General features: G+C 37.5%; 1 protein-coding gene across 1 annotated transcript; it reads left to right on the top strand.

Moving 5' to 3' along the window:
* Positions 1 to 193,813: 193,813 nt before the first annotated feature.
* On the top strand, positions 193,814 to 198,100 carry LOC128982066 (uncharacterized protein K02A2.6-like). The gene is made up of 2 exons (XM_054401109.1): positions 193,814 to 194,363; positions 195,798 to 198,100. Exons 1-2 carry the CDS (start codon positions 193,814 to 193,816, stop codon positions 198,098 to 198,100), a joined length of 2,853 nt encoding a protein of 950 aa, XP_054257084.1.
* Positions 198,101 to 288,358: the final 90,258 nt, after the last annotated feature.

Here is a 288,358-nt window from a genome sequence, read left to right as displayed (position 1 = left end):
CTAAATAACAAGACATCCCTCTAAATAACAAGACATCCCTCTAAATAACAAGACATCCCTCTAATAAACTAGACATTCCGCTAAATATTAAGACATCCCTCTAAATAACAAGACATCCCTCCAAATACCAAGACATCCCTCTAAATATTAAGACATCCCTCCAAATAACAAGAAAACCCTTTAAAAAACAAGACATCCCTCTAAATAACAAGACATCCCTCTAAATAACAAGACATCCCTCTAAATATTAAGACATCCCTCCAAATAACAAGACATCCCTCTAAATATTAAGACATCCCTCTAAATAACAAGACATCCCTCTAAATATTAAGACATCCCTTTAAATAACAAGACATCCCTCTAAATAACAAGACATCCCTCTAAATAACAAGACATCCCACTAAATAACAAGACGTCCCTCTAAATAACAAGACATCCCTTTTAAATAACAAGACATTCCTCTAAATAACAAGACATCCCTCTAAATAACAAGACATCCCTCTAAATATTAAGACATCCCTTCAAATAACAAGACATCCCTCTAAATATTAAGACATCCCTCTAAATAACAAGACATCCCTCTAAATATTAAGACATCCCTTTAAATAACAAGACATCTCTCTAAATAACAAGACATCCCTCTAAATAACAAGACATCCCTCCAAATAACAAGACATCCCTCTAAATATTAAGACATCCCTCTAAATAACAAGACATCCCTCTAAATATTAAGACATCCCTTTAAATAACAAGACATCTCTCTAAATAACAAGACATCCCTCTAAATAACAAGACATCCCACTAAATAACAAGACATCCCTCTAAATAACAAGACATCCCTTTTAAATAACAAGACATTCCTCTAAATAACAAGACATCCCTCTAAATAACAAGACATCCCTCCAAATAACAAGAAATCCCTCAAAATAGCAAGACATTTCTCTAAATATTAAGACATCCCTTCAAATAACAAGACATCCCTCAAAATAACAAGACATCCCTCTAAATAACAAGACATCCCTCTAAATAAAAAGACATCCCTCTAAATAACTAGACATCCCTCCAAATACCAAGACATCCCTCTAAATAACAAGACATCCCTCTAAATAAAAAGACATCCCTCTAAATAACTAGACATCCCTCCAAATACCAAGACATCCCTCTAAATAACAAGACATCCCTCTAAATAACAAGACATACCTCCAAATAACAAGACATCCCTCTAAATTATAAGACATCCCTCTTAATAACAAGCATCCCTCCAAATAACAAGACATCCCTCTAAATAACAAGACATCCCTCCAAATATGAAGACATCCCTCCAAATATGAAGACATCCCTCTAAATAACAAGACATCCCTCTAAATAACAAGACATCTCTCTAAATATTAAGACATCCCTTCAAATAACAAGACATCCCTCTAAATAACAAGACATCCCTCTAAATAACAAGACATCCCTCTAAATAACAAGACATCCCTCTAAATAACAAGACATCCCTCTAAAAAACAAGACATCCCTCTAAATATTAAGACATCAATCTAAATAACAAGACATCCCTCCAAATAACAAGACAACCCTCTAAAAAACAAAAAAACCATCTAAATAACAAGACATCCCTCTAAATAACAAGACATCCCACTAAAAAACAAGACATCCCTCTAAATATTAAGACATTCCTCTAAATAACAAGACATCCCTCCAAATATTAAGACATCCCTCTAAATAACAAGACATCCCTCTAAATAACAAGACATCCCTCTAATAAACTAGACATTCCGCTAAATATTAAGACATCCCTCTAAATAACAAGACATCCCTCCAAATACCAAGACATCCCTCTAAATATTAAGACATCCCTCCAAATAACAAGAAAACCCTTTAAAAAACAAGACATCCCTCTAAATAACAAGACATCCCTCTAAATAACAAGACATCCCTCTAAATATTAAGACATCCCTCTAATAAACAAGACATTCCGCTAAATATTAAGACATCCCTCTAAATAACAAGACATTCCTCCAAATATTAAGACATCCCTCTAAATAACAAGACATCCCTCTTAATAACAAGCATCCCTCCAAATAACAAGACATCCCTCTAAATAACAAGACATCCCTCCAAATATGAAGACATCCCTCCAAATATGAAGACATCCCTCTAAATAACAAGACATCCCTCTAAATAACAAGACATCTCTCTAAATATTAAGACATCCCTTCAAATAACAAGACATCCCTCTAAATAACAAGACATCCCTCTAAATAACAAGACATCCCTCTAAATAACAAGACATCCCTCTAAATAACAAGACATCCCTCTAAATAACAAGACATCCCTCTAAATATTAAGACATCCCTCTAAATAACAAGACATCCCTCTAAATATTAAGACATCCCTTTAAATAACAAGACATCTCTCTAAATAACAAGACATCCCTCTAAATAACAAGACATCCCACTAAATAACAAGACATCCCTCTAAATAACAATACATCCCTCTAAATAACAAGACATCCCGCTAAAAAAACAAGACATCCCTCTAAATATTAAGACATCCCTCTAAATAACAAGACATCCCTCCAAATATTAAGACATCCCTCTAAATAACAAGACATCCCTCTAAATAACAAGACATCCCTCTAATAAACTAGACATTCCGCTAAATATTAAGACATCCCTCTAAATAACAAGACATCCCTCCAAATACCAAGACATCCCTCTAAATATTAAGACATCCCTCCAAATAACAAGAAAACCCTTTAAAAAACAAGACATCCCTCTAAATAACAAGACATCCCTCTAAATAACAAGACATCCCTCTAAATATTAAGACATCCCTCCAAATAACAAGACATCCCTCTAAATATTAAGACATCCCTCTAAATAACAAGACATCCCTCTAAATATTAAGACATCCCTTTAAATAACAAGACATCCCTCTAAATAACAAGACATCCCTCTAAATAACAAGACATCCCTCTAAATAACAAGACATCCCACTAAATAACAAGACGTCCCTCTAAATAACAAGACATCCCTTTTAAATAACAAGACATTCCTCTAAATAACAAGACATCCCTCTAAATAACAAGACATCCCTCTAAATAACAAGACATCCCTCTAAATATTAAGACATCCCTTTAAATAACAAGACATCTCTCTAAATAACAAGACATCCCTCTAAATAACAATACATCCCTCTAAATAACAAGACATCCCTCTAAATAACAAGACATACCTCCAAATAACAAGACATCCCTCTAAATTATAAGACATCCCTCTTAATAACAAGCATCCCTCCAAATAACAAGACATCCCTCTAAATAACAAGACATCCCTCCAAATATGAAGACATCCCTCCAAATATGAAGACATCCCTCTAAATAACAAGACATCCCTCTAAATAACAAGACATCTCTCTAAATATTAAGACATCCCTTCAAATAACAAGACATCCCTCTAAATAACAAGACATCCCTCCAAATATGAAGACATCCCTCCAAATATGAAGACATCCCTCTAAATAACAAGACATCCCTCCAAATAACAAGACAACCCTCTAAAAAACAAAAAAACCATCTAAATAACAAGACATCCCTCTAAATAACAAGACATCCCACTAAAAAACAAGACATCCCTCTTAATATTAAGACATTCCTCTAAATAACAAGACATCCCTCCAAATATTAAGACATCCCTCTAAATAACAAGACATCCCTCTAAATAACAAGACATCCCTCTAATAAACTAGACATTCCGCTAAATATTAAGACATCCCTCTAAATAACAAGACATCCCTCCAAATACCAAGACATCCCTCTAAATATTAAGACATCCCTCCAAATAACAAGAAAACCCTTTAAAAAACAAGACATCCCTCTAAATAACAAGACATCCCTCTAAATAACAAGACATCCCTCTAAATATTAAGACATCCCTCTAATAAACAAGACATTCCGCTAAATATTAAGACATCCCTCTAAATAACAAGACATCCCTCCAAATATTAAGACATCCCTCTAAATAACAAGACATCCCTCTTAATAACAAGCATCCCTCCAAATAACAAGACATCCCTCTAAATAACAAGACATCCCTCCAAATATGAAGACATCCCTCCAAATATGAAGACATCCCTCTAAATAACAAGACATCCCTCTAAATAACAAGACATCTCTCTAAATATTAAGACATCCCTTCAAATAACAAGACATCCCTCTAAATAACAAGACATCCCTCTAAATAACAAGACATCCCTCTAAATAACAAGACATCCCTCTAAATAACAAGACATCCCTCTAAATAACAAGACATCCCTCTAAATATTAAGACATCCCTCTAAATAACAAGACATCCCTCTAAATATTAAGACATCCCTTTAAATAACAAGACATCTCTCTAAATAACAAGACATCCCTCTAAATAACAAGACATCCCACTAAATAACAAGACATCCCTCTAAATAACAAGACATCCCTTTTAAATAACAAGACATCCCTCTAAATAAAAAGACATCTCTCCAAATAACAAGACATCCCTCTAAATAACAAGACATCCCACAAAAAAAACAAGACATCCCTCTAAATATTAAGACATCCCTCTAAATAACAAGACATCCCTCTAAATAACAAGACATCCCTCTAAATAACAAGACATCCCTCTAATAAACTAGACATTCCGCTAAATATTAAGACATCCCTCTAAATAACAAGACATCCCTCCAAATACCAAGACATCCCTCTAAATATTAAGACATCCCTCCAAATAACAAGAAAACCCTTTAAAAAACAAGACATCCCTCTAAATAACAAGACATCCCTCTAAATAACAAGACATCCCTCTAAATATTAAGACATCCCTCCAAATAACAAGACATCCCTCTAAATATTAAGACATCCCTCTAAATAACAAGACATCCCTCTAAATATTAAGACATCCCTTTAAATAACAAGACATCCCTCTAAATAACAAGACATCCCTCTAAATAACAAGACATCCCACTAAATAACAAGACGTCCCTCTAAATAACAAGACATCCCTTTTAAATAACAAGACATTCCTCTAAATAACAAGACATCCCTCTAAATAACAAGACATCCCTCTAAATATTAAGACATCCCTTCAAATAACAAGACATCCCTCTAAATATTAAGACATCCCTCTAAATAACAAGACATCCCTCTAAATATTAAGACATCCCTTTAAATAACAAGACATCTCTCTAAATAACAAGACATCCCTCTAAATAACAATACATCCCTCTAAATAACAAGACATCCCTCTAAATAACAAGACATACCTCCAAATAACAAGACATCCCTCTAAATTATAAGACATCCCTCTTAATAACAAGCATCCCTCCAAATAACAAGACATCCCTCTAAATAACAAGACATCCCTCCAAATATGAAGACATCCCTCCAAATATGAAGACATCCCTCTAAATAACAAGACATCCCTCTAAATAACAAGACATCTCTCTAAATATTAAGACATCCCTTCAAATAACAAGACATCCCTCTAAATAACAAGACATCCCTCTAAATAACAAGACATCCCTCTAAATAACAAGACATCCCTCTAAATAACAAGACATCCCTCTAAATAACAAGACATCCCTCTAAATATTAAGACATCCCTCTAAATAACAAGACATCCCTCTAAATATTAAGACATCCCTTTAAATAACAAGACATCTCTCTAAATAACAAGACATCCCTCTAAATAACAAGACATCCCACTAAATAACAAGACATCCCTCTAAATAACAAGACATCCCTTTTAAATAACAAGACATTCCTCTAAATAACAAGACATCCCTCTAAATAACAAGACATCCCTCCAAATAACAAGAAATCCCTCAAAATAGCAAGACATCCCTCTAAATATTAAGACATCCCTTCAAATAACAAGACATCCCTCTAAATAACAAGACATCCCTCTAAATAACAAGACATCCCTCTAAATAAAAAGACATCCCTCTAAATAACTAGACATCCCTCCAAATACCAAGACATCCCTCTAAATAACAAGACATCCCTCTAAATAAAAAGACATCCCTCTAAATAACTAGACATCCCTCCAAATACCAAGACATCCCTCTAAATAACAAGACATCCCTCTAAATAACAAGACATACCTCCAAATAACAAGACATCCCTCTAAATTATAAGACATCCCTCTTAATAACAAGCATCCCTCCAAATAACAAGACATCCCTCTAAATAACAAGACATCCCTCCAAATATGAAGACATCCCTCCAAATATGAAGACATCCCTCTAAATAACAAGACATCCCTCTAAATAACAAGACATCTCTCTAAATATTAAGACATCCCTTCAAATAACAAGACATCCCTCTAAATAACAAGACATCCCTCTAAATAACAAGACATCCCTCTAAATAACAAGACATCCCTCTAAATAACAAGACATCCCTCTAAAAAACAAGACATCCCTCTAAATATTAAGACATCAATCTAAATAACAAGACATCCCTCCAAATAACAAGACAACCCTCTAAAAAACAAAAAAACCATCTAAATAACAAGACATCCCTCTAAATAACAAGACATCCCACTAAAAAACAAGACATCCCTCTAAATATTAAGACATTCCTCTAAATAACAAGACATCCCTCCAAATATTAAGACATCCCTCTAAATAACAAGACATCCCTCTAAATAACAAGACATCCCTCTAATAAACTAGACATTCCGCTAAATATTAAGACATCCCTCTAAATAACAAGACATCCCTCCAAATACCAAGACATCCCTCTAAATATTAAGACATCCCTCCAAATAACAAGAAAACCCTTTAAAAAACAAGACATCCCTCTAAATAACAAGACATCCCTCTAAATAACAAGACATCCCTCTAAATATTAAGACATCCCTCTAATAAACAAGACATTCCGCTAAATATTAAGACATCCCTCTAAATAACAAGACATCCCATCTAAATTACAAGACAACCCTCGAAAAAACAAGACATCCCTCCAAATAACAAGACAACCCTCTAAAAAACAAGACATCCCTCTAAATAAAAAGACATCTCTCCAAATAACAAGACATCCCTCTAAATAAAAAGACATCTCTCCAAATAACAAGACATCCCTCTAAATAACAAGACATCCCACTAAAAAAACAAGACATCCCTCTAAATATTAAGACATCCCTCTAAATAACAAGACATCCCTCCAAATATTAAGACATCCCTCTAAATAACAAGACATCCCTCTAAATAACAAGACATCCCTCTAATAAACTAGACATTCCGCTAAATATTAAGACATCCCTCTAAATAACAAGACATCCCTCCAAATACCAAGACATCCCTCTAAATATTAAGACATCCCTCCAAATAACAAGAAAACCCTTTAAAAAACAAGACATCCCTCTAAATAACAAGACATCCCTCTAAATAACAAGACATCCCTCTAAATATTAAGACATCCCTCCAAATAACAAGACATCCCTCTAAATATTAAGACATCCCTCTAAATAACAAGACATCCCTCTAAATATTAAGACATCCCTTTAAATAACAAGACATCCCTCTAAATAATAAGACATCCCTCTAAATAACAAGACATCCCTCTAAATAACAAGACATCCCACTAAATAACAAGACGTCCCTCTAAATAACAAGACATCCCTTTTAAATAACAAGACATTCCTCTAAATAACAAGACATCCCTCTAAATAACAAGACATCCCTCCAAATAAAAAGACATCCCTCTAAATAGCAAAACATCCCTCTAAATAACAAGACATCCCTCCAAATAACAAGATATCCCTGTAAATAACAAGACATTCCTCCAAATAACAAGACTTCCCTCCAAATTAGAAGACATCCTTCTAAATAACAAGACATCCCTCTAAATAACAAGACATCCCTCTAAATACCAAGACATCCCTCCAAATAACAAGACAACCCTTTAAAAAACAAGACATCCCTCTAAATAACAAGACATCCCTCTAAATAACAAGACATCCCTCTAAATATTAAGACATCCCTTCAAATAACAAGACATCCCTCTAAATATTAAGACATCCCTCTAATTAACAAGACATCCCTCTAAATATTAAGACATCCCTTTAAATAACAAGACATCTCTCTAAATAACAAGACATCCCTCTAAATAACAAGACATCCCTCCAAATAACAAGACATCCCTCTAAATATTAAGACATCCCTCTAAATAACAAGACATCCCTCTAAATATTAAGACATCCCTTTAAATAACAAGACATCCCTCTTAATAACAAGCATCCCTCCAAATAACAAGACATCCCTCTAAATAACAAGACATCCCTCCAAATATGAAGACATCCCTCCAAATATGAAGACATCCCTCTAAATAACAAGACATCCCTCTAAATAACAAGACATCTCTCTAAATATTAAGACATCCCTTCAAATAACAAGACATCCCTCTAAATAACAAGACATCCCTCTAAATAACAAGACATCCCTCTAAATAACAAGACATCCCTCTAAATAACAAGACATCCCTCTAAAAAACAAGACATCCCTCTAAATATTAAGACATCAATCTAAATAACAAAACATCCCTCCAAATAACAAGACAACCCTCTAAAAAACAAAAAAACCATCTAAATAAAAAGACATCCCTCTAAATAACAAGACATCCCACTAAAAAACAAGACATCCCTCTAAATATTAAGACATCCCTCTAAATAACAAGACATCCCTCCAAATATTAAGACATCCCTCTAAATAACAAGACATCCCTCTAAATAACAAGACATCCCTCTAATAAACTAGACATTCCGCTAAATATTAAGACATCCCTCTAAATAACAAGACATCCCTCCAAATACCAAGACATCCCTCTAAATATTAAGACATCCCTCCAAATAACAAGACATCCCTCTAAATATTAAGACATCCCTCTAAATAACAAGACATCCCTCTAAATATTAAGACATCCCTCCAAATAACAAGACATCCCTCTAAATATTAAGACATCCCTCTAAATAACAAGACATCCCTCTAAATATTAAGACATCCCTTTAAATAACAAGACATCTCTCTAAATAACAAGACATCTCTCTAAATAACAAGACATCCCACTAAATAACAAGACGTCCCTCTAAATAACAAGACATCCCTTTTAAATAACAAGACATTCCTCTAAATAACAAGACATCCCTCTAAATAACAAGACATCCCTCCAAATAAAAAGACATCCCTCTAAATAGCAAGACATCCCTCTAAATAACAAGACATCCCTCCAAATAACAAGATATCCCTCTAAATAACAAGACATTCCTCCAAATAACAAGACTTCCCTCCAAATAAGAAGACATCCCTCTAAATAACAAGACATCCCTCTAAATAACAAGACATCCCTCTAAATACCAAGACATCCCTCTAAATATTAAGACATCCCTCCAAATAACAAGACAACCCTTTAAAAAACAAGACATCCCTCTAAATAACAAGACATCCCTCTAAATAACAAGACATCCCTCTAAATATTAAGACATCCCTTCAAATAACAAGACATCCCTCTAAATATTAAGACATCCCTCTAAATAACAAGACATCCCTCTAAATATTAAGACATCCCTTTAAATAACAAGACATCTCTCTAAATAACAAGACATCCCTCTAAATAACAAGACATCCCTCTAAATATTAAGACATCCCTCCAAATAACAAGACATCCCTCTAAATATTAAGACATCCCTCTAAATAACAAGACATCCCTCTAAATATTAAGACATCCCTTTAAATAACAAGACATCTCTCTAAATAACAAGACATCCCTCTAAATAACAAGACATCCCACTAAATAACAAGACATCCCTCTAAATAACAAGACATCCCTTTTAAATAACAAGACATTCCTCTAAATAACAAGACATCCCTCTAAATAACAAGACATCCCTCCAAATAACAAGAAATCCCTCAAAATAACAAGACATCCCTCTAAATATTAAGTCATCCCTTCAAATAACAATACATCCCTCTAAATAACAAGACATCCCTCTAAATAACAAGACATCCCTCTAAATAACAAGACATCCCTCTAAATAACTAGACATCCCTCCAAATACCAAGACATCCCTCTAAATAACAAGACATCCCTCTAAATAAAAAGACATCCCTCTAAATAACTAGACATCCCTCCAAATACCAAGACATCCCTCTAAATAACAAGACATCCCTCTAAATAACAAGACATACCTCCAAATAACAAGACATCCCTCTAAATTATAAGACATCCCTCTTAATAACAAGCATCCCTCCAAATAACAAGACATCCCTCTAAATAACAAGACATCCCTCCAAATATGAAGACATCCCTCCAAATATGAAGACATCCCTCTAAATAACAAGACATCCCTCTAAATAACAAGACATCCCTCTAAATAACAAGACATCTCTCTAAATATTAAGACATCCCTTCAAATAACAAGACATCCCTCTAAATAACAAGACATCCCTCTAAATAACAAGACATCCCTCTAAATAACAAGACATCCCTCTAAATAACAAGACATCTCTCTAAATAACAAGACATCCCTTTTAAATAACAAGACAATCCTCTAAATAACAAGACATCCCTCTAAATAACAAGACATCCCTCCAAATAAAAAGACATCCCTCTAAATATTAAGACATCAATCTAAATAACAAGACATCCCTCCAAATAACAAGACAACCCTCTAAAAAACAAAAAAACCCTCTAAATAACAAGACATCTCTCTAAAAAACAAGACATCCCTCTAAATATCAAGACATCCCTCTAAATAACAAGACATCCATCTATATAACAAGACATTCCTCTAAATATTAAGACATCCCTCTAAATAACAAGACATACCTGTAAATAACAAGACATCCCTCTAAATAACAAGACATCCCATCTAAATTACAAGACAACCCTCTAAAAAACAAGACATCCCTTAAGACATTCCGCTAAATTTTAAGACATCCCTCTAAATAACAAGACATCCCTCTAAATACCAAGACATCCCTCTAAATATTAAGACATCCCTCCAAATAACAAGACAACCCTTTAAAAAACAAGACATCCCTCTAAATAACAAGACATCCCGCTAAATAACAAGACATCCCTCTAAATAACAAGACATCCCTCTAAATATTAAGACATCCCTTCAAATAACAAGACATCCCTCTAAATATTAAGACATCCCTCTAAATAACAAGACATCCCTCTAAATATTAAGACATCCCTTTAAATAACAAGACATCTCTCTAAATAACAAGACATCCCTCTAAATAACAAGACATCCCACTAAATAACAAGACATCCCTCTAAATAACAAGACATCCCTTTTAAATAACAAGACATTCCTCTAAATAACAAGACATCCCTCTAAATAACAAGACATACCTCCAAATAAAAAGACATCCCTCTAAATAGCGAGACATCCCTCTAATAAACAAGACATTCCGCTAAATATTAAGACATCCCTCTAAATATTAAGACATCCCTTTAAATAACAAGACATCTCTCTAAATAACAAGACATCCCTCTAAATAACAAGACATCCCACTAAATAACAAGACATCCCTCTAAATAACAAGACATCCCTTTTAAATAACAAGACATTCCTCTAAATAACAAGACATCCCTCTAAATAACAAGACATCCCTCCAAATAAAAAGACATCCCTCTAAATAGCAAGACATCCCTCTAATAAACAAGACATTCCGCTAAATATTAAGACATCCCTCTAAATAACAAGACATCCCATCTAAATCACAAGACAACCCTCTAAAAAACAAGACATCCCTCCAAATAACAAGACAACCCTCTAAAAAACAAGACATCCCTCTAAATAAAAAGACATCTCTCCAAATAACAAGACATCCCTCTAAATAACAAGACATCCCATCTAAATTACAAGACAACCCTCTAAAAAACAAGGATTCCTCTAAATAACAAGACATCCCTCTAAATAACAAGACATCCCTCTAAATATTAAGACATCCCTCCAAATAACAAGACATCCCTCTAAATATTAAGACATCCCTCTAAATAACGAGACATCCCTCTAAATATTAAGACATCCCTTTAAATAACAAGACATCTCTCTAAATAACAAGACATCCCTCTAAATAACAAGACATCCCACTAAATAACAAGACGTCCCTCTAAATAACAAGACATCCCTTTTAAATAACAAGACATTCCTCTAAATAACAAGACATCCCTCTAAATAACAAGACATCCCTCCAAATAAAAAGACATCCCTCTAAATAGCAAGACATCCCTCTAAATAACAAGACATCCCTCCAAATAACAAGATATCCCTCTAAATAACAAGACATTCCTCCAAATAACAAGACTTCCCTCCAAATAAGAAGACATCCCTCTAAATAACAAGACATCCCTGTAAATAACAAGACATCCCTCTAAATACCAAGACATCCGTCTAAATATTAAGACATCCCTCCAAATAACAAGACAACCCTTTAAAAAAAAAGACATCCCTCTAAATAACAAGACATCCCTCTAAATAACAAGACATCCCTCTAAATATTAAGACATCCCTTCAAATAACAAGACATCCCTCTAAATATTAAGACATCCCTCTAAATAACAAGACATCCCTCTAAATATTAAGACATCCCTTTAAATAACAAGACATCTCTCTAAATAACAAGACATCCCTCTAAATAATAAGACATCCCTCTAAATATTAAGACATCCCTCCAAATAACAAGACATCCCTCTAAATATTAAGACATCCCTCTAAATAACAAAACATCCCTCTAAATATTAAGACATCCCTTTAAATAACAAGACATCTCTCTAAATAACAAGACATCCCTCTAAATAACAAGACATCTCACTAAAAAACAAGACATCCCTCTAAATAACAAGACATCCCTTTTAAATAACAAGACATTCCTCTAAATAACAAGACATCCCTCCAAATAACAAGAAATCCCTCAAAAAAGCAAGACATCCCTCTAAATATTAAGACATCCCTTCAAATAACAAGACATCCCTCTAAATAACAAGACATCCCTCTAAATAACAAGACATCCCTCTAAATAAAAAGACATCCCTCTAAATAACTAGACATCCCTCAAAATACCAAGACATCCCTCTAAATAACAAGACATCCCTCTAAATAACAAGACATACCTCCAAATAACGAAACATCCCTCTAAATTATAAGACATCCCTCTTAATAACAAGCATCCCTCCAAATAACAAGACATCCCTCTAAATAACAAGACATCCCTCCAAATATGAAGACATCCCTCTAAATAACAAGACATCCCTCTAAATAACAAGACATCCCTCTAAATAACAAGACATCTCTCTAAATATTAAGACATCCCTTCAAATAACAAGACATCCCTCTAAATAACAAGACATCCCTCTAAATAACAAGACATCCCTCTAAATAACAAGACATCCCTCTAAATAACAAGACATCCCTCTAAAAAAAAAGACATCCCTCTAAATATTAAGACATCAATCTAAATAACAAGACATCCCTCCAAATAACAAGACAACCCTCTAAAAAACAAAAAAACCCTTTAAATAACAAGACATCTCTCTAAAAAACAAGACATCCCTCTAAATATCAAGACATCCCTCTAAATAACAAGACATCCATCTATATAACAAGACATTCCTCTAAATATTAAGACATCCCTCTAAATAACAATACATCCCTCCAAATAAAAAGACATCCCTCTAAATAGCAAGACATCCCTCTAATAAACAAGACATTCCGCTAAATATTAAGACATCCCTCTAAATAACAAGACATCCCATCTAAATTACAAGAAAACCCTCTAAAAAACAAGACAACCCTCTAAAAAACAAGACATCCCTCTAAATAACAAGACATCCCTCTAAATAACAAGACATCCCTCTAAAAAACAAGACATCCCTCTAAATATTAAGACATCAATCTAAATAACAAGACATACCTGTAAATAACAAGACATCCCTCTAAATAACAAGACATCCCATCTAAATTACAAGACAACCCTCTAAAAAACAAGACATCCCTCCAAATAACAAGACAACCCTCTAAAAAACAAGACATCCCTCTAAATAACAAGACATCCCTCTAAATAACAAGACATCACTCTAAATATTAAGACATCCCTCCAAATAACAAGACAACCCTTTAAAAAACAAGACATCCCTCTAAATAACAAGACATCCCTCTAAATATCAAGACATCCCTCTAAATATTAAGACATCCCTTCAAATAACAAGACATCCCTCTAAATATTAAGACATCCCTCTAAATAACAAGACATCCCTCTAAATATTAAGACATCCCTTTAAATAACAAGACATCTCTCTAAATAACAAGACATCCCTCTAAATAACAAGACATCCCACTAAATAACAAGACATCCCTCTAAATAACAAGACATCCCTTTTAAATAACAAGACATTCCTCTAAATAACAAGACATCCCTCTAAATATTAAGACATCCCTCTAAATAACAATACATCCCTCCAAATAAAAAGACATCCCTCTAAATAGCAAGACATCCCTCTAATAAACAAGACATTCCGCTAAATATTAAGACATCCCTCTAAATAACAAGACATCCCATCTAAATTACAAGAAAACCCTCTAAAAAACAAGACAACCCTCTAAAAAACAAGACATCCCTCTAAATAAAAAGACATCTTAGACACAAGTGTGTACAAGGTTGTACAAGTGTGTACAAGGTTGTACAAGTGTGTACAAGGGTGTACAAGTGTGTACAAGCTTGTAGAAGTGTGTACAAGCTTGTACAAGTGTGTACAAGGGTGTACAGGTTTGTACAAGGTTGTACAAGTGTTTACAAGGGAGTACAAGTATGTACAAGAATGTACAAGTTTGTACAAGTGTGTACAAGTGTGTACAAGGTTGTACAAGTGTGTACAAGGTTGTACAAGTGTGTACAAGGTTGTACAAGTGTGTACAATGTTGAACAAGTGTGTACAAAGGTGTACAAGTGTGTACAAGGTTGTACAAGTGTGTACAAGGTTGTACAAGGTTGTACAATTGTGTACAAGGTTGTACAAGTGTTTACAAGGGTGTACAAGTATGTACAAGAATGTACAAGTTTGTACAAGTGTGTACAAGTTTGTAAAAGGTTGTACAAGTGTGTACAAGGGTGTACAAGTGTGTACAAGGGTGCACAAGTGTGTACAAGGGTGTACAATCGTGTACAAGCTTGTACAAGTGTGTACAAGGGTGTACAGGTTTGTACAAGGTTGTACAAGTGTGTACAAGGTTGTACAAGTGTGTACAAGGGTGTACAAGTTTGTACAAGTGTGTACAAGTTTGTACAATTGTGTACAAGTTTGTACAAGGTTGTACAAATGTATACAAGGGTGTACAAAAGTGTACAAGGGTGCACAAGTTTGTACAAGGGTGTACAAGTGTGTACAAGCTTGTACAAGTGTGTACAAGCTTGTACAAGTGTGTACAAGGGTGTACAGGCTTGTACAAGGTTGTACAAGTGTTTACAAAGGTGTACAAGTATGCACAAGAATGTACAAGTTTGTACAAGTGTGTACAAGTTTGTAAAAGGTTGTACAAGTGTATACAAGGGTGTACAAGTGTGTACAAGGGTGCACAAGTGTGTACAAGGGTGTACAATCGTGTACAAGCTTGTACAAGTGTGTTCAAGGGTGTACAGGTTTGTACAAGGTTGTACAAGTGTGTACAAGGGTGTACAAATGTGTACAAGGATGTAAAAGTTTGTACAAGTGTGTACAAGTTTGTACAAGGTTGTACAAGTAAGTACAAGTTTGTACAAGGGTGCACAAGTGTGTACAAGGTTGTACAAGTGTGTACAAGCTTGTACAAGTGTGTACAAGGTTGTACAAGTGTGTACAAGGTTGTACAAGTGTGTACAAGGTTGTACAAGTGTGTACAAGGTTGTACAAGTGTGTACAAGGTTGTACAAGTGTGTACAAGGTTGTACAAGTGTGTACATGGTTGTACAAGTGTGTACAAGGTTGTACAAGTGTGTACAAGGTTGTACAAGTGTGTACAAGGGTGCACAAGTGTGTACAAGGGTGTACAATCGTGTACAAGCTTGTACAAGTTTTTACAAGGTTGTACAAGTGTGTACAAGGTTGTACAAGTGTGTACAAGGTTGTACAAGTGTGTACAAGGTTGTACAAGTGTGTACAAGGTTGTACAAGTGTGTACAAGGTTGTACAAGTGTGTACAAGGTTGTATAAGTGTGTACAAGGGTGTACAAGTGTGTACAAGGTTGTACAAGTGTGTACAAGGTTGTACAAGTGTGTACATGGTTGTACAAGGTTGTACAATTGTGTACAAGGTTGTACAATTGTGTACAAGGTTGTACAAGTTTGTACAAGGGTGTACAAGTGTGTACAAGCTTGTACAAGTGTGTACAAGCTTGTACAACGGTTTACAGGTTTGTACAAGGTTGTACAAGTGTGTACAAGGGTGTACAAGTATGTACAAGAATGTACAAGTTTGTACAAGTGTGTACAAGGGTGTACAAGTATGTACAAGAATGTACAAGTTTGTACAAGTGTGTACAAGGATGTACAAATGTGTACAAGGATGTAAAAGTTTGTACAAGTGTGTACAAGTTTGTACAAGTGTGTACAAGTTTGTACAAGGTTGTACAAGGTTGTACAAGTGTGTACAAGGTTGTACAAGTTTGTACAAGGTTGTACAAGTGTGTACAAGGTTGTACAAGTGTGTACAAGGTTGTACAAGTGTGTACAAGGTTTTACAAGTGTGTACAAGGGTGCACAAGTGTGTACAAGGGTGTACAATCGTGTACAAGCTTGTACAATCGTGTACATGCTTGTTTCAAGTTTGTACAAGGGTTTACAGGTTTGTACAAGGTTGTACAAGTGTGTACAAGGGTGTACAAGTATGTACAAGAATGTACAAGTTTGTACAAGTGTGTACAAGGGTGTACAAATGTGTACAAGGATGTAAAAGTTTGTACAAGTGTGTACAAGTTTGTACAAGGTTGTACAAGGTTGTACAAGTGTGTACAAGGTTGTACAAGTGTGTACAAGGTTGTACAAGTGTGTAAAAGTTTGTACAAGTGTGTACAAGTTTGTACAAGGTTGTACAAATGTGTACAAGGGTGTACAAAAGTGTACAAGGGTGCACAAGTTTGTACAAGGGTGTACAATTGTGTACAAGGGTGTACAGGTTTGTACAAGGTTGTACAAGTGTTTACAAGGTTGTACAAGTGTGTACAAGGTTGCACAAGTGTGTACAAGAGTGTACAATCGTGTACAAGCTTGTACAAGTGTGTACAAGGGTGTACAGGTTTGTACAAGGTTGTACAAGTGTGTACAAGATTTACAATTGTGTACAAGGTTGTACAAGTGTGTACAAGGTTGTACAAGTGTGTACAAGTTTGTACAAGTGTGTACAAGCTTGTACAAGTGTGTACAAGGTTGTACAAGTGTGTACATGGTTGTTCAAGTGTGTACATGTTTGTACAAGTGTGTTTAAGTTTGTACAAGGTTGTACAAATGTGTACAAGGGTGTACAAAAGTGTACAAGGGTGCACAAGTTTGTACAAGGGTGTACAAGTGTGTACAAGCTTGTACAAGTGTGTACAAGGGTGTACAGGTTTGTACAAGGTTGTACAAATGTGTACAAGGATGTACAAGTATGTACAAGAATGTACAATTTTGTACAAGTGTGTACAAGTTTGTAAAAGGTTGTACAAGTGTGTACAAGGGTGAACAAGTGTGTACAAGGTTGTACAAGTGTGTACAAGCTTGTACAAGTGTGTACAAGGGTGTACAAGTGTGTACAAGGTTGTACAAGTTTTTACAAGGTTGTACAAGTGTGTACAAGGTTGTACAAGTGTGTACAAGGTTGTACAAGTGTGTACAAGGTTGTACAAGTGTGTACAAGGTTGTATAAGTGTGTACAAGGTTGAAAAAGTGTGTACAAGGTTGTACAAGTGTGTACAAGGTTGTACAAGTGTGTACAAGGTTGTACAAGTGTGTACAAAGGTGTACAAGTGTGTACAAGGTTGTACAAGTGTGTACAAGGTTGTACAAATGTGTACAAGGTTGTACAAGTGTGTACAAGGTTGTACAAGGTTGTACAATTGTGTACAAGGTTGTACATGTGTGTACAAGGTTGTACAAGTGTGTACAAGGTTGTACAAGTGTGTACAAGGGTGTACAAGTTTGTACAAGGGTGTACAAGTTTGTACAAGTGTGTACAAGTTTGTACAATTGTGTACAAGTTTGTACAAGGTTGTACAAATGTATACAAGGGTGTACAAAAGTGTACAAGGGTGCACAAGTTTGTACAAGGGTGTACAAGTGTGTACAAGCTTGTACAAGTGTGTACAAGCTTGTACAAGTGTGTACAAGGGTATACAGGTTTGTACAAGGTTGTACAAGTGTTTACAAGGGTGTACAAGTATGTACAAGAATGTACAAGTTTGTACAAGTGTGTACAAGTTTGTAAAAGGTTGTACAAGTGTGTACAAGTTTGTAAAAGGTTGTACAAGTGTGTACAAAACAAGTGTGTACAAGGGTGCACAAGTGTGTACAAGGTTGTACAAGTGTGTACAAGGTTGTACAAGTGTGTACAAGGTTGTACAAGTGTGTACATGGTTGTACAAGGTTGTACAATTGTGTACAAGGTTGTACAATTGTGTACAAGGTTGTACAAGTTTGTACAAGGGTGTACAAGTGTGTACAAGCTTGTACAAGTGTGTACAAGCTTGTACAACGGTTTACAGGTTTGTACAAGGTTGAACAAGTGTGTACAAGGGTGTACAAGTATGTACAAGAATGTACAAGTTTGTACAAGTGTGTACAAGGGTGTACAAGTATGTACAAGAATGTACAAGTTTGTACAAGTGTGTACAAGGATGTACAAATGTGTACAAGGATGTAAAAGTTTGTACAAGTGTGTACAAGTTTGTACAAGTGTGTACAAGTTTGTACAAGGTTGTACAAGGTTGTACAAGTGTGTACAAGGTTGTACAAGTGTGTACAAGGTTGTACAAGTGTGTACAAGGTTGTACAAGTGTGTACAAGGTTGTACAAGTGTGTACAAGGTTGTACAAGTGTGTACAAGGGTGCACAAGTGTGTACAAGGGTGTACAATCGTGTACAAGCTTGTACAATCGTGTACATGCTTGTTTCAAGTTTGTACAAGGGTTTACAGGTTTGTACAAGGTTGTACAAGTGTGTACAAGGGTGTACAAGTATGTACAAGAATTTACAAGTTTGTACAAGTGTGTACAAGGGTGTACAAATGTGTACAAGGATGTAAAAGTTTGTACAAGTGTGTACAAGTTTGTACAAGGTTGTACAAGGTTGTACAAGTGTGTACAAGGTTGTACAAGTGTGTACAAGGTTGTACAAGTGTGTAAAAGTTTGTACAAGTGTGTACAAGTTTGTACAAGGTTGTACAAATGTGTACAAGGGTGTACAAAAGTGTACAAGGGTGCACAAGTTTGTACAAGGGTGTACAATTGTGTACAAGGGTGTACAGGTTTGTACAAGGTTGTACAAGTGTTTACAAGGTTGTACAAGTGTGTACAAGGTTGCACAAGTGTGTACAAGAGTGTACAATCGTGTACAAGCTTGTACAAGTGTGTACAAGGTTGTACAGGTTTGTACAAGGTTGTACAAGTGTGTACAAGATTTACAATTGTGTACAAGGTTGTACAAGTGTGTACAAGGTTGTACAAGTGTGTACAAGTTTGTACAAGTGTGTACAAGCTTGTACAAGTGTGTACAAGGTTGTACAAGTGTGTACATGGTTGTTCAAGTGTGTACATGTTTGTACAAGTGTGTTTAAGTTTGTACAAGGTTGTACAAATGTGTACAAGGGTGTACAAAAGTGTACAAGGGTGCACAAGTTTGTACAAGGGTGTACAAGTGTGTACAAGCTTGTACAAGTGTGTACAAGGGTGTACAGGTTTGTACAAGGTTGTACAAATGTGTACAAGGATGTACAAGTATGTACAAGAATGTACAATTTTGTACAAGTGTGTACAAGTTTGTAAAAGGTTGTACAAGTGTGTACAAGGGTGAACAAGTGTGTACAAGGTTGTACAAGTGTGTACAAGCTTGTACAAGTGTGTACAAGGGTGTACAAGTGTGTACAAGGTTGTACAAGTTTTTACAAGGTTGTACAAGTGTGTACAAGGTTGTACAAGTGTGTACAAGGTTGTACAAGTGTGTACAAGGTTGTACAAGTGTGTACAAGGTTGTATAAGTGTGTACAAGGTTGAAAAAGTGTGTACAAGGTTGTACAAGTGTGTACAAGGTTGTACAAGTGTGTACAAGGTTGTACAAGTGTGTACAAAGGTGTACAAGTGTGTACAAGGTTGTACAAGTGTGTACAAGGTTGTACAAATGTGTACAAGGTTGTACAAGTGTGTACAAGGTTGTACAAGGTTGTACAATTGTGTACAAGGTTGTACATGTGTGTACAAGGTTGTACAAGTGTGTACAAGGTTGTACAAGTGTGTACAAGGGTGTACAAGTTTGTACAAGGGTGTACAAGTTTGTACAAGTGTGTACAAGTTTGTACAATTGTGTACAAGTTTGTACAAGGTTGTACAAATGTATACAAGGGTGTACAAAAGTGTACAAGGGTGCACAAGTTTGTACAAGGGTGTACAAGTGTGTACAAGCTTGTACAAGTGTGTACAAGCTTGTACAAGTGTGTACAAGGGTGTACAGGTTTGTACAAGGTTGTACAAGTGTTTACAAGGGTGTACAAGTATGTACAAGAATGTACAAGTTTGTACAAGTGTGTACAAGTTTGTAAAAGGTTGTACAAGTGTGTACAAGTTTGTAAAAGGTTGTACAAGTGTGTACAAAACAAGTGTGTACAAGGGTGCACAAGTGTGTACAAGCTTGTACAAGTGTGTACAAGGGTGTACAGGTTTGTACAAGGTTGTACAAGTGTGTACAAGGATGTACAAGTATGTACAAGAATGTACAATTTTTTACAAGTGTGTACAAGTTTGTAAAAGGTTGTACAAGTGTGTACAAGGCTGTACAAGTGTGTACAAGGTTGTACAAGTGTGTACAAGCTTGTACAAGTGTGTACAAGGGTGTACAAGTGTGTACAAGCTTGTACAAGTGTGTACAAGGGTGTACAAGTGTGTACAAGGTTGTACAAGTTTTTACAAGGTTGTACAAGTGTGTACAAGGTTGTACAAGTGTGTACAAGGTTGTACAAGTGTGTACAAGGTTGTACAAGTGTGTACAAGGTTGTATAAGTGTGTACAAGGTTGAAAAAGTGTGTACAAGGTTGTACAAGTGTGTACAAGGTTGTACAAGTGTGGACAAGGTTGTACAAGTGTGTACAAAGGTGTACAATTGTGTACAAGGTTGTACAAGTGTGTACAAGGTTGTACAAGTGTGTACAAGGTTGTACAAGTGTGTACAAGTTTGTACAAGGTTGTACAATTGTGTACAAGGTTGTACAAGTGTGTACAAGGTTGTACAAGTGTGTACAAGGTTGTACAAGTGTGTACAAGGTTGTACAAGTGAGTACAAGGGTGTACAAGTTTGTACAAGTGTGTACAAGTTTGTACAAGTGTGTACAAGTTTGTACAAGGTTGTACAAATGTATACAAGGGTGTACAAAAGTGTACAAGGGTGCACAAGTTTGTACAAGGGTGTACAAGTGTGTACAAGCTTGTACAAGTGTGTACAAGCTTGTACAAGTGTGTACAAGGGTGTACAGGTTTGTACAAGGTTGTACAAGTGTTTACAAGGGTGTACAAGTATGTACAAGAATGTACAAGTTTGTACAAGTGTGTACAAGTGTGTACAAGGTTGTACAAGTGTGTACAAGGTTGTACAAGTGTGTACAAGGTTGTACAAGTGTGTACAAGGTTGTACAAGTGTGTACAAAGGTGTACAAGTGTGTACAAGGGTGTACAAGGTTGTACAAGTGTGTACAAGGTTGAACAAGTGTGTAAAAGGTTGTACAAGGTTGTACAATTGTGTACAAGGTTGTACAAGTGTGTACAAGGTTGTACAAGTGTGTACAAGGGTGTACAAGTTTGTACAAGTGTGTACAAGTTTGTACAAGTGTGTACAAGTTTGTACAAGGTTGTACAAATGTATACAAGGGTGTACAAAAGTGTACAAGGGTGCACAAGTTTGTACAAGGGTGTACAAGTGTGTACAAGCTTGTACAAGTGTGTACAAGGGTGTACAGGTTTGTACAAGGTTGTACAAGTGTTTACAAGGGTGTACAATTATGTACAAGAATGTAAAAGTTTGTACAAATGTGTACAAGTTTGTAAAAGGTTGTACAAGTGTGTACAAGGGTGTACAAGTGTGTACAAGGGTGCACAAGTGTGTACAAGGGTGTACAATCGTGTACAATCTTGTACAAGTGTGTACAAGGGTGTACAGGTTTGTACAAGGTTGTACAAGTGTGTACAAGGTTGTACAAGTGTGTACAAGGGTGTACAAGTTTGTACAAGTGTGTACAAGTTTGTACAATTGTGTACAAGTTTGTACAAGGTTGTACAAATGTATACAAGGGTGTACAAAAGTAAACAAGGGTGCACAAGTTTGTACAAGGGTGTACAAGTGTGTACAAGCTTGTACAAGTGTGTACAAGCTTGTACAAGTGTGTACAAGGGTGTACAGGTTTGTACAAGTTTGTACAAGTGTTTACAAGGGTGTACAAGTATGTACAAGAATGTACAAGTTTGTACAAGTGTGTACAAGTTTGTAAAAGGTTGTACAAGTGTGTACAAGGGTGTACAAGTGTGTACAAGGGTGCACAAGTGTGTACAAGGGTGTACAATCGTGTACAAGCTTGTACAAGTGTGTTCAAGGGTGTACAGGTTTGTACAAGGTTGTACAAGTGTGTACAAGGGTGTACAAATGTGTACAAGGATGTAAAAGTTTGTACAAGTGTGTACAAGTTTGTACAAGGTTGTACAAGTAAGTACAAGTTTGTACAAGGGTGCACAAGTGTGTACAAGGTTGTACAAGTGTGTACAAGCTTGTACAAGTGTGTACAAGGTTGTACAAGTGTGTACAAGGTTGTACAAGTGTGTACAAGGTTGTACAAGTGTGTACAAGGTTGTACAAGTGTGTACAAGGTTGTACAAGTGTGTACAAGGTTGTACAAGTGTGTACATGGTTGTACAAGTGTGTACAAGGTTGTACAAGTGTGTACAAGGTTGTACAAGTGTGTACAAGGGTGCACAAGTGTGTACAAGGGTGTACAATCGTGTACAAGCTTGTACAAGTTTTTACAAGGTTGTACAAGTGTGTACAAGGTTGTACAAGTGTGTACAAGGTTGTACAAGTGTGTACAAGGTTGTACAAGTGTGTACAAGGTTGTACAAGTGTGTACAAGGTTGTACAAGTGTGTACAAGGTTGTATAAGTGTGTACAAGGGTGTACAAGTGTGTACAAGGTTGTACAAGTGTGTACAAGGTTGTACAAGTGTGTACATGGTTGTACAAGGTTGTACAATTGTGTACAAGGTTGTACAATTGTGTACAAGGTTGTACAAGTGTGTACAAGGGTGTACAAGTTTGTACAAGTGTGTACAAGTTTGTACAAGTGTGTACAAGTTTGTACAAGTGTGTACAAGTTTGTACAAGGTTGTACAAATGTATACAAGGGTGTACAAAAGTGTACAAGGGTGCACAAGTTTGTACAAGGGTGTACAAGTGTGTACAAGCTTGTACAAGTGTGTACAAGCTTGTACAAGTGTGTACAAGGGTGTACAGGTTTGTACAAGGTTGTACAAGTGTGTACAAGGTTGTATAAGTGTGTACAAAGGTGTACAAGTGTGTACAAGGTTGTACAAGTGTGTACAAGCTTGTACAAGTGTGTACAAGCTTGAACAAGTGTGTACAAGGGTGTACAGGTTTGTACAAGTTTGTACAAGTGTGTACAAGTTTGTAAAAGGTTGTACAAGTGTGTACAAGGTTGTACAAGTGTGTACAAGGTTGTACCATAGTGTACAAGGTTGTACAGGTGTGTACAAAGGTGTACAAGTGTGTACAAGGTTGTACAAGTGTGTACAAAGTTGTACAAGTGTGTACATGGTTGTACAAGGTTTTACAATTGTGTACAAGGTTGTACAAGTGTGTACAAGGTTGTACAAGTGTGTACAAGGGTGTACAAGTTTGTACAAGTGTGTACAAGTTTGTACAAGTGTGTACAAGTTTGTACAAGGTTGTACAAATGTACACAAGGGTGTACAAAAGTGTACAAGGGTGCACAAGTTTGTACAAGGTTGTACAAGTGTGTACAAGTTTGTACAAGGTTGTACAAGTGTGTACAAGTTTGTACAAGGTTGTACAAGTGTGTACAAGTTTGTACAAGGTTGTACAAACGTGTACAATTGTGTACAAGGTTGTACAAGTGTGTACAAGGTTGTACAAGTGTGTACAAGGTTGTACAAGTGTGTACAAGCTTGTACAAGTGTGTACAAGCTTGTACAAGTGTGTACAAGGGTGTACAGGTTTGTACAAGTTTGTACAAGTGTGTACAAGTTTGTAAAAGGTTGTACAAGTGTGTACAAGATTTTACAAGTGTGTACAAGGTTGTACCATAGTGTACAAGGTTGTACAGGTGTGTACAAAGGTGTACAAGTGTGTACAAGGTTGTACAAGTGTGTACAAAGTTGTACAAGTGTGTACATGGTTGTACAAGGTTTTACAATTGTGTACAAGGTTGTACAAGTGTGTACAAGGTTGTACAAGTGTGTACAAGGGTGCACAAGTGTGTACAAGGGTGTACAATCGTGTACAAGCTTGTACAATCGTGTACAAGCTTGTACAAGTGTGTTCAAGGGTGTACAGGTTTGTACAAGGTTGTACAAATGTGTACAAGGGTGTACAAATGTGTACAAGGATGTAAAAGTTTGTACAAGTGTGTACAAGTTTGTACAAGGTTGTACAAGTAAGTACAAGTTTGTACAAGGGTGCACAAGTGTGTACAAGGTTGTACAAGTGTGTACAAGCTTGTACAAGTGTGTACAAGGTTGTACAAGTGTGTACAAGGTTGTACAAGTGTGTACAAGGTTGTACAAGTGTGTACAAGGTTGTACAAGTGTGTACAAGGTTGTACAAGTGTGTACAAGGTTGTACAAGTGTGTACAAGGTTGTACAAGTGTGTACAAGGTTGTACAAGTGTGTACAAGGGTGTACAAGTGTGTACATGGTTGTACAAGTGTGTACAAGGTTGTACAAGTGTGTACAAGGTTGTACAAGTGTGTACAAGGGTGCACAAGTGTGTACAAGGGTGTACAATCGTGTACAAGCTTGTACAAGTTTTTACAAGGTTGTACAAGTGTGTACAAGGTTGTACAAGTGTGTACAAGGTTGTACAAGTGTGTACAAGGTTGTACAAGTGTGTACAAGGTTGTACAAGTGTGTACAAGGTTGTATAAGTGTGTACAAGGGTGTACAAGTGTGTACAAGGTTGTACAAGTGTGTACAAGGTTGTACAAGTGTGTACATGGTTGTACAAGGTTGTACAATTGTGTACAAGGTTGTACAAGTGTGTACAAGGGTGTACAAGTTTGTACAAGTGTGTACAAGTTTGTACAAGTGTGTACAAGTTTGTACAAGTGTGTACAAGTTTGTACAAGGTTGTACAAATGTATACAAGGGTGTACAAAAGTGTACAAGGGTGCACAAGTTTGTACAAGGGTGTACAAGTGTGTACAAGCTTGTACAAGTGTGTACAAGCTTGTACAATTGTGTACAAGGGTGTACAGGTTTGTACAAGGTTGTACAAGTGTGTACAAGGTTGTATAAGTGTGTACAAAGGTGTACAAGTGTGTACAAGCTTGTACAAGTGTGTACAAGGGTGTACAGGTTTGTACAAGTTTGTACAAGTGTGTACAAGTTTGTAAAAGGTTGTACAAGTGTGTACAAGGTTGTACAAGTGTGTACAAGGTTGTACCATAGTGTACAAGGTTGTACAGGTGTGTACAAAGGTGTACAAGTGTGTACGAGGTTGTACAAGTGTGTACAAAGTTGTACAAGTGTGTACATGGTTGTACAAGGTTTTACAATTGTGTACAAGGTTGTACAAGTGTGTACAAGGTTGTACAAGTGTGTACAAGGGTGTACAAGTTTGTACAAGTGTGTACAAGTTTGTACAAGTGTGTACAAGTTTGTACAAGGTTGTACAAATGTACACAAGGGTGTACAAAAGTGTACAAGGGTGCACAAGTTTGTACAAGGTTGTACAAGTGTGTACAAGTTTGTACAAGGTTGTACAAGTGTGTACAAGTTTGTACAAGGTTGTACAAGTGTGTACAAGTTTGTACAAGGTTGTACAAGTGTGTACAAGTTTGTACAAGGTTGTACAAACGTGTACAATTGTGTACAAGGTTGTACAAGTGTGTACAAGGTTGTACAAGTGTGTACAAGGTTGTACAAGTGTGTACAAGGTTGTACAAGTGTGTACAAGGTTTTACAAGTGTGTACAAGGTTGTACAAGTGTGTACAAGGTTGTACAAGTGTGTACAAGGTTGTACAAGTGTGTACAAGGGTGCACAAGTGTGTACAAGGGTGTACAAGTGTGTACAAGTTTGTACAAGGTTGTACAAGTGTGTACAAGTTTGTACAAGCTTGTACAATCGTGTACAAGCTTGTACAAGTGTGTACAAGGGTTTACAGGTTTGTACAAGGTTGTACAAGTGTGTACAAGGGTGTACAAATGTGTACAAGGATGTAAAAGTTTGTACAAGTGTGTACAAGTTTGTACAAGGTTGTACAAGTGTGTACAATGTTTTACAATTGTGTACAAGGTTGTACAAGTGTGTACAAGGTTGTACAGGTTTGTACAAGGTTGTACAAGTGTTTACAAGGGAGTACAAGTATGTACAAGAATGTACAAGTTTGTACAAGTGTGTACAAGGGTGTACAAATGTGTACAAGGATGTAAAAGTTTGTACAAGTGTGTACAAGTTTGTACAAGGTTGTACAAGTGTGTACAAGGTTGTACAAATGTGTACAAGGGTGCACAAGTGTGTACAAGGTTGTACAAGTGTGTACAAGGTTGAACAAGTGTGTACAAAGGTGTACAAGTGTGTACAAGGTTGTACAAGTGTGTACAAGGTTGTACAAGTGTGTACAAGGTTGTACAAGTGTGTACAAGGTTGTACAAGGTTGTACAATTGTGTACAAGGTTGTACAAGTGTGTACAAGGTTGTACAAGTGTGTACAAGGGTGTACAAGTTTGTACAAGTGTGTACAAGTTTGTACAAGTGTGCACAAGTTTGTACAAGGTTGTACAAATGTATACAAGGGTGTACAAAAGTGAACAAGGGTGCACAAGTTTGTACAAGGGTGTACAAGTGTGTACAAGCTTGTACAAGTGTGTACAAGAATGTACAGGTTTGTACAAGGTTGTACAAGTGTTTACAAGGGTGTACAAGTATGTACAAGAATGTACAAGTTTGTACAAGTGTGTACAAGTTTGTAAAAGGTTGTACAAGTGTGTACAAGGGTGTACAAGTGTGTACAAGGGTGCACAAGTTTGAACAAGGGTGTACAAGTGTGTACAAGCTTGTACAAGTGTGTACAAGCTTGTACAAGTGTTTACAAGGGTGTACAAGTATGCACAAGAATGTACAAGTTTGTACAAGTGTGTACAAGTTTGTAAAAGGTTGTACAAGTGTGTACAAGGGTGTACAAGTGTGTACAAGGGTGCACAAGTGTGTACAAGGGTGTACAATCTTGTACAAGCTTGTACAATCGTGTACAAGGGTGTACAGGTTTGTACAAGGTTGTACAAGTGTGTACAAGGGTGTACAAATGTGTACAAGGATGTAAAAGTTTGTACAAGGGTGTACAAGTGTGTACAAGGGTGCACAAGTGTGTACAAGCTTGTACAAGTGTGTACAAGGGTGTACAGGTTTGTACAAGGTTGTACAAGTGTGTACAAGGATGTACAAGTATGTACAAGAATGTACAATTTTGTACAAGTGTGTACAAGTTTGTAAAAGGTTGTACAAGTGTGTACAAGGGTGTACAAGTGTGTACAAGGGTGTACAAGTGTGTACAAGTTTGTACAAGTGTGTACAAGGGTGTACAAGTGTGTACAAGGTTGTACAAGTTTTTACAAGGTTGTACAAGTGTGTACAAGGTTGTACAAGTGTGTACAAGGTTGTACAAGTGTGTACAAGGTTGTACAAGTGTGTACAAGGTTGTATAAGTGTGTACAAGGTTGAAAAAGTGTGTACAAGGTTGTACAAGTGTGTACAAGGTTGTACAAGTGTGGACAAGGTTGTACAAGTGTGTACAAAGGTGTACAATTGTGTACAAGGTTGTACAAGTGTGTACAAGGTTGTACAAGTGTGTACAAGGTTGTACAAGTGTGTACAAGGTTGTACAAGGTTGTACAATTGTGTACAAGGTTGTACAAGTGTGTACAAGGTTGTACAAGTGTGTACAAGGTTGTACAAGTGTGTACAAGGTTGTACAAGTGAGTACAAGGGTGTACAAGTTTGTACAAGTGTGTACAAGTTTGTACAAGTGTGTACAAGTTTGTACAAGGTTGTACAAATGTATACAAGGGTGTACAAAAGTGTACAAGGGTGCACAAGTTTGTACAAGGGTGTACAAGTGTGTACAAGCTTGTACAAGTGTGTACAAGCTTGTACAAGTGTGTACAAGGGTATACAGGTTTGTACAAGGTTGTACAAGTGTTTACAAGGGTGTACAAGTATGTACAAGAATGTACAAGTTTGTACAAGTGTGTACAAGTGTGTACAAGGTTGTACAAGTGTGTACAAGGTTGTACAAGTGTGTACAAGGTTGTACAAGTGTGTACAAGGTTGTACAAGTGTGTACAAAGGTGTACAAGTGTGTACAAGGTTGTACAAGTGTGTACAAGGTTGAACAAGTGTGTACAAGGTTGTACAAGGTTGTACAATTGTGTACAAGGTTGTACAAGTGTGTACAAGGTTGTACAAGTGTGTACAAGGGTGTACAAGTTTGTACAAGTGTGTACAAGTTTGTACAAGTGTGTACAAGTTTGTACAAGGGTGTACAAGTGTGTACAAGCTTGTACAAGTGTGTACAAGGGTGTACAGGTTTGTACAAGGTTGTACAAGTGTTTACAAGGGTGTACAAGTATGTACAAGAATGTAAAAGTTTGTACAAGTGTGTACAAGTTTGTAAAAGGTTGTACAAGTGTGTACAAGTGTGTACAAGGGTGTACAGGTTTGTACAAGGTTGTACAAGTGTTTACAAGGGTGTACAAAAGAATGTACAAGTTTGTACAAGTGTGTACAAGTTTGTAAAAGGTTGTACAAGTGTGTACAAGGTTGTACAAGTGTGTACAAGGTTGTACCATAGTGTACAAGGTTGTACAAGTGTGTACAAAGGTGTACAAGTGTGTACAAGGTTGTACAAGTGTGTACAAAGTTGTACAAGTGTGTACATGGTTGTACAAGGTTTTACAATTGTGTACAAAGTTGTACAAGTGTGTACAAGGTTGTACAAGTGTGTACAAGGGTGTACAAGTTTGTACAAGTGTGTACAAGTTTGTACAAGTGTGTACAAGTTTGTACAAGGTTGTACAAATGTACACAAGGGTGTACAAAAGTGTACAAGGGTGCACAAGTTTGTACAAGGTTGTACAAGTGTGTACAAGTTTGTACAAGGTTGTACAAGTTTGTACAAGGTTGTACAAGTGTGTACAAGTTTGTACAAGGTTGTACAAACGTGTACAATTGTGTACAAGGTTGTACAAGTGTGTACAAGGTTGTACAATTGTGTACAAGGTTGTACAAGTGTGTACAAGGTTGTACAAGTGTGTACAAGGTTGTACAAGTGTGTACAAGGTTGTACAAGTGTGTACAAGGGTGTACAAGTGTGTACAAGGGTGTACAAATGTGTACAAGGATGTAAAAGTTTGTACAAGTGTGTACAAGTTTGTACAAGGTTGTACAAGTGTGTACAATGTTTTACAATTGTGTACAAGGTTGTACAAGTGTGTACAAGGTTGTACAGGTTTGTACAAGGTTGTACAAGTGTTTACAAGGGAGTACAAGTATGTACAAGAATGTACAAGTTTGTACAAGTGTGTACAAGTGTGTACAAGGTTGTACAAGTGTGTACAAGGTTGTACAAGTGTGTACAAGGTTGTACAAGTGTGTACAAGGTTGAACAAGTGTGTACAAAGGTGTACAAGTGTGTACAAGGTTGTACAAGTGTGTACAAGGTTGTACAAGTGTGTACAAGGTTGTACAAGTGTGTACAAGGTTGTACAAGGTTGTACAATTGTGTACAAGGTTGTACAAGTGTGTACAAGGTTGTACAAGTGTGTACAAGGGTGTACAAGTTTGTACAAGTGTGTACAAGTTTGTACAAGTGTGCACAAGTTTGTACAAGGTTGTACAAATGTATACAAGGGTGTACAAAAGTGTACAAGGGTGCACAAGTTTGTACAAGGGTGTACAAGTGTGTACAAGCTTGTACAAGTGTGTACAAGGGTGTACAGTTTTGTACAAGGTTGTACAAGTGTTTACAAGGGTGTACAAGTATGTACAAGAATGTACAAGTTTGTACAAGTGTGTACAAGTTTGTAAAAGGTTGTACAAGTGTGTACAAGGGTGTACAAGTGTGTACAAGGGTGCACAAGTTTGAACAAGGGTGTACAAGTGTGTACAAGCTTGTACAAGTGTGTACAAGCTTGTACAAGTGTTTACAAGGGTGTACAAGTATGCACAAGAATGTACAAGTTTGTACAAGTGTGTACAAGTTTGTAAAAGGTTGTACAAGTGTGTACAAGGGTGTACAAGTGTGTACAAGAATGTACAATTTTGTACAAGTGTGTACAAGTTTGTAAAAGCTTGTACAATCGTGTACAAGGGTGTACAGGTTTGTACAAGGTTGTACAAGTGTGTACAAGGATGTACAAATGTGTACAAGGATGTAAAAGTTTGTACAAGGGTGTACAAGTGTGTACAAGGGTGCACAAGTGTGTACAAGCTTGTACAAGTGTGTACAAGGGTGTACAGGTTTGTACAAGGTTGTACAAGTGTGTACAAGGATGTACAAGTATGTACAAGAATGTACAATTTTGTACAAGTGTGTACAAGTTTGTAAAAGGTTGTACAAGTGTGTACAAGGTTGTACAAGTGTGTACAAGGTTGTACAAGTGTGTACAAGCTTGTACAAGTGTGTACAAGGGTGTACAAGTGTGTACAAGCTTGTACAAGTGTGTACAAGGGTGTACAAGTGTGTACAAGGTTGTACAAGTTTTTACAAGGTTGTACAAGTGTGTACAAGGTTGTACAAGTGTGGACAAGGTTGTACAAGTGTATACAAAGGTGTACAATTGTGTACAAGGTTGTACAAGTGTGTACAAGGTTGTACAAGTGTGTACAATGTTGTACAAGTGTGTACAAGGTTGTACAAGGTTGTACAATTGTGTACAAGGTTGTACAAGTGTGTACAAGGTTGTACAAGTGTGTACAAGGTTGTACAAGTGTGTACAAGGTTGTACAAGTGAGTACAAGGGTGTACAAGTTTGTACAAGTGTGTACAAGTTTGTACAAGTGTGTACAAGTTTGTACAAGGTTGTACAAATGTATACAAGGGTGTACAAAAGTGTACAAGGGTGCACAAGTTTGTACAAGGGTGTACAAGTGTGTACAAGCTTGTACAAGTGTGTACAAGGGTGTAAAGGTTTGTACAAGGTTGTACAAGTGTTTACAAGGGTGTACAAGTATGTACAAGAATGTACAAGTTTGTACAAGTGTGTACAAGTGTGTACAAGGTTGTACAAGTGTGTACAAGGTTGTACAAGTGTGTACAAGGTTGTACAAGTGTGTACAAGGTTGTACAAGTGTGTACAAAGGTGTACAAGTGTGTACAAGGTTGTACAAGTGTGTACAAGGTTGAACAAGTGTGTACAAGGTTGTACAAGGTTGTACAATTGTGTACAAGGTTGTACAAGTGTGTACAAGGTTGTACAAGGGTGTACAAGTGTGTACAAGCTTGTACAAGTGTGTACAAGCTTGTACAAGTGTGTACAAGGGTATACAGGTTTGTACAAGGTTGTACAAGTGTTTACAAGGGTGTACAAGTATGTACAAGAATGTACAAGTTTGTACAAGTGTGTACAAGTGTGTACAAGGTTGTACAAGTGTGTACAAGGTTGTACAAGTGTGTACAAGGTTGTACAAGTGTGTACAAGGTTGTACAAGTGTGTACAAAGGTGTACAAGTGTGTACAAGGTTGTACAAGTGTGTACAAGGTTGAACAAGTGTGTACAAGGTTGTACAAGTGTGTACAAGGTTGAACAAGTGTGTACAAGGTTGTACAAGGTTGTACAATTGTGTACAAGGTTGTACAAGTGTGTACAAGGTTGTACAAGTGTGTACAAGGGTGTACAAGTTTGTACAAGTGTGTACAAGTTTGTACAAGTGTGTACAAGTTTGTACAAGGTTGTACAAATGTATACAAGGGTGTACAAAAGTGTACAAGGGTGCACAAGTTTGTACAAGGGTGTACAAGTGTGTACAAGCTTGTACAAGTGTGTACAAGGGTGTACAGGTTTGTACAAGGTTGTACAAGTGTTTACAAGGGTGTACAAGTATGTACAAGAATGTAAAAGTTTGTACAAGTGTGTACAAGTTTGTAAAAGGTTGTACAAGTGTGTACAAGTGTGTACAAGGGTGTACAGGTTTGTACAAGGTTGTACAAGTGTTTACAAGGGTGTACAAAAGAATGTACAAGTTTGTACAAGTGTGTACAAGTTTGTAAAAGGTTGTACAAGTGTGTACAAGGTTGTACAAGTGTGTACAAGGTTGTACCATAGTGTACAAGGTTGTACAAGTGTGTACAAAGGTGTACAAGTGTGTACAAGGTTGTACAAGTGTGTACAAAGTTGTACAAGTGTGTACATGGTTGTACAAGGTTTTACAATTGTGTACAAAGTTGTACAAGTGTGTACAAGGTTGTACAAGTGTGTACAAGGGTGTACAAGTTTGTACAAGTGTGTACAAGTTTGTACAAGTGTGTACAAGTTTGTACAAGGTTGTACAAATGTACACAAGGGTGTACAAAAGTGTACAAGGGTGCACAAGTTTGTACAAGGTTGTACAAGTGTGTACAAGTTTGTACAAGGTTGTACAAGTTTGTACAAGGTTGTACAAGTGTGTACAAGTTTGTACAAGGTTGTACAAACGTGTACAATTGTGTACAAGGTTGTACAAGTGTGTACAAGGTTGTACAATTGTGTACAAGGTTGTACAAGTGTGTACAAGGTTGTACAAGTGTGCACAAGGTTGTACAAGTGTGTACAAGGTTGTACAAGTGTGTACAAGGGTGTACAAGTGTGTACAAGGGTGTACAAATGTGTACAAGGATGTAAAAGTTTGTACAAGTGTGTACAAGTTTGTACAAGGTTGTACAAGTGTGTACAATGTTTTACAATTGTGTACAAGGTTGTACAAGTGTGTACAAGGTTGTACAGGTTTGTACAAGGTTGTACAAGTGTTTACAAGGGAGTACAAGTATGTACAAGAATGTACAAGTTTGTACAAGTGTGTACAAGTGTGTACAAGGTTGTACAAGTGTGTACAAGGTTGTACAAGTGTGTACAAGGTTATACAAGTGTGTACAAGGTTGAACAAGTGTGTACAAAGGTGTACAAGTGTGTACAAGGTTGTACAAGTGTGTACAAGGTTGTACAAGTGTGTACAAGGTTGTACAAGTGTGTACAAGGTTGTACAAGGTTGTACAATTGTGTACAAGGTTGTACAAGTGTGTACAAGGTTGTACAAGTGTGTACAAGGGTGTACAAGTTTGTACAAGTGTGTACAAGTTTGTACAAGTGTGCACAAGTTTGTACAAGGTTGTACAAATGTATACAAGGGTGTACAAAAGTGTACAAGGGTGCACAAGTTTGTACAAGGGTGTACAAGTGTGTACAAGCTTGTACAAGTGTGTACAAGGGTGTACAGTTTTGTACAAGGTTGTACAAGTGTTTACAAGGGTGTACAAGTATGTACAAGAATGTACAAGTTTGTACAAGTGTGTACAAGTTTGTAAAAGGTTGTACAAGTGTGTACAAGGGTGTACAAGTGTGTACAAGGGTGCACAAGTTTGAACAAGGGTGTACAAGTGTGTACAAGCTTGTACAAGTGTGTACAAGCTTGTACAAGTGTTTACAAGGGTGTACAAGTATGCACAAGAATGTACAAGTTTGTACAAGTGTGTACAAGTTTGTAAAAGGTTGTACAAGTGTGTACAAGGGTGTACAAGTGTGTACAAGAATGTACAATTTTGTACAAGTGTGTACAAGTTTGTAAAAGGTTGTACAAGTGTGTACAAGGGTGTACAAGTGTGTACAAGGGTGCACAAGTGTGTACAAGGGTGTACAATCTTGTACAAGCTTGTACAATCGTGTACAAGGGTGTACAGGTTTGTACAAGGTTGTACAAGTGTGTACAAGGATGTACAAATGTGTACAAGGATGTAAAAGTTTGTACAAGGGTGTACAAGTGTGTACAAGGGTGCACAAGTGGGTACAAGCTTGTACAAGTGTGTACAAGGGTGTACAGGTTTGTACAAGGTTGTACAAGTGTGTACAAGGATGTACAAGTATGTACAAGAATGTACAATTTTGTACAAGTGTGTACAAGTTTGTAAAAGGTTGTACAAGTGTGTACAAGGGTGTACAAGTGTGTACAAGTTTGTACAAGTGTGTACAAGCTTGTACAAGTGTGTACAAGGGTGTACAAGTGTGTACAAGCTTGTACAAGTGTGTACAAGGGTGTACAAGTGTGTACAAGGTTGTACAAGTTTTTACAAGGTTGTACAAGTGTGTACAAGGTTGTACAAGTGTGGACAAGGTTGTACAAGTGTATACAAAGGTGTACAATTGTGTACAAGGTTGTACAAGTGTGTACAAGGTTGTACAAGTGTGTACAATGTTGTACAAGTGTGTACAAGGTTGTACAAGGTTGTACAATTGTGTACAAGGTTGTACAAGTGTGTACAAGGTTGTACAAGTGTGTACAAGGTTGTACAAGTGTGTACAAGGTTGTACAAGTGAGTACAAGGGTGTACAAGTTTGTACAAGTGTGTAAAAGTTTGTACAAGTGTGTACAAGTTTGTACAAGGTTGTACAAATGTATACAAGGGTGTACAAAAGTGTACAAGGGTGCACAAGTTTGTACAAGGGTGTACAAGTGTGTACAAGCTTGTACAAGTGTGTACAAGGGTGTAAAGGTTTGTACAAGGTTGTACAAGTGTTTACAAGGGTGTACAAGTATGTACAAGAATGTACAAGTTTGTACAAGTGTGTACAAGTGTGTACAAGGTTGTACAAGTGTGTACAAGGTTGTACAAGTGTGTACAAGGTTGTACAAGTGTGTACAAGGTTGTACAAGTGTGTACAAAGGTGTACAAGTGTGTACAAGGTTGTACAAGTGTGTACAAGGTTGAACAAGTGTGTACAAGGTTGTACAAGGTTGTACAATTGTGTACAAGGTTGTACAAGTGTGTACAAGGTTGTACAAGTGTGTACAAGGGTGTACAAGTTTGTACAAGTGTGTACAAATTTGTACAAGTGTGTACAAGTTTGTACAAGGTTGTACAAATGTATACAAGGGTGTACAAAAGTGTACAAGGTTGTACAAGTGTGTACAAGGTTGTACAAGTGTGTACAAGGTTGAACAAGTGTGTACAAAGGTGTACAAGTGTGTACAAGGTTGTACAAGTGTGTACAAGGTTGTACAAGTGTGTACAAGGTTGTACAAGTGTGTACAAGGTTGTACAAGGTTGTACAATTGTGTACAAGGTTGTGCAAGTGTGTACAAGGTTGTACAAGTGTGTACAAGGGTGTACAAGTTTGTACAAGTGTGTACAAGTTTGTACAAGTGTGCACAAGTTTGTACAAGGTTGTACAAATGTATACAAGGGTGTACAAAAGTGTACAAGGGTGCACAAGTTTGTACAAGGGTGTACAAGTGTGTACAAGCTTGTACAAGTGTGTACAAGGGTGTACAGTTTTGTACAAGGTTGTACAAGTGTTTACAAGGGTGTACAAGTATGTACAAGAATGTACAAGTTTGTACAAGTGTGTACAAGTTTGTAAAAGGTTGTACAAGTGTGTACAAGGGTGTACAAGTGTGTACAAGGGTGCACAAGTTTGAACAAGGGTGTACAAGTGTGTACAAAGGTGTACAGGTTTGTACAAGGTTGTACAAGTGTTTACAAGTGTGTACAAGGGTGTACAGTTTTGTACAAGGTTGTACAAGTGTTTACAAGGGTGTACAGGTTTGTACAAGGTTGTACAAGTGTTTACAAGGGTGTACAATAGAATGTACAAGTTTGTACAAGTGTGTACAAGTTTGTAAAAGGTTGTAAAAGTGTGTACAAGGTTGTACAAGTGTGTACAAGGTTGTACCATAGTGTACAAGGTTGTACAAGTGTGTACAAAGGTGTACAAGTGTGTACAAGGTTGTACAAGTGTGTACAAAGTTGTACAAGTGTGTACATGGTTGTACAAGGTTTTACAATTGTGTACAAGGTTGTACAAGTGTGTACAAGGTTGTACAAGTGTGTACAAGGGTGTACAAGTTTGTACAAGTGTGTACAAGTTTGTACAAGTGTGTACAAGTTTGTACAAGGTTGTACAAATGTACACAAGGGTGTACAAAAGTGTACAAGGGTGCAAAAGTTTGTACAAGGTTGTACAAGTGTGTACAAGTTTGTACAAGGTTGTACAAGTGTGTGCAAGTTTGTACAAGGTTGTACAAACGTGTACAATTGTGTACAAGGTTGTACAAGTGTGTACAAGGTTGTACAAGTGTGTACAAGGTTGTACAAGTGTGTACAAGGTTGTACAAGTGTGTACAAGGTTGTACAAGTGTGTACAAGGTTGTACAAGTGTGTACAAGGGTGCACAAGTGTGTACAAGGGTGTACAATCGTGTACAAGCTTGTACAATCGTGTACAAGCTTGTACAAGTGTGTACAAGGGTTTACAGGTTTGTACAAGGTTGTACAAGTGTGTACAAGGGTGTACAAATGTGTACAAGGATGTAAAAGTTTGTACAAGTGTGTACAAGTTTGTACAAGGTTTTACAAGTGTGTACAATGTTTTACAATTGTGTACAAGGTTGTACAAGTGTGTACAAGGTTGTACAGGTTTGTACAAGGTTGTACAAGTGTTTACAAGGGAGTACAAGTATGTACAAGAATGTACAAGTTTGTACAAGTGTGTACAAGTGTGTACAAGGTTGTACAAGTGTGTACAAGGTTGTACAAGTGTGTACAAGTTTGTACAAGTGTGTACAAGGTTGAACAAGTGTGTACAAAGGTGTACAAGTGTGTACAAGGTTGTACAAGTGTGTACAAAGGTGTACAAGTGTGTACAAGGTTGTACAAGTGTGTACAAGGTTGTACAAGTGTGTACAAGGTTGTACAAGTGTGTACAAGGTTGTACAAGTGTGTACAAGGTTGTACAAGGTTGTACAATTGTGTACAAGGTTGTACATGTGTGTACAAGGTTGTACAAGTGTGTACAAGGTTGTACAAGTGTGTACAAGGGTGTACAAGTTTGTACAAGGGTGTACAAGTTTGTACAAGTGTGTACAAGTTTGTACAATTGTGTACAAGTTTGTACAAGGTTGTACAAATGTATACAAGGGTGTACAAAAGTGTACAAGGGTGCACAAGTTTGTACAAGGGTGTACAAGTGTGTACAAGCTTGTACAAGTGTGTACAAGCTTGTACAAGTGTGTACAAGGGTGTACAGGTTTGTACAAGGTTGTACAAGTGTTTACAAGGGTGTACAAGTATGTACAAGAATGTACAAGTTTGTACAAGTGTGTACAAGTTTGTAAAAGGTTGTACAAGTGTGTACAAGTTTGTAAAAGGTTGTACAAGTGTGTACAAAACAAGTGTGTACAAGGGTGCACAAGTGTGTACAAGCTTGTACAAGTGTGTACAAGGGTGTACAGGGTTGTACAAGGTTGTACAAGTGTGTACAAGGATGTACAAGTATGTACAAGAATGTACAATTTTTTACAAGTGTGTACAAGTTTGTAAAAGGTTGTACAAGTGTGTACAAGGCTGTACAAGTGTGTACAAGGTTGTACAAGTGTGTACAAGCTTGTACAAGTGTGTACAAGGGTGTACAAGTGTGTACAACCCCCCCCCCTTCACCCTTGTACTCACTTGTACAACCTTGTACACACTTGTACAACCTTGTACACACTTGTACAACCTTGTACACACTTGTACACCCTTGTACACACTTGTACAAGCTTGTACAAGTGTGTACAAGGGTGTACAAGTGTGTACAAGGTTGTACAAGTTTTTACAAGGTTGTACAAGTGTGTACAAGGTTGTACAAGTGTGTACAAGGTTTTATAAGTGTGTACAAGGTTGAAAAAGTGTGTACAAGGTTGTACAAGTGTGTACAAGGTTGTACAAGTGTGGACAAGGTTGTACAAGTGTGTACAAAGGTGTACAATTGTGTACAAGGTTGTACAAGTGTGTACAAGGTTGTACAAGTGTGTACAAGGTTGTACAAGTGTGTACAAGTTTGTACAAGGTTGTACAATTGTGTACAAGGTTGTACAAGTGTGTACAAGGTTGTACAAGTGTGTACAAGGTTGTACAAGTGTGTACAAGGTTGTACAAGTGAGTACAAGGGTGAACAAGTTTGTACAAGTGTGTACAAGTTTGTACAAGTGTGTACAAGTTTGTACAAGGTTGTACAAATGTATACAAGGGTGTACAAAAGTGTACAAGGGTGCACAAGTTTGTACAAGGGTGTACAAGTGTGTACAAGCTTGTACAAGTGTGTACAAGTTTGTACAAGTGTGTACAAGGGTGTACAGGTTTGTACAAGGTTGTACAAATGTTTACAAGGGTGTACAAGTATGTACAAGAATGTACAAGTTTGTACAAGTGTGTACAAGTGTGTACAAGGTTGTACAAGTGTGTACAAGGTTGTACAAGTGTGTACAAGGTTGTACAAGTGTGTACAAGGTTGTACAAGTGTGTACAAAGGTGTACAAGTGTGTACAAGGTTGTACAAGTGTGTACAAGGTTGAACAAGTGTGTACAAGGTTGTACAAGGTTGTACAATTGTGTACAAGGTTGTACAAGTGTGTACAAGGTTGTACAAGTGTGTACAAGGGTGTACAAGTTTGTACAAGTGTGTACAAGTTTGTACAAGTGTGTACAAGTTTGTACAAGGTTGTACAAATGTATACAAGGGTGTACAAAAGTGTACAAGGGTGCACAAGTTTGTACAAGGGTGTACAAGTGTGTACAAGCTTGTACAAGTGTGTACAAGGGTGTACAGGTTTGTACAAGGTTGTACAAGTGTTTACAAGGGTGTACAAGTATGTACAAGAATGTAAAAGTTTGTACAAATGTGTACAAGTTTGTAAAAGGTTGTACAAGTGTGTACAAGGGTGTACAAGTGTGTACAAGGGTGCACAAGTGTGTACAAGGGTGTACAATCGTGTACAATCTTGTACAAGTGTGTACAAGGGTGTACAGGTTTGTACAAGGTTGTACAAGTGTGTACAAGGTTGTACAAGTGTGTACAAGGGTGTACAAGTTTGTACAAGTGTGTACAAGTTTGTACAATTGTGTACAAGTTTGTACAAGGTTGTACAAATGTATACAAGGGTGTACAAAAGTAAACAAGGGTGCACAAGTTTGTACAAGGGTGTACAAGTGTGTACAAGCTTGTACAAGTGTGTACAAGGGTGTACAGGTTTGTACAAGTTTGTACAAGTGTTTACAAGGGTGTACAAGTATGTACAAGAATGTACAAGTTTGTACAAGTGTGTACAAGTTTGTAAAAGGTTGTACAAGTGTGTACAAGGGTGTACAAGTGTGTACAAGGGTGCACAAGTGTGTACAAGGGTGTACAATCGTGTACAAGCTTGTACAAGTGTGTTCAAGGGTGTACAGGTTTGTACAAGGTTGTACAAGTGTGTACAAGGGTGTACAAATGTGTACAAGGATGTAAAAGTTTGTACAAGTGTGTACAAGTTTGTACAAGGTTGTACAAGTAAGTACAAGTTTGTACAAGGGTGCACAAGTGTGTACAAGGTTGTACAAGTGTGTACAAGCTTGTACAAGTGTGTACAAGGTTGTACAAGTGTGTACAAGGTTGTACAAGTGTGTACAAGGTTGTACAAGTTTGTAAAAGGTTGTACAAGTGTGTACAAGGGTGTACAAGTGTGTACAAGGGTGCACAAGTGTGTACAAGGGTGTACAATCTTGTACAAGCTTGTACAATCGTGTACAAGGGTGTACAGGTTTGTACAAGGTTGTACAAGTGTGTACAAGGATGTACAAATGTGTACAAGGATGTAAAAGTTTGTACAAGGGTGTACAAGTGTGTACAAGGGTGCACAAGTGTGTACAAGCTTGTACAAGTGTGTACAAGGGTGTACAGGTTTGTACAAGGTTGTACAAGTGTGTACAAGGATGTACAAGTATGTACAAGAATGTACAATTTTGTACAAGTGTGTACAAGTTTGTAAAAGGTTGTACAAGTGTGTACAAGGGTGTACAAGTGTGTACAAGGTTGTACAAGTGTGTACAAGCTTGTACAAGTGTGTACAAGGGTGTACAAGTGTGTACAAGCTTGTACAAGTGTGTACAAGGGTGTACAAGTGTGTACAAGGTTGTACAAGTTTTTACAAGGTTGTACAAGTGTGTACAAGGTTGTACAAGTGTGGACAAGGTTGTACAAGTGTATACAAAGGTGTACAATTGTGTACAAGGTTGTACAAGTGTGTACAAGGTTGTACAAGTGTGTACAATGTTGTACAAGTGTGTACAAGGTTGTACAAGGTTGTACAATTGTGTACAAGGTTGTACAAGTGTGTACAAGGTTGTACAAGTGTGTACAAGGTTGTACAAGTGTGTACAAGGTTGTACAAGTGAGTACAAGGGTGTACAAGTTTGTACAAGTGTGTAAAAGTTTGTACAAGTGTGTACAAGTTTGTACAAGGTTGTACAAATGTATACAAGGGTGTACAAAAGTGTACAAGGGTGCACAAGTTTGTACAAGGGTGTACAAGTGTGTACAAGCTTGTACAAGTGTGTACAAGGGTGTAAAGGTTTGTACAAGGTTGTACAAGTGTTTACAAGGGTGTACAAGTATGTACAAGAATGTACAAGTTTGTACAAGTGTGTACAAGTGTGTACAAGGTTGTACAAGTGTGTACAAGGTTGTACAAGTGTGTACAAGGTTGTACAAGTGTGTACAAGGTTGTACAAGTGTGTACAAAGGTGTACAAGTGTGTACAAGGTTGTACAAGTGTGTACAAGGTTGAACAAGTGTGTACAAGGTTGTACAAGGTTGTACAATTGTGTACAAGGTTGTACAAGTGTGTACAAGGATGTACAAGTGTGTACAAGGGTGTACAAGTTTGTACAAGTGTGTACAAGTTTGTACAAGTGTGTACAAGTTTGTACAAGGTTGTACAAATGTATACAAGGGTGTACAAAAGTGTACAAGGTTGTACAAGTGTGTACAAGGTTGTACAAGTGTGTACAAGGTTGAACAAGTGTGTACAAAGGTGTACAAGTGTGTACAAGGTTGTACAAGTGTGTACAAGGTTGTACAAGTGTGTACAAGGTTGTACAAGTGTGTACAAGGTTGTACAAGGTTGTACAATTGTGTACAAGGTTGTACAAGTGTGTACAAGGTTGTACAAGTGTGTACAAGGGTGTACAAGTTTGTACAAGTGTGTACAAGTTTGTACAAGTGTGCACAAGTTTGTACAAGGTTGTACAAATGTATACAAGGGTGTACAAAAGTGTACAAGGGTGCACAAGTTTGTACAAGGGTGTACAAGTGTGTACAAGCTTGTACAAGTGTGTACAAGGGTGTACAGTTTTGTACAAGGTTGTACAAGTGTTTACAAGGGTGTACAAGTATGTACAAGAATGTACAAGTTTGTACAAGTGTGTACAAGTTTGTAAAAGGTTGTACAAGTGTGTACAAGGGTGTACAAGTGTGTACAAGGGTGCACAAGTTTGAACAAGGGTGTACAAGTGTGTACAAAGGTGTACAGGTTTGTACAAGGTTGTACAAGTGTTTACAAGTGTGTACAAGGGTGTACAGTTTTGTACAAGGTTGTACAAGTGTTTACAAGGGTGTACAGGTTTGTACAAGGTTGTACAAGTGTTTACAAGGGTGTACAATAGAATGTACAAGTTTGTACAAGTGTGTACAAGTTTGTAAAAGGTTGTAAAAGTGTGTACAAGGTTGTACAAGTGTGTACAAGGTTGTACCATAGTGTACAAGGTTGTACAAGTGTGTACAAAGGTGTACAAGTGTGTACAAGGTTGTACAAGTGTGTACAAAGTTGTACAAGTGTGTACATGGTTGTACAAGGTTTTACAATTGTGTACAAGGTTGTACAAGTGTGTACAAGGTTGTACAAGTGTGTACAAGGGTGTACAAGTTTGTACAAGTGTGTACAAGTTTGTACAAGTGTGTACAAGTTTGTACAAGGTTGTACAAATGTACACAAGGGTGTACAAAAGTGTACAAGGGTGCACAAGTTTGTACAAGGTTGTACAAGTGTGTACAAGTTTGTACAAGGTTGTACAAGTGTGTACAAGTTTGTACAAGGTTGTACAAACGTGTACAATTGTGTACAAGGTTGTACAAGTGTGTACAAGGTTGTACAAGTGTGTACAAGGTTGTACAAGTGTGTACAAGGTTGTACAAGTGTGTACAAGGTTGTACAAGTGTGTACAAGGTTGTACAAGTGTGTACAAGGTTGTACAAGTGTGTACAAGGGTGCACAAGTGTGTACAAGGGTGTACAATCGTGTACAAGCTTGTACAATCGTGTACAAGCTTGTACAAGTGTGTACAAGGGTTTACAGGTTTGTACAAGGTTGTACAAGTGTGTACAAGGGTGTACAAATGTGTACAAGGATGTAAAAGTTTGTACAAGTGTGTACAAGTTTGTACAAGGTTTTACAAGTTTGTACAATGTTTTACAATTGTGTACAAGGTTGTACAAGTGTGTACAAGGTTGTACAGGTTTGTACAAGGTTGTACAAGTGTTTACAAGGGAGTACAAGTATGTACAAGAATGTACAAGTTTGTACAAGTGTGTACAAGTGTGTACAAGGTTGTACAAGTGTGTACAAGGTTGTACAAGTGTGTACAAGTTTGTACAAGTGTGTACAAGGTTGAACAAGTGTGTACAAAGGTGTACAAGTGTGTACAAGGTTGTACAAGTGTGTACAAAGGTGTACAAGTGTGTACAAGGTTGTACAAGTGTGTACAAGGTTGTACAAGTGTGTACAAGGTTGTACAAGTGTGTACAAGGTTGTACAAGTGTGTACAAGGTTGTACAAGGTTGTACAATTGTGTACAAGGTTGTACATGTGTGTACAAGGTTGTACAAGTGTGTACAAGGTTGTACAAGTGTGTACAAGGGTGTACAAGTTTGTACAAGGGTGTACAAGTTTGTACAAGTGTGTACAAGTTTGTACAATTGTGTACAAGTTTGTACAAGGTTGTACAAATGTATACAAGGGTGTACAAAAGTGTACAAGGGTGCACAAGTTTGTACAAGGGTGTACAAGTGTGTACAAGCTTGTACAAGAGTGTACAAGGGTGTACAGGTTTGTACAAGGTTGTACAAGTGTTTACAAGGGTGTACAAGTATGTACAAGAATGTACAAGTTTGTACAAGTGTGTACAAGTTTGTAAAAGGTTGTACAAGTGTGTACAAGTTTGTAAAAGGTTGTACAAGTGTGTACAAAACAAGTGTGTACAAGGGTGCACAAGTGTGTACAAGCTTGTACAAGTGTGTACAAGGGTGTACAGGTTTGTACAAGGTTGTACAAGTGTGTACAAGGATGTACAAGTGTGTACAAGTTTGTAAAAGGTTGTACAAGTGTGTACAAGGCTGTACAAGTGTGTACAAGGTTGTACAAGTGTGTACAAGCTTGTACAAGTGTGTACAAGGGTGTACAAGTGTGTACAACCCCCCCCCCCTTCACCCTTGTACTCACTTGTACAACCTTGTACACACTTGTACAACCTTGTACACACTTGTACAACCTTGTACACACTTGTACACCCTTGTACACACTTGTACAAGCTTGTACAAGTGTGTACAAGGGTGTACAAGTGTGTACAAGTTTGTACAAGTTTTTACAAGGTTGTACAAGTGTGTACAAGGTTGTACAAGTGTGTACAAGGTTGTACAAGTGTGTACAAGGTTGTACAAGTGTGTACAAGGTTGTATAAGTGTGTACAAGGTTGAAAAAGTGTGTACAAGGTTGTACAAGTGTGTACAAGGTTGTACAAGTGTGGACAAGGTTGTACAAGTGTGTACAAAGGTGTACAATTGTGTACAAGGTTGTACAAGTGTGTACAAGGTTGTACAAGTGTGTACAAGGTTGTACAAGTGTGTACAAGTTTGTACAAGGTTGTACAATTGTGTACAAGGTTGTACAAGTGTGTACAAGGTTGTACAAGTGTGTACAAGGTTGTACAAGTGTGTACAAGGTTGTACAAGTGAGTACAAGGGTGAACAAGTTTGTACAAGTGTGTACAAGTTTGTACAAGTGTGTACAAGTTTGTACAAGGTTGTACAAATGTATACAAGGGTGTACAAAAGTGTACAAGGGTGCACAAGTTTGTACAAGGGTGTACAAGTGTGTACAAGCTTGTACAAGTGTGTACAAGCTTGTACAAGTGTGTACAAGGGTGTACAGGTTTGTACAAGGTTGTACAAGTGTTTACAAGGGTGTACAAGTATGTACAAGAATGTACAAGTTTGTACAAGTGTGTACAAGTGTGTACAAGGTTGTACAAGTGTGTACAAGGTTGTACAAGTGTGTACAAGGTTGTACAAGTGTGTACAAGGTTGTACAAGTGTGTACAAAGGTGTACAAGTGTGTACAAGGTTGTACAAGTGTGTACAAGGTTGAACAAGTGTGTACAAGGTTGTACAAGGTTGTACAATTGTGTACAAGGTTGTACAAGTGTGTACAAGGTTGTACAAGTGTGTACAAGGGTGTACAAGTTTGTACAAGTGTGTACAAGTTTGTACAAGTGTGTACAAGTTTGTACAAGGTTGTACAAATGTATACAAGGGTGTACAAAAGTGTACAAGGGTGCACAAGTTTGTACAAGGGTGTACAAGTGTGTACAAGCTTGTACAAGTGTGTACAAGGGTGTACAGGTTTGTACAAGGTTGTACAAGTGTTTACAAGGGTGTACAAGTATGTACAAGAATGTAAAAGTTTGTACAAATGTGTACAAGTTTGTAAAAGGTTGTACAAGTGTGTACAAGGGTGTACAAGTGTGTACAAGGGTGCACAAGTGTGTACAAGGGTGTACAATCGTGTACAATCTTGTACAAGTGTGTACAAGGGTGTACAGGTTTGTACAAGGTTGTACAAGTGTGTACAAGGTTGTACAAGTGTGTACAAGGGTGTACAAGTTTGTACAAGTGTGTACAAGTTTGTACAATTGTGTACAAGTTTGTACAAGGTTGTACAAATGTATACAAGGGTGTACAAAAGTAAACAAGGGTGCACAAGTTTGTACAAGGGTGTACAAGTGTGTACAAGCTTGTACAAGTGTGTACAAGGGTGTACAGGTTTGTACAAGTTTGTACAAGTGTTTACAAGGGTGTACAAGTATGTACAAGAATGTACAAGTTTGTACAAGTGTGTACAAGTTTGTAAAAGGTTGTACAAGTGTGTACAAGGGTGTACAAGTGTGTACAAGGGTGCACAAGTGTGTACAAGGGTGTACAATCGTGTACAAGCTTGTACAAGTGTGTTCAAGGGTGTACAGGTTTGTACAAGGTTGTACAAGTGTGTACAAGGGTGTACAAATGTGTACAAGGATGTAAAAGTTTGTACAAGTGTGTACAAGTTTGTACAAGGTTGTACAAGTAAGTACAAGTTTGTACAAGGGTGCACAAGTGTGTACAAGGTTGTACAAGTGTGTACAAGCTTGTACAAGTGTGTACAAGGTTGTACAAGTGTGTACAAGGTTGTACAAGTGTGTACAAGGTTGTACAAGTGTGTACAAGGTTGTACAAGTGTGTACAAGGTTGTACAAGTGTGTACAAGGTTGTACAAGTGTGTACAAGGTTGTACAAGTGTGTACATGGTTGTACAAGTGTGTACAAGGTTGTACAAGTGTGTACAAGGTTGTACAAGTGTGTACAAGGGTGCACAAGTGTGTACAAGGGTGTACAATCGTGTACAAGCTTGTACAAGTTTTTACAAGGTTGTACAAGTGTGTACAAGGTTGTACAAGTGTGTACAAGGTTGTACAAGTGTGTACAAGGTTGTACAAGTGTGTACAAGGTTGTACAAGTGTGTACAAGGTTGTATTAGTGTGTACAAGGGTGTACAAGTGTGTACAAGGTTGTACAAGTGTGTACAAGGTTGTACAAGTGTGTACATGGTTGTACAAGGTTGTACAATTGTGTACAAGGTTGTACAATTGTGTACAAGGTTGTACAAGTGTGTACAAGGGTGTACAAGTTTGTACAAGTGTGTACAAGTTTGTACAAGTGTGTACAAGTTTGTACAAGTGTGTACAAGTTTGTACAAGTGTGTACAAGTTTGTACAAGGTTGTACAAATGTATACAAGGGTGTACAAAAGTGTACAAGGGTGCACAAGTTTGTACAAGGGTGTACAAGTGTGTACAAGCTTGTACAAGTGTGTACAAGCTTGTACAAGTGTGTACAAGGGTGTACAGGTTTGTACAAGGTTGTACAAGTGTGTACAAGGTTGTATAAGTGTGTACAAAGGTGTACAAGTGTGTACAAGGTTGTACAAGTGTGTACAAGCTTGTACAAGTGTGTACAAGCTTGTACAAGTGTGTACAAGGGTGTACAGGTTTGTACAAGTTTGTACAAGTGTGTACAAGTTTGTAAAAGGTTGTACAAGTGTGTACAAGGTTGTACAAGTGTGTACAAGGTTGTACCATAGTGTACAAGGTTGTACAGGTGTGTACAAAGGTGTACAAGTGTGTACAAGGTTGTACAAGTGTGTACAAAGTTGTACAAGTGTGTACATGGTTGTACAAGGTTTTACAATTGTGTACAAGGTTGTACAAGTGTGTACAAGGTTGTACAAGTGTGTACAAGGGTGTACAAGTTTGTACAAGTGTGTACAAGTTTGTACAAGTGTGTACAAGTTTGTACAAGGTTGTACAAATGTACACAAGGGTGTACAAAAGTGTACAAGGGTGCACAAGTTTGTACAAGGTTGTACAAGTGTGTACAAGTTTGTACAAGGTTGTACAAGTGTGTACAAGTTTGTACAAGGTTGTACAAGTGTGTACAAGTTTGTACAAGGTTGTACAAACGTGTACAATTGTGTACAAGGTTGTACAAGTGTGTACAAGGTTGTACAAGTGTGTACAAGGTTGTACAAGTGTGTACAAGCTTGTACAAGTGTGTAAAAGCTTGTACAAGTGTGTACAAGGGTGTACAGGTTTGTACAAGTTTGTACAAGTGTGTACAAGTTTGTAAAAGGTTGTACAAGTGTGTACAAGGTTTTACAAGTGTGTACAAGGTTGTACCATAGTGTACAAGGTTGTACAGGTGTGTACAAAGGTGTACAAGTGTGTACAAGGTTGTACAAGTGTGTACAAAGTTGTACAAGTGTGTACATGGTTGTACAAGGTTTTACAATTGTGTACAAGGTTGTACAAGTGTGTACAAGGTTGTACAAGTGTGTACAAGGGTGCACAAGTGTGTACAAGGGTGTACAATCGTGTACAAGCTTGTACAATCGTGTACAAGCTTGTACAAGTGTGTTCAAGGGTGTACAGGTTTGTACAAGGTTGTACAAGTGTGTACAAGGGTGTACAAATGTGTACAAGGATGTAAAAGTTTGTACAAGTGTGTACAAGTTTGTACAAGGTTGTACAAGTAAGTACAAGTTTGTACAAGGGTGCACAAGTGTGTACAAGGTTGTACAAGTGTGTACAAGCTTGTACAAGTGTGTACAAGGTTGTACAAGTGTGTACAAGGTTGTACAAGTGTGTACAAGGTTGTACAAGTGTGTACAAGGTTGTACAAGTGTGTACAAGGTTGTACAAGTGTGTACAAGGTTGTACAAGTGTGTACAAGGTTGTACAAGTGTGTACAAGGTTGTACAAGTGTGTACATGGTTGTACAAGTGTGTACAAGGTTGTACAAGTGTGTACAAGGTTGTACAAGTGTGTACAAGGGTGCACAAGTGTGTACAAGGGTGTACAATCGTGTACAAGCTTGTACAAGTTTTTACAAGGTTGTACAAGTGTGTACAAGGTTGTACAAGTGTGTACAAGGTTGTACAAGCTTGTACAAGTGTGTACAAGGGTGTACAGGTTTGTACAAGTTTGTACAAGTGTGTACAAGTTTGTAAAAGGTTGTACAAGTGTGTACAAGGTTTTACAAGTGTGTACAAGGTTGTACCATAGTGTACAAGGTTGTACAGGTGTGTACAAAGGTGTACAAGTGTGTACAAGGTTGTACAAGTGTGTACAAAGTTGTACAAGTGTGTACATGGTTGTACAAGGTTTTACAATTGTGTACAAGGTTGTACAAGTGTGTACAAGGTTGTACAAGTGTGTACAAGGGTGCACAAGTGTGTACAAGGGTGTACAATCGTGTACAAGCTTGTACAATCGTGTACAAGCTTGTACAAGTGTGTTCAAGGGTGTACAGGTTTGTACAAGGTTGTACAAGTGTGTACAAGGGTGTACAAATGTGTACAAGGATGTAAAAGTTTGTACAAGTGTGTACAAGTTTGTACAAGGTTGTACAAGTAAGTACAAGTTTGTACAAGGGTGCACAAGTGTGTACAAGGTTGTACAAGTGTGTACAAGCTTGTACAAGTGTGTACAAGGTTGTACAAGTGTGTACAAGGTTGTACAAGTGTGTACAAGGTTGTACAAGTGTGTACAAGGTTGTACAAGTGTGTACAAGGTTGTACAAGTGTGTACAAGGTTGTACAAGTGTGTACAAGGTTGTACAAGTGTGTACATGGTTGTACAAGTGTGTACAAGGTTGTACAAGTGTGTACAAGGTTGTACAAGTGTGTACAAGGGTGCACAAGTGTGTACAAGGGTGTACAATCGTGTTCAAGCTTGTACAAGTTTTTACAAGGTTGTACAAGTGTGTACAAGGTTGTACAAGTGTGTACAAGGTTGTACAAGTGTGTACAAGGTTGTACAAGTGTGTACAAGGTTGTACAAGTGTGTACAAGGTTGTATAAGTGTGTACAAGGGTGTACAAGTGTGTACAAGGTTGTACAAGTGTGTACAAGGTTGTACAAGTGTGTACAAGGTTGTACAAGTGTGTACATGGTTGTACAAGGTTGTACAATTGTGTACAAGGATGTACAATTGTGTACAAGGTTGTACAAGTGTGTACAAGGGTGTACAAGTTTGTACAAGTGTGTACAAGTTTGTACAAGTGTGTACAAGTTTGTACAAGTGTGTACAAGTTTGTACAAGTGTGTACAAGTTTGTACAAGGTTGTACAAATGTATACAAGGGTGTACAAAAGTGTACAAGGGTGCACAAGTGTGTACAAGCTTGTACAATCGTGTACAAGCTTGTACAAGTGTGTACAAGGGTTTACAGGTTTGTACAAGGTTGTACAAGTGTGTACAAGGGTGTACAAATGTGTACAAGGATGTAAAAGTTTGTACAAGTGTGTACAAGTGTGTACAAGGTTGTACAAGTGTGTACAAGGTTGTACAAGTGTGTACAAGGTTGTACAAGTGTGTACAAGGTTGTACAAGTGTGTACAAGGTTGTACAAGTGTGTACATGGTTGTACAAGTGTGTACAAGGTTGTACAAGTGTGTACAAGGTTGTACAAGTGTGTACAAGGGTGCACAAGTGTGTACAAGGGTGTACAATCGTGTACAAGCTTGTACAAGTTTTTACAAGGTTGTACAAGTGTGTACAAGGTTGTACAAGTGTGTACAAGGTTGTACAAGCTTGTACAAGTGTGTACAAGGGTGTACAGGTTTGTACAAGTTTGTACAAGTGTGTACAAGTTTGTAAAAGGTTGTACAAGTGTGTACAAGGTTTTACAAGTGTGTACAAGGTTGTACCATAGTGTACAAGGTTGTACAGGTGTGTACAAAGGTGTACAAGTGTGTACAAGGTTGTACAAGTGTGTACAAAGTTGTACAAGTGTGTACATGGTTGTACAAGGTTTTACAATTGTGTACAAGGTTGTACAAGTGTGTACAAGGTTGTACAAGTGTGTACAAGGGTGCACAAGTGTGTACAAGGGTGTACAATCGTGTACAAGCTTGTACAATCGTGTACAAGCTTGTACAAGTGTGTTCAAGGGTGTACAGGTTTGTACAAGGTTGTACAAGTGTGTACAAGGGTGTACAAATGTGTACAAGGATGTAAAAGTTTGTACAAGTGTGTACAAGTTTGTACAAGGTTGTACAAGTAAGTACAAGTTTGTACAAGGGTGCACAAGTGTGTACAAGGTTGTACAAGTGTGTACAAGCTTGTACAAGTGTGTACAAGGTTGTACAAGTGTGTACAAGGTTGTACAAGTGTGTACAAGGTTGTACAAGTGTGTACAAGGTTGTACAAGTGTGTACAAGGTTGTACAAGTGTGTACAAGGTTGTACAAGTGTGTACAAGGTTGTACAAGTGTGTACATGGTTGTACAAGTGTGTACAAGGTTGTACAAGTGTGTACAAGGTTGTACAAGTGTGTACAAGGGTGCACAAGTGTGTACAAGGGTGTACAATCGTGTACAAGCTTGTACAAGTTTTTACAAGGTTGTACAAGTGTGTACAAGGTTGTACAAGTGTGTACAAGGTTGTACAAGTGTGTACAAGGTTGTACAAGTGTGTACAAGGTTGTACAAGTGTGTACAAGGTTGTATAAGTGTGTACAAGGGTGTACAAGTGTGTACAAGGTTGTACAAGTGTGTACAAGGTTGTACAAGTGTGTACAAGGTTGTACAAGTGTGTACATGGTTGTACAAGGTTGTACAATTGTGTACAAGGATGTACAATTGTGTACAAGGTTGTACAAGTGTGTACAAGGGTGTACAAGTTTGTACAAGTGTGTACAAGTTTGTACAAGTGTGTACAAGTTTGTACAAGTGTGTACAAGTTTGTACAAGTGTGTACAAGTTTGTACAAGGTTGTACAAATGTATACAAGGGTGTACAAAAGTGTACAAGGGTGCACAAGTGTGTACAAGCTTGTACAAGTGTGTACAAGCTTGTACAATTGTGTACAAGGGTGTACAGGTTTGTACAAGGTTTTACAAGTGTGTACAAGGTTGTATAAGTGTGTACAAAGGTGTACAAGTGTGTACAAGCTTGTACAAGTGTGTACAAGCTTGTACAAGTGTGTACAAGCTTGTACAAGTGTGTACAAGGGTGTACAGGTTTGTACAAGTTTGTACAAGTGTGTACAAGTTTGTAAAAGGTTGTACAAGTGTGTACAAGGTTGTACAAGTGTGTACAAGGTTGTACCATAGTGTACAAGGTTGTACAGGTGTGTACAAAGGTGTACAAGTGTGTACAAGGTTGTACAAGTGTGTACAAAGTTGTACAAGTGTGTACATGGTTGTACAAGGTTTTACAATTGTGTACAAGGTTGTACAAGTGTGTACAAGGTTGTACAAGTGTGTACAAGGGTGTACAAGTTTGTACAAGTGTGTACAAGTTTGTACAAGTGTGTACAAGTTTGTACAAGGTTGTACAAATGTACACAAGGGTGTACAAAAGTGTACAAGGGTGCACAAGTTTGTACAAGGTTGTACAAGTGTGTACAAGTTTGTACAAGGTTGTACAAGTGTGTACAAGTTTGTACAAGGTTGTACAAGTGTGTACAAGTTTGTACAAGGTTGTACAAGTGTGTACAAGTTTGTACAAGGTTGTACAAACGTGTACAATTGTGTACAAGGTTGTACAAGTGTGTACAAGGTTGTACAAGTGTGTACAAGGTTGTACAAGTGTGTACAAGGTTGTACAAGTGTGTACAAGGTTTTACAAGTGTGTACAAGGTTGTACAAGTGTGTACAAGGTTGTACAAGTGTGTACAAGGTTGTACAAGTGTGTACAAGGGTGCACAAGTGTGTACAAGGGTGTACAAGTGTGTACAAGTTTGTACAAGGTTGTACAAGTGTGTACAAGTTTGTACAAGCTTGTACAATCGTGTACAAGCTTGTACAAGTGTGTACAAGGGTTTACAGGTTTGTACAAGGTTGTACAAGTGTGTACAAGGGTGTACAAATGTGTACAAGGATGTAAAAGTTTGTACAAGTGTGTACAAGTTTGTACAAGGTTGTACAAGTGTGTACAATGTTTTACAATTGTGTACAAGGTTGTACAAGTGTGTACAAGGTTGTACAGGTTTGTACAAGGTTGTACAAGTGTTTACAAGGGAGTACAAGTATGTACAAGAATGTACAAGTTTGTACAAGTGTGTACAAGTGTGTACAAGGTTGTACAAGTGTGTACAAGGTTGTACAAGTGTGTACAAGGTTGTACAAGTGTGTACAAGGTTGAACAAGTGTGTACAAAGGTGTACAAGTGTGTACAAGGTTGTACAAGTGTGTACAAGGTTGTACAAGTGTGTACAAGGTTGTACAAGGTTGTACAATTGTGTACAAGGTTGTACAAGTGTGTACAAGGTTGTACAAGTGTGTACAAGGGTGTACAAGTTTGTACAAGTGTGTACAAGTTTGTACAAGTGTGCACAAGTTTGTACAAGGTTGTACAAATGTATACAAGGGTGTACAAAAGTGTACAAGGGTGCACAAGTTTGTACAAGGGTGTACAAGTGTGTACAAGCTTGTACAAGTGTGTACAAGGGTGTACAGGTTTGTACAAGGTTGTACAAGTGTATACAAGGGTGTACAAAAGTGTACAAGGGTGCACAAGTTTGTACAAGGGTGTACAAGTGTGTACAAGCTTGTACAAGTGTGTACAAGGTTTTACAAGTGTGTACAAGGTTGTACCATAGTGTACAAGGTTGTACAGGTGTGTACAAAGGTGTACAAGTGTGTACAAGGTTGTACAAGTGTGTACAAAGTTGTACAAGTGTGTACATGGTTGTACAAGGTTTTACAATTGTGTACAAGGTTGTACAAGTGTGTACAAGGTTGTACAAGTGTGTACAAGGGTGCACAAGTGTGTACAAGGGTGTACAATCGTGTACAAGCTTGTACAATCGTGTACAAGCTTGTACAAGTGTGTTCAAGGGTGTACAGGTTTGTACAAGGTTGTACAAGTGTGTACAAGGGTGTACAAATGTGTACAAGGATGTAAAAGTTTGTACAAGTGTGTACAAGTTTGTACAAGGTTGTACAAGTAAGTACAAGTTTGTACAAGGGTGCACAAGTGTGTACAAGGTTGTACAAGTGTGTACAAGCTTGTACAAGTGTGTACAAGGTTGTACAAGTGTGTACAAGGTTGTACAAGTGTGTACAAGGTTGTACAAGTGTGTACAAGGTTGTACAAGTGTGTACAAGGTTGTACAAGTGTGTACAAGGTTGTACAAGTGTGTACAAGGTTGTACAAGTGTGTACAAGGTTGTACAAGTGTGTACATGGTTGTACAAGTGTGTACAAGGTTGTACAAGTGTGTACAAGGTTGTACAAGTGTGTACAAGGGTGCACAAGTGTGTACAAGGGTGTACAATCGTGTACAAGCTTGTACAAGTTTTTACAAGGTTGTACAAGTGTGTACAAGGTTGTACAAGTGTGTACAAGGTTGTACAAGCTTGTACAAGTGTGTACAAGGGTGTACAGGTTTGTACAAGTTTGTACAAGTGTGTACAAGTTTGTAAAAGGTTGTACAAGTGTGTACAAGGTTTTACAAGTGTGTACAAGGTTGTACCATAGTGTACAAGGTTGTACAGGTGTGTACAAAGGTGTACAAGTGTGTACAAGGTTGTACAAGTGTGTACAAAGTTGTACAAGTGTGTACATGGTTGTACAAGGTTTTACAATTGTGTACAAGGTTGTACAAGTGTGTACAAGGTTGTACAAGTGTGTACAAGGGTGCACAAGTGTGTACAAGGGTGTACAATCGTGTACAAGCTTGTACAATCGTGTACAAGCTTGTACAAGTGTGTTCAAGGGTGTACAGGTTTGTACAAGGTTGTACAAGTGTGTACAAGGGTGTACAAATGTGTACAAGGATGTAAAAGTTTGTACAAGTGTGTACAAGTTTGTACAAGGTTGTACAAGTAAGTACAAGTTTGTACAAGGGTGCACAAGTGTGTACAAGGTTGTACAAGTGTGTACAAGCTTGTACAAGTGTGTACAAGGTTGTACAAGTGTGTACAAGGTTGTACAAGTGTGTACAAGGTTGTACAAGTGTGTACAAGGTTGTACAAGTGTGTACAAGGTTGTACAAGTGTGTACAAGGTTGTACAAGTGTGTACAAGGTTGTACAAGTGTGTACATGGTTGTACAAGTGTGTACAAGGTTGTACAAGTGTGTACAAGGTTGTACAAGTGTGTACAAGGGTGCACAAGTGTGTACAAGGGTGTACAATCGTGTACAAGCTTGTACAAGTTTTTACAAGGTTGTACAAGTGTGTACAAGGTTGTACAAGTGTGTACAAGGTTGTACAAGTGTGTACAAGGTTGTACAAGTGTGTACAAGGTTGTACAAGTGTGTACAAGGTTGTATAAGTGTGTACAAGGGTGTACAAGTGTGTACAAGGTTGTACAAGTGTGTACAAGGTTGTACAAGTGTGTACAAGGTTGTACAAGTGTGTACATGGTTGTACAAGGTTGTACAATTGTGTACAAGGATGTACAATTGTGTACAAGGTTGTACAAGTGTGTACAAGGGTGTACAAGTTTGTACAAGTGTGTACAAGTTTGTACAAGTGTGTACAAGTTTGTACAAGTGTGTACAAGTTTGTACAAGTGTGTACAAGTTTGTACAAGGTTGTACAAATGTATACAAGGGTGTACAAAAGTGTACAAGGGTGCACAAGTGTGTACAAGCTTGTACAAGTGTGTACAAGCTTGTACAATTGTGTACAAGGGTGTACAGGTTTGTACAAGGTTGTACAAGTGTGTACAAGGTTGTATAAGTGTGTACAAAGGTGTACAAGTGTGTACAAGCTTGTACAAGTGTGTACAAGCTTGTACAAGTGTGTACAAGCTTGTACAAGTGTGTACAAGGGTGTACAGGTTTGCACAAGTTTGTACAAGTGTGTACAAGTTTGTAAAAGGTTGTACAAGTGTGTACAAGGTTGTACAAGTGTGTACAAGGTTGTACCATAGTGTACAAGGTTGTACAGGTGTGTACAAAGGTGTACAAGTGTGTACAAGGTTGTACAAGTGTGTACAAAGTTGTACAAGTGTGTACATGGTTGTACAAGGTTTTACAATTGTGTACAAGGTTGTACAAGTGTGTACAAGGTTGTACAAGTGTGTACAAGGGTGTACAAGTTTGTACAAGTGTGTACAAGTTTGTACAAGTGTGTACAAGTTTGTACAAGGTTGTACAAATGTACACAAGGGTGTACAAAAGTGAACAAGGGTGCACAAGTTTGTACAAGGTTGTACAAGTGTGTACAAGTTTGTACAAGGTTGTACAAGTGTGTACAAGTTTGTACAAGGTTGTACAAGTGTGTACAAGTTTGTACAAGGTTGTACAAGTGTGTACAAGTTTGTACAAGGTTGTACAAACGTGTACAATTGTGTACAAGGTTGTACAAGTGTGTACAAGGTTGTACAAGTGTGTACAAGGTTGTACAAGTGTGTACAAGGTTGTACAAGTGTGTACAAGGTTTTACAAGTGTGTACAAGGTTGTACAAGTGTGTACAAGGTTGTACAAGTGTGTACAAGGTTGTACAAGTGTGTACAAGGGTGCACAAGTGTGTACAAGGGTGTACAAGTGTGTACAAGTTTGTACAAGGTTGTACAAGTGTGTACAAGTTTGTACAAGCTTGTACAATCGTGTACAAGCTTGTACAAGTGTGTACAAGGGTTTACAGGTTTGTACAAGGTTGTACAAGTGTGTACAAGGGTGTACAAATGTGTACAAGGATGTAAAAGTTTGTACAAGTGTGTACAAGTTTGTACAAGGTTGTACAAGTGTGTACAATGTTTTACAATTGTTTACAAGGTTGTACAAGTGTGTACAAGGTTGTACAGGTTTGTACAAGGTTGTACAAGTGTTTACAAGGGAGTACAAGTATGTACAAGAATGTACAAGTTTGTACAAGTGTGTACAAGTGTGTACAAGGTTGTACAAGTGTGTACAAGGTTGTACAAGTGTGTACAAGGTTGTACAAGTGTGTACAAGTTTGAACAAGTGTGTACAAAGGTGTACAAGTGTGTACAAGGTTGTACAAGTGTGTACAAGGTTGTACAAGTGTGTACAAGGTTGTACAAGTGTGTACAAGGTTGTACAAGGTTGTACAATTGTGTACAAGGTTGTACAAGTGTGTACAAGGTTGTACAAGTGTGTACAAGGGTGTACAAGTTTGTACAAGTGTGTACAAGTTTGTACAAGTGTGCACAAGTTTGTACAAGGTTGTACAAATGTATACAAGTGTGTACAAAAGTGTACAAGGGTGCACAAGTTTGTACAAGGGTGTACAAGTGTGTACAAGCTTGTACAAGTGTGTACAAGGGTGTACAGGTTTGTACAAGGTTGTACAAGTGTTTACAAGGGTGTACAAGTATGTACAAGAATGTACAAGTTTGTACAAGTGTGTACAAGTTTGTAAAAGGTTGTACAAGTGTGTACAAGGGTGTACAAGTGTGTACAAGGGTGCACAAGTTTGAACAAGGGTGTACAAGTGTGTACAAGCTTGTACAAGTGTGTACAAGCTTGTACAAGTGTTTACAAGGGTGTACAAGTATGCACAAGAATGTACAAGTTTGTACAAGTGTGTACAAGTTTGTAAAAGGTTGTACAAGTGTGTACAAGGGTGTACAAGTGTGTACAAGGGTGCACAAGTGTGTACAAGGGTGTACAATCTTGTACAAGCTTGTACAATCGTGTACAAGGGTGTACAGGTTTGTACAAGGTTGTACAAGTGTGTACAAGGGTGTACAAATGTGTACAAGGATGTAAAAGTTTGTACAAGGGTGTACAAGTGTGTACAAGGGTGCACAAGTGTGTACAAGCTTGTACAAGTGTGTACAAGGGTGTACAGGTTTGTACAAGGTTGTACAAGTGTGTACAAGGATGTACAAGTATGTACAAGAATGTACAATTTTGTACAAGTGTGTACAAGTTTGTAAAAGGTTGTACAAGTGTGTACAAGGGTGTACAAGTGTGTACAAGGGTGTACAAGTGTGTACAAGCTTGTACAAGTGTGTACAAGGGTGTACAAGTGTGTACAAGGTTGTACAAGTTTTTACAAGGTTGTACAAGTGTGTACAAGGTTGTACAAGTGTGTACAAGGTTGTACAAGTGTGTACAAGGTTGTACAAGTGTGTACAAGGTTGTATAAGTGTGTACAAGGTTGAAAAAGTGTGTACAAGGTTGTACAAGTGTGTACAAGGTTGTACAAGTGTGGACAAGGTTGTACAAGTGTGTACAAAGGTGTACAATTGTGTACAAGGTTGTACAAGTGTGTACAAGGTTGTACAAGTGTGTACAAGGTTGTACAAGTGTGTACAAGGTTGTACAAGGTTGTACAATTGTGTACAAGGTTGTACAAGTGTGTACAAGGTTGTACAAGTGTGTACAAGGTTGTACAAGTGTGTACAAGGTTGTACAAGTGAGTACAAGGGTGTACAAGTTTGTACAAGTGTGTACAAGTTTGTACAAGTGTGTACAAGTTTGTACAAGGTTGTACAAATGTATACAAGGGTGTACAAAAGTGTACAAGGGTGCACAAGTTTGTACAAGGGTGTACAAGTGTGTACAAGCTTGTACAAGTGTGTACAAGCTTGTACAAGTGTGTACAAGGGTATACAGGTTTGTACAAGGTTGTACAAGTGTTTACAAGGGTGTACAAGTATGTACAAGAATGTACAAGTTTGTACAAGTGTGTACAAGTGTGTACAAGGTTGTACAAGTGTGTACAAGGTTGTACAAGTGTGTACAAGGTTGTACAAGTGTGTACAAGGTTGTACAAGTGTGTACAAAGGTGTACAAGTGTGTACAAGGTTGTACAAGTGTGTACAAGGTTGAACAAGTGTGTACAAGGTTGTACAAGGTTGTACAATTGTGTACAAGGTTGTACAAGTGTGTACAAGGTTGTACAAGTGTGTACAAGGGTGTACAAGTTTGTACAAGTGTGTACAAGTTTGTACAAGTGTGTACAAGTTTGTACAAGGTTGTACAAATGTATACAAGGGTGTACAAAAGTGTACAAGGGTGCACAAGTTTGTACAAGGGTGTACAAGTGTGTACAAGCTTGTACAAGTGTGTACAAGGGTGTACAGGTTTGTACAAGGTTGTACAAGTGTTTACAAGGGTGTACAAGTATTTACAAGAATGTAAAAGTTTGTACAAGTGTGTACAAGTTTGTAAAAGGTTGTACAAGTGTGTACAAGTGTGTACAAGGGTGTACAGGTTTGTACAAGGTTGTACAAGTGTTTACAAGGGTGTACAAAAGAATGTACAAGTTTGTACAAGTGTGTACAAGTTTGTAAAAGGTTGTACAAGTGTGTACAAGGTTGTACAAGTGTGTACAAGGTTGTACCATAGTGTACAAGGTTGTACAAGTGTGTACAAAGGTGTACAAGTGTGTACAAGGTTGTACAAGTGTGTACAAAGTTGTACAAGTGTGTACATGGTTGTACAAGGTTTTACAATTGTGTACAAAGTTGTACAAGTGTGTACAAGGTTGTACAAGTGTGTACAAGGGTGTACAAGTTTGTACAAGTGTGTACAAGTTTGTACAAGTGTGTACAAGTTTGTACAAGGTTGTACAAATGTACACAAGGGTGTACAAAAGTGTACAAGGGTGCACAAGTTTGTACAAGGTTGTACAAGTGTGTACAAGTTTGTACAAGGTTGTACAAGTGTGTACAAGTTTGTACAAGGTTGTACAAACGTGTACAATTGTGTACAAGGTTGTACAAGTGTGTACAAGGTTGTACAAGTGTGTACAAGGTTGTACAAGTGTGTACAAGGTTGTACAAGTGTGTACAAGGTTGTACAAGTGTGTACAAGGGTGCACAAGTGTGTACAAGGGTGTACAATCGTGTACAAGCTTGTACAATCGTGTACAAGCTTGTACAAGTGTGTACAAGGGTTTACAGGTTTGTAAAAGGTTGTACAAGTGTGTACAAGGGTGTACAAATGTGTACAAGGATGTAAAAGTTTGTACAAGTGTGTACAAGTTTGTACAAGGTTGTACAAGTGTGTACAATGTTTTACAATTGTGTACAAGGTTGTACAAGTGTGTACAAGGTTGTACAGGTTTGTACAAGGTTGTACAAGTGTTTACAAGGGAGTACAAGTATGTACAAGAATGTACAAGTTTGTACAAGTGTGTACAAGTGTGTACAAGGTTGTACAAGTGTGTACAAGGTTGTACAAGTGTGTACAAGGTTGTACAAGTGTGTACAAGGTTGAACAAGTGTGTACAAAGGTGTACAAGTGTGTACAAGGTTGTACAAGTGTGTACAAGGTTGTACAAGTGTGTACAAGGTTGTACAAGTGTGTACAAGGTTGTACAAGGTTGTACAATTGTGTACAAGGTTGTACAAGTGTGTACAAGGTTGTACAAGTGTGTACAAGGGTGTACAAGTTTGTACAAGTGTGTACAAGTTTGTACAAGTGTGCACAAGTTTGTACAAGGTTGTACAAATGTATACAAGGGTGTACAAAAGTGTACAAGGGTGCACAAGTTTGTACAAGGGTGTACAAGTGTGTACAAGCTTGTACAAGTGTGTACAAGGGTGTACAGGTTTGTACAAGGTTGTACAAGTGTTTACAAGGGTGTACAAGTATGTACAAGAATGTACAAGTTTGTACAAGTGTGTACAAGTTTGTAAAAGGTTGTACAAGTGTGTACAAGGGTGTACAAGTGTGTACAAGGGTGCACAAGTTTGAACAAGGGTGTACAAGTGTGTACAAGCTTGTACAAGTGTGTACAAGCTTGTACAAGTGTTTACAAGGGTGTACAAGTATGCACAAGAATGTACAAGTTTGTACAAGTGTGTACAAGTTTGTAAAAGGTTGTACAAGTGTGTACAAGGGTGTACAAGTGTGTACAAGAATGTACAATTTTGTACAAGTGTGTACAAGTTTGTAAAAGGTTGTACAAGTGTGTACAAGGGTGTACAAGTGTGTACAAGGGTGCACAAGTGTGTACAAGGGTGTACAATCTTGTACAAGCTTGTACAATCGTGTACAAGGGTGTACAGGTTTGTACAAGGTTGTACAAGTGTGTACAAGGATGTACAAATGTGTACAAGGATGTAAAAGTTTGTACAAGGGTGTACAAGTGTGTACAAGGGTGCACAAGTGTGTACAAGCTTGTACAAGTGTGTACAAGGGTGTACAGGTTTGTACAAGGTTGTACAAGTGTGTACAAGGATGTACAAGTGTGTACAAGGATGTACAAGTATGTACAAGAATGTACAATTTTGTACAAGTGTGTACAAGTTTGTAAAAGGTTGTACAAGTGTGTACAAGGGTGTACAAGGTTGTACAAGTGTGTACAAGCTTGTACAAGTGTGTACAAGGGTGTACAAGTGTGTACAAGCTTGTACAAGTGTGTACAAGTGTGTACAAGGTTGTACAAGTGTGTACAAGCTTGTACAAGTGTGTACAAGGATGTACAAGTATGTACAAGAATGTACAATTTTGTACAAGTGTGTACAAGTTTGTAAAAGGTTGTACAAGTGTGTACAAGGGTGTACAAGGTTGTACAAGTGTGTACAAGCTTGTACAAGTGTGTACAAGGGTGTACAAGTGTGTACAAGCTTGTACAAGTGTGTACAAGTGTGTACAAGGTTGTACAAGTGTGTACAAGCTTGTACAAGTTTGTACAAGGGTGTACAAGTGTGTACAAGGGTGCACAAGTGTGTACAAGCTTGTACAAGTGTGTACAAGTGTGTACAAGGTTGTACAAGTGTGTACAAGCTTGTACAAGTGTGTACAAGGGTGTACAAGTGTGTACAAGCTTGTACAAGTGTGTACAAGGGTGTACAAGTGTGTACAAGGTTGTACAAGTTTTTACAAGGTTGTACAAGTGTGTACAAGGTTGTACAAGTGTGGACAAGGTTGTACAAGTGTATACAAAGGTGTACAATTGTGTACAAGGTTGTACAAGTGTGTACAAGGTTGTACAAGTGTGTACAATGTTGTACAAGTGTGTACAAGGTTGTACAAGGTTGTACAATTGTGTACAAGGTTGTACAAGTGTGTACAAGGTTGTACAAGTGTGTACAAGGTTGTACAAGTGTGTACAAGGTTGTACAAGTGAGTACAAGGGTGTACAAGTTTGTACAAGTGTGTACAAGTTTGTACAAGTGTGTACAAGTTTGTACAAGGTTGTACAAATGTATACAAGGGTGTACAAAAGTGTACAAGGGTGCACAAGTTTGTACAAGGGTGTACAAGTGTGTACAAGCTTGTACAAGTGTGTACAAGGGTGTAAAGGTTTGTACAAGGTTGTACAAGTGTTTACAAGGGTGTACAAGTATGTACAAGAATGTACAAGTTTGTACAAGTGTGTACAAGTGTGTACAAGGTTGTACAAGTGTGTACAAGGTTGTACAAGTGTGTACAAGGTTGTACAAGTGTGTACAAGGTTGTACAAGTGTGTACAAAGGTGTACAAGTGTGTACAAGGTTGTACAAGTGTGTACAAGGTTGAACAAGTGTGTACAAGGTTGTACAAGGTTGTACAATTGTGTACAAGGTTGTACAAGTGTGTACAAGGTTGTACAAGTGTGTACAAGGGTGTACAAGTTTGTACAAGTGTGTACAAGTTTGTACAAGTGTGTACAAGTTTGTACAGGGTTGTACAAATGTATACAAGGGTGTACAAAAGTGTACAAGGGTGCACAAGTTTGTACAAGGGTGTACAAGTGTGTACAAGCTTGTACAAGTGTGTACAAGGGTGTACAGGTTTGTAAAAGGTTGTACAAGTGTTTACAAGGGTGTACAAGTATGTACAAGAATGTAAAAGTTTGTACAAGTGTGTACAAGTTTGTAAAAGGTTGTACAAGTGTGTACAAGTGTGTACAAGGGTGTACAGGTTTGTACAAGGTTGTACAAGTGTTTACAAGGGTGTACAATAGAATGTACAAGTTTGTACAAGTGTGTACAAGTTTGTAAAAGGTTGTACAAGTGTGTACAAGGTTGTACAAGTGTGTACAAGGTTGTACCATAGTGTACAAGGTTGTACAAGTGTGTACAAAGGTGTACAAGTGTGTACAAGGTTGTACAAGTGTGTACAAAGTTGTACAAGTGTGTACATGGTTGTACAAGGTTTTACAATTGTGTACAAGGTTGTACAAGTGTGTACAAGGTTGTACAAGTGTGTACAAGGGTGTACAAGTTTGTACAAGTGTGTACAAGTTTGTACAAGTGTGTACAAGTTTGTACAAGGTTGTACAAATGTACACAAGGGTGTACAAAAGTGTACAAGGGTGCACAAGTTTGTACAAGGTTGTACAAGTGTGTACAAGTTTGTACAAGGTTGTACAAGTGTGTACAAGTTTGTACAAGGTTTGTACAAACGTGTACAATTGTGTACAAGGTTGTACAAGTGTGTACAAGGTTGTACAAGTGTGTACAAGGTTGTACAAGTGTGTACAAGGTTGTACAAGTGTGTACAAGGTTGTACAAGTGTGTACAAGGTTGTACAAGTGTGTACAAGGGTGCACAAGTGTGTACAAGGGTGTACAATCGTGTACAAGCTTGTACAATCGTGTACAAGCTTGTACAAGTGTGTACAAGGGTTTACAGGTTTGTACAAGGTTGTACAAGTGTGTACAAGGGTGTACAAATGTGTACAAGGATGTAAAAGTTTGTACAAGTGTGTACAAGTTTGTACAAGGTTTTACAAGTGTGTACAATGTTTTACAATTGTGTACAAGGTTGTACAAGTGTGTACAAGGTTGTACAGGTTTGTACAAGGTTGTACAAGTGTTTACAAGGGAGTACAAGTATGTACAAGAATGTACAAGTTTGTACAAGTGTGTACAAGTGTGTACAAGGTTGTACAAGTGTGTACAAGGTTGTACAAGTGTGTACAAGGTTGTACAAGTGTGTACAAGTTTGTACAAGTGTGTACAAGGTTGAACAAGTGTGTACAAAGGTGTACAAGTGTGTACAAGGTTGTACAAGTGTGTACAAGGTTGTACAAGTGTGTACAAGGTTGTACAAGTGTGTACAAGGTTGTACAAGTGTGTACAAGGTTGTACAAGTTTGTACAATTGTGTACAAGGTTGTACAAGTGTGTACAAGGTTGTACAAGTGTGTACAAGGGTGTACAAGTTTGTACAAGTGTGTACAAGTTTGTACAAGTGTGCACAAGTTTGTACAAGGTTGTACAAATGTATACAAGGGTGTACAAAAGTGTACAAGGGTGCACAAGTTTGTACAAGGGTGTACAAGTGTGTACAAGCTTGTACAAGTGTGTACAAGGGTGTACAGGTTTGTACAAGGTTGTACAAGTGTTTACAAGGGTGTACAAGTATGTACAAGAATGTAAAAGTTTGTACAAGTGTGTACAAGTTTGTAAAAGGTTGTACAAGTGTGTACAAGGGTGTACAAGTGTGTACAAGGGTGCACAAGTTTGAACAAGGGTGTACAAGTGTGTACAAGCTTATACAAGTGTGTACAAGCTTGTACAAGTGTTTACAAGGGTGTACAAGTATGCACAAGAATGTACAAGTTTGTACAAGTGTGTACAAGTTTGTAAAAGGTTGTACAAGTGTGTACAAGGGTGTACAAGTGTGTACAAGGGTGCACAAGTGTGTACAAGGGTGTACAATCTTGTACAAGCTTGTACAATCGTGTACAAGGGTGTACAGGTTTGTACAAGGTTGTACAAGTGTGTACAAGGGTGTACAAATGTGTACAAGGATGTAAAAGTTTGTACAAGTGTGTACAAGTTTGTACAAGGTTGTACAAGTAAGTACAAGTTTGTACAAGAATGTACAAGGTTTTACAATTGTGTAAAAGGTTGTACAAGTGTGTACAAGGTTGTACAAGTGTGTACAAGCTTGTACAAGTGTGTACAAGGTTGTACAAGTGTGTACAAGGTTGTACAAGTGTGTACAAGGTTGTACAAGTGTGTACAAGGGTGTACAGGTTTGTACAAGGTTGTACAAGTGTGTACAAGGTTGTACGAGTGTGTACAAGGGTGTACAAGTTTGTACAAGTGTGTACAAGTTTGTACAATTGTGTACAAGTTTGTACAAGGTTGTACAAATGTATACAAGGGTGTACAAAAGTGTACAAGGGTGCACAAGTTTGAACAAGGGTGTACAAGTGTGTACAAGCTTGTACAAGTGTGTACAAGCTTGTACAAGTGTTTACAAGGGTGTACAAGTATGCACAAGAATGTACAAGTTTGTACAAGTGTGTACAAGTTTGTAAAAGGTTGTACAAGTGTGTACAAGGGTGTACAAGTGTGTACAAGGGTGCACAAGTGTGTACAAGGGTGTACAATCTTGTACAAGCTTGTACAATCGTGTACAAGGGTGTACAGGTTTGTACAAGGTTGTACAAGTGTGTACAAGGGTGTACAAATGTGTACAAGGATGTAAAAGTTTGTACAAGTGTGTACAAGTTTGTACAAGGTTGTACAAGTAAGTACAAGTTTGTACAAGAATGTACAAGTGTGTACAAGGTTTTACAATTGTGTAAAAGGTTGTACAAGTGTGTACAAGGTTGTACAAGTGTGTACAAGGTTGTACAAGTGTGTACAAGCTTGTACAAGTGTGTACAAGGTTGTACAAGTGTGTACAAGGTTGTACAAGTGTGTACAAGGTTTTACAAGTGTGTACAAGGTTGTACAAGTGTGTACAAGGTTGTACAAGTGTGTACAAGGTTGTACAAGTGTGTACAAGGTTGTACAAGTGTGTACAAGGTTGTACAAGTGTGTACAAGGGTGCACAAGTGTGTACATGGTTGTACAAGGTTGAACAATTGTGTACAAGGTTGTACAAGTGTGTACAAAGTTGTACAAGTGTGTACAAGGGTGTACAAGTTTGTACAAGTGTGTACAAGTTTTACACCTTTTACACAATTGTAAAACCTTGTACACACTTGTACATTCTTGTACAAACTTGTACTTACTTGTACAACCTTGTACAAACTTGTACACACTTGTACAAACTTTTACATCCTTGTACACATTTGTACACCCTTGTACACACTTGTACAACCTTGTACAAACCTGTACACCCTTGTACACGATTGTACAAGCTTGTACAAGATTGTACACCCTTGTACACACTTGTGCACCCTTGTACACACTTATACACCCTTGTACACACTTGTATAACCTTTTACAAACTTGTACACACTTGTACAAACTTGTACATTCTTGTGCATACTTGTACACCCTTGTAAACACTTGTACAAGCTTGTACACACTTGTACAAGCTTGTACACACTTGTACACCCTTGTTCAAACTTGTGCACCCTTGTACACTTTTGTACACCCTTGTATACATTTGTACAACCTTGTACAAACTTGTACACAACTGTACAAACTTGTACACACTTGTACAAACTTGTACACCCTTGTACACACTCGTACAACCTTGTACACACTTGTACAACCTTGTACAAACCTGTACACCCTTGTACACACTTGTACAACCTTTTACACAATTGTAAAACCTTGTACACACTTGTACATTCTTGTACAAACTTGTACTTACTTGTACAACCTTGTACAAACTTGTACAAACTTTTACATCCTTGTACACATTTGTACACCCTTGTACACACTTGTACAACCTTGTACAAACCTGTACACCCTTGTACACGATTGTACAAGCTTGTACAAGATTGTACACCCTTGTACACACTTGTGCACCCTTGTACACACTTGTACACCCTTGTACACACTTGTACAACCTTTTACAAACTTGTACACACTTGTACAAACTTGTACATTCTTGTGCATACTTGTAAACCCTTGTAAACACTTGTACAAGCTTGTACACACTTGTACAAGCTTGTACACACTTGTACACCCTTGTTCAAACTAGTGCACCCTTGTACACACTTGTACACCCTTGTACACACTTGTACAACCTTTTACAAACTTGTTCACACTTGTACAAACTTGTACATTCTTGTACATACTTGTACACCCTTGTAAACACTTGTACAACCTTGTACAAACCTGTACAGCCTTGTACACACTTGTACAAGCTTGTACACACTTGTACACCCTTGTACAAACTTGTGCACCCTTGTACACTTTTGTACACCCTTGTATACATTTGTACAACCTTGTACAAACTTGTGCACACTTGTACAAACTTGTACACACTTGTACAAACTTGTACACCCTTGTACACACTTGTACACACTTGTTCAACCTTGTACACACTTGTACAACCTTGTACACACTTGTACAACCTTGTACACACTTGTACAACCTTGTACACACTTGTACACACTTGTAAAAACTTGTACATTCTTGTACATACTTGTACTCCCTTGTAAACACTTGTACAACCTTGTACAAACCTGTACAACCTTGTACACACTTGTACAACCTTGTACACAATTGTAAAACATTGTACACACTTGTACAAGCTTGTACACACTTGTACAAGCTTGTACACACTTGTACACCCTTGTACAAACTTGTGCACCCTTGTACACTTTTGTACACCCTTGTATACATTTGTACAACCTTGTACAAACTTGTACACAATTGTACAAACTTGTACACACTTGTACAAACTTGTACACCCTTGTACACACTTGTACAACCTTGTACACACTTGTACAACCTTGTACAAACCTGTACACCCTTGTACACACTTGTACAAGCTTGTACACGATTGTACACCCTTGTACACACTTGTGCACCCTTGTACACACTTGTACACCCTTGTACACACTTGTACAACCTTTTACAAACTTGTACACACTTGTACAAACTTGTACATTCTTGTACATACTTGTACACCCTTGTAAACACTTGTACAACCTTGTACACAATTGTACAACCTTGTACAACCTTGTACACACTTGTACAACCTTGTACACACTTGTACAACCTTGTACACACTTGTACAACCTTGTACACACTTGTACAACCTTGTACACACTTGTACACCTTTGTACACACTTGTTCAACCTTGTACACACTTGTACAACCTTGTACACACTTGTACAACCTTGTACACACTTGTACAACCTTGTACACACTTGTACACACTTGTACAAACTTGTACATTCTTGTACATACTTGTACTCCCTTGTAAACACTTGTACAACCTTGTACAAACCTGTACACCCTTGTACACACTTGTACAAGCTTGTACACACTTCTACAAGCTTGTACACACTTGTACACCCTTGTACAAACTTGTGCACCCTTGTACACTTTTGTACACCCTTGTATACATTTGTACAACCTTGTACAAACTTGTACACACTTGTACAAACTTGTACACACTTGTACAAACTTGTACACCCTTGTACACACTTGTACAACCTTGTACACACTTGTACAACCTTGTACACACTTGTGTCTAAGATGTCTTTTTATTTAGAGGGATGTCTTGTTTTTTAGAGGGTTGTCTTGTTTTTTAGAGGGTTTTCTTGTAATTTAGATGGGATGTCTTGTTATTTAGAGGAATGTCTTAATATTTAGCGGAATGTCTTGTTTATTAGAGGGATGTCTTGCTATTTAGAGGGATGTCTTTTTATTTGGAGGGATGTCTTGTTATTTAGAGGGATGTCTTAATATTTAGAGGGATGTCTTGTTATTTAGAGGAATGTCTTGTTATTTAAAAGGGATGTCTTGTTATTTAGAGGGATGTCTTGTTATTTAGTGGGATGTCTTGTTATTTAGAGGGATGTCTTGTTATTTAGAGGGATGTCTTGTTTTTTAGAGGGTTGTTTTGTTATTTGGAGGGATGTCTTGTTTTTTAGAGGGTTGTCTTGTAATTTAGATGGGATGTCTTGTTATTTAGAGGGATGTCTTGTTATTTACAGGTATGTCTTGTTATTTAGAGGGATGTCTTAATATTTAGAGGAATGTCTTGTTATATAGATGGATGTGTTGTTATTTAGAGGGATGTCTTGATATTTAGAGGGATGTCTTGTTTTTCAGAGAGATGTCTTGTTATTTAAAGGGTTTTTTTGTTTTTTAGAGGGTTGTCTTGTTATTTGGAGGGATGTCTTGTTATTTAGATTGATGTCTTAATATTTAGAGGGATGTCTTGTTTTTTAGAGGGATGTCTTGTTATTTAGAGGGATGTCTTGTTATTTAGAGGGATGTCTTGTTATTTAGAGGGATGTCTTGTTATTTAGAGGGATGTCTTGTTATTTGAAGGGATGTCTTAATATTTAGAGAGATGTCTTGTTATTTAGAGGGATGTCTTGTTTTTTAGAGGGTTGTTTTGTTATTTGGAGGGATGTCTTGTTTTTTAGAGGGTTGTCTTGTAATTTAGATGGGATGTCTTGTTATTTAGAGGGATGTCTTGTTATTTACAGGTATGTCTTGTTATTTAGAGGGATGTCTTAATATTTAGAGGAATGTCTTGTTATATAGATGGATGTGTTGTTATTTAGAGGGATGTCTTGATATTTAGAGGGATGTCTTGTTTTTCAGAGAGATGTCTTGTTATTTAAAGGGTTTTTTTGTTTTTTAGAGGGTTGTCTTGTTATTTGGAGGGATGTCTTGTTATTTAGATTGATGTCTTAATATTTAGAGGGATGTCTTGTTTTTTAGAGGGATGTCTTGTTATTTAGAGGGATGTCTTGTTATTTAGAGGGATGTCTTGTTATTTAGAGGGATGTCTTGTTATTTAGAGGGATGTCTTGTTATTTGAAGGGATGTCTTAATATTTAGAGAGATGTCTTGTTATTTAGAGGGATGTCTTGTTATTTAGAGGGATGTCTTGTTATTTAGAGGGATGTCTTCATATTTGGAGGGATGTCTTGTTATTTAGAGGGATGTCTTGTTATTTGGAGGGATGCTTGTTATTAAGAGGGATGTCTTATAATTTAGAGGGATGTTTCGTTATTTGGAGGTATGTCTTGTTATTTAGAGGGATGTCTTGTTATTTAGAGGGATGTCTTGGTATTTGGAGGGATGTCTAGTTATTTAGAGGGATGTCTTTTTATTTAGAGGGATGTCTTGTTATTTAGAGGGATGTCTTGTTATTTAGAGGAATGTCTTGTTATTTAAAAGGGATGTCTTGTTATTTAGAGGGATGTCTTGTTTTTTAGTGAGATGTCTTGTTATTTAGAGGGATGTCTTGTTATTTAGAGAGATGTCTTGTTATTTAAAGGGATGTCTTAATATTTAGAGGGATGTCTTGTTATTTAGAGGGATGTCTTAATATTTAGAGGGATGTCTTGTTATTTGGAGGGATGTCTTAATATTTAGAGGGATGTCTTGTTATTTAGAGGGATGTCTTGTTATTTAGAGAGATGTCTTGTTATTTAAAGGGATGTCTTAATATTTAGAGGGATGTCTTGTTATTTAGAGGGATGTCTTAATATTTAGAGGGATGTCTTGTTATTTGAAGGGATGTCTTAATATTTAGAGGGATGTCTTGTTATTTAGAGGGATGTCTTGTTATTTAGAGGGATGTCTTGTTTTTTAAAGGGTTGTCTTGTTATTTGGAGGGATGTCTTAATATTTAGAGGGATGTCTTGGTATTTAGAGGGATGTCTTGTTATTTAGAGGGATGTCTTGTTATTTAGAGGGATGTCTTCTTATTTGGAGGGAAGTCTTGTTATTTGGAGGAATGTCTTGTTATTTAGAGGGATATCTTGTTATTTGGAGGGATGTCTTGTTATTTAGAGGGATGTCTTGCTATTTAGAGGGATGTCTTTTTATTTGGAGGGATGTCTTGTTATTTAGAGGGATGTCTTGTTATTTAAAGGAATGTCTTGTTATTTAAAAGGGATGTCTTGTTATTTAGAGGGACGTCTTGTTATTTAGTGGGATGTCTTGTTATTTAGAGGGATGTCTTGTTATTTAGAGAGATGTCTTGTTATTTAAAGGGATGTCTTAATATTTAGAGGGATGTCTTGTTATTTAGAGGGATGTCTTAATATTTAGAGGGATGTCTTGTTATTTGGAGGGATGTCTTAATATTTAGAGGGATGTCTTGTTATTTAGAGGGATGTCTTGTTATTTAGAGGGATGTCTTGTTTTTTAGAGGGTTGTCTTGTAATTTAGATGGGATGTCTTGTTATTTAGAGGGATGTCTTGTTATTTGGAGAGATGTCTTTTTATTTAGAGGGATGTCTTGTTTTTTAGAGGGTTGTCTTGTTATTTGGAGGGATGTCTTGTTTTTTAGAGGGTTGTCTTGTAATTTAGATGGGATGTCTTGTTATTTAGAGGGATGTCTTAATATTTAGCGGAATGTCTAGTTTATTAGAGGGATGTCTTGCTATTTAGAGGGATGTCTTTTTATTTGGAGGGATGTCTTGTTAGTTAGAGGGATGTCTTGTTATTTAGAGGAATGTCTTGTTATTTAAAAGGGATGTCTTGTTATTTAGAGGGATGTCTTGTTATTTAGTGGGATGTCTTGTTATTTAGAGGGATGTCTTGTTATTTAGAGAGATGTCTTGTTATTTAAAGGGATGTCTTAATATTTAGAGGGATCTCTTAATATTTAGCGGAATGTCTTGTTTATTAGAGGTATGTCTTGCTATTTAGAGGGATGTCTTTTTATTTGGAGGGATGTCTTGTTATTTAGAGGGATGTCTTGTTATTTAGAGGAATGTCTTGTTATTTAAAAGGGATGTCTTGTTATTTAGAGGGATGTCTTGTTATTTAGTGGGATGTCTTGTTATTTAGAGGGATGTCTTGTTATTTAGAGAGATGTCTTGTTATTTAAAGGGATGTCTTAATATTTAGAGGGATGTCTTGTTATTTAGAGGGATGTCTTAATATTTAGAGGTATGTCTTGTTATTTGAAGGGATGTCTTGTTATTTGAAGGGATGTCTTAATATTTAGAGGGATGTCTTGTTATTTAGAGGGATGTCTTGTTATTTGGAGGGATGTCTTAATATTTAGAGGGATGTCTTGGTATTTAGAGGGATGTCTTGTTATTTAGAGGGATGTCTTAATATTTAGCGGAATGTCTTAAGGGATGTCTTGTTTTTTAGAGGGTTGTCTTGTAATTTAGATGGGATGTCTTGTTATTTAGAGGAATGTCTTGTTATTTAAAAGGGATGTCTTGTTATTTAGAGGGATGTCTTGTTATTTAGTGGGATGTCTTGTTATTTAGAGGGATGTCTTGTTATTTAGAGAGATGTCTTGTTATTTAAAGGGATGTTTCGTTATTTGGAGGTATGTCTTGTTATTTAGAGGGATGTCTTAATATTTAGAGGGATGTCTTGTTATTTGAAGGGATGTCTTAATATTTAGAGGGATGTCTTGTTATTTAGAGGGATGTCTTGTTATTTAGAGGGATGTCTTGTTATTTAGAGGGATGTCTTGTTTTTTAAAGGGTTGTCTTGTTATTTGGAGGGATGTCTTAATATTTAGTGGGATGTCTTGGTATTTAGAGGGATGTCTTGTTATTTAGAGGGATGTCTTAATATTTAGCGGAATGTCTTAAGGGATGTCTTGTTTTTTAGAGGGTTGTCTTGTAATTTAGATGGGATGTCTTGTTATTTAGAGGGATGTCTTGTTATTTACAGGTATGTCTTGTTATTTAGAGGGATGTCTTAATATTTAGAGGAATGTCTTGTTATATAGATGGATGTCTTGTTATTTAGAGGGATGTCTTGATATTTAGAGGGATGTCTTGTTTTTTAGAGCGATGTCTTGTTATTTAGAGGGTTTTTTTGTTTTTTAGAGGGTTGTCTTGTTATTTGGAGGGATGTCTTGTTATTTAGATTGATGTCTTAATATTTAGAGGGATGTCTTTTTATTTGGAGGGATGTCTTGTTATTTAGAGGGATGTCTTGTTATTTAGAGGAATGTCTTGTTATTTAAAAGGGATGTCTTGTTATTTAGAGGGATGTCTTGTTATTTAGAGGGATGTCTTGTTATTTAGAGGGATGTCTTGTTATTTAGAGGGATGTCTTGTTATTTAGAGGGATGTCTTGTTATTTGAAGGGATGTCTTAATATTTAGAGAGATGTCTTGTTATTTAGAGGGATGTCTTGTTATTTAGAGGGATGTCTTGTTATTTAGAGGGATGTCTTCATATTTGGAGGGATGTCTTCATATTTGGAGGGATGTCTTGTTATTTAGAGGGATGTCTTGTTATTTGGAGTGATGCTTGTTTTTAAGAGGGATGTCTTATAATTTAGAGGGATGACTTGTTATTTGGAGGTATGTCTTGTTATTTAGAGGGATGTCTTGTTATTTAGAGGGATGTCTTGGTATTTGGAGGGATGTCTAGTTATTTAGAGGGATGTCTTTTTATTTAGAGGGATGTCTTGTTATTTAGAGGGATGTTTTGGTATTTGGAGGGATGTCTAGTTATTTAGAGGGATGTCTTTTTATTTAGAGGGATGTCTTGTTATTTAGAGGGATGTCTTGTTATATAGAGGGATGTCTTGTTATTTGAAGGGATGTCTTAATATTTAGAGGGATGTCTTGCTATTTTGAGGGATTTCTTGTTATTTGGAGGGATGTCTTGTTATTTAGAGGGATGTCTTGTTATTTAGAGGAATGTCTTGTTATTTAAAAGGGATGTCTTGTTATTTAGAGGGATGTCTTGTTATTTAGTGGGATGTCTTGTTATTTAGAGGGATGTCTTGTTATTTAGAGAGATGTCTTGTTATTTAAAGGGATGTCTTAATATTTAGAGGGATGTCTTGTTATTTAGAGGGATGTCTTAATATTTAGAGGGATGTCTTGTTATTTGGAGGGATGTCTTAATATTTAGAGGGATGTCTTGTTATTTAGAGGGATTTCTTGTTATTTAGAGAGATGTCTTGTTATTTAAAGGGATGTCTTAATATTTAGAGGGATGTCTTGTTATTTAGAGGGATGTCTTAATATTTAGAGGGATGTCTTGTTATTTGAAGGGATGTCTTAATATTTAGAGGGATGTCTTGTTATTTAGAGGGATGTCTTGTTATTTAGAGGGATGTCTTGTTTTTTAAAGGGTTGTCTTGTTATTTGGAGGGATGTCTTAATATTTAGAGGGATGTCTTGGTATTTAGAGGGATGTCTTGTTATTTAGAGGGATGTCTTGTTATTTAGAGGGATGTCTTCTTATTTGGAGGGAAGTCTTGTTATTTGGAGGAATGTCTTGTTATTTAGAGGGATATCTTGTTATTTGGAGGGATGTCTTGTTATTTAGAGGGATGTCTTGCTATTTAGAGGGATGTCTTTTTATTTGGAGGGATGTCTTGTTATTTAGAGGGATGTCTTGTTATTTAGAGGAATGTCTTGTTATTTAAAAGGGATGTCTTGTTATTTAGAGGGACGTCTTGTTATTTAGTGGGATGTCTTGTTATTTAGAGGGATGTCTTGTTATTTAGAGAGATGTCTTGTTATTTAAAGGGATGTCTTAATATTTAGAGGGATGTCTTGTTATTTAGAGGGATGTCTTAATATTTAGAGGGATGTCTTGTTATTTGGAGGGATGTCTTAATATTTAGAGGGATGTCTTGTTATTTAGAGGGATGTCTTGTTATTTAGAGGGATGTCTTGTTTTTTAAAGGGTTTTCTTGTTATTTGGAGGGATGTCTTAATATTTAGAGGGATGTCTTGGTATTTGGAGGGATGTCTTGTTATTTAGAGGGATGTCTTAATATTTAGCGGAATGTCTAGTTTATTAGAGGGATGTCTTGTTATTTAGAGGGATGTCTTGTTATTTAGAGGGATGTCTTAATATTTGGAGGGATGTCTTGTTATTTAGAGGGATGTCTTAATATTTAGAGGGATGTCTTGTTTTTTAGTGGGATGTCTTGTTATTTAGAGGGATGTCTTGTTATTTAGAGGGTTTTTTTGTTTTTAGAGGGTTGTCTTGTTATTTGGAGGGATGTCTTGTTATTTAGATTGATGTCTTAATATTTAGAGGGATGTCTTGTTTTTTAGAGGGATGTCTTGTTATTTAGAGGGATGTCTTGTTATTTAGAGGGATGTCTTGTTATTTAGAGGGATGTCTTGTTATTTAGAGGGATGTCTTGTTATTTGAAGGGATGTCTTAATATTTAGAGATATGTCTTGTTATTTAGAGGGATGTCTTGTTATTTAGAGGGATGTCTTCATATTTGGAGGGATGTCTTCATATTTGGAGGGATGTCTTGTTATTTAGAGGGATGTCTTGTTATTTGGAGGGATGCTTGTTATTAAGAGGGATGTCTTATAATTTAGAGGGATGTCTTGTTATTTGGAGGTACGTCTTGTTATTTAGAGGGATGTCTTGTTATTTAGAGGGATGTCTTGGTATTTGGAGGGATGTCTAGTTATTTAGAGGGATGTCTTTTTATTTAGAGGGATGTCTTGTTATTTAGAGGGATGTCTTGGTATTTGGAGGGATGTCTAGTTATTTAGAGGGATGTCTTTTTATTTAGAGGGATGTCTTGTTATTTAGAGGGATGTCTTGTTATTTAGAGGGATGTCTTGTTATTTGAAGGGATGTCTTAATATTTAGAGGGATGTCTTGCTATTTTGAGGGATTTCTTGTTATTTGGAGGGATGTCTTGTTATTTAGAGGGATGTCTTGTTATTTAGAGGAATGTCTTGTTATTTAAAAGGGATGTCTTGTTATTTAGAGGGATGTCTTGTTATTTAGTGGGATGTCTTGTTATTTAGAGGGATGTCTTGTTATTTAGAGAGATGTCTTGTTATTTAAAGGGATGTCTTAATATTTAGAGGGATGTCTTGTTATTTAGAGGGATGTCTTAATATTTAGAGGGATGTCTTGTTATTTGGAGGGATGTCTTAATATTTAGAGGGATGTCTTGTTATTTAGAGGGATGTCTTGTTATTTAGAGAGATGTCTTGTTATTTAAAGGGATGTCTTAATATTTAGAGGGATGTCTTGTTATTTAGAGGGATGTCTTAATATTTAGAGGGATGTCTTGTTATTTGAAGGGATGTCTTAATATTTAGAGGGATGTCTTGTTATTTAGAGGGATGTCTTGTTATTTAGAGGGATGTCTTGTTTTTTAAAGGGTTGTCTTGTTATTTGGAGGGATGTCTTGGTATTTAGAGGGATGTCTTGTTATTTAGAGGGATGTCTTGTTATTTAGAAGGATGTCTTCTTATTTGGAGGGAAGTCTTGTTATTTGGAGGAATATCTTGTTATTTAGAGGGATATCTTGTTATTTGGAGGGATGTCTTGTTATTTAGAGGGATGTCTTGCTATTTAGAGGGATGTCTTTTTATTTGGAGGGATGTCTTGTTATTTAGAGGGATGTCTTGTTATTTAGAGGAATGTCTTGTTATTTAAAAGGGATGTCTTGTTATTTAGAGGGACGTCTTGTTATTTAGTGGGATGTCTTGTTATTTAGAGGGATGTCTTGTTATTTAGAGGGATGTCTTGTTATTTAAAGGGATGTCTTAATATTTAGAGGGATGTCTTGTTATTTAGAGGGATGTCTTAATATTTAGAGGGATGTCTTGTTATTTGGAGGGATGTCTTAATATTTAGAGGGATGTCTTGTTATTTAGAGGGATGTCTTGTTATTTAGAGGGATGTCTTGTTTTTTAAAGGGTTTTCTTGTTATTTGGAGGGATGTCTTAATATTTAGAGGGATGTCTTTGTATTTGAAAGGATGTCTTAATATTTAGAGGGATGTCTTAATATTTAGCGGAATGTCTAGTTTATTAGAGGGATGTCTTGTTATTTAGAGGGATGTCTTGTTATTTTGAGGGATGTCTTAATATTTGGAGGGATGTCTTGTTATTTAGAGGGATGTCTTAATATTTAGAGGGATGTCTTGTTTTTTAGTGGGATGTCTTGTTATTTAGAGGGATGTCTTGTTATTTGGAGAGATTTCTTTTTATTTAGAGGGATGTCTTGTTTTTTAGAGGGTTGTCTTGTTATTTGGAGGGATGTCTTGTTTTTTCGAGGGTTGTCTTGTAATTTAGATGGGATGTCTTGTTATTTAGAGGAATGTCTTAATATTTAGCGGAATGTCTTGTTTATTAGAGGGATGTCTTGCTATTTAGAGGGATGTCTTTTTATTTGGAGGGATGTCTTGTTATTTAGAGGGATGTCTTGTTATTTAGAGGAATGTCTTGTTATTTAAAAGGGATGTCTTGTTATTTAGAGGGATGTCTTGTTGTTTAGTGGGATGTCTTGTTATTTAGAGGGATGTCTTGTTATTTAGAGAGATGTCTTGTTATTTAAAGGGATGTCTTAATATTTAGAGGGATGTCTTGTTATTTAGAGGGATGTCTTAATATTTAGCGGAATGTCTTGTTTATTAGAGGGATGTCTTGCTATTTAGAGGGATGTCTTTTTATTTGGAGGGATGTCTTGTTATTTAGAGGGATGTCTTGTTATTTAGAGGAATGTCTTGTTATTTAAAAGGGATGTCTTGTTATTTAGAGGGATGTCTTGTTATATAGTGGGATGTCTTGTTATTTAGAGGGATGTCTTGTTATTTAGAGAGATGTCTTGTTATTTAAAGGGATGTCTTAATATTTAGAGGGATGTCTTGTTATTTAGAGGGATGTCTTAATATTTAGAGGGATGTCTTGTTATTTGAAGGGATGTCTTAATATTTAGAGGGATGTCTTGTTATTTAGAGGGATGTCTTGTTTTTTAAAGGGTTGTCTTGTTATTTGGAGGGATGTCTTAATATTTAGAGGGATGTCTTGGTATTTAGAGGGATGTCTTGTTATTTAGAGGGATGTCTTAATATTTAGCGGAATGTCTAGTTTATTAGAGGGATGTCTTGTTATTTAGAGGGATGTCTTGTTATTTAGAGGGATGTCTTGTTTTTTAGAGGGTTGTCTTGTTATTTGGAGGGATGTCTTGTTTTTTAGAGGGTTGTGTTGTAATTTAGATGGGATGTCTTGTTATTTTGAGGGATGTCTTGTTATTTACAGGTATGTCTTGTTATTTAGAGGGATGTCTTAATATTTAGAGGAATGTCTTGTTATATAGATGGATGTCTTGTTATTTAGAGGGATGTCTTGATATTTAGAGGGATGTCTTGTTTTTTAGAGAGATGTCTTGTTATTTAGAGGGTTTTTTGTTTTTTAGAGGGTTGTCTTGTTATTTGGAGAAATGTCTTGTTATTTAGATTGATGTCTTAATATTTAGAGGGATGTCTTGTTTTTTAGAGGGATGTCTTGTTATTTAGAGGGATGTCTTGTTATTTAGAGGGATGTCTTGTTACTTAGAGGGATGTCTTGTTATTTAGAGGGATGTCTTGTTATTTGAAGGGATGTCTTAATATTTAGAGAGATGTCTTGTTATTTAGAGGGATGTCTTGTTATTTAGAGGGATGTCTTGTTATTTAGAGGGATGTCTTCATATTTGGAGGGATGTCTTGTTATTTAGAGGGATGTCTTGTTATTTAGAGGGATGTCTTAATATTTACGGGATGTCTAGTTTATTAGAGGGATGTCTTGTTATTTAGAGGGATGTCTTGTTATTTAGAGGGATGTCTTAATATTTGGAGGGATGTCTTGTTATTTAGAGGGATGTCTTAATATTTAGAGGGATGTCTTGTTTTTTAGAGGGATGTCTTGTTATTTAGAGGGTTTTTTTGTTTTTTAGAGGGTTGTCTTGTTATTTGGAGGGATGTCTTGTTATTTAGATTGATGTCTTAATATTTAGAGGGATGTCTTTTTATTTGGAGGGATGTCTTGTTATTTAGAGGGATGTCTTGTTATTTAGAGGAATGTCTTGTTATTTAAAAGGGATGTCTTGTTATTTAGAGGGATGTCTTGTTATTTAGAGGGATGTCTTGTTATTTAGAGGGATGTCTTGTTATTTAGAGGGATGTCTTGTTATTTAGAGGGATGTCTTGTTATTTAGAGGGATGTCTTGTTATTTGAAGGGATGTCTTAATATTTAGAGAGATGTCTTGTTATTTAGAGGGATGTCTTGTTATTTAGAGGGATGTCTTGTTATTTAGTGGGATGTCTTCATATTTGGAGGGATGTCTTCATATTTGGAGGGATGTCTTGTTATTTAGAGGGATGTCTTGTTATTTGGAGGGATGCTTGTTATTAAGAGGGATGTCTTATAATTTAGAGGGATGTCTTGTTATTTGGAGGTATGTCTTGTTATTTAGAGGGATGTCTTGTTATTTAGAGGGATGTCTTGGTATTTGGAGGGATGTCTAGTTATTTAGAGGGATGTCTTTTTATTTAGAGGGATGTCTTGTTATTTAGAGGGATGTCTTGGTATTTGGAGGGATGTCTAGTTATTTAGAGGGATGTATTTTTATTTAGAGGGATGTCTTGTTATTTAGAGGGATGTCTTGTTATATAGAGGGATGTCTTGTTATTTGAAGGGATGTCTTAATATTTAGAGGGATGTCTTGCTATTTTGAGGGATTTCTTGTTATTTGGAGGGATGTCTTGTTATTTAGAGGGATGTCTTGTTATTTAGAGGAATGTCTTGTTATTTAAAAGGGATGTCTTGTTATTTAGAGGGATGTCTTGTTATTTAGTGGGATGTCTTGTTATTTAGAGGGATGTCTTGTTATTTAGAGAGATGTCTTGTTATTTAAAGGGATGTCTTAATATTTAGAGGGATGTCTTGTTATTTAGAGGGATGTCTTAATATTTAGAGGGATGTCTTGTTATTTGGAGGGATGTCTTAATATTTAGAGGGATGTCTTGTTATTTAGAGGGATTTCTTGTTATTTAGAGAGATGTCTTGTTATTTAAAGGGATGTCTTAATATTTAGAGGGATGTCTTGTTATTTAGAGGGATGTCTTAATATTTAGAGGGATGTCTTGTTATTTGAAGGGATGTCTTAATATTTAGAGGGATGTCTTGTTATTTAGAGGGATGTCTTGTTATTTAGAGGGATGTCTTGTTTTTTAAAGGGTTGTCTTGTTATTTGGAGGGATGTCTTAATATTTAGAGGGATGTCTTGGTATTTAGAGGGATGTCTTGTTATTTAGAGGGATGTCTTGTTATTTAGAGGGATGTCTTCTTATTTGGAGGGAAGTCTTGTTATTTGGAGGAATGTCTTGTTATTTAGAGGGATATCTTGTTATTTGGAGGGATGTCTTGTTATTTAGAGGGATGTCTTGCTATTTAGAGGGATGTCTTTTTATTTGGAGGGATGTCTTGTTATTTAGAGGGATGTCTTGTTATTTAGAGGAATGTCTTGTTATTTAAAAGGGATGTCTTGTTATTTAGAGGGACGTCTTGTTATTTAGTGGGATGTCTTGTTATTTAGAGGGATGTCTTGTTATTTAGAGAGATGTCTTGTTATTTAAAGGGATGTCTTAATATTTAGAGGGATGTCTTGTTATTTAGAGGGATGTCTTAATATTTAGAGGGATGTCTTGTTATTTGGAGGGATGTCTTAATATTTAGAGGGATGTCTTGTTATTTAGAGGGATGTCTTGTTATTTAGAGGGATGTCTTGTTTTTTAAAGGGTTTTCTTGTTATTTGGAGGGATGTCTTAATATTTAGAGGGATGTCTTGGTATTTGGAGGGATGTCTTGTTATTTAGAGGGATGTCTTAATATTTAGCGGAATGTCTAGTTTATTAGAGGGATGTCTTGTTATTTAGAGGGATGTCTTGTTATTTAGAGGGATGTCTTAATATTTGGAGGGATGTCTTGTTATTTAGAGGGATGTCTTAATATTTAGAGGGATGTCTTGTTTTTTAGTGGGATGTCTTGTTATTTAGAGGGATGTCTTGTTATTTAGAGGGTTTTTTTGTTTTTTAGAGGGTTGTCTTGTTATTTGGAGGGATGTCTTGTTATTTAGATTGATGTCTTAATATTTAGAGGGATGTCTTGTTTTTTAGAGGGATGTCTTGTTATTTAGAGGGATGTCTTGTTATTTAGAGGGATGTCTTGTTATTTAGAGGGATGTCTTGTTATTTGAAGGGATGTCTTAATATTTAGAGAGATGTCTTGTTATTTAGAGGGATGTCTTGTTATTTAGAGGGATGTCTTCATATTTGGAGGGATGTCTTCATATTTGGAGGGATGTCTTGTTATTTAGAGGGATGTCTTGTTATTTGGAGGGATGCTTGTTATTAAGAGGGATGTCTTATAATTTAGAGGGATGTCTTGTTATTTGGAGGTATGTCTTGTTATTTAGAGGGATGTCTTGTTATTTAGAGGGATGTCTTGGTATTTGGAGGGATGTCTAGTTATTTAGAGGGATGTCTTTTTATTTAGAGGGATGTCTTGTTATTTAGAGGGATGTCTTGGTATTTGGAGGGATGTCTAGTTATTTAGAGGGATGTCTTTTTATTTAGAGGGATGTCTTGTTATTTAGAGGGATGTCTTGTTATTTAGAGGGATGTCTTGTTATTTGAAGGGATGTCTTAATATTTAGAGGGATGTCTTGCTATTTTGAGGGATTTCTTGTTATTTGGAGGGATGTCTTGTTATTTAGAGGGATGTCTTGTTATTTAGAGGAATGTCTTGTTATTTAAAAGGGATGTCTTGTTATTTAGAGGGATGTCTTGTTATTTAGTGGGATGTCTTGTTATTTAGAGGGATGTCTTGTTATTTAGAGAGATGTCTTGTTATTTAAAGGGATGTCTTAATATTTAGAGGGATGTCTTGTTATTTAGAGGGATGTCTTAATATTTAGAGGGATGTCTTGTTATTTGGAGGGATGTCTTAATATTTAGAGGGATGTCTTGTTATTTAGAGGGATGTCTTGTTATTTAGAGAGATGTCTTGTTATTTAAAGGGATGTCTTAATATTTAGAGGGATGTCTTGTTATTTAGAGGGATGTCTTAATATTTAGAGGGATGTCTTGTTATTTGAAGGGATGTCTTAATATTTAGAGGGATGTCTTGTTATTTAGAGGGATGTCTTGTTATTTAGAGGGATGTCTTGTTTTTTAAAGGGTTGTCTTGTTATTTGGAGGGATGTCTTGGTATTTAGAGGGATGTCTTGTTATTTAGAGGGATGTCTTGTTATTTAGAAGGATGTCTTCTTATTTGGAGGGAAGTCTTGTTATTTGGAGGAATGTCTTGTTATTTAGAGGGATGTCTTGGTATTTGGAGGGATGTCTAGTTATTTAGAGGGATGTCTTTTTATTTAGAGGGATGTCTTGTTATTTAGAGGGATGTCTTGTTATTTAGAGGGATGTCTTGTTATTTGAAGGGATGTCTTAATATTTAGAGGGATGTCTTGCTATTTTGAGGGATTTCTTGTTATTTGGAGGGATGTCTTGTTATTTAGAGGGATGTCTTGTTATTTAGAGGAATGTCTTGTTATTTAAAAGGGATGTCTTGTTATTTAGAGGGATGTCTTGTTATTTAGTGGGATGTCTTGTTATTTAGAGGGATGTCTTGTTATTTAGAGAGATGTCTTGTTATTTAAAGGGATGTCTTAATATTTAGAGGGATGTCTTGTTATTTAGAGGGATGTCTTAATATTTAGAGGGATGTCTTGTTATTTGGAGGGATGTCTTAATATTTAGAGGGATGTCTTGTTATTTAGAGGGATGTCTTGTTATTTAGAGAGATGTCTTGTTATTTAAAGGGATGTCTTAATATTTAGAGGGATGTCTTGTTATTTAGAGGGATGTCTTAATATTTAGAGGGATGTCTTGTTATTTGAAGGGATGTCTTAATATTTAGAGGGATGTCTTGTTATTTAGAGGGATGTCTTGTTATTTAGAGGGATGTCTTGTTTTTTAAAGGGTTGTCTTGTTATTTGGAGGGATGTCTTGGTATTTAGAGGGATGTCTTGTTATTTAGAGGGATGTCTTGTTATTTAGAAGGATGTCTTCTTATTTGGAGGGAAGTCTTGTTATTTGGAGGAATGTCTTGTTATTTAGAGGGATATCTTGTTATTTGGAGGGATGTCTTGTTATTTAGAGGGATGTCTTGCTATTTAGAGGGATGTCTTTTTATTTGGAGGGATGTCTTGTTATTTAGAGGGATGTCTTGTTATTTAGAGGAATGTCTTGTTATTTAAAAGGGATGTCTTGTTATTTAGAGGGACGTCTTGTTATTTAGTGGGATGTCTTGTTATTTAGAGGGATGTCTTGTTATTTAGAGGGATGTCTTGTTATTTAAAGGGATGTCTTAATATTTAGAGGGATGTCTTGTTATTTAGAGGGATGTCTTAATATTTAGAGGGATGTCTTGTTATTTGGAGGGATGTCTTAATATTTAGAAGGATGTCTTGTTATTTAGAGGGATGTCTTGTTATTTAGAGGGATGTCTTGTTTTTTAAAGGGTTTTCTTGTTATTTGGAGGGATGTCTTAATATTTAGAGGGATGTCTTTGTATTTGAAAGGATGTCTTGTTATTTAGAGGGATGTCTTAATATTTAGCGGAATGTCTAGTTTATTAGAGGGATGTCTTGTTATTTAGAGGGATGTCTTGTTATTATGAGGGATGTCTTAATATTTGGAGGGATGTCTTGTTATTTAGAGGGATGTCTTAATATTTAGAGGGATGTCTTGTTTTTTAGTGGGATGTCTTGTTATTTAGAGGGATGTCTTGTTATTTGGAGAGATTTCTTTTTATTTAGAGGGATGTCTTGTTTTTTAGAGGGTTGTCTTGTTATTTGGAGGGATGTCTTGTTTTTTCGAGGGTTGTCTTGTAATTTAGATGGGATGTCTTGTTATTTAGAGGGATGTCTTAATATTTAGCGGAATGTCTTGTTTATTAGAGGGATGTCTTGCTATTTAGAGGGATGTCTTTTTATTTGGAGGGATGTCTTGTTATTTAGAGGGATGTCTTGTTATTTAGAGGAATGTCTTGTTATTTAAAAGGGATGTCTTGTTATTTAGAGGGATGTCTTGTTATTTAGTGGGATGTCTTGTTATTTAGAGGGATGTCTTGTTATTTAGAGAGATGTCTTGTTATTTAAAGGGATGTCTTAATATTTAGAGGGATGTCTTGTTATTTAGAGGGATGTCTTAATATTTAGCGGAATGTCTTGTTTATTAGAGGGATGTCTTGCTATTTAGAGGGATGTCTTTTTATTTGGAGGGATGTCTTGTTATTTAGAGGGATGTCTTGTTATTTAGAGGAATGTCTTGTTATTTAAAAGGGATGTCTTGTTATTTAGAGGGATGTCTTGTTATATAGTGGGATGTCTTGTTATTTAGAGGGATGTCTTGTTATTTAGAGAGATGTCTTGTTATTTAAAGGGATGTCTTAATATTTAGAGGGATGTCTTGTTATTTAGAGGGATGTCTTAATATTTAGAGGGATGTCTTGTTATTTAGAGGGATGTCTTGTTTTTTAAAGGGTTGTCTTGTTATTTGGAGGGATGTCTTAATATTTAGAGGGATGTCTTGGTATTTAGAGGGATGTCTTGTTATTTAGAGGGATGTCTTAATATTTAGCGGAATGTCTAGTTTATTAGAGGGATGTCTTGTTATTTAGAGGGATGTCTTGTTATTTAGAGGGATGTCTTGTTTTTTAGAGGGTTGTCTTGTTATTTGGAGGGATGTCTTGTTTTTTAGAGGGTTGTGTTGTAATTTAGATGGGATGTCTTGTTATTTTGAGGGATGTCTTGTTATTTACAGGTATGTCTTGTTATTTAGAGGGATGTCTTAATATTTAGAGGAATGTCTTGTTATATAGATGGATGTCTTGTTATTTAGAGGGATGTCTTGATATTTAGAGGGATGTCTTGTTTTTTAGAGAGATGTCTTGTTATTTAGAGGGTTTTTTGTTTTTTAGAGGGTTGTCTTGTTATTTGGAGAAATGTCTTGTTATTTAGATTGATGTCTTAATATTTAGAGGGATGTCTTGTTTTTTAGAGGGATGTCTTGTTATTTAGAGGGATGTCTTGTTATTTAGAGGGATGTCTTGTTATTTAGAGGGATGTCTTGTTATTTAGAGGGATGTCTTGTTATTTGAAGGGATGTCTTAATATTTAGAGAGATGTCTTGTTATTTAGAGGGATGTCTTGTTATTTAGAGGGATGTCTTGTTATTTAGAGGGATGTCTTCATATTTGGAGGGATGTCTTGTTATTTAGAGGGATGTCTTGTTATTTAGAGGGATGTCTTAATATTTAGCGGAATGTCTAGTTTATTAGAGGGATGTCTTGTTATTTAGAGGGATGTCTTGTTATTTAGAGGGATGTCTTAATATTTGTAGGGATGTCTTGTTATTTAGAGGGATGTCTTAATATTTAGAGGGATGTCTTGTTTTTTAGTGGGATGTCTTGTTATTTAGAGGGATGTCTTGTTATTTGGAGAGATGTCTTTTTATTTAGAGGGATGTCTTGTTTTTTAGAGGGTTGTCTTGTTATTTGGAGGGATGTCTTGTTTTTTAGAGGGTTGTCTTGGTATTTAGAGGGATGTCTTGTTATTTAGAGGGATGTCTTGTTATTTAGAGGGATGTCTTCTTATTTGGAGGGAAGTCTTGTTATTTGGAGGAATGTCCTGTTATTTAGTGGGATATCTTGTTATTTGGAGGGATGTCTTGTTATTTAGAGGGATGTCTTGCTATTTAGAGGGATGTCTTTTTATTTGGAGGGATGTCTTGTTATTTAGAGGGATGTCTTGTTATTTAGAGGAATGTCTTGTTATTTAAAAGGGATGTCTTGTTATTTAGAGGGACGTCTTGTTATTTAGTGGGATGTCTTGTTATTTAGAGGGATGTCTTGTTATTTAGAGAGATGTCTTGTTATTTAAAGGGATGTCTTAATATTTAGAGGGATGTCTTGTTATTTAGAGGGATGTCTTAATATTTAGAGGGATGTCTTGTTATTTGGAGGGATGTCTTAATATTTAGAGGGATGTCTTGTTATTTAGAGGGATGTCTTGTTATTTAGAGGGATGTCTTGTTTTTTAAAGGGTTGTCTTGTTATTTGGAGGGATGTCTTAATATTTAGAGGGATGTCTTGGTATTTGGAGGGATGTCTTGTTATTTAGAGGGATGTCTTAATATTTAGCGGAATGTCTAGTTTATTAGAGGGATGTCTTGTTATTTAGAGGGATGTCTTAATATTTGGAGGGATGTCTTGTTATTTAGAGGGATGTCTTATTTGTACAACCTTGTACAAACTTGTACACACTTGTACAAACTTGTACACACTTGTACAACCTTTGCAACATTTTGCAACAATTATACTGATCGGAGTCAAGACTGATCACCTTGACATAATTTCTTGGTAGGGATGCGCGCTCCTAACCAGCCGATACCAATTGTTCAGCATGGCTGTGCTGCATTTTGCCTTGCCAGATTGAAGGCACTAAGGAAATTCCAAGTTAGTGGTCAGCATGGCCTACGTGAGTACTGACTAGGTCACGTGATGGCTGAGCCTGCTGCAACCGGCATAGAGTCCAACGGTCTAAGGAGCCTCTACTTGACCCTCACTCAGCCCTGGGATTTAATTAGAGCAAGTCAGCAAGTTAACCTGGATTTCTACCTGAAGACCCTCGTCTCACACTTTGAGGATTTTTGCAACTTTTGCGAAGAGGTGAGGCAGATAATAAATTTGTATTTCTAATTTGTCCAAAGTAGTAACATTTTGAGTAAATTTCTGATTAAAGTAAATTTAATTTCTGAAAACTAATTATTTGTTGAACATGATTTATTCATGCATGGACCAATGTGAAACACTTTTATGCATTTAATTAATGTAATATTTTCATAGTTATAAGAACAAAGAAAATTATATTTTACTGAAACAGATGATATCAATTTGAAATATATGTTCCAATGTTAATAGTTACAGCATTTTATGAATTTTTACAAGTAGAATTGTCCCTGTTGAAACAAAATAGTGAATATTCATGTTTGTTGCAATATTCATGTCTGAAATATTCTGAGCTTTTAAAAATTTGTAGATATAAATATTGTATGCTCCTTGTTTACAACCTTGTACAAACTTAAACACACTTGTACAAACATGTACACACTTGAACAACCTTGTACACACTTGTACAACCTTGTACACACTTGTACAAGCTTGTACACACTTGTACAACCTTGTACACACTTGTACAACCTTGTACACACTTGTACAACCTTGTACACACTTGTACAACCTTGTACACACTTGTACAAGCTTGTACACACTTGTACAAGCTTGTACACACTTGTACAAGCTTGTACACACTTGTACAACCTTGTACACACATGTACAACCTTTTACACAATTGTAAAACCTTGTACACACTTGTACATTCTTGTACAAACTTGTACTTACTTGTACAACCTTGTACAAACTTGTACACACTTGTACAAACTTTTACATCCTTGTATACATTTGTACACCCTTGTACACACTTGTACAACCTTGTACAAACCTGTACACCCTTGTACACACTTGTACAAGCTTGTACACGATTTTACACCCTTGTACACACTTGTGCACCCTTGTACACACTTGTACACCCTTGTACACACATGTACAACCTTTTACAAACTTGTACACACTTGTACAAACTTGTACATTCTTGTACATACTTGTACACCCTTGTAAACACTTGTACAAAATTGTACAAACCTGTACTCCCTTGTACACACTTGTACAAGCTCGTACACACTTGTACAAGCTTGTACACACTTGTACACCCTTGTACAAACTTGTGCACCCTTGTACACTTTTGTACACCCTTGTATACATTTGTACAAACTTGTACAAACTTGTACACACTTGTACAAACTTGTACACACTTGTACAAACTTGTACACCCTTGAAAACACTTGTACAACCTTGTACACACTTGTACAACCTTGTACAAACCTGTACACCCTTGTACACACTTGTACAAGCTTGTACACGATTGTACACTCTTGTACACACTTGTGCAACCTTGTACACACTTGTACAACCTTGTACACACTTGTACAACCTTGTACACACTTGTTCAAGCTTGTACACACTTGTACAACCCTGTACACACTTGTACACCCTTGTACACACTTGTACAACCTTTTACAAACTTGTACACACTTGTACAAAATTGTACATTCTTGTACATACTTGTACACCCTTGTACACACTTGTACAACCTTGTACAAACCTGTACACCCTTGTACACACTTGTACAAGCTTGTACACACTTGTACAAGCTTGTACACACTTGTACAAGCTTGTACACACTTTTACACCCTTGTACAAACTTGTGCACCCTTGTACACTTTTGTACACCCTTGTACACATTTGTACAACCTTGTACAAACTTGTACACACTTGTACAAACTTGTACACACTTGTACAAACTTGTGTACACTTGTACAACCTTGTACACACTTGTACAACCTTGTACACACTTGTACAACCTTGTACACACTTGTACAACCTCGTACACACTTGTACAACCCTGTACACACTTGTACAACCTTGTACACAATTGTAAAACCTTGTACACACTTGTACAACCTTGTACACACTTGTACACCCTTGTACACACTTGTACAAAATTTTACATTCTTGTACATACTTGTACACCCTTGTACACACTTGTACAACCTTGTACAAACCTGTACACCCTTGTACAACCTTGTACACACTTGTACAACCTTTTACAAACTTGTACACACTTGTACAAACTTGAACATTCTTGTACATACTTGTACACCCTTGTAAACACTTGTACAACCTTGTACAAACTTGTACACACTTGTACACACTTGTACAAGCTTGTACACACTTGTACAAGCTTGTACACACTTGTACACCCTTGTACAAACTTGTGCACCCTTGAACACTTTTGTACACCCTTGTACACATTTGTACAACCTTGTACAAACTTAAACACACTTGTACAAACATGTACACACTTGAACAACCTTGTACACACTTGTACAACCTTGTACACACTTGTACAAGCTTGTACACACTTGTACAACCTTGTACACACTTGTACAACCTTGTACACACTTGTACAAACTTGTACACACTTGTACAACCTTGTACACACTTGTACAACCTTTTACACAATTGTAAAACCTTGTACACACTTGTACATTCTTGTACAAACTTGTACTTACTTGTACAACCTTGTACAAACTTGTACACACTTGTACAAACTTTTACATCCTTGTATACATTTGTACACCCTTGTACACACTTGTACAACCTTGTACAAACCTGTACACCCTTGTACACACTTGTACAAGCTTGTACACGATTGTACACCCTTGTACACACTTGTGCACCCTTGTACACACTTGTACACCCTTGTACACACATGTACAACCTTTTACAAACTTGTACACACTTGTACAAACTTGTACATTCTTGTACATACTTGTACACCCTTGTAAACACTTGTACAAAATTGTACAAACCTGTACACCCTTGTACACACTTGTACAAGCTTGTACACACTTGTACAAGCTTGTACACACTTGTACACCCTTGTACAAACTTGTGCAACCTTGTACACTTTTGTACACCCTTGTATACATTTGTACAAACTTGTACAAACTTGTACACACTTGTACAAACTTGTACACACTTTTACAAACTTGTACACCCTTGTACACACTTGTACAACCTTGTACACACTTGTACAACCTTGTACAAACCTGTACACCCTTGTACACACTTGTACAAGCTTGTACACGATTGTACACTCTTGTACACACTTGTGCAACCTTGTACACACTTGTACAAACTTGTACACACTTGTACAACCTTGTACACACTTGTTCAAGCTTGTACACACTTGTACAACCTTGTACACACTTGTACACCCTTGTACACACTTGTACAACCTTTTACAAACTTGTACACACTTGTACAAAATTGTACATTCTTGTACATACTTGTACACCCTTGTACACACTTGTACAACCTTGTACACACTTGTCCAACCTCGTACACACTTGTACAACCTTGTACACACTTGTACAACCTTGTAGACAATTGTAAAACCTTGTACACACTTTTACAACCTTGTAAACACTTGTACAACCTTGTACACACTTGTACAACCTTGTACACACTTGTACAACCTCGTACACACTTGTACAACCTTGTACACACTTGTACAACCTTGTACACAATTGTAAAACCTTGTACACACTTTTACAACCTTGTACACACTTGTACACCCTTGTACACACTTGTACAAGCTTGTACACACTTGTACAAGCTTGTACACACTTGTACAAGCTTGTACACACTTGTACAAGCTTGTACACACTTGTACACCCTTGTACAAATTTGTGCACCCTTGAACACTTTTGTACACCCTTGTACACATTTGTACAACCTTGTACAAACTTAAACACACTTGTACAAACATGTTCACACTTGAACAACCTTGTACACACTTGTACAAACCTTGTACACACTTGTACAAGCTTGTACACACTTGTACAACCTTGTACACACTTGTACAACCTTGTACACACTTGTACAAGCTTGTACACACTTGTACAACCTTGTACACACTTGTACAACCATGTACAAACCTGTACACCCTTGTACACACTTGTACAAGCTTGTACACGATTGTACACCCTTGTACACACTTGTGCACCCTTGTACACACTTGTACACCCTTGTACACACTTGTACAACCTTTTACAAACTTGTACACACTTGTACAAACTTGTACATTCTTGTACATACTTGTACACCCTTGTAAACACTTTTACAACCTTGTACAAACCTGTAAACCCTTGTACACACTTGTACAAGCTTGTACACACTTGTACAAGCTTGTACACACTTGTACACCCTTGTACAAACTTGTGCACCCTTGTACACTTTTGTACACCCTTGTATACATTTGTACAAACTTGTACAAACTTGTACACACTTGTACAAACTTGTACACCCTTGTACACACTTGTACACCCTTGTACACACTTGTACAACCTTGTACACACTTGTACAACCTTGTACACACTTGTACAACCTTGTACACACTTGTTCAAGCTTGTACACACTTGTACAACCTTGTACACACTTGTACACCCTTGTACACACTTGTACAACCTTTTACAAACTTGTACACACTTGTACAAAATTGTACATTCTTGTACATACTTGTACACCCTTGTACACACTTGTACACCCTTGTACAAACTTGTGCACCCTTGTACACTTTTGTACACCCTTGTACACATTTGTACAAACTTGTACAAACTTGTACACACTTGTACAAACTTGTACACACTTGTACAAACTTGTGTACACTTGTACAACCTTGTACACACTTGTACAACCTTGTACAAACTTGTACAACCTTGTACACACTTGTACAACCTTGTACACACTTGTACAACCTTGTACACAATTGTAAAACCTTGTACACACGTGTACAACCTTGTACAAACTTGTACACACTTGTACAACCTTGTACACACTTGTACAACCTTGTACACACTTGTACAACCTCGTACACACTTGTACAACCTTGTACACACTTGTACAACCTTGTACACAATTGTAAAACCTTGTACACACTTGTACAACCTTGTACACACTTGTACACCCTTGTACACACTTGTACAAAATTTTACATTCTTGTACATACTTGTACACCCTTGTACACACTTGTACAACCTTGTACAAACCTGTACACCCTTGTACACACTTGTACAAGCTTGTACACACTTGTACACCCTTGTACAAACTTGTGCACCCTTGAACACTTTTGTACACCCTTGTACACATTTGTACAACCTTGTACAAACTTAAACACACTTGTACAAACATGTACACACTTGAACAACCTTGTACACACTTGTACAACCTTGTACACACTTGTACAAGCTTGTATACACTTGTACAACCTTGTACACACTTGTACAACCTTGTACACACTTGTACAAGCTTGTACACACTTGTACAACCTTGTACACACTTGTACAACCTTTTACACAATTGTAAAACCTTGTACACACTTGTACATTCTTGTACAAACTTGTACTTACTTGTACAACCTTGTACAAACTTGTACACACTTGTACAAACTTTTACATCCTTGTATACATTTGTACACCCTTGTACACACTTGTACAACCTTGTACAAACCTGTACACCCTTGTACACACTTGTACAAGCTTGTACACGATTGTACACCCTTGTACACACTTGTACAAGCTTGTACACGATTGTACACCCTTGTATACACTTGTGCACCCTTGTACACACTTGTACACCCTTGTACACACTTGTACACCCTTGTACACACATGTACAACCTTTTACAAACTTGTACACACTTGTACAAACTTGTACATTCTTGTACATACTTGTACACCCTTGTAAACACTTGTACAAAATTGTACAAACCTGTACACCCTTGTACACACTTGTACAAGCTTGTACACACTTGTACAAGCTTGTACACACTTGTACACCCTTGTACAAACTTGTGCACCCTTGTACACTTTTGTACACCCTTGTATACATTTGTACAAACTTGTACAAACTTGTACACACTTGTACAAACTTGTACACCCTTGTACACACTTGTACAACCTTGTACACACTTGTACAACCTTGTACAAACCTGTACACCCTTGTACACACTTGTACAAGCTTGTACACGATTGTACACTCTTGTACACACTTGTGCAACCTTGTACACACTTGTACAACCTTGTACACACTTGTACAACCTTGTACACACTTGTTCAAGCTTGTACACACTTGTACAACCTTGTACACACTTGTACACCCTTGTACACACTTGTACAACCTTTTACAAACTTGTACACACTTGTACAAAATTGTACATTCTTGTACATACTTGTACACCCTTGTACACACTTGTACAACCTTGTACAAACCTGTACACCCTTGTACACACTTGTACAAGCTTGTACACACTTGTACAAGCTTGTACACACTTGTACAAGCTTGTACACACTTTTACACCCTTGTACAAACTTGTGCACCCTTGTACACTTTTGTACACCCTTGTACACATTTGTACAACCTTGTACAAACTTGTACACACTTGTACAAACTTGTACACACTTGTACAAACTTGTGTACACTTGTACAACCTTGTACACACTTGTACAACCTTGTACACACTTGTACAACCTTGTACACACTTGTACAACCTCGTACACACTTGTACAACCCTGTACACACTTGTACAACCTTGTACACAATTGTAAAACCTTGTACACACTTGTACAACCTTGTACACACTTGTACACCCTTGTACACACTTGTACAAAATTTTACATTCTTGTACATACTTGTACACCCTTGTACACACTTGTACAACCTTGTACAAACCTGTACACCCTTGTACAACCTTGTACACACTTGTACAACCTTTTACAAACTTGTACACACTTGTACAAACTTGAACATTCTTGTACATACTTGTACACCCTTGTAAACACTTGTACAACCTTGTACAAACTTGTACACACTTGTAAACACTTGTACAAGCTTGTACACACTTGTACAAGCTTGTACACACTTGTACACCCTTGTACAAACTTGTGCACCCTTGAACACTTTTGTACACCCTTGTACACATTTGTACAACCTTGTACAAACTTAAACACACTTGTACAAACATGTACACACTTGAACAACCTTGTACACACTTGTACACCCTTGTACACACTTGTACAACCTTTTACAAACTTGTACACACTTGTACAAAATTGTACATTCTTGTACATACTTGTACACCCTTGTACACACTTGTACAACCTTGTACACACTTGTCCAACCTCGTACACACTTGTACAACCTTGTACACACTTGTACAACCTTGTACACAATTGTAAAACCTTGTACACACTTTTACAACCTTGTAAACACTTGTACAACCTTGTACACACTTGTACAACCTTGTACACACTTGTACAACCTCGTACACACTTGTACAACCTTGTACACACTTGTACAACCTTGTACACAATTGTAAAACCTTGTACACACTTTTACAACCTTGTACACACTTGTACACCCTTGTACACACTTGTACAAGCTTGTACACACTTGTACAAGCTTGTACACACTTGTACAAGCTTGTACACACTTGTACAAGCTTGTACACACTTGTACACCCTTGTACAAATTTGTGCACCCTTGAACACTTTTGTACACCCTTGTACACATTTGTACAACCTTGTACAAACTTAAACACACTTGTACAAACATGTTCACACTTGAACAACCTTGTACACACTTGTACAAACCTTGTACACACTTGTACAAGCTTGTACACACTTGTACAACCTTGTACACACTTGTACAACCTTGTACACACTTGTACAAGCTTGTACACACTTGTACAACCTTGTACACACTTGTACAACCATGTACAAACCTGTACACCCTTGTACACACTTGTACAAGCTTGTACACGATTGTACACCCTTGTACACACTTGTGCACCCTTGTACACACTTGTACACCCTTGTACACACTTGTACAACCTTTTACAAACTTGTACACACTTGTACAAACTTGTACATTCTTGTACATACTTGTACACCCTTGTAAACACTTGTACAACCTTGTACAAACCTGTAAACCCTTGTACACACTTGTACAAGCTTGTACACACTTGTACAAGCTTGTACACACTTGTACACCCTTGTACAAACTTGTGCACCCTTGTACACTTTTGTACACCCTTGTATACATTTGTACAAACTTGTACAAACTTGTACACACTTGTACAAACTTGTACACCCTTGTACACACTTGTACACCCTTGTACACACTTGTACAACCTTGTACACACTTGTACAACCTTGTACACACTTGTACAACCTTGTACACACTTGTTCAAGCTTGTACACACTTGTACAACCTTGTACACACTTGTACACCCTTGTACACACTTGTACAACCTTTTACAAACTTGTACACACTTGTACAAAATTGTACATTCTTGTACATACTTGTACACCCTTGTACACACTTGTACACCCTTGTACAAACTTGTGCACCCTTGTACACTTTTGTACACCCTTGTACACATTTGTACAAACTTGTACAAACTTGTACACACTTGTACAAACTTGTACACACTTGTACAAACTTGTGTACACTTGTACAACCTTGTACACACTTGTACAACCTTGTACAAACTTGTACAACCTTGTACACACTTGTACAACCTTGTACACACTTGTACAACCTTGTACACAATTGTAAAACCTTGTACACACGTGTACAACCTTGTACAAACTTGTACACACTTGTACAACCTTGTACACACTTGTACAACCTTGTACACACTTGTACAACCTCGTACACACTTGTACAACCTTGTACACACTTGTACAACCTTGTACACAATTGTAAAACCTTGTACACAATTGTACAACCTTGTACACACTTGTACACCCTTGTACACACTTGTACAAAATTTTACATTCTTGTACATACTTGTACACCCTTGTACACACTTGTACAACCTTGTACAAACCTGTACACCCTTGTACACACTTGTACAAGCTTGTACACACTTGTACACCCTTGTACAAACTTGTGCACCCTTGAACACTTTTGTACACCCTTGTACACATTTGTACAACCTTGTACAAACTTAAACACACTTGTACAAACATGTACACACTTGAACAACCTTGTACACACTTGTACAACCTTGTACACACTTGTACAAGCTTGTATACACTTGTACAACCTTGTACACACTTGTACAACCTTGTACACACTTGTACCAGCTTGTACACACTTGTACAACCTTGTACACACTTGTACAACCTTTTACACAATTGTAAAACCTTGTACACACTTGTACATTCTTGTACAAACTTGTACTTACTTGTACAACCTTGTACAAACTTGTACACACTTGTACAAACTTTTACATCCTTGTATACATTTGTACACCCTTGTACACACTTGTACAACCTTGTACAAACCTGTACACCCTTGTACACACTTGTACAAGCTTGTACACGATTGTACACCCTTGTACACACTTGTACAAGCTTGTACACGATTGTACACCCTTGTATACACTTGTGCACCCTTGTACACACTTGTACACCCTTGTACACACTTGTACACCCTTGTACACACATGTACAACCTTTTACAAACTTGTACACACTTGTACAAACTTGTACATTCTTGTACATACTTGTACACCCTTGTAAACACTTGTACAAAATTGTACAAACCTGTACACCCTTGTACACACTTGTACAAGCTTGTACACACTTGTACAAGCTTGTACACACTTGTACACCCTTGTACAAACTTGTGCACCCTTGTACACTTTTGTACACCCTTGTATACATTTGTACAAACTTGTACAAACTTGTACACACTTGTACAAACTTGTACACCCTTGTACACACTTGTACAACCTTGTACACACTTGTACAACCTTGTACAAACCTGTACACCCTTGTACACACTTGTACAAGCTTGTACACGATTGTACACTCTTGTACACACTTGTGCAACCTTGTACACACTTGTACAACCTTGTACACACTTGTACAACCTTGTACACACTTGTTCAAGCTTGTACACACTTGTACAACCTTGTACACACTTGTACACCCTTGTACACACTTGTACAACCTTTTACAAACTTGTACACACTTGTACAAAATTGTACATTCTTGTACATACTTGTACACCCTTGTACACACTTGTACAACCTTGTACAAACCTGTACACCCTTGTACACACTTGTACAAGCTTGTACACACTTGTACAAGCTTGTACACACTTGTACAAGCTTGTACACACTTTTACACCCTTGTACAAACTTGTGCACCCTTGTACACTTTTGTACACCCTTGTACACATTTGTACAACCTTGTACAAACTTGTACACACTTGTACAAACTTGTACACACTTGTACAAACTTGTGTACACTTGTACAACCTTGTACACACTTGTACAACCTTGTACACACTTGTACAACCTTGTACACACTTGTACAACCTCGTACACACTTGTACAACCCTGTACACACTTGTACAACCTTGTACACAATTGTAAAACCTTGTACACACTTGTACAACCTTGTACACACTTGTACACCCTTGTACACACTTGTACAAAATTTTACATTCTTGTACATACTTGTACACCCTTGTACACACTTGTACAACCTTGTACAAACCTGTACACCCTTGTACAACCTTGTACACACTTGTACAACCTTTTACAAACTTGTACACACTTGTACAAACTTGAACATTCTTGTACATACTTGTACACCCTTGTAAACACTTGTACAACCTTGTACAAACTTGTACACACTTGTACACACTTGTACAAGCTTGTACACACTTGTACAAGCTTGTACACACTTGTACACCCTTGTACAAACTTGTGCACCCTTGAACACTTTTGTACACCCTTGTACACATTTGTACAACCTTGTACAAACTTAAACACACTTGTACAAACATGTACACACTTGAACAACCTTGTACACACTTGTACACCCTTGTACACACTTGTACAACCTTTTACAAACTTGTACACACTTGTACAAAATTGTACATTCTTGTACATACTTGTACACCCTTGTACACACTTGTACAACCTTGTACACACTTGTCCAACCTCGTACACACTTGTACAACCTTGTACACACTTGTACAACCTTGTACACAATTGTAAAACCTTGTACACACTTTTACAACCTTGTAAACACTTGTACAACCTTGTACACACTTGTACAACCTTGTACACACTTGTACAACCTCGTACACACTTGTACAACCTTGTACACACTTGTACAACCTTGTACACAATTGTAAAACCTTGTACACACTTTTACAACCTTGTACACACTTGTACACCCTTGTACACACTTGTACAAGCTTGTACACACTTGTACAAGCTTGTACACACTTGTACAAGCTTGTACACACTTGTACAAGCTTGTACACACTTGTACACCCTTGTACAAACTTGTGCACCCTTGAACACTTTTGTACACCCTTGTACACATTTGTACAACCTTGTACAAACTTAAACACACTTGTACAAACATGTTCACACTTGAACAACCTTGTACACACTTGTACAAACCTTGTACACACTTGTACAAGCTTGTACACACTTGTACAACCTTGTACACACTTGTACAACCTTGGACACACTTGTACAAGCTTGTACACACTTGTACAACCTTGTACACACTTGTACAACCATGTACAAACCTGTACACCCTTGTACACACTTGTACAAGCTTGTACACGATTGTACACCCTTGTACACACTTGTGCACCCTTGTACACACTTGTACACCCTTGTACACACTTGTACAACCTTTTACAAACTTGTACACACTTGTACAAACTTGTACATTCTTGTACATACTTGTACACCCTTGTAAACACTTGTACAACCTTGTACAAACCTGTAAACCCTTGTACACACTTGTACAAGCTTGTACACACTTGTACAAGCTTGTACACACTTGTACACCCTTGTACAAACTTGTGCACCCTTGTACACTTTTGTACACCCTTGTATACATTTGTACAAACTTGTACAAACTTGTACACACTTGTACAAACTTGTACACACTTGTACAAACTTGTACACCCTTGTACACACTTGTACAACCTTGTACACACTTGTACAACCTTGTACACACTTGTACAACCTTGTACACACTTGTTCAAGCTTGTACACACTTGTACAACCTTGTACACACTTGTACACCCTTGTACACACTTGTACAACCTTTTACAAACTTGTACACACTTGTACAAAATTGTACATTCTTGTACATACTTGTACACCCTTGTACACACTTGTACACCCTTGTACAAACTTGTACACCCTTGTACAAACTTGTGCACCCTTGTACACTTTTGTACACCCTTGTACACATTTGTACAAACTTGTACAAACTTGTACACACTTGTACAAACTTGTACACACTTGTACAAACTTGTGTACACTTGTACAACCTTGTACACACTTGTACAACCTTGTACACACTTGTACAACCTTGTACACACTTGTACAACCTTGTACACAATTGTAAAACCTTGTACACACGTGTACAACCTTGTACAAACTTGTACACAATTGTACAACCTTGTACACACTTGTACATTCTTGTACACACTTGTACAACCTCGTACACACTTGTACAACCTTGTACACACTTGTACAACCTTGTACACAATTGTAAAACTTTGTACACACTTGTACAACCTTGTACACACTTGTACACCCTTGTACACACTTGTACAAAATTTTACATTCTTGTACATACTTGTACACCCTTGTACACACTTGTACAACCTTGTACAAACCTGTACACCCTTGTACACACTTGTACAAGCTTGTACACACTTGTACACCCTTGTACAAACTTGTGCACCCTTGAACACTTTTGTACACCCTTGTACACATTTGTACAACCTTGTACAAACTTAAACACACTTGTACAAACATGTACACACTTGAACAACCTTGTACACACTTGTACAACCTTGTACACACTTGTACAAGCTTGTATACACTTGTACAACCTTGTACACACTTGTACAACCTTGTACACACTTGTACAAGCTTGTACACACTTGTACAACCTTGTACACACTTGTACAACCTTTTACACAATTGTAAAACCTTGTACACACTTGTACATTCTTGTACAAACTTGTACTTACTTGTACAACCTTGTACAAACTTGTACACACTTGTACAAACTTTTACATCCTTGTATACATTTGTACACCCTTGTACACACTTGTACAACCTTGTACAAACCTGTACACCCTTGTACACACTTGTACAAGCTTGTACACGATTGTACACCCTTGTACACACTTGTACAAGCTTGTACACGATTGTACACCCTTGTACACACTTGTGCACCCTTGTACACACTTGTACACCCTTGTACACACTTGTACACCCTTGTACACACATGTACAACCTTTTACAAACTTGTACACACTTGTACAAACTTGTACATTCTTGTACATACTTGTACACCCTTGTAAACACTTGTACAAAATTGTACAAACCTGTACACCCTTGTACACACTTGTACAAGCTTGTACACACTTGTACAAGCTTGTACACACTTGTACACCCTTGTACAAACTTGTGCACCCTTGTACACTTTTGTACACCCTTGTATACATTTGTACAAACTTGTACAAACTTGTACACACTTGTACAAACTTGTACACCCTTGTACACACTTGTACAACCTTGTACACACTTGTACAACCTTGTACAAACCTGTACACCCTTGTACACACTTGTACAAGCTTGTACACGATTGTACACTCTTGTACACACTTGTGCAACCTTGTACACACTTGTACAACCTTGTACACACTTGTACAACCTTGTACACACTTGTTCAAGCTTGTACACACTTGTACAACCTTGTACACACTTGTACACCCTTGTACACACTTGTACAACCTTTTACAAACTTGTACACACTTGTACAAAATTGTACATTCTTGTACATACTTGTACACCCTTGTACACACTTGTACAACCTTGTACACACCTATACACCCTTGTACACACTTGTACAAGCTTGTACACACTTGTACAAGCTTGTACACACTTGTACACCCTTGTACAAACTTGTGCACCCTTGTACACTTTTGTACACCCTTGTACACATTTGTACAACCTTGTACAAACTTGTACACACTTGTACAACCTTGTACACAATTGTACAACCTTGTACAACCTTGTACACACTTGTACAACATTGTACACACTTGTACAACCTTGTACACACTTGTACAACCTTGTACACAATTGTAAAACCTTGTACACACGTGTACAACCTTGTACAAACTTGTACACAATTGTACAACCTTGTACACACTTGTACAACCTTGTACACACTTGTACAACCTCGTACACACTTGTACAACCTTGTACACACTTGTACAACCTTGTACACAATTGTAAAACTTTGTACACACTTGTACAACCTTGTACACACTTGTACACCCTTGTACACACTTGTACAAAATTTTACATTCTTGTACATACTTGTACACCCTTGTACACACTTGTACAACCTTGTACAAACCTGTACACCCTTGTACACACTTGTACAAGCTTGTACACACTTGTACACCCTTGTACAAACTTGTGCACCCTTGAACACTTTTGTACACCCTTGTACACATTTGTACAACCTTGTACAAACTTAAACACACTTGTACAAACATGTACACACTTGAACAACCTTGTACACACTTGTACAACCTTGTACACACTTGTACAAGCTTGTATACACTTGTACAACCTTGTACACACTTGTACAACCTTGTACACACTTGTACAAGCTTGTACACACTTGTACAACCTTGTACACACTTGTACAACCTTTTACACAATTGTAAAACCTTGTACACACTTGTACATTCTTGTACAAACTTGTACTTACTTGTACAACCTTGTACAAACTTGTACACACTTGTACAAACTTTTACATCCTTGTATACATTTGTACACCCTTGTACACACTTGTACAACCTTGTACAAACCTGTACACCCTTGTACACACTTGTACAAGCTTGTACACGATTGTACACCCTTGTACACACTTGTACAAGCTTGTACACGATTGTACACCCTTGTACACACTTGTGCACCCTTGTACACACTTGTACACCCTTGTACACACTTGTACACCCTTGTACACACATGTACAACCTTTTACAAACTTGTACACACTTGTACAAACTTGTACATTCTTGTACATACTTGTACACCCTTGTAAACACTTGTACAAAATTGTACAAACCTTTACACCCTTGTACACACTTGTACAAGCTTGTACACACTTGTACAAGCTTGTACACACTTGTACACCCTTGTACAAACTTGTGCACCCTTGTACACTTTTGTACACCCTTGTATACATTTGTACAAACTTGTACAAACTTGTACACACTTGTACAAACTTGTACACCCTTGTACACACTTGTACAACCTTGTACACACTTGTACAACCTTGTACAAACCTGTACACCCTTGTACACACTTGTACAAGCTTGTACACGATTGTACACTCTTGTACACACTTGTGCAACCTTGTACACACTTGTACAACCTTGTACACACTTGTACAACCTTGTACACACTTGTTCAAGCTTGTACACACTTGTACAACCTTGTACACACTTGTACACCCTTGTACACACTTGTACATCCTTTTACAAACTTGTACACACTTGTACAAAATTGTACATTCTTGTACATACTTGTACACCCTTGTACACACTTGTACAACCTTGTACACACCTATACACCCTTGTACACACTTGTACAAGCTTGTACACACTTGTACAAGCTTGTACACACTTGTACACCCTTGTACAAACTTGTGCACCCTTGTACACTTTTGTACACCCTTGTACACATTTGTACAACCTTGTACAAACTTGTACACACTTGTACAAACTTGTACACACTTGTACAAACTTGTGTACACTTGTACAACCTTGTACACACTTGTACAACCTTGTACACACTTGTACAACCTTGTACACACTTGTACAACCTCGTACACACTTGTACAACCTTGTACACACTTGTACAACCTTGTACACAATTGTAAAACCTTGTACACACTTGTACAACCTTGTACACACTTGTACACCCTTGTACACACTTGTACAAAATTTTACATTCTTGTACATACTTGTACACCCTTGTACACACTTGTACAACCTTGTACAAACCTGTACACCCTTGTACACACTTGTACAAGGTTGTACACACTTGTACAAGCTTGTACACACTTGTACAAGGTTGTACACACTTGTACAAGCTTGTACACACTTGTACACCCTTGTACAAACTTGTGCATTCTTGAACACTTTTGTACACCCTTGTACACATTTGTACAACCTTGTACAAACTTAAACACACTTGTACAAACATGTACACACTTGAACAACCTTGTACACACTTGTACAACCTTGTACACACTTGTACAAGCTTGTACACACTTGTACAACCTTGTACACACTTGTACAACCTTGTACACACTTGTACAAGCTTGTACACACTTGTACAACCTTGTACACACTTGTACAACCTTGTACACACTTGTACAACCTTTTACACAATTGTAAAACCTTGTACACACTTGTACATTCTTGTACAAACGTGTAATTACTTGTACAACCTTGTACAAACTTGTACACACTTGTACAAACTTTTACATCCTTGTATACATTTGTACACCCTTGTACACACTTGTACAACCTTGTACAAACCTGTACACCCTTGTACACACTTGTACAAGCTTGTACACAATTGTACACCCTTGTACAAACTTGTGCACCCTTGTACACACTTGTACACCCTTGTACACACATGTACAACCTTTTACAAACTTGTACACACTTGTACAAACTTGTACATTCTTGTACATACTTGTACACCCTTGTAAACACTTGTACAAAATTGTACAAACCTGTACACCCTTGTACACACTTGTACAAGCTTGTACACACTTGTACAAGCTTGTACACACTTGTACACCCTTGTACAAACTTGTGCACCCTTGTACACTTTTGTACACCCTTGTATACATTTGTACAAACTTGTACACACTTGTACAAACTTGTACACCCTTGTACACACTTGTACAACCTTGTACACACTTGTACAACCTTGTACAAACCTGTACACCCTTGTACACACTTGTACAAGCTTGTACACGATTGTACACTCTTGTACACACTTGTGCAACCTTGTACACACTTGTACAACCTTGTACACACTTGTACAACCTTGTACACACTTGTACAACCTTGTACACACTTGTTCAAGCTTGTACACACTTGTACAACCTTGTACACACTTGTACACCCTTGTACACACTTGTACAACCTTTTACAAACTTGTACACACTTGTACAAAATTGTACATTCTTGTACATACTTGTACACCCTTGTACACACTTGTACAACCTTGTACAAACCTGTACACCCTTGTACACACTTGTACAAGCTTGTACACACTTGTACAAGCTTGTACACACTTGTACACCCTTGTACAAACTTGTGCACCCTTGTACACTTTTGTACACCCTTGTACACATTTGTACAACCTTGTACAAACTTGTACACACTTGTACAAACTTGTACACACTTGTACAAACTTGTGTACACTTGTACAACCTTGTACACACTTGTACAACCTTGTACACACTTGTACAACCTTGTACACACTTGTACAACCTCGTACACACTTGTACAACCTTGTACACACTTGTACAACCTTGTACACAATTGTAAAACCTTGTACACATTTTTACAACCTTGTACACACTTGTACACCCTTGTACACACTTGTACAAAATTTTACATTCTTGTACATACTTGTACACCCTTGTACACACTTGTACAACCTTGTACAAACCTGTACACCCTTGTACACACTTGTACAACCTTTTACAAACCTGTACACCCTTGTACACACTTGTACAAGCTTGTACACACTTGTACAAGCTTGTACACACTTGTACAAGCTTGTACACACTTGTACACCCTTGTACAAACTTGTGCACCCTTGAACACTTTTGTACACCCTTGTACACATTTGTACAACCTTGTACAAACTTAAACACACTTGTACAAACATGTACACACTTGAACAACCTTGTACACACTTGTACAAACCTTGTACACACTTGTACAAGCTTGTACACACTTGTACAACCTTGTACACACTTGTACAACCTTGTACACACTTGTACAAGCTTGTACACACTTGTACAACCTTGTACACACTTGTACAACCTTGTACAAACCTGTACACCCTTGTACACACTTGTACAAGCTTGTACACGATTGTACACCCTTGTACACACTTGTGCACCCTTGTACACACTTGTACACCCTTGTACACACTTGTACAACCTTTTACAAACTTGTACACACTTGTACAAACTTGTACATTCTTGTACATACTTGTACACCCTTGTAAACACTTGTACAACCTTGTACAAACCTGTACACCCTTGTACACACTTGTACAAGCTTGTACACACTTGTACAAGCTTGTACACACTTGTACAAGATTCTTGTACAAGAACTTGATCCAATCACTTGATACAAGAAAAAAAAAAAAAAAAAAAAAAAAAAAAATGTAAATATTCCGTCCCATGCACAGTTTGTATCTTTTGATGTCACGAATCTGTATACGAGTGTGCCTATTAACGAAACCATATATTTGGTAGAACAGTACATTAAAACGAAAGGAACTTTAAATAGTGAGAAAACAGCAGAATTATTATCACTGTTAAGAGTCGTCCTAAAACAGAATTATTTCGAGTTTAATAACAAACATTATTTACAAGAACAGGGGTTAGCTATGGGTTCACCTCTATCTTCAATCTTATCGGAAATCTTCCTTGATAACATAGAACACCAACGCATTTTGGCCGACAGTAATGCGCATCAAGGAAAGATTGTTTACTGGCACCGATACGTCGACGACGTACTTTGCTTATTCAAAGGCAATAACAGACAAATTGACCTGTTTGGGAAATATCTTAATAATATCCATCCTAGACTTAAATTCACAATAGAACATGAGAAAAGCTCCTCTATCAACTTCCTTGACCTGACAATAACAAAATCCGATAACAAACACCTTTTTAATATTTATAGAAAACCGACCAGTACAGACACAACCATCCATAGCAGCTCTAATCACCCCCACTCTCACAAAATTGCAGCCTACAATTCAATGCTCTACAGATTGATTAACATACCTTTAAGTGAAGAAAACTATAGAAATGAACTTAACACAATAAAATACATTGCCTTGAATAACGGTTACAGCTCTGACATGATTGATAAACTGCACAGGAGAATCAAGAGTAAAGCTAATAATAAAATTGCCAAAGAAAAAACTGATAAAAAGTACGTGACACTAGAGTTCTGTAAACTCAACCAACGTTTAGCAACTCGTCCTTTTAGTAGGCATAACTATTCAGTTGCATACAGAACTAGCAACAACCTTCAACGTAAGTTGTCAGCTCCACGACAAAGGGGTACTACGCCTATACTAGAGAAGTCGGGCGTGTATAAGCTTAAATGTGGAGAATGTGATTCCTACTACATCGGACAGACTGGTAGATGTTTTAAGACCAGATATAAAGAACATATAAGTGCTATCAAGAAACCAAATCCTGTCTCAAATTATGCAGAACACATCCAACAGTATTGCCACGACTACTCTGAAATTAATAGTTTAGAAATACTCCACATTGGTAGCAAAGGTCACAAACTTAATTGTATTGAAAATTTCCACATTTACACCAGTACAGCTAAAGAACCGAACTTAATAATTAATTCCCAGACTAATTCAGCAGCCAATCCAATTTTTGAGAAAATAATACAAATCAAACAGGACAAGGTATAATTTGAACAGCTATGTTGGTACACGTGTTATCAGCTGTTCCAGTCGTCCACCAAACCTTTGCAGTGATAAAGTTCGTTCAGTCGGTCGTCAGTTTTTAGCCGTGCACGTGCCTTAATGTTTTCGTGTCGTGTCCGTGTTTTGTGTTGTATGTACTATTTATTTAACTTTGACGCAATGAAAATGAAGAAACCACGTAAGAAATGTAAATATGTAAATAGCTCAGATTAGTGTATAATGACTACGCACCCGACGATGGAGTTATCTCCGAAACGGCCGTAGTGCTCAACTAACAGGATTGCGAAGACTGTAAGTAACCTTCACACTTGTACACCCTTGTACAAACTTGTGCACCCTTGTACACTTTTGTACACCCTTGTATACATTTGTACAAAAATGTACAAGTTTGTACAAGTGTGTACAAGTTTGTAAAAGGTTTTACAAGTGTGTACAAGGTTGTACAAGTGTGTACAAGGTTGTACAAGTGTGTACAGGGTTGTACAAGTGTGTACAAAGGTGTACAAGTGTGTACAAGGTTGTACAAGTGTGTACAAGGTTGTACAAGTGTGTACAAGGTTGTACAAGGTTGTACAATTGTGTACAAGGTTGTACAAGTGTGTACAAGGTTGTACAAGTGTGTACAAGGGTGTACAAGTTTGTACAAGTGTGTACAAGTTTGTACAAGTGTGTACAAGTTTGTACAAGTGTGTACAAGCTTGTACAAGTGTGTACAAGGGTGTACAAGTGTGTACAAGGATGTACATGTTTTTACAAGGTTGTACAAGTGTGTACAAGGTTGTACAAGTGTGTACAAGGTTGTACAAGTGTGTACAAGGTTGTACAAGTGTGTACAAGGTTGTACAAGTGTGTACAAGGTTGTATAAGTGTGTACAAGGTTGAAAAAGTGTGTACAAGGTTGTACAAGTGTGTACAAGGTTGTACAAGTGTGTACAAAGGTGTACAAGTGTGGAAAAGGTTGTACAAGTGTGTACAAGGTTGTACAAGTGTGTACAAGGTTGTACAAGTGTGTACAAGGTTGTACAAGTGTGTACAAGGTTGTACAAGGTTGTACAATTGTGTACAAGGTTGTACAAGTGTGTACAAGGTTGTACAAGTGTGTACAAGGTTGTACAAGTGTGTACAAGGTTGTACAAGTGTGTACAAGGGTGTACAAGTTTGTACAAGTGTGTACAAGTTTGTACAAGTGTGTACAAGTTTGTACAAGGGTGTACAAAAGTGTACAAGGGTGCACAAGTTTGTACAAGGGTGTACAAGTGTGTACAAGCTTGTACAAGTGTGTACAAGCTTGTACAAGTGTGTACAAGGGTGTACAGGTTTGTACAAAGTTGTACAAGTGTTTACAAGGGTGTACAAGTGTGTACAAGGTAGTACAAGTGTGTACAAGGTTGTACAAGTGTGTACTAGGTTGTACAAGGTTGTACAATTGTGTACAAGGTTGTACAAGTGTGTACAAGGTTGAACAAGTGTGTACAAGGTTGTACAAGTGTGTACAAGGGTGTACAAGTTTGTACAAGTGTGTACAAGTTTGTACAAGTGTGTACAAGTTTGTACAAGGTTGTACAAATGTATACAAGGGTGTACAAAAGTGTACAACGGTGCACAAGTTTGTACAAGGGTGTACAAGTGTGTACAAGCTTGTACAAGTGTGTACAAGCTTGTACAAGTGTGTACAAGGGTGTACAGGTTTGTACAAGGTTGTACAAGTGTTTACAAGGGTGTACAAGTATGTACAAGAATGTATAAGTTTGTACAAGTGTGTACAAGTTTGTAAAAGGTTGTACAAGTGTGTACAAGGGTGTACAAGTTTGTACAAGGGTGCAAAAGTGTGTACAAGGGTGTACAATCGTGTACAAGGGTGTACAGGTTTGTACAAGGTTGTACAAGTGTGTACAAGGTTGTACAAGTGTGTACAAGGTTGTACAAGTGTGTACAAGGGTGTACAAGTTTGTACAAGTGTGTACAAGTTTGTACAAGTGTGTACAAGTTTGTACAAGGTTGTACAAATGTATACAAGGGTGTACAAAAGTGTACAAGGTTGTACAAGTGTTTACAAGGGTGTACAAGTATGTACAAGAATGTACAAGTTTGTACAAGTGTGTACAAGTTTGTAAAAGGTTGTACAAGTGTGTACAAGAGTGTACAAGTGTATACAAGGTTGAACAAGTGTGTACAAGGGTGTACAATCGTGTACAAGCTTGTACAAGTGTGTACAAGGTTGTACAGGTTTGTACAAGGTTGTACAAGTGTGTACAAGGGTGTACAAATGTGTACAAGGATGTAAAAGTTTGTACAAGTGTGTACAAGTTTGTACAAGGTTGTACAAGTAAGTACAAGTTTGTACAAGAATGTACAAGTGTGTACAAGGTTTTACAATTGTGTAAAAGGTTGTACAAGTGTGTACAAGGTTGTACAAGTGTGTACAAGCTTGTACAAGTGTGTACAAGGTTGTACAAGTGTGTACAAGGTTGTACAAGTGTGTACAAGGTTGTACAAGTGTGTACAAGGTTGTACAAGTGTGTACAAGGTTGTACAAGTGTGTACAAGGTTGTACAAGTGTGTACAAGGTTGTACAAGTGTGTACAAGGGTGCACAAGTGTGTACAAGGGTGTACAATCGTGTACAAGCTTGTACAAGTTTTTACAAGGTTGTACAAGTGTGTACAAGGTTGTACAAGTGTGTACAAGGTTGTACAAGTGTGTACAAGGTTGTACAAGTGTGTACAAGGTTGTACAAGTGTGTACAAGGTTGTATAAGTGTGTACAAGGTTGTACAACTGTGTACAAGGTTGTACAAGTGTGTACAAGGTTGTACAAGTGTGTACAAGTTTGTACAAGTGTGTACAAGTTTGTACAAGGTTGTACAAATGTGTACAAGGGTGTACAAAAGTGTACAAGGGTGCACAAGTTTGTACAAGGGTGTACAAGTGTGTACAAGCTTGTACAAGTGTGTACAAGCTTGTACAAGGGTTTACAGGTTTGTACAAGGTTGAACAAGTGTGTACAAGGGTGTACAAAAGTGTACAAGGGTGCACAAGTTTGTACAAGGGTGTACAAGTGTGTACAAGCTTGTACAAGTGTGTACAAGCTTGTACAAGGGTTTACAGGTTTGTACAAGGTTGTACAAGTGTGTACAAGGTTGTACAAGTATGTACAAGAATGTACAAGTTTGTACAAGTGTGTACAAGTTTGTAAAAGGTTGTACAAGTGTGTTTAAGGGTGTACAAATGTGTACAAGGATGTAAAAGTGTGTACAAGTGTGTACAAGTTTGTACAAGGTTGTACAAGTGTGTACAAGTTTGTACAAGGTTGTACAAATTTGTACAAGTGTGTACAAGGTTGTACAAGTGTGTACAAGGGTGTACAAGTTTGTACAAGTGTGTACAAGTTTGTACAAGGTTGTACACGTGTGTACAAGGTTTTACAATTGTGTACAAGGTTGTACAAGTGTGTACAAGGTTGTACAAGTTAGTACAAGGTTGTACAAGTGTGTACAAGGTTGTACAAGTGTGTACAAGGTTGTACAAGTGTACACAAGTTTGTACAAGTGTGTACAAGTTTGTACAAGTGTGTACAAGTTTGTACAAGTTTGTACAAATGTGTACAAGGGTGTACAAAAGTGTACAAGGGTGCACAAGTTTGTACAAGGGTGTACAAGTGTGTACAAGGGTGTACAAGTATGTACAAGAATGTAAAATTTTGTACAAGTGTGTACAAGTTTGTAAAAGGTTGTACAAGTGTGTACAAGGGTGTACAAGTGTGTACAAGGTTGTACAAGTGTGTACAAGCTTGAACAAGTGTGTACAAGGTTGTACAAGTGTGTACAAGGTTGTACAAGTGTGTACAAGGTTGCACAAGTGTGTACAAGGTTGCACAAGTGTGTACAAGAGTGTACAATCGTGTACAAGCTTGTACAAGTGTGTACAAGGGTGTACAGGTTTGTACAAGGTTGTACAAGTGTGTACAAGGTTGTACAAGTTTGTACAAGGTTGTACAAGTGTGTACAAGGGTGTACAAGTTTGTACAAGTGTGTACAAGTTTGTACAAGTGTGTACAAGTTTGTACAAGTTTGTACAAATGTATACAAGGGTGTACAAAAGTGTACAAGGGTGCACAAGTTTGTACAAGGGTGTACAATTGTGTACAAGCTTGTACAAGTGTGTACAAGCTTGTACAAGTGTGTACAAGGGTGTACAGGTTTGTACAAGGTTGTACAAGTGTTTACAAGGGTGTACAAGTATGTACAAGAATGTACAAGTTTGTACAAGTGTGTACAAGTTTGTAAAAGGTTGTACAAGTGTGTACAAGGGTGTACAAGTGTGTACAAGGGTGCACAAGTGTGTACAAGGGTGTACAATCGTGTACAAGCTTGTACAAGTGTGTACAAGGGTGTACAGGTTTGTACAAGGTTGTACAAGTGTGTACAAGGTTGTACAAGTGTGTACAAGCTTGTACAAGTGTGTACAAGGTTGTACAAGTGTGTACAAGGTTGTACAAGTGTGTACAAGTGTGTACAAGGTTGTACAAGTGTGTACAAGCTTGTACAAGTGTGTACAAGGTTTGTACACTTGTGTACAAGGTTGTTCAAGTGTGTACATGTTTGTACAAGTGTGTTTAAGTTTGTACAAGGTTGTACAAATGTGTACAAGGGTGTACAAAAGTGTTCAAGGGTGCACAAGTTTGTACAAGGGTGTACAAGTGTGTACAAGCTTGTACAAGTGTGTACAAGCTTGTACAAGTGTGTACAAGCTTGTACAAGTGTGTACAAGGGTGTACAGAGTTGTACAAGGTTGTACAAGTGTGTACAAGGGTGTACAAGTATGTACAAGAATGTAAAATTTTGTACAAGTGTGTACAAGGGTGTACAAGTATGTACAAGGTTGTAAAAGTGTGTACAAGGTTTTACAATTGTGTACAAGGTTGTACAAGTGTGTACAAGGTTGTACAAGTGTGTACGAGGTTGTACAAGTGTGTACAAGGTTGTACAAGTGTGTACAAGGTTGTACAAGTGTGTACAAGGTTGTACAAGTGTACACAAGTTTGTACAAGTGTGTACAAGTTTGTACAAGTGTGTACAAGTTTGTACAAGGTTGTACAAATGTGTACAAGGGTGTACAAAAGTGTACAAGGGTGCACAAGTTTGTACAAGGGTGTACAAGTGTGTACAAGCTTGTACAAGTGTGTACAAGCTTGTACAAGTGTGTACAAGGGTGTACAGGTTTGTACAAGGTTGTACAAGTGTGTACAAGGGTGTACAAGTATGTACAAGAATGTACAATTTTGTACAAGTGTGTACAAGTTTGTAAAAGGTTGTACAAGTGTGTACAAGGGTGTACAAGTGTGTACAAGGTTGTACAAGTGTGTACAAGCTTGAACAAGTGTGTACAAGGTTGTACAATTGTGTACAAGGTTGTACAAGTGTGTACAAGGTTGCACAAGTGTGTACAAGAGTGTACAATCGTGTACAAGCTTGTACAAGTGTGTACAAGGGTGTACAGGTTTGTACAAGGTTGTACAAGTGTGTACAAGGTTGTACAAGTGTGTAAAAGGGTGTACAAGTTTGTACAAGTGTGTACAAGTTTGTACAAGTGTGTACAAGTTTGTACAAGTTTGTACAAATGTATACAAGGGTGTACAAAAGTGTACAAGGGTGCACAAGTTTGTACAAGGGTGTACAAGTGTGTACAAGCTTGTACAAGTGTGTACAAGGGTGTACAGGTTTGTACAATTTTGTACAAGTGTTTACAAGGGTGTACAAGTATGTACAAGAATGTACAAGTTTGTACAAGTGTGTACAAGTTTGTAAAAGGTTGTACATGTGTGTACAAGGGTGTACAAGTGTGTACAAGGGTGCACAAGTGTGTACAAGGGTGTACAATTGTGTACAAGCTTGTACAAGTGTGTACAAGGGTGTACAGGTTTGTACAAGGTTGTACAAGTGTGTACAAGGGTGTACAAATGTATACAAGGATGTAAAAGTTTGTACAAGTGTGTACAAGTTTGTACAAGGTTGTACAAGTAAGTACAAGTTTGTACAAGAATGTACAAGTGTGTACAAGGTTTTACAATTGTGTAAAAGGTTGTACAAGTGTGTACAAGGTTGTACAAGTGTGTACAAGCTTGTACAAGTGTGTACAAGGTTGTACAAGTGTGTACAAGGTTGTACAAGTGTGTACAAGCTTGTACAAGTGTGTACAAGGTTGTACAAGTGTGTACAAGGTTGTTCAAGTGTGTACATGTTTGTACAAGTGTGTTTAAGTTTGTACAAGGTTGTACAAATGTGTACAAGGGTGTACAAAAGTGTTCAAGGGTGCACAAGTTTGTACAAGGGTGTACAAGTGTGTACAAGCTTGTACAAGTGTGTACAAGCTTGTACAAGTGTGTACAAGCTTGTACAAGTGTGTACAAGGGTGTACAGGTTTGTACAAGGTTGTACAAGTGTGTAAGAGGTTGTACAAGTATGTACAAGAATGTAAAATTTTGTACAAGTGTGTACAAGGGTGTACAAGTGTGTACAAGGTTGTACAAGTGTGTACAAGGTTTTACAATTGTGTACAAGGTTGTACAAGTGTGTACAAGGGTGTACAAATGTATACAAGGATGTAAAAGTTTGTACAAGTGTGTACAAGTTTGTACAAGGTTGTACAAGTAAGTACAAGTTTGTACAAGAATGTACAAGTGTGTACAAGGTTTTACAATTGTGTAAAAGGTTGTACAAGTGTGTACAAGGTTGTACAAGTGTGTACAAGCTTGTACAAGTGTGTACAAGGTTGTACAAGTGTGTACAAGGTTGTACAAGTGTGTACAAGGTTGTACAAGTGTGTACAAGCTTGTACAAGTGTGTACAAGGTTGTACAAGTGTGTACAAGGTTGTTCAAGTGTGTACATGTTTGTACAAGTGTGTTTAAGTTTGTACAAGGTTGTACAAATGTGTACAAGGGTGTACAAAAGTGTTCAAGGGTGCACAAGTTTGTACAAGGGTGTACAAGTGTGTACAACCTTGTACAAACCTGTACACCCTTGTACACACTTGTACAAGCTTGTACACACTTGTACAAGCTTGTACACACTTGTACACCCTTGTACAAACTTGTGCACCCTTGTACACTTTTGTACACCCATGTATACATTTGTACAAAAATGTACAAGTTTGTACAAGTGTGTACAAGTTTGTAAAAGGTTTTACAAGTGTGTACAAGGTTGTACAAGTGTGTACAAGGTTGTACAAGTGTGTACAAGGTTGTACAAGTGTGTACAAAGGTGTACAAGTGTGTACAAGGTTGTACAAGTGTGTACAAGGTTGTACAAGTGTGTACAAGGTTGTACAAGTTTGTACAATTGTGTACAAGGTTGTACAAGTGTGTACAAGGGTGTACAGGTTTGTACAAGGTTGTACAAGTGTGTACAAGGGTGTACAAATGTATACAAGGATGTAAAAGTTTGTACAAGTGTGTACAAGTTTGTACAAGGTTGTACAAGTAAGTACAAGTTTGTACAAGAATGTACAAGTGTGTACAAGGTTTTACAAGTGTGTAAAAGGTTGTACAAGTGTGTACAAGGTTGTACAAGTGTGTACAAGCTTGTACAAGTGTGTACAAGCTTGTACAAGTGTGTACAAGGTTGTACAAGTGTGTACAAGGTTGTACAAGTGTGTACAAGCTTGTACAAGTGTGTACAAGGTTGTACAAGTGTGTACAAGGTTGTTCAAGTGTGTACATGTTTGTACAAGTGTGTTTAAGTTTGTACAAGGTTGTACAAATGTGTACAAGGGTGTACAAAAGTGTTCAAGGGTGCACAAGTTTGTACAAGGGTGTACAAGTGTGTACAAGCTTGTACAAGTGTGTACAAGGGTGTACAGGTTTGTACAAGGTTGTACAAGTGTGTACAAGGGTGTACAAGTATGTACAAGAATGTAAAATTTTGTACAAGTGTGTACAAGGGTGTACAAGTGTGTACAAGGTTGTACAAGTGTGTACAAGGTTTTACAATTGTGTACAAGGTTGTACAAGTGTGTACAAGGTTGTACAAGTGTGTACGAGGTTTTACAAGTGTGTACAAGGTTGTACAAGTGTGTACAAGGTTGTACAAGTGTGTACAAGGTTGTACAAGTGTACACAAGTTTGTACAAGTGTGTACAAGTTTGTACAAGTGTGTACAAGTTTGTACAAGGTTGTACAAATGTGTACAAGGGTGTACAAAAGTGTACAAGGGTGTACAAGTTTGTACAAGGGTGTACAAGTGTGTACAAGCTTGTACAAGTGTGTACAAGCTTGTACAAGTGTGTACAAGCTTGTACAAGTGTGTACAAGGGTGTACAGGTTTGTACAAGGTTGTACAAGTGTGTACAAGGGTGTACAAGTATGTACAAGAATGTACAATTTTGTACAAGTGTGTACAAGTTTGTAAAAGGTTGTACAAGTGTGTACAAGGGTGTACAAGTGTGTACAAGGTTGTACAAGTGTGTACAAGCTTGAACAAGTGTGTACAAGGTTGTACAAGTGTGTACAAGGTTGTACAAGTGTGTACAAGGTTGCACAAGTGTGTACAAGAGTGTACAATCGTGTACAAGCTTGTACAAGTGTGTACAAGGGTGTACAGGTTTGTACAAGGTTGTACAAGTGTGTACAAGGTTGTACAAGTGTGTACAAGGGTGTACAAGTTTGTACAAGTGTGTACAAGTTTGTACAAGTGTGTACAAGTTTGTACAAGTTTGACCAAATGTATACAAGGGTGTACAAAAGTGTACAAGGGTGCACAAGTTTGTACAAGGGTGTACAAGTGTGTACAAGCTTGTACAAGTGTGTAAAAGCTTGTACAAGGGTGTACAAGGGTGTACAGGTTTGTACAATTTTGTACAAGTGTTTACAAGGGTGTACAAGTATGTACAAGAATGTACAAGTTTGTACAAGTGTGTACAAGTTTGTAAAAGGTTGTACATGTGTGTACAAGGGTGTACAAGTGTGTACAAGGGTGCACAAGTGTGTACAAGGGTGTACAATCGTGTACAAGCTTGTACAAGTGTGTACAAGGGTGTACAGGTTTGTACAAGGTTGTACAAGTGTGTACAAGGGTGTACAAATGTATACAAGGATGTAAAAGTTTGTACAAGTGTGTACAAGTTTGTACAAGGTTGTACAAGTAAGTACAAGTTTGTACAAGAATGTACAAGTGTGTACAAGGTTTTACAATTGTGTAAAAGGTTGTACAAGTGTGTACAAGGTTGTACAAGTGTGTACAAGCTTGTACAAGTGTGTACAAGGTTGTACAAGTGTGTACAAGGTTGTACAAGTGTGTACAAGCTTGTACAAGTGTGTACAAGGTTGTACAAGTGTGTACAAGGTTGTTCAAGTGTGTACATGTTTGTACAAGTGTGTTTAAGTTTGTACAAGGTTGTACAAATGTGTACAAGGGTGTACAAAAGTGTTCAAGGGTGCACAAGTTTGTACAAGGGTGTACAAGTGTGTACAAGCTTGTACAAGTGTGTACAAGCTTGTACAAGTGTGTACAAGCTTGTACAAGTGTGTACAAGGGTGTACAGGTTTGTACAAGGTTATACAAGTGTGTACAAGGGTGTACAAGTATGTACAAGAATGTAAAATTTTGTACAAGTGTGTACAAGGGTGTACAAGTGTGTACAAGGTTGTAAAAGTGTGTACAAGGTTTTACAATTGTGTACAACGTTGTACAAGTGTGTACAAGGTTGTACAAGTGTGTACGAGGTTGTACAAGTGTGTACGAGGTTGTACACGTGTGTACAAGGTTGTACAAGTGTGTACAAGGTTGTACAAGTGTACACAAGTTTGTACAAGTGTGTACAAGTTTGTACAAGTGTGTACAAGTTTGTACAAGGTTGTACAAATGTGTACAAGGGTGTACAAAAGTGTACAAGGGTGCACAAGTTTGTACAAGGGTGTACAAGTGTGTACAAGGTTGTATAAGTGTGTACAAGGTTGAAAAAGTGTGTACAAGGTTTACAAGTGTGTACAAGGTTGTACAAGTGTGTACAAGGTTGTACAAGTGTGTACAAAGGTGTACAAGTGTGTACAAGGTTGTACAAGTGTGTACAAGGTTGTACAAGTGTGTACAAGGTTGTACAAGTGTGTACAAGGTTGTACAAGGTTGTACAATTGTGTACAAGGTTGTACAAGTGTGTACAAGGTTGTACAAGTGTGTACAAGGTTGTACAAGTGTGTACAAGGGTGTACAAGTTTGTACAAGTGTGTACAAGTTTGTACAAGTGTGTACAAGTTTGTACAAGGGTGTACAAAAGTGTACAAGGGTGCACAAGTTTGTACAAGGGTGTACAAGTGTGTACAAGCTTGTACAAGTGTGTACAAGCTTGTACAAGTGTGTACAAGCTTGTACAAGTGTGTACAAGGGTGTACAGGTTTGTACAAGGTTGTACAAGTGTTTACAAGGGTGTACAAGTGTGTACAAGGTAGTACAAGTGTGTACAAGGTTGTACAAGTGTGTACTAGGTTGTACAAGGTTGTACAATTGTGTACAAGGTTGTACAAGTGTGTACAAGGTTGAACAAGTGTGTACAAGGTTGTACAAGTGTGTACAAGGGTGTACAAGTTTGTACAAGTGTGTACAAGTTTGTACAAGTGTGTACAAGTTTGTACAAGGTTGTACAAATGTATACAAGGGTGTACAAAAGTGTACAACGGTGCACAAGTTTGTACAAGGGTGTACAAGTGTGTACAAGCTTGTACAAGTGTGTACAAGCTTGTACAAGTGTGTACAAGCTTATACAAGTGTGTACAAGCTTGTACAAGTGTGTACAAGCTTGTACAAGTGTGTACAAGGGTGTACAGGTTTGTACAAGGTTGTACAAGTGTTTACAAGGGTGTACAAGTATGTACAAGAATGTACAAGTTTGTACAAGTGTGTACAAGTTTGTAAAAGGTTGTACAAGTGTGTACAAGGGTGTACAAGTGTGTACAAGGGTGCACAAGTGTGTACAAGGGTGTACAATCGTGTACAAGCTTGTACAAGTGTGTACAAGGGTGTACAGGTTTGTACAAGGTTGTACAAGTGTGTACAAGGTTGTACAAGTGTGTACAAGGTTGTACAAGTGTGTACAAGGTTGTACAAGTGTGTACAAGGGTGTACAAGTTTGTACAAGTGTGTACAAGTTTGTACAAGTGTGTACAAGTTTGTACAAGGTTGTACAAATGTATACACTTACAAATGTATGTACTTACTTGTACAACCTTGTACAAACTTGTACACACTTGTACAAACCTTTACATCCTTGTATACATTTGTACACCCTTGTACACACTTGTACAACCTTGTACAAACCTGTACACCCTTGTACACACTTGTACAAGCTTGTACACGATTGTACACCCTTGTACACACTTGTACAAGCTTGTACACGATTGTACACCCTTGTACACACTTGTGCACCCTTGTACACACTTGTACACCCTTGTACACACTTGTACACCCTTGTACACACATGTACAACCTTTTACAAACTTGTACACACTTGTACAAACTTGTACATTCTTGTACATACTTGTACACCCTTGTAAACACTTGTACAAAATTGTACAAACCTGTACACCCTTGTACACACTTGTACAAGCTTGTACACACTTGTACAAGCTTGTACACACTTGTACACCCTTGTACAAACTTGTGCACCCTTGTACACTTTTGTACACCCTTGTATACATTTGTACAAACTTGTACAAACTTGTACACACTTGTACAAACTTGTACACCCTTGTACACACTTGTACAACCTTGTACACACTTGTACAACCTTGTACAAACCTGTACACCCTTGTACACACTTGTACAAGCTTGTACACGATTGTACACTCTTGTACACACTTGTGCAACCTTGTACACACTTGTACAACCTTGTACACACTTGTACAACCTTGTACACACTTGTTCAAGCTTGTACACACTTGTACAACCTTGTACACACTTGTACACCCTTGTACACACTTGTACAACCTTTTACAAACTTGTACACACTTGTACAAAATTGTACATTCTTGTACATACTTGTACACCCTTGTACACACTTGTACAACCTTGTACACACCTGTACACCCTTGTACACACTTGTACAAGCTTGTACACACTTGTACAAGCTTGTACACACTTGTACACCCTTGTACAAACTTGTGCACCCTTGTACACTTTTGTACACCCTTGTACACATTTGTACAACCTTGTACAAACTTGTACACACTTGTACAAACTTGTACACACTTGTACAAACTTGTGTACACTTGTACAACCTTGTACACACTTGTACAACCTTGTACACACTTGTACAACCTTGTACACACTTGTACAACCTCGTACACACTTGTACAACCTTGTACATACTTGTACAACCTTGTACACAATTGTAAAACCTTGTACACACTTGTACAACCTTGTACACACTTGTACACCCTTGTACACACTTGTACAAAATTTTACATTCTTGTACATACTTGTACACCCTTGTACACACTTGTACAACCTTGTACAAACCTGTACACCCTTGTACACACTTGTACAAGCTTGTACACACTTGTACAAGCTTGTACACACTTGTACAAGCTTGTACACACTTGTACAAGCTTGTACACACTTGTACACCCTTGTACAAACTTGTGCATTCTTGAACACTTTTGTACACCCTTGTACACATTTGTACAACCTTGTACAAACTTAAACACACTTGTACAAACATGTACACACTTGAACAACCTTGTACACACTTGTACAACCTTGTACACACTTGTACAAGCTTGTACACACTTGTACAACCTTGTACACACTTGTACAACCTTGTACACACTTGTACAAGCTTGTACACACTTGTACAACCTTGTACACACTTGTACAACCTTTTACACAATTGTAAAACCTTGTACACACTTGTACATTCTTGTACAAACGTGTAATTACTTGTACAACCTTGTACAAACTTGTACACACTTGTACAAACTTTTACATCCTTGTATACATTTGTACACCCTTGTACACACTTGTACAACCTTGTACAAACCTGTACACCCTTGTACACACTTGTACAAGCTTGTACACAATTGTACACCCTTGTACAAACTTGTGCACCCTTGTACACACTTGTACACCCTTGTACACACATGTACAACCTTTTACAAACTTGTACACACTTGTACAAACTTGTACATTCTTGTACATACTTGTACACCCTTGTAAACACTTGTACAAAATTGTACAAACCTGTACACCCTTGTACACACTTGTACAAGCTTGTACACACTTGTACAAGCTTGTACACACTTGTACACCCTTGTACAAACTTGTGCACCCTTGTACACTTTTGTACACCCTTGTATACATTTGTACAAACTTGTACACACTTGTACAAACTTGTACACCCTTGTACACACTTGTACAACCTTGTACACACTTGTACAACCTTGTACAAACCTGTACACCCTTGTACACACTTGTACAAGCTTGTACACGATTGTACACTCTTGTACACACTTGTGCAACCTTGTACAAACTTGTACAACCTTGTACACACTTGTACAACCTTGTACACACTTGTACAACCTTGTACACACTTGTTCAAGCTTGTACACACTTGTACAACCTTGTACACACTTGTACACCCTTGTACACACTTGTACAACCTTTTACAAACTTGTACACACTTGTACAAATTGTACATTCTTGTACATACTTGTACACCCTTGTACACACTTGTACAACCTTGTACAAACCTGTACACCCTTGTACACACTTGTACAAGCTTGTACACACTTGTACAAGCTTGTACACACTTGTACACCCTTGTACAAACTTGTGCACCCTTGTACACTTTTGTACACCCTTGTACACATTTGTACAACCTTGTACAAACTTGTACACACTTGTACAAACTTGTACACACTTGTACAAACTTGTGTACACTTGTACAACCTTGTACACACTTGTACAACCTTGTACACACTTGTACAACCTTGTACACACTTGTACAACCTCGTACACACTTGTACAACCTTGTACACACTTGTACAACCTTGTACACAATTGTAAAACCTTGTACACATTTTTACAACCTTGTACACACTTGTACACCCTTGTACACACTTGTACAAAATTTTACATTCTTGTACATACTTGTACACCCTTGTACACACTTGTACAACCTTGTACAAACCTGTACACCCTTGTACACACTTGTACAAGCTTGTACACACTTGTACAAGCTTGTACACACTTGTACAAGCTTGTACACACTTGTACACCCTTGTACAAACTTGTGCACCCTTGAACACTTTTGTACACCCTTGTACACATTTGTACAACCTTGTACAAACTTAAACACACTTGTACAAACATGTACACACTTGAACAACCTTGTACACACTTGTACAAACCTTGTACACACTTGTACAAGCTTGTACACACTTGTACAACCTTGTACACACTTGTACAACCTTGTACACACTTGTACAAGCTTGTACACACTTGTACAACCTTGTACACACTTGTACAACCTTGTACAAACCTGTACACCCTTGTACACACTTGTACAAGCTTGTACACGATTGTACACCCTTGTACACACTTGTGCACCCTTGTACACACTTGTACACCCTTGTACACACTTGTACAACCTTTTACAAACTTGTACACACTTGTACAAACTTGTACATTCTTGTACATACTTGTACACCCTTGTAAACACTTGTACAACCTTGTACAAACCTGTACACCCTTGTACACACTTGTACAAGCTTGTACACACTTGTACAAGCTTGTACACACTTGTACAAGATTCTTGTACAAGAACTTGATCCAATCACTTGATACAAGAAAAAAAAAAAAAAAAAAAAAAAAAAAAATGTAAATATTCCGTCCCATGCACAGTTTGTATCTTTTGATGTCACGAATCTGTATACGAGTGTGCCTATTAACGAAACCATATATTTGGTAGAACAGTACATTAAAACGAAAGGAACTTTAAATAGTGAGAAAACAGCAGAATTATTATCACTGTTAAGAGTCGTCCTAAAACAGAATTATTTCGAGTTTAATAACAAACATTATTTACAAGAACAGGGGTTAGCTATGGGTTCACCTCTATCTTCAATCTTATCGGAAATCTTCCTTGATAACATAGAACACCAACGCATTTTGGCCGACAGTAATGCGCATCAAGGAAAGATTGTTTACTGGCACCGATACGTCGACGACGTACTTTGCTTATTCAAAGGCAATAACAGACAAATTGACCTGTTTGGGAAATATCTTAATAATATCCATCCTAGACTTAAATTCACAATAGAACATGAGAAAAGCTCCTCTATCAACTTCCTTGACCTGACAATAACAAAATCCGATAACAAACACCTTTTTAATATTTATAGAAAACCGACCAGTACAGACACAACCATCCATAGCAGCTCTAATCACCCCCACTCTCACAAAATTGCAGCCTACAATTCAATGCTCTACAGATTGATTAACATACCTTTAAGTGAAGAAAACTATAGAAATGAACTTAACACAATAAAATACATTGCCTTGAATAACGGTTACAGCTCTGACATGATTGATAAACTGCACAGGAGAATCAAGAGTAAAGCTAATAATAAAATTGCCAAAGAAAAAACTGATAAAAAGTACGTGACACTAGAGTTCTGTAAACTCAACCAACGTTTAGCAACTCGTCCTTTTAGTAGGCATAACTATTCAGTTGCATACAGAACTAGCAACAACCTTCAACGTAAGTTGTCAGCTCCACGACAAAGGGGTACTACGCCTATACTAGAGAAGTCGGGCGTGTATAAGCTTAAATGTGGAGAATGTGATTCCTACTACATCGGACAGACTGGTAGATGTTTTAAGACCAGATATAAAGAACATATAAGTGCTATCAAGAAACCAAATCCTGTCTCAAATTATGCAGAACACATCCAACAGTATTGCCACGACTACTCTGAAATTAATAGTTTAGAAATACTCCACATTGGTAGCAAAGGTCACAAACTTAATTGTATTGAAAATTTCCACATTTACACCAGTACAGCTAAAGAACCGAACTTAATAATTAATTCCCAGACTAATTCAGCAGCCAATCCAATTTTTGAGAAAATAATACAAATCAAACAGGACAAGGTATAATTTGAACAGCTATGTTGGTACACGTGTTATCAGCTGTTCCAGTCGTCCACCAAACCTTTGCAGTGATAAAGTTCGTTCAGTCGGTCGTCAGTTTTTAGCCGTGCACGTGCCTTAATGTTTTCGTGTCGTGTCCGTGTTTTGTGTTGTATGTACTATTTATTTAACTTTGACGCAATGAAAATGAAGAAACCACGTAAGAAATGTAAATATGTAAATAGCTCAGATTAGTGTATAATGACTACGCACCCGACGATGGAGTTATCTCCGAAACGGCCGTAGTGCTCAACTAACAGGATTGCGAAGACTGTAAGTAACCTTCACACTTGTACACCCTTGTACAAACTTGTGCACCCTTGTACACTTTTGTACACCCTTGTATACATTTGTACAAAAATGTACAAGTTTGTACAAGTGTGTACAAGTTTGTAAAAGGTTTTACAAGTGTGTACAAGGTTGTACAAGTGTGTACAAGGTTGTACAAGTGTGTACAGGGTTGTACAAGTGTGTACAAAGGTGTACAAGTGTGTACAAGGTTGTACAAGTGTGTACAAGGTTGTACAAGTGTGTACAAGGTTGTACAAGGTTGTACAATTGTGTACAAGGTTGTACAAGTGTGTACAAGGTTGTACAAGTGTGTACAAGGGTGTACAAGTTTGTACAAGTGTGTACAAGTTTGTACAAGTGTGTACAAGTTTGTACAAGTGTGTACAAGCTTGTACAAGTGTGTACAAGGGTGTACAAGTGTGTACAAGGATGTACATGTTTTTACAAGGTTGTACAAGTGTGTACAAGGTTGTACAAGTGTGTACAAGGTTGTACAAGTGTGTACAAGGTTGTACAAGTGTGTACAAGGTTGTACAAGTGTGTACAAGGTTGTATAAGTGTGTACAAGGTTGAAAAAGTGTGTACAAGGTTGTACAAGTGTGTACAAGGTTGTACAAGTGTGTACAAAGGTGTACAAGTGTGTACAAGGTTGTACAAGTGTGTACAAGGTTGTACAAGTGTGTACAAGGTTGTACAAGTGTGTACAAGGTTGTACAAGGTTGTACAATTGTGTACAAGGTTGTACAAGTGTGTACAAGGTTGTACAAGTGTGTACAAGGTTGTAAAGTGTGTACAAGGTTGTACAAGTGTGTACAAGGGTGTACAAGTTTGTACAAGTGTGTACAAGTTTGTACAAGTGTGTACAAGTTTGTACAAGGGTGTACAAAAGTGTACAAGGGTGCACAAGTTTGTACAAGGGTGTACAAGTGTGTACAAGCTTGTACAAGTGTGTACAAGCTTGTACAAGTGTGTACAAGCTTGTACAAGTGTGTACAAGCTTGTACAAGTGTGTACAAGGGTGTACAGGTTTGTACAAAGTTGTACAAGTGTTTACAAGGGTGTACAAGTGTGTACAAGGTAGTACAAGTGTGTACAAGGTTGTACAAGTGTGTACTAGGTTGTACAAGGTTGTACAATTGTGTACAAGGTTGTACAAGTGTGTACAAGGTTGAACAAGTGTGTACAAGGTTGTACAAGTGTGTACAAGGGTGTACAAGTTTGTACAAGTGTGTACAAGTTTGTACAAGTGTGTACAAGTTTGTACAAGGTTGTACAAATGTATACAAGGGTGTACAAAAGTGTACAACGGTGCACAAGTTTGTACAAGGGTGTACAAGTGTGTACAAGCTTGTACAAGTGTGTACAAGCTTGTACAAGTGTGTACAAGGGTGTACAGGTTTGTACAAGGTTGTACAAGTGTTTGCAAGGGTGTACAAGTATGTACAAGAATGTATAAGTTTGTACAAGTGTGTACAAGTTTGTAAAAGGTTGTACAAGTGTGTACAAGGGTGTACAAGTTTGTACAAGGGTGCAAAAGTGTGTACAAGGGTGTACAATCGTGTACAAGGGTGTACAGGTTTGTACAAGGTTGTACAAGTGTGTACAAGGTTGTACAAGTGTGTACAAGGTTGTACAAGTGTGTACAAGGGTGTACAAGTTTGTACAAGTGTGTACAAGTTTGTACAAGTGTGTACAAGTTTGTACAAGGTTGTACAAATGTATACAAGGGTGTACAAAAGTGTACAAGGTTGTACAAGTGTTTACAAGGGTGTACAAGTATGTACAAGAATGTACAAGTTTGTACAAGTGTGTACAAGTTTGTAAAAGGTTGTACAAGTTTGTACAAGTGTGTACAAGTTTGTACAAGGTTGTACAAATGTGTACAAGGGTGTACAAAAGTGTACAAGGGTGCACAAGTTTGTACAAGGGTGTACAAGTGTGTACAAGCTTGTACAAGTGTGTACAAGCTTGTACAAGTGTGTACAAGGGTGTACAGGTTTGTACAAGGTTGTACAAGTGTGTACAAGGGTGTACAAGTATGTACAAGAATGTACAATTTTGTACAAGTGTGTACAAGTTTGTAAAAGGTTGTACAAGTGTGTACAAGGGTGTACAAGTGTGTACAAGGTTGTACAAGTGTGTACAAGCTTGAACAAGTGTGTACAAGGTTGTACAATTGTGTACAAGGTTGTACAAGTGTGTACAAGGTTGCACAAGTGTGTACAAGAGTGTACAATCGTGTACAAGCTTGTACAAGTGTGTACAAGGGTGTACAGGTTTGTACAAGGTTGTACAAGTGTGTACAAGGTTGTACAAGTGTGTAAAAGGGTGTACAAGTTTGTACAAGTGTGTACAAGTTTGTACAAGTGTGTACAAGTTTGTACAAGTTTGTACAAATGTATACAAGGGTGTACAAAAGTGTACAAGGGTGCACAAGTTTGTACAAGGGTGTACAAGTGTGTACAAGCTTGTACAAGTGTGTACAAGCTTGTACAAGTGTGTACAAGGGTGTACAGGTTTGTACAATTGTGTACAAGTGTTTACAAGGGTGTACAAGTATGTACAAGAATGTACAAGTTTGTACAAGTGTGTACAAGTTTGTAAAAGGTTGTACATGTGTGTACAAGGGTGTACAAGTGTGTACAAGGGTGCACAAGTGTGTACAAGGGTGTACAATCGTGTACAAGCTTGTACAAGTGTGTACAAGGGTGTACAGGTTTGTACAAGGTTGTACAAGTGTGTACAAGGGTGTACAAATGTATACAAGGATGTAAAAGTTTGTACAAGTGTGTACAAGTTTGTACAAGGTTGTACAAGTAAGTACAAGTTTGTACAAGAATGTACAAGTGTGTACAAGGTTTTACAATTGTGTAAAAGGTTGTACAAGTGTGTACAAGGTTGTACAAGTGTGTACAAGCTTGTACAAGTGTGTACAAGGTTGTACAAGTGTGTACAAGGTTGTACAAGTGTGTACAAGCTTGTACAAGTGTGTACAAGGTTGTACAAGTGTGTACAAGGTTGTTCAAGTGTGTACATGTTTGTACAAGTGTGTTTAAGTTTGTACAAGGTTGTACAAATGTGTACAAGGGTGTACAAAAGTGTTCAAGGGTGCACAAGTTTGTACAAGGGTGTACAAGTGTGTACAAGCTTGTACAAGTGTGTACAAGCTTGTACAAGTGTGTACAAGCTTGTACAAGTGTGTACAAGGGTGTACAGGTTTGTACAAGGTTGTACAAGTGTGTACAAGGGTGTACAAGTATGTACAAGAATGTAAAATTTTGTACAAGTGTGTACAAGGGTGTACAAGTGTGTACAAGGTTGTACAAGTGTGTACAAGGTTTTACAATTGTGTACAAGGTTGTACAAGTGTGTACAAGGGTGTACAAATGTATACAAGGATGTAAAAGTTTGTACAAGTGTGTACAAGTTTGTACAAGGTTGTACAAGTAAGTACAAGTTTGTACAAGAATGTACAAGTGTGTACAAGGTTTTACAATTGTGTAAAAGGTTGTACAAGTGTGTACAAGGTTGTACAAGTGTGTACAAGGTTGTACAAGTGTGTACAAGGTTGTACAAGTGTGTACAAGGTTGTACAAGTGTGTACAAGGTTGTACAAGTGTGTACAAGCTTGTACAAGTGTGTACAAGGTTGTACAAGTGTGTACAAGGTTGTTCAAGTGTGTACATGTTTGTACAAGTGTGTTTAAGTTTGTACAAGGTTGTACAAATGTGTACAAGGGTGTACAAAAGTGTTCAAGGGTGCACAAGTTTGTACAAGGGTGTACAAGTGTGTACAAGCTTGTACAAGTGTGTACAACCTTGTACAAACTTAAACACACTTGTACAAACATGTACACACTTGAACAACCTTGTACACACTTGTACAACCTTGTACACACTTGTACAAGCTTGTACACACTTGTACAACCTTGTACACACTTGTACAACCTTGTACACACTTGTACAACCTTGTACACACTTGTACAAGCTTGTACACACTTGTACAACCTTGTACACACTTGTACAACCTTTTACACAATTGTAAAACCTTGTACACACTTGTACATTCTTGTACAAACTTGTACTTACTTGTACAACCTTGTACAAACTTGTACACACTTGTACAAACTTTTACATCCTTGTATACATTTGTACACCCTTGTACACATTTGTACAACCTTGTACAAACCTGTACACCCTTGTACACACTTGTACAAGCTTGTACACGATTGTACACCCTTGTACACACTTGTGCACCCTTGTACACACTTGTACACCCTTGTACACACATGTACAACCTTTTACAAACTTGTACACACTTGTACAAACTTGTACATTCTTGTACATACTTGTACACCCTTGTAAACACTTGTACAAAATTGTACAAACCTGTACACCCTTGTACACACTTGTACAAGCTTGTACACACTTGTACAAGCTTGTACACACTTGTACACCCTTGTACAAACTTGTGCACCCTTGTACACTTTTGTACAAACTTGTACAAACTTGTACACACTTGTACAAACTTGTACACACTTGTACAAACTTGTACACCCTTGTACACACTTGTACAACCTTGTACACACTTGTACAACCTTGTACACACTTGTACAACCTTGTACACACTTGTACAACCTTGTACAAACCTGTACACCCTTGTACACACTTGTACAAGCTTGTACACGATTGTACACTCTTGTACACACTTGTGCAACCTTGTACACACTTGTACAACCTTGTACACACTTGTACAACCTTGTACACACTTGTTCAAGCTTGTACACACTTGTACAACCTTGTACACACTTGTACACCCTTGTACACACTTGTACAACCTTTTACAAACTTGTACACACTTGTACAAAATTGTACATTCTTGTACATACTTGTACACCCTTGTACACACTTGTACAACCTTGTACAAACCTGTACACCCTTGTACACACTTGTACAAGCTTGTACACACTTGTACAAGCTTGTACACACTTGTACACCCTTGTACAAACTTGTGCACCCTTGTACACTTTGTACACCCTTGTACACATTTGTACAACCTTGTACAAACTTGTACACATTTGTACAAACTTTTACACACTTGTACAAACTTGTGTACACTTGTACAACCTTGTACACACTTGTACAACCTTGTACACACTTGTACAACCTTGTACACACTTGTACAACCTCGTACACACTTGTACAACCTTGTACACACTTGTACAACCTTGTACACAATTGTAAAACCTTGTACACACTTTTACAACCTTGTACACACTTGTACACCCTTGTACACACTTGTACAAAATTTTACATTCTTGTACATACTTGTACACCCTTGTACACACTTGTACAACCTTGTACAAACCTGTACACCCTTGTACACACTTGTACAAGCTTGTACACACTTGTACAAGCTTGTACACACTTGTACAAGCTTGTACACACTTGTACACCCTTGTACAAACTTGTGCACCCTTGAACACTTTTGTACACCCTTGTACACATTTGTACAACCTTGTACAAACTTAAACACACTTGTACAAACATGTACACACTTGAACAACCTTGTACACACTTGTACAAACCTTGTACACACTTGTACAACCTTGTACACACTTGTACAACCTTGTACACACTTGTACAACCTTGTACACACTTGTACAACCTTGTACACACTTGTACAAGCTTGTACACACTTGTACAACCTTGTACACACTTGTACAACCTTGTACAAACCTGTACACCCTTGTACACACTTGTACAAGCTTGTACACGATTGTACACCCTTGTACACCCTTGTGCACCCTTGTACACACTTGTACACCCTTGTACACACTTGTACAACCTTTTACAAACTTGTACACACTTGTACAAACTTGTACATTCTTGTACATACTTGTACACCCTTGTAAACACTTGTACAACCTTGTACAAACCTGTACACCCTTGTACACACTTGTACAAGCTTGTACACACTTGTACAAGCTTGTACACACTTGTACACCCTTGTACAAACTTGTGCACCCTTGTACACTTTTGTACACCCATGTATACATTTGTACAAAAATGTACAAGTTTGTACAAGTGTGTACAAGTTTGTAAAAGGTTTTACAAGTGTGTACAAGGTTGTACAAGTGTGTACAAGGTTGTACAAGTGTGTACAAGGTTGTACAAGTGTGTACAAAGGTGTACAAGTGTGTACAAGGTTGTACAAGTGTGTACAAGGTTGTACAAGTGTGTACAAGGTTGTACAAGGTTGTACAATTGTGTACAAGGTTGTACAAGTGTGTACAAGGGTGTACAGGTTTGTACAAGGTTGTACAAGTGTGTACAAGGGTGTACAAATGTATACAAGGATGTAAAAGTTTGTACAAGTGTGTACAAGTTTGTACAAGGTTGTACAAGTAAGTACAAGTTTGTACAAGAATGTACAAGTGTGTACAAGGTTTTACAAGTGTGTAAAAGGTTGTACAAGTGTGTACAAGGTTGTACAAGTGTGTACAAGCTTGTACAAGTGTGTACAAGCTTGTACAAGTGTGTACAAGGTTGTACAAGTGTGTACAAGGTTGTACAAGTGTGTACAAGCTTGTACAAGTGTGTACAAGGTTGTACAAGTGTGTACAAGGTTGTTCAAGTGTGTACATGTTTGTACAAGTGTGTTTAAGTTTGTACAAGGTTGTACAAATGTGTACAAGGGTGTACAAAAGTGTTCAAGGGTGCACAAGTTTGTACAAGGGTGTACAAGTGTGTACAAGCTTGTACAAGTGTGTACAAGGGTGTACAGGTTTGTACAAGGTTGTACAAGTGTGTACAAGGGTGTACAAGTATGTACAAGAATGTAAAATTTTGTACAAGTGTGTACAAGGGTGTACAAGTGTGTACAAGGTTGTACAAGTGTGTACAAGGTTTTACAATTGTGTACAAGGTTGTACAAGTGTGTACAAGGTTGTACAAGTGTGTACGAGGTTTTACAAGTGTGTACAAGGTTGTACAAGTGTGTACAAGGTTGTACAAGTGTGTACAAGGTTGTACAAGTGTGTACAAGGTTGTACAAGTGTGTACAAGGTTGTACAAGTGTACACAAGTTTGTACAAGTGTGTACAAGTTTGTACAAGTGTGTACAAGTTTGTACAAGGTTGTACAAATGTGTACAAGGGTGTACAAAAGTGTACAAGGGTGTACAAGTTTGTACAAGGGTGTACAAGTGTGTACAAGCTTGTACAAGTGTGTACAAGCTTGTACAAGTGTGTACAAGCTTGTACAAGTGTGTACAAGCTTGTACAAGTGTGTACAAGGGTGTACAGGTTTGTACAAGGTTGTACAAGTGTGTACAAGGGTGTACAAGTATGTACAAGAATGTACAATTTTATACAAGTGTGTACAAGTTTGTAAAAGGTTGTACAAGTGTGTACAAGGGTTTACAAGTGTGTACAAGGTTGTACAAGTGTGTACAAGCTTGAACAAGTGTGTACAAGGTTGTACAAGTGTGTACAAGGTTGTACAAGTGTGTACAAGGTTGCACAAGTGTGTACAAGAGTGTACAATCGTGTACAAGCTTGTACAAGTGTGTACAAGGGTGTACAGGTTTGTACAAGGTTGTACAAGTGTGTACAAGGTTGTACAAGTGTGTACAAGGGTGTACAAGTTTGTACAAGTGTGTACAAGTTTGTACAAGTGTGTACAAGTTTGTACAAGTTTGACCAAATGTATACAAGGGTGTACAAAAGTGTACAAGGGTGCACAAGTTTGTACAAGGGTGTACAAGTGTGTACAAGCTTGTACAAGTGTGTAAAAGCTTGTACAAGTGTGTACAAGGGTGTACAGGTTTGTACAATTTTGTACAAGTGTTTACAAGGGTGTACAAGTATGTACAAGAATGTACAAGTTTGTACAAGTGTGTACAAGTTTGTAAAAGGTTGTACATGTGTGTACAAGGGTGTACAAGTGTGTACAAGGGTGCACAAGTGTGTACAAGGGTGTACAATCGTGTACAAGCTTGTACAAGTGTGTACAAGGGTGTACAGGTTTGTACAAGGTTGTACAAGTGTGTACAAGGGTGTACAAATGTATACAAGGATGTAAAAGTTTGTACAAGTGTGTACAAGTTTGTACAAGGTTGTACAAGTAAGTACAAGTTTGTACAAGAATGTACAAGTGTGTACAAGGTTTTACAATTGTGTAAAAGGTTGTACAAGTGTGTAGAAGGTTGTACAAGTGTGTACAAGCTTGTACAAGTGTGTACAAGGTTGTACAAGTGTGTACAAGGTTGTACAAGTGTGTACAAGCTTGTACAAGTGTGTACAAGGTTGTACAAGTGTGTACAAGGTTGTTCAAGTGTGTACATGTTTGTACAAGTGTGTTTAAGTTTGTACAAGGTTGTACAAATGTGTACAAGGGTGTACAAAAGTGTTCAAGGGTGCACAAGTTTGTACAAGGGTGTACAAGTGTGTACAAGCTTGTACAAGTGTGTACAAGCTTGTACAAGTGTGTACAAGCTTGTACAAGTGTGTACAAGGGTGTACAGGTTTGTACAAGGTTATACAAGTGTGTACAAGGGTGTACAAGTATGTACAAGAATGTAAAATTTTGTACAAGTGTGTACAAGGGTGTACAAGTGTGTACAAGGTTGTAAAAGTGTGTACAAGGTTTTACAATTGTGTACAACGTTGTACAAGTGTGTACAAGGTTGTACAAGTGTGTACGAGGTTGTACAAGTGTGTACGAGGTTGTACACGTGTGTACAAGGTTGTACAAGTGTGTACAAGGTTGTACAAGTGTACACAAGTTTGTACAAGTGTGTACAAGTTTGTACAAGTGTGTACAAGTTTGTAGAAGGTTGTACAAATGTGTACAAGGGTGTACAAAAGTGTACAAGGGTGCACAAGTTTATACAAGGGTGTACAAGTGTGTACAAGGTTGTATAAGTGTGTACAAGGTTGAAAAAGTGTGTACAAGGTTTACAAGTGTGTACAAGGTTGTACAAGTGTGTACAAGGTTGTACAAGTGTGTACAAAGGTGTACAAGTGTGTACAAGGTTGTACAAGTGTGTACAAGGTTGTACAAGTGTGTACAAGGTTGTACAAGTGTGTACAAGGTTGTACAAGGTTGTACAATTGTGTACAAGGTTGTACAAGTGTGTACAAGGTTGTACAAGTGTGTACAAGGTTGTACAAGTGTGTACAAGGTTGTACAAGTGTGTACAAGGTTGTACAAGTGTGTACAAGGGTGAACAAGTTTGTACAAGTGTGTACAAGTTTGTACAAGTGTGTACAAGGGTGTACAAAAGTGTACAAGGGTGCACAAGTTTGTACAAGGGTGTACAAGTGTGTACAAGCTTGTACAAGTGTGTACAAGCTTGTACAAGTGTGTACAAGCTTGTACAAGTGTGTACAAGGGTGTACAGGTTTGTACAAGGTTGTACAAGTGTTTACAAGGGTGTACAAGTGTGTACAAGGTAGTACAAGTGTGTACAAGGTTGTACAAGTGTGTACTAGGTTGTACAAGGTTGTACAATTGTGTACAAGGTTGTACAAGTGTGTACAAGGTTGAACAAGTGTGTACAAGGTTGTACAAGTGTGTACAAGGGTGTACAAGTTTGTACAAGTGTGTACAAGATTGTACAAGTGTGTACAAGTTTGTACAAGGTTGTACAAATGTATACAAGGGTGTACAAAAGTGTACAACGGTGCACAAGTTTGTACAAGGGTGTACAAGTGTGTACAAGCTTGTACAAGTGTGTACAAGCTTGTACAAGTGTGTACAAGCTTATACAAGTGTGTACAAGCTTGTACAAGTGTGTACAAGCTTGTACAAGTGTGTACAAGGGTGTACAGGTTTGTACAAGGTTGTACAAGTGTTTACAAGGGTGTACAAGTATGTACAAGAATGTACAAGTTTGTACAAGTGTGTACAAGTTTGTAAAAGGTTGTACAAGTGTGTACAAGGGTGTACAAGTGTGTACAAGGGTGCACAAGTGTGTACAAGGGTGTACAATCGTGTACAAGCTTGTACAAGTGTGTACAAGGGTGTACAGGTTTGTACAAGGTTGTACAAGTGTGTACAAGGTTGTACAAGTGTGTACAAGGTTGTACAAGTGTGTACAAGCTTGTACAAGTGTGTACAAGGGTGTACAGGTTTGTACAAGGTTATACAAGTGTGTACAAGGGTGTACAAGTATGTACAAGAATGTAAAATTTTGTACAAGTGTGTACAAGGGTGTACAAAAGTGTTCAAGGGTGCACAAGTTTGTACAAGGGTGTACAAGTGTGTACAAGCTTGTACAAGTGTGTACAAGCTTGTACAAGTGTGTACAAGCTTGTACAAGTGTGTACAAGGGTGTACAGGTTTGTACAAGGTTATACAAGTGTGTACAAGGGTGTACAAGTATGTACAAGAATGTAAAATTTTGTACAAGTGTGTACAAGGGTGTACAAGTGTGTACAAGGTTGTAAAAGTGTGTACAAGGTTTTACAATTGTGTACAACGTTGTACAAGTGTGTACAAGGTTGTACAAGTGTGTACGAGGTTGTACAAGTGTGTACGAGGTTGTACACGTGTGTACAAGGTTGTACAAGTGTGTACAAGGTTGTACAAGTGTACACAAGTTTGTACAAGTGTGTACAAGTTTGTACAAGTGTGTACAAGTTTGTAGAAGGTTGTACAAATGTGTACAAGGGTGTACAAAAGTGTACAAGGGTGCACAAGTTTATACAAGGGTGTACAAGTGTGTACAAGGTTGTATAAGTGTGTACAAGGTTGAAAAAGTGTGTACAAGGTTTACAAGTGTGTACAAGGTTGTACAAGTGTGTACAAGGTTGTACAAGTGTGTACAAAGGTGTACAAGTGTGTACAAGGTTGTACAAGTGTGTACAAGGTTGTACAAGTGTGTACAAGGTTGTACAAGTGTGTACAAGGTTGTACAAGGTTGTACAATTGTGTACAAGGTTGTACAAGTGTGTACAAGGTTGTACAAGTGTGTACAAGGTTGTACAAGTGTGTACAAGGGTGAACAAGTTTGTACAAGTGTGTACAAGTTTGTACAAGTGTGTACAAGTTTGTACAAGGGTGTACAAAAGTGTACAAGGGTGCACAAGTTTGTACAAGGGTGTACAAGTGTGTACAAGCTTGTACAAGTGTGTACAAGCTTGTACAAGTGTGTACAAGCTTGTACAAGTGTGTACAAGGGTGTACAGGTTTGTACAAGGTTGTACAAGTGTTTACAAGGGTGTACAAGTGTGTACAAGGTAGTACAAGTGTGTACAAGGTTGTACAAGTGTGTACTAGGTTGTACAAGGTTGTACAATTGTGTACAAGGTTGTACAAGTGTGTACAAGGTTGAACAAGTGTGTACAAGGTTGTACAAGTGTGTACAAGGGTGTACAAGTTTGTACAAGTGTGTACAAGTTTGTACAAGTGTGTACAAGTTTGTACAAGGTTGTACAAATGTATACAAGGGTGTACAAAAGTGTACAACGGTGCACAAGTTTGTACAAGGGTGTACAAGTGTGTACAAGCTTGTACAAGTGTGTACAAGCTTGTACAAGTGTGTACAAGCTTATACAAGTGTGTACAAGCTTGTACAAGTGTGTACAAGCTTGTACAAGTGTGTACAAGGGTGTACAGGTTTGTACAAGGTTGTACAAGTGTTTACAAGGGTGTACAAGTATGTACAAGAATGTACAAGTTTGTACAAGTGTGTACAAGTTTGTAAAAGGTTGTACAAGTGTGTACAAGGGTGTACAAGTGTGTACAAGGGTGCACAAGTGTGTACAAGGGTGTACAATCGTGTACAAGCTTGTACAAGTGTGTACAAGGGTGTACAGGTTTGTACAAGGTTGTACAAGTGTGTACAAGGTTGTACAAGTGTGTACAAGGTTGTACAAGTGTGTACAAGGTTGTACAAGTGTGTACCAGGGTGTACAAGTTTGTACAAGTGTGTACAAGTTTGTACAAGTGTGTACAAGTTTGTACAAGGTTGTACAAATGTATACAAGGGTGTACAAAAGTGTACAAGGTTGTACAAGTGTTTACAAGGGTGTACAAGTATGTACAAGAATGTACAAGTTTGTACAAGTGTGTACAAGTTTGTAAAAGGTTGTACAAGTGTGTACAAGAGTGTACAAGTGTATACAAGGGTGAACAAGTGTGTACAAGGGTGTACAATCGTGTACAAGCTTGTACAAGGTTGTACAGGTTTGTACAAGGTTGTACAAGTGTGTACAAGGGTGTACAAATGTGTACAAGGATGTAAAAGTTTGTACAAGTGTGTACAAGTTTGTACAAGGTTGTACAAGTAAGTACAAGTTTGTACAAGAATGTACAAGTGTGTAAAAGGTTTTACAATTGTGTAAAAGGTTGTACAAGTGTGTACAAGGTTGTACAAGTGTGTACAAGCTTGTACAAGTGTGTACAAGGTTGTACAAGTGTGTACAAGGTTGTACAAGTGTGTACAAGGTTGTACAAGTGTGTACAAGGTTGTACAAGTGTGTACAAGGTTGTACAAGTGTGTACAAGGTTGTACAAGTGTGTACAAGGTTGTACAAGTGTGTACAAGGTTGTACAAGTTTGTACAAGGTTGTACAAGTGTGTACAAGGGTGCACAAGTGTGTACAAGGGTGTACAATCGTGTACAAGCTTGTACAAGTTTTTACAAGGTTGTACAAGTGTGTACAAGGTTGTACAAGTGTGTACAAGGTTGTACAAGTGTGTACAAGGTTGTACAAGTGTGTACAAGGTTGTACAAGTGTGTACAAGGTTGTATAAGTGTGTACAAAGGTGTACAAGTGTGTACAAGATTTTACAAGTGTGTACAAGGTTGTACAAGTGTGTACATGGTTGTACAAGGTTGTACAATTGTGTACAAGGTTGTACAAGTGTGTACAAGGTTGTACAAGTGTGTACAAGGGTGTACAAGTTTGTACAAGTGTGTACAAGTTTGTACAAGTGTGTACAAGTTTGTACAAGGTTGTACAAATTAATAAAAGGGTGTACAAAAGTGTACAAGGGTGCACAAGTTTGTACAAGGGTGTACAAGTGTGTACAAGCTTGTACAATCGTGTACAAGCTTGTACAAGTGTGTACAAGGGTGTACAGGTTTGTACAAGGTTGTACAAGTGTTTACAAGGGTGTACAAAAGAATGTACAAGTTTGTACAAGTGTGTACAAGTTTGTAAAAGGTTGTACAAGTGTGTACAAGGGTGTACAAGTGTGTACAATGGTGCACAAGTGTGTACAATGGTGCACAAGTGTGTACAAGGGTGTACAATCGTGTACAAGCTTGTACAAGTGTGTACAAGGGTGTACAGGTTTGTACAAGGTTGTACAAGTGTGTACAAGGGTGTACAAATGTGTACAAGGCTGTAAAAGTTTGTACAAGTTTGTACAAGTTTGTACAAGGTTGTACAAGTAAGTACAAGTTTGTACAAGAATGTACAAGTGTGTACAAGGTTTTACAATTGTGTAAAAGGTTGTACAAGTGTGTACAAGGTTGTACAATTGTGTACAAGGTTGTACAAGTGTGTACAAGCTTGTACAAGTGTGTACAAGGTTGTACAAGTGTGTACAAGGTTGTACAAGTGTGTACAAGGTTGTACAAGTGTGTACAAGGTTGTACAAGTGTGTACAAGGTTGTACAAGTGTGTACAAGGTTGTACAAGTGTGTACAAGTTTGTACAAGTGTGTACAAGTTTGTACAAGGTTGTACAAATGTGTACAAGGGTGTACAAAAGTGTACAAGGGTGCACAAGTTTGTACAAGGGTGTACAAGTGTGTACAAGCTTGTACAAGTGTGTACAAGCTTGTACAAGGGTTTACAGGTTTGTACAAGGTTGAACAAGTGTGTACAAGGGTGTACAAAAGTGTACAAGGGTGCACAAGTTTGTACAAGGGTGTACAAGTGTGTACAAGCTTGTACAAGTGTGTACAAGCTTGTACAAGGGTTTACAGGTTTGTACAAGGTTGTACAAGTGTGTACAAGGTTGTACAAGTATGTACAAGAATGTACAAGTTTGTACAAGTGTGTACAAGTTTGTAAAAGGTTGTACAAGTGTGTTTAAGGGTGTACAAATGTGTACAAGGATGTAAAAGTGTGTACAAGTGTGTACAAGTTTGTACAAGGTTGTACAAGTGTGTACAAGTTTGTACAAGGTTGTACAAATTTGTACAAGTGTGTACAAGGTTGTACAAGTGTGTACAAGGGTGTACAAGTTTGTACAAGTGTGTACAAGTTTGTACAAGGTTGTACACGTGTGTACAAGGTTTTACAATTGTGTACAAGGTTGTACAAGTGTGTACAAGGTTTTACAAGTCTGTACAAGGTTGTACAAGTGTGTACAAGGTTGTACAAGTGTGTACAAGGTTGTACAAGTGTACACAAGTTTGTACAAGTGTGTACAAGTTTGTACAAGTGTGTACAAGTTTGTACAAGTTTGTACAAATGTGTACAAGGGTATACAAGTTTGTACAAGGGTGTACAAGTGTGTACAAGGGTGTACAAGTATGTACAAGAATGTACAATTTTGTACAAGTGTGTACAAGTTTGTAAAAGGTTGTACAAGTGTGTACAAGGGTGTACAAGTGTGTACAAGGTTGTACAAGTGTGTACAAGGTTGTACAAGTGTGTACAAGGTTGTACAAGTGTGTACAAGGTTGCACAAGTGTGTACAAGTGTGTACAAGTTTGTACAAGTGTGTACAAGTTTGTACAAGTTTGTACAAATGTATACAAGGGTGTACAAAAGTGTACAAGGGTGCACAAGTTTGTACAAGGGTGTACAAGTGTGTACAAGCTTGTACAAGTGTGTACAAGCTTGTACAAGTGTGTACAAGGGTGTACAGGTTTGTACAAGGTTGTACAAGTGTTTACAAGGGTGTACAAGTATGTACAAGAATGTACAAGTTTGTACAAGTGTGTACAAGTTTGTAAAAGGTTGTACAAGTGTGTACAAGGGTGTACAAGTGTGTACAAGGGTGCACAAGTGTGTACAAGGGTGTACAATCGTGTACAAGCTTGTACAAGTGTGTACAAGGGTGTACAGGTTTGTACAAGGTTGTACAAGTGTGTACAAGGTTGTACAAGTGTGTACAAGGTTGTACAAGTGTGTACAAGCTTGTACAAGTGTGTACAAGGTTTGTACACGTGTGTACAAGGTTGTTCAAGTGTGTACATGTTTGTACAAGTGTGTTTAAGTTTGTACAAGGTTGTACAAATGTGTACAAGGGTGTACAAAAGTGTTCAAGGGTGCACAAGTTTGTACAAGGGTGTACAAGTGTGTACAAGCTTGTACAAGTGTGTACAAGCTTGTACAAGTGTGTACAAGGGTGTACAGGTTTGTACAAGGTTGTACAAGTGTGTACAAGGGTGTACAAGTATGTACAAGAATGTAAAATTTTGTACAAGTGTGTACAAGGGTGTACAAGTATGTACAAGGTTGTAAAAGTGTGTACAAGGTTTTACAATTGTGTACAAGGTTGTACAAGTGTACACAAGTTTGTACAAGTGTGTACAAGTTTGTACAAGTGTGTACAAGTTTGTAGAAGGTTGTACAAATGTGTACAAGGGTGTACAAAAGTGTACAAGGGTGCACAAGTTTATACAAGGGTGTACAAGTGTGTACAAGGTTGTATAAGTGTGTACAAGGTTGAAAAAGTGTGTACAAGGTTTACAAGTGTGTACAAGGTTGTACAAGTGTGTACAAGGTTGTACAAGTGTGTACAAAGGTGTACAAGTGTGTACAAGGTTGTACAAGTGTGTACAAGGTTGTACAAGTGTGTACAAGGTTGTACAAGTGTGTACAAGGTTGTACAAGGTTGTACAATTGTGTACAAGGTTGTACAAGTGTGTACAAGGTTGTACAAGTGTGTACAAGGTTGTACAAGTGTGTACAAGCTTGTACAAGTGTGTACAAGCTTGTACAAGTGTGTACAAGGGTGTACAGGTTTGTACAAGGTTGTACAAGTGTTTACAAGGGTGTACAAGTGTGTACAAGGTAGTACAAGTGTGTACAAGGTTGTACAAGTGTGTACTAGGTTGTACAAGGTTGTACAATTGTGTACAAGGTTGTACAAGTGTGTACAAGGTTGAACAAGTGTGTACAAGGTTGTACAAGTGTGTACAAGGGTGTACAAGTTTGTACAAGTGTGTACAAGTTTGTACAAGTGTGTACAAGTTTGTACAAGGTTGTACAAATGTATACAAGGGTGTACAAAAGTGTACAACGGTGCACAAGTTTGTACAAGGGTGTACAAGTGTGTACAAGCTTGTACAAGTGTGTACAAGCTTGTACAAGTGTGTACAAGCTTATACAAGTGTGTACAAGCTTGTACAAGTGTGTACAAGCTTGTACAAGTGTGTACAAGGGTGTACAGGTTTGTACAAGGTTGTACAAGTGTTTACAAGGGTGTACAAGTATGTACAAGAATGTACAAGTTTGTACAAGTGTGTACAAGTTTGTAAAAGGTTGTACAAGTGTGTACAAGGGTGTACAAGTGTGTACAAGGGTGCACAAGTGTGTACAAGGGTGTACAATCGTGTACAAGCTTGTACAAGTGTGTACAAGGGTGTACAGGTTTGTACAAGGTTGTACAAGTGTGTACAAGGTTGTACAAGTGTGTACAAGGTTGTACAAGTGTGTACAAGGTTGTACAAGTGTGTACAAGGGTGTACAAGTTTGTACAAGTGTGTACAAGTTTGTACAAGTGTGTACAAGTGTGTACAAGGGTGTACAGGTTTGTACAAGGTTATACAAGTGTGTACAAGGGTGTACAAGTATGTACAAGAATGTAAAATTTTGTACAAGTGTGTACAAGGGTGTACAAAAGTGTTCAAGGGTGCACAAGTTTGTACAAGGGTGTACAAGTGTGTACAAGCTTGTACAAGTGTGTACAAGCTTGTACAAGTGTGTACAAGCTTGTACAAGTGTGTACAAGGGTGTACAGGTTTGTACAAGGTTATACAAGTGTGTACATGTTTGTACAAGTGTGTTTAAGTTTGTACAAGGTTGTACAAATGTGTACAAGGGTGTACAAAAGTGTTCAAGGGTGCACAAGTTTGTACAAGGGTGTACAAGTGTGTACAAGCTTGTACAAGTGTGTACAAGCTTGTACAAGTGTGTACAAGGGTGTACAGGTTTGTACAAGGTTGTACAAGTGTGTACAAGGGTGTACAAGTATGTACAAGAATGTAAAACTTTGTACAAGTGTGTACAAGGGTGTACAAGTATGTACAAGGTTGTAAAAGTGTGTACAAGGTTTTACAATTGTGTACAAGGTTGTACAAGTGTGTACAAGGTTGTACAAGTGTGTACGAGGTTGTACAAGTGTGTACAAGGTTGTACAAGTGTGTACAAGGTTGTACAAGTGTGTACAAGGTTGTACAAGTGTACACAAGTTTGTACAAGTGTGTACAAGTTTGTACAAGTGTGTACAAGTTTGTACAAGGTTGTACAAATGTGTACAAGGGTGTACAAAAGTGTACAAGGGTGCACAAGTTTGTACAAGGGTGTACAAGTGTGTACAAGCTTGTACAAGTGTGTACAAGCTTGTACAAGTGTGTACAAGGGTGTACAGGTTTGTACAAGGTTGTACAAGTGTGTACAAGGGTGTACAAGTATGTACAAGAATGTACAATTTTGTACAAGTGTGTACAAGTTTGTAAAAGGTTGTACAAGTGTGTACAAGGGTGTACAAGTGTGTACAAGGTTGTACAAGTGTGTACAAGGTTGAACAAGTGTGTACACGGTTGTACAAGTGTGTACAAGGTTGTACAAGTGTGTACAAGGTTGCACAAGTGTGTACAAGAGTGTACAATCGTGTACAGGCTTGTACAAGTGTGTACAAGGGTGTACAGGTTTGTACAAGGTTGTACAAGTGTGTACAAGGTTGTACAAGTGTGTACAAGGGTGTACAAGTTTGTACAAGTGTGTACAAGTTTGTACAAGTGTGTACAAGTTTGTACAAGTTTGTACAAATGTATACAAGGGTGTACAAAAGTGTACAAGGGTGCACAAGTTTGTACAAGCGTGTACAAGTGTGTACAAGCTTGTACAAGTGTGTACAAGCTTGTACAAGTGTGTACAAGGTTGTACAAGTGTGTACAAGGGTGTACAGGTTTGTACAATTTTGTACAAGTGTTTACAAGGGTGTACAAGTATGTACAAGAATGTACAAGTTTGTACAAGTGTGTACAAGTTTGTAAAAGGTTGTACATGTGTGTACAAGGGTGTACAAGTGTGTACAAGGGCGCACAAGTGTGTACAAGGGTGTACAATCGTGTACAAGCTTGTACAAGTGTGTACAAGGGTGTACAGGTTTGTACAAGGTTGTACAAGTGTGTACAAGGGTGTACAAATGTATACAAGGATGTAAAAGTTTGTACAAGTGTGTACAAGTTTGTACAAGGTTGTACAAGTAAGTACAAGTTTGTACAAGAATGTACAAGTGTGTACAAGGTTTTACAATTGTGTAAAAGGTTGTACAAGTGTGTACAAGGTTGTACAAGTGTGTACAAGCTTGTACAAGTGTGTACAAGGTTGTACAAGTGTGTACAAGGTTGTACAAGTGTGTACAAGCTTGTACAAGTGTGTACAAGGTTGTACAAGTGTGTACAAGGTTGTACAAGTGTGTACAAGGTTGTTCAAGTGTGTACATGTTTGTACAAGTGTGTTTAAGTTTGTACAAGGTTGTACAAATGTGTACAAGGGTGTACAAAAGTGTTCAAGGGTGCACAAGTTTGTACAAGGGTGTACAAGTGTGTACAAGCTTGTACAAGTGTGTACAAGCTTGTACAAGTGTGTACAAGCTTGTACAAGTGTGTACAAGGGTGTACAGGTTTGTACAAGGTTGTACAAGTGTGTACAAGGGTGTACCAGTATGTACAAGAATGTAAAATTTTGTACAAGTGTGTACAAGGGTGTACAAGTGTGTACAAGGTTGTACAAGTGTGTACAAGGTTTTACAATTGTGTACAAGGTTGTACAAGTGTGTACAAGGTTGTACAAGTGTGTACGAGGTTGTACAAGTGTGTACAAGGTTGTACAAGTGTGTACAAGGTTGTACAAGTGTACACAAGTTTGTACAAGTGTCTTACAAGTCTTAATATTTAGAGGGATGTCTTGTTATTTGAAGGGATGTCTTAATATTTAGAGGGATGTCTTGTTATTTAGAGGGATGTCTTGTTATTTAGAGGGATGTCTTGTTATTTAGAGGGATGTCTTGTTTTTTAAAGGGTTGTCTTGTTATTTGGAGGGATGTCTTAATATTTAGAGGGATGTCTTGGTATTTAGAGGGATGTCTTGTTATTTAGAGGGATGTCTTAATATTTAGCGGAATGTCTTAAGGGATGTCTTGTTTTTTAGAGGGTTGTCTTGTAATTTAGATGGGATGTCTTGTTATTTAGAGGGATGTCTTGTTATTTACAGGTATGTCTTGTTATTTAGAGGGATGTCTTAATATTTAGAGGAATGTCTTGTTATATAGATGGATGTCTTGTTATTTAGAGGGATGTCTTGTTTTTTAGAGAGATGTCTTGTTATTTAGAGGGTTTTTTGTTTTTTAGAGGGTTGTCTTGTTATTTGGAGGGATGTCTTGTTATTTAGATTGATGTCTTAATATTTAGAGGGATGTCTTTTTATTTGGAGGGATGTCTTGTTATTTAGAGGGATGTCTTGTTATTTAGAGGAATGTCTTGTTATTTAAAAGGGATGTCTTGTTATTTAGAGGGATGTCTTGTTATTTGAAGGGATGTCTTAATATTTAGAGAGATGTCTTGTTATTTAGAGGGATGTCTTGTTATTTAGAGGGATGTCTTGTTATTTAGAGGGATGTCTTCATATTTGGGGGGATGTCTTCATATTTGGAGGGATGTCTTGTTATTTAGAGGGATGTCTTGTTATTTGGAGGGATGCTTGTTATTAAGAGGGATGTCTTATAATTTAGAGGGATGTCTTGTTATTTGGAGGTATGTCTTGTTATTTAGAGGGATGTCTTGTTATTTAGAGGGATGTCTTGGTATTTGGAGGGATGTCTAGTTATTTAGAGGGATGTCTTTTTATTTAGAGGGATGTCTTGTTATTTAGAGGGATGTCTTGGTATTTGGAGGGATGTCTAGTTATTTAGAGGGATGTCTTTTTATTTAGAGGGATGTCTTGTTATTTAGAGGGATGTCTTGTTATTTAGAGGGATGTCTTGTTATTTGAAGGGATGTCTTAATATTTAGAGGGATGTCTTGCTATTTTGAGGGATTTCTTGTTATTTGGAGGGATGTCTTGTTATTTAGAGGGATGTCTTGTTATTTAGAGGGATGTCTTGTTATTTAGAGGGATGTCTTGTTATTTAGAGGGATGTCTTGTTATTTAGTGGGATGTCTTGTTATTTAGAGGGATGTCTTGTTATTTAGAGAGATGTCTTGTTATTTAAAGGGATGTCTTAATATTTAGAGGGATGTCTTGTTATTTAGAGGGATGTCTTAATATTTAGAGGGATGTCTTGTGATTTGGAGGGATGTCTTAATATTTAGAGGGATGTCTTGTTATTTAGAGGGATGTCTTGTTATTTAGAGAGATGTCTTGTTATTTAAAGGGATGTCTTAATATTTAGAGGGATGTCTTGTTATTTAGAGGGATGTCTTAATATTTAGAGGGATGTCTTGTTATTTGAAGGGATGTCTTAATATTTAGAGGGATGTCTTGTTATTTAGAGGGATGTCTTGTTATTTAGAGGGATGTCTTGTTATTTAGAGGGATGTCTTGTTTTTTAAAGGGTTGTCTTGTTATTTGGAGGGATGTCTTAATATTTAGAGGGATGTCTTGGTATTTAGAGGGATGTCTTGTTATTTAGAGGGATGTCTTCTTATTTGGAGGGAAGTCTTGTTATTTGGAGGAATGTCTTGTTATTTAGAGGGATATCTTGTTATTTGGAGGGATGTCTTGTTATTTAGAGGGATGTCTTGCTATTTAGAGGGATGTCTTTTTATTTGGAGGGATGTCTTGTTATTTAGAGGGATGTCTTGTTATTTAGAGGAATGTCTTGTTATTTAAAAGGGATGTCTTGTTATTTAGAGGGACGTCTTGTTATTTAGTGGGATGTCTTGTTTTTTAGAGGGATGTCTTGTTATTTAGAGAGATGCCTTGTTATTTAAAGGGATGTCTTAATATTTAGAGGGATGTCTTGTTATTTAGAGGGATGTCTTAATATTTAGAGGGATGTCTTGTTATTTGGAGGGATGTCTTAATATTTAGCGGAATGTCTTAAGGGATGTCTTGTTTTTTAGAGGGTTGTCTTGTAATTTAGATGGGATGTCTTGTTATTTAGAGGGATGTCTTGTTATTTACAGGTATGTCTTGTTATTTAGAGGGATGTCTTAATATTTAGAGGAATGTCTTGTTATATAGATGGATGTCTTGTTATTTAGAGGGATGTCTTGATATTTAGAGGGATGTCTTGTTTTTTAGAGAGATGTCTTGTTATTTAGAGGGTTTTTTGTTTTTTAGAGGGTTGTCTTGTTATTTGGAGGGATGTCTTGTTATTTAGATTGATGTCTTAATATTTAGAGGGATGTCTTTTTATTTGGAGGGATGTCTTGTTATTTAGAGGGATGTCTTGTTATTTAGAGGAATGTCTTGTTATTTAAAAGGGATGTCTTGTTATTTAGAGGGATGTCTTGTTATTTAGAGGGATGTCTTGTTATTTAGAGGGATGTCTTGTTATTTAGAGGGATGTCTTGTTATTTAGAGGAATGTCTTGTTATTTGAAGGGATGTCTTAATATTTAGAGAGATGTCTTGTTATTTAGAGGGATGTCTTGTTATTTAGAGGGATGTCTTGTTATTTAGAGGGATGTCTTCATATTTGGAGGGATGTCTTCATATTTGGAGGGATGTCTTGTTATTTAGAGGGATGTCTTGTTATTTGGAGGGATGCTTGTTATTAAGAGGGATGTCTTATAATTTAGAGGGATGTCTTGTTATTTGAAGGGATGTCTTACACAAGGGATGACCCTTGTGTGTACAAGGGTGTACAAATGTGTACAAGGTTGTACAAGTGTGTACAAGGTTGTACAAGTGTGTACAAGGTTGTACAAGTGTGTACAAGGTTGTACAAGTGTGTACAAGGTTGTACAAGTGTGTACAAGGGTGCACAAGTGTGTACAAGGGTGTACAATCGTGTAAAAGCTTGTACAAGTTTTTACAAGGTTGTACAAGTGTGTACAAGGTTGTACAAGTGTGTACAAGGTTGTACAAGTGTGTACAAGGTTGTACAAGTGTGTACAAGGTTGTACAAGTGTGTACAAGGTTGTATAAGTGTGTACAAAGGTGTACAAGTGTGTACAAGATTGTACAAGTGTGTACAAGGTTGTACAAGTGTGTACATGGTTGTACAAGGTTGTACAATTGTGTACAAGGTTGTACAAGTGTGTACAAGGTTGTACAAGTGTATACAAGGGTGTACAAGTTTGTACAAGTGTGTACAAGTTTGTACAAGTGTGTACAAGTTTGTACAAGGTTGTACAAATTAATACAAGGGTGTACAAAAGTGTACAAGGGTGCACAAGTTTGTACAAGGGTGTACAAGTGTGTACAAGCTTGTACAAGTGTGTACAAGCTTGTACAAGTGTGTACAAGGGTGTACAGGTTTGTACAAGGTTGTACAAGTGTTTACAAGGGTGTACAAAAGAATGTACAAGTTTGTACAAGTGTGTACAAGTTTGTAAAAGGTTGTACAAGTGTGTACAAGGGTGTACAAGTGTGTACAATGGTGCACAAGTGTGTACAATGGTGCACAAGTGTGTACAAGGGTGTACAATCGTGTACAAGCTTGTACAAGTGTGTACAAGGGTGTACAGGTTTGTACAAGGTTGTACAAGTGTGTACAAGGGTGTACAAATGTGTACAAGGCTGTAAAAGTTTGTACAAGTGTGTACAAGTTTGTACAAGGTTGTACAAGTAAGTACAAGTTTGTACAAGAATGTACAAGTGTGTACAAGGTTTTACAATTGTGTAAAAGGTTGTACAAGTGTGTACAAGGTTGTACAATTGTGTACAAGGTTGTACAAGTGTGTACAAGCTTGTACAAGTGTGTACAAGGTTGTACAAGTGTGTACAAGGTTGTACAAGTGTGTACAAGGTTGTACAAGTGTGTACAAGGTTGTACAAGTGTGTACAAGTTTGTACAAGTGTGTACAAGTTTGTACAAGGTTGTACAAATGTGTACAAGGGTGTACAAAAGTGTACAAGGGTGCACAAGTTTGTACAAGGGTGTACAAGTGTGTACAAGCTTGTACAAGTGTGTACAAGCTTGTACAAGGGTTTACAGGTTTGTACAAGGTTGAACAAGTGTGTACAAGGGTGTACAAAAGTGTACAAGGGTGCACAAGTTTGTACAAGGGTGTACAAGTGTGTACAAGCTTGTACAAGTGTGTACAAGCTTGTACAAGTGTGTACAAGCTTGTACAAGGGTTTACAGGTTTGTACAAGGTTGTACAAGTGTGTACAAGGTTGTACAAGTATGTACAAGAATGTACAAGTTTGTACAAGTGTGTACAATTTTGTAAAAGGTTGTACAAGTGTGTTTAAGGGTGTACAAATGTGTACAAGGATGTAAAAGTGTGTACAAGTGTGTACAAGTTTGTACAAGGTTGTACAAGTGTGTACAAGTTTGTACAAGGTTGTACAAATTTGTACAAGTGTGTACAAGGTTGTACAAGTGTGTACAAGGGTGTACAAGTTTGTACAAGTGTGTACAAGTTTGTACAAGGTTGTACACGTGTGTACAAGGTTTTACAATTGTGTACAAGGTTGTACAAGTGTGTACAAGGTTGTACAAGTCTGTACAAGGTTGTACAAGTGTGTACAAGGTTGTACAAGTGTGTACAAGGTTGTACAAGTGTACACAAGTTTGTACAAGTGTGTACAAGTTTGTACAAGTGTGTACAAGTTTGTACAAGTTTGTACAAATGTGTACAAGGGTATACAAAAGTGTACAAGGGTGCACAAGTTTGTACAAGGGTGTACAAGTGTGTACAAGGGTGTACAAGTATGTACAAGAATGTACAATTTTGTACAAGTGTGTACAAGTTTGTAAAAGGTTGTACAAGTGTGTACAAGGGTGTACAAGTGTGTACAAGGTTGTACAAGTGTGTACAAGGTTGTACAAGTGTGTACAAGGTTGTACAAGTGTGTACAAGGTTGCACAAGTGTGTACAAGTGTGTACAAGTTTGTACAAGTGTGTACAAGTTTGTACAAGTTTGTACAAATGTATACAAGGGTGTACAAAAGTGTACAAGGGTGCACAAGTTTGTACAAGGGTGTACAAGTGTGTACAAGCTTGTACAAGTGTGTACAAGCTTGTACAAGTGTGTACAAGGGTGCACAGGTTTGTACAAGGTTGTACAAGTGTTTACAAGGGTGTACAAGTATGTACAAGAATGTACAAGTTTGTACAAGTGTGTACAAGTTTGTAAAAGGTTGTACAAGTGTGTACAAGGGTGTACAAGTGTGTACAAGGGTGCACAAGTGTGTACAAGGGTGTACAATCGTGTACAAGCTTGTACAAGTGTGTACAAGGGTGTACAGGTTTGTACAAGGTTGTACAAGTGTGTACAAGGTTGTACAAGTGTGTACAAGGTTGTACAAGTGTGTACAAGCTTGTACAAGTGTGTACAAGGTTTGTACACGTGTGTACAAGGTTGTTCAAGTGTGTACATGTTTGTACAAGTGTGTTTAAGTTTGTACAAGGTTGTACAAATGTGTACAAGGGTGTACAAAAGTGTTCAAGGGTGCACAAGTTTGTACAAGGGTGTACAAGTGTGTACAAGCTTGTACAAGTGTGTACAAGCTTGTACAAGTGTGTACAAGGGTGTACAGGTTTGTACAAGGTTGTACAAGTGTGTACAAGGGTGTACAAGTATGTACAAGAATGTACAATTTTGTACAAGTGTGTACAAGTTTGTAAAAGGTTGTACAAGTGTGTACAAGGGTGTACAAGTGTGTACAAGGTCTTAATATTTAGCGGAATGTCTTAAGGGATGTCTTGTTTTTTAGAGGGTTGTCTTGTAATTTAGATGGGATGTCTTGTTATTTAGAGGGATGTCTTGTTATTTACAGGTATGTCTTGTTATTTAGAGGGATGTCTTAATATTTAGAGGAATGTCTTGTTATATAGATGGATGTCTTGTTATTTAGAGGGATGTCTTGATATTTAGAGGGATGTCTTGTTTTTTAGAGAGATGTCTTGTTATTTAGAGGGTTTTTTGTTTTTTAGAGGGTTGTCTTGTTATTTGGAGGGATGTCTTGTTATTTAGATTGATGTCTTAATATTTAGAGGGATGTCTTTTTATTTGGAGGGATGTCTTGTTATTTAGAGGGATGTCTTGTTATTTAGAGGAATGTCTTGTTATTTAAAAGGGATGTCTTGTTATTTAGAGGGATGTCTTGTTATTTAGAGGGATGTCTTGTTATTTAGAGGGATGTCTTGTTATTTAGAGGGATGTCTTGTTATTTAGAGGAATGTCTTGTTATTTGAAGGGATGTCTTAATATTTAGAGAGATGTCTTGTTATTTAGAGGGATGTCTTGTTATTTAGAGGGATGTCTTGTTATTTAGAGGGATGTCTTCATATTTGGAGGGATGTCTTCATATTTGGAGGGATGTCTTGTTATTTAGAGGGATGTCTTGTTATTTGGAGGGATGCTTGTTATTAAGAGGGATGTCTTATAATTTAGAGGGATGTCTTGTTATTTGAAGGGATGTCTTACACAAGGGATGACCCTTGTGTGTACAAGGGTGTACAAATGTGTACAAGGATGTAAAAGTTTGTACAAGTGTGTACAAGTTTGTACAAGGTTGTACAAGTAAGTACAAGTTTGTACAAGAATGTACAAGTGTGTAAAAGGTTTTACAATTGTGTAAAAGGTTGTACAAGTGTGTACAAGGTTGTACAAGTGTGTACAAGCTTGTACAAGTGTGTACAAGGTTGTACAAGTGTGTACAAGGTTGTACAAGTGTGTACAAGGTTGTACAAGTGTGTACAAGGTTGTACAAGTGTGTACAAGGTTGTACAAGTGTGTACAAGGTTGTACAAGTGTGTACAAGGTTGTACAAGTGTGTACAAGGTTGTACAAGTGTGTACAAGGGTGCACAAGTGTGTACAAGGGTGTACAATCGTGTACAAGCTTGTACAAGTTTTTACAAGGTTGTACAAGTGTGTACAAGGTTGTACAAGTGTGTACAAGGTTGTACAAGTGTGTACAAGGTTGTACAAGTGTGTACAAGGTTGTACAAGTGTGTACAAGGTTGTATAAGTGTGTACAAAGGTGTACAAGTGTGTACAAGATTGTACAAGTGTGTACAAGGTTGTACAAGTGTGTACATGGTTGTACAAGGTTGTACAATTGTGTACAAGGTTGTACAAGTGTGTACAAGGTTGTACAAGTGTGTACAAGGGTGTACAAGTTTGTACAAGTGTGTACAAGTTTGTACAAGTGTGTACAAGTTTGTACAAGGTTGTACAAATTAATACAAGGGTGTACAAAAGTGTACAAGGGTGCACAAGTTTGTACAAGGGTGTACAAGTGTGTACAAGCTTGTACAAGTGTGTACAAGCTTGTACAAGTGTGTACAAGGGTGTACAGGTTTGTACAAGGTTGTACAAGTGTTTACAAGGGTGTACAAAAGAATGTACAAGTTTGTACAAGTGTGTACAAGTTTGTAAAAGGTTGTACAAGTGTGTACAAGGGTGTACAAGTGTGTACAATGGTGCACAAGTGTGTACAATGGTGCACAAGTGTGTACAAGGGTGTACAATCGTGTACAAGCTTGTACAAGTGTGTACAAGGGTGTACAGGTTTGTACAAGGTTGTACAAGTGTGTACAAGGGTGTACAAATGTGTACAAGGCTGTAAAAGTTTGTACAAGTGTGTACAAGTTTGTACAAGGTTGTACAAGTAAGTACAAGTTTGTACAAGAATGTACAAGTGTGTACAAGGTTTTACAATTGTGTAAAAGGTTGTACAAGTGTGTACAAGGTTGTACAATTGTGTACAAGGTTGTACAAGTGTGTACAAGCTTGTACAAGTGTGTACAAGGTTGTACAAGTGTGTACAAGGTTGTACAAGTGTGTACAAGGTTGTACAAGTGTGTACAAGGTTGTACAAGTGTGTACAAGTTTGTACAAGTGTGTACAAGTTTGTACAAGGTTGTACAAATGTGTACAAGGGTGTACAAAAGTGTACAAGGGTGCACAAGTTTGTACAAGGGTGTACAAGTGTGTACAAGCTTGTACAAGTGTGTACAAGCTTGTACAAGGGTTTACAGGTTTGTACAAGGTTGAACAAGTGTGTACAAGGGTGTACAAAAGTGTACAAGGGTGCACAAGTTTGTACAAGGGTGTACAAGTGTGTACAAGCTTGTACAAGTGTGTACAAGCTTGTACAAGTGTGTACAAGCTTGTACAAGGGTTTACAGGTTTGTACAAGGTTGTACAAGTGTGTACAAGGTTGTACAAGTATGTACAAGAATGTACAAGTTTGTACAAGTGTGTACAAGTTTGTAAAAGGTTGTACAAGTGTGTTTAAGGGTGTACAAATGTGTACAAGGATGTAAAAGTGTGTACAAGTGTGTACAAGTTTGTACAAGGTTGTACAAGTGTGTACAAGTTTGTACAAGGTTGTACAAATTTGTACAAGTGTGTACAAGGTTGTACAAGTGTGTACAAGGGTGTACAAGTTTGTACAAGTGTGTACAAGTTTGTACAAGGTTGTACACGTGTGTACAAGGTTTTACAATTGTGTACAAGGTTGTACAAGTGTGTACAAGGTTGTACAAGTCTGTACAAGGTTGTACAAGTGTGTACAAGGTTGTACAAGTGTGTACAAGGTTGTACAAGTGTACACAAGTTTGTACAAGTGTGTACAAGTTTGTACAAGTGTGTACAAGTTTGTACAAGTTTGTACAAATGTGTACAAGGGTATACAAAAGTGTACAAGGGTGCACAAGTTTGTACAAGGGTGTACAAGTGTGTACAAGGGTGTACAAGTATGTACAAGAATGTACAATTTTGTACAAGTGTGTACAAAATTGTAAAAGGTTGTACAAGTGTGTACAAGGGTGTACAAGTGTGTACAAGGTTGTTCAAGTGTGTACATGTTTGTACAAGTGTGTTTAAGTTTGTACAAGGTTGTACAAATGTGTACAAGGGTGTACAAAAGTGTTCAAGGGTGCACAAGTTTGTACAAGGGTGTACAAGTGTGTACAAGCTTGTACAAGTGTGTACAAGCTTGTACAAGTGTGTACAAGGGTGTACAGGTTTGTACAAGGTTGTACAAGTGTGTACAAGGGTGTACAAGTATGTACAAGAATGTAAAATTTTGTACAAGTGTGTACAAGGGTGTACAAGTATGTACAAGGTTGTAAAAGTGTGTACAAGGTTTTACAATTGTGTACAAGGTTGTACAAGTGTGTACAAGGTTGTACAAGTGTGTACGAGGTTGTACAAGTGTGTACAAGGTTGTACAAGTGTGTACAAGGTTGTACAAGTGTGTACAAGGTTGTACAAGTGTACACAAGTTTGTACAAGTGTGTACAAGTTTGTACAAGTGTGTACAAGTTTGTACAAGGTTGTACAAATGTGTACAAGGGTGTACAAAAGTGTACAAGGGTGCACAAGTTTGTACAAGGGTGTACAAGTGTGTACAAGCTTGTACAAGTGTGTACAAGCTTGTACAAGTGTGTACAAGGGTGTACAGGTTTGTACAAGGTTGTACAAGTGTGTACAAGGGTGTACAAGTATGTACAAGAATGTACAATTTTGTACAAGTGTGTACAAGTTTGTAAAAGGTTGTACAAGTGTGTACAAGGGTGTACAAGTGTGTACAAGGTTGTACAAGTGTGTACAAGGTTGAACAAGTGTGTACAAGGTTGTACAAGTGTGTACAAGGTTGTACAAGTGTGTACAAGGTTGTACAAGTGTGTACAAGGTTGCACAAGTGTGTACAAGAGTGTACAATCGTGTACAGGCTTGTACAAGTGTGTACAAGGGTGTACAGGTTTGTACAAGGTTGTACAAGTGTGTACAAGGGTGTACAAGTTTGTACAAGTGTGTACAAGTTTGTACAAGTGTGTACAAGTTTGTACAAATGTATACAAGGGTGTACAAAAGTGTACAAGGGTGCACAAGTTTGTACAAGGGTGTACAAGTGTGTACAAGCTTGTACAAGTGTGTACAAGCTTGTACAAGTGTGTACAAGCTTGTACAAGTGTGTACAAGGGTGTACAGGTTTGTACAATTTTGTACAAGTGTTTACAAGGGTGTACAAGTATGTACAAGAATGTACAAGTTTGTACAAGTGTGTACAAGTTTGTAAAAGGTTGTACATGTGTGTACAAGGGTGTACAAGTGTGTACAAGGGTGCACAAGTGTGTACAAGGGTGTACAATCGTGTACAAGCTTGTACAAGTGTGTACAAGGGTGTACAGGTTTGTACAAGGTTGTACAAGTGTGTACAAGGGTGTACAAATGTATACAAGGATGTAAAAGTTTGTACAAGTGTGTACAAGTTTGTACAAGGTTGTACAAGTAAGTACAAGTTTGTACAAGAATGTACAAGTGTGTACAAGGTTTTACAATTGTGTAAAAGGTTGTACAAGTGTGTACAAGGTTGTACAAGTGTGTACAAGCTTGTACAAGTGTGTACAAGGTTGTACAAGTGTGTACAAGGTTGTACAAGTGTGTACAAGGTTGTTCAAGTGTGTACATGTTTGTACAAGTGTGTTTAAGTTTGTACAAGGTTGTACAAATGTGTACAAGGGTGTACAAAAGTGTTCAAGGGTGCACAAGTTTGTACAAGGGTGTACAAGTGTGTACAAGCTTGTACAAGTGTGTACAAGCTTGTACAAGTGTGTACAAGCTTGTACAAGTGTGTACAAGCTTGTACAAGTGTGTACAAGGGTGTACAGGTTTGTACAAGGTTGTACAAGTGTGTACAAGGGTGTACCAGTATGTACAAGAATGTAAAATTTTTTACAAGTGTGTACAAGGGTGTACAAGTGTGTACAAGGTTGTACAAGTGTGTACAAGGTTTTACAATTGTGTACAAGGTTGTACAAGTGTGTACAAGGTTGTACAAGTGTGTACGAGGTTGTACAAGTGTGTACAAGGTTGTACAAGTGTGTACAAGGTTGTACAAGTGTGTACAAGGTTGTACAAGTGTACACAAGTTTGTACAAGTGTCTTACAAGTCTTAATATTTAGAGGGATGTCTTGTTATTTGAAGGGATGTCTTAATATTTAGAGGGATGTCTTGTTATTTAGAGGGATGTCTTGTTATTTAGAGGGATGTCTTGTTATTTAGAGGGATGTCTTGTTTTTTAAAGGGTTGTCTTGTTATTTGGAGGGATGTCTTAATATTTAGAGGGATGTCTTGGTATTTAGAGGGATGTCTTGTTATTTAGAGGGATGTCTTAATATTTAGCGGAATGTCTTAAGGGATGTCTTGTTTTTTAGAGGGTTGTCTTGTAATTTAGATGGGATGTCTTGTTATTTAGAGGGATGTCTTGTTATTTACAGGTATGTCTTGTTATTTAGAGGGATGTCTTAATATTTAGAGGAATGTCTTGTTATATAGATGGATGTCTTGTTATTTAGAGGGATGTCTTGATATTTAGAGGGATGTCTTGTTTTTTAGAGAGATGTCTTGTTATTTAGAGGGTTTTTTGTTTTTTAGAGGGTTGTCTTGTTATTTGGAGGGATGTCTTGTTATTTAGATTGATGTCTTAATATTTAGAGGGATGTCTTTTTATTTGGAGGGATGTTTTGTTATTTAGAGGGATGTCTTGTTATTTAGAGGAATGTCTTGTTATTTAAAAGGGATGTCTTGTTATTTAGAGGGATGTCTTGTTATTTAGAGGGATGTCTTGTTATTTAGAGGGATGTCTTGTTATTTAGAGGGATGTCTTGTTATTTAGAGGAATGTCTTGTTATTTGAAGGGATGTCTTAATATTTAGAGAGATGTCTTGTTATTTAGAGGGATGTCTTGTTATTTAGAGGGATGTCTTGTTATTTAGAGGGATGTCTTCATATTTGGAGGGATGTCTTCATATTTGGAGGGATGTCTTGTTATTTAGAGGGATGTCTTGTTATTTGGAGGGATGCTTGTTATTAAGAGGGATGTCTTATAATTTAGAGGGATGTCTTGTTATTTGGAGGTATGTCTTGTTATTTAGAGGGATGTCTTGTTATTTAGAGGGATGTCTTGGTATTTGGAGGGATGTCTAGTTATTTAGAGGGATGTCTTTTTATTTAGAGGGATGTCTTGTTATTTAGAGGGATGTCTTGGTATTTGGAGGGATGTCTAGTTATTTAGAGGGATGTCTTTTTATTTAGAGGGATGTCTTGTTATTTAGAGGGATGTCTTGTTATTTAGAGGGATGTCTTGTTATTTGAAGGGATGTCTTAATATTTAGAGGGATGTCTTGCTATTTTGAGGGATTTCTTGTTATTTGGAGGGATGTCTTTTATTTAGAGGGATGTCTTGTTATTTAGAGGAATGTCTTGTTATTTAAAAGGGATGTCTTGTTATTTAGAGGGATGTCTTGTTATTTAGTGGGATGTCTTGTTATTTAGAGGGATGTCTTGTTATTTAGAGAGATGTCTTGTTATTTAAAGGGATGTCTTAATATTTAGAGGGATGTCTTGTTATTTAGAGGGATGTCTTAATATTTAGAGGGATGTCTTGTGATTTGGAGGGATGTCTTAATATTTAGAGGGATGTCTTGTTATTTAGAGGGATGTCTTGTTATTTAGAGAGATGTCTTGTTATTTAAAGGGATGTCTTAATATTTAGAGGGATGTCTTGTTATTTAGAGGGATGTCTTAATATTTAGAGGGATGTCTTGTTATTTGAAGGGATGTCTTAATATTTAGAGGGATGTCTTGTTATTTAGAGGGATGTCTTGTTATTTAGAGGGATGTCTTGTTATTTAGAGGGATGTCTTGTTTTTTAAAGGGTTGTCTTGTTATTTGGAGGGATGTCTTAATATTTAGAGGGATGTCTTGGTATTTAGAGGGATGTCTTGTTATTTAGAGGGATGTCTTGTTATTTAAAGGGATGTCTTCTTATTTGGAGGGAAGTCTTGTTATTTGGAGGAATGTCTTGTTATTTAGAGGGATATCTTGTTATTTGGAGGGATGTCTTGTTATTTAGAGGGATGTCTTGCTATTTAGAGGGATGTCTTTTTATTTGGAGGGATGTCTTGTTATTTAGAGGGATGTCTTGTTATTTAGAGGAATGTCTTGTTATTTAAAAGGGATGTCTTGTTATTTAGAGGGACGTCTTGTTATTTAGTGGGATGTCTTGTTATTTAGAGGGATGTCTTGTTATTTAGAGAGATGTCTTGTTATTTAAAGGGATGTCTTAATATTTAGAGGGATGTCTTGTTATTTAGAGGGATGTCTTAATATTTAGAGGGATGTCTTGTTATTTGGAGGGATGTCTTAATATTTAGCGGAATGTCTTAAGGGATGTCTTGTTTTTTAGAGGGTTGTCTTGTAATTTAGATGGGATGTCTTGTTATTTAGAGGGATGTCTTGTTATTTACAGGTATGTCTTGTTATTTAGAGGGATGTCTTAATATTTAGAGGAATGTCTTGTTATATAGATGGATGTCTTGTTATTTAGAGGGATGTCTTGATATTTAGAGGGATGTCTTGTTTTTTAGAGAGATGTCTTGTTATTTAGAGGGTTTTTTGTTTTTTAGAGGGTTGTCTTGTTATTTGGAGGGATGTCTTGTTATTTAGATTGATGTCTTAATATTTAGAGGGATGTCTTTTTATTTGGAGGGATGTCTTGTTATTTAGAGGGATGTCTTGTTATTTAGAGGAATGTCTTGTTATTTAAAAGGGATGTCTTGTTATTTAGAGGGATGTCTTGTTATTTAGAGGGATGTCTTGTTATTTAGAGGGATGTCTTGTTATTTAGAGGGATGTCTTGTTATTTAGAGGAATGTCTTGTTATTTGAAGGGATGTCTTAATATTTAGAGAGATGTCTTGTTATTTAGAGGGATGTCTTGTTATTTAGAGGGATGTCTTGTTATTTAGAGGGATGTCTTCATATTTGGAGGGATGTCTTCATATTTGGAGGGATGTCTTGTTATTTAGAGGGATGTCTTGTTATTTGGAGGGATGCTTGTTATTAAGAGGGATGTCTTATAATTTAGAGGGATGTCTTGTTATTTGGAGGTATGTCTTGTTATTTAGAGGGATGTCTTGTTATTTAGAGGGATGTCTTGGTATTTGGAGGGATGTCTAGTTATTTAGAGGGATGTCTTTTTATTTAGAGGGATGTCTTGTTATTTAGAGGGATGTCTTGGTATTTGGAGGGATGTCTAGTTATTTAGAGGGATGTCTTTTTATTTAGAGGGATGTCTTGTTATTTAGAGGGATGTCTTGTTATTTAGAGGGATGTCTTGTTATTTGAAGGGATGTCTTAATATTTAGAGGGATGTCTTGCTATTTTGAGGGATTTCTTGTTATTTGGAGGGATGTCTTGTTATTTAGAGGGATGTCTTGTTATTTAGAGGAATGTCTTGTTATTTAAAAGGGATGTCTTGTTATTTAGAGGGATGTCTTGTTATTTAGTGGGATGTCTTGTTATTTAGAGGGATGTCTTGTTATTTAGAGAGATGTCTTGTTATTTAAAGGGATGTCTTAATATTTAGAGGGATGTCTTGTTATTTAGAGGGATGTCTTAATATTTAGAGGGATGTCTTGTTATTTGGAGGGATGTCTTAATATTTAGAGGGATGTCTTGTTATTTAGAGGGATGTCTTGTTATTTAGAGAGATGTCTTGTTATTTAAAGGGATGTCTTAATATTTAGAGGGATGTCTTGTTATTTAGAGGGATGTCTTAATATTTAGAGGGATGTCTTGTTATTTGAAGGGATGTCTTAATATTTAGAGGGATGTCTTGTTATTTAGAGGGATGTCTTGTTATTTAGAGGGATGTCTTGTTATTTAGAGGGATGTCTTGTTTTTTAAAGGGTTGTCTTGTTATTTGGAGGGATGTCTTAATATTTAGAGGGATGTCTTGGTATTTAGAGGGATGTCTTGTTATTTAGAGGGATGTCTTGTTATTTAGAGGGATGTCTTCTTATTTGGAGGGAAGTCTTGTTATTTGGAGGAATGTCTTGTTATTTAGAGGGATATCTTGTTATTTGGAGGGATGTCTTGTTATTTAGAGGGATGTCTTGCTATTTAGAGGGATGTCTTTTTATTTGGAGGGATGTCTTGTTATTTAGAGGGATGTCTTGTTATTTAGAGGAATGTCTTGTTATTTAAAAGGGATGTCTTGTTATTTAGAGGGACGTCTTGTTATTTAGTGGGATGTCTTGTTATTTAGAGGGATGTCTTGTTATTTAGAGAGATGTCTTGTTATTTAAAGGGATGTCTTAATATTTAGCGGGATGTCTTGTTATTTAGAGGGATGTCTTAATATTTAGAGGGAAGTCTTGTTATTTGGAGGGATGTCTTAATATTTAGAAGGATGTCTTGTTATTTAGAGGGATGTCTTGTTATTTAGAGGGATGTCTTGTTTTTTAAAGGGTTTTCTTGTTATTTGGAGGGATGTCTTTATATTTAGAGGGATGTCTTGGTATTTGGAGGGATGTCTTGTTATTTAGAGGGATGTCTTAATATTTAGCGGAATGTCTAGTTTATTAGAGGGATGTCTTGTTATTTAGAGGGATGTCTTGTTATTTAGAGAGATGTCTTGTTATTTAAAGGAATGTCTTAATATTTAGAGGGATGTCTTGTTATTTAGAGGGATGTCTTAATATTTAGAGGGATGTCTTGTGATTTGGAGGGATGTCTTAATATTTAGAGGGATGTCTTGTTATTTAGAGGGATGTCTTGTTATTTAGAGAGATGTCTTGTTATTTAAAGGGATGTCTTAATATTTAGAGGGATGTCTTGTTATTTAGAGGGATGTCTTAATATTTAGAGGGATGTCTTGTTATTTGAAGGGATGTCTTAATATTTAGAGGGATGTCTTGTTATTTAGAGGGATGTCTTGTTATTTAGAGGGATGTCTTGTTATTTAGAGGGATGTCTTGTTTTTTAAAGGGTTGTCTTGTTATTTGGAGGGATGTCTTAATATTTAGAGGGATGTCTTGGTATTTAGAGGGATGTCTTGTTATTTAGAGGAATGTCTTGTTATTTGAAGGGATGTCTTAATATTTAGAGAGATGTCTTGTTATTTAGAGGGATGTCTTGTTATTTAGAGGGATGTCTTGTTATTTAGAGGGATGTCTTCATATTTGGAGGGATGTCTTCATATTTGGAGGGATGTCTTGTTATTTAGAGGGATGTCTTGTTATTTGGAGGGATGCTTGTTATTAAGAGGGATGTCTTATAATTTAGAGGGATGTCTTGTTATTTGGAGGTATGTCTTGTTATTTAGAGGGATGTCTTGTTATTTAGAGGGATGTCTTGGTATTTGGAGGGATGTCTAGTTATTTAGAGGGATGTCTTTTTATTTAGAGGGATGTCTTGTTATTTAGAGGGATGTCTTGGTATTTGGAGGGATGTCTAGTTATTTAGAGGGATGTCTTTTTATTTAGAGGGATGTCTTGTTATTTAGAGGGATGTCTTGTTATTTAGAGGGATGTCTTGTTATTTGAAGGGATGTCTTAATATTTAGAGGGATGTCTTGCTATTTTGAGGGATTTCTTGTTATTTGGAGGGATGTCTTGTTATTTAGAGGGATGTCTTGTTATTTAGAGGAATGTCTTGTTATTTAAAAGGGATGTCTTGTTATTTAGAGGGATGTCTTGTTATTTAGTGGGATGTCTTGTTATTTAGAGGGATGTCTTGTTATTTAGAGAGATGTCTTGTTATTTAAAGGGATGTCTTAATATTTAGAGGGATGTCTTGTTATTTAGAGGGATGTCTTAATATTTAGAGGGATGTCTTGTTATTTGGAGGGATGTCTTAATATTTAGAGGGATGTCTTGTTATTTAGAGGGATGTCTTGTTATTTAGAGAGATGTCTTGTTATTTAAAGGGATGTCTTAATATTTAGAGGGATGTCTTGTTATTTAGAGGGATGTCTTAATATTTAGAGGGATGTCTTGTTATTTGAAGGGATGTCTTAATATTTAGAGGGATGTCTTGTTATTTAGAGGGATGTCTTGTTATTTAGAGGGATGTCTTGTTATTTAGAGGGATGTCTTGTTTTTTAAAGGGTTGTCTTGTTATTTGGAGGGATGTCTTAATATTTAGAGGGATGTCTTGGTATTTAGAGGGATGTCTTGTTATTTAGAGGGATGTCTTGTTATTTAGAGGGATGTCTTCTTATTTGGAGGGAAGTCTTGTTATTTGGAGGAATGTCTTGTTATTTAGAGGGATATCTTGTTATTTGGAGGGATGTCTTGTTATTTAGAGGGATGTCTTGCTATTTAGAGGGATGTCTTTTTATTTGGAGGGATGTCTTGTTATTTAGAGGGATGTCTTGTTATTTAGAGGAATGTCTTGTTATTTAAAAGGGATGTCTTGTTATTTAGAGGGACGTCTTGTTATTTAGTGGGATGTCTTGTTATTTAGAGGGATGTCTTGTTATTTAGAGAGATGTCTTGTTATTTAAAGGGATGTCTTAATATTTAGAGGGATGTCTTGTTATTTAGAGGGATGTCTTAATATTTAGAGGGATGTCTTGTTATTTGGAGGGATGTCTTAATATTTAGAGGGATGTCTTGTTATTTAGAGGGATGTCTTGTTATTTAGAGGGATGTCTTGTTTTTTAAAGGGTTTTCTTGTTATTTGGAGGGATGTCTTTATATTTAGAGGGATGTCTTGGTATTTGGAGGGATGTCTTGTTATTTAGAGGGATGTCTTAATATTTAGCGGAATGTCTAGTTTATTAGAGGGATGTCTTGTTATTTAGAGGGATGTCTTGTTATTTAGAGAGATGTCTTGTTATTTAAAGGGATGTCTTAATATTTAGAGGGATGTCTTGTTATTTAGAGGGATGTCTTAATATTTAGAGGGATGTCTTGTGATTTGGAGGGATGTCTTAATATTTAGAGGGATGTCTTGTTATTTAGAGGGATGTCTTGTTATTTAGAGAGATGTCTTGTTATTTAAAGGGATGTCTTAATATTTAGAGGGATGTCTTGTTATTTAGAGGGATGTCTTAATATTTAGAGGGATGTCTTGTTATTTGAAGGGATGTCTTAATATTTAGAGGGATGTCTTGTTATTTAGAGGGATGTCTTGTTATTTAGAGGGATGTCTTGTTATTTAGAGGGATGTCTTGTTTTTTAAAGGGTTGTCTTGTTATTTGGAGGGATGTCTTAATATTTAGAGGGATGTCTTGGTATTTAGAGGGATGTCTTGTTATTTAGAGGGATGTCTTGTTATTTAAAGGGATGTCTTCTTATTTGGAGGGAAGTCTTGTTATTTGGAGGAATGTCTTGTTATTTAGAGGGATATCTTGTTATTTGGAGGGATGTCTTGTTATTTAGAGGGATGTCTTGCTATTTAGAGGGATGTCTTTTTATTTGGAGGGATGTCTTGTTATTTAGAGGGATGTCTTGTTATTTAGAGGAATGTCTTGTTATTTAAAAGGGATGTCTTGTTATTTAGAGGGACGTCTTGTTATTTAGTGGGATGTCTTGTTATTTAGAGGGATGTCTTGTTATTTAGAGAGATGTCTTGTTATTTAAAGGGATGTCTTAATATTTAGAGGGATGTCTTGTTATTTAGAGGGATGTCTTAATATTTAGAGGGATGTCTTGTTATTTGGAGGGATGTCTTAATATTTAGCGGAATGTCTTAAGGGATGTCTTGTTTTTTAGAGGGTTGTCTTGTAATTTAGATGGGATGTCTTGTTATTTAGAGGGATGTCTTGTTATTTACAGGTATGTCTTGTTATTTAGAGGGATGTCTTAATATTTAGAGGAATGTCTTGTTATATAGATGGATGTCTTGTTATTTAGAGGGATGTCTTGATATTTAGAGGGATGTCTTGTTTTTTAGAGAGATGTCTTGTTATTTAGAGGGTTTTTTGTTTTTTAGAGGGTTGTCTTGTTATTTGGAGGGATGTCTTGTTATTTAGATTGATGTCTTAATATTTAGAGGGATGTCTTTTTATTTGGAGGGATGTCTTGTTATTTAGAGGGATGTCTTGTTATTTAGAGGAATGTCTTGTTATTTAAAAGGGATGTCTTGTTATTTAGAGGGATGTCTTGTTATTTAGAGGGATGTCTTGTTATTTAGAGGGATGTCTTGTTATTTAGAGGGATGTCTTGTTATTTAGAGGAATGTCTTGTTATTTGAAGGGATGTCTTAATATTTAGAGAGATGTCTTGTTATTTAGAGGGATGTCTTGTTATTTAGAGGGATGTCTTGTTATTTAGAGGGATGTCTTCATATTTGGAGGGATGTCTTCATATTTGGAGGGATGTCTTGTTATTTAGAGGGATGTCTTGTTATTTGGAGGGATGCTTGTTATTAAGAGGGATGTCTTATAATTTAGAGGGATGTCTTGTTATTTGGAGGTATGTCTTGTTATTTAGAGGGATGTCTTGTTATTTAGAGGGATGTCTTGGTATTTGGAGGGATGTCTAGTTATTTAGAGGGATGTCTTTTTATTTAGAGGGATGTCTTGTTATTTAGAGGGATGTCTTGGTATTTGGAGGGATGTCTAGTTATTTAGAGGGATGTCTTTTTATTTAGAGGGATGTCTTGTTATTTAGAGGGATGTCTTGTTATTTAGAGGGATGTCTTGTTATTTGAAGGGATGTCTTAATATTTAGAGGGATGTCTTGCTATTTTGAGGGATTTCTTGTTATTTGGAGGGATGTCTTGTTATTTAGAGGGATGTCTTGTTATTTAGAGGAATGTCTTGTTATTTAAAAGGGATGTCTTGTTATTTAGAGGGATGTCTTGTTATTTAGTGGGATGTCTTGTTATTTAGAGGGATGTCTTGTTATTTAGAGAGATGTCTTGTTATTTAAAGGGATGTCTTAATATTTAGAGGGATGTCTTGTTATTTAGAGGGATGTCTTAATATTTAGAGGGATGTCTTGTTATTTGGAGGGATGTCTTAATATTTAGAGGGATGTCTTGTTATTTAGAGGGATGTCTTGTTATTTAGAGAGATGTCTTGTTATTTAAAGGGATGTCTTAATATTTAGAGGGATGTCTTGTTATTTAGAGGGATGTCTTAATATTTAGAGGGATGTCTTGTTATTTGAAGGGATGTCTTAATATTTAGAGGGATGTCTTGTTATTTAGAGGGATGTCTTGTTATTTAGAGGGATGTCTTGTTATTTAGAGGGATGTCTTGTTTTTTAAAGGGTTGTCTTGTTATTTGGAGGGATGTCTTAATATTTAGAGGGATGTCTTGGTATTTAGAGGGATGTCTTGTTATTTAGAGGGATGTCTTGTTATTTAGAGGGATGTCTTCTTATTTGGAGGGAAGTCTTGTTATTTGGAGGAATGTCTTGTTATTTAGAGGGATATCTTGTTATTTGGAGGGATGTCTTGTTATTTAGAGGGATGTCTTGCTATTTAGAGGGATGTCTTTTTATTTGGAGGGATGTCTTGTTATTTAGAGGGATGTCTTGTTATTTAGAGGAATGTCTTGTTATTTAAAAGGGATGTCTTGTTATTTAGAGGGACGTCTTGTTATTTAGTGGGATGTCTTGTTATTTAGAGGGATGTCTTGTTATTTAGAGAGATGTCTTGTTATTTAAAGGGATGTCTTAATATTTAGAGGGATGTCTTGTTATTTAGAGGGATGTCTTAATATTTAGAGGGATGTCTTGTTATTTGGAGGGATGTCTTAATATTTAGAGGGATGTCTTGTTATTTAGAGGGATGTCTTGTTATTTAGAGGGATGTCTTGTTTTTTAAAGGGTTTTCTTGTTATTTGGAGGGATGTCTTTATATTTAGAGGGATGTCTTGGTATTTGGAGGGATGTCTTGTTATTTAGAGGGATGTCTTAATATTTAGCGGAATGTATAGTTTATTAGAGGGATGTCTTGTTATTTAGAGGGATGTCTTGTTATTTAGAGGGATGTCTTAATATTTGGAGGGATGTCTTGTTATTTAGAGGGATGTCTTAATATTTAGAGGGATGTCTTGTTTTTTAGTGGGATGTCTTGTTATTTAGAGGGATGTCTTGTTATTTAGAGGGTTTTTTTTGTTTTTTAGAGGGTTGTCTTGTTATTTGGAGGGATGTCTTGTTATTTAGATTGATGTCTTAATATTTAGAGGGATGTCTTGTTTTTTAGAGGGATGTCTTGTTATTTAGAGGGATGTCTTGTTATTTAGAGGGATGTCTTGTTATTTAGAGGGATGTCTTGTTATTTAGAGGGATGTCTTGTTATTTGAAGGGATGTCTTAATATTTAGAGAGATGTCTTGTTATTTAGAGGGATATCTTGTTATTTAGAGGGATGTCTTCATATTTGGAGGGATGTCTTCATATTTGGAGGGATGTCTTGTTATTTAGAGGGATGTCTTGTTATTTGGAGGGATGCTTGTTATTAAGAGGGATGTCTAATAATTTAGAGAGATGTCTTGTTATTTGGAGGTATGTCTTGTTATTTAGAGGGATGTCTTGTTATTTAGAGGGATGTCTTGGTATTTGGAGGGATGTCTAGTTATTTAGAGGGATGTCTTTTTATTTAGAGGGATGTCTTGTTATTTAGAGGGATGTCTTGGTATTTGGAGGGATGTCTAGTTATTTAGAGGGATGTCTTTTTATTTAGAGGGATGTCTTGTTATTTAGAGGGATGTCTTGTTATTTAGAGGGATGTCTTGTTATTTGAAGGGATGTCTTAATATTTAGAGGGATGTCTTGCTATTTTGAGGGATTTCTTGTTATTTGGAGGGATGTCTTGTTATTTAGAGGGATGTCTTGTTATTTAGAGGAATGTCTTGTTATTTAAAAGGGATGTCTTGTTATTTAGAGGGATGTCTTGTTATTTAGTGGGATGTCTTGTTATTTAGAGGGATGTCTTGTTATTTAGAGAGATGTCTTGTTATTTAAAGGGATGTCTTAATATTTAGAGGGATGTCTTGTTATTTAGAGGGATGTCTTAATATTTAGAGGGATGTCTTGTTATTTGGAGGGATGTCTTAGTATTTAGAGGGATGTCTTGTTATTTAGAGGGATGTCTTGTTATTTAGAGAGATGTCTTGTTATTTAAAGGGATGTCTTAATATTTAGAGGGATGTCTTGTTATTTAGAGGGATGTCTTAATATTTAGAGGGATGTCTTGTTATTTGAAGGGATGTCTTAATATTTAGAGGGATGTCTTGTTATTTAGAGGGATGTCTTGTTATTTAGAGGGATGTCTTGTTTTTTAAAGGGTTGTCTTGTTATTTGGAGGGATGTCTTGGTATTTAGAGGGATGTCTTGTTATTTAGAGGGATGTCTTGTTATTTAGAAGGATGTCTTCTTATTTGGAGGGAAGTCTTGTTATTTGGAGGAATGTCTTGTTATTTAGAGGGATATCTTGTTATTTGGAGAGATGTCTTGTTATTTAGAGGGATGTCTTGCTATTTAGAGGGATGTCTTTTTATTTGGAGGGATGTCTTGTTATTTAGAGGGATGTCTTGTTATTTAGAGGAATGTCTTGTTATTTAAAAGGGATGTCTTGTTATTTAGAGGGACGTCTTGTTATTTAGTGGGATGTCTTGTTATTTAGAGGGATGTCTTGTTATTTAGAGGGATGTCTTGTTATTTAAAGGGATGTCTTAATATTTAGAGGGATGTCTTGTTATTTGGAGGGATGTCTTAATATTTAGAGGGATGTCTTGTTATTTAGAGGGATGTCTTGTTATTTAGAGGGATGTCTTGTTTTTTAAAGGGTTTTCTTGTTATTTGGAGGGATGTCTTAATATTTAGAGGGATGTCTTGGTATTTGGAGGGATGTCTTGTTATTTAGAGGGATGTCTTAATATTTAGCGGAATGTCTAGTTTATTAGAGGGATGTCTTGTTATTTAGAGGGATGTCCTGTTATTTAGAGGGATGTCTTAATATTTGGAGGGATGTCTTGTTATTTAGAGGGATGTCTTAATATTTAGAGGGATGTCTTGTTTTTTAGTGGGATGTCTTGTTATTTAGAGGGATGTCTTGTTATTTGGAGAGATGTCTTTTTATTTAGAGGGATGTCTTGTTTTTTAAAGGGTTGTCTTGTTATTTGGAGGGATGTCTTGTTTTTTCGAGGGTTGTCTTGTAATTTAGATGGGATGTCTTGTTATTTAGAGGGATGTCTTGTTATTTAGAGGGATGTCTTGTTATTTAGAGGGATGTCTTGTTATTTAGAGGGATGTCTTGTTATTTGAAGGGATGTCTTAATATTTAGAGAGATGTCTTGTTATTTAGAGGGATGTCTTGTTATTTAGAGGGATGTCTTCATATTTGGAGGGATGTCTTCATATTTGGAGGGATGTCTTGTTATTTAGAGGGATGTCTTGTTATTTGGAGGGATGCTTGTTATTAAGAGGGATGTCTTATAATTTAGAGGGATGTCTTGTTATTTGGAGGTATGTCTTGTTATTTAGAGGGATGTCTTGTTATTTAGAGGGATGTCTTGGTATTTGGAGGGATGTCTAGTTATTTAGAGGGATGTCTTTTTATTTAGAGGGATGTCTTGTTATTTAGAGGGATGTCTTGGTATTTGGAGGGATGTCTAGTTATTTAGAGGGATGTCTTTTTATTTAGAGGGATGTCTTGTTATTTAGAGGGATGTCTTGTTATTTAGAGGGATGTCTTGTTATTTAAAGGGATGTCTTAATATTTAGAGGGATGTCTTGCTATTTTGAGGGATTTTTTTGTTATTTGGAGGGATGTCTTGTTATTTAGAGGGATGTCTTGTTATTTAGAGGAATGTCTTGTTATTTAAAAGGGATGTCTTGTTATTTAGAGGGATGTCTTGTTATTTAGTGGGATGTCTTGTTATTTAGAGGGATGTCTTGTTATTTAGAGAGATGTCTTGTTATTTAAAGGGATGTCTTAATATTTAGAGGGATGTCTTGTTATTTAGAGGGATGTCTTAATATTTAGAGGGATGTCTTGTTATTTGGAGGGATGTCTTAATATTTAGGGGGATGTTTTGTTATTTAGAGGGATGTCTTGTTATTTAGAGAGATGTCTTGTTATTTAAAGGGATGTCTTAATATTTAGAGGGATGTCTTGTTATTTAGAGGGATGTCTTAATATTTAGAGGGATGTCTTGTTATTTGAAGGGATGTCTTAATATTTAGAGGGATGTCTTGTTATTTAGAGGGATGTCTTGTTATTTAGAGGGATGTCTTGTTTTTTAAAGGGTTGTCTTGTTATTTGGAGGGATGTCTTGGTATTTAGAGGGATGTCTTGTTATTTAGAGGGATGTCTTGTTATTTAGAAGGATGTCTTCTTATTTGGAGGGAAGTCTTGTTATTTGGAGGAATGTCTTGTTATTTAGAGGGATATCTTGTTATTTGGAGGGATGTCTTGTTATTTAGAGGGATGTCTTGCTATTTAGAGGGATGTCTTTTTATTTGGAGGGATGTCTTGTTATTTAGAGGGATGTCTTGTTATTTAGAGGAATGTCTTGTTATTTAAAAGGGATGTCTTGTTATTTAGAGGGACGTCTTGTTATTTAGTGGGATGTCTTGTTATTTAGAGGGATGTCTTGTTATTTAGAGGGATGTCTTGTTATTTAAAGGGATGTCTTAATATTTAGAGGGATGTCTTGTTATTTAGAGGGATGTCTTGTTATTTAGAGGGATGTCTTGTTATTTAGAGGGATGTCTTGTTTTTTAAAAGTTTTCTTGTTATTTGGAGGGATGTCTTAATATTTAGAGGGATGTCTTGGTATTTGGAGGGATGTCTTGTTATTTAGAGGGATGTCTTAATATTTAGCGGAATGTCTAGTTTATTAGAGGGATGTCTTGTTATTTAGAGGGATGTCTTGTTATTTAGAGGGATGTCTTAATATTTGGAGGGATGTCTTGTTATTTAGAGGGATGTCTTAATATTTAGAGGGATGTCTTGTTTTTTAGTGGGATGTCTTGTTATTTAGAGGGATGTCTTGTTATTTGGAGAGATGTCTTTTTATTTAGAGGGATGTCTTGTTTTTTAGAGGGTTGTCTTGTTATTTGGAGGGATGTCTTGTTTTTTCGAGGGTTGTCTTGTAATTTAGATGGGATGTCTTGTTATTTAGAGGGATGTCTTAATATTTAGCGGAATGTCTTGTTTATTAGAGGGATGTCTTGCTATTTAGAGGGATGTCTTTTTATTTGGAGGGATGTCTTGTTATTTAGAGGGATGTCTTGTTATTTAGAGGAATGTCTTGTTATTTAAAAGGGATGTCTTGTTATTTAGAGGGATGTCTTGTTATTTAGTGGGATGTCTTGTTATTTAGAGAGATGTCTTGTTATTTAAAGGGATGTCTTAATATTTAGAGGGATGTCTTGTTATTTAGAGGGATGTCTTAATATTTAGCGGAATGTCTTGTTTATTAGAGGGATGTCTTGCTATTTAGAGGGATGTCTTTTTATTTGGAGGGATGTCTTGTTATTTAGAGGGATGTCTTGTTATTTAGAGGAATGTCTTGTTATTTAAAAGGGATGTCTTGTTATTTAGAGGGATGTCTTGTTATTTAGTGGGATGTCTTGTTATTTAGAGGGATGTCTTGTTATTTAGAGAGATGTCTTGTTATTTAAAGGGATGTCTTAATATTTAGAGGGATGTCTTGTTATTTAGAGGGATGTCTTAATATTTAGAGGGATGTCTTGTTATTTGAAGGGATGTCTTAATATTTAGAGGGATGTCTTGTTATTTTGAGGGATGTCTTGTTATTTAGAGGGATGTCTTGTTTTTTAAAGGGTTGTCTTGTTATTTGGAGGGATGTCTTAATATTTAGCGGGATGTCTAGTTTATTAGAGGGATGTCTTGTTATTTAGAGGGATGTCTTGTTATTTAGAGGGATGTCTTGTTTTTTAGAAGGTTGTCTTGTTATTTGGAGGGATGTCTTGTTTTTTAGAGGGTTGTGTTGTAATTTAGATGGGATGTCTTGTTATTTAGAGGGATGTCTTGTTATTTACAGGTATGTCTTTTTATTTAGAGGGATTTCTTAATATTTAGAGGAATGTCTTGTTATATAGATGGATGTCTTGTTATTTAGAGGGATGTCTTGATATTTAGAGGGATGTCTTGTTTTTTAGAGAGATGTCTTGTTATTTAGAGGGTTTTTTTTGTTTTTTAGAGGGTTGTCTTGTTATTTGGAGGGATGTCTTGTTATTTAGATTGATGTCTTGATATTTAGAGGGATGTCTTGTTTTTTAGAGGGATGTCTTGTTATTTAGAGGGATGTCTTGTTATTTAGAGGGATGTCTTGTTATTTAGAGGGATGTCTTGTTATTTAGAGGGATGTCTTGTTATTTGAAGGGATGTCTTGTTATTTAGAGGGATGTCTTGTTATTTAAAGGGATGTCTTAATATTTAGAGGGATGTCTTGTTATTTAGAGGGATGTCTTAATATTTAGAGGGATGTCTTGTTATTTGGAGGGATGTCTTAATATTTAAAGGGATGTCTTGTTATTTAGAGGGATGTCTTGTTATTTAGAGGGATGTCTTGTTTTTTAAAAGTTTTCTTGTTATTTGGAGGGATGTCTTAATATTTAGAGGGATGTCTTGGTATTTGGAGGGATGTCTTGTTATTTAGAGGGATGTCTTAATATTTAGCGGAATGTCTAGTTTATTAGAGGGATGTCTTGTTATTTAGAGGGATGTCTTGTTATTTAAAAGGGATGTCTTAATATTTGGAGGGATGTCTTGTTATTTAGAGGGATGTCTTAATATTTAGAGGGATGTCTTGTTTTTTAGTGGGATGTCTTGTTATTTAGAGGGATGTCTTGTTATTTGGAGAGATGTCTTTTTATTTAGAGGGATGTCTTGTTTTTTAGAGGGTTGTCTTGTTATTTGGAGGGATGTCTTGTTTTTTCGAGGGTTGTCTTGTAATTTAGATGGGATGTCTTGTTATTTAGAGGGATGTCTTAATATTTAGCGGAATGTCTTGTTTATTAGAGGGATGTCTTGCTATTTAGAGGGATGTCTTTTTATTTGGAGGGATGTCTTGTTATTTAGAGGGATGTCTTGTTATTTAGAGGAATGTCTTGTTATTTAAAAGGGATGTCTTGTTATTTAGAGGGATGTCTTGTTATTTAGTGGGATGTCTTGTTATTTAGAGAGATGTCTTGTTATTTAAAGGGATGTCTTAATATTTAGAGGGATGTCTTGTTATTTAGAGGGATGTCTTAATATTTAGCGGAATGTCTTGTTTATTAGAGGGATGTCTTGCTATTTAGAGGGATGTCTTTTTATTTGGAGGGATGTCTTGTTATTTAGAGGGATGTCTTGTTATTTAGAGGAATGTCTTGTTATTTAAAAGGGATGTCTTGTTATTTAGAGGGATGTCTTGTTATTTAGTGGGATGTCTTGTTATTTAGAGGGATGTCTTGTTATTTAGAGAGATGTCTTGTTATATAAAGGGATGTCTTAATATTTAGAGGGATGTCTTGTTATTTAGAGGGATGTCTTAATATTTAGAGGGATGTCTTGTTATTTGAAGGGATGTCTTAATATTTAGAGGGATGTCTTGTTATTTAGAGGGATGTCTTGTTATTTAGAGGGATGTCTTGTTTTTTAAAGGGTTGTCTTGTTATTTGGAGGGATGTCTTAATATTTAGAGGGATGTCTTGGTATTTAGAGGAATGTCTTGTTATTTAGAGGGATGTCTTAATATTTAGCGGAATGTCTAGTTTATTAGAGGGATGTCTTGTTATTTAGAGGGATGTCTTGTTATTTAGAGGGATGTCTTGTTTTTTAGAGGGTTGTCTTGTTATTTGGAGGGATGTCTTGTTTTTTAGAGGGTTGTGTTGTAATTTAGATGGGATGTCTTGTTATTTAGAGGGATGTCTTGTTATTTACAGGTATGTCTTTTTATTTAGAGGGATTTCTTAATATTTAGAGGAATGTCTTGTTATATAGATGGATGTCTTGTTATTTAGAGGGATGTCTTGATATTTAGAGGGATGTCTTGTTTTTTAGAGAGATGTCTTGTTATTTAGAGGGTTTTTTTTGTTTTTTAGAGGGTTGTCTTGTTATTTGGAGGGATGTCTTGTTATTTAGATTGATGTCTTAATATTTAGAGGGATGTCTTGTTTTTTAGAGGGATGTCTTGTTATTTAGAGGGATGTCTTGTTATTTAGAGGGATGTCTTGTTATTTAGAGGGATGTCTTGTTATTTAGAGGGATGTCTTGTTATTTGAAGGGATGTCTTGTTTTTTAGAGGGTTGTCTTGGTATTTAGAGGGATGTCTTGTTATTTAGAGGGATGTCTTGTTATTTAGAGGGATGTCTTCTTATTTGGAGGGAAGTCTTGTTATTTGGAGGAATGTCTTGTTATTTAGAGGGATATCTTGTTATTTGGAGGGATGTCTTGTTATTTAGAGGGATGTCTTGCTATTTAGAGGGATGTCTTAATATTTGGAGGGATGTCTTGTTATTTAGAGGGATGTCTTATTTGTACAACCTTGTACAAACTTGTACACACTTGTACAAACTTGTACACACTTGTACAACCTTGTACACACTTGTACAACCTTGTACACACTTGTACAACCTCGTACACACTTGTACAACCTTGTACACACTTGTACAACCTTGTACACAATTGTAAAACCTTGTACACACTTGTACAACCTTGTACACACTTGTACAACCTTGTACAAACTTAAACACACTTGTACAAACATGTACACACTTGAACAACCTTGTACACACTTGTACAACCTTGTACACACTTGTACAAGCTTGTATACACTTGTACAACCTTGTACACACTTGTACAACCTTGTACACACTTGTACAAGCTTGTACACACTTGTACAACCTTGTACACACTTGTACAACCTTTTACACAATTGTAAAACCTTGTACACACTTGTACATTCTTGTACAAACTTGTACTTACTTGTACAACCTTGTACAAACTTGTACACACTTGTACAAACTTTTACATCCTTGTATACATTTGTACACCCTTGTACACACTTGTACAACCTTGTACAAACCTGTACACCCTTGTACACACTTGTACAAGCTTGTACACGATTGTACACCCTTGTACACACTTGTGCACCCTTGTACACACTTGTACACCCTTGTACACACATGTACAACCTTTTACAAACTTGTACACACTTGTACAAACTTGTACATTCTTGTACATACTTGTACACCCTTGTAAACACTTGTACAAATTGTACAAACCTGTACACCCTTGTACACACTTGTACAAGCTTGTACACACTTGTACAAGCTTGTACACACTTGTACACCCTTGTACAAACTTGTGCACCCTTGGACACTTTTGTACACCCTTGTATACATTTGTACAAACTTGTACAAACTTGTACACACTTGTACAAACTTGTACACACTTGTACAAACTTGTACACCCTTGTACACACTTGTACAACCTTGTACACACTTGTACAACCTTGTACAAACCTGTACACCCTTGTACACACTTGTACAAGCTTGTACACGATTGTACACTCTTGTACACACTTGTGCAACCTTGTACACACTTGTGCAACCTTGTACACACTTGTACAACCTTGTACACACTTGTACAACCTTGTACACACTTGTTCAAGCTTGTACACACTTGTACAACCTTGTACACACTTGTACACCCTTGTACACACTTGTACAACCTTTTACAAACTTGTACACACTTGTACAAAATTGTACATTCTTGTACATACTTGTACACCCTTGTACACACTTGTACAACCTTGTACAAACCTGTACACCCTTGTACACACTTGTACAAGCTTGTACACACTTGTACAAGCTTGTACACACTTGTACACCCTTGTACAAACTTGTGCACCCTTGTACACTTTTGTACACCCTTGTACACATTTGTACAACCTTGTACAAACTTGTACACACTTGTACAAACTTGTACACACTTGTACAAACTTGTGTACACTTGTACAACCTTGTACACACTTGTACAACCTTGTACACACTTGTACAACCTTGTACACACTTGTACAACCTCGTACACACTTGTACAACCTTGTACACACTTGTACAACCTTGTACACAATTGTAAAACCTTGTACACACTTGTACAACCTTGTACACAATTGTAAAACCTTGTACACACTTGTACAACCTTGTACACACTTGTACACCCTTGTACACACTTGTACAAAATTTTACATTCTTGTACATACTTGTACACCCTTGTACACACTTGTACAACCTTGTACAAACCTGTACACCCTTGTACACACTTGTACAAGCTTGTACACACTTGTACACCCTTGTACAAACTTGTGCACCCTTGAACACTTTTGTACACCCTTGTACACATTTGTACAACCTTGTACAAACTTAAACACACTTGTACAAACATGTACACACTTGAACAACCTTGTACACACTTGTACAACCTTGTACACACTTGTACAAGCTTGTACACACTTGTACAACCTTGTACACACTTGTACAACCTTGTACACACTTGTACAAGCTTGTACACACTTGTACAACCTTGTACACACTTGTACAACCTTTTACACAATTGTAAAACCTTGTACACACTTGTACATTCTTGTACAAACTTGTACTTACTTGTACAACCTTGTACAAACTTGTACACACTTGTACAAATTTTAACATCCTTGTATACATTTTTACACCCTTGTACACACTTGTACAACCTTGTACAAACCTGTACACCCTTGTACACACTTGTACAAGCTTGTACACGATTGTACACCCTTGTACACACTTGTGCACCCTTGTACACACTTGTACACCCTTGTACACACATGTACAACCTTTTACAAACTTGTACACACTTGTACAAACTTGTACATTCTTGTACATACTTGTACACCCTTGTAAACACTTGTACAAAATTGTACAAACCTGTACACCCTTGTACACACTTGTACAAGCTTGTACACACTTGTACAAGCTTGTACACACTTGTACAAGCTTGTACACACTTGTACACCCTTGTACAAACTTGTGCACCCTTGTACACTTTTGTACACCCTTGTATACATTTGTACAAACTTGTACACACTTGTACAAACTTGTACACACTTGTACAAACTTGTACACCCTTGTACACACTTGTACAACCTTGTACACACTTGTACAACCTTGTACAAACCTGTACACCCTTGTACACACTTGTACAAGCTTGTACACGATTGTACACTCTTGTACACACTTGTGCAACCTTGTACACACTTGTACAACCTTGTACACACTTGTACAACCTTGTACACACTTGTTCAAGCTTGTACACACTTGTACAACCTTGTACACACTTGTACACCCTTGTACACACTTGTACAACCTTTTACAAACTTGTACACACTTGTACAAAATTGTACATTCTTGTACATACTTGTACACCCTTGTACACACTTGTACAACCTTGTACAAACCTGTACACCCTTGTACACACTTGTACAAGCTTGTACACACTTGTACAAGCTTGTACACACTTGTACAAGCTTGTACACACTTGTACAAGCTTGTACACACTTGTACACCCTTTTACAAACTTGTGCACCCGTGTACACTTTTGTACACCCTTGTACACATTTGTACAACCTTGTACAAACTTGTACACACTTGTACAAACTTGTACACACTTGTACAAACTTGTGTACACTTGTACAACCTTGTACACACTTGTACAACCTTGTACACAATTGTAAAACCTTGTACACACTTGTACAACCTTGTACACACTTGTACACCCTTGTACACACTTGTACAAAATTTTACATTCTTGTACATACTTGTACACCCTTGTACACACTTGTACAACCTTGTACAAACCTGTACACCCTTGTACACACTTGTACAAGCTTGTACACACTTGTACAAGCTTGTACACACTTGTACACACTTGTACAAACTTGTGCACCCTTGAACACTTTTGTACACCCTTGTACACATTTGTACAACCTTGTACAAACTTAAACACACTTGTACAAACATGTACACACTTGAACAACCTTGTACACACTTGTACAACCTTGTACACACTTGTACAAGCTTGTACACACTTGTACAACCTTGTACACACTTGTACAACCTTGTACACACTTGTACACACTTGTACAACCTTGTACACACTTGTACAACCTTTTACACAATTGTAAAACCTTGTACACACTTGTACATTCTTGTACAAACTTGTACTTACTTGTACAACCTTGTACAAACTTGTACACACTTGTACAAACTTTTACATCCTTGTATACATTTGTACACCCTTGTACACACTTGTACAACCTTGTACAAACCTGTACACCCTTGTACACACTTGTACAAGCTTGTACACGATTGTACACCCTTGTACACACTTGTGCACCCTTGTACACACTTGTACACCCTTGTACACACATGTACAACCTTTTACAAACTTGTACACACTTGTACAAACTTGTACATTCTTGTACATACTTGTACACCCTTGTAATTACTTGTACAAAATTGTACAAACCTGTACACCCTTGTACACACTTGTACAAGCTTGTACACACTTGTACAAGCTTGTACACACTTGTACACCCTTGTACAAACTTGTGCACCCTTGTACACTTCTGTACACCCTTGTATACATTTGTACAAACTTGTACAAACTTGTACACACTTGTACAAACTTGTACACACTTGTACAACCTTGTACACACTTGTACAACCTTGTACAAACCTGTACACCCTTGTATACACTTGTACAAGCTTGTACACGATTGTACACTCTTGTACACACTTGTGCAACCTTGTACACACTTGTACAACCTTGTACACACTTGTACAACCTTGTACACACTTGTACAACCTTGTACAAACTTGTACACACTTGTACAAACTTGTACACACTTGTACAAACTTGTGTACACTTGTACAACCTTGTACACACTTGTACAACCTTGTACACACTTGTACAACCTTGTACACACTTGTACAACCTCGTACACACTTGTACAACCTTGTACACACTTGTACAACCTTGTACACAATTGTAAAACCTTGTACACACTTGTACAACCTTGTACACACTTGTACACCCTTGTACACACTTGTACAAAATTTTACATTCTTGTACATACTTGTACACCCTTGTACACACTTGTACAACCTTGTACAAACCTGTACACCCTTGTACACACTTGTACAAGCTAGTACACACTTGTACAAGCTTGTACACACTTGTACAAGCTTGTACACACTTGTACACACTTGTACAAACTTGTGCACCCTTGAACACTTTTGTACACCCTTGTACACATTTGTACAACCTTGTACAAACTTAAACACACTTGTACAAACATGTACACACTTGAACAACCTTGTACACACTTGTACAACCTTGTACACACTTGTACAAGCTTGTACACACTTGTACAACCTTGTACACACTTGTACAACCTTGTACACACTTGTACAAGCTTGTACACACTTGTACAACCTTGTACACACTTGTACAACCTTTTACACAATTGTAAAACCTTGTACACACTTGTACATTCTTGTACAAACTTGTACTTACTTGTACAACCTTGTACAAACTTGTACACACTTGTACAAACTTTTACATCCTTGTATACATTTGTACACCCTTGTACACACTTGTACAACCTTGTACAAACCTGTACACCCTTGTACACACTTGTACAAGCTTGTACACGATTGTACACCCTTGTACACACTTGTGCACCCTTGTACACACTTGTACACCCTTGTACACACATGTACAACCTTTTACAAACTTGTACACACTTGTACAAACTTGTACATTCTTGTACATACTTGTACACCCTTGTAAACACTTGTACAAAATTGTACAAACCTGTACACCCTTGTACACACTTGTACAAGCTTGTACACACTTGTACAAGCTTGTACACACTTGTACACCCTTGTACAAACTTGTGCACCCTTGTACACTTCTGTACACCCTTGTATACATTTGTACAAACTTGTACAAACTTGTACACACTTGTACAAACTTGTACACACTTGTACAAACTTTTACACCCTTGTACACACTTGTACAACCTTGTACACACTTGTACAACCTTGTACAAACCTATACACCCTTGTACACACTTGTACAAGCTTGTACACGATTGTACACTCTTGTACACACTTGTGCAACCTTGTACACACTTGTACAACCTTGTACACACTTGTACAACCTTGTACACACTTGTTCAAGCTTGTACACACTTGTACAACCTTGTACACACTTGTACACCCTTGTACACACTTGTACAACCTTTTACAAACTTGTACACACTTGTACAAAATTGTACATTCTTGTACATACTTGTACACCCTTGTACACACTTGTACAACCTTGTACAAACCTGTACACCCTTGTACACACTTGTACAAGCTTGTACACACTTGTACAAGCTTGTACACACTTGTACACCCTTGTACAAACTTGTGCACCCTTGTACACTTTTGTACACCCTTGTACACATTTGTACAACCTTGTACAAACTTGTACACACTTGTACAAACTTGTACACACTTGTACAAACTTGTGTACACTTGTACAACCTTGTACACACTTGTACAACCTTGTACACACTTGTACAACCTTGTACACACTTGTACAACCTCGTACACACTTGTACAACCTTGTACACACTTGTACAACCTTGTACACACTTGTACAAGCTTGTACACACTTGTACAACCTTGTACACACTTGTACAACCTTTTACACAATTGTAAAACCTTGTACACACTTGTACATTCTTGTACAAACTTGTACTTACTTGTACAACCTTGTACAAACTTGTACACACTTGTACAAAATTTACATCCTTGTATACATTTGTACACCCTTGTACACACTTGTACAACCTTGTACAAACCTGTACACCCTTGTACACACTTGTACAAGCTTGTACACGATTGTACACCCTTGTACACACTTGTGCACCCTTGTACACACTTGTACACCCTTGTACACACATGTACAACGTTTTACAAACTTGTACACACTTGTACAAACTTGTACATTCTTGTACATACTTGTACACCCTTGTAAACACTTGTACAACCTTGTACAAACCTGTACACCCTTGTACACACTTGTACAAGCTTGCACACGATTGTACACTCTTGTACACACTTGTGCAACCTTGTACACACTTGTACAACCTTGTACACACTTGTACATCCTTGTACACACTTGTTCAAGCTTGTACACACTTGTACAACCTTGTACACACTTGTACACCCTTGTACACACTTGTACAACCTTTTACAAACTTGTACACACTTGTACAAAATTGTACATTCTTGTACATACTTGTACACCCTTGTACACACTTGTACAACCTTGTACAAACCTGTACACCCTTGTACACACTTGTACAAGCTTGTACACACTTGTACAAGCTTGTACACACTTGTACAAGCTTGTACACACTTGTACACCCTTTTACAAACTTGTGCACCCGTGTACACTTTTGTACACCCTTGTACACATTTGTACAACCTTGTACAAACTTGTACACACTTGTACAAACTTGTACACACTTGTACAAACTTGTGTACACTTGTACAACCTTGTACACACTTGTACAACCTTGTACACACTTTTACAACCTTGTACACACTTGTACAACCTCGTACACACTTGTACAACCTTGTACACACTTGTACAACCTTGTACACAATTGTAAAACCTTGTACACACTTGTACAACCTTGTACACACTTGTACACCCTTGTACACACTTGTACAAAATTTTACATTCTTGTACATACTTGTACACCCTTGTACACACTTGTACAACCTTGTACAAACCTGTACACCCTTGTACACACTTGTACAAGCTTGTACACACTTGTACAAGCTTGTACACACTTGTACACACTTGTACAAACTTGTGCACCCTTGAACACTTTTGTACACCCTTGTACACATTTGTACAACCTTGTACAAACTTAAACACACTTGTACAAACATGTACACACTTGAACAACCTTGTACACACTTGTACAACCTTGTACACACTTGTACAAGCTTGTACACACTTGTACAACCTTGTACACACTTGTACAACCTTGTACACACTTGTACACACTTGTACAACCTTGTACACACTTGTACAACCTTTTACACAATTGTAAAACCTTGTACACACTTGTACATTCTTGTACAAACTTGTACTTACTTGTACAACCTTGTACAAACTTGTACACACTTGTACAAACTTTTACATCCTTGTATACATTTGTACACCCTTGTACACACTTGTACAACCTTGTACAAACCTGTACACCCTTGTACACACTTGTACAAGCTTGTACACGATTGTACACCCTTGTACACACTTGTGCACCCTTGTACACACTTGTACACCCTTGTACACACATGTACAACCTTTTACAAACTTGTACACACTTGTACAAACTTGTACATTCTTGTACATACTTGTACACCCTTGTAATTACTTGTACAAAATTGTACAAACCTGTACACCCTTGTACACACTTGTACAAGCTTGTACACACTTGTACAAGCTTGTACACACTTGTACACCCTTGTACAAACTTGTGCACCCTTGTACACTTCTGTACACCCTTGTATACATTTGTACAAACTTGTACAAACTTGTACACACTTGTACAAACTTGTACACACTTGTACAACCTTGTACACACTTGTACAACCTTGTACAAACCTGTACACCCTTGTATACACTTGTACAAGCTTGTACACGATTGTACACTCTTGTACACACTTGTGCAACCTTGTACACACTTGTACAACCTTGTACACACTTGTACAACCTTGTACACACTTGTACAACCTTGTACAAACTTGTACACACTTGTACAAACTTGTACACACTTGTACAAACTTGTGTACACTTGTACAACCTTGTACACACTTGTACAACCTTGTACACACTTGTACAACCTTGTACACACTTGTACAACCTCGTACACACTTGTACAACCTTGTACACACTTGTACAACCTTGTACACAATTGTAAAACCTTGTACACACTTGTACAACCTTGTACACACTTGTACACCCTTGTACACACTTGTACAAAATTTTACATTCTTGTACATACTTGTACACCCTTGTACACACTTGTACAACCTTGTACAAACCTGTACACCCTTGTACACACTTGTACAAGCTAGTACACACTTGTACAAGCTTGTACACACTTGTACAAGCTTGTACACACTTGTACACACTTGTACAAACTTGTGCACCCTTGAACACTTTTGTACACCCTTGTACACATTTGTACAACCTTGTACAAACTTAAACACACTTGTACAAACATGTACACACTTGAACAACCTTGTACACACTTGTACAACCTTGTACACACTTGTACAAGCTTGTACACACTTGTACAACCTTGTACACACTTGTACAACCTTGTACACACTTGTACAAGCTTGTACACACTTGTACAACCTTGTACACACTTGTACAACCTTTTACACAATTGTAAAACCTTGTACACACTTGTACATTCTTGTACAAACTTGTACTTACTTGTACAACCTTGTACAAACTTGTACACACTTGTACAAACTTTTACATCCTTGTATACATTTGTACACCCTTGTACACACTTGTACAACCTTGTACAAACCTGTACACCCTTGTACACACTTGTACAAGCTTGTACACGATTGTACACCCTTGTACACACTTGTGCACCCTTGTACACACTTGTACACCCTTGTACACACATGTACAACCTTTTACAAACTTGTACACACTTGTACAAACTTGTACATTCTTGTACATACTTGTACACCCTTGTAAACACTTGTACAAAATTGTACAAACCTGTACACCCTTGTACACACTTGTACAAGCTTGTACACACTTGTACAAGCTTGTACACACTTGTACACCCTTGTACAAACTTGTGCACCCTTGTACACTTCTGTACACCCTTGTATACATTTGTACAAACTTGTACAAACTTGTACACACTTGTACAAACTTGTACACACTTGTACAAACTTTTACACCCTTGTACACACTTGTACAACCTTGTACACACTTGTACAACCTTGTACAAACCTATACACCCTTGTACACACTTGTACAAGCTTGTACACGATTGTACACTCTTGTACACACTTGTGCAACCTTGTACACACTTGTACAACCTTGTACACACTTGTACAACCTTGTACACACTTGTTCAAGCTTGTACACACTTGTACAACCTTGTACACACTTGTACACCCTTGTACACACTTGTACAACCTTTAACAAACTTGTACACACTTGTACAAAATTGTACATTCTTGTACATACTTGTACACCCTTGTACACACTTGTACAACCTTGTACAAACCTGTACACCCTTGTACACACTTGTACAAGCTTGTACACACTTGTACAAGCTTGTACACACTTGTACACCCTTGTACAAACTTGTGCACCCTTGTACACTTTTGTACACCCTTGTACACATTTGTACAACCTTGTACAAACTTGTACACACTTGTACAAACTTGTACACACTTGTACAAACTTGTGTACACTTGTACAACCTTGTACACACTTGTACAACCTTGTACACACTTGTACAACCTTGTACACACTTGTACAACCTCGTACACACTTGTACAACCTTGTACACACTTGTACAACCTTGTACACACTTGTACAAGCTTGTACACACTTGTACAACCTTGTACACACTTGTACAACCTTTTACACAATTGTAAAACCTTGTACACACTTGTACATTCTTGTACAAACTTGTACTTACTTGTACAACCTTGTACAAACTTGTACACACTTGTACAAAATTTACATCCTTGTATACATTTGTACACCCTTGTACACACTTGTACAACCTTGTACAAACCTGTACACCCTTGTACACACTTGTACAAGCTTGTACACGATTGTACACCCTTGTACACACTTGTGCACCCTTGTACACACTTGTACACCCTTGTACACACATGTACAAACTTGTACACACTTGTACAAACTTGTACACCCTTGTACACACTTGTACAACCTTGTACACACTTGTACAACCTTGTACAAACCTGTACACCCTTGTACACACTTGTACAAGCTTGTACACGATTGTACACTCTTGTACACACTTGTGCAACCTTGTACACACTTGTACAACCTTGTACACACTTGTACAACCTTGTACACACTTGTTCAAGCTTGTACACACTTGTACAACCTTGTACACACTTGTACACCCTTGTACACACTTGTACAACCTTTTACAAACTTGTACACACTTGTACAAACTTGTACACCCTTGTACACATTTGTACAACCGTGTACACACTTGTACAACCTTGTACACACTTGTACAACCTTGTACAAACCTGTACACCCTTGTACACACTTGTACAAGCTTGTACACGATTGTACACTCTTGTACACACTTGTGCAACCTTGTACACACTTGTACACCCTTGTACAAACTTGTGCACCCTTGTACACTTTTGTACACCCTTGTACACATTTGTACAAACTTGTACAAACTTGTACACACTTGTACAAACTTGTACACACTTGTACAAACTTGTGTACACTTGTACAACCTTGTACACACTTGTACAACCTTGTACACACTTGTACAACCTTGTACACTCTTGTACAACCTTGTACACACTTGTACAACCTTGTACACAATTGTAAAACCTTGTACACACGTGTACAACCTTGTACAAACTTGTACACACTTGTACAAACTTGTACACCCTTGTACACACTTGTACAACCTTGTACACACTTGTACAAATTTGTACAACCTTGTACAAACTTGTACACACTTGTACAACCTTGTACAAACTTGTACACACTTGTACACACTTTTACATCCTTGTACACATTTGTACACCCTTGTACACACTTGTACAACCTTTTACAAACTTGTACACACTTGTACAAACTTGTACATTCTTGTACATACTTGTACAACCTTGTACACACTTGTACAACCTTGTACAAACCTGTACACCCTTGTACACACTTGTACAAGCTTGTACACGATTGTACACTCTTGTACACACTTGTGCAACCTTGTACACACTTGTACAATCTTGTACACACTTGTACAACCTTGTACACACTTGTTCAAGCTTGTACACACTTGTACAACCTTGTACACACTTGTACACCCTTGTACACACTTGTACAACCTTTTACAAACTTGTACACACTTGTACAAAATTGTACATTCTTGTACATACTTGTACACCCTTGTACACACTTGTACAACCTTGTACAAACCTGTACACCCTTGTACACACTTGTACAAGCTTGTACACACTTGTACAAGCTTGTACACACTTGTACAAGCTTGTACACACTTGTACACCCTTTTACAAACTTGTGCACCCGTGTACACTTTTGTACACCCTTGTACACATTTGTACAACCTTGTACAAACTTGTACACACTTGTACAAACTTGTACACACTTGTACAAACTTGTGTACACTTGTACAACCTTGTACACACTTGTACAACCTTGTACACACTTGTACAACCTTGTACACACTTGTACAACCTCGTACACACTTGTACAACCTTGTACACACTTGTACAACCTTGTACACAATTGTAAAACATTGTACACACTTGTACAACCTTGTACACACTTGTACACCCTTGTACACACTTGTACAAAATTTTACATTCTTGTACATACTTGTACACCCTTGTACACACTTGTACAACCTTGTACAAACCTGTACACCCTTGTACACACTTGTACAAGCTTGTACACACTTGTACAAGCTTGTACACACTTGTACACACTAGTACAAACTTGTGCACCCTTGAACACTTTTGTACACCCTTGTACACATTTGTACAACCTTGTACAAACTTAAACACACTTGTACAAACATGTACACACTTGAACAACCTTGTACACACTTGTACAACCTTGTACACACTTGTACAAGCTTGTACACACTTGTACAACCTTGTACACACTTGTACAACCTTGTACACACTTGTACACACTTGTACAACCTTGTACACACTTGTACAACCTTTTACACAATTGTAAAACCTTGTACACACTTGTACATTCTTGTACAAACTTGTACTTACTTGTACAACCTTGTACAAACTTGTACACACTTGTACAAACTTTTACATCCTTGTATACATTTGTACACCCTTGTACACACTTGTACAACCTTGTACAAACCTGTACACCCTTGTACACACTTGTACAAGCTTGTACACGATTGTACATCCTTGTACACACTTGTGCACCCTTGTACACACTTGTACACCCTTGTACACACATGTACAACCTTTTACAAACTTGTACACACTTGTACAAACTTGTACATTCTTGTACATACTTGTACACCCTTGTAAACACTTGTACAAAATTGTACAAACCTGTACACCCTTGTACACACTTGTACAAGCTTGTACACACTTGTACAAGCTTGTACACACTTGTACACCCTTGTACAAACTTGTGCACCCTTGTACACTTCTGTACACCCTTGTATACATTTGTACAAACTTGTACAAACTTGTACACACTTGTACAAACTTGTACACACTTGTACAACCTTGTACACACTTGTACAACCTTGTACAAACCTGTACACCCTTGTATACACTTGTACAAGCTTGTACACGATTGTAAACTCTTGTACACACTTGTGCAACCTTGTACACACTTGTACAACCTTGTACACACTTGTACAACCTTGTACACACTTGTACAACCTTGTACAAACTTGTACACACTTGTATAAACTTGTACACACTTGTACAAACTTGTGTACACTTGTACAACCTTGTACACACTTGTACAACCTTGTACACACTTGTACAACCTCGTACACACTTGTACAACCTTGTACACACTTGTACAACCTTGTACACAATTGTAAAACCTTGTACACACTTGTACAACCTTGTACACACTTGTACACCCTTGTACACACTTGTACAAAATTTTACATTCTTGTACATACTTGTACACCCTTGTACACACTTGTACAACCTTGTACAAACCTGTACACCCTTGTACACACTTGTACAAGCTAGTACACACTTGTACAAGCTTGTACACACTTGTACAAGCTTGTACACACTTGTACACACTTGTACAAACTTGTGCACCCTTGAACACTTTTGTACACCCTTGTACACATTTGTACAACCTTGTACAAACTTAAACACACTTGTACAAACATGTACACACTTGAACAACCTTGTACACACTTGTACAACCTTGTACACACTTGTACAAGCTTGTACACACTTGTACAACCTTGTACACACTTGTACAACCTTGTACACACTTGTACAACCTTGTACACACTTGTACAAGCTTGTACACACTTGTACAACCTTGTACACACTTGTACAACCTTTTACACAATTGTAAAACCTTGTACACACTTGTACATTCTTGTACAAACTTGTACTTACTTGTACAACCTTGTACAAACTTGTACACACTTGTACAAACTTTTACATCCTTGTATACATTTGTACACCCTTGTACACACTTGTACAACCTTGTACAAACCTGTACACCCTTGTACACACTTGTACAAGCTTGTACACGATTGTACACCCTTGTACACACTTGTGCACCCTTGTACACACTTGTACACCCTTGTACACACATGTACAACCTTTTACAAACTTGTACACACTTGTACAAACTTGTACATTCTTGTACATACTTGTACACCCTTGTAAACACTTGTACAAAATTGTACAAACCTGTACACCCTTGTACACACTTGTACAAGCTTGTACACACTTGTACAAGCTTGTACACACTTGTACACCCTTGTACAAACTTGTGCACCCTTGTACACTTCTGTACACCCTTGTATACATTTGTACAAACTTGTACAAACTTGTACACACTTGTACAAACTTGTACACACTTGTACAAACTTTTACACCCTTGTACACACTTGTACAACCTTGTACACACTTGTACAACCTTGTACAAACCTATACACCCTTGTACACACTTGTACAAGCTTGTACACGATTGTACACTCTTGTACACACTTGTGCAACCTTGTACACACTTGTACAACCTTGTACACACTTGTACACCCTTGTACACACTTGTACAACCTTTTACAAACTTGTACACACTTGTACAAAATTGTACATTCTTGTACATACTTGTACACCCTTGTACACACTTGTACAACCTTGTACAAACCTGTACACCCTTGTACACACTTGTACAAGCTTGTACACACTTGTACAAGCTTGTACACACTTGTACACCCTTGTACAAACTTGTGCACCCTTGTACACTTTTGTACACCCTTGTACACATTTGTACAACCTTGTACAAACTTGTACACACTTGTACAAACTTGTACACACTTGTACAAACTTGTGTACACTTGTACAACCTTGTACACACTTGTACAACCTTGTACACACTTGTACAACCTTGTACACACTTGTACAACCTCGTACACACTTGTACAACCTTGTACACACTTGTACAACCTTGTAAACACTTGTACAAGCTTGTACACACTTGTACAACCTTGTACACACTTGTACAACCTTGTACACACTTGTACATTCTTGTACAAACTTGTACTTACTTGTACAACCTTGTACAAACTTGTACACACTTGTACAAAATTTACATCCTTGTTTACATTTGTACACCCTTGTACACACTTGTACAACCTTGTACAAACCTGTACACCCTTGTACACACTTGTACAAGCTTGTACACGATTGTACACCCTTGTACACACTTGTGCACCCTTGTACACACTTGTACACCCTTGTACACACATGTACAACCTTTTACAAACTTGTACACACTTGTACAAACTTGTACATTCTTGTACATACTTGTACACCCTTGTAAACACTTGTACAAAATTGTACAAACCTGTACACCCTTCTACACACTTGTACAAGCTTGTACACACTTGTACAAGCTTGTACACACTTGTACACCCTTGTACAAACTTGTGCACCCTTGTACACTTCTGTACACCCTTGTATACATTTGTACAAACTTGTACAAACTTGTACACACTTGTACAAACTTGTACACACTTGTACAAACTTGTACACACTTGTACAAACTTGTACACCCTTGTACACACTTGTACAACCTTGTACACACTTGTACAACCTTGTACAAACCTGTACACCCTTGTACACACTTGTACAAGCTTGTACACGATTGTACACTCTTGTACACACTTGTGCAACCTTGTACACACTTGTACAACCTTGTACACACTTGTACAACCTTGTACACACTTGTTCAAGCTTGTACACACTTGTACAACCTTGTACACACTTGTACACCCTTGTACACACTTGTACAACCTTTTACAAACTTGTACACACTTGTACAAACTTGTACACCCTTGTACACACTTGTACAACCGTGTACACACTTGTACAACCTTGTACACACTTGTACAACCTTGTACAAACCTGTACACCCTTGTACACACTTGTACAAGCTTGTACACGATTGTACACTCTTGTACACACTTGTGCAACCTTGTACACACTTGTACACCCTTGTACAAACTTGTGCACCCTTGTACACTTTTGTACACCCTTGTACACATTTGTACAAACTTGTACAAACTTGTACACACTTGTACAAACTTGTACACACTTGTACAAACTTGTGTACACTTGTACAACCTTGTACACACTTGTACAACCTTGTACACACTTGTACAACCTTGTACACTCTTGTACAACCTTGTACACACTTGTACAACCTTGTACACAATTGTAAAACCTTGTACACACGTGTACAACCTTGTACAAACTTGTACACACTTGTACAAACTTGTACACCCTTGTACACACTTGTACAACCTTGTACACACTTGTACAAATTTGTACAACCTTGTACAAACTTGTACACACTTGTACAACCTTGTACAAACTTGTACACACTTGTACACACTTTTACATCCTTGTACACATTTGTACACCCTTGTACACACTTGTACAACCTTTTACAAACTTGTACACACTTGTACAAACTTGTACATTCTTGTACATACTTGTACAACCTTGTACACACTTGTACAACCTTGTACAAACCTGTAAACCCTTGTACAAGCTTGTACACACTTGTACAAGCTTGTACACACTTGTACACCCTTGTACAAACTTGTGCACCCTTGTACACTTTTGTACACCCTTGTACACACTTGTTCAACCTTGTACAAACCTGTAAACCCTTGTACAAGCTTGTACACACTTGTACAAGCTTGTACACACTTGTACACCCTTGTACAAACTTGTGCACCCTTGTACACTTTTGTACACCCTTGTACACATTTGTACAACCTTGTAAAAACTTGTACACACTTGTACAACCTTGTACACACTTGTACAACCTTGTACACACTTGTACAACCTTGTACACACTTGTACAACCTTGTACACACTTGTACAACCTTGTACACACTTGTACAAGCTTGTACACACTTGTACAACCTTGTACACACTTGTACAACCTTGTACACACTTGTACAACCTTGTACACACTTGTACAACCTTTTACACAATTGTAAAACCTTGTACACACTTGTACATTCTTGTACAAACTTGTACTTACTTGTACAACCTTGTACAAACTTGTACACACTTGTACAAACTTTTACAGCCTTGTACACATTTGTACACCCTTGTACACACTTGTACAACCTTGTACAAACCTGTACACCCTTGTACACACTTGTACAAGCTTGTACACGATTGTACACCCTTGTACACACTTGTACACCCTTGTACACACTTGTACAACCTTTTACAAACTTGTACACACTTGTACAACCTTTTACAAACTTGTACACACTTGTACAAACTTGTACATTCTTTTGTACACCCTTGTAAACACTTGTACAACCTTGTACAAACCTGTACACCCTTGTACACACTTGTACAAGCTTGTACACACTTGTACAAGCTTGTACACACTTGTACAAGCTTGTACACACTTGTACACCCTTGTACAAACTTGTGCACCCTTGTACACTTTTGTACACCCTTGTATTAATTTGTACAACCTTGTACAAACTTGTACACACTTGTACAAACTTGTACACACTTGTACAAACTTGTACACCCTTGTACACACTTGTACAACCTTGTACACACTTGTACAACCTTGTACACACTTGTACAACCTTGTACACAATTGTACAACCTTGTACAACCATGTACACACTTGTACAACCTTGTACACACTTGTACACCTTTGTACACACTTATACAACCTTGTACACACTTGTACAACCTTGTACACACTTGTACAACCTTGTACACACTTGTACAACCTTGTACACACTTGTACAACCTTGTACACACTTGTACAACCTTTTAAAAACTTGTACAAGCTTGTACACGATTGTACACCCTTGTACACACTTGTGCACCCTTGTACACACTTGTACAACCTTGTACACACTTGTACAACCTTGTACACACTTGTACAACCTTGTACACACTTGTACAACCTTGTACACACTTGTACAAACTTGTACACACTTGTACAACCTTGTACACACTTGTACAATCTTGTACACACTTGTACAACCTTGTACACACTTGTACAAGCTTGTACACACTTGTACAACCTTGTACACACTTGTACAACCTTTTACACAATTGTAAAACCTTGTACACACTTGTACATTCTTGTACAAACTTGTACTTACTTGTACAACCTTGTACAAACTTGTACACACTTGTACAAACTTTTACATCCTTGTACACATTTGTACACCCTTGTACACACTTGTACAACCTTGTACAAACCTGTACAACCTTGTACACACTTGTACAAGCTTGTACACGATTGTACACCCTTGTACACACTTGTGCACCCTTGTATACACTTGTACACTCTTGTACACACTTGTACAACCTTTTACAAACTTGTACACACTTGTACAAACTTGTACATTCTTGTACATACTTGTACACCCTTGTAAACACTTGTACAACCTTGTACACTTTTGTACACCCTTGTATACATTTGTACAACCTTGTACAAACTTGTACACACTTGTACAAACTTGTACACACTTGTACAAACTTGTACACCCTTGTACACACTTGTACAACCTTGTACACACTTGTACAACCTTGTACAAACCTGTACACCCTTGTACACACTTGTACAATCTTGTACACGATTGTAAACCCTTGTACACACTTGTGCACCCTTGTACACACTTGTACACCCTTGTACACACTTGTACAACCTTTTACAAACTTGTACACACTTGTACAAACTTGTACATTCTTGTACATACTTGTACACCCTTGTAAACACTTGTACAACCTTGTACAAACCTGTACACCCTTGTACACACTTGTACAAGCTTGTACACACTTGTACAAGCTTGTACACACTTGTACAAGCTTGTACACACTTGTACAAGCTTGTACACACTTGTACACCCTTGTACAAACTTGTGCACCGTTGTACATTTTTGTACAACCTTGTATACATTTGTACAACCTTGTACAAACTTGTACACACTTGAACAAACTTGTACACACTTGTACAAACTTGTACACCCTTGTACACACTTGTACAACCTTGTACACACTTGTACAACCTTGTACACACTTGTACAACCTTGTACACAATTGTACAACCTTGTACAACCTAGTACACACTTGTACAACCTTGTACACACTTGTACAACCTTGTACACACTTGTACACCCTTGTAAACACTTGTACAACCTTGTACAAACCTGTACACCCTTGTACACACTTGTACAAGCTTGTACACACTTGTACACCCTTGTACAAACTTGTGCACCCTTGTACACTTTTGTACACCCTTGTACAAACTTGTACACACTTGTACAAACTTGTACACACTTGTACAAACTTGTACACCCTTGTACACACTTGTACAAACTTGTACACACTTGTACAACCTTGTACACACTTGTACAACCTTGTACACAATTGTACAACCTTGTACAACCTTGTACACACTTGTACAACCTTGTACACACTTGTACAACCTTGTACACACTTGTACAACCTTGTACACACTTGTACACCTTTGTACACACTTGTACAACCTTGTACAACCTTGTACACACTTGTACAACCTTGTACACACTTGTACAACCTTGTACACACTTGTACAACCTTGTACACACTTGTACAACCTTGTACACACTTGAACAACCTTGTACACACTTTTTCAACCTTGTACACACTTGTACAACCTTGTACACACTTGTACAACCTTGTACACACTTGTACAACCTTGTACATACTTGTACAACCTTGTACACACTTGTACAACCTTGTAAAAACATGTACAACCTTGTACACACTTGTACACCCTTGTACACACTTGTACAAGCTTGTACACACTTGTACAAACTTGTACACACTTGTACAAACTTGTACACACTTGTACAAACTTGTACACCCTTGTACACACTTGTACAACCTTGTACACACTTGTACAACCTTGTACACAATTGTACAACCTTGTACAACCTTGTACACACTTGTACAACCTTGTACACACTTGTACAACCTTGTACACACTTGTACACCTTTGTACACACTTGTACAATCTTGTACACACTTGTACAACCTTGTACACACTTGTACAACCTTGTACACACTTGTAAAACCTTTTACAAACTTGTACACACTTGTACAAACTTGTACATTTTTGTACAAATGTATACAAGGGTGTACAAAAGTGTACAAGGGTGCACAAGTTTGTACAAGGGTGTACAAGTGTGTACAAGCTTGTACAAGTGTGTACAAGCTTGTACAAGTGTGTACAAGGGTGTACAGGTTTGTACAAGGTTGTACAAGTGTTTACAAGGGTGTACAAGTATGTACAAGAATGTACAAGTTTGTACAAGTGTGTACAAGTTTGTAAAAGGTTGTACAAGTGTGTACAAGGGTGTACAAGTGTGTACAAGGGTGCACAAGTGTGTACAAGGGTGTACAGGTTTGTACAAGGTTGTACAAGTGTGTACAAGGTTGTACAAGTGTGTACAAGCTTGTACAAGTGTGTACAAGGTTGTACAAGTGTGTACAAGGTTGTACAAGTGTGTACAAGGTTGTTCAAGTGTGTACATGTTTGTACAAGTGTGTTTAAGTTTGTACAAGGTTGTACAAATGTGTACAAGGGTGTACAAAAGTGTTCAAGGGTGCACAAGTTTGTACAAGGGTGTACAAGTGTGTACAAGCTTGTACAAGTGTGTACAAGCTTGTACAAGTGTGTACAAGCTTGTACAAGTGTGTACAAGGGTGTACAGGTTTGTACAAGGTTGTACAAGTGTGTACAAGGGTGTACAAGTATGTACAAGAATGTAAAATTTTGTACAAGTGTGTACAAGGGTGTACAAGTGTGTACAAGGTTGTAAAAGTGTGTACAAGGTTTTACAATTGTGTACAAGGTTGTACAAGTGTGTACAAGGTTGTACAAGTGTGTACGAGGTTGTACAAGTGTGTACAAGGTTGTACAAGTGTGTACAAGGTTGTACAAGTGTGTACAAGGTTGTACAAGTGTACACAAGTTTGTACAAGTGTGTACAAGTTTGTACAAGTGTGTACAAGTTTGTACAAGGTTGTACAAATGTGTACAAGGGTGTACAAAAGTGTACAAGGGTGCACAAGTTTGTACAAGTGTGTACAAGTGTGTACAAGCTTGTCCAAGTGTGTACAAGCTTGTCCAAGTGTGTACAAGCTTGTACAAGTGTGTACAAGGGTGTACAATTTTGTACAAGTGTGTACAAGTTTGTAAAAGGTTGTACAAGTGTGTACAAGTTTGTAAAAGGTTGTACAAGTGTGTACAAGGGTGTACAAGTGTGTACAAGGTTGTACAAGTGTGTACAAGCTTGAACAAGTGTGTACAAGGTTGTACAAGTGTGTACAAGGTTGTACAAGTGTGTACAAGGTTGCACAAGTGTGTACAAGAGTGTACAATCGTGTACAAGCTTGTACAAGTGTGTACAAGGGTGTACAGGTTTGTACAAGGTTGTACAAGTGTGTACAAGGTTGTACAAGTGTGTACAAGGGTGTACAAGTTTGTACAAGTGTGTACAAGTTTGTACAAGTGTGTACAAGTTTGTACAAGTTTGTACAAGTTTGTACAAGTTTGTACAAATGTATACAAGGGTTTACAAAAGTGTACAAGGGTGCACAAGTTTGTACAAGGGTGTACAAGTGTGTACAAGCTTGTACAAGTGTGTACAAGCTTGTACAAGTGTGTACAAGGGTGTACAGGTTTGTACAATTTTGTACAAGTGTTTACAAGGGTGTACAAGTATGTACAAGAATGTACAAGTTTGTACAAGTGTGTACAAGTTTGTAAAAGGTTGTACATGTGTGTACAAGGGTGTACAAGTGTGTACAAGGGTGTACAGGTTTGTACAAGGGTGTACAGGTTTGTACAAGGTTGTACAAGTAAGTACAAGTTTGTACAAGAATGTACAAGTGTGTACAAGGTTTTACAATTGTGTAAAAGGTTGTACAAGTGTGTACAAGGTTGTACAAGTGTGTACAAGCTTGTACAAGTGTGTACAAGGTTGTACAAGTGTGTACAAGGTTGTACAAGTGTATACAAGCTTGTACAAGTGTGTACAAGGTTGTACAAGTGTGTACAAGGTTGTTCAAGTGTGTACATGTTTGTACAAGTGTGTTTAAGTTTGTACAAGGTTGTACAAATGTGTACAAGGGTGTACAAAAGTGTTCAAGGGTGCACAAGTTTGTACAAGGGTGTACAAGTGTGTACAAGCTTGTACAAGTGTGTACAAGCTTGTACAAGTGTGTACAAGCTTGTACAAGTGTGTACAAGGGTGTACAGGTTTGTACAAGGTTGTACAAGTGTGTACAAGGGTGTACAAGTATGTACAAGAATGTAAAATTTTGTACAAGTGTGTACAAGGGTGTACAAGTGTGTACAAGGTTGTACAAGTGTGTACAAGGTTTTACAATTGTGTACAAGGTTGTACAAGTGTGTACAAGGTTGTACAAGTGTGTACGAGGTTGTACAAGTGTGTACAAGGTTGTACAAGTGTGTACAAGGTTGTACAAGTGTGTACAAGGTTGTACAAGTGTGTACAAGTTTGTACAAGTGTGTACAAGTTTGTACAAGGTTGTACAAATAAGACATCCCTCTAAATAACAAGACATCCCTCCAAATATTAAGACATCCCTCTAAATAACAAGACATCCCTCTAAATAACAAGACATCCCTCTAATAAACTAGACATTCCGCTAAATATTAAGACATCCCTCTAAATAACAAGACATCCCTCCAAATACCAAGACATCCCTCTAAATATTAAGACATCCCTCCAAATAACAAGACAACCCTTTAAAAAACAAGACATCCCTCTAAATAACAAGACATCACTCTAAATAACAAGACATCCCTCTAAATATTAAGACATCCCTCCAAATAACAAGACATCCCTCTAAATATTAAGACATCCCTCTAAATAACAAGACATCTCTCTAAATATTAAGACATCCCTTTAAATAACAAGACATCTCTCTAAATAACAAGACATCCCTCTAAATAACAAGACATCCCACTAAATAACAAGACGTCCCTCTAAATAACAAGACATCCCTTTTAAATAACAAGACATTCCTCTAAATAACAAGACATCCCTCTAAATAACAAGACATCCCTCCAAATAAAAAGACATCCCTCTAAATAGCAAGACATCCCTCTAAATAACAAGACATCCCTCCAAATAACAAGACAACCCTCTAAAAAACAAGACATCCCTCTAAATAAAAAGACATCTCTCCAAATAACAAGACATCCCTCTAAATAACAAGACATCCCACTAAAAAACAAGACATCCCTCTAAATATTAAGACATCCCTCTAAATAACAAGACATCCCTCCAAATATTAAGACATCCCTCTAAATAACAAGACATCCCTCTAAATAACAAGACATCCCTCTAATAAACTAGACATTCCGCTAAATATTAAGACATCCCTCTAAATAACAAGACATCCCTCTAAATAACAAGACATCCCTCTAAATAACAAGACATCCATCTATATAACAAGACATTCCTCTAAATATTAAGACATCCCTCTAAATAACAAGACGTACCTGTAAATAACAAGACATCCCTCTAAATAACAAGACATCCCATCTAAATTACAACACAACCCTCTAAAAAACAAGACATCCCTCCAAATAACAAGACAACCCTCTAAAAAACAAGACATCCCTCTAAATAACAAGACATCCCTCTAAATAACAAGACATCCCTCTAATAAACTAGACATTCCGCTAAATATTAAGACATCCCTCTAAATAACAAGACATCCCTCTAAATACCAAGACATCCCTCTAAATATTAAGACATCCCTCCAAATAACAAGACAACCCTTTAAAAAAACAAGACATCTGTAATATATAATCAAGGCTTAAGAGGACTAGATTGTTTTAACGGTGTTGGCTGCACTGTACCAATGCCGTGACGTCATTGCTACCTACCAGATTGCCCGCTGAACGGCTGTCTAACGTCATCCATGCTAAAAGTAAGTCATGTTCTATGTTGTGCGTTATACCTAAAAGTAGTGCAGTTCTTTATACATTTCATTGGCGCAGTCGGTAATTACGGATTTCTTTCTATGGATTAAAAAGTAAAAATCTTTTCCGCGAGTGTTAATGGGAGACAAAAAGGACAAAGGAAAAGGATCTACTGTGACGAAAATGTCAGGTATTGGGAAGGTGGGAGAGTTTAATCCCCATGAGGAAGCCATTGAGTCGTATTTAATGCGTCTCAAACACTATTTCAAGGCCAATAGTATTGAAGATGGTAGTAAAGTTTCAGTGTTGATTACTGTTCTGGGCCCTAAAATATTAGCAGTTTTGTCAGATATTGTGTCTCCTGATGAGGTGGATAGTAAATCTTATGAAGATTTGTCAAAAGTATTGGTCAAACATTTTTCCCCAAAGAAGTTAGTAGTGGCGGAACGATACATGTTTTATTCCAGGGTACAAAAGCCTACCGAAACTATTTCTGAATTTGTTGTAGCTATCAAGCATTTGTCTAGTACTTGTAAATTTTCTACATTTCTGAAAGATGCCCTTAGGGACAAATTGATTTCTGGAATTAATAATGAGGTGATACGACAAAAATTGTTGTCTGAAGACTTAGATTTTGAAGAAGCTCAGACTTTGGCTCTCAGGCTGGAACAAGCAGAGAAGCAAACAGGTCTTTTCAGTTCGAAACAGGATGTTAACAGTTTGAGTATGAAACGTGGTAAAAATGTTTTACCTGCTAGCTCTTTTAATAAATCCAATGTAAATGGTTATTTTAAACCAAATATGGGGTTTAATGGGAAAAATAAGTGTTACAGGTGTAATTCAGTGGAACATAAAGCTAATGATTGTCCATATTCTAGTTACAAGTGCAATGCATGCAATATGGTTGGGCATTTGTTCAAGGCTTGTAAGTCCCGAAATAAATTTAACAAGCAGAATTCAAAGTCCAAGAGTGGAAGAATTGCCCCACACAAGGTGCATCATCTTAATTTGGAAGAGGAGGACCCTAGGCCTAGGCCTAACTTGGATATAGTCAAGGAGACTCGGGACTTGTGTTTGTACAATCTAGGCCTATCTGACGGTACAGAAGCTTACAAGGTAAGACTAATGATAGAAGATGTAGTTGTAGAAATGGAAATTGATAGTGGATCAGCAGTATCCGTGTGCCCGTCTGAGGTTTTTGCGGAAAAATTTCCTAATGTGGAATTAAATCATGTAAATTTGAGCTTATTGACATACACTGGTGGGGAGGTGCCTGTGCTAGGCCAAGCTGATGTAACTGTAAAATATAAAGGTCAAGAAGTTATGTTGCCCTTATTGGTTGTGAAAATGTGTCGTAGGAACCAGCCTATGTTGTTGGGAAGGAGCTGGTTGGCCAAGTTGAAACTTGATTGGCGTTCTATTTTTTCAGTAGTATCGGAAGTAGGCCTACAGAGTAGGCCTAGTAATCAAATTAATTTGACTTTGTCTGAGCCTAACCCTGTGAGGAGGCCTAGTGTATCAGGACCTAGTTGTAAGGATCAACTGAGTAGGCCTAAGCTTAGCAGTACAACTGAAGTTGATGTGCAAACGTTGAAAAATAAATATGCTATGGTATTTCAAACGGGAGCTGGAGAAATTAAAGGGGTTACTGCTCACATTATTCTTAAAGACAATGTAGTTCCCAAGTTTTGTAAATATAGGCCAGTGCCTTATAGTTTGAGGGAGAAGGTTGAACAAGAGTTAGACCGAATGGTTAACGATGGAATAGCCTATAGGGTTTCCAGCTCCGAGTGGGCTACACCGTTGGTGACGGTTCCTAAACCAAATGGCGTAAGATTCTGCGCCGATTTTAAGGTAACGTTAAATCCGGTGCTGCAAACAGAGCACTATCCGCTTCCGCAACCGGAAGATATTTTTGCCTCGTTGTCAGGATGTACATACTTTTCAGTAATCGACCTCACAAATGCCTATCAGCAGTTAGCAGTAGCAGAGGAGTCACAACCTTTGTTAACCTTGACTACCCATAAAGGACTTTTTAGATTGAGACGTTTGCCGTATGGGTTGTCGTCCGCACCGGCTATTTTTCAAGCAGTCATTGATCAGATTGTATGTGGGTTACCAGGTACCGTAGCGTACTTGGACGATGTTCTAGTGGGAGGCTCAACACGTGAAGAAGCTTGTAGTAGATTAGAAAATCTGTTTCAGCGTCTGATGGATTATGGAGTTCGGGTTAACGAGAGCAAGTGTAAATTTTTGCAGCCTAAGGTTGAGTATTTAGGCTATGTGGTTTCAGCAACGGGAATCAGCCCCCAGCAAGGGATTGTGTCGGCTATTCGAAATGCCCCGGAACCGAGTAACAAGGATGAGTTAAGGGCCTACATTGGGTTGATTAATTACTATGGAAAGTTTATTTACAATTTGTCATCAAAAATCAGTTGTTTTTATGATCTTTTGAAGAAGGACGTCCCATGGAAGTGGACCAAAGAGTGTTCACGCACTTTTGAGGAAAGTAAGTCATGGGTTCTTGACTCCAATATTTTGGTGCATTATGATGTGTCTAAGCCACTTGTTTTAACGTGTGATGCTAGCCCTAGGGGAGTGTCAGCCATTCTGTCTCATATGGTCGATGGAGAAGAGCGGCCTGTAGCTTTTGCGTCCAAAACTCTTAGCCCTAGTGAGAAAAATTATTCCCAACTACACAAGGAAGCATTGGCGTTGATATTCGGTGTAAAGAAATTCCACAAGTATATTTATGGTCGTAAGAACTGTGTGTTACAGACGGATCATCAGCCGTTAGCGGCAATTTTTGGAACAAAACGTGGTGTACCTAGCCTAGCTGCGGCAAGACTTCAGCGATGGGCTCTCATTCTGGCAGCATACAATTTTGAGGTTAAATATCGAAAAGGGGTTGACTTACCCCACGCTGATGCGTTATCACGCCTACCTCTACAAGATGATGAATCGTTGGAATTGGAGGATAATTATGTTTCACATGTTGAGTCTTGTGTTCAAGTAATCAATTTCTGCAGTGTGAGTGATGATTCTCCGATTACGTCTTTGGACGTAGGAAGATTGACGGACAAAGATCCATTGTTGTCGAGGGTTCGGGACTTTGTTTTACATGGCTGGCGGGAGGTTCAAAATCCTATGTTGCTTCCATTTCAGAGGAGACGATTGGAGTTGTCAGTGGACAAGAATTGTATCTTGTGGGGAAGTCGGGTGGTGATTCCTGAGATGTTGAGGGAGAACGTTATCCAGATGCTCCATGAACAGCATCCTGGTATAACCCGGATGAAGTTGTTGGCTAGAAGCTACGTGTGGTGGCCAGGTATCGAAAAATCCATTGAGGAGACAGTGGCGTCTTGTTTTGTATGTCAAGGCACGAGAAATGCCAGTCCTAGAGTTCCATTGCATCAATGGCCGTTAGCCACGGAGAGGTGGCGCAGAGTTCACATTGATTTTGCAGAAGATCCCACGTCAAGACAGCAGATGCTCATCCTAGTCGATAGTTACTCGAAATGGATTGAGGTGTTTCTGATGAGCTCTACATCTTCCTCCAAGACTATAGAGAAGCTTCGGACTTTGTTTGCAGCCTATGGTTTGCCCGAAGAATTGGTTTCTGATAATGGTACCTCATTCACTAGTCTCGAATTCCGTGAATTCCTTAGAAAGAATGGTGTCAAATTCACCCTGTCCCCACCCTATCACCCGGCATCCAACGGAGCCGCAGAACGTTCAGTTCAGGAAGTCAAGAAGAGTCTGCTGCGCCAGGTCTTGAGTGAGAAGCGCAGTCATCCTACTTCTTTACAGCATAAGCTAGATAATTTTCTATTTTCCTATCGCAACACCCCCACTTCAGTGACTGGCGTGAGTCCGTCTGAATTGTTCCTACGCTGGAAGCCTAGAACTCACTTAACAATGTTGAAGCCAAATTTGCTTGATGAGGCCAGGAAGCAACAGGAGTTGCAAAAACGGGCAGCAGATAAACACAGAGGCTCTGATAGGTCCTTCAGTGAAGGCCAGCATGTGTTAGTAAAGACGGTGAGGCAGGAAAAAATTTCTTGGGTTCCCGGCCAAATTGTGGAGTGTAGAAGTCCAGTAACTTATCTTGTGAGGGTCCTGAACCGCACCAGGTTTTGTCACGCTGATCATCTAAGACCAAGTCAGGTGGAGGAAGAGGAAATTTTGGTTAGAAGAGAGGAAGTGCCAGATCCACCGGAATCAGTGACCGTCAGCGTGTCGCCGGAGAGAGTATCTCCAAGTCGGCAGAGTTTGCCGTCATCGCCAAGGGCCAGAAGTCCACCGTCACCCCAAGGACGGAAGTCGATGGAAGAGGGGCAGCGTCCAGAGGTGCAGTGCAGTCCAACTCCTGTGGTTAGAAGATCGCAGCGGACTGTGCGCAAACCAGCTAAACTGGACTTGTAAGTGTGTATACACACGATTCAAAAAGAAGAATTTTTAGTTGATTATTAAAAAAAATATATATAAAAAAAAGAAGAAAAAAAAAAATGGAAGTTAAAAAAATTGTTTGGTTTTAAAGAACGTTTTATGTTGAATTAAAGTTTTATAAGAAGTTTTAAGTTGTGGGCCAACTATTTTATAAGGGTTGGCGAGTGTAATATATAATCAAGGCTTAAGAGGACTAGATTGTTTTAACGGTGTTGGCTGCACTGTACCAATGCCGTGACGTCATTGCTACCTACCAGATTGCCCGCTGAACGGCTGTCTAACGTCATCCATGCTAAAAGTAAGTCATGTTCTATGTTGTGCGTTATACCTAAAAGTAGTGCAGTTCTTTATACATTTCAACATCCCTCTAAATAACAAGACATCCCTCTAAATAACAAGACATCCCTCTAAATATTAAGACATCCCTTCAAATAACAAGACATCCCTCTAAATATTAAGACATCCCTCTAAATAACAAGACATCCCTCTAAATATTAAGACATCCCTTTAAATAACAAGACATCTCTCTAAATAACAAGACATCCCTCTAAATAACAAGACATCCCACTAAATAACAAGACATCCCTCTAAATAACAAGACATCCCTTTTAAATAACAAGACATTCCTCTAAATAACAAGACATCCCTCTAAATAACAAGACATCCCTCCAAATAAAAAGACATCCCTCTAAATAGCAAGACATCCCTCTAATAAACAAGACATTCCGCTAAATATTAAGACATCCCTCTAAATAACAAGACATCCCTCTAAATATTAAGACATCCCTTTAAATAACAAGACATCTCTCTAAATAACAAGACATCCCTCTAAATAACAAGACATCCCACTAAATAACAAGACATCCCTCTAAATAACAAGACATCCCTTTTAAATAACAAGACATTCCTCTAAATAACAAGACATCCCTCTAAATAAAAAGACATCCCTCCAAATAAAAAGACATCCCTCTAAATAGCAAGACATCCCTCTAATAAACAAGACATTCCGCTAAATATTAAGACATCCCTCTAAATAACAAGACATCCCATCTAAATTACAAGACAACCCTCGAAAAAACAAGACATCCCTCCAAATAACAAGACAACCCTCTAAAAAACAAGACATCCCTCTAAATAAAAAGACATCTCTCCAAATAACAAGACATCCCTCTAAATAACAAGACATCCCACTAAAAAACAAGACATCCCACTAAATATTAAGACATCCCTCTAAATAACAAGACATCCCTCCAAATATTAAGACATCCCTCTAAATAACAAGACATCCCTCTAAATAACAAGACATCCCTCTAATAAACTAGACATTCCGCTAAATATTAAGACATCCCTCTAAATAACAAGACATCCCTCCAAATACCAAGACATCCCTCTAAATATTAAGACATCCCTCCAAATAACAAGAAAACCCTTTAAAAAACAAGACATCCCTCTAAATAACAAGACATCCCTCTAAATAACAAGACATCCCTCTAAATATTAAGACATCCCTCCAAATAACAAGACATCCCTCTAAATATTAAGACATCCCTCTAAATAACAAGACATCCCTCTAAATATTAAGACATCCCTTTAAATAACAAGACATCCCTCTAAATAACAAGACATCCCTCTAAATAACAAGACATCCCACTAAATAACAAGACGTCCCTCTAAATAACAAGACATCCCTTTTAAATAACAAGACATTCCTCTAAATAACAAGACATCCCTCTAAATAACAAGACATCCCTCCAAATAAAAAGACATCCCTCTAAATAGCAAGACATCCCTCTAAATAACAAGACATCCCTCCAAATAACAAGATATCCCTCTAAATAACAAGACATTCCTCCAAATAACAAGACTTCCCTCCAAATAAGAAGACATCCTTCTAAATAACAAGACATCCCTCTAAATAACAAGACATCCCTCTAAATACCAAGACATCCATCCAAATAACAAGACAACCCTTTAAAAAACAAGACATCCCTCTAAATATTAAGACATCCCTTCAAATAACAAGACATCCCTCTAAATATTAAGACATCCCTCTAAATAACAAGACATCCCTCTAAATATTAAGACATCCCTTTAAATAACAAGACATCTCTCTAAATAACAAGACATCCCTCTAAATAACAAGACATCCCTCTAAATATTAAGACATCCCTCCAAATAACAAGACATCCCTCTAAATATTAAGACATCCCTCTAAATAACAAGACATCCCTCTAAATATTAAGACATCCCTTTAAATAACAAGACATCTCTCTAAATAACAAGACATCCCTCTAAATAACAAGACATCCCACTAAATAACAAGACATCCCTCTAAATAACAAGACATCCCTTTTAAATAACAAGACATTCCTCTAAATAACAAGACATCCCTCTAAATAACAAGACATCCCTCCAAATAACAAGAAATCCCTCAAAATAGCAAGACATCCCTCTAAATATTAAGACATCCCTTCAAATAACAAGACATCCCTCTAAATAACAAGACATCCCTCTAAATAACAAGACATCCCTCTAAATAAAAAGACATCCCTCTAAATAACTAGACATCCCTCCAAATACCAAGACATCCCTCTAAATAACAAGACATCCCTCTAAATAAAAAGACATCCCTCTAAATAACTAGACATCCCTCCAAATACCAAGACATCCCTCTAAATAACAAGACATCCCTCTAAATAACAAGACATACCTCCAAATAACAAGACATCCCTCTAAATTATAAGACATCCCTCTTAATAACAAGCATCCCTCCAAATAACAAGACATCCCTCTAAATAACAAGACATCCCTCCAAATATGAAGACATCCCTCCAAATATTAAGACATCCCTCTAAATAACAAGACATCCCTCTAAATAACAAGACATCTCTCTAAATATTAAGACATCCCTTCAAATAACAAGACATCCCTCTAAATAACAAGACATCCCTCTAAATAACAAGACATCCCTCTAAATAACAAGACATCCCTCTAAATAACAAGACATCCCTCTAAAAAACAAGACATCCCTCTAAATATTAAGACATCAATCTAAATAACAAGACATCCCTCCAAATAACAAGACAACCCTCTAAAAAACAAAAAAACCCTCTAAATAACAAGACATCCCTCTAAATAACAAGACATCCCACTAAAAAACAAGACATCCCTCTAAATATTAAGACATCCCTCTAAATAACAAGACATCCCTCCAAATATTAAGACATCCCTCTAAATAACAAGACATCCCTCTAAATAACAAGACATCCCTCTAATAAACTAGACATTCCGCTAAATATTAAGACATCCCTCTAAATAACAAGACATCCCTCCAAATACCAAGACATCCCTCTAAATATTAAGACATCCCTCCAAATAACAAGAAAACCCTTTAAAAAACAAGACATCCCTCTAAATAACAAGACATCCCTCTAAATATTAAGACATCCCTCCAAATAACAAGACATCCCTCTAAATATTAAGACATCCCTCTAAATAACAAGACATCCCTCTAAATATTAAGACATCCCTTTAAATAACAAGACATCCCACTAAATAACAAGACGTCCCTCTAAATAACAAGACATCCCTTTTAAATAACAAGACATTCCTCTAAATAACAAGACATCCCTCTAAATAACAAGACATCCCTCCAAATAAAAAGACATCCCTCTAAATAGCAAGACATCCCTCTAAATAACAAGACATCCCTCCAAATAACAAGATATCCCTCTAAATAACAAGACATTCCTCCAAATAACAAGACTTCCCTCCAAATAAGAAGACATCCCTCTAAATAACAAGACATCCCTCTAAATAACAAGACATCCCTCTAAATAACAAGACATCCCTTTTAAATAACAAGACATTCCTCTAAATTACAAGACATCCCTCTAAATAACAAGACATCCCTCCAAATCAAAAGACATCCCTCTAAATATTAAGACATCAATCTAAATAACAAGACATCCCTCCAAATAACAAGACAACCCTCTAAAAAACAAAAAAACCCTCTAAATTACAAGACATCTCTCTAAAAAACAAGACATCCCTCTAAATATCAAGACATCCCTCTAAATAACAAGACATCCATCTATATAACAAGACATTCCTCTAAATATTAAGACATCCCTCTAAATAACAAGACATACCTGTAAATAACAAGACATCCCTCTAAATAACAAGACATCCCATCTAAATTACAAGACAACCCTCTAAAAAACAAGACATCCCTTAAGACATTCCGCTAAATATTAAGACATCCCTCTAAATAACAAGACATCCCTCTAAATACCAAGACATCCCTCTAAATATTAAGACATCCCTCCAAATAACAAGACAACCCTTTAAAAAACAAGACATCCCTCTAAATAACAAGACATCCCTCTAAATAACAAGACATCCCTCTAAATAACAAGACATCCCTCTAAATATTAAGACATCCCTTCAAATAACAAGACATCCCTCTAAATATTAAGACATCCCTCTAAATACCAAGACATCCCTCTAAATAACAAGACATCCCTCTAAATAACAAGACATACCTCCAAATAACAAGACATCCCTCTAAATTATAAGACATCCCTCTTAATAACAAGCATCCCTCCAAATAACAAGACATCCCTCTAAATAACAAGACATCCCTCCAAATATGAAGACATCCCTCCAAATATGAAGACATCCCTTTTAAATAACTAGACATCCCTCCAAATACCAAGACATCCCTCTAAATAACAAGACATCCCTCTAAATAAAAAGACATCCCTCTAAATAACTAGACATCCCTCCAAATACCAAGACATCCCTCTAAATAACAAGACATCCCTCTAAATAACAAGACATACCTCCAAATAACAAGACATCCCTCTAAATTATAAGCCATCCCTCTTAATAACAAGCATCCCTCCAAATAACAAGACATCCCTCTAAATAACAAGACATCCCTCCAAATATGAAGACATCCCTCCAAATATTAAGACATCCCTCTAAATAACAAGACATCCCTCTAAATAACAAGACATCTCTCTAAATATTAAGACATCCCTTCAAATAACAAGACATCCCTCTAAATAACAAGACATCCCTCTAAATAACAAGACATCCCTCTAAATAACAAGACATCCCTCTAAATAACAAGACATCCCTCTAAAAAACAAGACATCCCTCTAAATATTAAGACATCAATCTAAATAACAAGACATCCCTCCAAATAACAAGACAACCCTCTAAAAAACAAAAAAACCCTCTAAATAACAAGACATCCCTCTAAATAACAAGACATCCCACTAAAAAACAAGACCTCCCTCTAAATATTAAGACATCCCTCTAAATAACAAGACATCCCTCCAAATATTAAGACATCCCTCTAAATAACAAGACATCCCTCTAAATAACAAGACATCCCTCTAATAAACTAGACATTCCGCTAAATATTAAGACATCCCTCTAAATAACAAGACATCCCTCCAAATACCAAGACATCCCTCTAAATATTAAGACATCCCTCCAAATAACAAGAAAACCCTTTAAAAAACAAGACATCCCTCTAAATAACAAGACATCCCTCTAAAAAACAAGACATCCCTCCAAATAACAAGACATCCCTCTAAATATTAAGACATCCCTCTAAATAACAAGACATCCCTCTAAATATTAAGACATCCCTTTAAATAACAAGACATCTCTCTAAATAACAAGACATCCCTCTAAATAACAAGACATCCCACTAAATAACAAGACGTCCCTCTAAAAAACAAGACATCCCTTTTAAATAACAAGACATTCCTCTAAATAACAAGACATCCCTCTAAATAACAAGACATCCCTCCAAATAAAAAGACATCCCTCTAAATAGCAAGACATCCCTCTAAATAACAAGACATCCCTCCAAATAACAAGATATCCCTCTAAATAACAAGACATTCCTCCAAATAACAAGACTTCCCTCCAAATAAGAAGACATCCCTCTAAATAACAAGACATCCCTCTAAATAACAAGACATCCCTCTAAATACCAAGACATCCCTCTAAATATTAAGACATCCCTCCAAATAACAAGACAACCCTTTAAAAAACAAGACATCCCTCTAAATAACAAGACATCCCTCTAAATAACAAGACATCCCTCCAAATAACAAGACATCCCTCTAAATATTAAGACATCCCTCTAAATATTAAGACATCCCTCTAAATAACAAGACATCCCTCTAAATATTAAGACATCTCTTTAAATAACAAGACATCTCTCTAAATAACAAGACATCCCTCTAAATAACAAGACATCCCTCTAAATATTAAGACATCTCTCCAAATAACAAGACATCCCTCTAAATATTAAGACATCCCTCTAAATAACAAGACATCCCTTTAAATATTAAGACATCCCTTTAAATAACAAGACATCTCTCTAAATAACAAGACATCCCTCTAAATAACAAGACATCCCACTAAATAACAAGACATCCCTCTAAATAACAAGACATCCCTTTTAAATAACAAGACATTCCTCTAAATAACAAGACATCCCTCTAAATAACAAGACATCCCTCCAAATAACAAGAAATCCCTCAAAATAGCAAGACATCCCTCTAAATATTAAGACATCCCTTCAAATAACAAGACATCCCTCTAAATAACAAGACATCCCTCTAAATAAAAAGACATCCCTCTAAATAACTAGACATCCCTCCAAATACCAAGACATCCCTCTAAATAACAAGACATCCCTCTAAATAAAAAGACATCCCTCCAAATAACTAGACATCCCTCCAAATACCAAGACATCCCTCTAAATAACAAGACATCCCTCTAAATAACAAGACATACCTCCAAATAACAAGACATCCCTCTAAATTATAAGACATCCCTCTTAATAACAAGCATCCCTCCAAATAACAAGACATCCCTCTAAATTACAAGACATCCCTCCAAATATGAAGACATCCCTCCAAATATGAAGACATCCCTCTAAATAACAAGACATCCCTCTAAATAACAAGACATCCCTCTAAATAACAAGACATCTCTCTAAATATTAAGACATCCCTTCAAATAACAAGACATCCCTCTAAATAACAAGACATCCCTCTAAATAACAAGACATCCCTCTAAATAACAAGACATCCCTCTAAATAACAAGACATCAATCTAAATAACAAGACATCCCTTTTAAATAACAAGACATTCCTCTAAATAACAAGACATCCCTCTAAATAACAAGACATCCCTCCAAATAAAAAGACATCCCTCTAAATATAAAGACATCAATCTAAATAACAAGACATCCCTCCAAATAACAAGACAACCCTCTAAAAAACAAAAAAACCCTCTAAATAACAAGACATCTCTCTAAAAAACAAGACATCCCTCTAAATATCAAGACATCCCTCTAAATAACAAGACATCCATCTATATAACAAGACATTCCTCTAAATATTAAGACATCCCTCTAAATAACAAGACATGTCTGTAAATAACAAGACATCCCTCTAAATAACAAGACATCCCATCTAAATTACAAGACGACCCTCTAAAAAACAAGACATCCCTTAAGACATTCCGCTAAATATTAAGACATCCCTCTAAATAACAAGACATCCCTCTAAATACCAAGACATCCCTCTAAATATTAAGACATCCCTCCAAATAACAAGACAACCCTTTAAAAAACAAGACATCCCTCTAAATAACAAGACATCCCTCTAAATAACAAGACATCCCTCTAAATAACAAGACATCCCTCTAAATATTAAGACATCCCTTCAAATAACAAGACATCCCTCTAAATATTAAGACATCCCTCTAAATAACAAGACATCCCTCTAAATATTAAGACATCCCTTTAAATAACAAGACATCTCTCTAAATAACAAGACATCCCTCTAAATAACAAGACATCCCACTAAATAACAAGACATCCCTCTAAATAACAAGACATCCCTTTTAAATAACAAGACATTCCTCTAAATAACAAGACATCCCTCTAAATAACAAGACATCCCTCTAAATAAAAAGACATCCCTCTAAATAACTAGACATCCCTCCAAATACCAAGACATCCCTCTAAATAACAAGACATCCCTCTAAATAAAAAGACATCCCTCTAAATAACTAGACATCCCTCCAAATACCAAGACATCCCTCTAAATAACAAGACATCCCTCTAAATAACAAGACATACCTCCAAATAACAAGACATCCCTCTAAATTATAAGACATCCCTCTTAATAACAAGCATCCCTCCAAATAACAAGACATCCCTCTAAATAACAAGACATCCCTCCAAATATGAAGACATCCCTCCAAATATTAAGACATCCCTCTAAATAACAAGACATCCCTCTAAATAACAAGACATCTCTCTAAATATTAAGACATCCCTTCAAATAACAAGACATCCCTCTAAATAACAAGACATCCCTCTAAATAACAAGACATCCCTCTAAATAACAAGACATCCCTCTAAATAACAAGACATCCCTCTAAAAAACAAGACATCCCTCTAAATATTAAGACATCAATCTAAATAACAAGACATCCCTCCAAATAACAAGACAACCCTCTAAAAAACAAAAAAACCCTCTAAATAACAAGACATCCCTCTAAATAACAAGACATCCCACTAAAAAACAAGACATCCCTCTAAATATTAAGACATCCCTCTAAATAACAAGACATCCCTCCAAATATTAAGACATCCCTCTAAATAACAAGACATCCCTCTAAATAACAAGACATCCCTCTAAATAACTAGACATCCCTCCAAATACCAAGACATCCCTCTAAATAACAAGACATCCCTCTAAATAAAAAGACATCACTCTAAATAACTAGACATCCCTCCAAATACCAAGACATCCCTCTAAATAACAAGACATCCCTCTAAATAACAAGACATACCATCTAAATTACAAGACAACCCTCTAAAAAACAAGACATCCCTCTAAATAACAAGACATCCCTCTAAATAACAAGACATCTCTCTAAATATTAAGACATCCCTCCAAATAACAAGACATCCCTCTAAATATTAAGACATCCCTCTAAATAACAAGACATCCCTCTAAATATTAAGACATCCCTTTAAATAACAAGACATCTCTCTAAATAACAAGACATCCCTCTAAATAACAAGACATCCCACTAAATAACAAGACGTCCCTCTAAATAACAAGACATCCCTTTTAAATAACAAGACATTCCTCTAAATAACAAGACATCCCTCTAAATAACAAGACATCCCTCCAAATAAAAAGACATCCCTCTAAATAGCAAGACATCCCTCTAAATAACAAGACATCCCTCCAAATAACAAGATATCCCTCTAAATAACAAGACATTCCTCCAAATAACAAGACTTCCCTCCAAATAAGAAGACATCCCTCTAAATAACAAGACATCCCTCTAAATAACAAGACATCCCTCTAAATACCAAGACATCCCTCTAAATATTAAGACATCCCTCCAAATAACAAGACAACCCTTTAAAAAACAAGACATCCCTCTAAATAACAAGACATCCCTCTAAATAACAAGACATCCCTCTAAATATTAAGACATCCCTTTAAATACCAAGACATCCCTCTAAATATTAAGACATCCCTCTAAATATTAAGACATCCCTTTAAATAACAAGACATCTCTCTAAATAACAAGACATCCCTCTAAATAACAAGACATCCCTCTAAATATTAAGACATCCCTCCAAATAACAAGACATCCCTCTAAATATTAAGACATCCCTCTAAATAACAAGACATCCCTCTAAATATTAAGACATCCCTTTAAATAACAAGACATCTCTCTAAATAACAAGACATCCCTCTAAATAACAAGACATCTCACTAAAAAACAAGACATCCCTCTAAATAACAAGACATCCCTTTTAAATAACAAGACATTCCTCTAAATAACAAGACATCCCTCTAAATAACAAGACATCCCTCCAAATAACAAGAAATCCCTCAAAAAAGCAAGACATCCCTCTAAATATTAAGACATCTCTTCAAATAACAAGACATCCCTCTAAATAACAAGACATCCCTCTAAATAACAAGACATCCCTCTAAATAAAAAGACATCCCTCTAAATAACTAGACATCCCTCCAAATACCAAGACATCCCTCTAAATAACAAGACATCCCTCTAAATAACAAGACATCTCACTAAAAAACAAGACATCCCTCTAAATAACATGACATCCCTTTTAAATAACAAGACATTCCTCTAAATAACAAGACATCCCTCTAAATAACAAGACATCCCTCCAAATAACAAGAAATCCCTCAAAAAAGCAAGACATCCCTCTAAATATTAAGACATCCCTTCAAATAACAAGACATCCCTCTAAATAACAAGACATCCCTCTAAATAACAAGACATCCCTCTAAATAACAAGACATCCCTCTAAATAACAAGACATCCCTTTTAAATAACAAGACATTCCTCTAAATAACAAGACATCCCTCTAAATAACAAGACATCCCTCCAAATAACAAGAAATCCCTCAAAAAAGCAAGACATCCCTCTAAATATTAAGACATCCCTTCAAATAACAAGACATCCCTCTAAATAACAAGACATCCCTCTAAATAACAAGACATCCCTCTAAATAAAAAGACATCCCTCTAAATAACTAGACATCCCTCCAAATACCAAGACATCCCTCTAAATAACAAGACATCCCTCTAAATAACAAGACATCTCACTAAAAAACAAGACATCCCTCTAAATAACAAGACATCCCTTTCAAATAACAAGACATTCCTCTAAATAACAAGACATCCCTCTAAATAACAAGACATCCCTCCAAATAACAAGAAATCCCTCAAAAAAGCAAGACATCCCTCTAAATATTAAGACATCACTTCAAATAACAAGACATCCCTCTAAATAACAAGACATCCCTCTAAATAACAAGACATCCCTCTAAATAACAAGACATCCCTCTAAATAACAAGACATCCCTCTAAATAACAAGACATCCCTCTAAATAACAAGACATCCCTCTAAAAAACAAGACATCCCTCTAAATATTAAGACATCAATCTAAATAACAAGACATCCCTCCAAATAACAAGACAACCCTCTAAAAAACAAAAAAACCCTCTAAATAACAAGACATCCCTCTAAATAACAAGACATCCCACTAAAAAACAAGACATCCCTCTAAATATTAAGACATCCCTCTAAATAACAAGACATCCCTCCAAATATTAAGACATCCCTCTAAATAACAAGACATCCCTCTAAATAACAAGACATCCCTCTAATAAACTAGACATTCCGCTAAATATTAAGACATCCCTCTAAATAACAAGACATCCCTCCAAATACCAAGACATCCCTCTAAATATTAAGACATCCCTCCAAATAACAAGAAAACCCTTTAAAAAACAAGACATCCCTCTAAATAACAAGACATCCCATCTAAATTACAAGACAACCCTCTAAAAAACAAGACATCCCTCTAAATAACAAGACATCCCTCTAAATAACAAGACATCCCTCTAAATATTAAGACATCCCTCCAAATAACAAGACATCCCTCTAAATATTGAGACATCCCTCTAAATAACAAGACATCCCTCTAAATATTAAGACATCCCTTTAAATAACAAGACATCTCTCTAAATAACAAGACATCCCTCTAAATAACAAGACATCCCACTAAATAACAAGACGTCCCTCTAAATAACAAGACATCCCTTTTAAATAACAAGACATTCCTCTAAATAACAAGACATCCCTCTAAATAACAAGACATCCCTCTAAATATTAAGACATCCCTTTAAATAACAAGACATCTCTCTAAATAACAAGACATCCCTCTAAATAACAAGACATCTCACTAAAAAACAAGACATCCCTCTAAATAACAAGACATCCCTTTTAAATAACAAGACATTCCTCTAAATAACAAGACATCCCTCTAAATAACAAGACATCCCTCCAAATAACAAGAAATCCCTCAAAAAAGCAAGACATCCCTCTAAATATTAAGACATCCCTTCAAATAACAAGACATCCCTCTAAATAACAAGACATCCCTCTAAATAACAAGACATCCCTCTAAATAAAAAGACATCCCTCTAAATAACTAGACATCCCTCCAAATACCAAGACATCCCTCTAAATAACAAGACATCTCACTAAAAAACAAGACATCCCTCTAAATAACAAGACATCCCTTTTAAATAACAAGACATTCCTCTAAATAACAAGACATCCCTCTAAATAACAAGACATCCCTCCAAATAACAAGAAATCCCTCAAAAAAGCAAGACATCCCTCTAAATATTAAGACATCCCTTCAAATAACAAGACATCCCTCTAAATAACAAGACATCCCTCTAAATAACAAGACATCCCTCTAAATAACAAGACATCCCTCTAAATAACAAGACATCCCTCTAAATAACAAGACATCCCTCTAAAAAACAAGACATCCCTCTAAATATTAAGACATCAATCTAAATAACAAGACATCCCTCCAAATAACAAGACAACCCTCTAAAAAACAAAAAAACCCTCTAAATAACAAGACATCCCTCTAAATAACAAGACATCCCACTAAAAAACAAGACATCTCTCTAAATATTAAGACATCCCTCTAAATAACAAGACATCCCTCCAAATATTAAGACATCCCTCTAAATAACAAGACATCCCTCTAAATAACAAGACATCCCTCTAATAAACTAGACATTCCGCTAAATATTAAGACATCCCTCTAAATAACAAGACATCCCTCCAAATACCAAGACATCCCTCTAAATATTAAGACATCCCTCCAAATAACAAGAAAACCCTTTAAAAAACAAGACATCCCTCTAAATAACAAGACATCCCATCTAAATTACAAGACAACCCTCTAAAAAACAAGACATCCCTCTAAATAACAAGACATCCCTCTAAATAACAAGACATCCCTCTAAATATTAAGACATCCCTCCAAATAACAAGACATCCCTCTAAATATTAAGACATCCCTCTAAATAACAAGACATCCCTCTAAATATTAAGACATCCCTTTAAATAACAAGACATCTCTCTAAATAACAAGACATCCCTCTAAATAACAAGACATCCCTCTAAATAACAAGACATCCCTCTAAATAACAAGACATCCCTCTAAATATTAAGACATCCCTCCAAATAACAAGACATCCCTCTAAATATTAAGACATCCCTCTAAATAACAAGACATCCCTCTAAATAACAAGACATCCCTTTTAAATAACAAGACATTCCTCTAAATAACAAGACATCCCTCTAAATAACAAGACATCCCTCCAAATAAAAAGACATACCTCTAAATAGCAAGACATCCCTCTAAATAACAAGACATCCCTCCAAATAACAAGATATCCCTCTAAATAACAAGACATTCCTCCAAATAACAAGACTTCCCTCCAAATAAGAAGACATCCCTCTAAATAACAAGACATCCCTCTAAATAACAAGACATCCCTCTAAATACCAAGACATCCCTCTAAATATTAAGACATCCCTCCAAATAACAAGACAACCCTTTAAAAAACAAGACATCCCTCTAAATAACAAGACATCCCTCTAAATAACAAGACATCCCTCTAAATATTAAGACATCCCTTCAAATAACAAGACATCCCTCTAAATATTAAGACATCCCTCTAAATAACAAGACATCCCTCTAAATATTAAGACATCCCTTTAAATAACAAGACATCTCTCTAAATAACAAGACATCCCTCTAAATAACAAGACATCCCTCTAAATATTAAGACATCCCTCCAAATAACAAGACATCCCTCTAAATATTAAGACATCCCTCTAAATAACAAGACATCCCTCTAAATATTAAGACATCCCTTTAAATAACAAGACATCTCTCTAAATAACAAGACATCCCTCTAAATAACAAGACATCTCACTAAAAAACAAGACATCCCTCTAAATAACAAGACATCCCTTTTAAATAACAAGACATTCCTCTAAATAACAAGACATCCCTCTAAAAAACAAAAAAAACCCTTTAAATAACAAGAAATCCCTCAAAAAAGCAAGACATCCCTCTAAATATTAAGACATCCCTTCAAATAACAAGACATCCCTCTAAATAACAAGACATCCCTCTAAATAACAAGACATCCCTCTAAATAAAAAGACATCCCTCTAAATAACTAGACATCCCTCCAAATACCAAGACATCCCTCTAAATAACAAGACATCCCTCTAAATAACAAGACATCCCTCCAAATAACGAAACATCCCTCTAAATTATAAGACATCCCTCTTAATAACAAGCATCCCTCCAAATAACAAGACATCCCTCTAAATAACAAGACATCCCTCCAAATATGAAGACATCCCTCTAAATAACAAGACATCCCTCTAAATAACAAGACATCCCTCTAAATAACAAGACATCTCTCTAAATATTAAGACATCCCTTAAAATAACAAGACATCCCTCTAAATAACAAGACATCCCTCTAAATAACAAGACATCCCTCTAAATAACAAGACATCCCTCTAAATAACAAGACATCCCTCTAAAAAACAAGACATCCCTCTAAATATTAAGACATCAATCTAAATAACAAGACATCCCTCCAAATAACTAGACAACCCTCTAAAAAACAAAAAAAAAACCCTTTAAATAACAAGACATCTCTCTAAAAAACAAGACATCCCTCTAAATATCAAGACATCCCTCTAAATAACAAGACATTCATCTATATAACAAGACATTCCTCTAAATATTAAGACATCCCTCTAAATAACAAGACATACCTGTAAATAACAAGACATCCCTCTAAATAACAAGACATCCCATCTAAATTACAAGACAACCCTCTAAAAAACAAGACATCCCTCCAAATAACAAGACAACCCTCTAAAAAACAAGACATCCCTCTAAATAACAAGACATCCCTCTAAATAACAAGACATCACTCTAAATATTAAGACATCCCTCCAAATAACAAGACAACCCTTTAAAAAACAAGACATCCCTCTAAATAACAAGACATCCCTCTAAATAACAAGACATCCCTCTAAATATTAAGACATCCCTTCAAATAACAAGACATCCCTCTAAATATTAAGACATCCCTCTAAATAACAAGACATCCCTCTAAATATTAAGACATCCCTTTAAATAACAAGACATCTCTCTAAATAACAAGACATCCCTCTAAATAACAAGACATCCCACTAAATAACAAGACATCCCTCTAAATAACAAGATATCCCTTTTAAATAACAAGACATTCCTCTAAATAACAAGACATCCCTCTAAATATTAAGACATCCCTCTAAATACCAAGACATCCCTCCAAATAAAAAGACATCCCTCTAAATAGCAAGACATCCCTCTAATAAACAAGACATTCCGCTAAAAATATAAAGACATCCCTCTAAATAACAAGACATCCCATCTAAATAACAAGAAAACCCTCTAAAAAACAAGACAACCCTCTAAAAAACAAGACATCCCTCTAAATAAAAAGACATCTTAGACACAAGTGTGTACAAGGTTGTACAAGTGTGTACAAGGTTGTACAAGTGTGTACAAGGGTGTACAAGTTTGTACAAGTGTGTACAAGTTTGTACAAGTGTGTACAAGTTTGTACAAGGTTGTACAAATGTATACAAGGGTGTACAAAAGTGTACAAGGGTGCACAAGTTTGTACAAGGGTGTACAAGTGTGTACAAGCTTGTAGAAGTGTGTACAAGCTTGTACAAGTGTGTACAAGGGTGTACAGGTTTGTACAAGGTTGTACAAGTGTTTACAAGGGAGTACAAGTATGTACAAGAATGTACAAGTTTGTACAAGTGTGTACAAGTGTGTACAAGGTTGTACAAGTGTGTACAAGGTTGTACAAGTGTGTACAAGGTTGTACAAGTGTGTACAAGGTTGAACAAGTGTGTACAAAGGTGTACAAGTGTGTACAAGGTTGTACAAGTGTGTACAAGGTTGTACAAGTGTGTACAAGGTTGTACAAGTGTGTACAGGGTTGTACAAGGTTGTACAATTGTGTGCAAGGTTGTACAAGTGTGTACAAGGTTGTACAAGTGTGTACAAGGGTGTACAAGTGTGTACAAGCTTGTACAAGTGTGTACAAGGGTGTACAGGTTTGTACAAGGTTGTACAAGTGTTTACAAGGGTGTACAAGTATGTACAAGAATGTACAAGTTTGTACAAGTGTGTACAAGTTTGTAAAAGGTTGTACAAGTGTGTACAAGGGTGTACAAGTGTGTACAAGGGTGCACAAGTGTGTACAAGGGTGTACAATCGTGTACAAGCTTGTACAAGTGTGTACAAGGGTGTACAGGTTTGTACAAGGTTGTACAAGTGTGTACAAGGTTGTACAAGTGTGTACAAGGGTGTACAAGTTTGTACAAGTGTGTACAAGTTTGTACAATTGTGTACACGTTTGTACAAGGTTGTACAAATGTATACAAGGGTGTACAAAAGTGTACAAGGGTGTACAAAAGTGTACAAGGGTGCACAAGTTTGTACAAGGGTGTACAAGTGTGTACAAGCTTGTACAAGTGTGTACAAGCTTGTACAAGTGTGTACAAGGGTGTACAGGTTTGTACAAGGTTGTACAAGTGTTTACAAGGGTGTACAAGTATGCACAAGAATGTACAAGTTTGTACAAGTGTGTACAAGTTTGTAAAAGGTTGTACAAGTGTATACAAGGGTGTACAAGTGTGTACAAGGGTGCACAAGTGTGTACAAGGGTGTACAATCTTGTACAAGCTTGTACAAGTGTGTACAAGGTTGTACAAGTGTGTACAAGGTTGTACAAGTGTGTACAAGGTTGTACAAGTGTGTACAAGGTTGTACAAGTGTGTACAAGGGTGTACAATCGTGTACATGCTTGTACAAGTTTTTACAAGGTTGTACAAGTGTGTACAAGGTTGTACAAGTGTGTACAAGGTTGTACAAACGTGTACAAGGTTGTACAAGTGTGTACAAGGTTGTACAAGTGTGTACAAGGTTGTATAAGTGTGTACAAAGGTGTACAAGTGTGTACAAGGTTGTACAAGTGTGTACAAGGTTGTACAAGTGTGTACATGGTTGTACAAGGTTGTACAATTGTGTACAAGGTTGTACAAGTGTGTACAAGGTTGTACAAGTGTGTACAAGGGTGTACAAGTTTGTAAAAGTGTGTACAAGTTTGTACAAGTGTGTACAAGTTTGTACAAGGTTGTACTAATGTATACAAGGGTGTACAAAAATGTACAAGGGTGCACAAGTTTGTACAAGGGTGTACAAGTGTGTACAAGGTTGTATCATAGTGTACAAGGTTGTACAAGTGTGTACAAAGGTGTACAAGTGTGTAAAAGGTTGTACAAGTGTGTACAAAGTTGTACAAGTGTGTACATGGTTGTACAAGGTTGTACAATTGTGTACAAGGTTGTACAAGTGTGTACAAGGGTGCACAAGTTTGTACAAGGGTGTACAAGTGTGTACAAGCTTGTACAAGTGTGTACAAGCTTGTACAAGTGTGTACAAGTGTGTACAAGTTTGTACAAGGTTGTACAAGTGTTTACAAGGGTGTACAAGTATGTACAAGAATGTTCAAGTTTGTACAAGTGTGTACAAGTTTGTAAAAGGTTGTACAAGTGTGTACAAGGGTGTACAAGTGTGTACAAGGGTGCACAAGTGTGTACAAGGGTGTACAATCGTGTACAAGCTTGTACAAGTGTGTACAAGGGTGTACAGGTTTGTACAAGGTTGTACAAGTGTGTACAAGGGTGTACAAATGTGTACAAGGTTGTACAAGTGTGTACAAGGTTGTACAAGTGTGTACATGGTTGTACAAGGTTGTACAATTGTGTACAAGGTTGTACAAGTGTGTACAAGGTTGTACAAGTGTGTACAAGTTTGTAAAAGGTTGTACAAGTGTGTACAAGGGTGTACAAGTGTGTACAAGGGTGCACAAGTGTGTACAAGGGTGTACAATCGTGTACAAGCTTGTACAAGTGTGTACAAGGGTGTACAGGTTTGTACAAGGTTGTACAAGTGTGTACAAGGTTGTACAAGTGTGTACAAGGGTGTACAAGTTTGTACAAGTGTGTACAAGTTTGTACAATTGTGTACACGTTTGTACAAGGTTGTACAAATGTATACAAGGGTGTACAAAAGTGTACAAGGGTGTACAAAAGTGTACAAGGGTGCACAAGTTTGTACAAGGGTGTACAAGTGTGTACAAGCTTGTACAAGTGTGTACAAGCTTGTACAAGTGTGTACAAGGGTGTACAGGTTTGTACAAGGTTGTACAAGTGTTTACAAGGGTGTACAAGTATGCACAAGAATGTACAAGTTTGTACAAGTGTGTACAAGTTTGTAAAAGGTTGTACAAGTGTATACAAGGGTGTACAAGTGTGTACAAGGGTGCACAAGTGTGTACAAGGGTGTACAATCTTGTACAAGCTTGTACAAGTGTGTACAAGGTTGTACAAGTGTGTACAAGGTTGTACAAGTGTGTACAAGGTTGTACAAGTGTGTACAAGGTTGTACAAGTGTGTACAAGGGTGTACAATCGTGTACATGCTTGTACAAGTTTTTACAAGGTTGTACAAGTGTGTACAAGGTTGTACAAGTGTGTACAAGGTTGTACAAACGTGTACAAGGTTGTACAAGTGTGTACAAGGTTGTACAAGTGTGTACAAGGTTGTATAAGTGTGTACAAAGGTGTACAAGTGTGTACAAGGTTGTACAAGTGTGTACAAGGTTGTACAAGTGTGTACATGGTTGTACAAGGTTGTACAATTGTGTACAAGGTTGTACAAGTGTGTACAAGGTTGTACAAGTGTGTACAAGGGTGTACAAGTTTGTAAAAGTGTGTACAAGTTTGTACAAGTGTGTACAAGTTTGTACAAGGTTGTACTAATGTATACAAGGGTGTACAAAAATGTACAAGGGTGCACAAGTTTGTACAAGGGTGTACAAGTGTGTACAAGGTTGTATCATAGTGTACAAGGTTGTACAAGTGTGTACAAAGGTGTACAAGTGTGTAAAAGGTTGTACAAGTGTGTACAAAGTTGTACAAGTGTGTACATGGTTGTACAAGGTTGTACAATTGTGTACAAGGTTGTACAAGTGTGTACAAGGGTGCACAAGTTTGTACAAGGGTGTACAAGTGTGTACAAGCTTGTACAAGTGTGTACAAGCTTGTACAAGTGTGTACAAGTGTGTACAAGTTTGTACAAGGTTGTACAAGTGTTTACAAGGGTGTACAAGTATGTACAAGAATGTTCAAGTTTGTACAAGTGTGTACAAGTTTGTAAAAGGTTGTACAAGTGTGTACAAGGGTGTACAAGTGTGTACAAGGGTGCACAAGTGTGTACAAGGGTGTACAATCGTGTACAAGCTTGTACAAGTGTGTACAAGGGTGTACAGGTTTGTACAAGGTTGTACAAGTGTGTACAAGGGTGTACAAATGTGTACAAGGTTGTACAAGTGTGTACAAGGTTGTACAAGTGTGTACATGGTTGTACAAGGTTGTACAATTGTGTACAAGGTTGTACAAGTGTGTACAAGGTTGTACAAGTGTGTACAAGGGTGTACAAGTTTGTAAAAGTGTGTACAAGTTTGTACAAGTGTGTACAAGTTTGTACAAGGTTGTACTAATGTATACAAGGGTGTACAAAAATGTACAAGGGTGCACAAGTTTGTACAAGGGTGTACAAGTGTGTACAAGGTTGTATCATAGTGTACAAGGTTGTACAAGTGTGTACAAAGGTGTACAAGTGTGTAAAAGGTTGTACAAGTGTGTACAAAGTTGTACAAGTGTGTACATGGTTGTACAAGGTTGTACAATTGTGTACAAGGTTGTACAAGTGTGTACAAGGGTGCACAAGTTTGTACAAGGGTGTACAAGTGTGTACAAGCTTGTACAAGTGTGTACAAGCTTGTACAAGTGTGTACAAGTGTGTACAAGTTTGTACAAGGTTGTACAAGTGTTTACAAGGGTGTACAAGTATGTACAAGAATGTTCAAGTTTGTACAAGTGTGTACAAGTTTGTAAAAGGTTGTACAAGTGTGTACAAGGGTGTACAAGTGTGTACAAGGGTGCACAAGTGTGTACAAGGGTGTACAATCGTGTACAAGCTTGTACAAGTGTGTACAAGGGTGTACAGGTTTGTACAAGGTTGTACAAGTGTGTACAAGGGTGTACAAATGTGTACAAGGATGTAAAAGTTTGTACAAGTGTGTACAAGTTTGTACAAGGTTGTACAAGTAAGTACAAGTTTGTACAAGAATGTACAAGTGTGTACAAGGTTTTACAATTGTGTAAAAGGTTGTACAAGTGTGTACAAGGTTGTACAAGTGTGTACAAGGTTGTACAAGTGTGTACAAGGTTGTACAAGTGTGTACAAGCTTGTACAAGTGTGTACAAGGTTGTACAAGTGTGTACAAGGTTGTACAAGTGTGTACAAGGTTGTACAAGTGTGTACAAGTTTGTTCAAGTGTGTACAAGTTTGTACAAGGTTGTACAAATGTGTACAAGGGTGTACAAAAGTGTACAAGGGTGCACAAGTTTGTACAAGGGTGTACAAGTGTGTACAAGTTTGTACAAGTGTGTACAAGCTTGTACAAGGGTTTACAGGTTTGTACAAGGTTGTACAAGTGTGTACAAGGGTGTACAAGTATGTACAAGAATGTACAAGTTTGTACAAGTGTGTACAAGGGTGTACAAGTATGTACAAGAATGTACAAGTTTGTACAAGTGTGTACAAGGGTGTACAAATGTGTACAAGGATGTAAAAGTTTGTACAAGTGTGTACAAGTTTGTAGTAGGTTGTACAAGGTTGTACAAGGTTGTATAAGTGTGTACAAAGGTGTACAAGTGTGTACAAGGTTGTACAAGTGTGTACAAGGTTGTACAAGTGTGTACATGGTTGTACAAGGTTGTACAATTGTGTACAAGGTTGTACAAGTGTGTACAAGGTTGTACAAGTGTGTACAAGGGTGTACAAGTTTGTAAAAGTGTGTACAAGTTTGTACAAGTGTGTACAAGTTTGTACAAGGTTGTACTAATGTATACAAGGGTGTACAAAAATGTACAAGGGTGCACAAGTTTGTACAAGGGTGTACAAGTGTGTACAAGGTTGTATCATAGTGTACAAGGTTGTACAAGTGTGTACAAAGGTGTACAAGTGTGTAAAAGGTTGTACAAGTGTGTACAAAGTTGTACAAGTGTGTACATGGTTGTACAAGGTTGTACAATTGTGTACAAGGTTGTACAAGTGTGTACAAGGGTGCACAAGTTTGTACAAGGGTGTACAAGTGTGTACAAGCTTGTACAAGTGTGTACAAGCTTGTACAAGTGTGTACAAGTGTGTACAAGTTTGTACAAGGTTGTACAAGTGTTTACAAGGGTGTACAAGTATGTACAAGAATGTTCAAGTTTGTACAAGTGTGTACAAGTTTGTAAAAGGTTGTACAAGTGTGTACAAGGGTGTACAAGTGTGTACAAGGGTGCACAAGTGTGTACAAGGGTGTACAATCGTGTACAAGCTTGTACAAGTGTGTACAAGGGTGTACAGGTTTGTACAAGGTTGTACAAGTGTGTACAAGGGTGTACAAATGTGTACAAGGATGTAAAAGTTTGTACAAGTGTGTACAAGTTTGTACAAGGTTGTACAAGTAAGTACAAGTTTGTACAAGAATGTACAAGTGTGTACAAGGTTTTACAATTGTGTAAAAGGTTGTACAAGTGTGTACAAGGTTGTACAAGTGTGTACAAGGTTGTACAAGTGTGTACAAGGTTGTACAAGTGTGTACAAGCTTGTACAAGTGTGTACAAGGTTGTACAAGTGTGTACAAGGTTGTACAAGTGTGTACAAGGTTGTACAAGTGTGTACAAGTTTGTTCAAGTGTGTACAAGTTTGTACAAGGTTGTACAAATGTGTACAAGGGTGTACAAAAGTGTACAAGGGTGCACAAGTTTGTACAAGGGTGTACAAGTGTGTACAAGTTTGTACAAGTGTGTACAAGCTTGTACAAGGGTTTACAGGTTTGTACAAGGTTGTACAAGTGTGTACAAGGGTGTACAAGTATGTACAAGAATGTACAAGTTTGTACAAGTGTGTACAAGGGTGTACAAGTATGTACAAGAATGTACAAGTTTGTACAAGTGTGTACAAGGGTGTACAAATGTGTACAAGGATGTAAAAGTTTGTACAAGTGTGTACAAGTTTGTAGTAGGTTGTACAAGGTTGTACAAGTGTGTACAAGGTTGTACAAGTGTATACAAGGTTGTACAAGTGTGTACAAGGTTGTACAAGTGTGTACAAGGTTGTACAAGTGTGTACAAGGTTGTACAAGTGTGTACAAGGTTGTACAAGTGTGTACAAGGGTTCACAAGTGTGTACAAGGGTGTACAATCGTGTACAAGCTTGTACAATCGTGTACAAGCTTGTACAAGTGTGTACAAGGGTTTACAGGTTTGTACAAGGTTGTACAAGTGTGTACAAGGGTGTACAAATGTGTACAAGGATGTAAAAGTTTATACAAGTGTGTACAAGTTTGTACAAGGTTGTTTAAGTGTGTACAATGTTTTACAATTGTGTACAAGGTTGTACAAGTGTGTACAAGGTTGTACAAGTGTGTACAAGGATGTACAAGTGTGTACAAGGTTGTACAAGTGTGTACAAGTTTGTACAAGTGTGTACAAGTTTGTACAAGGTTGTACAAATGTGTACAAGGGTGTACAAAAGTGTACAAGGGTGCACAAGTTTGTACAAGGGTGTACAAGTGTGTACAAGGGTGTACAGGTTTGTACAAGGTTGTACAAGTGTGTACAAGCTTGAACAAGTGTGTACAAGGTTGTACAAGTGTTTACAAGGTTGTACAATCGTGTACAAGGTTGCACAAGTGTGTACAAGGTTGCACAAGTGTGTACAAGAGGGTACAATCGTGTACAAGCTTGTACAAGTGTGTACAAGGGTGTACAGGTTTGTACAAGGTTGTACAAGTGTGTACAAGGTTTTACAATTGTGTACAAGGTTGTAAAAGTGTGTACAAGGTTGTACAAGTGTGTACAAGGTTGTACAAGTGTGTACAAGCTTGTACAAGTGTGTACAAGGTTGTACAAGTGTGTACATGGTTGTTCAAGTGTGTACATGTTTGTACAAGTGTGTTTAAGTTTGTACAAGGTTGTACAAATGTGTACAAGGGTGTACAAAAGTGTACAAGGGTGCACAAGTTTGTACAAGGGTGTACAAGTGTGTACAAGCTTGTACAAGTGTGTACAATGGTGTACAGGTTTGTACTAGGTTGTACAAATGTGTACAAGGATGTACAAGTATGTACAAGAATGTACAATTTTGTACAAGTGTGTACAAGTTTGTAAAAGGTTGTACAAGTGTGTACAAGGGTGAACAAGTGTGTACAAGGTTGTACAAGTGTGTACAAGGGTGTACAAGTGTGTACAAGGTTGTACAAGTTTTTACAAGGTTGTACAAGTGTGTACAAGGTTGTACAAGTGTGTACAAGGTTGTACAAGTGTGTACAAGGTTGTACAAGTGTGTACAAGGTTGTACAAGTGTGTACAAGGTTGTACAAGGTTGTACAAGTGTGTACAAGGTTGTACAAGTGTGTACAAGGTTGTACAAGTGTGTACAAGGGTGTACAAGTTTGTACAAGTGTGTACAAGGTTGTACAAGTGTGTACAAGGGTGTACAAGTTTGTAAAAGTGTGTACAAGTTTGTACAATTGTGTACATTTTGTACAAGGTTGTACAAATGTATACAAGGGTGCACAAGTGTGTACAAGGGTGTACAATCGTGTACAAGCTTGTACAAGTGTGTACAAGGGTGTACAGGTTTGTACAAGGTTGTACAAGTGTGTACAAGTTTGTAGTAGGTTGTACAAGGTTGTACAAGTGTGTACAAGGTTGTACAAGTGTATACAAGGTTGTACAAGTGTGTACAAGGTTGTACAAGTGTGTACAAGGTTGTACAAGTGTGTACAAGGTTGTACAAGTGTGTACAAGGTTGTACAAGTGTGTACAAGGGTTCACAAGTGTGTACAAGGGTGTACAATCGTGTACAAGCTTGTACAATCGTGTACAAGCTTGTACAAGTGTGTACAAGGGTTTACAGGTTTGTACAAGGTTGTACAAGTGTGTACAAGGGTGTACAAATGTGTACAAGGATGTAAAAGTTTATACAAGTGTGTACAAGTTTGTACAAGGTTGTTTAAGTGTGTACAATGTTTTACAATTGTGTACAAGGTTGTACAAGTGTGTACAAGGTTGTACAAGTGTGTACAAGGATGTACAAGTGTGTACAAGGTTGTACAAGTGTGTACAAGTTTGTACAAGTGTGTACAAGTTTGTACAAGGTTGTACAAATGTGTACAAGGGTGTACAAAAGTGTACAAGGGTGCACAAGTTTGTACAAGGGTGTACAAGTGTGTACAAGGGTGTACAGGTTTGTACAAGGTTGTACAAGTGTGTACAAGCTTGAACAAGTGTGTACAAGGTTGTACAAGTGTTTACAAGGTTGTACAAGTGTGTACAAGGTTGCACAAGTGTGTACAAGGTTGCACAAGTGTGTACAAGAGTGTACAATCGTGTACAAGCTTGTACAAGTGTGTACAAGGGTGTACAGGTTTGTACAAGGTTGTACAAGTGTGTACAAGGTTTTACAATTGTGTACAAGGTTGTACAAGTGTGTACAAGGTTGTACAAGTGTGTACAAGGTTGTACAAGTGTGTACAAGCTTGTACAAGTGTGTACAAGGTTGTACAAGTGTGTACATGGTTGTTCAAGTGTGTACATGTTTGTACAAGTGTGTTTAAGTTTGTACAAGGTTGTACAAATGTGTACAAGGGTGTACAAAAGTGTACAAGGGTGCACAAGTTTGTACAAGGGTGTACAAGTGTGTACAAGCTTGTACAAGTGTGTACAATGGTGTACAGGTTTGTACTAGGTTGTACAAATGTGTACAAGGATGTACAAGTATGTACAAGAATGTACAATTTTGTACAAGTGTGTACAAGTTTGTAAAAGGTTGTACAAGTGTGTACAAGGGTGAACAAGTGTGTACAAGGTTGTACAAGTGTGTACAAGGGTGTACAAGTGTGTACAAGGTTGTACAAGTTTTTACAAGGTTGTACAAGTGTGTACAAGGTTGTACAAGTGTGTACAAGGTTGTACAAGTGTGTACAAGGTTGTACAAGTGTGTACAAGGTTGTACAAGGTTGTACAAGTGTGTACAAGGTTGTACAAGTGTGTACAAGGTTGTACAAGTGTGTACAAGGGTGTACAAGTTTGTACAAGTGTGTACAAGGTTGTACAAGTGTGTACAAGGGTGTACAAGTTTGTAAAAGTGTGTACATGTTTGTACAATTGTGTACATTTTGTACAAGGTTGTACAAATGTATACAAGGGTGCACAAGTGTGTACAAGGGTGTACAAACGTGTACAAGCTTGTACAAGTGTGTACAAGGGTGTACAGGTTTGTACAAGGTTGTACAAGTGTGTACAAGGGTGTACAAATGTGTACAAGGATGTAAAAGTTTGTACAAGTGTGTACAAGTTTGTACAAGGTTGTACAAGTAAGTACAAGTTTGTACAAGAATGTACAAGTGTGTACAAGGTTTTACAATTGTGTAAAAGGTTGTACAAGTGTGTACAAGGTTGTACAAGCGTGTACAAGGTTGTACAAGTGTGTACAAGGTTGTACAAGTGTGTACAAGGTTGTACAAGTGTGTACAAGTTTGTACAAGGTTGTACAAATGTGTACAAGGGTGTACAAAAGTGTACAAGGGTGCACAAGTTTGTACAAGGGTGTACAAGTGTGTACAAGCTTGTACAAGTGTGTACAAGCTTGTACAAGGGTTTACAGGTTTGTACAAGGTTGTACAAGTGTGTACAAGGGTGTACAAGTATGTACAAGAATGTACAAGTTTGTACAAGTGTGTACAAGGGTGTACAAGTATGTACAAGAATGTACAAGTTTGTACAAGTGTGTACAAGGATGTACAAATGTGTACAAGGATGTAAAAGTTTGTACAAGTGTGTACAAGTTTGTACAAGGTTGTACAAGGTTGTACAAGTGTGTACAAGGTTGTACAAGTGTGTACAAGGTTGTACAAGTGTGTACAAGGTTGTACAAGTGTGTACAAGGTTGTACAAGTGTGTACAAGGTTGTACAAGTGTGTACAAGGTTGTACAAGTGTGTACAAGGTTGTACAAGTGTGTACAAGGTTGTACAAGTGTGTACAAGTTTGTACAAGGTTGTACAAATGTGTACAAGGGTGTACAAAAGTGTACAAGGGTGCACAAGTTTGTACAAGGGTGTACAAGTGTGTACAAGCTTGTAGAAGTGTGTACAAGCTTGTACAAGTGTGTACAAGGGTGTACAGGTTTGTACAAGGTTGTACAAGTGTTTACAAGGGAGTACAAGTATGTACAAGAATGTACAAGTTTGTACAAGTGTGTACAAGTGTGTACAAGGTTGTACAAGTGTGTACAAGGTTGTACAAGTGTGTACAAGGTTGTACAAGTGTGTACAAGGTTGAACAAGTGTGTACAAAGGTGTACAAGTGTGTACAAGGTTGTACAAGTGTGTACAAGGTTGTACAAGTGTGTACAAGGTTGTACAAGTGTGTACAGGGTTGTACAAGGTTGTACAATTGTGTGCAAGGTTGTACAAGTGTGTACAAGGTTGTACAAGTGTGTACAAGGGTGTACAAGTGTGTACAAGCTTGTACAAGTGTGTACAAGGGTGTACAGGTTTGTACAAGGTTGTACAAGTGTTTACAAGGGTGTACAAGTATGTACAAGAATGTACAAGTTTGTACAAGTGTGTACAAGTTTGTAAAAGGTTGTACAAGTGTGTACAAGGGTGTACAAGTGTGTACAAGGGTGCACAAGTGTGTACAAGGGTGTACAATCGTGTACAAGCTTGTACAAGTGTGTACAAGGGTGTACAGGTTTGTACAAGGTTGTACAAGTGTGTACAAGGTTGTACAAGTGTGTACAAGGGTGTACAAGTTTGTACAAGTGTGTACAAGTTTGTACAATTGTGTACACGTTTGTACAAGGTTGTACAAATGTATACAAGGGTGTACAAAAGTGTACAAGGGTGTACAAAAGTGTACAAGGGTGCACAAGTTTGTACAAGGGTGTACAAGTGTGTACAAGCTTGTACAAGTGTGTACAAGCTTGTACAAGTGTGTACAAGGGTGTACAGGTTTGTACAAGGTTGTACAAGTGTTTACAAGGGTGTACAAGTATGCACAAGAATGTACAAGTTTGTACAAGTGTGTACAAGTTTGTAAAAGGTTGTACATGTGTATACAAGGGTGTACAAGTGTGTACAAGGGTGCACAAGTGTGTACAAGGGTGTACAATCTTGTACAAGCTTGTACAAGTGTGTACAAGGTTGTACAAGTGTGTACAAGGTTGTACAAGTGTGTACAAGGTTGTACAAGTGTGTACAAGGTTGTACAAGTGTGTACAAGGGTGTACAATCGTGTACATGCTTGTACAAGTTTTTACAAGGTTGTACAAGTGTGTACAAGGTTGTACAAGTGTGTACAAGGTTGTACAAACGTGTACAAGGTTGTACAAGTGTGTACAAGGTTGTACAAGTGTGTACAAGGTTGTATAAGTGTGTACAAAGGTGTACAAGTGTGTACAAGGTTGTACAAGTGTGTACAAGGTTGTACAAGTGTGTACATGGTTGTACAAGGTTGTACAATTGTGTACAAGGTTGTACAAGTGTGTACAAGGTTGTACAAGTGTGTACAAGGGTGTACAAGTTTGTAAAAGTGTGTACAAGTTTGTACAAGTGTGTACAAGTTTGTACAAGGTTGTACTAATGTATACAAGGGTGTACAAAAATGTACAAGGGTGCACAAGTTTGTACAAGGGTGTACAAGTGTGTACAAGGTTGTATCATAGTGTACAAGGTTGTACAAGTGTGTACAAAGGTGTACAAGTGTGTAAAAGGTTGTACAAGTGTGTACAAAGTTGTACAAGTGTGTACATGGTTGTACAAGGTTGTACAATTGTGTACAAGGTTGTACAAGTGTGTACAAGGGTGCACAAGTTTGTACAAGGGTGTACAAGTGTGTACAAGCTTGTACAAGTGTGTACAAGCTTGTACAAGTGTGTACAAGTGTGTACAAGTTTGTACAAGGTTGTACAAGTGTTTACAAGGGTGTACAAGTATGTACAAGAATGTTCAAGTTTGTACAAGTGTGTACAAGTTTGTAAAAGGTTGTACAAGTGTGTACAAGGGTGTACAAGTGTGTACAAGGGTGCACAAGTGTGTACAAGGGTGTACAATCGTGTACAAGCTTGTACAAGTGTGTACAAGGGTGTACAGGTTTGTACAAGGTTGTACAAGTGTGTACAAGGGTGTACAAATGTGTACAAGGATGTAAAAGTTTGTACAAGTGTGTACAAGTTTGTACAAGGTTGTACAAGTAAGTACAAGTTTGTACAAGAATGTACAAGTGTGTACAAGGTTTTACAATTGTGTAAAAGGTTGTACAAGTGTGTACAAGGTTGTACAAGTGTGTACAAGGTTGTACAAGTGTGTACAAGGTTGTACAAGTGTGTACAAGCTTGTACAAGTGTGTACAAGGTTGTACAAGTGTGTACAAGGTTGTACAAGTGTGTACAAGGTTGTACAAGTGTGTACAAGTTTGTTCAAGTGTGTACAAGTTTGTACAAGGTTGTACAAATGTGTACAAGGGTGTACAAAAGTGTACAAGGGTGCACAAGTTTGTACAAGGGTGTACAAGTGTGTACAAGTTTGTACAAGTGTGTACAAGCTTGTACAAGGGTTTACAGGTTTGTACAAGGTTGTACAAGTGTGTACAAGGGTGTACAAGTATGTACAAGAATGTACAAGTTTGTACAAGTGTGTACAAGGGTGTACAAGTATGTACAAGAATGTACAAGTTTGTACAAGTGTGTACAAGGGTGTACAAATGTGTACAAGGATGTAAAAGTTTGTACAAGTGTGTACAAGTTTGTAGTAGGTTGTACAAGGTTGTACAAGTGTGTACAAGGTTGTACAAGTGTATACAAGGTTGTACAAGTGTGTACAAGGTTGTACAAGTGTGTACAAGGTTGTACAAGTGTGTACAAGGTTGTACAAGTGTGTACAAGGTTGTACAAGTGTGTACAAGGGTTCACAAGTGTGTACAAGGGTGTACAATCGTGTACAAGCTTGTACAATCGTGTACAAGCTTGTACAAGTGTGTACAAGGGTTTACAGGTTTGTACAAGGTTGTACAAGTGTGTACAAGGGTGTACAAATGTGTACAAGGATGTAAAAGTTTATACAAGTGTGTACAAGTTTGTACAAGGTTGTTTAAGTGTGTACAATGTTTTACAATTGTGTGTACAAGGGTGTACAAGTTTGTACAAGTGTGTACAAGTTTGTACAAGTGTGTACAAGTTTGTACAAGGTTGTACAAATGTACACAAGGGTGTACAAAAGTGTACAAGGGTGCACAAGTTTGTACAAGGTTGTACAAGTGTGTACAAGTTTGTACAAGGTTGTACAAGGTTGTACAAGTGTGTACAAGGTTGTACAAGTGTGTACAAGGTTGTACAAGTGTGTACAAGGTTGTACAAGTGTGTACAAGGTTGTACAAGTGTGTACAAGGTTGTACAAGTGTGTACAAGCTTGTACAAGTGTGTACAAGCTTGTACAAGTGTGTACAAGGGTGTACAGGTTTGTACAAGGTTGTACAAGTGTTTACAAGGGTGTACAAGTATGCACAAGAATGTACAAGTTTGTACAAGTGTGTACAAGTTTGTAAAAGGTTGTACATGTGTATACAAGGGTGTACAAGTGTGTACAAGGGTGCACAAGTGTGTACAAGGGTGTACAATCTTGTACAAGCTTGTACAAGTGTGTACAAGGTTGTACAAGTGTGTACAAGGTTGTACAAGTGTGTACAAGGTTGTACAAGTGTGTACAAGGTTGTACAAGTGTGTACAAGGGTGTACAATCGTGTACATGCTTGTACAAGTTTTTACAAGGTTGTACAAGTGTGTACAAGGTTGTACAAGTGTGTACAAGGTTGTACAAACGTGTACAAGGTTGTACAAGTGTGTACAAGGTTGTACAAGTGTGTACAAGGTTGTATAAGTGTGTACAAAGGTGTACAAGTGTGTACAAGGTTGTACAAGTGTGTACAAGGTTGTACAAGTGTGTACATGGTTGTACAAGGTTGTACAATTGTGTACAAGGTTGTACAAGTGTGTACAAGGTTGTACAAGTGTGTACAAGGGTGTACAAGTTTGTAAAAGTGTGTACAAGTTTGTACAAGTGTGTACAAGTTTGTACAAGGTTGTACTAATGTATACAAGGGTGTACAAAAATGTACAAGGGTGCACAAGTTTGTACAAGGGTGTACAAGTGTGTACAAGGTTGTATCATAGTGTACAAGGTTGTACAAGTGTGTACAAAGGTGTACAAGTGTGTAAAAGGTTGTACAAGTGTGTACAAAGTTGTACAAGTGTGTACATGGTTGTACAAGGTTGTACAATTGTGTACAAGGTTGTACAAGTGTGTACAAGGGTGCACAAGTTTGTACAAGGGTGTACAAGTGTGTACAAGCTTGTACAAGTGTGTACAAGCTTGTACAAGTGTGTACAAGTGTGTACAAGTTTGTACAAGGTTGTACAAGTGTTTACAAGGGTGTACAAGTATGTACAAGAATGTTCAAGTTTGTACAAGTGTGTACAAGTTTGTAAAAGGTTGTACAAGTGTGTACAAGGGTGTACAAGTGTGTACAAGGGTGCACAAGTGTGTACAAGGGTGTACAATCGTGTACAAGCTTGTACAAGTGTGTACAAGGGTGTACAGGTTTGTACAAGGTTGTACAAGTGTGTACAAGGGTGTACAAATGTGTACAAGGATGTAAAAGTTTGTACAAGTGTGTACAAGTTTGTACAAGGTTGTACAAGTAAGTACAAGTTTGTACAAGAATGTACAAGTGTGTACAAGGTTTTACAATTGTGTAAAAGGTTGTACAAGTGTGTACAAGGTTGTACAAGTGTGTACAAGGTTGTACAAGTGTGTACAAGGTTGTACAAGTGTGTACAAGCTTGTACAAGTGTGTACAAGGTTGTACAAGTGTGTACAAGGTTGTACAAGTGTGTACAAGGTTGTACAAGTGTGTACAAGTTTGTTCAAGTGTGTACAAGTTTGTACAAGGTTGTACAAATGTGTACAAGGGTGTACAAAAGTGTACAAGGGTGCACAAGTTTGTACAAGGGTGTACAAGTGTGTACAAGTTTGTACAAGTGTGTACAAGCTTGTACAAGGGTTTACAGGTTTGTACAAGGTTGTACAAGTGTGTACAAGGGTGTACAAGTATGTACAAGAATGTACAAGTTTGTACAAGTGTGTACAAGGGTGTACAAGTATGTACAAGAATGTACAAGTTTGTACAAGTGTGTACAAGGGTGTACAAATGTGTACAAGGATGTAAAAGTTTGTACAAGTGTGTACAAGTTTGTAGTAGGTTGTACAAGGTTGTACAAGTGTGTACAAGGTTGTACAAGTGTATACAAGGTTGTACAAGTGTGTACAAGGTTGTACAAGTGTGTACAAGGTTGTACAAGTGTGTACAAGGTTGTACAAGTGTGTACAAGGTTGTACAAGTGTGTACAAGGGTTCACAAGTGTGTACAAGGGTGTACAATCGTGTACAAGCTTGTACAATCGTGTACAAGCTTGTACAAGTGTGTACAAGGGTTTACAGGTTTGTACAAGGTTGTACAAGTGTGTACAAGGGTGTACAAATGTGTACAAGGATGTAAAAGTTTATACAAGTGTGTACAAGTTTGTACAAGGTTGTTTAAGTGTGTACAATGTTTTACAATTGTGTGTACAAGGGTGTACAAGTTTGTACAAGTGTGTACAAGTTTGTACAAGTGTGTACAAGTTTGTACAAGGTTGTACAAATGTACACAAGGGTGTACAAAAGTGTACAAGGGTGCACAAGTTTGTACAAGGTTGTACAAGTGTGTACAAGTTTGTACAAGGTTGTACAAGGTTGTACAAGTGTGTACAAGGTTGTACAAGTGTGTACAAGGTTGTACAAGTGTGTACAAGGTTGTACAAGTGTGTACAAGGTTGTACAAGTGTGTACAAGGTTGTACAAGTGTGTACAAGGTTGTACAAGTGTGTACAAGGGTGCACAAGTGTGTACAAGGGTGTACAATCGTGTACAAGCTTGTACAATCGTGTACAAGCTTGTACAAGTGTGTACAAGGGTTTACAGGTTTGTACAAGGTTGTACAAGTGTGTACAAGGGTGTACAAATGTGTACAAGGATGTAAAAGTTTGTACAAGTGTGTACAAGTTTGTACAAGGTTGTACAAGTGTGTACAATGTTTTACAATTGTGTACAAGGTTGTACAAGTGTGTACAAGGTTGTACAGGTTTGTACAAGGTTGTACAAGTGTTTACAAGGGAGTACAAGTATGTACAAGAATGTACAAGTGTGTACAAGTGTGTACAAAGTTGTACAAGTGTGTACAAGGTTGTACAAGTGTGTACAAGGTTGTACAAGTGTGTACAAGGTTAAACAAGTGTGTACAAAGGTGTACAAGTGTGTACAAGGTTGTACAAGTGTGTACAAGGTTGTACAAGTGTGTACAAGGTTGTACAAGTGTGTACAAGGTTGTACAAGGTTGTACAATTGTGTACAAGGTTGTACAAGTGTGTACAAGGTTGTACAAGTGTGTACAAGGGTGTACAATCTTGTACAAGCTTGTACAATCGTGTACAAGGGTGTACAGGTTTGTACAAGGTTGTACAAGTGTGTACAAGGGTGTACAAATGTGTACAAGGATGTAAAAGTTTGTACAAGTGTGTACAAGTTTGTACAAGGTTGTACAAGTAAGTACAAGTTTGTACAAGAATGTACAAGTGTGTACAAGGTTTTACAATTGTGTAAAAGGTTGTACAAGTGTGTACAAGGTTGTACAAGTGTGTACAAGCTTGTACAAGTGTGTACAAGGTTGTACAAGTGTGTACAAGGTTGTACAAGTGTGTACAAGGTTGTACAAGTGTGTACAAGGGTGTACAGGTTTGTACAAGGTTGTACAAGTGTGTACAAGGTTGTACGAGTGTGTACAAGGGTGTACAAGTTTGTACAAGTGTGTACAAGTTTGTACAATTGTGTACAAGTTTGTACAAGGTTGTACAAATATATACAAGGGTGTACAAAAGTGTACAAGGGTGCACAAGTTTGAACAAGGGTGTACAAGTGTGTACAAGCTTGTACAAGTGTGTACAAGCTTGTACAAGTGTTTACAAGGGTGTACAAGTATGCACAAGAATGTACAAGTTTGTACAAGTGTGTACAAGTTTGTAAAAGGTTGTACAAGTGTGTACAAGGGTGTACAAGTGTGTACAAGGGTGCACAAGTGTGTACAAGGGTGTACAATCTTGTACAAGCTTGTACAATCGTGTACAAGGGTGTACAGGTTTGTACAAGGTTGTACAAGTGTGTACAAGGGTGTACAAATGTGTACAAGGATGTAAAAGTTTGTACAAGTGTGTACAAGTTTGTACAAGGTTGTACAAGTAAGTACAAGTTTGTACAAGAATGTACAAGTGTGTACAAGGTTTTACAATTGTGTAAAAGGTTGTACAAGTGTGTACAAGGTTGTACAAGTGTGTACAAGCTTGTACAAGTGTGTACAAGGTTGTACAAGTGTGTACAAGGTTGTACAAGTGTGTACAAGGTTGTACAAGTGTGTACAAGGTTGTACAAGTGTGTACAAGGTTGTACAAGTGTGTACAAGGTTGTACAAGTGTGTACAAGGTTGTACAAGTGTGTACAAGGTTGTACAAGTGTGTACAAGGGTGCACAAGTGTGTACATGGTTGTACAAGGTTGAACAATTGTGTACAAGGTTGTACAAGTGTGTACAAAGTTTTACAAGTGTGTACAAGGGTGTACAAGTTTGTACAAGTGTGTACAAGTATGTACAAGTGTGTACAAGTTTGTACAAGTGTGTACAAGTTTGTAAAAGGTTGTACAAGTGTGTACAAGGGTGTACAAGTGTGTACAAGGGTGCACAAGTGTGTACAAGGTTGTACAAGTGTGTACAAGGTTGTACAAGTGTGTACAAGGTTGAACAAGTGTGTACAAGCTTGTACAAGTGTGTACAAGGTTGTACAAGTGTGTACAAGGTTGTACAAGTGTGTACAAGGTTGTACAAGTGTGTACAAGGTTGTACAAGTGTGTACAAGGTTGTACAAGTGTGTACAAGGTTGTACAAGTGTGTACAAGGTTGTACAAGTGTGTACAAGGTTGTACAAGTGTGTACAAGGTTGTACAAGTGTGTACAAGGGTGCACAAGTGTGTACATGGTTGTACAAGGTTGAACAATTGTGTACAAGGTTGTACAAGTGTGTACAAAGTTGTACAAGTGTGTACAAGGGTGTACAAGTTTGTACAAGTGTGTACAAGTTTGTACAAGTGTGTACACACTTGTACAACCTTGTACACACTTGTACAACCTTTTACACAATTGTAAAACCTTGTACACACTTGTACATTCTTGTACAAACTTGTACTTACTTGTACAACCTTGTACAAACTTGTACACACTTGTACAAACTTTTACATCCTTGTACACAATTGTACACCCTTGTACACACTTGTACAACCTTGTACAAACCTGTACACCCTTGTACACGATTGTACAAGCTTGTACAAGATTGTACACCCTTGTACACACTTGTGCACCCTTGTACACACTTGTACACCCTTGTACACACTTGTACAACCTTTTACAAACTTGTACACACTTGTACAAACTTGTACATTCTTGTGCATACTTGTACACCATTGTAAACACTTGTACAAGCTTGTACACACTTGTACAAGCTTGTACACACTTGTACACCCTTGTTCAAACTTGTGCACCCTTGTACACACTTGTACACCCTTGTACACACTTGTACAACCTTTTACAAACTTGTACACACTTGTACAAACTTGTACATTCTTGTACATACTTGTACACCCTTGTAAACACTTGTACAACCTTGTACAAACCTGTACACCCTTGTACACACTTGTACAAGCTTGTACACACTTGTACACCCTTGTACAATCTTGTGCACCCTTGTACACTTTTGTACACCCTTGTATACATTTGTACAACCTTGTACAAACTTGTGCACACTTGTACAAACTTGTACACACTTGTACAAACTTGTACACACTTGTACACACTTGTACAACCTTGTACACACTTGTACAACCTTGTACACAATTGTACAACCTTGTACAACCTTGTACACACTTGTACAACCTTGTACACACTTGTACAACTTTGTACACACTTGTACAACCTTGTACACACTTGTACACCTTTGTACACACTTGTTCAACCTTGTACACACTTGTACAACCTTGTACACACTTGTACAACCTTGTACACACTTGTACAACCTTGTACACACTTGTACACACTTGTAAAAACTTGTACATTCTTGTACATACTTGTACTCCCTTGTAAACACTTGTACAACCTTGTACAAACCTGTACAACCTTGTACACACTTGTACAACCTTGTACACAATTGTAAAACATTGTACACACTTGTACAACCTTGTACAAACTTGTACACACTTGTACAAACTTTTACATCCTTGTACACATTTGTACACCCTTGTACACACTTGTACAACCTTGTACAAACCTGTAAACCCTTGTACACACTTGTACAAGCTTGTACACGATTGTACAAGCTTGTACACGATTGTACACCCTTGTACACACTTGTGCACCCTTGTACACACTTGTACAACCTTGTACACACTTGTACAACCTTGTACACACTTGTACAACCTTGTACACACTTGTACAACCTTGTACACACTTGTACAACCTTGTACACACTTGTACAACCTTGTACACACTTGTACAACCTTGTACACACTTGTACAACCTTGTACACAATTGTACACGTTTGTACAACCTTGTACAAACTTGTACACACTTGTACAACCTTGTACAAACTTGTACACACTTGTACAACCTTGTACAAACTTGTGCACCCTTGTACACTTTTGTACACCCTTGTGTACATTTGTACAACCTTGTACAAACTTGTACACACTTGTACAAACTTGTACACACTTGTACAAACTTGTACACCCTTGTACACACTTGTACAACCTTGTACACACTTGTACAACCTTGTACACAATTGTAAAACCTTGTACAACCATGTACACACTTGTACAACTTTGTACACACTTGTACAACCTTGTACACACTTGTACACCTTTGTACACACTTGTACAACCTTGTACACTATGGTACAACCTTGTACACACTTGTACAACCTTGTACACACTTGTACAACCTTTTACAAACTTGTACACACTTGTACAAACTTGTACATTCTTTTGTACACCCTTGTAAACACTTGTACAACCTTGTACAAACCTGTACACCCTTGTACACACTTGTACAAGCTTGTACACACTTGTACAAGCTTGTACACACTTGTACACCCTTGTACAAACTTGTGCACCCTTGTACACTTTTGTACACCCTTGTATACATTTGTACAAACTTGTACAAACTTGTACACACTTGTACAAACTTGTACACACTTGTACAAACTTGTACACCCTTGTACACATTGTACAACCTTGTACACACTTGTACAACCTTGTACACAATTGTACAACCTTGTACAACCATGTACACACTTGTACAACCTTGTACACACTTGTACAACCTTGTACACACTTGTACACCTTTGTACACACTTATACAACCTTGTACACACTTGTACAACCTTGTACACACTTGTACAACCTTGTACACACTTGTACAACCTTGTACACACTTGTACAACCTTGTACACACTTGTACAACCTTGTAAAAACTTGTACAAGCTTGTACACGATTGTACACCCTTGTACACACTTGTGCACCCTTGTACACACTTGTACAACCTTGTACACACTTGTACAACCTTGTACACACTTGTACAACCATGTACACACTTGTACAACCTTGTACACACTTGTACAACCTTGTACACACTTGTACAACCTTGTACACACTTGTACAACCTTGTACACACTTGTACAACCTTGTACACACTTGTACAACCTTGTACACACTTGTACAAGCTTGTACACACTTGTACAACCTTGTACACACTTGTGCACCCTTGTACAAACTTGTACTTACTTGTACAACCTTGTACAAACTTGTACACACTTGTACAAAATTTACATCCTTGTACACATTTGTACACCCTTGTACACACTTGTACAACCTTGTACAAACCTGTACACCCTTGAACACACTTGTACAAGCTTGTACACGATTGTACACCCTTGTACACACTTGTGCACCCTTGTACACACTTGTACACCCTTGTACACACTTGTACAACCTTTTACAAACTTGTACACACTTGTACAAACTTGTACATTCTTGTACATACTTGTACACCCTTGTAAACACTTGTACAAACTTGTACAAACCTGTACACCCTTGTACACACTTGTACAAGCTTGTACACACTTGTACACCCTTGTACAATCTTGTGCACCCTTGTACACTTTTGTACACCCTTGTATACATTTGTACAACCTTGTACAAACTTGTGCACACTTGTACAAACTTGTACACACTTGTACAAACTTGTACACCCTTGTACACACTTGTACAACCTTGTACACACTTGTACAACCTTGTACACAATTGTACAACCTTGTACAACCTTGTACACACTTGTACAACCTTGTACACACTTGTACAACTTTGTACACACTTGTACAACCTTGTACACACTTGTACACCTTTGTACACACTTGTTCAACCTTGTACACACTTGTACAACCTTGTACACACTTGTACAACCTTGTACACACTTGTACAACCTTGTACACACTTGTACACACTTGTAAAAACTTGTACATTCTTGTACATACTTGTACTCCCTTGTAAACACTTGTACAACCTTGTACAAACCTGTACAACCTTGTACACACTTGTACAACCTTGTACACAATTGTAAAACATTGTACACACTTGTACAACCTTGTGCAAACTTGTACACACTTGTACAAACTTTTACATCCTTGTACACATTTGTACACCCTTGTACACACTTGTAAAACCTTGTACAAACCTGTAAACCCTTGTACACACTTGTACAAGCTTGTACACGATTGTACAAGCATGTACACGATTGTACACCCTTGTACACACTTGTGCACCCTTGTACACACTTGTACAACCTTGTACACACTTGTACAACCTTGTACACACTTGTACAACCTTGTACAACCTTGTACAAACTTGTACACACTTGTACAACCTTGTACAAACTTGTGCACCCTTGTACACTTTTGTACACCCTTGTGTACATTTTTACAACCTTGTACAAACTTGTACACACTTGTACAAACTTGTACACACTTGTACAAACTTGTACACACTTGTACAAACTTGTACACCCTTGTACACACTTGTACAACCTTGTACACACTTGTACAACCTTGTACACAATTGTAAAACCTTGTACAACCATGTACACACTTGTACAACTTTGTACACACTTGTACAACCTTGTACACACTTGTACACCTTTGTACACACTTGTACAACCTTGTACACTATGGTACAACCTTGTACACACTTGTACAACCTTGTACACACTTGTACAACCTTTTACAAACTTGTACACACTTGTACAAACTTGTACATTCTTTTGTACACCCTTGTAAACACTTGTACAACCTTGTACAAACCTGTACACCCTTGTACACACTTGTACAAGCTTGTACACACTTGTACAAGCTTGTACACACTTGTACACCCTTGTACAAACTTGTGCACCCTTGTACACTTTTGTACACCCTTGTATACATTTGTACAAACTTGTACAAACTTGTACACACTTGTACAAACTTGTACACACTTGTACAAACTTGTACACCCTTGTACACATTGTACAACCTTGATAACACTTGTACAACCTTGTACACAATTGTACAACCTTGTACAACCATGTACACACTTGTACAACCTTGTACACACTTGTACAACCTTGTACACACTTGTACAACCTTGTACACACTTGTACAACCTTGTACACACTTGTACAACCTTGTAAAAACTTGTACAAGCTTGTACACGATTGTACACCCTTGTACACACTTGTGCACCCTTGTACACACTTGTACAACCTTGTACACACTTGTACAACCTTGTACACACTTGTACAACCATGTACACACTTGTACAACCTTGTACACACTTGTACAACCTTGTACACACTTGTACAACCTTGTACACACTTGTACAACCTTGTACACACTTGTACAACCTTGTACACACTTGTACAACCTTGTACACACTTGTACAAGCTTGTACACACTTGTACAACCTTGTACACACTTGTGCACCCTTGTACAAACTTGTACTTACTTGTACAACCTTGTACAAACCTGTACACCCTTGAACACACTTGTACAAGCTTGTACACGATTGTACACCCTTGTACACACTTGTGCACCCTTGTACACACTTGTACACCCTTGTACACACTTGTACAACCTTGTACACACTTGTACAACCTTGTACAAACCTGTACACCCTTGTACACACTTGTACAAGATTGTACACGATTGTACACCCTTGTACACCCTTGTGTACATTTGTACAACCTTGTACAAACTTGTACACACTTGTACAAACTTGTACACACTTGTACAAACTTGTACACCCTTGTACACACTTGTACAACCTTGTACACACTTGTACAACCTTGTACACAATTGTAAAACCTTGTACAACCATGTACACACTTGTACAACTTTGTACACACTTGTACAACCTTGTACACACTTGTACACCTTTGTACACACTTGTACAACCTTGTACACTATGGTACAACCTTGTACACACTTGTACAACCTTGTACACACTTGTACAACCTTTTACAAACTTGTACACACTTGTACAAACTTGTACATTCTTTTGTACACCCTTGTAAACACTTGTACAACCTTGTACAAACCTGTACACCCTTGTACACACTTGTACAAGCTTGTACACACTTGTACAAGCTTGTACACACTTGTACACCCTTGTACAAACTTGTGCACCCTTGTACACTTTTGTACACCCTTGTATACATTTGTACAAACTTGTACAAACTTGTACACACTTGTACAAACTTGTACACACTTGTACAAACTTGTACACCCTTGTACACATTGTACAACCTTGTACACACTTGTACAACCTTGTACACAATTGTACAACCTTGTACAACCATGTACACACTTGTACAACCTTGTACACACTTGTACAACCTTGTACACACTTGTACACCTTTGTACACACTTTTACAACCTTGTACACACTTGTACAACCTTGTACACACTTGTACAACCTTGTACACACTTGTACAACCTTGTACACACTTTTACAACCTTGTACACACTTGTACAACCTTGTAAAAACTTGTACAAGCTTGTACACGATTGTACACCCTTGTACACACTTGTGCACCCTTGTACACACTTGTACAACCTTGTACACACTTGTACAACCTTGTACACACTTGTACAACCATGTACACACTTGTACAACCTTGTACACACTTGTACAACCTTGTACACACTTGTACAACCTTGTACACACTTGTACAACCTTGTACACACTTGTACAACCTTGTACACACTTGTACAACCTTGTACACACTTGTACAAGCTTGTACACACTTGTACAACCTTGTACACACTTGTGCACCCTTGTACAAACTTGTACTTACTTGTACAACCTTGTACAAACTTGTACACACTTGTACAAAATTTACATCCTTGTACACATTTGTACACCCTTGTACACACTTGTACAACCTTGTACAAACCTGTACACCCTTGAACACACTTGTACAAGCTTGTACACGATTGTACACCCTTGTACACACTTGTGCACCCTTGTACACACTTGTACACCCTTGTACACACTTGTACAACCTTTTACAAACTTGTACACACTTGTACAAACTTGTACATTCTTGTACATACTTGTACACCCTTGTAAACACTTGTACAAACTTGTACAAACCTGTACACCCTTGTACACACTTGTACAAGCTTGTACACACTTGTACACCCTTGTACAATCTTGTGCACCCTTGTACACTTTTGTACACCCTTGTATACATTTGTACAACCTTGTACAAACTTGTGCACACTTGTACAAACTTGTACACACTTGTACAAACTTGTACACCCTTGTACACACTTGTACAACCTTGTACACACTTGTACAACCTTGTACACAATTGTACAACCTTGTACAACCTTGTACACACTTGTACAACCTTGTACACACTTGTACAACTTTGTACACACTTGTACAACCTTGTACACACTTGTACACCTTTGTACACACTTGTTCAACCTTGTACACACTTGTACAACCTTGTACACACTTGTACAACCTTGTACACACTTGTACAACCTTGTACACACTTGTACACACTTGTAAAAACTTGTACATTCTTGTACATACTTGTACTCCCTTGTAAACACTTGTACAACCTTGTACAAACCTGTACAACCTTGTACACACTTGTACAACCTTGTACACAATTGTAAAACATTGTACACACTTGTACAACCTTGTACAAACTTGTACACACTTGTACAAACTTTTACATCCTTGTACACATTTGTACACCCTTGTACACACTTGTACAACCTTGTACAAACCTGTAAACCCTTGTACACACTTGTACAAGCTTGTACACGATTGTACAAGCATGTACACGATTGTACACCCTTGTACACACTTGTGCACCCTTGTACACACTTGTACAACCTTGTACACACTTGTACAACCTTGTACACACTTGTACAACCTTGTACACACTTGTACAACCTTGTACACACTTGTACAACCTTGTACACACTTGTACAACCTTGTACACACTTGTACAACCTTGTACACACTTGTACAACCTTGTACACAATTGTACACGTTTGTACAACCTTGTACAAACTTGTACACACTTGTACAACCTTGTACAAACTTGTACACACTTGTACAACCTTGTACAAACTTGTGCACCCTTGTACACTTTTGTACACCCTTGTGTACATTTGTACAACCTTGTACAAACTTGTACACACTTGTACAAACTTGTACACACTTGTACAAACTTGTACACCCTTGTACACACTTGTACAACCTTGTACACACTTGTACAACCTTGTACACAATTGTAAAACCTTGTACAACCATGTACACACTTGTACAACTTTGTACACACTTGTACAACCTTGTACACACTTGTACACCTTTGTACACACTTGTACAACCTTGTACACTATGGTACAACCTTGTACACACTTGTACAACCTTGTACACACTTGTACAACCTTTTACAAACTTGTACACACTTGTACAAACTTGTACATTCTTTTGTACACCCTTGTAAACACTTGTACAACCTTGTACAAACCTGTACACCCTTGTACACATTTGTACAAGCTTGTACACACTTGTACAAGCTTGTACACACTTGTACACCCTTGTACAAACTTGTGCACCCTTGTACACTTTTGTACACCCTTGTATACATTTGTACAAACTTGTACAAACTTGTACACACTTGTACAAACTTGTACACACTTGTACAAACTTGTACACCCTTGTACACATTGTACAACCTTGATAACACTTGTACAACCTTGTACACAATTGTTCAACCTTGTACAACCATGTACACACTTGTACAACCTTGTACACACTTGTACAACCTTGTACACACTTGTACAACCTTGTACACACTTGTACAACCTTGTACACACTTGTACAACCTTGTAAAAACTTGTACAAGCTTGTACACGATTGTACACCCTTGTACACACTTGTGCACCCTTGTACACACTTGTACAACCTTGTACACACTTGTACAACCTTGTACACACTTGTACAACCATGTACACACTTGTACAACCTTGTACACACTTGTACAACCTTGTACACACTTGTACAACCTTGTACACACTTGTACAACCTTGTACACACTTGTACAACCTTGTACACACTTGTACAACCTTGTACACACTTGTACAACCTTGTACACACTTGTACAAGCTTGTACACACTTGTACAACCTTGTACACACTTGTGCACCCTTGTACAAACTTGTACTTACTTGTACAACCTTGTACAAACCTGTACACCCTTGAACACACTTGTACAAGCTTGTACACGATTGTACACCCTTGTACACACTTGTGCACCCTTGTACACACTTGTACACCCTTGTACACACTTGTACAACCTTGTACACACTTGTACAACCTTGTACAAACCTGTACACCCTTGTACACACTTGTACAAGATTGTACACGATTGTACACCCTTGTACACACTTGTGCACCCTTGTACACACTTGTACACCCTTGTACACACTTGTACAACCTTTTACAAACTTGTACACACTTGTAAAAACTTTTACATTCTTGTACATACTTGTACACCCTTGTAAACACTTGTACAACCTTGTACAAACCTGTACACCCTAGTACACACTTGTACAAGCTTGTACACACTTGTACACCCTTGTACAAACTTGTGCACCCTTGTACACTTTTGTACACCCTTGTATACATTTGTACAACCTTGTACAAACTTGTACACACTTGTACAAACTTGTACACACTTGTACAAACTTGTACACCCTTGTACACACTTGTACAACCTTGTACACACTTGTACAACCTTGTACACAATTGTACAACCTTGTACAACCTTGTACACACTTGTTCAACCTTGTACACACTTGTACAACCTTGTACACACTTGTACACCTTTGTACACACTTGTACAACCTTGTACACACTTGTACAACCTTGTACACACTTGTACAACCTTGTACACACTTGTACAACCTTGTACACACTTGTACACACTTGTACAAACTTGTACATTCTTGTACATACTTGTACACCCTTGTAAACACTTGTACAACCTTGTACAAACCTGTACACCCTTGTACAAACTTGTGCACCCTTGTTTACTTTTGTACACCCTTGTATACATTTGTACAACCTTGTACAAACTTGTACACAATTGTACAAACTTGTAAACACTTGTACAAACTTGTACACCCTTGTACACACTTGTACAACCTTGTACACACTTGTACAACCTTGTACACACTTGTACAACCTTGTACAAACCTGTACACCCTTGTACACACTTGTACAAGATTGTACATTCTTTTGTACACCCTTGTAAACACTTGTACAACCTTGTACAAACCTGTACACCCTTGTACACACTTGTACAAGCTTGTACACACTTGTACAACCTTGTACACACTTGTACAACCTTGTACACACTTGTACAAGCTTGTACACACTTGTACAACCTTGTACACACTTGTGCACCCTTGTACAAACTTGTACTTACTTGTACAACCTTGTACAAACCTGTACACCCTTGAACACACTTGTACAAGCTTGTACACGATTGTACACCCTTGTACACACTTGTGCACCCTTGTACACACTTGTACACCCTTGTACACACTTGTACAACCTTGTACACACTTGTACAACCTTGTACAAACCTGTACACCCTTGTACACACTTGTACAAGATTGTACACGATTGTACACCCTTGTACACCCTTGTGTACATTTGTACAACCTTGTACAAACTTGTACACACTTGTACAAACTTGTACACACTTGTACAAACTTGTACACCCTTGTACACACTTGTACAACCTTGTACAAACTTGTGCACCCTTGTACACTTTTGTACACCCTTGTATACATTTGTACAAACTTGTACAAACTTGTACACACTTGTACAAACTTGTACACACTTGTACAAACTTGTACACCCTTGTACACATTGTACAACCTTGATAACACTTGTACAACCTTGTACACAATTGTTCAACCTTGTACAACCATGTACACACTTGTACAACCTTGTACACACTTGTACAACCTTGTACACACTTGTACAACCTTGTACACACTTGTACAACCTTGTACACACTTGTACAACCTTGTAAAAACTTGTACAAGCTTGTACACGATTGTACACCCTTGTACACACTTGTGCACCCTTGTACACACTTGTACAACCTTGTACAAACTTGTACAACCTTGTACACACTTGTACAACCATGTACACACTTGTACAACCTTGTACACACTTGTACAACCTTGTACACACTTGTACAACCTTGTACACACTTGTACAACCTTGTACACACTTGTACAACCTTGTACACACTTGTACAACCTTGTACACACTTGTACAAGCTTGTACACACTTGTACAACCTTGTACACACTTGTGCACCCTTGTACAAACTTGTACTTACTTGTACAACCTTGTACAAACCTGTACACCCTTGAACACACTTGTACAAGCTTGTACACGATTGTACACCCTTGTACACACTTGTGCACCCTTGTACACACTTGTACACCCTTGTACACACTTGTACAACCTTGTACACACTTGTACAACCTTGTACAAACCTGTACACCCTTGTACACACTTGTACAAGATTGTACACGATTGTACACCCTTGTACACACTTGTGCACCCTTGTACACACTTGTACACCCTTGTACACACTTGTACAACCTTTTACAAACTTGTACACACTTGTACAAACTTTTACATTCTTGTACATACTTGTACACCCTTGTAAACACTTGTACAACCTTGTACAAACCTGTACACCCTAGTACACACTTGTACAAGCTTGTACACACTTGTACACCCTTGTACAAACTTGTGCACCCTTGTACACTTTTGTACACCCTTGTATACATTTGTACAACCTTGTACAAACTTGTACACACTTGTACAAACTTGTACACACTTGTACAAACTTGTACACCCTTGTACACACTTGTACAACCTTGTACACACTTGTACAACCTTGTACACAATTGTACAACCTTGTACAACCTTGTACACACTTGTTCAACCTTGTACACACTTGTACAACCTTGTACACACTTGTACACCTTTGTACACACTTGTACAACCTTGTACACACTTGTACAACCTTGTACACACTTGTACAACCTTGTACACACTTGTACAACCTTGTACACACTTGTACACACTTGTACAAACTTGTACATTCTTGTACATACTTGTACACCCTTGTAAACACTTGTACAACCTTGTACAAACCTGTACACCCTTGTACAAACTTGTGCACCCTTGTTTACTTTTGTACACCCTTGTATACATTTGTACAACCTTGTACAAACTTGTACACAATTGTACAAACTTGTAAACACTTGTACAAACTTGTACACCCTTGTACACACTTGTACAACCTTGTACACACTTGTACAACCTTGTACACACTTGTACAACCTTGTACAAACCTGTACACCCTTGTACACACTTGTACAAGATTGTACATTCTTTTGTACACCCTTGTAAACACTTGTACAACCTTGTACAAACCTGTACACCCTTGTACACACTTGTACAAGCTTGTACACACTTGTACAACCTTGTACACACTTGTACAACCTTGTACACACTTGTACAAGCTTGTACACACTTGTACAACCTTGTACACACTTGTGCACCCTTGTACAAACTTGTACTTACTTGTACAACCTTGTACAAACCTGTACACCCTTGAACACACTTGTACAAGCTTGTACACGATTGTACACCCTTGTACACACTTGTGCACCCTTGTACACACTTGTACACCCTTGTACACACTTGTACAACCTTGTACACACTTGTACAACCTTGTACAAACCTGTACACCCTTGTACACACTTGTACAAGATTGTACACGATTGTACACCCTTGTACACCCTTGTGTACATTTGTACAACCTTGTACAAACTTGTACACACTTGTACAAACTTGTACACACTTGTACAAACTTGTACACCCTTGTACACACTTGTACAACCTTGTACACACTTGTACAACCTTGTACACAATTGTAAAACCTTGTACAACCATGTACACACTTGTACAACTTTGTACACACTTGTACAACCTTGTACACACTTGTACACCTTTGTACACACTTGTACAACCTTGTACACTATGGTACAACCTTGTACACACTTGTACAACCTTGTACACACTTGTACAACCTTTTACAAACTTGTACACACTTGTACAAACTTGTACATTCTTTTGTACACCCTTGTAAACACTTGTACAACCTTGTACAAACCTGTACACCCTTGTACACACTTGTACAAGCTTGTACACACTTGTACAAGCTTGTACACACTTGTACACCCTTGTACAAACTTGTGCACCCTTGTACACTTTTGTACACCCTTGTATACATTTGTACAAACTTGTACAAACTTGTACACACTTGTACAAACTTGTACACACTTGTACAAACTTGTACACCCTTGTACACATTGTACAACCTTGTACACACTTGTACAACCTTGTACACAATTGTACAACCTTGTACAACCATGTACACACTTGTACAACCTTGTACACACTTGTACAACCTTGTACACACTTGTACACCTTTGTACACACTTTTACAACCTTGTACACACTTGTACAACCTTGTACACACTTGTACAACCTTGTACACACTTGTACAACCTTGTACACACTTGTACAACCTTGTACACACTTGTACAACCTTGTAAAAACTTGTACAAGCTTGTACACGATTGTACACCCTTGTACACACTTGTGCACCCTTGTACACACTTGTACAACCTTGTACACACTTGTACAACCTTGTACACACTTGTACAACCATGTACACACTTGTACAACCTTGTACACACTTGTACAACCTTGTACACACTTGTACAACCTTGCACACACTTGTACAACCTTGTACACACTTGTACAACCTTGTACACACTTGTACAACCTTGTACACACTTGTACAAGCTTGTACACACTTGTACAACCTTGTACACACTTGTGCACCCTTGTACAAACTTGTACTTACTTGTACAACCTTGTACAAACTTGTACACACTTGTACAAAATTTACATCCTTGTACACATTTGTACACCCTTGTACACACTTGTACAACCTTGTACAAACCTGTACACCCTTGAACACACTTGTACAAGCTTGTACACGATTGTACACCCTTGTACACACTTGTGCACCCTTGTACACACTTGTACACCCTTGTACACACTTGTACAACCTTTTACAAACTTGTACACACTTGTACAAACTTGTACATTCTTGTACATACTTGTACACCCTTGTAAACACTTGTACAAACTTGTACAAACCTGTACACCCTTGTACACACTTTTACAAGCTTGTACACACTTGTACACCCTTGTACAATCTTGTGCACCCTTGTACACTTTTGTACACCCTTGTATACATTTGTACAACCTTGTACAAACTTGTGCACACTTGTACAAACTTGTACACACTTGTACAAACTTGTACACCCTTGTACACACTTGTACAACCTTGTACACACTTGTACAACCTTGTACACAATTGTACAACCTTGTACAACCTTGTACACACTTGTACAACCTTGTACACACTTGTACAACTTTGTACACACTTGTACAACCTTGTACACACTTGTACACCTTTGTACACACTTGTTCAACCTTGTACACACTTGTACAACCTTGTACACACTTGTACAACCTTGTACACACTTGTACAACCTTGTACACACTTGTACACACTTGTAAAAACTTGTACATTCTTGTACATACTTGTACTCCCTTGTAAACACTTGTACAACCTTGTACAAACCTGTACAACCTTGTACACACTTGTACAACCTTGTACACAATTGTAAAACATTGTACACACTTGTACAACCTTGTACAAACTTGTACACACTTGTACAAACTTTTACATCCTTGTACACATTTGTACACCCTTGTACACACTTGTACAACCTTGTACAAACCTGTAAACCCTTGTACACACTTGTACAAGCTTGTACACGATTGTACAAGCATGTACACGATTGTACACCCTTGTACACACTTGTGCACCCTTGTACACACCTGTACAACCTTGTACACACTTGTACAACCTTGTACACACTTGTACAACCTTGTACACACTTGTACAACCTTGTACACACTTGTACAACCTTGTACACACTTGTACAACCTTGTACACACTTGTACAACCTTGTACACACTTGTACAACCTTGTACACAATTGTACACGTTTGTACAACCTTGTACAAACTTGTACACACTTGTACAACCTTGTACAAACTTGTACACACTTGTACAACCTTGTACAAACTTGTGCACCCTTGTACACTTTTGTACACCCTTGTGTACATTTGTACAACCTTGTACAAACTTGTACACACTTGTACAAACTTGTACACACTTGTACAAACTTGTACACCCTTGTACACACTTGTACAACCTTGTACACACTTGTACAACCTTGTACACAATTGTAAAACCTTGTACAACCATGTACACACTTGTACAACTTTGTACACACTTGTACAACCTTGTACACACTTGTACACCTTTGTACACACTTGTACAACCTTGTACACTATGGTACAACCTTGTACACACTTGTACAACCTTGTACACACTTGTACAACCTTTTACAAACTTGTACACACTTGTACAAACTTGTACATTCTTTTGTACACCCTTGTAAAAACTTGTACAACCTTGTACAAACCTGTACACCCTTGTACACACTTGTACAAGCTTGTACACACTTGTACAAGCTTGTACACACTTGTACACCCTTGTACAAACTTGTGCACCCTTGTACACTTTTGTACACCCTTGTATACATTTGTACAAACTTGTACAAACTTGTACACACTTGTACAAACTTGTACACACTTGTACAAACTTGTACACCCTTGTACACATTGTACAACCTTGATAACACTTGTACAACCTTGTACACAATTGTTCAACCTTGTACAACCATGTACACACTTGTACAACCTTGTACACACTTGTACAACCTTGTACACACTTGTACAACCTTGTACAAACCTGTACACCCTTGTACACACTTGTACAAGATTGTACACGATTGTACACCCTTGTACACACTTGTGCACCCTTGTACACACTTGTACACCCTTGTACACACTTGTACAACCTTTTACAAACTTGTACACACTTGTACAAACTTTTACATTCTTGTACATACTTGTACACCCTTGTAAACACTTGTACAACCTTGTACAAACCTGTACACCCTAGTACACACTTGTACAAGCTTGTACACACTTGTACACCCTTGTACAAACTTGTGCACCCTTGTACACTTTTGTACACCCTTGTATACATTTGTACAACCTTGTACAAACTTGTACACACTTGTACAAACTTGTACACACTTGTACAAACTTGTACACCCTTGTACACACTTGTACAACCTTGTACACACTTGTACAACCTTGTACACAATTGTACAACCTTGTACAACCTTGTACACACTTGTTCAACCTTGTACACACTTGTACAACCTTGTACACACTTGTACACCTTTGTACACACTTGTACAACCTTGTACACACTTGTACAACCTTGTACACACTTGTACAACCTTGTACACACTTGTACAACCTTGTACACACTTGTACACACTTGTACAAACTTGTACATTCTTGTACATACTTGTACACCCTTGTAAACACTTGTACAACCTTGTACAAACCTGTACACCCTTGTACAAACTTGTGCACCCTTGTTTACTTTTGTACACCCTTGTATACATTTGTACAACCTTGTACAAACTTGTACACAATTGTACAAACTTGTAAACACTTGTACAAACTTGTACACCCTTGTACACACTTGTACAACCTTGTACACACTTGTACAACCTTGTACACACTTGTACAACCTTGTACAAACCTGTACACCCTTGTACACACTTGTACAAGATTGTACATTCTTTTGTACACCCTTGTAAACACTTGTACAACCTTGTACAAACCTGTACACCCTTGTACACACTTGTACAAGCTTGTACACACTTGTACAAGCTTGTACACACTTGTACACCCTTGTACAAACTTGTGCACCCTTGTACACTTTTGTACACCCTTGTATACATTTGTACAAACTTGTACAAACTTGTACACACTTGTACAAACTTGTACACACTTGTACAAACTTGTACACCCTTGTACACATTGTACAACCTTGTACACACTTGTACAACCTTGTACACAATTGTACAACCTTGTACAACCATGTACACACTTGTACAACCTTGTACACACTTGTACAACCTTGTACACACTTGTACACCTTTGTACACACTTATACAACCTTGTACACACTTGTACAACCTTGTACACACTTGTACAACCTTGTACACACTTGTACAACCTTGTACACACCTGTACAACCTTGTACACACTTGTACAACCTTGTAAAAACTTGTACAAGCTTGTACACGATTGTACACCCTTGTACACACTTGTGCACCCTTGTACACACTTGTACAACCTTGTACACACTTGTACAACCTTGTACACACTTGTACAACCATGTACACACTTGTACAACCTTGTACACACTTGTACAACCTTGTACACACTTGTACAACCTTGTACACACTTGTACAACCTTGTACACACTTGTACAACCTTGTACACACTTGTACAACCTTGTACACACTTGTACAAGCTTGTACACACTTGTACAACCTTGTACACACTTGTGCACCCTTGTACAAACTTGTACTTACTTGTACAACCTTGTACAAACTTGTACACACATGTACAAAATTTACATCCTTGTACACATTTGTACACCCTTGTACACACTTGTACAAACTTGTACAAACCTTTACACCCTTGAACACACTTGTACAAGCTTGTACACGATTGTACACCCTTGTACACACTTGTGCACCCTTGTACACACTTGTACACCCTTGTACACACTTGTACAACCTTTTACAAACTTGTACACACTTGTACAAACTTGTACATTCTTGTACATACTTGTACACCCTTGTAAACACTTGTACAAACTTGTACAAACCTGTACACCCTTGTACACACTTGTACAAGCTTGTACACACTTGTACAAGCTTGTACACACTTGTACACCCTTGTACAAACTTGTGCACCCTTGTTTACTTTTGTACACCCTTGTATACATTTGTACAACCTTGTACAAACTTGTACACAATTGTACAAACTTGTACACACTTGTACAAACTTGTACACCCTTGTACACACTTGTACAACCTTGTACACACTTGTACAACCTTGTACAAACCTGTACACCCTTGTACACACTTGTACAAGATTGTACACGATTGTACACCCTTGTACACACTTGTGCACCCTTGTACACACTTGTACACCCTTGTACACACTTGTACAACCGTTTACAAACTTGTACACACTTGTACAAACTTTTACATTCTTGTACATACTTGTACACCCTTGTAAACACTTGTACAACCTTGTACAAACCTGTACACCCTAGTACACACTTGTACAAGCTTGTACACACTTGTACACCCTTGTACAAACTTGTGCACCCTTGTACACTTTTGTACACCCTTGTATACATTTGTACAACCTTGTACAAACTTGTACACACTTGTACAAACTTGTACACACTTGTACAAACTTGTACACACTTGTACAAACTTGTACACCCTTGTACACACTTGTACAACCTTGTACACACTTGTACAACCTTGTACACAATTGTACAACCTTGTACAACCTTGTACACACTTGTTCAACCTTGTACACACTTGTACAACCTTGTACACACTTGTACACCTTTGTACACACTTGTACAACCTTGTACACACTTGTACAACCTTGTACACACTTGTACAACCTTGTACACACTTGTACAACCTTGTACACACTTGTACACACTTGTACAAACTTGTACATTCTTGTACATACTTGTACACCCTTGTAAACACTTGTACAACCTTGTACAAACCTGTACACCCTTGTACACACTTGTACAAGCTTGTACACACTTTTACAAGCTTGTACACACTTGTACACCCTTGTACAAACTTGTGCACCCTTGTACACTTTTGTACACCCTTGTATACATTTGTACAACCTTGTACAAACTTGTACACACTTATACAAACTTGTACACACTTGTACAAACTTGTACACCCTTGTACTCACTTGTACAACCTTGTACACACTTGTACAACCTTGTACACACTTGTACAACCTTGTACACACTTGTACAACCTTGTACACAATTGTACAACCTTGTACAACCTTGTACACACTTGTACAACCTTGTACACACTTGTACAACCTTGTACACACTTGTACAACCTTGTACACAATTGTACACCTTTGTACACACTTGTACAAACTTGTCCACACTTGTACAACCTTGTACACACTTGTACAACCTTGTACACACTTTTTCAACCTTGTACACACTTATACAACCTTGTACACACTTGTACAACCTTGTACACACTTGTACAACCTTGTACACACTTGTACAACCTTGTACACACTTGTACAACCTTGTACACACTTGTACAACCTTGTAAAAAATTGCACAACCTTGTACACACTTGTACACCCTTGTACACACTTGTACAAGCTTGTACACACTTGTACACCCTTGTACACACTTGTACAAGCTTGTACACACTTGTACAACCTCTTACACACTTGTACACCCTTGTACACACTTGTACACCCTTGTACACACTTGTACAACCTTTTACAAACTTGTACACACTTGTACAAAATTGTACATTCTTGTACATACTTGTACATCCTTGTACACACTTGTACAACCTTGTACAAACCTGTACACCCTTGTACACACTTGTACAAGCTTGTACACGATTGTGCACCCTTGTACACACTTGTACACCCTTGTACACACTTGTACAACCTTTTACAAACTTGTACACACTTGTACAAACTTGTACATTCTTGTACATACTTGTACACCCTTGTAAACACTTGTACAACCTTGTACAAACCTGTACACCCTTGTACACACTTGTACAAGCTTGTACACGCTTGTACAAGCTTGTACACACTTGTACACCCTTGTACAAACTTGTGCACCCTTGTACACTTTTGTACACCCTTGTACACACTTGTACAAACTTGTACACACTTGTACAAACTTGTACATTCTTGTACATACTTGTACACTATTGTAAACACTTGTACAACCTTGTACAAACCTGTACACCCTTGTACACACTTGTACAAGCTTGTACACACTTGTACAACCTTGTACACACTTGTACAACCTTGTACACACTTGTACAACCTTGTACACACTTGTACAACCTTGTACACACTTGTACAAGCTTGTACACACTTGTACAACCTTGTACACACTTGTGCACCCTTGTACAAACTTGTACTTACTTGTACAACCTTGTACAAACTTGTACACACTTGTACAAAATTTACATCCTTGTACACATTTGTACACCCTTGTACACACTTGTACAACCTTGTACAAACCTGTACACCCTTGAACACACTTGTACAAGCTTGTACACGATTGTACACCCTTGTACACACTTGTGCACCCTTGTACACACTTGTACACCCTTGTACACACTTGTACAACCTTTTACAAACTTGTACACACTTGTACAAACTTGTACATTCTTGTACATACTTGTACACCCTTGTAAACACTTGTACAAACTTGTACAAACCTGTACACCCTTGTACACACTTGAACAAGCTTGTACACACTTGTACAAGCTTGTACACACTTGTACACCCTTGTACAAACTTGTGCACCCTTGTTTACTTTTGTACACCCTTGTATACATTTGTACAACCTTGTACAAACTTGTACACAATTGTACAAACTTGTACAAACTTGTACAAACTTGTACACCCTTGTACACACTTGTACAACCTTGTACACACTTGTACAACCTTGTACAAACCTGTACACCCTTGTACACACTTGTACAAGATTGTACACGATTGTACACCCTTGTACACACTTGTGCACCCTTGTACACACTTGTACACCCTTGTACACACTTGTACAACCTTTTACAAACTTGTACACACTTGTACAAACTTTTACATTCTTGTACATACTTGTACACCCTTGTAAACACTTGTACAACCTTGTACAAACCTGTACACCCTAGTACACACTTGTACAAGCTTGTACACACTTGTACACCCTTGTACAAACTTGTGCACCCTTGTACACTTTTGTACACCCTTGTATACATTTGTACAACCTTGTACAAACTTGTACACACTTGTACAAACTTGTACACACTTGTACAAACTTGTACACCCTTGTACACACTTGTACAACCTTGTACACACTTGTACAACCTTGTACACAATTGTACAACCTTGTACAACCTTGTACACACTTGTTCAACCTTGTACACACTTGTACAACCTTGTACACACTTGTACACCTTTGTACACACTTGTACAACCTTGTACACACTTGTACAACCTTGTACACACTTGTACAACCTTGTACACACTTGTACAACCTTGTACACACTTGTACAACCTTGTACACACTTGTACACACTTGTACAAACTTGTACATTCTTGTACATACTTGTACACCCTTGTAAACACTTGTACAACCTTGTACAAACCTGTACACCCTTGTATACACTTGTACAAGCTTGTACACACTTTTACAAGCTTGTACACACTTGTACACCCTTGTACAAACTTGTGCACCCTTGTACACTTTTGTACACCCTTGTATACATTTGTACAACCTTGTACAAACTTGTACACACTTGTACAAACTTGTACACACTTGTACAAACTTGTACACCCTTGTACTCACTTGTACAACCTTGTACACACTTGTACAACCTTGTACACACTTGTACAACCTTGTACACACTTGTACAACCTTGTACACAATTGTACAACCTTGTACAACCTTGTACACACTTGTACAGACTTGTACACACTTGTACAACCTTGTACACACTTGTACAACCTTGTACACAATTGTACACCTTTGTACACACTTGTACAAACTTGTCCACACTTGTAAAACCTTGTTCACACTTGTACAACTTGTACACACTTTTTCAACCTTGTACACACTTATACAACCTTGTACACACTTGTACAACCTTGTACACACTTGTACAACCTTGTACACACTTGTACAACCTTGTACACACTTGTACAACCTTGTAAAAACTTGCACAACCTTGTAAAAACTTGCACAACCTTGTACACACTTGTACACCCTTGTACACACTTGTACAAGCTTGTACACACTTGTACACCCTTGTACACACTTGTACAAGCTTGTACACACTTGTACAACCTTGTACACACTTGTACACCCTTGTACACACTTGTACAACCTTTTACAAACTTGTACACACTTGTACAAAATTGTACATTCTTGTACATACTTGTACATCCTTGTACACACTTGTACAACCTTGTACAAACCTGTACACCCTTGTACACACTTGTACAAGCTTGTACACGATTGTGCAACCTTGTACACACTTGTACACCCTTGTACACACTTGTACAACCTTTTACAAACTTGTACAAACTTGTACAAACTTGTACATTCTTGTACATACTAGTACACCCTTGTAAACACTTGTACAACCTTGTACAAACCTGTACACCCTTGTACACACTTGTACAAGCTTGTACACACTTGTACAAGCTTGTACACACTTGTACACCCTTGTACAAACTTGTGCACCCTTGTACACTTTTGTACACCCTTGTACACACTTGTACAACCTTGTACAAACCTGTACACCCTTGTACACACTTGTACAAGCTTGTACACGATTGTGCACCCTTGTACACACTTGTACACCCTTGTACACACTTGTACAACCTTTTACAAACTTGTACACACTTGTACAAACTTGTACATTCTTGTACATACTTGTACACCCTTGTAAACACTTGTACAACCTTGTACAAACCTGTACACCCTTGTACACACTTGTACAAGCTTGTACACGCTTGTACAAGCTTGTACACACTTGTACACCCTTGTACAAACTTGTGCACCCTTGTACACTTTTGTACACCCTTGTACACACTTGTACAAACTTGTACACACTTGTACAAACTTGTACATTCTTGTACATACTTGTACACTATTGTAAACACTTGTACAACCTTGTACAAACCTGTACACCCTTGTACACACTTGTACAAGCTTGTACACACTTGTACAACCTTGTACACACTTGTACAACCTTGTACACACTTGTACAACCTTGTACACACTTGTACAACCTTGTACACACTTGTACAAGCTTGTACACACTTGTACAACCTTGTACACACTTGTGCACCCTTGTACAAACTTGTACTTACTTGTACAACCTTGTACAAACTTGTACACACTTGTACAAAATTTACATCCTTGTACACATTTGTACACCCTTGTACACACTTGTACAACCTTGTACAAACCTGTACACCCTTGAACACACTTGTACAAGCTTGTACACGATTGTACACCCTTGTACACACTTGTGCACCCTTGTACACACTTGTACACCCTTGTACACACTTGTACAACCTTTTACAAACTTGTACACACTTGTACAAACTTGTACATTCTTGTACATACTTGTACACCCTTGTAAACACTTGTACAAACTTGTACAAACCTGTACACCCTTGTACACACTTGAACAAGCTTGTACACACTTGTACAAGCTTGTACACACTTGTACACCCTTGTACAAACTTGTGCACCCTTGTTTACTTTTGTACACCCTTGTATACATTTGTACAACCTTGTACAAACTTGTACACAATTGTACAAACTTGTACAAACTTGTACAAACTTGTACACCCTTGTACACACTTGTACAACCTTGTACACACTTGTACAACCTTGTACAAACCTGTACACCCTTGTACACACTTGTACAAGATTGTACACGATTGTACACCCTTGTACACACTTGTGCACCCTTGTACACACTTGTACACCCTTGTACACACTTGTACAACCTTTTACAAACTTGTACACACTTGTACAAACTTTTACATTCTTGTACATACTTGTACACCCTTGTAAACACTTGTACAACCTTGTACAAACCTGTACACCCTAGTACACACTTGTACAAGCTTGTACACACTTGTACACCCTTGTACAAACTTGTGCAACCTTGTACACTTTTGTACACCCTTGTATACATTTGTACAACCTTGTACAAACTTGTACACACTTGTACAAACTTGTACACACTTGTACAAACTTGTACACCCTTGTACACACTTGTACAACCTTGTACACACTTGTACAACCTTGTACACAATTGTACAACCTTGTACAACCTTGTACACACTTGTTCAACCTTGTACACACTTGTACAACCTTGTACACACTTGTACACCTTTGTACACACTTGTACAACCTTGTACACACTTGTACAACCTTGTACACACTTGTACAACCTTGTACACACTTGTACAACCTTGTACACACTTGTACAACCTTGTACACACTTGTACACACTTGTACAAACTTGTACATTCTTGTACATACTTGTACACCCTTGTAAACACTTGTACAACCTTGTACAAACCTGTACACCCTTGTATACACTTGTACAAGCTTGTACACACTTTTACAAGCTTGTACACACTTGTACACCCTTGTACAAACTTGTGCACCCTTGTACACTTTTGTACACCCTTGTATACATTTGTACAACCTTGTACAAACTTGTACACACTTGTACAAACTTGTACACACTTGTACAAACTTGTACACCCTTGTACTCACTTGTACAACCTTGTACACACTTGTACAACCTTGTACACACTTGTACAACCTTGTACACACTTGTACAACCTTGTACACAATTGTACAACCTTGTACAACCTTGTACACACTTGTACAGACTTGTACACACTTGTACAACCTTGTACACACTTGTACAACCTTGTACACAATTGTACACCTTTGTACACACTTGTACAAACTTGTCCACACTTGTAAAACCTTGTTCACACTTGTACAACTTGTACACACTTTTTCAACCTTGTACACACTTATACAACCTTGTACACACTTGTACAACCTTGTACACACTTGTACAACCTTGTACACACTTGTACAACCTTGTACACACTTGTACAACCTTGTAAAAACTTGCACAACCTTGTAAAAACTTGCACAACCTTGTACACACTTGTACACCCTTGTACACACTTGTACAAGCTTGTACACACTTGTACACCCTTGTACACACTTGTACAAGCTTGTACACACTTGTACAACCTTGTACACACTTGTACACCCTTGTACACACTTGTACAACCTTTTACAAACTTGTACACACTTGTACAAAATTGTACATTCTTGTACATACTTGTACATCCTTGTACACACTTGTACAACCTTGTACAAACCTGTACACCCTTGTACACACTTGTACAAGCTTGTACACGATTGTGCAACCTTGTACACACTTGTACACCCTTGTACACACTTGTACAACCTTTTACAAACTTGTACAAACTTGTACAAACTTGTACATTCTTGTACATACTAGTACACCCTTGTAAACACTTGTACAACCTTGTACAAACCTGTACACCCTTGTACACACTTGTACAAGCTTGTACACACTTGTACAAGCTTGTACACACTTGTACACCCTTGTACAAACTTGTGCACCCTTGTACACTTTTGTACACCCTTGTATACATTTGTACAACTTTGTACAAACTTGTACACAATTGTACAAACTTGTACACACTTGTACAAACTTGTACACCCTTGTACACACTTGTACAACCTTGTACACACTTGTACAACCTTGTACACACATGTACAACCTTGTACACAATTGTACAACCTTGTACAACCTTGTACACACTTGTACAACCTTGTACACACTTGTACAACCTTGTACACACTTGTAAAACCTTGTACACCTTTGTACACACTTGTACAACCTTGTACACACTTGTACAACCTTGTACACACTTGTACAACCTTGTACACACTTTTTCAACCTTGTACACACGTATACAACCTTGTACACACTTGTACAACCTTGTACACACTTGTACAACCTTGTACACACTTGTACAACCTTGTACACACTTGTACAACCTTGTAAAAACTTGTACAACCTTGTACACACTTGTACACCCTTGTACACACTTGTACAAGCTTGTACACACTTGTACAACCTTGTACACACTTGTTCACCCTTGTACACACTTGTACAACCTTTTACAAACTTGTACACACTTGTACAAAATTGTACATTCTTGTACATACTTGTACATCCTTGTACACATTTGTACAACCTTGTACAAACCTGTACACCCTTGTACACACTTGTACAAGCTTGTACACACTTGTACACCCTTGTACAAACTTGTGCACCCTTGTACACTTTTGTACACCCTTGTACACATTTGTACAACCTTGTACAAACTTAAACACACTTGTACAAACATGTACACACTTGAACAACCATGTACACACTTGTACAACCTTGTACACACTTGTACAACCTTGTACACACATGTACAACCTTGTACACAATTGTACAACCTTGTACAACCTTGTACACACTTGTACAACCTTGTACACACTTGTACAACCTTGTACACACTTGTAAAACCTTGTACACCTTTGTACAAGCTTGTACACACTTGTACAAACTTGTACACACTTGTACAACCTTGTACACACTTGTACAACCTTGTACACAATTGTAAAACCTTGTACACACTTGTACAACCTTGTACAAACCTGTACACCCTTGTACACACTTGTACAAGCTTGTACACGATTGTACACTCTTGTACACACTTGTGCAACCTTGTACACACTTGTACAACCTTGTAAACACTTGTACAACCTTGTACAAACCTGTACACCCTTGTACACACTTGTACACCCTTGTACAAACTTGTGCACCCTTGTACACTTTTGTACACCCTTGTACACATTTGTACAACCTTGTACAAACTTGTACACACTTGTACAAACTTGTACACACTTGCACAACCTTGTACACACTTGTACAACCTTGTACACACTTGTACAACCTTGTACAACCTTGTACAAACTTGTACACACTTGTACAAACTTTTACATCCTTGTACACATTTGTACACCCTTGTACACACTTGTACAAACTGGTACATTCTTGTACATACTTGTACACCCTTGTACACACTTGTACAACCTTGTACAAACCTGTAAACCCTTGTACAAACTTGAAACAAGCATGTACACGATTGTACAAGCTTGTACACGATTGTACACCCTTGTACACACTTGTGCACCCTTGTACACACTTGTACAACCTTGTACACACTTGTACAACCTTGTACACACTTGTACAACCTTGTACACACTTGTACAACCTTGTACACACTTGTACAACCTTGTACAACCTTGTACAAACTTGTACACACTTGTACAAACTTTTACATCCTTGTACACATTTGTACATCCTTGTACACACTTGTACAAACTTGTACATTCTTGTACATACTTGTACACCCTTGTACACACTTGTACAAACTTGTACATTCTTGTACATACTTGTACACCCTTGTACACACTTGTACAACCTTGTACAAACCTGTAAACCCTTGTACAAGCTTGTACACACTTTACAAGCTTGTACACACTTGTACACCCTTGTACAAACTTGTGCACCCTTGTACACTTTTGTACACCCTTGTACACATTTGTACAACCTTGTACAAACTTGTACACACTTGAACAAACTTGTACACACTTGTACAACCTTGTACACACTTGTACAACCTTGTACACACTTGTACAAACTTGTACACGCTTGTACAACCTTGTACACACTTGTACAACCTTTTACACAATTTTAAAACCTTGTACACACTTGTACATTCTTGTACAAACTTGTACTTACTTGTACAACCTTGTACAAACTTGTACACACTTGTACAAACTTTTACATCCTTGTACACATTTGTACACCCTTGTACACACTTGTACAACCTTGTACAAACCTGTACACCCTTGTACACACTTGTACAAGCTTGTACACGATTGTACACCCTTGTACACACTTGTGCACCCTTGTATACATTTGTACAACCTTGTACAAACTTGTACACAATTGTACAAACTTGTACACACTTGTACAAACTTGTACACCCTTGTACACACTTGTACAACCTTGTACACACTTGTACAAACTTGTACACAATTGTACACACTTGTACAACCTTGTACACACTTGTACAACCTTGTACACAATTGTACAACCTTGTACAACCTTGTACACACTTGTACAACCTTGTACACACTTGTACAACCTTGTACACACTTGTACAACCTTGTAAAAACTTGTACAACCTTGTACACACTTGTACACCCTTGTACACACTTGTACAAGCTTGTACACACTTGTACAAGCTTGTACACACTTGTACAACCTTGTACACACTTGTTCACCCTTGTACACACTTGTACAACCTTTTACAAACTTGTACACACTTGTACAAAATTGTACATTCTTGTACATACTTGTACATCCTTGTACACATTTGTACAACCTAGTACAAACCTGTACACCATTGTACACACTTGTACAAGCTTGTACACACTTTTTCAACCTTGTACACACTTATACAACCTTGTACACACTTGTACAACCTTGTACACACTTGTACAACCTTGTACACACTTGTACAACCTTGTACACACTTGTACAACCTTGTACACACTTGTACAACCTTGTAAAAACTTGTACAACCTTGTACACACTTGTACACCCTTGTACACACTTGTACAAGCTTGTACACACTTGTACAACCTTGTACACACTTGTTCACCCTTGTACACACTTGTACAACCTTTTACAAACTTGTACACACTTGTACAAAATTGTACATTCTTGTACATACTTGTACATCCTTGTACACATTTGTACAACCTTGTACAAACCTGTACACCCTTGTACACACTTGTACAAGCTTGTACACACTTGTACACCCTTGTACAAACTTGTGCACCCTTGTACACTTTTGTACACCCTTGTACACATTTGTACAACCTTGTACAAACTTAAACACACTTGTACAAACATGTACACACTTGAACAACCATGTACACACTTGTACAACCTTGTACACACTTGTACAAGCTTGTACACACTTGTACAAACTTGTACACACTTGTACAACCTTGTACACACTTGTACAACCTTGTACACAATTGTAAAACCTTGTACACACTTGTACAACCTTGTACAAACCTGTACACCCTTGTACACACTTGTACAAGCTTGTACACGATTGTACACTCTTGTACACACTTGTGCAACCTTGTACACACTTGTACAACCTTGTAAACACTTGTACAACCTTGTACAAACCTGTACACCCTTGTACACACTTGTACACCCTTGTACAAACTTGTGCACCCTTGTACACTTTTGTACACCCTTGTACACATTTGTACAACCTTGTACAAACTTGTACACACTTGTACAAACTTGTACACACTTGCACAACCTTGTACACACTTGTACAACCTTGTACACACTTGTACAACCTTGTACAACCTTGTACAAACTTGTACACACTTGTACAAACTTTTACATCCTTGTACACATTTGTACACCCTTGTACACACTTGTACAAACTTGTACATTCTTGTACATACTTGTACACCCTTGTACACACTTGTACAACCTTGTACAAACCTGTAAACCCTTGTACAAACTTGAAACAAGCATGTACACGATTGTACAAGCTTGTACACGATTGTACACCCTTGTACACACTTGTGCACCCTTGTACACACTTGTACAACCTTGTACACACTTGTACAACCTTGTACACACTTGTACAACCTTGTACACACTTGTACAACCTTGTACACACTTGTACAACCTTGTACAACCTTGTACAAACTTGTACACACTTGTACAAACTTTTACATCCTTGTACAAACTTGTACATTCTTGTACATACTTGTACACCCTTGTACACACTTGTACAAACTTGTACATTCTTGTACATACTTGTACACCCTTGTACACACTTGTACAACCTTGTACAAACCTGTAAACCCTTGTACAAGCTTGTACACACTTGTACAAGCTTGTACACACTTGTACACCCTTGTACAAACTTGTACACACTTGAACAAACTTGTACACACTTGTACAACCTTGTACACACTTGTACAACCTTGTACACACTTGTACAACCTTGTACACGCTTGTACAACCTTGTACACACTTGTACAACCTTTTACACAATTTTAAAACCTTGTACACACTTGTACATTCTTGTACAAACTTGTACTTACTTGTACAACCTTGTACAAACTTGTACACACTTGTACAAACTTTTACATCCTTGTACACATTTGTACACCCTTGTACACACTTGTACAACCTTGTACAAACCTGTACACCCTTGTACACACTTGTACAAGCTTGTACACGATTGTACACCCTTGTACACACTTGTGCACCCTTGTATACATTTGTACAACCTTGTACAAACTTGTACACAATTGTACAAACTTGTACACACTTGTACAAACTTGTACACCCTTGTACACACTTGTACAACCTTGTACACACTTGTACAAACTTGTACACAATTGTACACACTTGTACAACCTTGTACACACTTGTACAACCTTCTACACAATTGTACAACCTTGTACAACCTTGTACACACTTGTACAACCTTGTACACACTTGTACAACCTTGTACACACTTGTAAAACCTTGTAAAAACTTGTACAACCTTGTACACACTTGTACACCCTTGTACACACTTGTACAAGCTTGTACAAACTTGTACAAGCTTGTACAAACTTGTACAAGCTTGTACACACTTGTACAACCTTGTACACACTTGTTCACCCTTGTACACACTTGTACAACCTTTTACAAACTTGTACACACTTGTACAAAATTGTACATTCTTGTACATACTTGTACATCCTTGTACACATTTGTACAACCTAGTACAAACCTGTACACCATTGTACACACTTGTACAAGCTTGTACACACTTGTACACCCTTGTACAAACTTGTGCACCCTTGTACACTTTTGTACACCCTTGTACACATTTGTGCACCCTTGTACACTTTTGTACACCCTTGTACACATTTGTACAACTTTGTACAAACTTAAACACACTTGTACAAACATGTACACACTTGAACAACCATGTACACACTTGTACAACCTTGTACACACTTGTACAAGCTTGTACACACTTGTACAACCTTGTACACACTTGTACAACCTTGTACACACTTGTACAACCTTGTACACAATTGTAAAACCTTGTACACACTTGTACAACCTTGTACAAACCTGTACACCCTTGTACACACTTGTACAAGCTTGTACACGATTGTACACTCTTGTACACACTTGTGCAACCTTGTACACACTTGTGCAACCTTGTACACACTTGTACAACCTTGTAAACACTTGTACAACCTTGTACACACTTGTTCAAGCTTGTACACACTTGTACAACCTTGTACAAACCTGTACACCCTTGTACACACTTGTACACCCTTGTACAAACTTGTGCACCCTTGTACACTTTTGTACACCCTTGTACACATTTGTACAACCTTGTACAAACTTGTACACACTTGTACAAACTTGTACACACTTGTACAACCTTGTACACACTTGTACATCCTTGTACACACTTGTACAACCTTGTACACACTTGTACAACCTTGTACACAATTGTAAAACATTGTACACACTTAAACAACCTTGTACAAACTTGTACACACTTGTATAAACTTTTACATCCTTGTACACATTTGTACACCCTTGTACACACTTGTACAACCTTGTACAAACCTGTAAACCCTTGCACACACTTGTACAAGCTTGTACACGATTGTACAAGCTTGTACACGATTGTACACCCTTGTACACACTTGTGAACCCTTGTACACACTTGTACAACCTTGTACACACTTGTACAACCTTGTACACACTTGTACAACCTTGTACACACTTGTACAACCTTGTACACACTTGTACAACCTTTTACACACTTGTACAACCTTGTACAACCTACTACAAACTTGTACACACTTGTACAAACTTTTACATCCTTTTACACATTTGTACACCCTTGTACACACTTGTACAAACTTGTACATTCTTGTACATACTTGTACACCCTTGTACACACTTGTACAAACTTGTACATTCTTGTACATACTTGTACACCCTTGTACACACTTGAACAACCTTGTACAAACCTGAAAACACTTGTACAAGCTTGTACACACTTGTACAAACTTGTACACACTTGTATAACCTTGTACAAACTTGTGCACCCTTGTACACTTTTGTACACCCTTGTACACATTTGTACAACCTTGTACAAACTTGTACACACATGAACAAACTTGTACACACTTGTACAACCTTGTACACACTTGTACAACCTTGTACACACTTGTACAACCTTGTACACACTTGTACAAGCTTGTACACACTTGTACAACCTTGTACACACTTGTACAACCTTGTACACACTTGTACAACCTTTTACACAATTGTAAAACCTTGTACACACTTGTACATTCTTGTACAAACTTGTACTTACTTGTACAACCTTGTACAAACTTGTACACACTTGTACAAACTTTTACATCCTTGTACACATTTGTACACCCTTGTACACACTTGTACAACCTTGTACAAACCTGTACACCCTTGTACACACTTGTACAAGCTTGTACACGATTGTACACCCTTGTACACACTTGTGCACCCTTGTACACACTTGTACACCCTTGTACACACTTGTACAACCTTTTACAAACTTGTACACACTTGTACAAACTTGAACATTCTTGTACATACTTGTCCACCCTTGTAAACACTTGTACAACCTTGTACAAACTTGTACACACTTGTACACACTTGTACAAGCTTGTACACACTTGTACAAGCTTGTACACACTTGTACACCCTTGTACAAACTTGTGCACCCTTGTACACACTTGTACAACCTTGTACACACTTGTACAACCTTGTACACACTTGTACAACCTTGTAAAAACTTGTACAACCTTGTACACACTTGTACACCCTTGTACACACTTGTACAAGCTTGTACAACCTTGTACACACTTGTTCACCCTTGTACACACTTGTACAACCTTTTACAAACTTGTACACACTTGTACAAAATTGTACATTCTTGTACATACTTGTACATCCTTGTACACATTTGTACAACCTTGTACAAACCTGTACACCCTTGTACACACTTATACAAGCTTGTACACACTTGTACACCCTTGTAAAAACTTGTGCACCCTTGTACACTTTTGTACACCCTTGTACACATTTGTACAACCTTGTAGAAACTTAAACACACTTGTACAAACATGTACACACTTGAACAACCATGTACACACTTGTACACCCTTGTACACACTTGTACAAGCTTGTACACACTTGTACACCCTTGTACAAACCTGTACACCCTTGTACACACTTGTACAAGCTTGTACACGATTGTACACTCTTGTACACACTTGTGCAACCTTGTACACACTTGTACAACCTTGTAAACACTTGTACAACCTTGTACAAACCTGTACACCCTTGTACACACTTGTACACCCTTGTACAAACTTGTGCACCCTTGTACACTTTTGTACACCCTTGTACACATTTGTACAACCTTGTACAAACTTGTACACACTTGTACAAACTTGTACACACTTGTACAACCTTGTACACACTTGTACAACCTTGTACACACTTGTACAACCTTGTACACACTTGTACAACCTTGTACAACCTTGTACAAACTTGTACACACTTGTACAAACTTTTACATCCTTGTACACATTTGTAAACCCTTGTACACACTTGTACAAACTTGTACATTCTTGTACATACTTGTACACCCTTGTACACACTTGTACAACCTTGTACAAACCTGTAAACCCTTGTACAAACTTGAAACAAGCATGTACACGATTGTACAAGCTTGTACACGATTGTACACCATTGTACACACTTGTGCACCCTTGTACACACTTGTACAACCTTGTACACACTTGTACAACCTTGTACACACTTGTACAACCTTGTACACACTTGTACAACCTTGTACACACTTGTACAACCTTGTACACCCTTGTACAAACTTGTACACACTTGTACAAACTTTTACATCCTTGTACACATTTGTACATCCTTGTACACACTTGTACAAACTTGTACATTCTTGTACATACTTGTACACCCTTGTACACACTTGTACAAACTTGTACATTCTTGTACATACTTGTACACCCTTGTACACACTTGTACAACCTTGTACAAACCTGTAAACCCTTGCACAAGCTTGTACACACTTGTACAAGCTTGTACACACTTGTACACCCTTGTACACTTTTGTACACCCTTGTACACATTTGTACAACCTTGTACAAACTTGTACACACTTGAACAAACTTGTACACACTTGTACAACCTTGTACACACTTGTACAACCTTGTACACACTTGTACAACCTTGTACACGCTTGTACAACCTTGTACACACTTGTACAACCTTTTACACAATTGTAAAACCTTGTACACACTTGTACATTCTTGTACAAACTTGTACTTACTTGTACAACCTTGTACAAACTTGTACACACTTGTACAAACTTTTACATCCTTGTACACATTTGTACACCCTTGTACAACCTTGTACAAGCTTGTACACGATTGTACACCCTTGTACACACTTGTGCACCCTTGTATACATTTGTACAACCTTGTACAAACTTGTACACAATTGTACAAACTTGTACACACTTGTACAAACTTGTACACCATTGTACACACTTGTACAACCTTGTACACACTTGTACAAACTTGTACACCCTTGTACACACTTGTACAACCTTGTACACACTTGTACAACCTTGTACACACTTGTACAACCTTGTACACAATTGTACAACCTTGTACAACCTTGTACACACTTGTACAACCTTGTACACACTTGGACAACCTTGTAAAAACTTGTACAACCTTGTACACACTTGTACACCCTTGTACACACTTGTACAAGCTTGTACACACTTGTACAAGCTTGTACACACTTGTACAACCTTGTACACACTTGTTCACCCTTGTACACACTTGTACAACCTTTTACAAACTTGTACACACTTGTACAAAATTGTACATTCTTGTACATACTTGTACATCCTTGTACACATTTGTACAACCTAGTACAAACCTGTACACCATTGTACACACTTGTACAAGCTTGTACACACTTGTACACCCTTGTACAAACTTGTGCACCCTTGTACACTTTTGTACACCCTTGTACACATTTGTACAACCTTGTACAAACTTAAACACACTTGTACAAACATGTACACACTTGAACAACCATGTACACACTTGTACAACCTTGTACACACTTGTACAAGCTTGTACACACTTGTACAACCTTGTACACACTTGTACAACCTTGTACACACTTGTACAACCTTGTACACAATTGTAAAACCTTGTACACACTTGTACAACCTTGTACAAACCTGTACACCCTTGTACACACTTGTACAAGCTTGTACACGATTGTACACTCTTGTACACACTTGTGCAACCTTGTACACACTTGTGCAACCTTGAACACACTTGTGCAACCTTGTACACACTTGTACAACCTTGTAAACACTTGTACAACCTTGTACACACTTGTTCAAGCTTGTACACACTTGTACAACCTTGTACAAACCTGTACACCCTTGTACACACTTGTACACCCTTGTACAAACTTGTGCACCCTTGTACACTTTTGTACACCCTTGTACACATTTGTACAACCTTGTACAAACTTGTACACACTTGTACAAACTTGTACACACTTGTACAACCTTGTACACACTTGTACATCCTTGTACACACTTGTACAACCTTGTACACACTTGTACAACCTTGTACACAATTGTAAAACATTGTACACACTTAAACAACCTTGTACACACTTGTATAAACTTTTACATCCTTGTACACATTTGTACACCCTTGTACACACTTGTACAACCTTGTACAAACCTGTAAACCCTTGTACACACTTGTACAAGCTTGTACACGATTGTACAAGCTTGTACACGATTGTACACCCTTGTACACACTTGTGAACCCTTGTACACACTTGTACAACCTTGTACACAATTGTACAACCTTGTACACACTTGTACAACCTTGTACACACTTGTACAACCTTGTACACACTTGTACAACATTGTACACACTTGTACAACCTTGTACAACCTACTACAAACTTGTACACACTTGTACAAACTTTTACATCCTTGTACACATTTGTACACCCTTGTACACACTTGTACAAACTTGTACATTCTTGTACATACTTGTACACCCTTGTACACACTTGTACAAACTTGTACATTCTTGTACATACTTGTACACCCTTGTACACACTTGTACAACCTTGTACAAACCTGTAAACCCTTGTACAAGCTTGTACACACTTGTACAAACTTGTACACACTTGTACACCCTTGTACAAACTTGTGCACCCTTGTACACTTTTGTACACCCTTGTACACATTTGTACAACCTTGTACAAACATGTACACACTTGAACAAACTTGTACACACTTGTACAACATTGTACACACTTGTACAACCTTGTACACACTTGTACAACCTTGTACACACTTGTACAAGCTTGTACACACTTGTACAACCTTGCACACACTTGTACAACCTTGTACACACTTGTACAACCTTTTACACAATTGTAAAACCTTGTACACACTTGTACATTCTTGTACAAACTTGTACTTACTTTTACAACCTTGTACAAACTTGTACACACTTGTACAAACTTTTACATCCTTGTACACATTTGTACACCCTTGTACACACTTGTACAAGCTTGTACACGATTGTACACTCTTGTACACACTTGTGCAACCTTGTACACACTTGTACAACCTTGTAAACACTTGTACAACCTTGTACAAACCTGTTCACCCTTGTACACACTTGTACACCCTTGTACAAACTTGTGCACCCTTGTACACTTTTGTACACCCTTGTACACATTTGTACAACCTTGTACAAACTTGTACACACTTGTACAAACTTGTACACACTTGTACAACCTTGTACACACTTGTACAACCTTGTACAACCTTGTACAAACTTGTACACACTTGTACAAACTTTTACATCCTTGTACACATTTGTACACCCTTGTACACACTTGTACAAACTTGTACATTCTTGTACATACTTGTACACCCTTGTACACACTTGTACAACCTTGTACAAACCTGTAAACCCTTGTACAAACTTGAAACAAGCATGTACACGATTGTACAAGCTTGTACACGATTGTACACCCTTGTACACACTTGTGCACCCTTGTACACACTTGTACAACCTTGTACACACTTGTACAACCTTGTACACACTTGTACAACCTTGTACACACTTGTACAACCTTGTACACACTTGTACAACCTTGTACAACCTTGTACAAACTTGTACACACTTGTACAAACTTTTACATCCTTGTACACATTTGTACATCCTTGTACACACTTGTACAAACTTGTACATTCTTGTACATACTTGTACACCCTTGTACACACTTGTACAAACTTGTACATTCTTGTACATACTTGTACACCCTTGTACACACTTGTACAACCTTGTACAAACCTGTAAACCCTTGTACAAGCTTGTACACACTTGTACAAGCTTGTACACACTTGTACACCCTTGTACAAACTTGTGCACCCTTGTACACTTTTGTACGACCTTGTACACATTTGTACAACCTTGTACAAACTTGTACACACTTGAACAAACTTGTACACACTTGTACAACCTTGTACACACTTGTACAACCTTGTACACACTTGTACAACCTTGTACACGCTTGTACAACCTTGTACACACTTGTACAACCTTTTACACAATTGTAAAACCTTGTACACACTTGTACAAACTTGTACACCATTGTACACCCTTGTACAACCTTGTACAAGCTTGTACACGATTGTACACCCTTGTACACACTTGTGCACCCTTGTATACATTTGTACAACCTTGTACAAACTTGTACACAATTGTACAAACTTGTACACACTTGTACAAACTTGTACACCATTGTACACACTTGTACAACCTTGTACACACTTGTACAAACTTGTACACCCTTGTACACACTTGTACAACCTTGTACACACTTGTACAACCTTGTACACACTTGTACAACCTTGTACACAATTGTACAACCTTGTACAACTTGTACACACTTGTACAACCTTGTACACACTTGGACAACCTTGTAAAAACTTGTACAACCTTGTACACACTTGTACACCCTTGTACACACTTGTACAAGCTTGGACACACTTGTACAAGCTTGTACACACTTGTAAAACCTTGTACACACTTGTTCACCCTTGTACACACTTGTACAACCTTTTACAAACTTGTACACACTTGTACAAAATTGTACATTCTTGTACATACTTGTACATCCTTGTACACATTTGTACAACCTAGTACAAACCTGTACACCATTGTACACACTTGTACAAGCTTGTACACACTTGTACACCCTTGTACAAACTTGTGCACCCTTGTACACTTTTGTACACCCTTGTACACATTTGTACAACCTTGTACAAACTTAAACACACTTGTACAAACATGTACACACTTGAACAACCATGTACACACTTGTACAACCTTGTACACACTTGTACAAGCTTGTACACACTTGTACAACCTTGTACACACTTGTACAACCTTGTACACACTTGTACAACCTTGTACACAATTGTAAAACCTTGTACACACTTGTACAACCTTGTACAAACCTGTACACCCTTGTACACACTTGTACAAGCTTGTACACGATTGTACACTCTTGTACACACTTGTGCAACCTTGTACACACTTGTGCAACCTTGTACACACTTGTACAACCTTGTAAACACTTGTACAACCTTGTACACACTTGTTCAAGCTTGTACACACTTGTACAACCTTGTACAAACCTGTACACCCTTGTACACACTTGTACACCCTTGTACAAACTTGTGCACCCTTGTACACTTTTGTACACCCTTGTACACATTTGTACAACCTTGTACAAACTTGTACACACTTGTACAAACTTGTACACACTTGTACAACCTTGTACACACTTGTACATCCTTGTACACACTTGTACAACCTTGTACACACTTGTACAACCTTGTACACAATTGTAAAACATTGTACACACTTAAACAACCTTGTACAAACTTGTACACACTTGTATAAACTTTTACATCCTTGTACACATTTGTACAGCCTTGTACACACTTGTACAACCTTGTACAAACCTGTAAACCCTTGTACACACTTGTACAAGCTTGTACACGATTGTACAAGCTTGTACACGATTGTACACCCTTGTACACACTTGTACAACCTTTTACACAATTGTAAAACCTTGTACACACTTGTACATTCTTGTACAAACTTGTACTTACTTGTACAACCTTGTACAAACTTGTACACACTTGAACAAACTTGTACACACTTGTACAACCTTGTACACACTTGTACAACCTTGTACACACTTGTACAACCTTGTACACGCTTGTACAACCTTGTACACACTTGTACAACCTTTTACACAATTGTAAAACCTTGTACACACTTGTACATTCTTGTACAAACTTGTACTTACTTGTACAACCTTGTACAAACTTGTACACACTTGTACAAACTTTTACATCCTTGTACACATTTGTACACCCTTGTACAACCTTGTACAAGCTTGTACACGATTGTACACCCTTGTACACACTTGTGCACCCTTGTATACATTTGTACAACCTTGTACAAACTTGTACACAATTGTACAAACTTGTACACACTTGTACAAACTTGTACACCATTGTACACACTTGTACAACCTTGTACACACTTGTACAAACTTGTACACCCTTGTACACACTTGTACAACCTTGTACACACTTGTACAACCTTGTACACACTTGTACAACCTTGTACACAATTGTACAACCTTGTACAACCTTGTACACACTTGTACAACCTTGTACACACTTGGACAACCTTGTAAAAACTTGTACAACCTTGTACACACTTGTACACCCTTGTACACACTTGTACAAGCTTGTACACACTTGTACAAGCTTGTACACACTTGTACAACCTTGTACACACTTGTTCACCCTTGTACACACTTGTACAACCTTTTACAAACTTGTACACACTTGTACAAAATTGTACATTCTTGTACATACTTGTACATCCTTGTACACATTTGTACAACCTAGTACAAACCTGTACACCATTGTACACACTTGTACAAGCTTGTACACACTTGTACACCCTTGTACAAACTTGTGCACCCTTGTACACTTTTGTACACCCTTGTACACATTTGTACAACCTTGTACAAACTTAAACACACTTGTACAAACATGTACACACTTGAACAACCATGTACACACTTGTACAACCTTGTACACACTTGTACAAGCTTGTACACACTTGTGCAACCTTGTACACACTTGTACAACCTTGTACACACTTGTACAACCTTGTACACACTTGTACAACCTTGTACACAATTGTAAAACCTTGTACACACTTGTACATTCTTGTACAAACTTGTACTTACTTGTACAACCTTGTACAAACTTGTACACACTTGTACAAACTTTTACATCCTTGTACACATTTGTACACCCTTGTACAACCTTGTACAAGCTTGTACACGATTGTACACCCTTGTACACACTTGTGCACCCTTGTATACATTTGTACAACCTTGTACAAACTTGTACACAATTGTACAAACTTGTACACACTTGTACAAACTTGTACACCATTGTACACACTTGTACAACCTTGTACACACTTGTACAAACTTGTACACCCTTGTACACACTTGTACAACCTTGTACACACTTGTACAACCTTGTACACACTTGTACAACCTTGTACACAATTGTACAACCTTGTACAACCTCGTACACACTTGTACAACCTTGTACACACTTGGACAACCTTGTAAAAACTTGTACAACCTTGTACACACTTGTACACCCTTGTACACACTTGTACAAGCTTGTACACACTTGTACAAGCTTGTACACACTTGTACAACCTTGTACACACTTGTTCACCCTTGTACACACTTGTACAACCTTTTACAAACTTGTACACACTTGTACAAAATTGTACATTCTTGTACATACTTGTACATCCTTGTACACATTTGTACAACCTAGTACAAACCTGTACACCATTGTACACACTTGTACAAGCTTGTACACACTTGTACACCCTTGTACAAACTTGTGCACCCTTGTACACTTTTGTACACCCTTGTACACATTTGTACAACCTTGTACAAACTTAAACACACTTGTACAAACATGTACACACTTGAACAACCATGTACACACTTGTACAACCTTGTACACACTTGTACAAGCTTGTACACACTTGTACAACCTTGTACACACTTGTACAACCTTGTACACACTTGTACAACCTTGTACACACTTGTACAACCTTGTACACAATTGTAAAACCTTGTACACACTTGTACAACCTTGTACAAACCTGTACACCCTTGTACACACTTGTACAAGCTTGTACACGATTGTACACTCTTGTACACACTTGTGCAACCTTGTACACACTTGTGCAACCTTGTACACACTTGTACAACCTTGTAAACACTTGTACAACCTTGTACACACTTGTTCAAGCTTGTACACACTTGTACAACCTTGTACAAACCTGTACACCCTTGTACACACTTGTACACCCTTGTACAAACTTGTGCACCCTTGTACACTTTTGTACACCCTTGTACACATTTGTACAACCTTGTACAAACTTGTACACACTTGTACAAACTTGTACACACTTGTACAACCTTGTACACACTTGTACATCCTTGTACACACTTGTACAACCTTGTACACACTTGTACAACCTTGTACACAATTGTAAAACATTGTACACACTTAAACAACCTTGTACAAACTTGTACACACTTGTATAAACTTTTACATCCTTGTACACATTTGTACACCCTTGTACACACTTGTACAACCTTGTACAAACCTGTAAACCCTTGTACACACTTGTACAAGCTTGTACACGATTGTACAAGCTTGTACACGATTGTACACCCTTGTACACACTTGTGAACCCTTGTACACACTTGTACAACCTTGTACACAATTGTACAACCTTGTACACACTTGTACAACCTTGTACACACTTGTACAACCTTGTACACACTTGTACAACATTGTACACACTTGTACAACCTTGTACAACCTACTACAAACTTGTACACACTTGTACAAACTTTTACATCCTTGTACACATTTGTACACCCTTGTACACACTTGTACAAACTTGTACATTCTTGTACATACTTGTACACCCTTGTACACACTTGTACAAACTTGTACATTCTTGTACATACTTGTACACCCTTGTACACACTTGTACATACTTGTACAAACCTGTAAACCCTTGTACAAGCTTGTACACACTTGTACAAACTTGTACACACTTGTACAAACTTGTACACACTTGTACACCCTTGTACAAACTTGTGCACCCTTGTACACTTTTTTACACCCTTGTACACATTTGTACAACCTTGTACAAACATGTACACACTTGAACAAACTTGTACACACTTGTACAACATTGTACACACTTGTACAACCTTGTACACACTTGTACAACCTTGTACACACTTGTACAAGCTTGTACACACTTGTACAACCTTGTACACACTTGTACAACCTTGTACACACTTGTACAACCTTTTACACAATTGTAAAACCTTGTACACACTTGTACATTCTTGTACAAACTTGTACTTACTTTTACAACCTTGTACAAACTTGTACACACTTGTACAAACTTTTACATCCTTGTACACATTTGTACACCCTTGTACACACTTGTACAAGCTTGTACACGATTGTACACTCTTGTACACACTTGTGCAACCTTGTACACACTTGTACAACCTTGTAAACACTTGTACAACCTTGTACAAACCTGTTCACCCTTGTACACACTTGTACACCCTTGTACAAACTTGTGCACCCTTGTACACTTTTGTACACCCTTGTACACATTTGTACAACCTTGTACAAACTTGTACACACTTGTACAAACTTGTACACACTTGTACAACCTTGTACACACTTGTACAACCTTGTACAACCTTGTACAAACTTGTACACACTTGTACAAACTTTTACATCCTTGTACACATTTGTACACCCTTGTACACACTTGTACAAACTTGTACATTCTTGTACATACTTGTACACCCTTGTACACACTTGTACAACCTTGTACAAACCTGTAAACCCTTGTACAAACTTGAAACAAGCATGTACACGATTGTACAAGCTTGTACACGATTGTACACCCTTGTACACACTTGTGCACCCTTGTACACACTTGTACAACCTTGTACACACTTGTACAACCTTGTACACACTTGTACAACCTTGTACACACTTGTACAACCTTGTACACACTTGTACAACCTTGTACAACCTTGTACAAACTTGTACACACTTGTACAAACTTTTACATCCTTGTACACATTTGTACATCCTTGTACACACTTGTACAAACTTGTACATTCTTGTACATACTTGTACACCCTTGTACACACTTGTACAAACTTGTACATTCTTGTACATACTTGTACACCCTTGTACACACTTGTACAACCTTGTACAAACCTGTAAACCCTTGTACAAGCTTGTACACACTTGTACAAGCTTGTACACACTTGTACACCCTTGTACAAACTTGTGCACCCTTGTACACTTTTGTACGACCTTGTACACATTTGTACAACCTTGTACAAACTTGTACACACTTGAACAAACTTGTACACACTTGTACAACCTTGTACACACTTGTACAACCTTGTACACACTTGTACAACCTTGTACACGCTTGTACAACCTTGTACACACTTGTACAACCTTTTACACAATTGTAAAACCTTGTACACACTTGTACATTCTTGTACAAACTTGTACTTACTTGTACAACCTTGTACAAACTTGTACACACTTGTACAAACTTTTACATCCTTGTACACATTTGTACACCCTTGTACAACCTTGTACAAGCTTGTACACGATTGTACACCCTTGTACACACTTGTGCACCCTTGTATACATTTGTACAACCTTGTACAAACTTGTACACAATTGTACAAACTTGTACACACTTGTACAAACTTGTACACCATTGTACACACTTGTACAACCTTGTACACACTTGTACAAACTTGTACAACCTTGTACACACTTGTACAACCTTGTACACACTTGTACAACCTTGTACACACTTGTACAACCTTGTACACAATTGTACAACCTTGTACAACTTGTACACACTTGTACAACCTTGTACACACTTGGACAACCTTGTAAAAACTTGTACAACCTTGTACACACTTGTACACCCTTGTACACACTTGTACAAGCTTGTACACACTTGTACAAGCTTGTACACACTTGTAAAACCTTGTACACACTTGTTCACCCTTGTACACACTTGTACAACCTTTTACAAACTTGTACACACTTGTACAAAATTGTACATTCTTGTACATACTTGTACATCCTTGTACACATTTGTACAACCTAGTACAAACCTGTACACCATTGTACACACTTGTACAAGCTTGTACACACTTGTACACCCTTGTACAAACTTGTGCACCCTTGTACACTTTTGTACACCCTTGTACACATTTGTACAACCTTGTACAAACTTAAACACACTTGTACAAACATGTACACACTTGAACAACCATGTACACACTTGTACAACCTTGTACACACTTGTACAAGCTTGTACACACTTGTACAACCTTGTACACACTTGTACAACCTTGTACACACTTGTACAACCTTGTACACAATTGTAAAACCTTGTACACACTTGTACAACCTTGTACACAATTGTAAAACCTTGTACACACTTGTACAACCTTGTACAAACCTGTACACCCTTGTACACACTTGTACAAGCTTGTACACGATTGTACACTCTTGTACACACTTGTGCAACCTTGTACACACTTGTGCAACCTTGTACACACTTGTACAACCTTGTAAACACTTGTACAACCTTGTACACACTTGTTCAAGCTTGTACACACTTGTACAACCTTGTACAAACCTGTACACCCTTGTACACACTTGTACACCCTTGTACAAACTTGTGCACCCTTGTACACTTTTGTACACCCTTGTACACATTTGTACAACCTTGTACAAACTTGTACACACTTGTACAGACTTGTACACACTTGTACAACCTTGTACACACTTGTACATCCTTGTACACACTTGTACAACCTTGTACACACTTGTACAACCTTGTACACAATTGTAAAACATTGTACACACTTAAACAACCTTGTACAAACTTGTACACACTTGTATAAACTTTTACATCCTTGTACACATTTGTACACCCTTGTACACACTTGTACAACCTTGTACAAACCTGTAAACCCTTGTACACACTTGTACAAGCTTGTACACGATTGTACAAGCTTGTACACGATTGTACACCCTTGTACACACTTGTGAACCCTTGTACACACTTGTACAACCTTGTACACAATTGTACAACCTTGTACACACTTGTACAACCTTGTACACACTTGTACAACCTTGTACACACTTGTACAACCTTGTACACACTTGTACAACCTTGTACAACCTACTACAAACTTGTACACACTTGTACAAACTTTTACATCCTTGTACACATTTGTACACCCTTGTACACACTTGTACAAACTTGTACATTCTTGTACATACTTGTACACCCTTGTACCAATAACAAGACATCCCTCTAAAAAACAAGACATCCCTCTAAATATTAAGACATCAATCTAAATAACAAGACATCCCTCCAAATAACAAGACAACCCTCTAAAAAACAAAAAAACCCTTTAAATAACAAGACATCTCTCTAAAAAACAAGACATCCCCCTAAATATCAAGACATCCCTCTAAATAACAAGACATCCATCTATATAACAAGACATTCCTCTAAATATTAAGACATCCCTCTAAATAACAAGACATACCTGTAAATAACAAGACATCCCTCTAAATAACAAGACATCCCATCTAAATTACAAGACAACCCTCTAAAAAACAAGACATCCCTCCAAATAACAAGACAACCCTCTAAAAAACAAGACATCCCTCTAAATAACAAGACATCCCTCTAAATAACAAGACATCACTCTAAATATTAAGACATCCCTCCAAATAACAAGACAACCCTTTAAAAAACAAGACATCCCTCTAAATAACAAGACATTCCTCTAAATAACAAGACATCCCTCTAAATATTAAGACATCCCTTCAAATAACAAGACATCCCTCTAAATATTAAGACATCCCTCTAAATAACAAGACATCCCTCTAAATATTAAGACATCCCTTTAAATAACAAGACATCTCTCTAAATAACAAGAAATCCCTCTAAATAACAAGACATCCCACTAAATAACAAGACATCCCTCTAAATAACAAGACATCCCTTTTAAATAACAAGACATTACTCTAAATAACAAGACATCCCTCTAAATATTAAGACATCCCTCTAAATAACAAGACATCCTTCCAAATAAAAAGACATCCCTTCAAATAGCAAGACATCCCTCTAATAAACAAGACATTCCGCTTAATATTAGGACATCCCTCTAAATAACAAGACATCCCATCTAAATTACAAGAAAACCCTCTAAAAAACAAGACAACCCTCTAAAAAACAAGACATCCCTCTAAATAAAAAGACATCTTAGACACAAGTGTGTACAAGGTTGTACAAGTGTGTACAAGGTTGTACAAGTGTGTACAAGGGTGTACAAGTTTGTACAAGTGTGTACAAGTTTGTACAAGTGTGTACAAGTTTGTACAAGGTTGTACAAATGTATACAGGGGTGTACAAAAGTGTACAAGGGTGCACAAGTTTGTACAAGGGTGTACAAGTGTGTACAAGCTTGTAGAAGTGTGTACAAGCTTGTACAAGTGTGTACAAGGGTGTACAGGTTTGTACAAGGTTGTACAAGTGTTTACAAGGGAGTACAAGTATGTACAAGAATGTACAAGTTTGTACAAGTGTGTACAAGTGTGTACAAGGTTGTACAAGTGTGTACAAGGTTGTACAAGTGTGTACAAGGTTGTACAAGTGTGTACAAGGTTGAACAAGTGTGTACAAAGGTGTACAAGTGTGTACAAGGTTGTACAAGTGTGTACAAGGTTGTACAAGTGTGTACAAGGTTGTACAAGTGTGTACAAGTTTGTAAAAGGTTGTACAAGTGTGTACAAGGGTGTACAAGTATGTACAAGGGTGCACAAGTGTGTACAAGGGTGTACAATCGTGTACAAAATTGTACAAGTGTGTACAAGGGTGTACAGGTTTGTACAAGGTTGTACAAGTGTGTACAAGGTTGTACAAGTGTGTACAAGGGTGTACAAGTTTGTACAAGTGTGTACAAGTTTGTACAATTTTGTACAAGTTTGTACAAGGTTGTACAAATGTATACAAGGGTGTACAAAAGTGTACAAGGGTGCACAAGTTTGTACAAGGGTGTACAAGTGTGTACAAGCTTGTACAAGTGTGTACAAGCTTGTACAAGTGTGTACAAGGGTGTACAGGTTTGTACAAGGTTGTACAAGTGTTTACAAGGGTGTACAAGTATGCACAAGAATGTACAAGTTTGTACAAGTGTGTACAAGTTTGTACAATTGTGTACAAGTTTGTACAAGGTTGTACAAATGTATACAAGGGTGTACAAAAGTGTACAAGGGTGCACAAGTTTGTACAAGGGTGTACAAGTGTGTACAAGCTTGTACAAGTGTGTACAAGCTTGTACAAGTGTGTACAAGGGTGTACAGGTTTGTACAAGGTTGTACAAGTGTATACAAGGGTGTACAAGTGTGTACAAGGGTGCACAAGTGTGTACAAGGGTGTACAATCTTGTACAAGCTTGTACAAGTGTGTACAAGGGTGTACAGGTTTGTACAAGGTTGTACAAGTGTGTACAAGGGTGAACAAATGTGTACAAGGATGTAAAAGTTTGTACAAGTGTGTACAAGTTTGTACAAGGTTGTACAAGTAAGTACAAGTTTGTACAAGAATGTACAAGTGTGTACAAGGTTTTACAATTGTGTAAAAGGTTGTACAAGTGTGTACAAGGTTGTACAAGTGTGTACAAGGTTGTACAAGTGTGTACAAGGTTGTACAAGTGTGTACAAGTTTGTACAAGTGTGTACAAGGTTGTACAAGTGTGTACAAGGTTGTACAAGTGTGTACAAGGTTGTACAAGTGTGTACAAGGTTGTACAAGTGTGTACAAGGGTGCACAAGTGTGTACAAGGGTGTACAATCGTGTACATGCTTGTACAAGTTTTTACAAGGTTGTACAAGTGTGTACAAGGTTGTACAAGTGTGTACAAGGTTGTACAAACGTGTACAAGGTTGTACAAGTGTGTACAAGGTTGTACAAGTGTGTACAAGGTTGTATAAGTGTGTACAAAGGTGTACAAGTGTGTACAAGGTTGTACAAGTGTGTACAAGGTTGTACAACTGTGTACATGGTTGTACAAGGTTGTACAATTGTGTACAAGGTTGTACAAGTGTGTACAAGGTTGTACAAGTGTGTACAAGGGTGTACAAGTTTGTACAAGTGTGTACAAGTTTGTACAAGTGTGTACAAGTTTGTACAAGGTTGTACCAATGTATACAAGGGTGTACAAAAGTGTACAAGGGTGCACAAGTTTGTACAAGGGTGTACAAGTGTGTACAAGCTTGTACAAGTGTGTTCAAGCTTGTACAAGTGTGTACAAGGGTGTACAGGTTTGTACAAGGTTGTACAAGTGTTTACAAGGGTGTACAAAAGAATGTACAAGTTTGTAAAAGTGTGTACAAGTTTGTAAAAGGTTGTACAAGTGTGTACAAGGTTGTACAAGTGTGTACAAGGTTGTATCATAGTGTACAAGGTTGTACAAGTGTGTACAAAGGTGTACAAGTGTGTACAAGGTTGTACAAGTGTGTACAAAGTTGTACAAGTGTGTACATGGTTGTACAAGGTTGTACAATTGTGTACAAGGTTGTACAAGTGTGTACAAGGGTGCACAAGTTTGTACAAGGGTGTACAAGTGTGTACAAGCTTGTACAAGTGTGTACAAGCTTGTACAAGTGTGTACAAGTGTGTACAAGTTTGTACAAGGTTGTACAAGTGTTTACAAGGGTGTACAAGTATGTACAAGAATGTTCAAGTTTGTACAAGTGTGTACAAGTTTGTAAAAGGTTGTACAAGTGTGTACAAGGGTGTACAAGTGTGTACAAGGGTGCACAAGTGTGTACAAGGGTGTACAATCGTGTACAAGCTTGTACAAGTGTGTACAAGGGTGTACAGGTTTGTACAAGGTTGTACAAGTGTGTACAAGGGTGTACAAATGTGTACAAGGATGTAAAAGTTTGTACAAGTGTGTACAAGTTTGTACAAGGTTGTAAAAGTAAGTACAAGTTTGTACAAGAATGTACAAGGTTTTACAATTGTGTAAAAGGTTGTACAAGTGTGTACAAGGTTGTACAAGTGTGTACAAGGTTGTACAAGTGTGTACAAGGTTGAACAAATGTGTACAAGGTTGTACAAGTGTGTACAAGGTTGTACAAGTGTGTACAAGTTTGTTCAAGTGTGTACAAGTTTGTACAAGGTTGTACAAATGTGTACAAGGGTGTACAAAAGTGTACAAGGGTGCACAAGTTTGTACAAGGGTGTACAAGTGTGTACAAGTTTGTACAAGTGTGTACAAGCTTGTACAAGGGTTTACAGGTTTGTACAAGGTTGTACAAGTGTGTACAAGGGTGTACAAGTATGTACAAGAATGTACAAGTTTGTACAAGTGTGTACAAGGGTGTACAAGTATGTACAAGAATGTACAAGTTTGTACAAGTGTGTACAAGGGTGTACAAATGTGTACAAGGATGTAAAAGTTTGTACAAGTGTGTACAAGTTTGTAGTAGGTTGTACAAGGTTGTACAAGTGTGTACAAGGTTGTACAAGTGTGTACAAGGTTGTACAAGTGTGTACAAGGTTGTACAAGTGTGTACAAGGTTGTACAATTGTGTACAAGGTTGTACAAGTGTGTACAAGGGTTCACAAGTGTGTACAAGGGTGTACAATCGTGTACAAGCTTGTACAATCGTGTACAAGCTTGTACAAGTGTGTACAAGGGTTTACAGGTTTGTACAAGGTTGTACAAGTGTGTACAAGGGTGTACAAATGTGTACAAGGATGTAAAAGTTTATACAAGTGTGTACAAGTTTGTACAAGGTTGTTTAAGTGTGTACAATGTTTTACAATTGTGTACAAGGTTGTACAAGTGTGTACAAGGTTGTACAAGTGTGTACAAGGATGTACAAGTGTGTACAAGGTTGTACAAGTGTGTACAAATGTGTACAAGGGTGTACAAAAGTGTACAAGGGTGCACAAGTTTGTACAAGGGTGTACAAGTGTGTACAAGCTTGTACAAGTGTGTACAATGGTGTACAGGTTTGTACTAGGTTGTACAAATGTGTACAAGGATGTACAAGTATGTACAAGAATGTACAATTTTGTACAAGTGTGTACAAGTTTGTAAAAGGTTGTACAAGTGTGTACAAGGGTGAACAAGTGTGTACAAGGTTGTACAAGTGTGTACAAGCTTGTACAAGTGTGTACAAGCTTGTACAAGTGTGTACAAGGGTGTACAAGTGTGTACAAGGTTGTACAAGTTTTTACAAGGTTGTCCAAGTGTGTACAAGGTTGTACAAGTGTGTACAAGGTTGTACAAGGTTGTACAATTGTGTACAAGGTTGTACAAGTGTGTACAAGGTTGTACAAGTGTGTACAAGGTTGTACAAGTGTGTACAAGGGTGTACAAGTTTGTACAAGTGTGTACAAGGTTGTACAAGTGTGTACAATGGTGTACAAGTTTGTACAAGTGTGTACAAGTTTGTACAATTGTGTACAAGTTTGTACAAGGTTGTACAAATGTATACAAGGGTGCACAAGTGTGTACAAGGGTGTACAATCGTGTACAAGCTTGTACAAGGTTGTACAAGGGTGTACAAATGTGTACAAGGATGTAAAAGTTTGTACAAGTGTGTACAAGTTTGTACAAGGTTGTACAAGTAAGTACAAGTTTGTACAAGAATGTACAAGTGTGTACAAGGTTTTACAATTGTGTAAAAGGTTGTACAAGTGTGTACAAGGTTGTACAAGCGTGTACAAGGTTGTACAAGTGTGTACAAGGTTGTACAAGTGTGTACAAGGTTGTACAAGTGTGTACAAGTTTGTTCAAGTGTGTACAAGTTTGTACAAGGTTGTACAAGTAAGTACAAGTTTGTACAAGAATGTACAAGTGTGTACAAGGTTTTACAATTGTGTAAAAGGTTGTACAAGTGTGTACAAGGGTGTACAATCGTGTACAAGCTTGTACAATCGTGTACAAGCTTGTACAAGTGTGTACAAGGGTTTACAGGTTTGTACAAGGTTGTACAAGTGTGTACAAGGCTGTACAAATGTGTACAAGGATGTAAAAGTTTATACAAGTGTGTACAAGTTTGTACAAGGTTGTTTAAGTGTGTACAATGTTTTACAATTGTGTACAAGGTTGTACAAGTGTGTACAAGGTTGTACAAGTGTGTACAAGGATGTACAAGTGTGTACAAGGTTGTACAAGTGTGTACAAGTTTGTACAAGTGTGTACAAGTTTGTACAAGGTTGTACAAATGTGTACAAGGGTGTACAAAAGTGTACAAGGGTGCACAAGTTTGTACAAGGGTGTACAAGTGTGTACAAGGGTGTACAGGTTTGTACAAGGTTGTACAAGTGTGTACAAGCTTGAACAAGTGTGTACAAGGTTGTACAAGTGTTTACAAGGTTGTACAAGTGTGTACAAGGTTGCACAAGTGTGTACAAGGTTGCACAAGTGTGTACAAGAGTGTACAATCGTGTACAAGCTTGTACAAGTGTGTACAAGGGTGTACAGGTTTGTACAAGGTTGTACAAGTGTGTACAAGGTTTTACAATTGTGTACAAGGTTGTACAAGTGTGTACAAGGTTGTACAAGTGTGTACAAGGTTGTACAAGTGTGTACAAGCTTGTACAAGTGTGTACAAGGTTGTACAAGTGTGTACATGGTTGTTCAAGTGTGTACATGTTTGTACAAGTGTGTTTAAGTTTGTACAAGGTTGTACAAATGTGTACAAGGGTGTACAAAAGTGTACAAGGGTGCACAAGTTTGTACAAGGGTGTACAAGTGTGTACAAGCTTGTACAAGTGTGTACAATGGTGTACAGGTTTGTACTAGGTTGTACAAATGTGTACAAGGATGTACAAGTATGTACAAGAATGTACAATTTTGTACAAGTGTGTACAAGTTTGTAAAAGGTTGTACAAGTGTGTACAAGGGTGAACAAGTGTGTACAAGGTTTTACAAGTGTGTACAAGCTTGTACAAGTGTGTACAAGCTTGTACAAGTGTGTACAAGGGTGTACAAGTGTGTACAAGGTTGTACAAGTTTGTACAAGTGTGTACAAGTTGTACAAGGTTGTACAATTGTGTACAAGGTTGTACAAGTGTGTACAAGGTTGTACAAGTGTGTACAAGGTTGTACAAGTGTGTACAAGGGTGTACAAGTTTGTACAAGTGTGTACAAGGTTGTACAAGTGTGTACAATGGTGTACAAGTTTGTACAAGTGTGTACAAGTTTGTACAATTGTGTACAAGTTTGTACAATTGTGTACAAGTTTGTACAAGGTTGTACAAATGTATACAAGGGTGCACAAGTGTGTACAAGGGTGTACAATCGTGTACACACTTGTACAACCTTGTACACACTTGTACATCCTTGTACACACTTGTACAACCTTGTACACACTTGTACAACCTTGTACACAATTGTAAAACATTGTACACACTTAAACAACCTTGTACAAACTTGTACACACTTGTATAAACTTTTACATCCTTGTACACATTTGTACACCCTTGTACACACTTGTACAACCTTGTACAAACCTGTAAACCCTTGTACACACTTGTACAAGCTTGTACACGATTGTACAAGCTTGTACACGATTGTACACCCTTGTACACACTTGTGAACCCTTGTACACACTTGTACAACCTTGTACACAATTGTACAACCTTGTACACACTTGTACAACCTTGTACACACTTGTACAACCTTGTACACACTTGTACAACATTGTACACACTTGTACAACCTTGTACAACCTACTACAAACTTGTACACACTTGTACAAACTTTTACATCCTTGTACACATTTGTACACCCTTGTACACACTTGTACAAACTTGTACATTCTTGTACATACTTGTACACCCTTGTACACACTTGTACAAACTTGTACATTCTTGTACATACTTGTACACCCTTGTACACACTTGTACATACTTGTACAAACCTGTAAACCCTTGTACAAGCTTGTACACACTTGTACAAACTTGTACACACTTGTACACCCTTGTACAAACTTGTGCACCCTTGTACACTTTTTTACACCCTTGTACACATTTGTACAACCTTGTACAAACATGTACACACTTGAACAAACTTGTACACACTTGTACAACATTGTACACACTTGTACAACCTTGTACACACTTGTACAACCTTGTACACACTTGTACAAGCTTGTACACACTTGTACAACCTTGTACACACTTGTACAAGCTTGTACACACTTGTACAACCTTGTACACACTTGTACAACCTTGTACACACTTGTACAACCTTTTACACAATTGTAAAACCTTGTACACACTTGTACATTCTTGTACAAACTTGTACTTACTTTTACAACCTTGTACAAACTTGTACACACTTGTACAAACTTTTACATCCTTGTACACATTTGTACACCCTTGTACACACTTGTACAAGCTTGTACACGATTGTACACTCTTGTACACACTTGTGCAAACTTGTACACACTTGTACAACCTTGTAAACACTTGTAAAACCTTGTACAAACCTGTTCACCCTTGTACACACTTGTACACCCTTGTACAAACTTGTGCACCCTTGTACACTTTTGTACACCCTTGTACACATTTGTACAACCTTGTACAAACTTGTACACACTTGTACAAACTTGTACACACTTGTACAACCTTGTACACACTTGTACAACCTTGTACAACCTTGTACAAACTTGTACACACTTGTACAAACTTTTACATCCTTGTACACATTTGTACACCCTTGTACACACTTGTACAAACTTGTACATTCTTGTACATACTTGTACACCCTTGTACACACTTGTACAACCTTGTACAAACCTGTAAACCCTTGTACAAACTTGAAACAAGCATGTACACGATTGTACAAGCTTTCACACGATTGTACACCCTTGTACACACTTGTGCACCCTTGTACACACTTGTACAACCTTGTACACACTTGTACAACCTTGTACACACTTGTACAACCTTGTACACACTTGTACAACCTTGTACACACTTGTACAACCTTGTACAACCTTGTACAAACTTGTACACACTTGTACAAACTTTTACATCCTTGTACACATTTGTACATCCTTGTACACACTTGTACAAACTTGTACATTCTTGTACATACTTGTACACCCTTGTACACACTTGTACAAACTAGTACATTCTTGTACATACTTGTACACCCTTGTACACACTTGTACAACCTTGTACAAACCTGTAAACCCTTGTACAAGCTTGTACACACTTGTACAAGCTTGTACACACTTGTACACCCTTGTACAAACTTGTGCACCCTTGTACACTTTTGTACGACCTTGTACACATTTGTACAACCTTGTACAAACTTGTACACACTTGAACAAACTTGTACACACTTGTACAACCTTGTACACACTTGTACAACCTTGTACACACTTGTACAACCTTGTACACGCTTGTACAACCTTGTACACACTTGTACAACCTTTTACACAATTGTAAAACCTTGTACACACTTGTACATTCTTGTACAAACTTGTACTTACTTGTACAACCTTGTACAAACTTGTACACACTTGTACAAACTTTTACATCCTTGTACACATTTGTACACCCTTGTACAACCTTGTACAAGCTTGTACACGATTGTACACCCTTGTACACACTTGTGCACCCTTGTATACATTTGTACAACCTTGTACAAACTTGTACACAATTGTACAAACTTGTACACACTTGTACAAACTTGTACACCATTGTACACACTTGTACAACCTTGTACACACTTGTACAAACTTGTACACCCTTGTACACACTTGTACAACCTTGTACACACTTGTACAACCTTGTACACACTTGTACAACCTTGTACACAATTGTACAACCTTGTACAACTTGTACACACTTGTACAACCTTGTACACACTTGGACAACCTTGTAAAAACTTGTACAACCTTGTACACACTTGTACACCCTTGTACACACTTGTACAAGCTTGTACACACTTGTACAAGCTTGTACCCACTTGTAAAACCTTGTACACACTTGTTCACCCTTGTACACACTTGTACAACCTTTTACAAACTTGTACACACTTGTACAAAATTGTACATTCTTGTACATACTTGTACATCCTTGTACACATTTGTACAACCTAGTACAAACCTGTACACCATTGTACACACTTGTACAAGCTTGTACACACTTGTACACCCTTGTACAAACTTGTGCACCCTTGTACACTTTTGTACACCCTTGTACACATTTGTACAACCTTGTACAAACTTAAACACACTTGTACAAACATGTACACACTTGAACAACCATGTACACACTTGTACAACCTTGTACACACTTGTACAAGCTTGTACACACTTGTACAACCTTGTACACACTTGTACAACCTTGTACACACTTGTACAACCTTGTACACAATTGTAAAACCTTGTACACACTTGTACAACCTTGTACACAATTGTAAAACCTTGTACACACTTGTACAACCTTGTACAAACC

Source organism: Macrosteles quadrilineatus, unplaced genomic scaffold (genome assembly GCF_028750875.1).
Source record: "Macrosteles quadrilineatus isolate MER2022 unplaced genomic scaffold, UCM_ALF_1.0 Scaffold_95__1_contigs__length_390270, whole genome shotgun sequence".
NCBI classification, from domain to species: Eukaryota; Metazoa; Arthropoda; class Insecta; order Hemiptera; family Cicadellidae; genus Macrosteles; species Macrosteles quadrilineatus.
Note: the sequence above shows the minus strand (reverse complement) of the source record. Positions and strands in the feature narration are given on the sequence as shown.

Coding starts and splice junctions, on each gene's coding strand:
- LOC128982066 (XM_054401109.1), top strand. CDS start 193,814: ATGGGAGACAAAAAGGACAAAGGAAAAGGATCTACTGTGACGAAAATG. Junction 194,364..195,797: donor ACAAGCAGAGAAGCAAACAG/GTCTTTTCAGTT, acceptor GTGGGTTACCAG/GTACCGTAGCGTACTTGGAC.